The sequence below is a fragment of the Pseudopodoces humilis genome, chromosome 1 (genome assembly GCF_049639895.1).
Source record: "Pseudopodoces humilis isolate 2021_Gansu_Grassland_sample_001 chromosome 1, ASM4963989v1, whole genome shotgun sequence".
Lineage (NCBI taxonomy): Eukaryota > Metazoa > Chordata > Aves > Passeriformes > Paridae > Pseudopodoces > Pseudopodoces humilis.
Window position 1 is genome coordinate 137624194 of NC_142200.1, and position 240796 is coordinate 137864989.

Below are 240796 nucleotides of genomic sequence, written 5' to 3' on the forward strand. Positions count from 1 at the left end.
GGAAAGTGCAGCAAACATGAGATGTGCAGTTTTAATGAAACTCCACTGTGCTATGACCTGTTCTTCAGTTACAAGATGAAAAGTCCATCAGCTGCCCTGTGTGCCGAAGCTGATGTCTGCACCTGCTTCTTCCTCAGGCTCACCACACATGGCTCATCTTGGCACAGCAGGCTGACAGAAAGAAAATGTCCTTGGAATTCAGCATGGGACAGAGCCCTGCTGTGCCTGGAGTGCTGGTTTTGATTCTGCTACTGACCTGTCTCCAGAATAGAACAAATCGCCACCTCAAAATCAGTTCTACTTGCAAAATTGTGACAGTTGTAGGTACTCTTTTATTAAATGAGAATAAGAAAAATATTACAGAATAACTATAGGAAGATTGTTACAGAAGTAAATACTAAGTTTCAGCCCTGGGATGGGAAATACCCTGCAGAGGTCCTGAGCTGATAGGAGAAGAGAGAGGGATTTAAGGCTACAGAGAAAACTTTGAGGAGAGAAAACAAAGAATACATTGAGGATACATTAAGGAGGAGTAATGGCTCCTTCTCTTTCAGTAATATTCTTATGGCATCCCAGTGGTGATTTTGGTGGCATTCTGAAAATCTCCATAGCCTCATTACTGTCTACTTGCTATTTTTCTGGAGCAACCTATCCATATATGTAATCAATATCACAGCAATATTCAGCAATGCTGTATGATGAGCTTGAAAGCTTTTTTAACATACTGTATTGAATTCCAAATAGATTAATGGATGCTAGAAAAAGAACAGAGAAAGTTTTGTAAAGGCTAGTCTTTGGCTAATCTCGAGAGTTGCAATGTGTTTCAGTAAATACCTTAAATTTTAGTTGAATAATGTACTATGGCATATCAACCCAGAATGTAACATATTTACCCTAAAAGGCACTTTTGTTCAGACTGAGTAAAAATTGCTTCAACTGGCAACAAATGGTGTACTCACACTCTTGAGTGAAATTATTGTAATGCAATTGTTGCTGGTAAACCCAAAGTCGGTGTCTGTACAAAGAAGCATTTTACTCATGTTTGTGCTGGCAAAGTGTACCTGGGATGGTGGTGGCCACCAGACTGAGTTGCAATTTGAAAGCACAGCTATTTCCAATATAGAAAATATGACACTACTAAAAGCTCAGTTTTTGCCAGTGCAAAATGCTACACTGGGGCTTTTATCATCAAAGCAATGAAAGATCAGGACATGACACTCCAAACCAACACAGAAGTCTGTAACAGAGAAATGAAAATACTTCTTGGGGTACAGAAGACCATTAGAAGTGAAGGTAATGGTGTGAGGATGAGAAAAGTCCATTTGGCCCTGGAAGCTGTAGTAAAGATAGTTGATGGAGGAGGAGAGAGAAAAGAGCTTAATCTGCACTGTGCTGAGCGCTGCTTCAAAGTGGGTTCTTTCTTATTCTAGTCTGCATGCAATTCTCTTCTTGGATAGAGGTTTTGATGTGTGTTTTGTGGTTCCCAATCTGGTGCTTTAAAAAGTACTTTTTTTGTCTTTCCTTGGCAGACTAGCTTGTGTAATTGTTGCTACAATAATCTCTAAATTTCATAATGTAAATTCAATATTAGAGTATCTTTCAAGTCTGTACTTTGTCATTTATTGTTCATATTTTTCTTGAACAATTGTTATAATGATATTTGCACAGTATGATTATCACAAAAACAAACAAAAAAAAAACCACAAAAGAATGTGATGACCAAATTAACCCTCAAAAGTGACCAAATACTTGCTACTTTTACTTTATTCCTCTGCTCTTTCATGGCCTCTGGTTACTAATCTGTCACACAGTCATCTTAATTGTGTGTATCATGCATGTCATACACATTGTATATAGGTTGTCTCTAGGGGAAACAGTGTATTTTTATATATTCATTGCTTCAAAAAAAGCAATCTGCTTTTTAAAAATCTGTAATTAAAAAATAAACTGATAGTTGGGACTAAACATGAAATGTGCTGATGAAAGGAGCACTTTTGTGGCAGAGTTTGTCCTAGTAGTTTGCTGAATATGAAAGTCTTGTAGTATTAACCTACAATCAGGTAAAGTTCTCCAAGGCCTTACCTCTAAACTGGCAGATCCCTCAAAAGATCTTTAAAATTATGAGAACAGTGGCAAGTAATCTTTAGATTACATATTTGAGAATGCCATTTTGGTCTTTCCTTTGGTATTCTGCTGAGCCTCCAGTCCTCTGATTCTGCTTTTAGATTTTGATATTTCTCTATTGGGGACCGTCCTTGGGTTTTGCTCATCATTGTGTAAACTAAGGTTTGTGTAATGATCACAAGATTCACATTCTATGTTAATTCAGGAATGAAGGGGATAAATTATTAAATGAAAAAAAAAAAAAATCCAACCTGAGACATGCCTATGCTAACTTTGTGTTGTTCCTGACGAGCTTCTGTTCATCCACCTGGAAACCCTGCTCACTTTTAGCTTTGGGCCCAAAGAAGGAGCACCAGTCTGACAGCACTTAGGATGACTGGGTCCTGTTCCTGTCTCTTACCCTTCAACATCCCTCTCTTTAGGCCAAATTCTGCATGGATATCATCATATCTCTTGATCAAACTTCCTTCATTTTCAATAACAGGTAAACTGTTGCAAAGATATAGAGGGAGCATTTTGCTCTTTCAGTGTGCAAAAATAAAACCTGTTGAACCAAATTGTTCAAGAAATAAGTTAATTGGAAGATCATGCGAAATCCTGAAAAGAACAAGAGCTCCCAACAGGTTTGCAAGTTCTTGTACACAAAAAGGGTACTTGGAATGCTACTCCCTTCTCAAATCAAATTAATCTGATAATGGGACAATATCTCTGTGGACAGTAGTTCTCAACTTCTTTTGCCCTGGCTGAGCATAATGCTGTCACTGGTCCTCTCCAAACTGGACTCTGCTTGAGTCCTTGTGGTCAGAAAGGGCACGGCTCCCTTGTTTGGGTGAAGGGAAGGAAGGTTTGACCCTTCTGGAAGTTGGATTGAGTTGTCCTGCCAGCAGCATTTTATGTGAACTGCTGCCCTGCTGGCCAGGCAGTGTTTGCAGTGGCCGCAGTTAAATGGTGACCAGTGCAAATGATCTCAGCTGTGGTTGCAGAGATAAGAGAGGTTTCCATCAAGGCAAGCTGGCTAAGCTGACCTCAAGTCAGCTTTTCTTCCCTGATTTAGACAGCTCCAAAGAATGCCTCAGGCATGAGCCAGCAGTCATGTTTTGGAGGAGCTACTGGCTTACATCGCTCAAGCCCAGAGAAAAGCCACCCCTCAGTCTGTAAATTACAAATTCTTGAGAGTGGTGACTCGTGTTCCCCAAAACATTGTATTGTCTTTAAAATCCTCCTTTTATCTTCTTAATCAGGCTTCTTATTGACATTCTGGTCTCCCAGACAATCTGTTGTGTCCTGAAGCTTAGGGAGAGGCACTCTATAAACCAAGGAACAAGGAATTCTACCACTGGCATTAGTGATGAGTATTATCACCATTTCTGTATCTTTTCCAACTGAGTTTTCCTGTCTTAGGAGAAAAAAAAACATATATAAAAAGAAACAATTGGTGAGTGGTAACATAACTTGAACAGGGTTATTCAGAGTTGGGAACAGAACTGAGGACTTTAACATGGGAAAGCCTTCTGTCTTACTTTGACATGCAGTTTGTTCTGAAGGACAGTGGCAAATGGAGTATTTCTGTGATTTTCAGCAGCCCAGGGGAGCTCAGCCGTTAGCAGCCACTTGACAAACTTAACCTCTTATACTGTTGTCAGAGGCCAATTCTTCAGCCCAACCAACAGTCTCAGACTTCATATACAATTAAGGTGCCATATGTGGGGTCAGTAGATACCAATAAAAAAAGGGCTGGTGGGACTTTTGCCTAGGTGGTTGGTTGCCACCAGCAATTTACTTCCAAAAATGTTCTCAGAAACCAGTGGTACTTGTGTCTTGTTGCTCCCTGCACAGGCTGATGCTGGGATTGCTGCTGTACATGAAGTGGTGAGGATCTGTCAGTCTGGAAGGAGCTCAGGTTCTGCCAGTGGCTCTTACGGAGGGGAAGGAATAAAAGCTCTGCTGATTCTCTATAGTTCCTGCTAGCCCAATGCATCATCTTGTTCTTAGTAGGTTTTTGTGAAGGTCACCTGTTAGGGACATGTGTTTTGGTTCCCCAGTAGTGGCTCTGCCTGCAATCCTCAGGGGAGAGGAGCTGAGAGGAAAAAATACCTCAGTGCAGCAAATTGCATGTATGTTTAAAAATACATATTGTTCCATCCTTCTCTACAAAAATTGCTTATCTCATGATTACTTATGTCAGTAAATTCATTGTAGGATCTGTTTTTTCTCCTTTGCTATTAAAATACTCTGATTTTTCAACATTAAGGAAAAACTTAATCTCTACTGTAGTTTCTTATTTAATCTAGTTCTCATTGCTTCACCATTTGTGTTTAGGGACAGTACTGCATTGCTTATTCTCTGATAATGGAAATACATTTAGTTCACTGAAATCTGAATCTGTTCAGCTCACTGCATATAAAACTAATTGAAAATACCTGGAAAATTTGATGTAAAAAATGATGCAAATACTTCATCACAAGAGCCTTCTATAGGCAAAGACCATTTGTGTTGCTTGTTTTTTAAACTGTATTTTCAAAACTGATGTTCAAGTCCATCTTGTGCTCCTCCTGCTACTCAGTTCTGTCAGTTTTGCCCCGTAGATCAAATCCACCCAAACACTTGTGCATCCCTTGTCACTGTTGTGGGTAAATAAGGTTCTCATGCTGTGGCCATGTTATAGTGACTGCCTCTACTACTGGAAGAGCCAGCACTCGAAAACACTAGAACGGGAGGCAGCCTGGCTTCATTGTTGTAGTATAACTGCCTCAAACAGACCATTGCACCATGATCTAGTAATAGACTTCCTTCTAAGCACAAATTTTAAATTTTTCTGGGATTTCTCATGGTTAATACCCTTGTAGTTCACAAATTAGCCTTTCCTGTAATCCCTCTACATGAGCTCTCTCCTGGAGCTTCTGAAATGCATTTTTCCCATCTTTCTGCTTAGGTATGTAGACACATTGTTTACTGATGTGGAGTCTTGTGAGTGCATGTTGATATCCAATTCTCTTTGTGAAGAACCTTTGCTCCCCCATGGTGCATGTTACCATCAGTGTCATGCAGCTTATGGAGATGCTCTGCTGAATGACCAGCAATGACAAAGAGTGAAAGGATGCACCTGTATAATTTTTGATTTGCTCTAAGTTTATGATAATTATATATTTCCCAGCCAAAAAAGGCAGAAATAAATTAAATAACTTTGTGGAATACCATTCCCTTGCTATTAATGGCATGTAACCACCTATCTTGGTTTTTGGGCTTGATCTCCTAAGAAGTGGTATTTGTGAGCTTGTGCTGCATGTCCCCTTCTCTCATCTAACATTTTGACCTTATGATTATGCCTGGCCAATTTTGGCAGGGAAGGTGATGTGTCAAAGATGTTAAGTCCTTGCATGACTTCTGAAAATTGGCTTCAAAGGGCAAAGGACCAAACTAATGTCCTTGCTAAACAAAGGTAGCTATTACTGCATCCCTTACAGTGCAGTTGGACTGCACCCAGCATGTGCTGCTGCTTTTCCAGCAAAGAGAGGTAGGAAAGATGTAAGTGGGTTTCATTAGTTCAGTCACCCCCTTGTTTATGCTGTAATTTGAGAGGACAAAAGATAAAAGAAAATAAACAAATGCAAAAGTGTCAGTATAAATGTCTAATTAGTGATTTACTATTGCAGTGCCTTTAAACAGGAGACTTGAACTAACTACAGTGTCTGGCAGTTATCCATATGGGACACTGCCAACAGGATTGATACCTTCATCTCTGTCACAGGCTAAGAATCATGTTTGTTTGTTCATTCTCCAGCCAAACAAATAGAGGATGCTGTCATGCAATGTAGAACTAACCCAACAATGGAGTCTTTGTCTTCCAGGAGGGCCAGAATGGAATGTGCTGCCTTGAAATCTCCTCGTTTCAATGGAAAAAGTGAGTGCAAGTTTCATATGTCCTTCATGAGTGCTGTAACATGGAAGTAATCATGAATTATCTTGTCATTCCCGCACCAGTGTGCAGTTCAGTCCAAATGTTTTAGGTGGGTTTAAGCCTTTCTTGCCAGTCTCCCCAAGCAGTACAGGTGAAGGAAGAGATGGTCTGTGGGCTCTAATGGATTAATCAGCATGCTGATGCTGGTGCACTTCTGGGAGTACCAGAAGCAGATGCTTAAACCTCCTGAGAACTATCTTTCCAAACTCTGAGTCTGCAATTCAGCAACCATTGCAGTCAGTATTAGTAAATGTTGCTGCTGCTGGAAGGGAGGATCCAGAGCTCTCTCATCCTCTGCCCTCTCTCAGTACAGCCCCATCAGGACTGATCCTTAACAAGTAACCAGCCGTTTTTCCTGGATTATTTTTCAGCTGAATCAGTTCCCCAAGTAACACCAAAGCAAGAGAAAGGAATGTTGGGGGATGGATTTTTTCCTTTTAGACTGGTGCAGAGCAGGGACAGAACATGTTCTGAAATGTTTTTCACTTTAACTTAAAGCTGGTTTCCCAAAAAGAAACAACCTGTAGAGTTTAATAGTCCAAGACACGTATCCCAGTGTGAGTGCTGAGAAACAATTTAGGTAAGATCCTGTCATTGTAGTCAGCAGCAGTAACAGCTCATAGTTAAATCCAGACTACTGGGTTTGCTCTGCTCTTTTTCCTGCACTGACATTGGTTACTCTGAAATGTAAGTAAGCAGTGTCGTGTAAATGAACTCCTTTGTTCCCTGTGTGTGTTACTTCCAGCTACTGCTAAAAACTTATTTTGTGATGCAAGCAGATCTTTTCTGTTTTGAGCTAAGAACCATTTCCTGTGCTGTTTGACTTAAAATAGTTCTTCCCCACTCTCCCACTCCTATGTCTGTGCTTTGCATGCTGCTGCTCTTGCTAAAACTGCAAAGTAGACTCTGGATTACAGGTATTCTACTTCTCTGTGTTTGCTTTATTCATCACAGGGTTTCTGTATGTTCTGATAGGTACCAGAGTGAAGCCAAGAACAATGTTGCTTAAGATTGGACTGAAGGCCAAAAACTGAAGTAAATTACAAAGGTGAACAGGATCCTAGTAAGAGTGGGCTGCTGGCAGCATGTCTCTGCAAAGGCAAACGTGTGCTGCTGAGTTATGGTCAGACCTAGAAAATGTCCTTTGCCCTATTGTGTCAACCCCTCTTTTTTGCTTTCAAGCTGCTACAAGAGCAGAGGGCACAATTAGCTCCATTAGTCATTTAGCAGATTCAAAATCTGAATGGGTTGGATTTTCTCTTGCTTATAAATGAGGCACTGTCAGCAGGATGTCGTCACACTGAGACTGGAAGCTAGACAAGAAAAGACTTGAGGGCCTGACCTTGGAATGGAGTCCAAGGATCTTCATTGGGGAGCTACAGAGTGCAAAGGGAAAATTAGGTGCCTGGCATTGCTTTGGCTGAGGGATGCACTCAGGTCCTTCTGTCCAGATGTTCTCCAAAACATGGATTTCTCCCTGAGAATCTGTTTTTCTAGATCTGTGCTGGACAGGGCTCACTGCACTCCTTCAAACCCCACTCCTGCCCATGTGTAAGAAATAAAATTATTCACATGAGAAGGAACCCAATATCCTATTTAATCCACCCATTGTCACCTCAGTAGTTGACCACCATAACCTAGCAGACACAAAGAATTTCAGAGCAGCACTGGTGCACACCCTTTCCTTTTGTTGAGAGTGCTTTCCTCTTTAGATAGTGTTTCAGGACCTGTGAGAAAGGAGAAGGTGGAGAGAGGACACAAGTCATACAAACAAGCATAAGCACCAGAGGGAACATGTCTCTGATCCTGTGGGAAGGGCAGTCCCTTGGCAGAGGAGATGCTCATGTGCACTTGCTGTGTCCCAAGGACCAGTCCATGCACGTTCAGCCACCACGATGGTGTGGGAGATGAGAAGCACAGCGTGAGCACAGCACGATGCTCTTGCCGAGTGCTCTTGCTCCAAGCTGCTGCACAAGGAATAGGTACCTCTTCCACCCAAGCTTTGGAAGAATACAGTGAGATGACCTCAGAGCACAGCCTGAAGATCAGGCTCGTTAGGAGATTTTGGGATCTCTCTAAAACAAGGTGTCTCTCACCTTGTAACTGGATAGGAAGGATGCACAGATCCACTGGCACTGATCCAGGTCCTGATCACCTGGGCACAGGGACCTCTGGGTGCCTGCTGGAGGGCCTGAGCCACCTCATTAGATCTGGCTTCTGCTGTCTGCATCACATCAGCAAACACATACACTGGCTGTTTCCATCAACAAAAAAGAAATGCATCCATGTCCATTGCCTTGCTGGTTTTTACCCAGTCTCCATATGAAATCTTTCCAGCTAAGAGTATGGCTCTATGATGTTTTCAGACCTGACCCACAAAAGTTTTTTTTATAGCTATCCAACACATGGTCAGCAAAGCTTCCAGAAAATACCTGAAGATCAACCTTGTTTCCCCTCCCACTAAGTGAGCAGTGCCCTACTAAGAAACCCAACAATTTCTCTGGGCATCTGAGTGGGTCTTGTTCCTTTTCTGTCAAAGCCAACAGGCAGAGCTGCCAGGGGAAATAGCCAGGTGTCTCCTTTTCCCCCTGTACGGGCACACATGAAATGGAAGGCAAAAGTCCTGGATCACAAACATCACATTCAGGGTGGAAACAATTGAACCATTTCTCCAGCAGGAGGAAAAAAAAAAAATCTTTGTCTTTGGTCTGGTTTCCCTATCTTTAGAGGAAAGGTAAGTCTAAGTCATTATCCACAGGCATGCTATAGGATCCAGTTCCAGTCATGCTCAGCTGGTGAAGTGTGGGGGCTCTAGGAGAGAGAAGCTGCTGCCGTGTGGATGGGGCTGGAGCACTGCCCGCAATACAGAGGGCACCTGGTGCTCAGTTCCAGATGCCCTCTGCAACAGGGACTGTCCTGTACTTACTGCTCAGATCCCAAGCCTCACCTGAAGGGGAGGCAGACCATGGCTTTCCTGCACTTTCACTGCAACATGTTAAATCCTACATGTGTGATGTGGCTCCCCCATGGCTGTAGCCCCCACAGGGCACTGGGCTTGAAGGCACTGCACAAAAGAAGGCAGAAGGACATCTCTGGGACTGTGTGGTGTTTAAAGTCTGACAGCCCTGCTTGACTCTGCTCCAGTAAGATCTACTTCAAGCTGTTTATAATTTTTTGCAAAAGTTATATTTTTCGTGTGGAGACTTGCATCTCAGATTTGTCAACTGGTTTTATTTGGTTTTTTTTTTAAAAGTACAAGAGAGTGGATAAGCATCTTGTCCTGTGAGAAGATGGGTGGTGAAGCTGTTGGTGGAGCACTCTCATTATGTGAAAAGAGGCAAATCAATGCTTTTCTTTCAATGGTGGGGTTGACATAATTCTTTCTTCCACTGGATTAGGCAGGCATGAGGTTTGTGGAGGTCAAGTCTTTCCTGTCTTTTGGGATGGCACTAAGTTAGAGACCACCTGGACAGAAAATGAGCATGCTAAAAATGTGGAAGAGGGGGCAGGCCAACCAGGCAGAGAGATGGGAAACATGGGCCTCTGCAGCCCAGGCTGGGGCTCCTGGGGCCTGGTGGACAGGGTGTCCAGTCACTCACATTAACCCTGTGGTCCCTGCCCATGGTGATCCTCCAGCTCATGCTGAAAACTGAGGCTGTCCCCATGCAGGATAGGAAGCCTTTCCTGCCTCTTGCTTTGTGTTTATTAATGCAATTAGCTCAATATTTATTTTAAAGTACAAAGCTTACTTAAATCCCAAATGTTATGAGACAAAACACTATGAAGAATGAGTTCAATATGTATTCCACATGCTTGTTACCTTGGTGAGGTGAGAAAGGTTCATGTGCATGTAGAACGTGGACCTAAAAGCCTTTTGTTCTTCATAACCAACCTTCTCTGAGACACAATTAGCTAAGGAAAACATTACAGCCAGATAAAACTGGATGCGGTCATACTTGAACATTATTTAAGCCTGTTGTGCAGTACCTCTCAGTAAAACCACTAGTCATAAAGCAGCAGAATTACTTGCCTTCATTTCACAGAAGAAAATCTTCCTTGAAATCAATTTGGTGTTTTTTTCTTCTGGTGTTTCCCAGTGAATTAGTGCTGGACTACTTGTTCTTGAGACAGGAAACTCTGTCTGGACATGATGGAGGATGCTTACAACTGTCTCAGCAAAGGGGTGTCAGGCTTTGTACAGCTGTTTCCTCAGCTCACTCAGGAAGAATTATTCTCACTCCTTTTACTCTCACAGCCTTTTAGTTTTTGATGCTGCTAATCATGATTCCAGCCTGTGACAGACTTTCTCTCACTGGTGGTAGCATGCCTTCTGGAACAGCTGCCACTTAAACCTCTGCGTGTTGGGCAGGCAGGTCACAGGATTATCTTGGTGACCTGTGGTAATGCCACCACTCCTTACCTCCAGTGCTGGGTGTTGTTCCATTCATCCAGCAGTATTTCCCTCACCCTGCTTCCAAGAGGGAGCAAAAATACAGCAATAAGGACATTTTAGCCTGGTAACTACAAAGACCCAAATGAGAATAAACTGTCCAGAATATTGCACAAGAAATGGAGACAAAGGGTACCTGAAAATCTGGAAGTTAGTTGCCCACATTGCTTTAGAGATCACTGCCAGTAGCCTACATCTGTGCACCATATGAGCAAGTGTCTTTGAGAAGGGTGTAATGTTGGTCCTGTGTCAATAATGGATCTAGTCCAAGGTACTGAAGCATCTGCTCTATATTTCAGTATTTTATTTCTTACACTTGTAAGGATATTTGAGAAGGTGAGTATCCACACCAAAAAGACTTCATTTGAAAGAAAAGCTAAGACGTGGTCACCACCAGCCAAAACACTCGCTATGCTGGGAGGTACTTTGGACTCTCCTTCAGGCTACATGTCAGCATTGGAAGCAAATGATCACCATATGTAGGTCTGTAAAGCTCCAAAATTAGCTGTATGGAGAGCAGCTCTGGGGTGGTTACTTGTGGGCAGTTAACTGCCAGTGCAAGAAAATTAAATTATTATTGTCTCCCAATGTGACTCCTATATGCTGCTAATTCATTACCTGCAGCTTAATTGCCAGCAGAGTGGAGCAAGTCTCTTCCTTGTCTCAGGGAGTATCACCAAAAGAAGTGGATCCCAATCAGAGAGGCCCACAGACCATCCTAGATGTGAGATATGTGCATGTGGGAAGTGGGGTTTGGAAAGCAACAGTTTAATCCATATCCTGTATGCTCACTCACAGAAAATACGGACTTCTGCTGTATGTGACATGGAAGGGAATGAATCACAGCCAGTTTTTCCATCCTTTTCTCTTCTGCAGCCTCTCACTGACCCAACAATTTTCTTTTCCTACATTTACAACATAATCTCACCCCTTGGGAGGGGTGAGATGCTCCTTTGTGTTGGGGTGTTCTCCCCAGCAGCACTAGCGGAAGGCAATTACGATGCTGGTGATGTGCTCTCCTTCCCTGAAGAGTTAATGAATTCCATCCTCCTATTGTTGCAGAGTTTCCCCGGGACCTGCAGCAAGGCAGGATCCTCCACGCTCTGCAAAGGGTTTGCTTCCTGGTAACAGAGCAATCCATTAGCTCTTGTAGCTGTTGTTCTTGAACTGAAAGCTCTGTGCTCTAAAGCCCAGCAGGAAGAGATAATTAGGACTAAATTGTGTATTCTGGGCAAAATCCATCCACTTCTGCCAAGATTTCACAAGGCCTCAAATACAGTGGAAATACGTGTGGGGTGGATGCTTTTTGCATAAATGTGGAAGGAAGTGTGCATGACTGCACTCTTGGTCAGTGTGGCCCAGAAACAGGATCTGGGGTCGATGCGGGTCCGTGCCAGCTCCACACCCTGGGTGAGCTGCGGGTTTGGTGGTGACAGCTCCAGCAGGGGACAGGGGCCAGTGCCTGCGGGGACAAGGGGCTGCAGTAACATGTGGGGGAAATAGCCCCTGTTCCAGCCATTCCCCTTGTTCTGCTGCCTGCCTTGGCTTTCTTTTGTGTACCCTGCTGCCAACCCTGCCGGGCACTACCTTGCTCTTGGTCCTTCAACAAGGTGGGCTTGTGGATGCCCCAGGCTTTAGTTTGGGAGTCTCTGTTGTAGGACAGACAGAAACCCCAGACCCTGCACAGCACTGTCACTGCAGCATGATGCAGAATTCTTTATCCATGCATTGGGTGCCCCTGCTATATGTGTTTTAATGAACATTCCACTGTTCCAGTTCTTCCTCTGCTTCACAGCATGCACAGTTCAGATGCTTGGCCACAGGCTTTTGGCCATTTTCCCCTAGGAATTGCCACCTGAGTCCAGCTGCTGGTCTAGGAAGATGGTCTTCTGGAGGTCCTGTGTCATACCTGGCAGCCCTGGCAGGTGTATCCTGAAGGTGCCCATGCTGGAAATGTCTCCAACACTGTGTGTCCAGGCTGTGTCTCCAAGGGCCAGCAGTCACTCCTCAGACTGGTGCTGTGACTAACCATCATGTCCCAGAGCTTGTCTCCAGCTTCATTGCAGCATTTCAGGGCTAAACCATACAATATCCCAGACAACTGGCTATGTTCAAAAGCACAAATGCTTTTGTTCAAATGCTGGCCACAAAACTAAATCCTGAGGGGAGTCTTGCAGGACTTTGATCTGAGGAAGCTCTGGCTCAGACAGATAAAAGGTGTGAAAAGGCTCTAACAAGTGGTCTAAATTTGCACAGTCTTGCTGTACCAAACTTTACCAAACAAGAGCAGAGGGTGGAAGACATCACACTTCACATCACCTGTTTATAATGGGTAGAAAGAGGTCAGGTTTCTGCCAAACAGCTAAGCTCTAAGTTTTCCTCATCTTCTCATTTCCACACAGAGAATACCCAGTTCATCAGCCTTTTGTCTTAGATTGCATCTTCTAAACTTTTGGGCTTTCATATGAGAATCTTTGGACCTTGACCATCCATTTTTCTTGACACATGATGCTGAGATCTGGACACCAAACTATGCAGAGAATGCACCGGAGCCGATTAGAGCACAACAATTTCTTCCATGTTTTACATGAAACACACTCTCAGGTGTGTGTGTCCCAGGATGGCATTTGCCTTCTCTTATGTTGTGGGCAGACAATACCAAACATTCAAACAGCTGCTGTATCTCTAAAGACTGTGGGTCCCTTTCTGCATAGTCTGCACTGCCTGGTGGGTCACTCTTCATGAGGGCCACAGGTTGGGCTTGTTTGTTGGGGACTTTCGCATTTCCCTCTTAAGTGCTTTTTACTGACATCTATTTGATTTCTGACCATACCTCAGGGGTTTTCAGAATCAATTTGGATTCAAACCTTGTCTTCCTGTGGGAAATGCTATAGATGACTTACGGACAAGATGATCATTTATCTTAGTTTGGAAACTAAAAGAGTAGTGAATCTTGGCCACATGAACTTGTTCTTGACAGGCTGGAGAATTAGTTTACTCAAAAAGTTTTAACACTTCAGATAAATTACTATTGGTTCCTCTTCTTTATTAGATGTCATAATAATATGGATATTTAGATAAAAAATGTAGAGATTGTTCACTGCATTGTGAGCTGCTCCCCTGTCCCTGGCTACAACCAGTTACTCCAGAGCTGCTTTTATTCTGCCCTTGCTAAGAACTAGCTGTGATGTGGCCTGGAAGCTCAATCCTGTGCTAGGTTTTCCATTCAGGCTGCTGGGGCAGTATGGGAGGTGTGAGCACTGCCAAGGCACAGAGGGATTTGTAGGAGCACCCAGCACTGAGCAGTTCACTTCTCATTGTGCCCAAAATGCTCAAAACAACGAAGGGTAAATTTGGCCTGGTGTGCAATCTCATCCAGCTTAGCAGATCCTGGCACAGGCAGCTGAGCACAGCCTGGTTCACCCCACAGCCTCAAGGCTGAGTCCCCAGGCCATGCCTGGGCAGGGGTCACTCTGTCCTTTGGATACTCCATCGTTGCCATTAAGCAACCAGCAAAGAACTTTCTGGCATTCAGCTGTCAAATGTACCATGATTAGATCAGAGTGTGCTGTGAGGTTTCTTGTTTTCTTAGGTGATGCATGATGCTAAATGCCAGCTATGGCTTTTCATAATAGCTTTGGACCACTGCCTTTGCCTAGTCTGTGCCAGATTTGTGACAAACCTTGTTTGAACATTATTTAATTCTCCCAATATGTCAGTGAAATATTGACTTTTTTTTTTTTCAAAAAAAGCAGCCCACAGTCCATTTTCCAACTAGTTTCACATCTTTCTTGATATTAAATCTACACTTTTTCCCGCTAGTTTCCATGCAAGTATGTTTTCAGGAAGTGTTTTCATTCTCACTGAGAAAAATGAATTAAACTAAGAGGATGTACAAACACAAGTATCAAGCAAATGGTTGCTGCTTCAATCCCAGACAGGCTATTTGTATAACATTTCTGCAAAGTTAGACATTGAGTTTATTATGGAACCAGGGTTTTTTTTTGGTTTTTTGGGGTTTTTTTCCTATTGAAAGCAATAAAAAATGAAGTTATAGAAGACTTTGCTTTGGAAAAGCAGTAAGAGAGAAGCAAAGAAGCTCGGAAGCAGATGTGTCAGGTGCTGTAAGCCTAGGGAGTGGTTAGTTCAAAGAACCTGAGTGTTACAAAATAGATGGTCTTCCAGCAAGGTAAGAGCCAACGGGGATCTTCAGAGCTATTACTGTGGCAATGTTGCCATTGACTTCAAAGGTGCTGACTGGACTTGCAAAGAGTTATCAAGGCTTTCTGTGGAGCATCAGATATGGGACTACTGTTGAATTTGTAAGGACTAGAAACCTCACATCCCTTTGAACATATGTCAAGTGCATCTCTCATTATTACTAAATAGATCTCTTTTCAGGTACTGATTCTTACAGTGCTGGGTGGCTCTGGATGTCTCAGAAATGTGCTAAATTTTTGCAAAGATTTTTTGTTAATTCCTATACCTATATGCAACTTCCCCCTCCATTTCCTAAAATAATTCCTGTGGGATTAACAGCACCCACGTGTTGAATTTGCAGCACCTGCTCTCAGATGGACTATGATTGTGTTCCACAACATAAGCAATTCTGCTGCAAAAAGAAAAGATGAGAAAAGTGTCTTATCTGGGTCCTTCATGGCTTCTAGAAACACCTCAGTCTTTGGACAGTAGTCCACAAATGAAGCAAGTGCTATTGGTATGACAAGTAAAACCTTCCGCCGGTGACAAGATTTATCATCATTCGTATGACAAATCCTCATGAATGAAGGTGTGAATAAGGAAGATGGCAGGTCACTATAACACCTCATCTGTGTCCTGATTTCTGTGAGAAAAAGATGCTGCTCTTATCCTGGATCCCTGGGACATGTTGCTGGATAGGCTGAGCTGTCCCTATGAGGGAGCCTGCCCGGGAAGTGCAGATAATGATGGAGCTGTGGGCAGCAGCAGCTTCAGCATGTCAACAAATCTTCCCTCAAAGCCCAGAAAGATCTGCAGAGATCCACCCTTACATACACCACTGGTTATTTGTGCAGTAGAGGTGTCTCTCATTCCTTCCTGCCGCTCAGGAACAGCCCCCTCTGCCCAGGCTGTGGCTGAGAAACACCCCCTCTGTCCCTTCCATCCTCCCTCCTCCATCAGCTTCTTTCAGCCATGCTGGCGTTTGGAGCTCTTGGAAGGAGCAGTGCTTTGTTTAACCCTCATAACCTTCTCTGCCTGAAAATTAAAAAAAGAAAGAAAAAAATAATGTTTTGAGTAAACGTGTGAAACTGTTTTGAACCCCAGCACTAAGCTGTGTCTCAAAATTAATTATATTTCTCTATAAAGAAATGCAGTAGGTCAAAGGACACGGTGAAGTAATACATTATGGGGAAGCTGACAGGAGAACAGTAAGTTTGGGCTTAAGTGAAAAATTTTTTGCTTTGCTGGCTCTTGGTATGGAGCCAATAACAACAGAGCAGGAGCTGTCTTGAAATGACCATGGAGAGCAGGTGTCCTGCAGACAGTGTTGGAACTACTGAAAATAATACTCTGAGTTACAGCACTTCTGTTCAATGTCTAATAATAATAATGTTTGCCCTTTTTGGGATGCATGAGCACTGAAGTACTGTTTTATTAGCAATCACCGCCTCCCTGGAAAGAGTCATATGGGACCCCCTCCACACCACATGGAAACAAGGAAGTGTCTTTTGTTTTAATGCAGGTTTCAGGGTTTACAATATGCAGTCTGTTGAAGTCAGGAGCTCAAAGCCATCAGAATTAAGAGATTTTCCTCTCTCCAGAGAGTCACACAAGCATCTGCTACCTACCAGCCCTTCTGACAGCAGCTGGTTTTGTTCCCCATTTTATACAGTTTCACTGCCGCAAGTTGAGAAGCAGCACTACATTCCCAGAACCAGGAATTGTCTCCCCAGGTTCCAGAGGAACAGGTACTGCTGTTATGACCCCCAATCCATGCTGCCTACTCCACAAAGCCAGGAAAATAATTTTATTGCACTCAGAACCCTTTCACTTTCCTGCCAATCAGTAAAGATCTTTTCATTAAGTAAAAGCCCTGCGTGCAGATCCTGAAGGGAGACGAGCACCTGGAGGCCTCTTGAAGCCAACAGAAGTTGCTTGGAATGGCTTAAGACCTCTCAGGATTTGACTGTGAGGGCTTAACAATCCACCCTCTGACATGTTTTTTATTTCCCCCCAGTGCCTATTATTTTAGACTGTATTTTCTGCAGCATGTGCTTCTCCTCCGGAGTCATGGCATACAAAACTGCTTTGATTCCTGATACAACTTCAGCTGGCTCCTCACACCACGCTGCTGAAATGTGAATTAGAAATGGTTTCTCCATGCTGCAGGCATGGCAGAGCACCCCCAGCTCACCCCCAGCTCACCCCCAGCTCACTCTGGACAGGCAAAAGGAGTGAGGTGAAGGACAGCACCAGAAACTGCAGGGGCAAGGGAAAGCTTTCCACTCAGATTAGGCTTCAGTGGCTTTTTGCAACAGTCAAACCAAAAACATTAAGTCCTTGTACTGGTAACAGTGAGATTTGTACCTGTATTTATGCCAGGGACTGTAACACTACACGAGAGGCAAGCTTTCTCCCTAAGTATGTAACCACATTGCTGGGTAGAGGCAGGAAAAAAATTATCTTATTTCATATGAGTGAAGCTTAGATATTCCTCTGAAATGTTGAACACCAAATATTGCTGGAGAAGAGCCCCTGGACTGGGTTGCTTTTTATGAATTGTGTGGCAAACGATTATTTCTGAAGAAAAGGGCTCACACAAGCAGATGTGCTGCATTTAATGGAGGTTATATAGTATCAGGTGACTGAAGGGAAAAGATGGATTGGGATCTTGGTGGTTAGTGCTATGGGGGGGTTGATAAATGTTATTGATCTGGAAATCTTTCTCTAAAGACTAGATTATTAAATAAGTATGGTGCTAATTGTATGACAGCATTGTGTTAGTCATAACAAGATCCTCTGCAATATTTTTTAAGTGCTCTTCCAGATGAGATCACAAATATGCAGAGAAAAACAGTTACTGAAAAAACAATGGAAAGTTATTCCATTTCATGTCACCTCTGTTTTTTGGTTTTTTTTACTGGAAAGAAAAGCACTATAATAGAAACTTATGAAGACATCATTTTTTGCTAAGTAATGAACTGAAATTATTTTCTAATGGGGGGGGTTAGGGGGATAGCATGGCAGGAGAGATGTGGTCAGTGTCAGAAATAAAAAGGTAAGAGGGAATCCTACACAGGATAAATAATAAGCCCGGAGAGACATATTGGCAGAATAATTACATCAAGGCCAGCCGAGTCCAAGTGCGTGTCACTGCTGAGGGCAGGGCAGGACGCAGGTGGGGTGCTCCAGTTTCCCAGGCAATAGATTCATCTGTGACAACATCACTGAAATCTGCCAAGACCAGAGCATTGTTGGAACTTAAAAGTCACAATTCTTCTAATCTAATATGCCTTTGAGCATAAGATGCAAGAGGGAGGGGGAAAAAATGGGAGGAGTTCCTTGAGTGGCAGGTGCAGAGGCAGACGGAAAATCCCAAGCTGGAGAGAGCAGAAAAGGTTTCTAAAAAGGTGACAAGGATTCCTGAGAAAATAAAATCAGTCAGGACCAAGAAGAGAGCTGAATTACTGCCTCTCAGTGTGAACTGAAAAATCAAATCAGGGCATGTTAAAACACAAAATCTGTGATCGAGTGAGGGACAGTGTGGGGAAAGGAAAAGAAAAGCTGGCACAAGGAAGATCAAGTGGGGATCGAGGATAAGCTCCTTCTCCTTGTTTCTTGGCAGCATCCTGCCACCTTGGTGGGTGTCTGGTCTGGGTCAAAGAGCAACAGCAGGGTTCAAAGTGTATGTGTCAGGTATGGGGTGATGCTGGGCAGGTGCAGAGGGCAGTCAGAGCACAGCATGACTGCTCCTGAGAGGTGACAGTGCAGGTGATGCTGCTGCTGCCAAACCACACACAGCCCATGGAAGATGTCAGAGGGGAAGGGATGGTTGGTGACTGGTGAAGAATATGAGAAGCCAGAGGCAAAGAGCACAGCTGGAGGGAGGGGGAGAGAGAGGCAGTCAGGAGGGAAAACCTTTTCTGCTAGGGCAATTGTCCATGGGGAAGGCAATAGAGGGGTTCTTCACAGATCAGGCTAAGCAGATTTTCTCCATCTGCTCATAGAGGAGGAATATCCAAATCTCCTCTTTCCTTTGGGTCCTCTTGAATCTAATGCTGCTTCCAGGCAGCAAGAGTTTTCTCTGAAGCAAATGCAGGTACAGGGAAATGCAATTGTGGAACTGGACTCAGTTGTGGGAGGTCATCAAAAGACACAAGAGGGAAGACCCAGCAGAAGCTGGGATAATGGGCAGGAGCAGGGAGCAAAGCAGCTCAGATGCAGAAAGTGCCATTTCCCTGGGGGAACCAAAGTTTGGATAGGAGATGGAGGAAAAGTGGAGAGACTGTGGGGAGGGCAGACCATGGGGTAGACCTCTGGTAGACCACAGACAGCAAGAGATATTTACATGAGATAGAAAATAATATAAAGACTGTGAAGGAAAATTGGGAAAAAAGGAAACCAGTGTGAAAAAAGGAAACCTGTGCAAGGAGCAGGCTGAGACCATCAGGGAGAGGGACTGGGAAGAGGGACAGGGCTGGGGAGGCCTTTGATCAGGAGTTTTAGGCTGAGGGTTTGGGCTGAAGAAGCTGTGAAATCCAGCAGATGTTGTGCTCTGATGTTCTACTTGTACTAATGGGTTCACTGGCTGGGCAGGAAAAGGCTGCCTGCAGCCAGCATTGTGCCACAGGCTCTCACTGTTGTCCTATTAAAGCTTTTACAAAGTACCTGTAGGCATGGAGCTGTACCTGCTTCTCCCAGAGCCACTTACTGCACACCAAAGGAGAGTGTCTTTAATTCCACCCCTTTTTTGTTATCAGCCATAAGATCTGTAATATCAGAACAGTCTTAAATAGGTGTTTTGGTAATATTTAAAATGGCAGATGAGACTTAAATAGGTGTTTTGTGTAAAACAACCTTTTATTTTATCTGTTTTTCAGTGCAGATTGGTGAGCAGTTTCATTTCTGCTTTCTGCCTCTTGTAAATTTGTTAATTTTAGATTTGGGCCTCTGGCAGGATGTGTAGGAAGAGCACTGCTCTCAGATGTCTGTGGGCAGCTCTTATGAGAATGAAGTTATGCCCCTTTTGTGTGACACTGCCCTATAATTTAAAATCCCCTGTAACATGTTTTAACTATTCATAGGTAAAAACCCAACAGGAGACATAGTCCTGAATTTTCAATTAAATCTCTTTTCCAATAAAAAATAACTTGCAGATTCCAGGGGCAGGTTAAAACTTTGCTGAAGTTGTACACTTCTGCATAGTTTGAAGATTGCTGGACAAACTCCCCAGGAGCATCCCTCCACCTTCCATCCATCACAGACATTTGACTGAGCGGTGGGAGGAAGAGCTGGGGATGACAGGCTGTGGGGAGAGGGCTGAGAAACCCAGCAAGAGCAAAAGCAATGGGAGAGGAGCCAGAAGGGACAGAGCAGCTCCCTCATGCAGGGCTGAGCAATCCTTTTTGATGGAGAAGCAGGAAATGCCTCAGCTTCTGCAGTGGGTCTGGTGTTCCTTGGAGTATTTCCAGCCCAGTCCCCTTGCTGGTTCCTCTTTCATGGCTGCTGCTCCTCTTCATGGACGTGCTTCTCCTGTGCAGCCCTGGGCCCTGGCTGCTGGCCCTGGCAGCTGTGGTGGCCCTGCACTGCCACCTCAAAGAGAGGGAGTGGCAGAACCTGGCCTGGAAGCAGAGCCAGAAATAGGGAAGGCGGGTATCTGAATCACAGCGTCCCAGTTTAGCCTCTCCTGGTCACATGCCGTCTGCTCCCTGACAGCCCAGCACTAATGTTACCGACATCAGCAGAGCCTGGCTCCAACACTGTGCCTTCCAGTCACAAGTGGAGTCATGAGCTGGAAAAAAGCAAATACAAGCTAAAACTGCAACATCTTGAGGCAAAGATGAAGAAAAAGGGAAAAAAAAGCCAACACCTGATGGGGATGGCTGTAATGCTCTGCATCATCTTACATAAAAGCTCTTTCCTCAGCTGTCCCAGTTTGAAAGTGTGGGTGAGGGTTTAGTCATGTTAAAACTGGCATCTCCAAGGCTGCTGTTGTTTGTCACATTGCTAAAATGAGGTTCAGTGGTAATGGGAAGGATAATGGTAATTACTTGGGCCAGATAATCAGAGAAGAAAAGAGACAGAAACAGCAGAGGCCCAGGCAACAACTATAATGAATGTATCAAACTGGAAGTTTACATTACAATATATCTTATTGATGCAAATATGTTCTGCAGCAACATTTCTCCCTTCTTTCCCTCTAGGGTGGCTGCATTTTGGTCAGCATGCTCTAAGCCCCGTGCTGGTGCCAGATGTGTCAGGGCACTGACTGTTCTGACAGTGAAGCTGAGGCTGGACACCAGGGGTCTGCTGCCTTCCAGTTCTCGGGCTGGGTCTTACACAGCACCATGGCAGGCTGACCCCACCAGGCTTCCCAGCATCCCAATCCTTTGGGACTCACCCTGCACGTGCCCTGGCCAAGGGCTTTGCCTCCAGGATTCCTGGAGGGAAGCTCTGGTGCACAGACAAGGGCAGCCACCACACGCTTGTGGGACCGTCAGTGACCAGGATGGGACACATAAGTCAGTTCACAGTGAGTCTTGCCAGCCCTGGGCAGACACCAGAGGCACAACTCACTTCCAGCTCATCTTGCCTCCCTCATTCCCTGTACAATGGTGAAGGTGGCACAGGGCTCCCCAGGGTGTTTGGTCATGGGGACGAGGCAGCTCTTTTGCACTGGCTCCTTCTGGGTAAGAAAGGGAGCAGCAAGCAGAACCCAGAGTGGGCTGCCTTCCTGGAGTTAACTCAAATACCTCAAAAGGAAGTGAAACCATCCTTTCTAGAACATGGAAATGCTGAGGAGGTGCTTCATGCTCCAGCAGCCAGAGAGGTTTGAAGGGCAGCAGAAATCCCCCGATGTGTCAGCAGTAGGTGAGGGAGAAGGGGCAGCACTGCAGACATCAGAAGGAAGCAGCTGGCAGACAGCTGAGGCAATGAGGAGGAGCTGCTTAGTCCCTGCTGGCACCAAGGAAGGGGATAAGAGACGGGGAGTGTGTCCCAAGACATGGAGAAGGGCACAGTGAGGAATGACAAGCAACCCACTGCCACTCTCAAACACCCAAAGAGGAGTGGAGTGTGATGTGAAAGAACTGCACCATAACTACCCTGAGACAGGTTAGGATCAGCTTCTCTCAGAAATCCCTTCAACAATTTTTCCCCATTTCTACTGTAATCCTGCAATTCTGCTGTTCTGCTTGTAATCTCCTCACAAAAGGGATTCTAAGTAAAGCTATGGGTGTGTCCACAAGGCGAAGTTTCCAATATAGGTCTCTCAATCAATCTTTCCTGAAAACTGTATGTTATAATACAGTGAAACATTTAGAAGTGAAGAGGCACCTAAAACATAAAGCATAATAAAGTTTTCAGATGTAGTGACCAAATTACAATGATTGCAAGGGCATGGGCTTGAGATCCTAAGGCAAACCAACATGCAATATATCTTTTTTTAAAAAAAAAAAAAAAGTAAGGTAAGAAAGGCAAAGAAAGGGGCCCCTGGAAGGAATACTTTTTGCATTAAGAGATTATAAGTAATAACAACCAGCTGGAGAACGAAAGATCTCAAATTTATGTAGAGATTGTCAAGCTACTCAGACTCAGCATGCCAAGAAGATAAACCTCTCTCTTCCAGGTCAAGTTACTGCCAGGTAAATTATGTCTAAGCTCTATTTGTAAGAAGCAATAGTGACCTCACATGGCTTTCTAAATTATTCCAGCAGATTGTGATCCCAGATCTTGTTATTACCTTGATGAAATAATATAAATTCAAATCAGGCAGCCAGGTCTGAATGCCAGGGCACTCCTGTTCTTGTGGAAATGAAACTTCATTACATGATGGGAAAGTTGGTGACATGGGGTGGGAGATGGGAAATACAGTTCAGCCCTTGAAGGATCCTGAGAGACTATGGACAGGGACTGATCCAAGTATCTGATGCCTATTTTGCATCCAATATTTCCAATACCAGTTATCTCCTTGCAGCTGACTTGGGATGGTGAAGGAGTGATACCCCAGCTTTGATGTTTCCCTACTGACAATTTTTGGGCAGCCCTTTTGGGCAGTGGTGTCTCTTTGAGAGAAAATTTATATTTTCACAGCTCTTTTGATATAAAAGACATTTGATTTCTAAGACATCAGTAACTGTTTGGTGTAGGCACCAAATACAGGAGCTCCTGGGAAAACTCCCTCTCTGTTCTCCATGTCCCTGTTACAAAGCTCTTACAGGGCCTGGGCCAGGATCCTTACAAATGGGAAACAGCACTGTCCTACATGCTGACCTACAGCAAAGTCAGTAGCATTTTCCTATGGCACATGCAAGGCAAAATTTCCTATGAATGTCATATAACAGTACTAGGGCCCGGGGGCAGAGCCTTGCTGAGCATCCAGGACCAAGATGTAGCAATGCAGCTTCCCCTGCCTGTGTTCCCGGAGTGAGAAAGAAGTGCTTTAACGGCTGCAAAGTAGATGGCTCTCCAGTATAATCAGGGCTCACAGAGTGGTTTATTCTGACCAACTGCCCTGATGGTGACACTGTGGACAGTACTTAAACTTCCAGCCAGGAAGCTCCTGAGCATGGAGTGCTTCAGTTCTGTACCAGTGTGATTACAGCCATCATCTCCTGGTTAGCAGTAAACCTTGCTCCAGCTTTGCTTCGGTCCTGGAGCTACAGATTCAGGGTGTGTTTGTATATGGGACACTGCCAAATCAGCCCTCGTCACATGTTTGACACGAACTCCGGGCAGTCTGCAACGAAGTGGGGAATAAAACTTCAGGAAGGATTTGTAGATGCTCAGGTCTCTTCACAGCCCTTTGGCAGAGTCTGAACACACACTAGAGCCACAAATCCACACCGAGCAGGGTGCCTGCCTGAGAAACCCCCTGCCAAATAGCTGCTCACATGGTAGTAAGTGTTCATAGGGTTTAGCTTATAAGAGACCTGTACGAGACTGCCTGTGGAGGAAGAGGAGAGGACCTGAGTTCGCCCTTTATTCAGAAAGGAAGATGCTGAAGAAAGTCAGTGCTGCATGTGCAGCTTTCCACCACCTCCGAAAAGCATTCCTGAAAGCTGACACTGCCAGTAATTTTTTGTTTTGTTCCAAGGTGCTCATACTTCAGATGGCGACATCTTGACATTCACATCCATTATGTGAACGGATTGCGGAAATAACTCAGCTCTTACTCTCTCTGTGATATTAATCCCCAGCTGCTGGCTGCAGCACAGAGCTGCCTCAGAGTGCAGGCACCCCAGCAGCTCACCAGCTCCCCAGCCCCTGCTGCGCTTGGCTGTAAGGAAGGCAGAGGAGCGTTTCCTAAATCAGCCTTTCCCTGCTTCAAAATCTGAATCCAAGTTGGCACATTAGAGCTTTCCTCCTTGCTGTGCAGCCACAGGTGCTTGGGGTGAAATATAAGGCCTTTAACATGAGCATTGTGATAATATAATTTCCCATCATGGGAACCAGACGGGCTTCATTAAACAACGGCTCAAAATTGTACAAATGAGAAAGGAGCCTGCAAATTAGGATACACAGCTCCTGTTCACATGGCAAAACATCATTAGCTTTGAGGTGGGAGACTCTGTTACCTTTTACACCCTGTTGACTTTTAATGCTGGTGTTTTTAATACACATGCTGCAAGCTGGTTTGGAAAATACAAACTGTGGTAATTGCTCCAAAGCTCAGTTCATCATTCCTTGGAACAGATGTCAGTGGGAAAGGAACCTGCTGAAAGAGAAGGGGTGGAGTGATCTAAAGGGCTGAGGAATAGGAAAGCAGAGTAATTTTGCATGAGTGAAATGGGTTACCCATCTGGACACAGAGACAGGGCTGGCAGTGCTCAGGGCTCTGCCATGGTGCCTGGTACTTGCTTTTAGCACTGGGCACTTGCACATTTAACAGCGCTTACGCAAAAACACATCAGATGAGGGATACATCAAAGGCTGAAAAACAAATGGTCCCTTTGCTTAAGTGTTGCCTCAGCTAAACATTGCTTAGCCTCAGAAAGCGAAGGTGATGCATTTTCTTTCTTTCTGTCTTTCTTCAAAGATGGAAGGAAAAAGGAAGGGAGGAAGACTTGAAGTGGAAAAACAAAAACAAACAAAAAAAAGCCTCCATGGAGCTGTATGTGTGAATGCTGCCGAGGAGAGCAAAGACGCCCTGACAAAACAAGCCAGGAATGCTGAGGCCCGAGTTCTGAAACACATACGGTTTTTGTTGTTCTTACCACAAACCAAAAATATGTTCCCATTTGAAATGGTTGAATCCACAGCTGTTTTAAAATCCCTTGGTACTTCTGAGACAAATGATCCAAGTCAGACTGTGCTAACAGGGTCAGTTTTAGAGCCAGGCAAGAGCTGTGACTGATGCAGAATCACTGCAGCTCCATCCTTTTCCACATCAATCATAGCTCAATGAAAATCCTGTGGGGCTGTCGGGCTCTCTTACAATATTGTTTACATTACAAGATGATGTAAAGCTCCTCCAGCAAAACTGCACTGCTGGATTATGATCTTCGCTAACAGCAAAAGAGCTTAAGTTGCAGCTGCAGGACAGCACAGAGAGATGTAGGCACATACTCCCAAATTTACATCTACAAAAGCAGTCATTAATGTTTCATAAATACACCCATTGATTCATCTCTGCAGGCAAATTCTCTCCCTTTAAACCAATGATTATAAAGCACCTTGGGGCGAGTCTACATCCTAGATGCTCTATAAAGTAACCAGCTTGTATTGTCATAAAAGCTGAAATGGCTTTAATCCATTTCCTCACAATAGCAGTTTTAATTCACTCCAAGAGGGCTGGCTGTCAAGAAAATAGTATTTTTCTCAGATTCACACCTGAGGTCAAAACCTTGCCCTCTATGCCAAAGCTAATAAATCACATTTCTTTCTTCCTGTTCCTTTTGAACAGTGAGGACAGTCTTTTGCAGAAAGACAAAAAAAGGGTCTTTGCAGGAGTGTGTGCAGCATCGTGGGGGAGGGATGTGGAAAAAGTCCCAGCAGCATCCCATAATCATGTACCAGGGAGGGCAGGCTTGCAGCTGTGCCTGGCCTTGAAAATAAAGACTCAGCACCTGTTTACTCTTGACTGAAAGGTCTCAAGTTATGGCTGTAGTGCTCTAATATAGCCCATTAAATATTTGCATATTAAACATACAGAAAATAAAACCTTTTTGAAGTGACAGAGTGAATAGCGTTGCAGCCTCTCCCACTCTCCACGGGTCCCTCTAATTGGTCCCTCTCATCCTGACACTTGATTGCTCTGGAGACAGGGTGGGTTTTAAGGCAGAAATTCCCTGGGCATTCCAGTGGTGCACAGCAGTAGCTGCTCACAGACAAAGCCCTGGCAGTTGCCATCACAGGATCTGGGAGCTGGCAGCCTTTCCCTCAGCCAAGGAGAGGAGACTAGACTGGATTTCATGCAGCCTCAACAGGAGCAATCACAGCAGATCATGACCTCTCTTCAGCCCAGCTTTCCCACCATCAACATCCTTTTCCCAAACCAAAGGGAAGTCTGAAATCCAGAAATATTTCTTTCTACGCTCAAGGTCTGTCTGCATTCCCCTAGACACCTGTGAAAGGTCCTCCTAACTACCACAGCTCCTGCTGTAACTGAAGCCAGACAAAAAGCCTTTTCTGGGCTGCTAAACAGAATGCCAAGGTGCCCACAGAGCCTGCTGCCCTCAGCCACCCAATACCTCAACGTACCACCACAGTCTGGGACCACCCTGCCCACCCACAAATGCCCTGTACTGCTGCCAGCAGATGGAATTTGGTCTTGCTGCACTTCCCAGCTCAGTGTCAGAGCACTTGGACAACCTGCCGGGGAGCAGCCGTGGGGTGGGGAGCACTGGGAGCATTCTCACCAAAGTTCCAGAGGCTGGTCTGTCCCCTGGCCAGCGCTGTGGGATGAATGCTCTGCTTCATGACACCACCACCGGGCCTGGGGGCAGCAGGAAATGTGACCACACCAGCTGTTTTGCCATGCACATTGGGCAGACTCAGCTGAAGTCAGACTTGCATGTGTTTTCAGAGGTAGTCAATGTCAGGTTTGATATTCTGTTGACAATGGTTTGTTTTCAGTGGTGGTTTTAAGCAGCGGCCTCACAAGTGCTCCCGCCTGTACAGAGCACTTTTCATTTGAGAAGAGTGGCAGCAGGGGCCCCCTCAGCTCACAAGCTGGGTTTGGACCAGCAGCAGGAGCACATTTAAGAAATGGCATCTCTGTCTGGGGTGTGAACACTTGCTGGAGCTTTCCAGCTCTCCAGCCTGCATGTGAACTACAACCCTGGCTTTGTAAGGTGCAGGAGAAGAGATTGTCCACTGCTGGTGTCCTGGCCATGTCTGGCATCCTTGCCAAAGGTCCCAGGACAGCCTGGTTGCACTAGAGCAGCAGATACCAGGCACCTTGTGCTTTCAGAGACAGCCCTGCAGAAGTGAGTCCTCACCTTTGCACCCCCGAACTCCCTCAAGAGCAGTGAGATGATCACCCTGGCACAGCCAGACCATGGGCTGGGGGGCAGAGGCAGGTGCAGGAGAAAGCTCCTTTCGGTAGCCCATCTCTGCAATCAATGCTGCTGTGTGCTCTGCAGCACCAAAGAAAGATGCCTCATGCTGGGAAAGGATGCCTGATGCTGCCTGGTCTCTAGGGGTGTTCCTTCCACTGCCACACACTGGAAATGTTCTGCTCTTGGCACAAAGAAGCTTTATTCTTATGGCAGAGAGTTTTATTGTGCCAAAGGAACTTGTTCAATACAACAGCCCCCTTTGTACGGCTGCTTCACCCATGAGCCATATGCAGTCCCAAGGCAAGGCCTGAATGCTGCGGAAGGCATTACATGATCTCTCTGCACAGAGATACATTCAGCTCAAACAGTGTTATTTTTGTCTTACTTTTTGGTGACTGCCAGGAGAGACTCAGATGAAGACAATGGCAGGGAAAGTGTGCATGAGCCCTGCAGACACTTTATGTCTTTTCACTTACAAACATGTAGAGAGGGGGAAAAGCTCACTGAGTTCCTGATGTGCCTAATTGCCCAGCAGCAGCAGAAAGTGAATTGGCAGTGTCTGCATCAACCCGCACCGGCTGGTTCCTCGCCTCACCATATGTCTGCTCAGACACTCACGGCTCCCCCGAACAAGCCACATGGCAGCTTGGACACTCCATAAGGGCTGTGCATGCTGTTCTAGAGGAGTAATCAAAAATAATTCCAAATGTTCAGTGTTTCTGTCCTTGCCAGAGATTAGAACTGGGCTGTTATGGTGCCATTCTATTCTGTAGTTTATTATAAACATTACAGATGTTGGAAATGTAACCCTGCCCTCTTACAGTCACATTTTTTAACAAATTATTTAAATAAATGACCAGCTAGGTTGGCATTTCCTATTGCTCTTTACTGACTGGATTATTTTTCAGTCACAAAACATCTTTAATCACAAGTTAGCCTGTAAGAAATGCCCTCTCTGTCAGGTGCTACTGCTAAATGACCTTGAGTTAGAGTGGTCACAGGCTTTCAGATGTCTGGAAGGTTCAGCTAGTCCTGCTGCTCACCTGCAGGGTAGGTTTCTGGAGCAGCACAGCCTTGCCTTCCAGCTGGCTCCTGCATCCATCCCACCAGCAGAAGACAACGCTGCTGGGTGTTACAACAGTCTCCCCCTCCACCAAACCAACATTTTTCAAAATGACATTCAGCATTACTCTGAGCTCCTATTTCATTGCACAGAAGGACCTCTTTACCAGGATATGCACAAGCAACACAGCAGTCTCAGCTTCTTGGTTCTTGCCACTGGGGGAAGGAGAATGCCTGCAAAATCTTTGTCACAAGCATATTGTCTTCAGCTCATCGACATTAGATACTTCTGTGTGATGGAACGTGCTTTGGCCTGACAGTCTTAACAGTGGCAGGAGTTAGTAAAAGTCATGCTGTGGTATTGCATGCAGCTTTCTCTCAGCATTTAGTTTCCAGCAGCAAAAAGTGGACAAGTGCATTTCTCTAAATCTGATGTCCTGTTACAGGCTCAATCAGGCAAAAATCTTGATCCCATTCTTGTGGCAATGGAACAAAAAACCTTACCAGCAAATATGACTACAGATACAGCTCAGAAATTCATTACCCACTGGAGGCTCTACATTTTTCCTTCTCAGCCAGTTTTTTACCCCATGTCAGTCAGACATGTGAACATTTTTGAATTACCTTCAGTGGGTGAACACTCTGTAGAGGCAGGGCAGAGCTCCACCAGCTCTAAAGGCACTGGGGAGAGCTTGGATCTGGCCAGGGCATGCCTGAGTGAGACAGGGTGTGTGGAGCAGTGTCAGACTCCTGAGCCATGCTCCTCTCCTCCAGCAGCTGTGCAGAAACACAGATGGAAATGTTTTCCAAGCAGGCGCTTTGCAAACCCTTACCCAGGGGGCAGGCAGCACAAATCCTCAAACAAACAGCTACCAGCTGAGGAAAAGTGAGCAGCGTGGCTGTTGTCATAGCTTTGGGCCCACCACTACCGCTGTGCCTGGCACCTCGGCCTCCCTTCCACCTCTAATCCCTCGCCGCTATCTGCTTCAGTGCAAGGCTAGCCTTGGCTGGGCTGCATTTTTTTTAATCTTTTCAGGCTGCCAAAGCCCAAGCTGTCAAATACAAGTTAACAGACCGAAAACACAGATGTCCATTCTCGGCTGAGTTTCCCATGCAGACTGGACGTGCTCAGAACAGCTTTTAAGGTCAAAGCACTGGTCCCTTTCACCAGGCCTGGCTCCCCAGCACTCAGTCACTCACTGCCAGTGGTGTCCCCCACGCCCATCTTTGTGAGTGTCTCTTTTCACACACGTTGTTTTGACAAAGCATTGGCTTACCACACACATAAGTGGCTACAGTTTATTAGGGACAAAAGCAAGGACTTCATGACACATGCACTCTGTGTGATACAGTGCACTGGGGGTCAAAGGCTTCTTAGCTACAGTGCTTGAGGGTGGCCTGAGGCAGGGGATTCAAAGAGTGCAGGAAGTTTGTCTAAATGCCCTTCTTACTCACCTGGAGACAGAGATGCTCTGCTTGCTCGCAGGCCTGAAGAGACTTGACCTGCACAAAGATATGGCATATTTGTATTGTTTGTGTGTTGCACATGAAGAACACAGCACTGGGGACCTCTAGGCTTTTCTAAGAGCTTCTTTTTGGCATCCAGGGCTGGGTACTGAGCACCTTCTCCATCAGTAGGCCTTGGACCTTCTCCAGAAGGCAATCATACCTGGGCTGAGATCATCACTCAGCTTCCATGTCACCGAAACCTCAGTTTCTTTCCTGACACAGCCAATAAAACCACATATTCAATGAGTAGATCAGGTCTGTCATTGTACCAGTGTGGGAGAATCCTGTTGATTTTGTCCTGATTAATGTAGAAGTTTGCCTCCACCTTCCCTGCTGGCTTACCTATTCCATGCCTTGCCACAGATTCTGTTCAGGACAGTAAAGTCTTCGAAGGCAGGGGGTGTCAAAACTGAGATAGGGTTATGCATGGGCCACCACAGTGGGCCCTGGGCAGGGTGACCTGATGAAGCCTTAATACAGGATAAGCTGCAATAATAAAAGCAGAACCTAATTGTTGGAATCAAACAATTCTTCCTGAGGCCACCCAAGTTGGTGACTTCAGGGGCTTTTGAGCTGTAAGTAAAAGGGAGTTTTTGTGTGTCAAACTGCCAGAGTGAAATCTGATTTCTGAGACACTCACCCACAAAATTATCCCTGAGAAGCCACAGTTCGTTTTCAGCAGTGTCAGGGATACTCAGAACTGCATGAATGTTAAAGGAAGGCCTCTCCTAAAGAAATGATCAATAAAGCAAAGCAAAAATTAAGTGAATACAGACATTCCCTGCAATACTGTGTTATTTCGTTCTCTGTTACTCTAGCCCCAGCTTGAGATGAGGTAGTAAATCTGAGTTAAGTATTTGGGATGCATTTCCAGACAGGTGCGTTGTTTTTTTAATTGTTTTTTTCTTTTGTCTGAAGCATAAAGAATGGGCCACTGCCAGAGGCAGGGTACTAGCCTTGACAGACCAGTGGTCTGATCAAGTCTGGCATATCCTTTGTTCTTCTGTTCCAATTTAATGCCTGCTGGGAGTGAATTCCAGTCATGTGGGGATGTTTTCGCCAATGAATATTTACCAACATCCTGACTACCCTGGGAGTACATTTTAAAAACTAACTCCCAGGGAAGTGAACACATACTAGAATAAACACTTACAGATAAGCCATGAGCTTTTTTCTTAAACACTGAAGGTTTAACATTTGGTTAAACTCCCATGTACATTTAAGACTAAATTAATACAAAAGCACGTACTCCATGTGTCACTGTTATTAAACCTGTATTTTTAGGCCATTTATAAGCATGGGGATCATGTCTAAAGCATATATTATTTTAACAACCCACTGCATCCTTACAATCCAGGAGACAAATAAGCAGGTGATAATCTGGTTTCCTTAACTGCAGAGAAAGTAACTTGTTAGAGACACAGGGTTTGTGCAAATAACCCCAAAAATTCCAATTCCTGATTAGTACCAGGAACTCCTCCATCATGTTGAATCTGTGGTTATGGCTGTACCTCTCATCTTTATCAACTACTGTGCCAGCTATGGTTTGAGGATCAGTTGGTGTTTATCTGTGAGAACTGGGTGATGATGCAATGTTTGTTCTACCTCTCTTCTAATTGCTAAGCTCCATTAAAACAAGCAAGAAATCAATGATACTCTTCCCTGGTGTCACATGGAAGAGCAGGCAATTGCAGCAGCGATGGGAATGGCATGTCAGTAGTTGAAGAGGACAAAGTGGGTTCTGTGACCTCCAAGTGGTGGAGGATGTTGTCACTGGGTGATCTCTGCTCCAACCAGTTGATGAGTTTCAACCACCACACTGCATTTTTTCATCTCTTGAAACAGCATCAAAGGTAAGCAAATGTGAACTCTTCCTGGCCCCAAACACCTCAAGTGAAGCCTGTGGGAACACAGGGCATCTAAGGTCTTCTTCCCTGCATGAAGTTCACAAGAAACACACCTGCAGAGGAGCCTTGTAGCACAGCTCTGCTAACATAGTGGCTGGAGAGAACTCCAGAAGTACAGAGCTGCCCTGGTTTTTGTGGTGTTCAATGAAGTAGTGCTGGCAGCCTCAACATTCAGCCTGTCCATCTGCTTAAAATTACAAGATTTTACAATAGCCCACAACAAAGATGTGAGACTTTTGAATTTTAAGTCTATTAATGAGCATTTTCTCATCTTTTCTGGCATTTCTCTGTAAGAAGAATGGTTAGAAAGTTGGTGGGAAGTTTTGTAATATTTTAGGTTGTTTTATGCTAAAAACATCCTGTAAACCCTTGTTGCAGAGCCTATGGCTTCAAGAAAAAAGAAATCAAAGCCTCTGTATGAAAGCTCTGGTTCTGGCGGCACAAATGCTCTGTTCTGCTCTGTGATGTTGACCTGGTGTCCTGCACACAAATCCCCAGTCTCTAGAGGGGAGAGGGTTTCACCTTCCTGCTTTCATGTGCAAAATGATGACAGGGTCAGGATTTTCTCAGATGGAAGCCGTTTTGGGCAGAGAGGGATCTAGTGTTGCCAGTTTCACCTTGACTCGTAGCACTTCGGAGCTCTAATAAAACCCAGGCTCTCGGAAGAGCGTGCCTGTTCCCATGCATGCCTTTGCTGCCACTGACCTTCTCCCTGCCCATGCAAGGCCTCACCACAGGTGTGGAAAGAAGAGCAGCTCTGAGGACCTTCTTCTTCTTCTTCCTCCTGCCTTATTTGGGCCTCACATGCTCAACTAGTGAATATCTGCACCTCATCAGTGAGAGCAAATGGGCAGCACAAGGGAGTTGTTAGTGAGCAGCCTTACCTGGGAATGCACATTTGTATCTCCTCTAGCCCTGGATAATTTGGGGTGACGAGGATCTGATTGTGCTGGAAGGAGTGAGACAGAAGTCCAATATTTATACAGGTCATCATATAACCACAAGAAAATTAGGACAGGCAATTTTGCATTAACCTGTAATGTTAAGTACTTAATCAACAACTTAAATATCCTTCAAATTCCCAGCTTGACTGACAGCACCTGAATAGCTTTCTGCAAATTAAGTGGGCTTAAATTTAAGCACATTAGGGCTCTCTAGTTAGTATTGACAGCCATAACCAGGGCTTCAGCTATGCATATTTACGCTACAACACAGATAGGGTGTTCAGTCTAGATTTGGAGGGTTTAGGAATTTTTAGAGTTCCAAAAATAAATGTAATGGAACGAAGTATCAGAAATGTGACATCTGCTCTAGTGCATGATTTGCAAGAGACTGTAGGTCTGTTCCTTTGAGAGCATTATCATTGCCAGAAAATGCTAAGTCCTAAAAAAAGTGTCAACTATAATTTGCAAATACTAAGCCACATTCCTCAGTCATTCCTTTCCAGGGCAGCCTGTCTACTCTATATCCGTTCAGGATGCTTCTCTCGTTTTAGTGCCAGAGTCTCAGAGTATTAAATGTACGTATCTTCATCATCCTTGCAGGGCAGCAAAGTGCTGTCACCAGCCTTTAAAAGATGAGGAACATGAGCCTTTGGCTTGCCCACAGTCTCTGAGGTAAAGCAAGGAATAGAAAGACTGTTTTCAAAATCCTGGTTTCCCTTTCATCTTTCCTACTGGGTGGCTTGGCTGTTTAGGCAGCAGCTTTTAATGTGTAGGTCTGCTGGTGAGAAGTGCAGATGAAAGCAGTGGTTCCCCTTCAGCCACAGCAGTCTGGCTTCATGCTACTGGCTAAAAAACAAAGTCCATAGGCTTGTCAGAGCAGGCAACCTCTCTATTTTTACACAGTGCTCAGCAAATTATAGACAATTTGCAAACGATTAATATTTTGTACCAGTTTTTCCAAACTTTGCCTGTCATTTCCTCAGGTGCCCTGAGTGTAACTGCTATTTTATTATTTCCAAAGTGATGAAATCAAAAGTCCTGTTTACATGGATACAGCTTTTTGGCACATCTTCCACACCTTTAAGAGCAAGACTCATAACTACCAGCAGAAAGGAACTACACAAGGGCTTTATAGAGCTTGTGAAGGCTGGTTTTAGTGCCTCTTAGTCAGTTCCAACTTGCCAGGAGATATAGTTCTGACTTAAACACTTATATGATTAAACGCTGACTCCACAGTGGTTTTCAAAGTTTAGTTTTTATGATGGGTTAAACAAAACCTGAATTATAAACAGTTGCTTAGTCTTTCTGTCTCCCCCCCCACAAAATTGCATAAATATTTGATATTTACTATATCTCAAGGCCTGAACCTTACCATATGGACACACAGACCAAGAGATTCTGAAAAGAGATGCATGAATAATGACTTTTTTTAAACTGGCAGCCAAAACTGTTACAAAAAGTGAACTCCCAAATACTTTCCTCAGACCAGAGATAAAGATGGGAGTTTTTTCATTTATTTTTTCTGAATTACCTTCCCTTACCATTACGATTAGCATAATTCAAGGTTAAATAAAAATAAGAAACGTCGACTTTAAAAAATACTTAAATGAATATTCTAGAAGTTTCAAAGTTTCCTTCCCGTTTTGGGGCAGCCTGTTAGGGTCCAACCCGGTTGGTTCATGGCTCACACTTAGTAACAGATTTGGTTGTCCTGCAAATTTCTGGACCATCCAGCTTGGCAAAGGCAGCTGCTGCAGCCTGGGCTGGACAACGCTGGTCAGATAAAGGTTCTACTTATTGAACCACTTGTATGGCAGTAGCTGTTTTCTCCTGCAGCAGCTCCTTGGAAGTCTAGCAGGGCAAATTGCCTTTTAGACCAAAGTTAGGTGCTAAAAAAAGCAATGCGTTTTATCATATTATTGTGTGATAATATACATATTGTTTATAATATTGTATATAAACAATTGTACAGTAATTCTTAAAACATAAAGGCATGCAATCTTTCTCTCTATTCAGTGTGTCACTGAGAAAATGGAAGACTTCAGGTACAGACCTATTAGACACTTTGAATAAATATGATTTTGTGTTTTCATGAGTGCCCAGTACACACTTTGTCAGCACCTCTGAAAATGCAAATTGTGTCTTTTTTTGTCATTTTTTCCCCCATATATATATATTTAAAATTAAAATAAGATGGTACTTGGGGCATGATGCAAAAATATCAAACTGAAGATATCTCTTTGGGGGAAAAAAAAAAGCCAGCAGGCTTCAGGGATGGCCTGCCTGGATGGCAGACTTTGCTCAAATGAGGGGCAGAGGCAGAGAGCATCCCTTATCCCAGTCATGCTTGCTCAGAGCAGAGTTCTGTGAGATCTGCCTTGGAGGGGACAGCTTTGGTAGAGAAAAAGAACATTTACTAATGTAGCTGTTAGCTGCTGTTAGCAGGAAGCCAGGTGTAGACTATGTGAATATTTTAGGTCTAATTTAATTTGGCACTGGGATTAGGTGTATGCTATTTATAAGCGAGCAATGCCAAGTGGTTCCTCAGGTCTTGCAGCAGGTGGGAGCCTATTTAGTGTGGAGTCAGGGAGCGCTGTGCACACTGCAGGGTGAAACTGGAACTCTCTGTGCCTGGCACTGCCAAAACCCAGCATATAGAGAGGAGATTTACATTTTCTAACCAACCGAGTGGTGATTAACAGGCAGAGCATGTGCATCCCCTCGGCTTTGTAATCACATCCCTGAGAAGCCACGCAACCTTTTGTGCTGAGTAACATTTGCATGAGGTGAGGACAAGTGGTTTGTTCTCGCTTTAGGGCTCTCCCTGGTACAGGAGAGATTTGGTATCTTCCTCTGGACACAAAGAGCCATTCTCAGCCATCCTGGCAGAAGGCTGTGGCCAGGAGCTGTGCAGCACCAGTGGTGCTGGTGAGTGGAGATCAGCTCGGTGTGCTCTGCACAGTTTGCTTCACTATCTAGAAACTGAATTTTGCTGGACACAAGACCTTAAAAAAGTTTCCAGAGCAGTAAAACATTGTCAGAGATAGGAACAGGACATTTAACCCATCAGACCTGGACCAGCTGCAACTTTTTCAGTGGTGGACACAGGCTGCAAAAATCCTCAAAATCTGGATAAAAAGTGCTGTAGGGAGTGGCTGAAATCAGGAAAAACTGTCAGCTCAGTGATTTTTATTTCCTATGCCCCTTTGTTGTGGCATGGAAAAAATTTCATAGTGCTGTCTGATGGTGAAGGAATTGATAAAAATATATAATGTCATTTTGTCTCCTGCTTACTGTACTAATATTACATTATTGCAAGAATACATCCTTCAGATGGAGCAGACACATTCCCTTAGACATTCAGTCATGACAGCCCTACACTTCTGTCTGTCTGAAACAAGACAGGCACCCAGAAAGGCCACCTGCTAGTGGCAAGAAGTTTGTCCTGGCTGTCCCAGCACTGCCCGGTGCTGTGACTGTACCCACTGCTGACTCACAGGAGGTCTCCGCATGCTTGCTGCTATGTTGTTGTGCAGAGAAGACCTTAAACAAAGCTTGTCTGGGGTTTGGATGCACATTGTCCCACTAACTGCTGCCTTCTTCTGTTCCCTGCAGTTTGCAGGTGGTACTGAAATGGGGGGAGATGGATAATTTATATGCTGGAGGGCAGAGCTGCTGCACTTCAGGGCTTACCTGAACAGCCTGGAGAATAAACTGAGAAGAATCTCATGAAACTCAAAATAGACAAACACAGAGTCCTGTACCTAGGATGAAACAATCCCACACAGCGGGATGGGGTGGGGGTGAAGCAAAGAGACAGTGGTTTGGCAGAAAAGGATCTGGGAGTCCTTGTGGGCCAAATGCAGGACATGAGGCAGCAGTGTGTCCTTGCTTCAAAGGCAGCCAGCTCCACGCTGAGCTGTGGGAGCATGAAGCAGAGGCAGCAGGCTGAGAGATATGAGAATGTATCTGGAGCACTCTGTCCAATTTTGGACACTACAGGACATCAACAAACAGGATTGAGTCCAGAGGAGGCCACAGGGATGGTGGGGGGGTTGGAGCAGGTGATGTATGGAAGAGGCTGAGAACTGGGTTTGTTCAGCATGGAGAAAGGAAAGCTTCAGGAAGGGGGTCCACAAAAGGGCAGATGGAGCCAGACTCCTCAGTGGTACACAGTGATGGGCAATAGACACCAGCTGGAACATGCAAAATTCAAATTAGGCAGTGGGAAAACCTAATTCATCAGCAGGGCAGAGGAAGGTCCTGACCCTGCAACCACTTCCCCAGGGAGGTTGTAGAGTCTCCATCCTTGCAGATATTCAAAACCCAGCTCGTCAAAACCTGAGCAATGTGCTGTAGTTGATCCCCTTCCAAGGGTGATAAGATGATCTTCAGAGATCCCTTCCAATCTAAATTAGTGGTTCTAAGGCACTGTCCAGGCTAACCACTGTGTTGGTCTCTTCAAGCACGTGCTCCAGAGCACAGTTCCAGGTTAGGTTCTTTGAACTGACTACAAAGAAGACTTTAACTCTTTATTGAGACCTTGGAGACTGGAGGCATTATATGGGTAAATAAGTGTGCAATATTGGATTGTGGGAATATGGTCCTTAATTATCTGAAAGCCTGATGGCACAAATACAGGTGTGAATGCTTAATTCTACTGCAATTGTTAGATCCACCTTTTTTTGGAAATCACAGCCTGATTTCTGAACCTTTTAATTTCTTTAAAAAATTATTATATACTTTTTCAGATAAATTTTATTACTATTGCAAAGCATTTAAACAGATGCCCAGCTTAATGATTACAAAAATTATTGGTGGGACCAAAGCACTTGTATCACATCCCATCTCTGGACAAAAGTCAGAAGTGTGATACACCATATCTTTCACTGGGATTTCCTGTTCACTGCTTGTTTGCAGTGTCCCAGTCATTTTCTGTATGCAGAACCACATCATGAGATGTGAAAACAGTGCTGGTTTCAAAACTGCAGAAAAAAACAGCAAATTCGGACATGAATGGCAGTTTAGGATTTCCTAGCATCCTTTTATCAAACAATCTCAGTATCTTCTCTTGGGTATTTTTAGTTAGTTGCCATAAAACTGCTAATGCATCAGTGCATAAGCTATCTGCAGGCCAATCCACCCTGCTAATTTAGCTGGAGATTAGGCCAGGAACTTTCTATCCTATCTTAATTTATATTTCAGCCCCTAAACCTGGGTTATAGAGTGACCTCCCACTAGGACCTAGAGCTTCGTCTAGCCCCAGAGTTACTGGCCAGTGAATTTCTTAAGACTGGTTTTTTTTACCTTAAGCACCATTTAACTGAGAGTAGCTTTCCTTCCTGCTGAAGAGACTAGTCAAAGTTTAGAAGTTCCTAGTACCTGAAGCTACTATGAGCTTAAAAAACTCTGGCATGTTCCTATGACTGTTTGTATATGATTTTACGGCATGGAACTGTAAAACAAATACATTTTAAAGCCTTGTCCTTGCACTGAATGGATGGCATGAGAATGTTTAATCAGTCATGACAGTGTCCTGAGAGCTGTGCTTTTCAGTACATACTTGCAAGCTCAGGTCACAAAACCATAAAAATCCCTCTTCTGCACACATTCAGCTTGGTCTGAGATGAATAGAGGCTATCAGGTTGTACCCAAAAATGGGAATCCAGCCTCCTTCTGGATTATTGGTATATGCAGACATTCATAGCTGTAGTGAGATGATGAAACTGAAAGATGTGAAGAATCTCCTAAAGCATCCTATGTACCTAGTTATGTCCTAGCTCTGATTGTCTTGAAAAGCAGAAAATTAACTCCCTTTCCCATTGGCTTTCAAGCAGCAATGACTGCTTTTTGAGTATTGAGGCACCTTACATGCTAGAGGAGGTTCTCAGTGCTTTCAATTAGATCAGAATGAAATTAGAAAATTATGGACCAGAAAGGTCTGCTAGATCTTTCTACCATTTCCCACCAATAAAAGTTACAGAATGGGGTGAAATACAGCATCACGTTTCACCTCTTTATTTTAGATAGGATTGATTGTAGCAAAGAAACTTTCTGCTTAACATTATCCAACAGGGAAATGCTGGATGCACAGGAAGTGGAAGGACTTGTCAACTCTTCGGAGACACTTTCTTTGTAAAGGTGAACTCTTTACTGGACTATTTGACACACGCAGAGAAGAAGGTGTTAATCTGTTCACATCCAAGGCACAGTCTGCAGGCTGCTGGTAATTGCTGCCCCATAAATGTGCCTGTCATGCCTCCTTAGTCTTTAAATATCCAAACTCAAAATAGATGTCTGTGCAACATGTTGAGCCCAGCACTATTGTTTTGTGAGGCAGTATTATTCATTTAGCTTCAGCCAGCTGCTCTCTATATTCAGCCTGGAGGAACAGACTGGAATTTGTAACCAGACAGGCAGGCTGGGAAGCTATAACTTATTCCCTGGGCTGATAAACCAGTGCATCGAAAGTACAGTAAACAAACGCCCACTGGAAACCCATTCCAGTGCTGTGTCCCCTCCTTTCCCCCACCGCAAATAGCAGTGATCACAAGGGAACCTGCCTTCATAAACAAATACCTTAGACCTTAATTCTAGTATCAGCTGCATGACATAGTGTTGCTGGTATGTTAAACACGGCACATAACAGCAGGATACACTATTAGGTCACACATGGCAATATAAAATACTAGGTAAGGTCTATGCCTTCTGCTGGGTGGGGACCTGGAGCAGGTCGGTTGTTTGTAACTACATTGCCCTCTACTGACAGATGCCCAAAGAGGTTGAGACCCTAATTCTTCTGAACTCCACGCGGGGAGAAGCTGTCCTGCCGCTCATGGTGAGGCAAAAGCAAGAGGTGGTGTCATGGCCCAGCCTGGCAGGAGATACCAGCATTCATCTCCTTTGGTGAAGACACCATTTATTCTAGTCCCAAAGATGGGTACTTGGCCATGAATTTATGTTCTCCACTGAGAGAGTCTCTTTTCCTTTTTTGAAAACAAATAAAGAATTGTCTGAGCTGTTTTCTCTGCATTCTTCAACCTTTTGTGGACATTGGAAGCAGCCATGTGCAAAATCCAGCTGCAGGCAGACAAGCATTGTGAGCAGGAGTGCCTCCAGCCCTTCTGCAGCACCCCGCAGCTGTGTGGAGCCTCAGCACAAGCACATCCTCTGGCAACAGCTACTGTTGCTTGAGGAACAGGAATCTTCACAGGGCCCCACAGGGGTAAACTGTGAGGTCTGTTTCCTTATGTTCTACAAGAAATAATAAAGCAATGGGTGCTGCTCGGCCAACAGCTCCCAGTCGATGGCTGTGACTCTGTGCTTGCCTGTGGGAGTTGCCAAGGCTGGCAGAGCACTGGGCTAAGCAGGCACAGCCTTGACTTCATCTGGAGATCACAGGCTCTCAGCTGGATTGTGTCTGGCCTTCAGCAGAAGCTGTGCTGTCTGCTGCCTGTAGCAGGCTCTCACTCCCCATATGCCTTTGAACCACCTCCAGCAACATGTGGGGTGCAGAGGAGATGGCATCGTCTGTGAAGCTGCAGTTCAAAAGCCTGAGAGTTGGCACACCAGACCAAAAAGCCTGTGAACTCCTGTTCCAGGACAATGATGTATTTTACTGAGATGCTTCACTTTCTCTGGCCTTTATGTACTTGAGGTGGCAGCAAAGTTTTAAAGAAGGCAATACAATTCTACAGCTATGATAGCAAAGAGAGTTACATTGTATCTTCTCAATTAGCAATTCGTACAATCAAGACTCATTTATGTATGTTCCTTAACATAGGGAGAAATCTCAGATGTCATTTATTTTCCCAAGGGAAATTTCCACTAGTGCCTTTGCCGTAAGAATTCAAATAGTACAAACTTCTTGTTGCTATGAAGTTTTTTCCTGTCTCTAAATATACTGTTTCATACCAAGAGAAACCAATAGAAGAAACGTATTATCTGCGTGAGGAAACATGTATACATGCACACGTCTGAAAAGAGTGTGCAAAGTATCTGCCTGTGTGTGTGTCCTTCTCTACAACAGGATTCTTACGGTTAAAATCAGCACATTTACCTCAGGCATGAATTATTTTCATTCAGTCACTGGTGGATTTGAAATGTTTTCAAATATCCCATGAAAACAAGTGGGAACATCTGCAGAGCTGACTGTGGTGTGTGTGGGACTGGCTGAGTTGAGAGGAAGGAAACCAGCCATTGATCAGCTCACCATCAGGTGTCATCTCCATGGCTGGAAATGCTGGCAAGGAGGGAAGCTGGACACGGGAAGGAACTGAGCAGCAAACAAGCCATGTGTGAAGCCCTGGAATAAAAAGTGCAAAAACAATGAAGCTTAGGTAATGGGAGAGCTCCTGCCATGGAGGAAGAGGAACAGGCTGCAACTCATTCCAGCCCAATCACTCCAGGACAAGCATGTAAATCATCTGAGTGTGCACACAAGATGCTATTTATAGCTGTTAGTTGAATACTTCTTATTTATTGTTGTGTTTATGCAGAAGGAAACCCACCAGTACAGGAAAGATGCTTCTCCAAGTCTCCAGTGTTTCCTGCAAATTTTATGTATGTGCTTTAGCCCAGCTTTATTTATGTTCATGTTCTTTATTTTAAAAAAGCATAGGTATTAATGGTGCAGTGCTGATACATGTTTATTTATACCAGTGGGGTCCCCTCCCAGGGATCCCTCCAAAGGTGGTGTGGGGGACTCCAGGCTGATGAGTGTGCGCATCTTCTGCCAGGGCTTCCATTATCTCCTCCCTCAAGGGCACAAAAGGTTGAAACATGAAACGCCCCAGGCTCATCTTTACAAGATAAATAAATAAGTAGCAGGCAGAGGGCTCGGTGGGTTCTGGGCTGCTGGAGGCCTGGAGGAGGAGGCGGCAGGTGAGTAAGAGGGCATTGTGAAGGTCAGCTCTGGCTTTCCTCTGGGCAGTTTGTGCAGCTCGGCTGTTCCCTACTAAATGCTCCAGGGTGATGAAAAGATTTAGTCCAGGATCCTGCCTGAGGAGTGCAGCCCAGCAGTCATGCTCCCTCTCCCAGGGCTGCTTCCCCTCTGCCACCACTGCCTTGCTGGGAGCAGTGGTGTGGGGGACAGCAGGAGCCCCAGGCACCACCCCTTTGGCCCAGTGAAATGCCTTTCAGGCCTGCCTGTCTCCTGTCCCCAGGGGCCTGGGGAGACTAACAGTGCATCCCTAAATTGCCAGCTCTACAATGCTGGCAGGTTTGCATAGCTCCCAGAGATTTTTCCTCTGCCCTTTCTGTCAGTGGGAACCCCCCCAGCCAGTAATGACCATACAGAAAGAGGAGTGTTTGTGGGGCAGATCCATTTATGCTATTACTTCTTGTAGAATGAGATGAGAAACTCTGTGGTGGTTCCCACTTCTCCTGTTCCAGCTGGCTCCCCAGGGGAGCATTTCTGTCCTGCCTGACTGCTACAGCTTTCAGGGCCTTTATCTGGTGGGCTGCAGATCTCCTGTCCAGCAAGGAGCTGGGGTATTTTGGGTAACATTGTCCTGATGTGGTAAGAGGGAAGCAGAGGCAGTGAGATGGTGCTCAGCTGTAGGAATTGTCCTCCCCATTTGCATGCCTGTGTAATCCCATTTCCCTGCCAGTCCTACTGTAACCAGCCAGCTCTCCTTTACTGAGGATCTCTGTTTAACCCTTTCCTGAAACATCAGCTTCACTTCTGTTCTTCCAGAAAGCCATACACAGAAGTCAGTTATTGACTGAAGGTGTCAGGAGTCCCCATTAGCATCAGTGAAGAAATACCATTCAGTTCCCTGCTAAACAAACATTTAATACACTTTTTAAAAACCCACAGTATTTTAAAAACCCACTGGTATTTAGAATACCAGTACTTTAATTTAAAACAAAACGCATTCAAGCAGTAAATCCATCAGCTTTTCTCATACAAAATTCCCCTTTGTTGCCACTACACATACTTGTAGTGAAAGATCACACCACAGCACTTGCACTTCTGTACCTCAGTATGCACATAGAAACACAGTCTTCTCCAAATGCCTTTCAGAGGTAATTTTCCTGTCTTCATAGAGTAACTACGATTTGTAGTCTAGACCTGAATTTCTTAGAGCTGGAAAAGAAGAGTAATCATCTTATTTGTTACCTAAACACTTCAAAACCCCTTCAGCAGGCAATCTGGGTATCTTCACAGCCAGCAATATTTTCCTGTTATGACTTGACCAGCATCTCCAGCTATAATGAGACTCCTCTAGAGTTCTGCTTTTACACCTACACTAATATAAACTCATTTGGCCAATTAGTGCACACACCTAACTTTAATTTCTTAATTTATAACCTCTCTCCAGGGTGAGACACCTGTCTGTCTCAGCAGAGCTGTAGTCAATGAAGAGAAGACACATTCACCTGGTAAGTTTTTTGAGCTGGGTGAACTTTATTAGAAGCTAGATATTGGAGACTTTTTACCTGGGTCCTTCTGGCTAAATTCTCCTGTACGTTACATAGTCAAACAAAAAATGCATCTTTATTTTCATATGATTCCTCTCCCTTGCCTTTCCATTTCCCATCATGACTGAGGTGTGAAGAGGGTGGATTGTTCCTCCAGTTTTACCATTGCAGAATGATGCAATTTAGAAGCAACCTTGGAAGATCTCACCCATTCACAGCACACAATGTCCAACTGAGTAGCTAAGTGGAATTTTCCAGGTTCCAGATTGTGTTCATTGCCTTTTGCTGTGCACCTCTTAAAAGAGTCTGGCTCCCTCTTCCTTCTTCCCTGTCCCCCTGTAGGTGTAGACAGCAGCAAGAGCCCTGACAGCCATCCCTCTCCAGGCTGGGAAGGCCCCTCTCAGCCTCTCCTTGTCTATGTGCACCACCCTCCAAGTATCTTGGTGGCCTCTACTGGGCATAATTCAGTATATCAAGGTCTGTCTTGTTCCAGGCCGTCCAAAAGTGGACATGGTACTCCCATGTACATAATTCTGAATTAAGGTTAATCACAGCTTTCCTCAAAACATGAAAAATGCCCTCAAATAGTGGGAGCAAAAGCAGCTGCTGCTGTGTTTCTGGCAATGGGGTCATCATAAAAAAGAATTTTCAAATCAAAACAACCTTTTGCTGTCTTCAGCTGAGGCTTTAAGCTGAGCATCTGGGAGCTTCTCTTCAGTAGGAGAAACCTGTTTGGAAGCCACCTTTTCATGCCCAACGTCTCCTAGCAATTCAGAAGAGGATTCATTACAAAGGGTAGAGGAAATCAGCTGCTCTTAATTTTCATTTCTATACTTCATCTGCACACAAAACCCAATGCAAAACTCTTTTTTAATGTCTTGGCAGCAAGGAAGAGGAAGCATTTAGCCCAGATGCTGTATTCTGTGTACATTATTTTATATCACTTGCATTAGTAATGTCATTATAATACAGTGCAAAGAAGAAATTTGCTCTACTTTGCTCTCCCCTGAAGGGAATGCATTTCTTTCTCTGCTGAGTGAACCTCCCAGCATCTTACAAACATATGGTCTCTTAGGTGTAAGTGATGCTCATCTGCTTTATTGTCTTTAGCAGGAAGGAACTAAATATATGACAGATGCTCAAGTACCTTGAAATGAATGTATTGTGCAAACAGAACTGTCATCGCAGCCCTTGCAGTCACATTTTTCACGTGTTGTATGCTTGTTTATCTGTAGTTTGTTTTGACAATGTGTAAAATGTTTTCTTAAAAGCTTGGGAAACTCCCAGTTTCAAAGTTGGGCTAGTGCTTTATGTGTTCATAGGTGGCACCTTCATATCTAGACTATTTAATGTCTGTTTAAAACTTAAGTAAATGTATTCCACTCTTCCCCCCTTTTTTAAAATATTTTTTTAAATTGTGCTAAATTCATGCTTGGTAATAGGCAGTTTGGCAGAAAAAAGTTGTTTCATCTTCAGACAGAAGACTTTGTCCTTTTTTGTTTTGCTTGGAATGGATCCAAATATGAAGTCTGGATCTGAATTTGAATTCCTTGCATTTCAGATGTTTTCAGATCAGACTTCTGGTTTAGGCCATCACAAAACACAAACCAAAATATACGTTCTGGCTCCTGACTAATTTTTTTCCTTTCTTTTCTCCTCATCACTTTCACCAAGTTGAGTTTGGAAGAGGATTTTTCCCGCCCTTATGTTTCGCTTCTCTGAACTCAACCTGTGTCATGTCAGCAAGTGAGCCAGGTCCTCAGCCCAGGGCCTTCAACAGGTCTTTCATGTAATCAATTTTCCTGGTTTTATCAAATGTCTGATCTTCAAAACAGAAGAAGAGGAAGGTTTGCCCTGACTTTTAGGGCCATGGATTTTATACTTCTGTCTGTTAGGGGATTTGTACTACAACCCTTTTGGCATTGAGAAGCAAGCAGCTGGCACTTGTGTCCTCCTGGGCACCACTTCCCAAGGTCTCCAGCACTGTGGGGATGTCAGTGTGAGAACAGCACCCATCCTGCCCTCCCCTCCATGGCTGTCAGCCGTGCTGCACACAATGTATGTCATGTACTACAGAGCTTGCCTGCCCCAGAGCCTTCCTTGTGGAGCCCAAGAGACAGGAGGTGTGTTTTCTCTCCACATGTATAAAGCTGTGATGGAAATGGTGGGTCCGGGCACTGCTTGGTGTGAGGTTGTGCTTGCTGCACTGTTGAATCTGAGCACAAGGATGCAAAAAACCACATGGTGAAACTGTGGCTGAGGGATGAACTCCTGGGAGATCCCATGCTGGCAAGTATTCTGGGATGTGCCTGGTGGGCTGTTGAGCTGCTCCAAGGCTCACATGTAGGGCAAGATCTCTGACCAGATGCCAGCGTAAACTGAGTGAAGGCAGTAAAGACTTGCTGATATTCAAGCTGGTTTAGCCTTTATTGCCTCCATAGAATGTTTAAAAGCCTCTCTCACCAGTGCAGCCAAGTCAGAAGGACCAGCTTTTCACCATTTGAGGCATTTCATTGTGATGGTTAAATGGATGGAAGAGAGAAGTGCAATGCAATCTGCAGGAGGCAGCGCAATCTGCCTCAGAGCTGCTGTCCCTGACTTGCTGCGTGAGTTTTCTGTCTCTTTGGTCCAATCAAGATCCAACTCTCCAGCATTGTCCTGTATTGTGAGGCAAAAGAAGTGGCTTCTGCTATGGAGACTGGAAGAGCCACCTTGCCCTCAGCCCAGACCCTACTGCAAGAGCACCTGAGGCTGGCAGGGGCATGCCTAAAGCTACCACAGCCAGGGAGAGCTGTACCTCTGCCTCCTACCTCATCAGGCAGTGTGCCATTTATAAATGGCAGGATTCATAAAAGGCTGCAGACAGCTCTGCCTGAGGGATATAGGCTCTGTAGGTCCAAGGGTGTCAATCTCAGATGGAGACAAGCCACTGCTCTTGCTACAGGACTTCTACTTTCCTGGGTACATGGGCCAGTGCACAAGACAGACCCGAGTGTTTCCCAACTGCTGTGTAGGGCTACTCCTTACCCTGCAGCTTGGTTTTCATCACTCCTTGCTCAGAGATGCTTGACTCCCTGCAGTCACTGAGTGTGCAGAGAGCTTAGGGACATAACTCAGGGCCATGACTGATCTGTTGGCAGATAAGGTCTTAAAAACCCTTCTTGTGCATCTTGCCCTGAGAGATGTGTACTGAGAGTGTGGTGTTAGCAGAGGGTCACCTCTCATGCTCACATGCCCCTGACCCATAGGCGGCTGGTGCTCTGCACAAACGCATGCTGGGCTCATTTTTAAGCTCTGCAGCAACTTTTGAGAGTTGTTCAAAGGCTTCAATCTGACCCTGGGATATGACTCCCAGGCATTGTGCAGCTGTGTTAGCTGACTTGCCTCCTCTTGTATACTGTGATTGGGGCACTTACTCCTCAGCAGAAGTGGAGGTGCCTGAGCTCCTTCCTGCCCAGCTCACAGGGGAAATGGCACCTCACCTCCTTCTCCAGGCACCCACTAGCTCAATCAGCTCCAGAAAATGGTACAAATGCAGCTCTGCATCTGCAGGAGCAGTGGAGCAGCGCTCAGATACAGTTGGCTTGGGAGGGGGAAAGGCTTTCTTTAGCATTAACATTTAACATTAGAACACTCACAGTCTAGCTTCCTTCTCTTCAGCTGCCCCAGCATCTGCTTTACCTTCAGTAGGACTACCTGGAAAGCCAAAGTGAGCAGAGCCTGACTTTTGACATAAGACAGTGCAGTTTCTTCCTCCCAGGCTTTCTTCTACTTTACTGTGTTCATCTGTATGCCACCTAATTCCTGGTACCAATTCATTTTAAAAAGCAACAGCTTCCAGGGTCAGTCCCTGCTGCCCCTCTCATGAGTGACGAGGTGTCTGGAGGGCTCAGAGGTGCAGGTCCTGAGACTGCACAAGCACAGTTTGCAGGGGTAAAGTTGGAATTGTGTTCCTGATGGCCCCAACTTCAGGGCTCCCCATGGCCAGGCAAGCCTAGGTCTCTGGTGAGATCCTCTAACCAGTGGGCAAAAAGCCTAAATTTTAATTTGATGTGAGACAAGCAAATCACAACTTAGATACTGGAAGTTTCTCTGTTTAAACAAAAAGGACTCTCTCTTGTTAATTTATTTATTCTTTTTTCATAGAATAACAGAATAATAGAATAGAATAAAATAGAATCCATAATACCTAGAAGCAACACAACAGCTGGCCAAATCCTCATGCCTTGAAATACTTTCAGGATGAGATACTACAGAAAGTCTTGTATTGGTAATAGAATATTTTTAGAAGCCAGAAAAATCTTTGGAAGATAAATGAGGATAATTCTGTGTGTTTTTTTATTTCATGAAGAACATATCTCTTTACAAAACTCCTATGATACCCACTGTTATGGGTAGTTAAGCTTCAGCCAATTTTTTTCAGTTCTGCAGCTTCCAGACATGCATTAGGCGGCAGAAATTCCCACCTGTCTTGGCACCTGTCATTCAACTGTTTCAAGTGGCATCTTGCATGGATTTTTTGTTTATAGCTTCATTAAAGGCACTTACTCACTCTGAGCCCCACTTGATTTTGAAGAACATGTGACATCTTGCTGCAGCAATATCTCCAGCATCAGAGATGTTCACTTTTTTACTATAAGATCAGAACTGTAGAAAATTGAAAATGTTTGCGAAGCACATTATGCTCTGACTGAATACAATTTCAATGTGTAATTATAAATTCAAGCAACAATGACCTAAGTTAATTTGACCCTCATTCTCATCTACAATATGATGCATTTTTCCAAATGTAGGTTTTTGTGGCTATTGTTTAAACTAATGCCAACATTGATCAACACAGGTTTGAATACCAGCCAAAATATCACTAAATACAACTCTCTGCTAATTCTGAGCAGCTGAACTTCACAGGCTCTTTACAAAATTGGCCTGCTGTGTTCTACTGGCCTGAGAACAATTCCATGAGCAAGGAGTTAGTCTGCTCTCAGCAGCAGGAGGGTTTGGTAGCAGAGCTTGGCCACTGCAGTGCGCAGCACCCTCTCGTGGGAGCTGGCCCTGCTCCTCCACTCCCTTCACTCAGAGTGATGCAATTTTCCTTTTCATTGCAAACCTGGAGGCCAGTTCTTCAACGATAACAAGTCTAATCTCCAAAATCCATTATGGTGCACCTGCAGATGTCAGTATAGCCCAAAAAATATGTATTTTTTAGAAGGGCTCCTAATTAGTGAAGGCTAAACCATTCATGCAAAGTTCATGACCTCACACAAGACTTGGGTCTTCTGTAAGGGAAAAGGCTCCCACAGTAAATGCCCATATTCTTCAGTACACAAAATCAAGACAACTGAAAGGAGACAAGGGACAGAGGCTGGAGAAAGTGGCTTGCACAGCACAGGTAGGAATGGGTTTGGGTTTCTAGTTTGTGCAGCAGACTGTGGCTCTGGAAAACCACACCACCTTCACTCAGAAGTGGAGCAGTTGCCCATCAGTGGGCCTAGAATTTCTCTTTAGGCCATACTTCTAAAAGGAACACATGCTGAAATAGTGTTTTCAGGACACATTAATTGCTTTTAGAACCTATGCCCATCTGTTTTAGCCTGGGCTGTTAGCCCAGTATAACATTTGCAGATAAAATATGGGCATTTTGCATCATCTTTGTGTATTTGCAGGAGGTTAAAAGTGTGCCTTTGGGTGAGAAGCTGGAGCCTTTTTATTTCATGTGATTTCTGCCTTGGAGAAAAAGGCAATTACAGAGGTCAGGTTTCCTGCTACATTCTGAATTTTTTAGAATAATAATGAAGATGGGGTGGTTATTCTTAATTTGTCACTCATGAAGTTAATCCTCTGTACTCAAGGACACTGCCTGCCTTGTGAGCTGATGTCTGTACATCACAAGCTCAATCCCAGTAGGGGCTATTTACTTGAGGGTTGGACTTGATGGTACCTTCCAGCTCAGAATATTCTGTGATTCTGTGAACACAGCAGTCTTTGAGCTGCCAGGGAGGACAGGAGAGTTTTGCAGGAGGGTTGTGGAGGCACTTGCTGCCTTTCTCCTGCAGGCTCTGAGGTGGGTGGAGGTGAGTTAGCTCTGTAATGTAAAGCTGTAGGTATTTACATCATGATTTTGCAGCCTATCCGAGGTAACCTTCCTTGGAACTGAGCAGCAGATGAATGCCAAATAGCTTTCCTAGAAGGGACTTCACACTAAGCCTTTTAGGAGCCTGGCTTATGGCAAATACCATGGGGCTATAACACAGCAGCAAACAGCCTGGGCAAAGAGCTGGCACAACTCAAGCCTGCTGTCCCTGGAGATTACTCAGAGGAAAAGCAGTGTATCTGGCTAAGCCCATGCCTGAACAAGAAAGTGCTTATATGTACACAGCTCACTTTTCCTCTTCACCCCAGAACTAAGGGGGATTTTTTTTTGGGTTGTTTTTTTTTTTTTCCCCTGTTGTTTAAAGGTTGGAAGGTTGCAACAAGCATCAGCTATTGCCTCAATACTGCCAGCAGCCTGCACACCAGCACATGGCCTTTGTGCTCATGGAGATCCATGCAGGGGTGTCTGGTGAAGGTTTCCCTCCTACATTAACTCCACCCAGTGCCAATTGTCTGGTTTTAGCTAAATAGGACCATGAAAACCTGTGACTACCCAGTGCCTGCATGTCTTATATATAGGGCTTTGTGTCATGGGCCCTGGACTGAGTCGCCTGAGGCTTTTTCCAGGACAGACATTACAAGTACTTGGTCAGGGTCTAAAATTATGCCAGGAGATCTCTAGGCAGGTGCAGACACCGAACACAGCTTACACAACTTACACAAACCTGGAAGAAGGGTCCAGGAGAAGAGAACGTGGATGTGATGTCTCACCCAGTTGTGTGCCGTGGTGCTGCCCATGGTGTGATACCCCAACAGAAGCGTGCCCAGGGAGGAGCTATACTCCCAGCTGTGGGTGCTGTGTTGGCAGCCTGCACTGCAGCTCCATCTGCCCCAGCCTAGTGGAGCCCCATGTGTGTTTGTTGATTAGTTTATCCCTTTAATCTGTATGTTTTAATCCAATAAACCAGTGCATGCAGCAGCCAAGTACAGCAGAAGAATGAAACAAAAGCTGTTTATTCTACCCAAAACCATCACACCAAGCTGTTTAAAGCTGACAGCGCAACCAGTTTCTTTGGCTCTGGGTGTTTGTCCTAAGCCAAACAGGGATAACAGAAGTCCTCCAAGATTCAGGTTTTTTTCTACTTTGGTCATCACCTGTTCATAAGATAGAGAGAAAAACATTGCAGTTCCTCCTGCTAAACTCTTTCCCCCGATGTGAGAGGATAACAGCCCTTGCTACCCCCAGAATGGGTTGAAAAATAAATGACTGGAGAAATGAGAATCTGACTGAGTATGACTTTTCTTGCTGATCTTGTCTTGATCTAATTCAGATCCCCTGGGTTTGTATATAAACAATATTGAGGTATACACCAGACTCAGGAAATAGCTCAAGCCTTAGGTCTGAATAGAAAAGCAACCCTTTTTGTCTCTCCTAGGACCCATTGTATCACCAGTCAAAACTGCTCTTGTCAAGAATTTCTGAGGCTGTGACAAACTAGAGACCCACAACATCTTTGTGCCTGGGGTTGGGGCAGCAGAGGATGTTGGGGGGAGGCTGAAACACCAGCTCCGTGGTGCTCTAAAAGTGTCATTTTCCCTCCCTGAGCCCCAGTGAAGCAGCCAGGGCTGCACCTGCAACAGAAGCAACAGCTTTTCAGGAGTCATCTCCAATATTTCCCCTAGGATAAGCTGTGTCTGAGTTGCCCAGGGACCTATGGGTGGTGGCCAGTAGTACATGCTGAAAGGAGGAATGTGGTGGATCTGTCCATACTCTATGTGCCCCTGACTCATTTCTGTTGTTCTTGGTATTTAGAATCTTCCTTGATGCCCTCAGTAAATTTCAGTTAAGTGAAAGACCCTGAAAACCCCTTTTTTCCTGCCAAGTGACATAATTTAATGAACATCAATGGTGCTTAAAGGTCAAGTTTTGCTGGAAATGCAAGAAATTAAAGGCAAAATGGCGCTAAGTTGTGTGGCCCTGTGTTCCTAGGAAGGCTGTGCAATGCTGAGCTGCCTCACCCCATCTGCTCTCTGGTGGCTCAGGTCCTGCCTGAACCTCTGGCAGTTTTGGATTCTACAGCTCTTGAAGGCAAAGCCTTCGACCAGCAGTGTTGCAGGCAGGTGAGAGTGACAGTCCCAGCAGAGCACTTCCCGGCATGGCAAAAACGCGCCAAAGAGAAAGTTCTTACAGCAGAGCTTCCCTCCTATTAGGTTTTCAAATAACAGATGTTTCCCTCTGACATTTCACAAAAACTTCTCTGTGAGGTTTTCATTGCTTTCCAGACACTTTCCAGTTAAAAGAAACTTATAAAATTGCCTACTGTTTAACACCTGTTTAATATCAAGGCAAGTGGAAACTCACGAAGCCTGTGCTGCTGTTAAAAGGCCGCTCTCTAAATGTGTCACTTCCAGTTTCAGCTCCTGCTGTAGTGTGAACCAGGACGTGGTGGTATCTTTGATCTCAGAGGGATGTGGGGAGCCGAGGGATGTGTGCAAATATGGAGACTTGCAGGAGCACGAGTTTGCTGTAGTGAGTATTCCAGCTGTGCCCCTATGCAACTGTGGCAAGTGTCAGAAGTTCTGGAGAAATTTCATAGCTGGTAACTATGGAATAACTTTACTAAGCCTTGTCACTCAAAACATGTTTATGTCTTGAATATATTGTCTTAAATTCCGTGAATGAAATGGCCTCTTATTTCTCTAATGATATAAATATACAGCACGTTGACTTGAAGGTTTTTGGCACAGCAAGCCTGTGAATTTGTGGGTTATGCTGCAGGGAACAGAAAACCACCATGTTTTCAACAAAGTACAGTACTGGTACAAGAGTAGAATGATGCTGTAATTGCCGTAGTCTGCTTTGTGCTCCACTCATGCTTATTGACCTTTCCCAGCCCCCTTTGGGCTTCTATCTTTTTCCTTCTTTGTAACCAGCTCTTGCCCACCGTGATCTCCTTCAATTGCTGCATCATAAGTACTGTTTTCTAAGGCAAAACATCTCAAAGCCTTTCTTCAAAAACCTGTGCCTAAAGAGAATTCTTTTGCACCAAGGTAGTTTCAAAAAGCACCAAAATGTATGACAAGACTAAACTGTTCTTCGAACACCCCTTCTCTTTGGAAAATGTTAATTTTCTTTTGAAGTCATTGAATCCACAACCTTATTACACACATTCTTGTTCTTGCCCAATGCAATATTCCTTCCCAAGTGTGGGTTTTGTGTACATATGGTAGGCAGTTTGTGGTGTCAAATCATAGTCAATGCAAATGTTCATGGATTTTGTATTGCCCTTAAGCTGACACTTAACTCTCTTTCTTTTATAAATCAGCTATAAGTGGTAGACCCCCTTCTGTGGGGGTCTTTTTAGTGAGCCATTCTTCAGACTCTTCCAAAACACCTGGAAGGGGCAGCAAGAGGGTAGCAAAAGTCCCTTGGCTCTCTGTATAAAACTTGTAGTGCTGGGGTTTTTGCAAATTCACCCCATGCCTAAATACATCAGGAGAAACCCAGGCTTAAAATCCAGCCAGGCTTTGCTGAGGTTCCCAGTGAGCTCCAGTCTGCAAGCACCAGTGACATCTTGCCCAGATGGGAGCTGAAAACTTGATCTGCTGCATGCCTGTTCCCAAGGCTCTTGGAGAGTTCTCTGACAACCTGCCACATCCAGACACAGTAAGGTGAGCTAAGGATAGCTTAGGGTAAACTTCCATCTTTCTCTTCCCTTATTTGGACTTACAGCACAGTCTTAACTTTATAAATGACTTTCTTTGTCTTGGCAGGTTTCTGTGAGCTGCACCATGCTGGGATGACATTTTAATATTAACCTCAGTGAAAGACCAACTTAGGGCTTCATGTGTTTTCTGAGATGTTCTCAACATCTGTTAACAATTTGGGCATGAATGTTCATTTTTGTTTTGTCAGTGGGTATAGCCACTATTCCAGCAGTCAATAAAACTGTGATAGGAAAGGAGGAGGCTGGAGACTCATTGCCTGCCAGCCGCCAAAGAAACATTGGCAGAGTGGGTTTTATTTCCTCCTGCTCCTGCTTCTTCACAAGAACATAAAGCCTAAGTGCTCAAAATATTTTAGGTAGTGCAAGGCTTCCTCTGGAAGTGAGGGAACACTTTTTAACTGTGAAGGTAACCAAGCACTGGCAGAGGGTGCCCAGGGGTATGGTGGAGGCTCCATCTTTGGAGGTATTTCAAAGCCATCTAGGCATGGTCCTAGGCAGCCTCCTCTAGGCATCCCTGACTGATCTCCAGAAGTCTCCACCACCCTTATCTCTACAGTGATTCTGTGGTTCTGACTGTTTCCAGCTAGGCAGACTTCCAGAGAGCCTATAGCCGTGGATGACAGGAGTGGTGGCACTGACTGCCCATTTGTACCACAAGGTTCCTGTAGTTCTTCTGTGGCTTTTCAGCAACCTGCTGCTGGAGTTACAGCCCTGGAAGGAAAACCCGTGATGGCCACTGACGTGGCTGGCATTTCCAGAGCAGCTCGAGTTACATGTGCCAGAGCAGGGTCAGACACAGGGCGGATGCTCAGGAATGTCCCTCTGGGTCTGTGTGTTTTGGTGCAGCCTGTAATTTTTTGTTCCTTTCTAATTTTTGTAACATGAAGAAGCAAACATGGAAAATCTTGTTTCAATGCCCAGTTTGTTGCAAAAGATCAGGAATGTCAAGGCTGTGTAGCTGTAGTTGTTTGGAGAGCTGTTAACAGCCTGGAGGAATCTATGCGGGGTTAAAGGTTTGCTTGCCTCCTTTTTAAATCCTTTCCTTCTGCTCACAGCTGGAATTAAAGAAAAATAGGAAAGGACCTTTATTAACAAGAAGCACTACAGGGTATTTTTTCCTTTGTACACTGTCTATAAGCAACTTTTTGTCAGTTGTATGACATTTCCTCCTGTGGCTCACAGGCATTTCTTCACCTGGCCCAGATGGCTTCCTCTGGCAACCTTGTACCTGGAGGTTGTGGCTCCACCATCCACCTTCCACTGGCTCCACTCAGTGTGCATGTGCCTGACAGTTCAGATAGTGGCTTTGGCAGAGTTTTGTGCCTTCTGACCCCTCGCTGCATTCCAGTTTCTGCAGCAGCCATGGTCTCAGTGGGCTCTAAGAACAACACTGTGTCCTCCCCGACATGGGTGAGCTGCGGCTGCACTCACAGTCCCTGCAATTCACCCTCCCATCCACCAGTGCATGAGTTGCAGGGTGGAGAGTCTAAGGATTTTTTACCAAGTTCTCTTGTCTGCAGAAAAATTCCCTGAGTTGCTCTCTCATCCTGCCTTAGAGAGGCATTTGATTCTTGGTGTGGGTATTTTTGTCTTAATTTTTTTATTGCCTTGTTATTTTTACTCCTTGCTTCACTTTTACGTAGGCTTTTGCTGAGCCTGGTTTCCAGACAGCTCGAGGGGAAAAACTCCTGCAGATGCTGTCTCTCACCTTTCTCAGCACTCCCCACTCCGAGCTTTAGCCTGATGGGCTTGTCTCCTTCCTACCCTGTGTCCTGGCCATGAAATATTAGAGACAATCCATGACAGAGCCCAGCCAAGATGAGCTTTTGCCAGTTACACAAGCTTTTTCTGTCAAGACATCATCTTGCTCTTTTAAGCAACTTTGTTATTTGAACTAGTGTGTAAATCTTGGCAATGCAGTGCAGAGTAATAAATAATTAAACAATTCTTTTGACAAACAATAAAGACATACCTTTGACTTTTTTGGTTATATGAACATGTTTCTTGTAAAAGCTTTATTTTGCATACTTTAAATACAGCAAATATTAATTTCTCCAATGGCTCCATTACAGTGGGAATCTTAATCTTGTTTGTCTGCACAAATTCAAGTACGGTCATCAAGCCAAGAAATAAAGAGACCTCTAAAATTAAGGTTTCTGAAATAACTTTAATTTGGTCCTTTGCCCCCCAGCATTTGTGCCTCATAAGGGGAGGTGTGGAAAGTTCATCTGGCATCTCACGGCCCCTCAGTGGGAGCATGTTCAGTGCAAAGATATTTTAGCTGGCAAACTCCAACTGGAATTTATTGCCCATGTGCAGTCTGAAAGTTTTCACGGACGCAAAAATTGGCCAAATTTGGTCAAGCTGCATGGAAATGACAAAATCCCATCACTAACATGAGACCTCTCAGAAGGTTTCTAAATTTCTGCCTTGAACAATGGATGTGCTAATGCTCCCCAGTGAAGGTCTGTCACCTCAGGGTCTTCCCCTGAGCTCCTGAGGTTTCTCTGAGCAGGTTTTGTGACAATGCCTCCGAAAGTTACAAACCAAAGTAGAAATCCCACACAGCAAAACTTGTCAAACTTTTCTGCTTTTGGTGGGTTTATAATCCACTGGAAAATGGTCTTGTATTGAAGAACTTTGGACTGCCTATAGTTCATAATTATAAATGCTGAAATGCCTTGAGAAAGGGGTGGAGGGAGGTGAGTGATTATTGCTGAATTATAGGAAACATAAAATGCAAGGTGAGGAAAAAGAAATGGAAGGAGGCAGAGGAAAGAAAGAATTATTAAAGGATCTAGAGGTAAAGGCAAATTGCAGCCTTTACAATGCAGGAGAAAACCCAGAAAGTGTGCCAATGGTTGAGTTGGGATGAGGCACCCATAAGCACCTTGCCTAATCATGTCCTGCTCACAGGCTCTGGAAACTCACAGTTAGTGCCAGTACTGTGACCTTAAAGCAGCATTCACTTCCTCTGGTGCAAAGGTTTTTTTTTTGTCCTGTGTGCAAGCAGAAATTGCTATCAACCTTCTAACCAGAGAGCTGCTCTTTGGTCCAAGCTGGATTCTTCTTCTGTGAGGGTGAGCTGGGGTGCAGAGAAGATGCTCTATGGGTGAGACTTGAAGACTCTTCGTGTCTGTGCTTCTGGCACACTCTTTTTTCTTCCTTGCTCACTTGGCTTATCATATCCAACAGCACACAGCTCTCACTTCCTCTTCTTCCCCTCCCTGCAAGCTGCTATTGTTTTGGTGTGTCATCAAACACCCATGTGAGGACTGGTGGAAGGTGATGATGCAGTGCTGACTGGAGCAGAGGGAGCTACACAAACAAAATACTTTCTGCCTGAAAGAGTCTGACCGGCACCAGTGAAGTGCTTGTCCCTGTCGCACACAGAAAACTCCCCTGCTTGGCTCTGTGCAGGGTCTGGGTGTCACCAGAGATCTCTGCTAGGGATTAAGAAGAGGACCAGGAGCTCGTGGCAGCTGCAGGGAGAGGCAGCATGAGCCTCAAGTGATCCTTTCGGGATGTGATGCAGCATCTACCTGAGATGCTTCCCTGTGTGAGCCACTTCATAGTGCTGATCTGTGCTGACTCACAGAACTGAGTCTGTACCTTATTTCAAGCTGCTCTGCTCTCTTAGGCTGCCTTTCAAATATCTTTCCTGCAAAGATGAAAGATGCTAAGAAGTAGGTGCTATAGCTGCTTCTCAGACTCCACTCTCTCTTATATTTTAATCCAATAATATAAAATTATAGACAGAAGTTCTCAGGCTTCAACAAGGTCTTCATTTTAAAACAAACAAAAACCAGTCCAGTTTTCAAAATAAAATGTAACTCATAGCATCTCTGCCCCCAGTACCAGAAAGCCCAACTTTGGGGGAGATTTAAGACCAAACAATGTTTAAAAACAAAGAGATTAGAGGTACAAAATGTATGGCCAGACTGCATGGCCACCCAGGCCTGGGGTCCAGGCTTGGGGGGGATGGAAATGTCAGAAACAGGCAGCTGCACAGACTTCATAAGCATGAAGATGCTTTTCTTACTTTCTGACTTTTGGGGCCTATAAAGTATACAAGAATTTTTAAATGGTGCTTTGGAATCAACACACCATTTTATTAGCTAACCAGTTGGGATGAGTGGTGCTTGTTTACGACCATAATGAATCTGTACCTCAAGACAGAAGGACTGTATGTGAGGTTTAATTAAGATTTGCAGAGGACTTTCTGCTCCTACCCACCCCCAAGCTGTTGGTACAACACTGGAGGGAGGTTGAGGCCTCTCTGCTGAGCACAGATAGTGGAGGTGCAGAGGGTAGCATCCATCTGGGAGCAGCATCAGCAGCAACAGCACGCTCAAAATCGTCACTGTGAGGCTATAAATGTGTTAACATCAGCACCAAGGCTGTGGACAAGGTACCCAGTCCAACACAAACCTTTTGGCAACAGCCAAGGGCAACTACTAAAAAAGAAGGTATTGTCTGCACACTGCTTTTATGCACTTACACATCATCATGTGCCAAAAGGAGAAAGGGGAGAATTTTTAAAGCATTCTCTACTTTCTGTGTTTGCTCTGGGAATAGATAAACATTTCACATCAACTATGTTCCTCTGCCAATTTTTGTCGTGAGAGCACTATCTCAGAATTGTAGAGCCTGTGAATTATAGTGGTAAACGCTGTATTGCTTTGACCTTTTGAAATGTCTCCAGCATGACTGGCTGCCTGTCCTCCCCTTCTCCCAGAGGTCAGGCAGGTTGTAAATATAGGCGAAATGGAATAGCCAGATAATCAAATTGAACCCATTTCACTGCAGTGCGGTGCAATCACAGCACAGCGAAATTCCATCAGCGTCGGAGGCTGCATTTCGAGTGCCACGGAAATCGCTTTGTAACTGTCCACACAACCCGAGGAGCAGGGCTTGTCGCCTGCCACAGTGTGGGCTCGGCATTTTTAAGCCTCCTTTAGCAAAGAAAAAAAGAAATCCCAAAGCCACATAAAAAGGGGTAAGGAATTAGGCTGACATTTAAAAAAACACATCATCTGAAAAAAATTACCTTGACATATAGGATGATTGATAAGTTATATTTGCCTTGTTGGTTGGTTGCTCTGTTTTCTTTTCTTTTAAAAACTCTAAAATGATTCCTCTGCTCCAGAGCAGATAACAGAATTGCTTGCTGCATCACCTGAGTATGCCTTCTTCAAAGAATAAGTACTTTAGTCGTTATATTCGCAACAGCATTGAAGGACAGCGCATAAGCAGTGATACAAAGAGCACCATAACTCTCATTATTCATCAGGATGGAATTTAGGAGCAATGTCCCTTGACCAAGCAAGACAAAAACCTGGAAGTTGAAATCTGTACAGATGTTTTTTTCATACTATGAGCCAAGTACAGCGCTGTGCTTCTGCTTCTTGCAAGCCCAGAGATGTTAGCAGTGGGGTAGCAGGGCATAATTGATGTTTACTTACAATCAGCATCTTTCTGTGCCAGCAATCATGGCAGACTGAAACTAAGCAGGGGAACCTGAAACCCTGCTGCTTTCAGCTGTCTGGAACAATAATTACACAGTGCCACAGCACCTCTGGGAGTCTGGCACCATTTATCCTCCCCGACTCTCGGCGTTGGTTACCTGCCACAGAGCAATCCCCAAAGCAACCAATCCTCAACATCATTTTCATACAAAAGGTGGAGAGAATGATAATGGCTATGCTATTACTCTGCCTTCAGAAACCTGGGCTGATGGCTTAATTGAGGTTAAAATAAGCTCCAATCAGAGAGGTAAAAACTTAACAGGGCTACTTAATCTTATATAAATACAAGAGAGATACAAGTGCATGAGGAGAGAATAATAACTGACTCTGGTGAGGTTTCTATGGAGAATAATCATTAGCCAAGCAGTGAACAGATTGGACTGGGAGCAGGCTATTTAGCATTCATGCCCCGGTGGTAAAGGCTTTGAGCTGGAGCCTAATTTGAATTTTAGGGTTGGGAAAGAAAAAAAGAAAAGAAAAAAAGAAAAGAAAAGAAAAAAGAAAAAAGAAAAAGAAAAAGAAAAAGAAAAAGAAAAAGAAAAAAGAAAAGGAAAAAAGAAAAAGAAAAAAGAAAAAAGAAAAAAGAAAAAAAAAAAAGAAAAAAGAAAAGAGAAGAAAAAAGAAAAAAAGAAAAAAAAGGGAAAAAAAGAAGAAGAAAAGAAAGAAAGAAAAGAAAAGAAAGGAAAGGAAAAGAAAGGAAAAGGAAAAGGAAAGGAAAAGGAAAAGGAAAAGGAAAAGGAAAAGGAAAAGGAAAAGGAAAAGGAAAAGGAAAAGGAAAAGGAAAAGGAAAAGGAAAAGGAAAAGGAAAAGGAAAAGGAAAAGGAAAAGGAAAAGGAAAAGGAGACTCGAGGAGAGGAGACTCGAGGAGAGGAGAGGAGACTCGAGGAGAGGAGAGGAAATAGAAAAGAAAAGAAAAAAAAATAAAAAAAAGAAAAAAGAAAAGGAGAAAAAAAAAGGAGACCCACCCTATCTGGAGCAAACAGCATCAAACTAATTTTTGCCCTTGACTGCGTCAAAGAAATTCGACTGACTTTTACTCTGTCACCTAAGTGCCGATTGTCTAATACAAGAGAGAAGTAATTGCAGCGCAGGAAGGCTTTCAGTCGTCTCGGGAGCAGGGATTTGCCCTGCCCAGGGCAGTGTCCTCAGCCTTGTTTGTACCTCCCCCTCTCCCCATACTCTTTGTAAGTCTGAGCAGGCAGCCCAGCCTGCCTGCCCTTCAGCAGCAGCACTGGGAATGCTACCAGAAAAATAAACAAAAAGAGAGTTTGTTTTTCTGCTTTACATTCTCATTCTCAGAAATAATTCCCTTTATAGAGCTTGAAATTAAAATAGTTATTCTTCCACAAATCACCGGCAAGGTTTGGCAAAACTCAAATGTTCTTTTTTTTCAGGCTTGCAGATTGTTGCTTATCTCTTTTGATAAGTTAAATCAGATGTTAGATCTCAGAAATATTTGGAAACACTTCTTTCATGCAATGGCCCTTCAGATAGGAGCCACAATTTCAATCCTTTTCTGCCCTGTTGGGTTTTTTTTGTTTGTTTGGGTTTTTTTGGTGTTTTGTTGTTGTTGCTGTTCTTTTTTACCAGCTGCTTGCAAGAGTGGTTTCTGGTATAGTTAATTTCTTTTAAACAGACTATATGAAAAAATGCAATAACTAGCTGGAGATGTGCAGATCCTGCCAAAGTACAGTTTCTGGGCTCTGCTTTCCTTAGTATGCATCCCAGAGACGATGTCTTTCTCAACCAGCAGCTCAGCTGACACAGTCCCATACCAGTTGCAGCTGGATCTGGCCTCTAGATCTGTAGCTGGAGACAGAAGTTAGAAGCACTTATGATACTGCTGATGGTATTTTCAGAGTTTATTTATTTTAATGTTACTTGAGATCCAGTCTCTCCTGTTACTTTTACTTAGTATTTAGTAAAGCGTATCTTGTTATACAATTTAAAAAAACATGCTGCATACACTGTGATAGAATATGTGGTTTGCTAGGGGCTTCTTCTGTGTTCTTACGAGCTTTGCTTATACCTCCCCATTTTCCTGATCTTAGCTGGAAGTCCTTCAGCTTATGCCCATCAAGAGATAAAAATAAACTGTAGGCTGCAGCTCAGTGTAGCTGGATGCTCCATTACTGTTGCAAACTACAAGAGTTCTCAGGAAAGCAATGAAAAATTACCTCTCTCCAGGCAGTGAGAAATGTCAGGAGCCTCAGGGTCTCTGAGGCCTTAGCAGAGAATAATGATGCTGTGAACAGATTGCTCTGTGCTGGAGACCTCGAAGCACTCTTACAGGGAAGGCTGTGAGACTCCTTCAAAAGGGAATCAGAGCCCTCACATGGCACATTTTAGGAGAAAGCGGGCGATGATGAAAACACCACATTCCCAGACTGGCTGCCTTCTTTAAGGTGAGTGGTCCTGTGCCTTCCAGGACTACTTACAACCAGGAAAATAAAGGATAAATATGATCCAACAGATAATTGGGCGGGTTTTTTAACAAACTGGACTGTGACCTTCATTCTGCTGGTAGTCAACCACTGGACAGTAAAACAAATAGAAAAGGAGTATGAGGTCTCAGGCAAGGAGACAACTTGGCCTGGAAATTTTCCTGGAATACCCACTTGCCCCTGTGCTTGTAAGCATTGCCTGTCCTCTCTAGGGCACCCTTCAGTCAGAGGATCCAGCCCACCCTGGCCCAGGCAGTGCCTCCTGCTCGTGTCCATCATGGTAAGGGTCAACCCAGAGCTTTGCCCTGGTTGTTGTTCCTGGAGCTGGAGCCCTCCTGCCCATCCTGCCCTCCTGCTGCATCCAGCATCCGACTCAAGGAGCAGGATGAGAAGAGGGAATTTTTTGTAGCCTGGTAGTGTTCATAAGTGTGCTGTGCAGAGGAGATGTAATGAGGATGATGACCAAGACTAAGGATGACCAACGTGATCAGGTCAAGGCAATTCTGAAGCAATTTGTGCTTAATGGGTAACAGGGGCCAGAATTTGTTAGATATTTCACCTCCCTAGAAAGTGTCTGACAGAGCCAAGTTCATTATCCTGGGGAAAGGTGACAGTGCTGTTCTGCCAGATTGAACAGGAGCAGGGTTAAGGTTGCAAAAAGAGGACTAGGGTCCTCCTAATTGTCTTCTCTCTCTTTTCAGTGCTTTAATTATAAGATGTATTTGTGCAAGACTGTGAGATGCTGCTGGGCAGCTTGGTGGGAAGCAGAGCTTTGGGGGTGGGCAACAACTTTGCCCAGGGTTTGTTTGCAGGGCAGGTGGGAGGGGGCCCAGATGGTGGGATCAAAGGAGCAGTAATTCACTCACTTTGACTTGCACCATCTGCTCTGCCCTGGGTTATAATTTATAGCTCTTTCAACATCATCCAGGATTTTGTGACTTGTTTCGGGACCACCTTGTGTGAATAAAAAGGGAAATGGAGGCTTTGCCTTGCAGACCTTGAATTTCTGTCAGGAAGGGGATTTGCCATATCTTCCACACAGCAATGCACTGCGGGGAAATTACTACTAGACCCCAAACTACCACTGAATGGCTTTACAGGGTCTAAATTAAAGGCTTTTCATGGGTTCCTGTAAATGACAGGAAGTCCAGCTTTGCCATGCCCTTCCTGGTGCTGCAGGTGTAGTAGTGATCAGCTAGCATAAAATAGTAATAAGTAGCACCACTGTTCGTTCCTTTAATTTGTCAGCCAAATCTGCTAGACTAAGACAAATATGTTAGTACCTTATTTTTATTTTAATCTTGGTTCTGAATACTCAGATCCTAAATTTTTTGTACATAATTATAAGATGCTAAGACCTGATACAAAGTTAAATAGTTCATTGCCACAACAAAATTTGTCTTCAAAATAATAATCAAGATAGATGTGTAGAAGGAAGGTAGTTTGGTAGTTTCTGTGTCCAAAACCTCTTCCAGAGGTTCCAGCTGCCACAAGGTAGCTAACAGCATAGTCCTTCAATGTTGACTTTCACACCATGAGCAGAAAGGAAATTCCAACTTTTCCTCATCTGTCCAACACACAGCTGGTGGGGCAGCCCTTGCCCAAATGGGCTCATGGAAGCTACAGAGCAGGGCAGGACAATGTGGCAGCTGTCATGGTTACCACTGTGGGAGACACAGAGGGAAGGGTACTGACAAGAGGAGGGAAGGAGAACCCCAGGGTCTTCCCCATTTTGTGGCCCTGGCCCTGTCTGGCATGTTTGCGAGGTGTTCTAGGGGGACAACAGCAGATTGTGCCGGGGCTGCTGCTTTGGTGACAGCTCCTGAAAAGCCACTCTTCTTCTTCTTCAGAGGGTCAGAGCAGCCCCTTTCAGTGCCCTGGTGACAGCCAGCCAGGCAGTTTGCCATTGCTGCTTCAGGCTCCCTCACCCTTGCACACAGCCCAGCCCACAGAGCAGCACTTTCTACCAGTGCTCTGGTCCCTGGCACTTCAGAAAAGCTTTTGTTCACAAGGATAACAAGAGTTGCAGTTACCTATGAGTGTTGACATCACCTAAACTGGTTGTTCTGGAAAGGAGTCAGAGTAAACAGCTCTTCTGCCCAGACCCAGTGCAGCTGCCCATGATGGTTTTCACTTTCCTCCCTGATAACTGATGCCAGTTCTCCTTGCCAACACTTCTGAGTAGATGTGTAAATTTTGGAGCACTTTGATATATCAGCTGTTAATGTGAGTTTTGCTCCTCCCAAGGACATGTCCCTATAGATGTCAAGCAGAGTGATCTGTGCACCAGCAGGGCCGTGAGTGCTGCCAAGGGAGATGAGACAGGTTTGCTCAGCTGAGCAGCGTTCCTTTAGGACAAAGATGGGAAGGAAGCCTTTGGCCAGAAGAAGTGCTTTCATTTGATATAGACCATGAATGGCCAAGTAGGAACAAGGAAGCTGGTGGCTAAATGGGAGGCTACTGCCAATTCCATTCACAGATTTTCTAAAACTTGAGAGGATGTCTGGCTTGCAACATGCCATGAGCCTTAGATCACAACCTAGCAAATGAAAAAGGCAGCAGGAAGGAAGGAAAGGCCCTAGCCCCCAGCCTGTGCCTTGTACAACACGGGCAGCACTTCTGCCATCTGAGACTGACGCTGGCAGAGCGGAATTTGCTGTGCCACCAACAGCAGCACACAACATTTTGTTGTGCTGCATCCCACACTCACGTGCTCAGGCTTACTTTTCATCTCAGGCATGCAAAGAAAGCCCAGAACACATTAGGACAACCACCTGGGGAGTTAGTTATGATTTTTAAAAGCTAATGATGCCGCCCACTGTTCAATGTTTATTATAAACTGTCTTCTCCCCTCTTAACTAAATTGTGTATATACAGCATAAGAAGCTGTACCCAAGGGCCCTGAGCACTTGGCTTGCTGCACAGAGCTGCTGTACTCCATAAATAGGAAAGGTGGACAGAAAGTTATTAATTTTCATGCATTTGAATGGGACAGGCTGGGAAGCTTGGGCAAAAGAAAGCAGCAAGCACAATCATGGCCTACAGCTGCAGTGTTTTAATGCAAACCTGAAGATTGTGCTCTCCTCTTGGCAGCTGGCTCACAGCTCAGCCTACACAAGCGATGCAGACAGGGATTCAAAGGTTGCATGGAAACACTTTGCTTGCCTTCAGTCCTGTGCCAAGTGTAATACCTAATTGCTCAGCTTAGGTACATTTCTGCAGTACTGGAGTAGAACAGGCACTCAGCACACTGCCTGCTTTAACTATTACCTGGAAAAGAACATTTTTCTAATTCTCTAGTCCACGCTTTTACGCTGATGACTGTTTTGTGATGAAGTGTCTATGGCTGAGTGGCCTGTGCTCAGCCTCTGCCAGGGAAGCAGCACTCTGGGCAGAGCACAGCACATTCCAGCCCCCAAGGCTCCACACTATTGTACAAATAAGGAAGCAAAAGGTTCGAGCTGGATTAGAGCACGACTAGTTACCAGTGAGAACAGCACTTCAGCTCTGAAACAGCCTTTGCATAGCGGGAAATACAGTGGCATCCTTCAACCTGCTAGAGGAGAGGCATTACCTTCTGCACAACCATGTCTCAGCTCGTCTTCACAGAAGAAAGCTGTGAAGTTGAGCAGGTCACACCTGTGTGTTGGCAGAGGCCTTGGCAAGGCCAGCACCCTCAGAAGATGCACTCAGTCACTCAGTGCCAGGGGAGAACATCCCTGCAAGCGAGCTTGGTGACAGCACTGTGCAGGTCAAGCGCCTGCAGCCCAAGCACTGCCCAGCCCAGGCTGAGAGTTTTTCTTGTAAAGAGGTGATTTTTCAGTTTTGTTTCTAGGTTAGTTTCCTCCCTTACTGGAACAACTTACTAGTTAGGACACTTGCATGCAGGAAACCACCAAGCCACCACCAGCTCAGCATCTCCCTCTACGTAAAAGCAGAAAGCACTGGCACATCAGTGGCCATGAAATGCTGCCAGTGGTTTGATTCCAGTTATTTGGCTGCAGCACTTGATGAACTAGACAGGCTGACCAATGTTCAGCATGTATCTTCCAATGCTTGATATAAGAAATGACAGCTTTTAATTACAGTATTTCATTTTTTAGAGGACAGTGGTTTCTTTCACACTATGAATTAACAAGCTATTCTGACCAGATTTGTACTGTGCATGCAGATCTAAACTAGTTGTGAAGATAGTTTAGATAGAAACAAATCTTTGTTTGGCATACTTCCACTCTGGATCTTCATGTATTTGTTTCTTCTGGTATGCTGAGGTTGTGACAGGACCACCTGTTCCTCTCAGGATCTGGTGCCACAAGGGTTGGATCTTAGATGGGGCCCTCAGTGGCACCAGAACACTGCCAAACTGAGAACAAGTTTATTTTTGTATTGCACAGATGCTGGTTGAAGGGACATTGTTCTTGACTCCCATTAGCACTCAGGTGTTTGTGTCCAGGGAAGTTAGACACAAGTGCATCCCAGGGGAGCTGACACATGGAAGCCACTCCAGAAAAGATGGAGAAAGGCAGGTACTGCTGCTCTGCAATATTACTTACCCCCATCTGTTTGCAGAGCAAATTACCCTTAAAAACATAGCTGGCCTTCATCTGTATTGTAAGACATGCAAAGGAAGAAAAAGAGAAAATAAAAAGCAGCTCCAGCCCACGTTCTTGGCAGCCTAGCTCTCTCCCAGGTCTCTGGCCTGGATTCCTGCAGTTTCAAGTTAATGTTTCTTTGCTATCTTGCTTGTCCATCACACCTGCTTTGTCTGTTGAATCAATGTTCTGCATTTACTTATTCCCACACTCAGGACCTCTCTCCCCTTCCCCAGCCTGCTGTATTTTAGTGTAATAAGCTGTAAGAGGAGACTCCATGAGAAATAAAACCAACAGTATACCTGCTTGTTCCACTTTGTGGTTCTGAGTTTGCTGAATGCAACACAGATTTCTTTTACTTTTTTAAAGTAGCAGCTGAGTACCTTAAGAAACTAGAATCTGTTTGGGGAAGTTGTAGGAAACTAATATTAGAGCTGCCATTTAATTCTCAGGGCAATAAAAAGGACTGAGAGGCCAAGTCACCTCTGAATGTCTCTCATGTTGGTTTGTTACACAGTGTGAGCTTGTTTTACAAGTGCTCTGTTTACAAGAATGCTGGGGGAGCTGGAGAGGGGGGGAATGTTCATTTAAATCCCACATTCACATAGGGCTACTTTTGTAAAGGCCTGATCCAGTCCTACCAGCTGCTTGCCCACAAAACTTCACAATTGTGGAGGCTAATTAAGATTCTTCAGAGGAGCTCTCCTCTCCCCAGCGGCTGCAGGCAGCCTCATCAGACATGCTGTCCCTCCCCCTGGGCCCGGCAGAATGCCCTACTGTGCCTGGGTTACGTTATGGCTTATGAATTAACCAATTGATTCTGAAAATATCACTACTTCAGGACTAAATAAAGCTGTTCCCTTCAAGGATAAATTAGTCAGAGCTCGGCCTAGGAATAAACTGATAGATACTGTGTTACCTATAAACTCCCTTCTCCCTCATTCTGCAAGACGAGGATTCGCTTGCCAGGACACAATGAGTACAAAGGGAATTTATAATGGATTTCTGTGAAGATAGGGAGAGGCCTTGTTGAGCCTGGACAGTAAGCATGACCTATCAATAAACCTTCCTGCATGCAACTCTGCCTTAAAAAAATTAGTTTACACGAAATGACTGTGCACATTTACCTTGTCTTTTTTGTGCCCACTTCCCTCTCCAGCTTCAAAGTGAAGAAGCCTGGTACAGGTCAAGCATGGCTGAAAGTTGCTTGGTACTACTGCCGTGTAGCTGGACTACAGAGCTGAACACAGCTCCACCACTGGAACAAAAATTTCAGCTGACACCAATACATAATGCTGGACTTCCAGTATCCTTTGAGTGGTTACAGCCCCAAAAAAATTATATTCAGGCTTTAAACTGACTTTATACCAGAATCAAATCTGATACAGAGCCTGAACTGAGGAATATATGACTAACTATGTTTCATCTGATACACATAGCTTTTCCCTGGTGTGTTTGTGCAAATCCCTAATTTTGATTATTTAAAAGAATGCTAACTGGCAGGAACAGGACAGGATCTTTCAAGCAGTGAAGAAAAACAATGTGGAGACATACTGTTTCATGTTGGTCACAACAAATGTACTATCAGCTTGGACTTCCTCTTCTTCCTGAATGTCTCAGGTGTTTGCCCACAGCTCTTTCAATTAAATAGAATCCTCTCCCATCCCCAAAATAAAAATTGGAATATTAAGACAACTTCACGGCACAAACCCATCTAGATATTGTAATAACAAAATGCTTTATTTTTGGGGAATACAAGGAAAAGTGTGACATCCTCATTATCAAATTGCTTTTAAAAGGTATTCTTCCTTTGTAAAAGGTTACACTCGCAACAAACGGTGACCGGTGAACAAGCCCTCTCATGTAGCAGCAGGAATTCTTTCTTTACAGCCAAAGGCAGGGTTTGAATAATGTACAGCCACAGATTCCAACTCTGTTGATATTTTCTAGGGCACAGGCTCAGCACTGCTCGGTGTGACAGCCCAGAGGGAGGCTGATAACACAGCGCTGAGACGGGGCTTTCGCAGTTCTCACCCAGGTCGCTTTGTAACAAACCACAAGACTTCACCATTACCACAAGAAGACACTGAGAAAGCCACAAGGTTACTAATCTTCTCGCTCATCTCCAAAAACTTTTCATGCAAGCCCTATGCTCGTGAAATTCTCGTACCATCAGTCCGGTTACAGCTCGGTGTGTCACCACACAGTCCCTCTGCTGCCAGCCAGGGCTGTGGGTGAGAGGGACGCTGCAGACCTAAGGCTACTGACACCATCCCTTCCTCAATGTAATTGTTTCCTGTACAGCAGGCTCCAAGCTGGGATGTGTTTTAAATACCACAAGTTTATATCCAGAAATTACTTCTGCCCTCTCTGAACCTCATGTTAGAATTCAAGTTGTTAAAGAAGGGGACTGGGAAGTTCCTAAAATTGTCAGGTTATAAAGCAGGCATTCATGTTTCAGTCCAGTGTGACAGCTCTTTATCACAAGTGGTATCCATCCATGCTAAGGGGTAAGATACACTGGTCTTGTTTAAAGGTGTTGTCTGAAGTGGGTATGGTAAACTCTAAAAGAACTATTGGTTTTCTTTATTCAGGTTAGACATAACAAATATGTCAGATACAGCAGTTAGTCTAGAAAAATACATTTAAAAAAATCTTCAGCAGACCATGCTCCCTGTAACAAAATCTTTCAAAACCAATTTTACAAATTATTCTACATTAATGTAAAACGAAAATCTTAAATTTAGCACTGTGGATTCCATCAAACATCTATCTATCAAAACATGACTTTCACTATCTGTAGATGTTAGAATTCATAAAACATTTTTCTAATGTATCCTGTACATATTAAATAACCTAAAAGGCTCTTCTTGTAGTGCATTAACAATTTAGCAAGCACACTCAGTATTTCTCCAGTACCATTTGCATTACAGTTATTTGCCCGCAAATGTAATTAACATCTAAAAGTGCACACAGTTAGATCTCCCTCCCTCCCCATAACCTGTTTCCCTGCTGAAACCCAGACATCCACTGGAAACATTATGCTACTGTAGCTAATCTACCCATGATTAGAAATGTGTGACTAAAGTGTCCTTAAACTATACAGGAATTGAATTATATACAGGAATCAAAAGGACAGGCTGTATTTACATCAAGAATGAACTTCCACTACCACAGCATGATACCAAGAACTCAATACAGTATTACAGTCGGTATTTACTTAGGACTTTAGCTTTAGATCAGTATAACACAAAACTTAGCTCAGGACATACCCTGAAAAAATGAACATGTTTATTAAATATTACTTCTATTATGCCCCAAGACAAATAACCATTGCAGGCTATTCTTACAAGTTCAGTGTTTGAAATAGTGTAAGAGTGTGCTGCTCTATGAAGCAGCTAAGAACTTCCAGAGAGGTTGCTGGGGAAAAAAAAAGAAAGAAATAAAATTAAAAAAAGAAATAACAATAGAAAAACAGGAGAAAAAGAAGGAAAGAGGGCAGCAGATATCAAGTGAAGAATTAGATTTGAATAACTAAACCAAATTGTTAGCGCAAGTCTATGACAGTCACTGCATGCAGAACCCCTTGGAAAAGTGTTATACAGATCTAAGTAGGTTGTAATAAACAAGCTTAGGATGTACCTTCACTGAATTTTTCCATACCAGGAAAAATGATAGGACTTTTCCCCATCATATGGAAGAATTTTGAGATTAAATTCCAGATTACCCAGTCTGAGATTATTAGTTTTACTCTCCAAGAAATCCAGTGTATGAACCTATATTAAGTTTTTCCAATACCTTAAAAAAGGCAAACTATAAACTTGTCAATTCATTTTTTATATTGAACTTTTCAAAGAAATCTGAAGTGTTGTCTTTAATTCGCATTAAAGTGGTCAAACATTTCTCCTGTTTCTTCCCTCCCCAAAAGTGCAAAAAAACAAGTTGCTTCTTGGTCCACAAACATAAAACATCATATATAGCAAGAGGTTTTCCTTCTGATGGAGTACTGCTGCCAACCCATCACTTCCAGTTTCTTCTCCAAGAAAAACGTCAGCGTCCAAAGATGGAATTCAACTCCAGTAGAATTAACTCTACAATCTGATTCTGGTATACCGTGTGGACTGCTATGTTACCAGTCTCTTTCTCTGGTTTTAATAAAGTTGGACCAAAAACTATTGCTATACTTTGATAGGTCATTCGGTTCTTTTCTCCATTTTCTACAACTCTGAAAGAGAAAAAAATACACAACAAAGAGATTTATCAGTGTTAGGGCAATAGGATGACAGCAAAAGACATATCCCAAAGCAATTGGCTATTCAGAGTATTTATTTAATGAGTAGTCTTGCTAATAGGACATATAGCTGCTGTAATTCCCCTCTCTATGAAAAAAGTTTTGTTTTGAAATGTCATTCTTGGTCCTCTCACAGTCCCTCTAAAGGACTTGGCAACAAACACCATAACTATGAAACATACTGTCTCAAGCCTGGTGCTCTGCAAGCTCATACCCAAACAGACTGATACACTGCTTTTATCAAGTCCAGAATAAAAAAATGCAGGTAGAACTGCCACTTGGTACTTTCAATTGGATTTTTTAAGGGAGGATCAGCAACACAAAGCCTTCTGTCTGTTACTTACCTTTTCAGGTGTCTAAAGAGTACCTGCATCGTGTCCTGATTTGGTTTTGGCAACTGTTTGATTAAATCTTTAACAGCAGGGACACGCTGCCTTGGTTCTTGCTCTGCAAAAGGGTGAGGTTGAGAAACCAAAGTTCAGTATTTTTGTTTGAAACTTTAGCATATAATTTAAGAGCTACGGTTTGCAGTGCTAATTCGAGATAGAACACTGCCACCTCCCGGCCGGCACCGGCATCACGGACACGTAACCCCGGACAAGTCACCCTGATTACTACCAAAACAACTTTCTTGTGTCCAAAATAATTTAAAAAATTGTACAGGAATTATTTAAACCCCATATGCAAGTTCTCCAGACTTACTAATTGCATTGACAAAGTCATTGAAGTGGTTGTAAGTGAACAGCGGCTCTGGCAATTCTCTGAAGAACATTTTTAGAGCTCCTGTAATGACATGTATATCTTCCCATTTACTGTCATTCAAGTCCAGCTTCTCATCTGAGAGAAAAATAAATAATTAATTATAATACTTCAACTATAAAAGCTCTTTTTTTTTTCTTTTAAATAAGTCAACTATTCTTCTGTACTAATTGCTTTCAAAGCAGAGAAGACTTGCTCCACTTCAGCACATTCCATATCCCATTCTGGGATACAGAGCTGCAGCAGCAGATGGAGATGGCTAAACTCTGCCTACTGCACTACACACAGTTCCCCTACTGCTAGGGCATTTCCAGAAGGGAACAGGAGCTGCTGACATAACAGAAAATCTACTGATAGATCCTGTCAATCAGGAAACAAAAGGTTAGATTGTGGATGGGCTACACTAAGATACTGCCAGAAGAAAGGGTTTGATACACAGAGTACAGTGAAGAGGAGCTAAGCCCTTCCCCCACTTAAAGGCAGTAGCAAATTTCACTAAAAAAGCGTTAACGTACAATTTTAATGCTATTGGAAGCTTAACATGCTTGCTGTTTTCCCATAAGGTAGTGAGTTATTTTGTTTGAAATAATCCCCCTTTCTCAAATTCTATTACCATCCTTTTTTAGAATTCTGTTCTAGCAATGCCTCTGTGGTCCACACCAGACTAAACCTCCAGAATATCAGGTTTTTCAAGTGATGTATGTTAGTTACATAGTCAGTCCTGAAATTCTGAAGTAACTTTATTTCAAATATGAGTAATTTCTCATGATATACTAGTTACAGAGAAATCTTTTTCCTTAGCTTTCTATGAACTTCAACAATCTGAAAATATATGCCATTGTACTTTAATTAAAGCTTACCATGATTGACTGCAAATCTCAGCTTCTGTATCACAGCAAGATTGCCACTAACTCTGTATAAGCCATCAATATCTAATCCTGAAACAAAGGGATAAATCAATTTTAATACCTTACATATGTATAGATCTACACAGTAAAATTAAAAGGAAACCCACCTTGTAACAAAGAATTAAAAGTTAAGCTAGCTTGTTTTGATGGGCAGGGCATATAAGACAGAGGAGGTTTAATTTGCTGACACAAGTTTGGGAGCATCAAGCTCAAAGAAATCTCTAAAACTTCCTGTTCAAGTAGTAATGAGGCAACAGCTCCAAGTTACCCCAAGGAGATCAGATGTCTTGTTTAAGGTGCTCCTGGTGGGTGGGCAGGGGAATACATGGGAGTCCAACATGCAACAACCGGGTATTTTGTGGATACAATGTTCAATTTTTAATGAATGGTTAAGAAAATCCCAATCAAGTCATGCATAGAGAGCTGTCAAGTGACCAGGTTTACATGGAGAAGGAATGATATACATGCACACCCAGAGCTACCCAACAGCCTACAGAACTAAAATAGGCAGCCTGTGCCTTACAGGACTGCACACTCGACCAGGAAAGAATAAAACTGTGTCTCTGTGGTTGCTAGTGCAGTCACTCCGCAGTGATTAGGAGGTAAAGAATTTATCTGAAAAGCCACTTGGACGCAGCAGGTGAGTCACTGCCTCTGAGAGGGTGAGTGTTGACAGAATACCTGCAATTCCCTGTAGCTCCTCAAGCAGTTGTCTGATGCAACACAGCACAGTTACCAGCACCATCTGATATATCCCTTTTCCCCATAATCCACTAGTCAATCCTTTACAGAAAGGACTGATTTGAAGTGTATTGGTAGAAGGAGGAAGAGTTGGAGAGGTAGGGAAAAAAAGCTGTTCATTTCTGTCAGCTTCCCCTCAGGTATTTAAAAAAAGAAAACTTCACTATCTTCACTGCAGTCCTGCCCTTAAAATAAAAAAGAAATTTAAAAACAAAACAAAACAAAAATCACCAAAAAAAGGGAAGAAAAAATAAGAAAGCAAAATAGCGCCTTTCTTCAGATCACAAATGAAACAAAGCCTGATGCCACAAGCAAGGTGGCAGTTTGTCAGACTGGAATAACGCAATGGAAGCAGTTTTTCTCCCCTCCCAGGCCATAAGCTAGAAGCACTGACAAAGAAGACTACAGGATAGATGAAGCTCCATGGACGATGCCTCAGGATTCACATGTATTGCCCTGTAACACTTACCCTGATACTCAAGAGAATGTTCTCAGATTAAGAGACTGGTAAATATCTGAATGATGATTATGGAGATGCTATAATCCCCTCTCAGTCATCTTTTCCAAGAGATAAGGCAAAGACAACAGCAAGAAACAGGCAACAAAACCCACAGACTATGGCCAAGTCAGGAGTCACAACCGACAAATTTTCAACAAAAATGCAAAGATGTGCTTTACACCAGACAGCCCAGAATGTCTTATGTAGCTTTCAAACAAAGAGTTCTTAGTTATTAGGTAGGTAACACATATTTTCAATGAAAGCAAACAAAAAACTGAGTCAATATGTGGACACTGAAATCTCCAGAATTGCATGAAATTTAGCAATTCATGTAACTGGCTGAAGGGCATCAAACCAACAGACTGGTCTTCGGGCAGTCAGTGCATACACATAAAAAACATACATTTTTCCTAAAAGTTGGTTCCAAGGAAGTTTTAATGGAAGTGATTGCTAGCATGCTTAAGCCTTCCAAAAATGAACAGTTGCATTTCCATAGTGTCACTTTTAATCTGCAAAAAAAAGAACTTGATGAGCTGAGCTCTTCTACTACTTCTTGTAATCCCTCTTCCCTTGGAGCCTTGCTACCAGGAGGCTGTCCTACTTTTCCTCAGCTTGAAATGCACTGAAGCAGATCCGTTTCTGAGATATAAGATTTCCTCCCCTCTCTCCACTTTGGATCCCACCTATGTCCTAACTCTTGAAAACCCAACGCTAACTCCAGATATGAGTTTCACATTATTTTCCCCAAATAAACCAACTGCATTTTAAGATTAAAATGTTCAACATTAGGAGTGGTGAGCTAGAGAGATTTGTAAACAAAAAAAATTCAACCATACCATGTTCCTCAACATGCTCAATGCACAGCTTCACGAACTTTGGCACCGTGCTGTTTTCTCTTTGACACAAGCTGGTGAGATTTGAACCAAAAACTTGATCTGGAACCAAGTAAAGAGACTGATTTACAGTGGAACAGGACTCGAGTGACAGAACTAGTTCAGGTTAAAACAAACCTCTACAAAGGGCAAAGTCTATTGGATACAATTGTCGCAGTATTGGAGAGGAAATAGGAAAGTTTTGAAAAGAGTTCTCAGCAGCTCCCAGCAAGAAAAAGCTCCCAGCAAGAAGAGCGACAGCAGCTACACAAACGTGAGCCTCCAGGAAAGGAAATTCTGCTACTAAAATAACTTTAATCCATCAGGTGATTCTTTTAAGAGTCATTTAGTCAATAATGTTATAAGAAATTTAATGGATTCAAATGTGTCCTGCTACACTTCATTCCTGTCCCAAGTTCAACATGCATTTATTGCAATCTTTATTGTAAATTCAAAGAGATAATTAACCAGTGTGAAAGCTTTTGGCATTGCTTGGGAAAAAACTCTGCAAAATGTCATCTTTCACTGCACCCACTGTTTAACACAGCATTTTTTATTAATTTACTTTAACATAGACTCTTCTGATATTTTAAAGTTCTGACACAAATTTGTAAACGACAGATTCTACCTCAGAGCTCTGAATGGATGCAAGTCTGACCATGCAGGCAACCTGGCTGCAAGGTCAGAATCTAAATACAGATATTTATGGGCAATGGTAAATCTGAGTCTTATTTTCAAAACTACACAATCCAGGGGGAGTATTTTCCAACATAAAGAGGAGCAAAAATGAAAATCAGCTTGGACAGAGATCAGCTTGCAACATGTTAATTCTTCTTGCTCAGATTGTTATCAATCTTTGGTGTTGAACGTTACCAAAATCTTTGATAGATCCATTTCTATGGCTTTCATCAAAGATGCCCAAATAATAGATGGTCTCTTCTATTCAGATGCATGAGGGTGACATGGGGTCTTGAAACAGAGAAGCAAAGATCCCACTATTAAAGGGAAGGAATGTTTGCTGGTTTGTTTACTCTGTTAAATTAGGTACATAAGTGGCCACCTTCCCAGAATCTGGTGTGTCTTACTTCAGAGCTGCAAAAGAGAGACTGCTCTTGCATTTGCATCATGCACAGCATTTAGCCCATTTTTCATGTTCAACAATTTCAGTAGATTAACAACTCTTGCATGTTGACTAGTGCTTTGGGAAACCCAAACAGCATACTAAACCAATTTTACAGTATGAAAATGGGCATTTAATGGCATTATTAGCTGGATATGATAAGGCCACCTCAGTGCTGTGGCAGCTACTCACGCAGCGAGCTTTATAAGCAGAATCAGTAGCAAAGGATTGAAAAAGCCCACGCAGCAGAAAGCCAGGCTAGCATGCAGCTGTGGCAGGTAAAGCAATGCAGATTAGGTAGCAGAAGAAAATAGTAGCATGTAACAAAGTAATTTGCTACAATTGCCTTCGACTTTAATAATTTCAACATAAACAGGAGCAGTATTTTTTCTTCACATCTTAAAAGTAACTTCTGTAGTTTTGATTTTCAATGTAACAAAACTTTGACACAGTTCCTTCTCCACTTAGCGCATGCTGTTTCAAGTGGATTTTTTCTTCCAGAACTTTTCACTAGTTTTCTGCTCATACTGGATTTGCCAAGCTTTCCATTTACTTAGTCTGTTCTGCAGCAGCCACAAAAGTACACTGGGCTTTTAAATTAAGACTTCTGTATTCTTCATTCATACAATAAATGTAAAGCCGTACAGTGCACATTCAACTTTTAAAACTTACACCATGCTTTTAAATAAAAAACAAACTCTTCATTCCTTAATGCCTTTATTAAAAATCCAATCATCAGCACGCACATGTACAAATTAAACTTGGCTTAGTGTTCACTGTTGCCAATGTCAGAAGTTACGTCACTGAGCCATGACATGAATACTGAGTTGTAAAGCAGAGCAAAATGTCAAAGTCTGGGAATAATGCTTCCTTATTCCAAACAAAATTTCCATCATTTACAAATAAATTATATTTGCAGATACACAAATATATCAAACGCCACATGCAACAGAAGCACACCTGTTAAAGTATGCGGTGAGGCAAATCACAGTAGGATTTGGTCTGGTATTTGCCTACCCATATGCTATTTTGACCCTAGTAGAGCACCACCTACAAGTCCTGCTAAAGCATACAAATAAATAAATAAATGAAATTTTACAATGAGCACCAAGTCAATAATTTACACAAACACATTAACTTAAACCTGTGCAAATACTGTTCTCTCAAATTTCTACAAGTGTGACAAAAAGAAATCTTTCATAACTTTGATTCAAGAGTATATGTAACACTCCTTGTGAAACAATTAAAACAATGTATACATTCAAAAAAAGTTATGGGAAAAAGATGTTTAAGTTAAGACTCCTGTAACCTCATCCTGGTTTTCCTAAATATTTCATTTCTTATGATATGGCCCATGATTGTCTGGTTCCACACGTGCTGAAACACCCTTGTGGAATGGGTGAGCACACACTCTCAGCTCTGTACCCCAAAGGGCTGCTCTTTCCCGTCTGCACAAATGAGGTCAGATATCTGAATTTCCAGCTCAGAAGGGTGGGATGCAGTGCTTCTTAGCTAGAGAGTCCAAGTCCAAATGGGCTCCTGGGCCCCCAGTTTTCACTGCAGTTTGGCCAGCAACAAGCCGAAGGAGAAGGCATCCTCCGAGCAGTTTAATGGCTAGTAACAGCACTCAGAAGTACAGCAATCACCAGTTCCACTATACATCCAAGACTTTTGTTAAACCAACAATACACATGTATTTTACTCTGAAACTAGACCATTTTAACCCCATTTTACACATGAACTACTAAATTCAGCTTATCAAATTACATCCTTTGTTAAAAAGGTTCATTTACCCTTAATGTAGCCTTTTTCACGGACAGCTTGTAATGTAGGGCGCCGTGTAAGAAACTTCTTGAGCTTCGTTTTGGTCTTTTTCTGATCTGTGGAGTCTATATTGCTGGGTGCTTTCACTGCTGTAAAGGAAACACATTTAGCATTACTACCCACAGAACCAACACTGCATTTATCAGCCAAGGAACCAACGTTAAAAGAAAAAACCAATTATGCTCCAAAACACACAAAAAACCTATTCAAATTTGCAACGCATCCCTAATTTTTTTCCTTAACTTTCTGGAACTCCTTGTAAATAGCATCCTTTTTTCAAACTGCCAAGAGACAAACCTGTCACTAAAAACTTGCAAAACCAACTAAATGGGAGCTTACATATGGAATTGATATGGAAATTCAAAAATGCAGCCACGTTTCAAAACCAGTCCTGCCTCTCATTAGGTTAACTAATTTGAAAGAAATAAATACTTTTTTGAAAATTACATATAGGGCCTGGAAGGAAAAGACACAAAACAATCTGCCTAATTAGTCTATTTCTGTGCACCGGTAGTTAATTCCAGCATCAAAAAGATGTTTAGCTCCAAAATTCTGAATGTGTAATTTAAAATGCTTTGTTTTTCTAAACAGCCAAAACATCAGCAGCAACTTAGCGAAATTGCACCCAAGTTAATAGTGCAAATATTTACAGATGCTGTGCCACAGACAAAACACAATTCCAATCAGTAAAACGACAAAAGAATTCTTATTCAAAACTATTTATAAATAAGTCAGATACTATTTCTGTGCATTTGATAACACCTTGAAAATATTTCATTTCACCACTGCTTATTTTCCCCTGTTTTATATATGTCATACAACAGGAGCTAAAGATATTTCACACTTCTTTTCTTCTTCTTCCTTTTTTAAAGTATGATTAATAAAACATGGAAGAAAATTTACCAAGTGGCAGCAAGATGTAGAATGAACTATATTAAGATTGTTTCCAAACGTCAGTAGTTTAATTTTTAGCTGTGCTTTTGAATTCTTCCCTATTTAAACATAATATTGAAGATACAGAAAATGAAGACTGGCATTGCTAAAATCAATTAATGGAAAATTTTCAACTCACAACGAAGTTTCTTGGAGTCTTTATTTTCTTTCTCTTTGTCTTGTTTTTCCACTCCAGGGGAATCTGGTACCTCATCATCTAATGCTTCATCAGACTCTATTACCTGTTGGATTTAAGAAGATATGCAGTGCTCAGTTTGCCAGTTCAGAAAACACAGCATTAACACACGCATTTCCTGCAGACAGTTCTACAATACACAATTTTTCCCCCAATAATGACATTCAGTTTGTTCTTTCCTGAACTCTAGATGTTGAACATCTCCAGAGACAACACCACTCTCATTGGCAGAGTGAGTAACTTTGAGAAACTCTATTTCATAATAAGACCCTATAAAGAAAATGTTGTTGGGCACTGAACAAAGTACAAACAGCCCTTCATGATAACACTTCATTACATCAACCAACAAACAACAGAAGTGATTTTTGGTTGGGCTTAATTTCCAAATCCACTAGACAAACATCAGCTAATTAATGGTCTGCCACAGAAATGCCTGACTGATAGAGTAAAAAAAAAAATTCTGTCAGGAATTTACCCAATTCATTTTCTCTGCAAGTAAAATTTTCTTAATAGAAAATAGAACTATCAGTTGGAAAACTCACTACTGTCAAAATATACACTGAATTCCCTCTGAAAAATAAGTGTACTGGTGCTAAAAATTCTTGTCCTATGTTCCTGCTATCTCAGCAAATTCTCATTGAACATTGTCAAGTGAAAACACAGATCATGTTGAAGCGTGGAGGCAGATACCAGAGTCTGCTGATCTTACCTGCAGCCCATGCTATGTGCGTGACTGCAGAAAACAGGGAAATAAATTTCCTCAGTTTCAGTACAACATATTCCCTTCCCAAACTGTGTATTTCTTACTTCACTTGAACTGAAGCAAACTGGACTGCTACACAGTTGCCAAAATCTGACTGCAGAGTGCCTTCTTTACAAGGAAGAAAACTGTAAAAATGAGGCAGGGCTGTGCACTCCAGAGCACTGAGTAAGCAGCAGCATGACTTTATGGACTAAGCTGCACTTTAACCTGTAGAGCAGTGTTAAACACCTTAATTCCTGCCCCTTTTCAAAACCTTTGGATAGCCTTTCCATACATCAAAGACTGATATATTCAACTGCCCAAATAATGTCCCCATTAAGGATCCTCTGCCACTCTTCAAGAGGCTCCAAAGCTTTTTAGGATTGGCATATTTTAAAATACTATTAAATGCTATGGAAGAAAGTCACCTGGGATCTAGTCTGTACTATGCAACAAGTCTAAAGTAATAACTTGGAAATTTCTTTATTTAAAAAAGAGCAGCCACATCCTTTGCAGGTAGCTGTTCCTCTTGTACAGGATACTGCCACAACAGCAGCCTGAGTGAGCTAAGAAAACAGAATCTGATCTGCCTTTCCTTTTGAGGAAGATCTTGTCATGCTAGCAATAGTGCCTCGGCCATGGGAAAGAGATCACAGCTACTATTACCATAAACTTTCCAAAATTAAAGTTGCCTTTAGATCTGATGGATTTTTGTACCCAAAGCTTCAGTGCTTCAAATTATCAAGTAGCCTAACACACTTTCTTGACTTATGCCTTGTATGTTGTGTTACACAGGGCAGACAGGAGAAGGGCGTCACTGAGTGACTGGGTGACACTGCCTTGCCTGGTTATTATGGGCCATGACAGTTCCATACCAGGAGAGTTCAGAAGATTAGGAACCTAAACCACGAGCACTCAGAAAGAAACTGAACCATTCATATTAGCCTGCTGTGTTTTGGTGGAAAACACCCACATGTGAAAAGCACTATTAGAACTAAGAGAAATGAAAGCCACTGACTGGTATTGAAAGCAATGAAACTGGACAGCAGCCAAATCTGGTACTACTAAAAAGTAAGAATACACATAAAATAAGCCTGATATGAGAGCAGTACTTTCTCCAAGATCTCCAACTTCTGAATTAAAAAATGGTTAATCTTGTTTGGCACTATCAAAAGCAAATGCTTGGGCACTTTTTTGATAATTAAATACTTGGCATTATGCTGTCAGATAAGAAGGGATAACACAGCATTTTGCCAGGACTTTTAATTTGCACTTCAGTGCAGCCATAGTAAGTGAAGAGCAGTATCAAATGCTAACAAACATATGTCATGAAGTTGTCCCTTGGCCATCCTCCCCCTTTTATTCCCTCTCTATCAGAACCTTTCAGGTCACTGAGACAGAACCCTATTTGGGCACAGAAATAAGTTCATTTCTGGGATGGATGCCAGCCCACACCTCCTGGATCTTAAGCCAGTGGACCATCTTTTTCCCTTTGCCACTATCAATTATATTTTACTCATCACCACCTGAAACTGCCATATCCTCAAACTCCTGCCTGCTCTCAAGAAAATCAGCAAATTAAGAAGCATAAGAAGTTGTTGTATCAATTGGTTTACTAAATAATATTACCATGAAAATAGAACCTTCATGATTTAAATACATACCTGATTATTGATGGTGTAGTTAAGAACTTTATACCATTCATTAATAAAGCTGTCATTATCTGATTGAATTAAGAGCTCAGTACCTTGGCGAGTTTTTAGCTTTAAAGAAAAAAAATCAGATATTGTCAGAATTGATAAACACACTACAGTTCAAAAGTAAAATTACTTAAATCAAATTTAACTTCTCACTCACAAAATTGTTAGCTAATACACAGCCACTCAAGAACATTCCCAAATAAGAACAGTAATTAACAGTCTGCTGTGAAACTGAAAAGCATATCCCATACAGACACATTAAAAATTGACATTTCTTGCAGGTACTGAGATAACAGCTACATTAAACAGGTAGAAGTGGATAAAACTCAGTTTTATGAGTTTTTTATTCTAAGTTTAAAGAAGATTTCTTACATTAGTAATTGAAGTGCATCTAATTCTCCATTTAAATAAAATAATCTACCTCAATAACATTCTTTTTGCTGGATTTGTCCTTTGAGGCCCAGTCAATCAATGCCCCTTTGAGATCCACTGTAAATTCTGGCTTAGACTGATTGACACCAAACTTCTGGAAAAAAATAGGAACAATGATGATAAAATTAAACCTGATGAAATTCTTTGCAGTCTGGCAATCTTTTGAAAACATGTATTATTTACAACCTATACAACTTAAACCAGATACAATACTTTGATACCCATCAACAGGCAGGACACCAGAAAAAGAAAAAACCTTCCACAGAACAACTTTTAAGCATGTCTATTACAAGCTGCTCAGCTTAAAGCCCTCAAAATTCTATAAATTTAAATGCCAATCAGACTCAAGCAGAGCTTTTTTTCCTATCACAAACAGCAGAAATGCATACAACATTTGACTGTAGCTTGATTTTAGTCAAGATAGTCCCAAGCTTTAAACAAAACCAGCTAATAACTGAACAAAACATCCCCAAACATTCTGCCACTTAATCAGTGGTTGTATATAAAACCAAAAATCGAACCAGAAACAGTAGGTTTGCTGGACAGGAATCACATCCCTCCACACCAAAAGAGCACTCTCAGTTTGTATATTTATCTATTTACAATTTTTTAAAAACATTTATCCCCCCAACACTTTTATACTTTTCCATAGTACTTCTACTGCAATACTGGAACATGTCCTACCAAGTAAACAGAACTCTCTGTCTGTCTATTAAACAAACAGCAAATAAACAAAATGATGAGTTTAAAAAAAAAAAACCCTAAACATTTAAGCCATAAGTAACCCTTCAAACAATTTAGTGAAAAACATCAGGGAGCTATTTTTACCTCCTACTTTCACATTCATACTAGGTATCAATTTTTTTAAATGAAGTACTTTTACAATTTCAACATACACCACATAACTTTGAAATGCAATTCCTTAAGGAAACCAATTCAGTGGCCCACACAAACAAAAAGCTCTAATTGCAATTACATGAGTAAAATATGGAACAGGGAAAGCTGGAAGTCAGTTATAGCTCAGAAATTTCATGTTGTAGTTCAAGGGAAAGCTTGTAGCATCTGCTCCCCAAGAAAGGCTCTTTTCTTACTTCTTCATGAAGTCTTTGATGTGAGAATGCTGTTCCTGTGACAGCTCTGGGGGACCTAAGCCCCAGGACAAGCTCCTTGCTGCAAACACAGGTTTCCAGTCTGTACAACAACAGCCATATCCAAGGGGAGAAGAGATGGTTCAGAAAACAGGACTAATCTGCTGCTTCTGATTAAACTCCCAGCATGGATGTTAATTAATGCTAATTGTGTTTCAGAAAGGCTGTTTACCACTGGAAAATCTCCATGCCTAGAGTCCTAAGGGCAATGAAGTGCTGAATGGAAAGTAGCATCTTAACTTCTTTATTTTACCCAAGAAATATCAGAATAGGCTGTACTTCTAATTTACCCTATGCCAATTAGCACTTGGGGAAAAATCCCCACCACCTTCTGCTTTCTAACTTAATTCTCAGAAAACCCATCCAAGAACATTTCTTATTAATTATATTAGAGCTTTTGAGAGAAGCCCAGCTCAGCAGCAGTGTCCACAGGAACAATCTCTGGGCCATTTTGCCCATTCGAGAGGAAGTCACATAACCACTGCACACACATCTGAAGTGTCCCAGACACGCATTTCCTGGCAGTCTAGATCAATCTTGCTGCGTGTTGGAAAAAAAATAAAATCAATTTATAGAGTTTAGCACTCGAGAGAACAGGAAACTAGTGCCAAAGTCCTCTACAGGATTGGGGGTAGGGGGGTGCTTAGTTAAAACCACAGCCCACATAATGCTGAGAATCACAGGAGAGGACTTGCTACAGGTGACATCAACACGTAACAAGAAAAAAACATTACCTGTCAGTGCTGTTTTGACGAAAAGAAAAGCCCTCCACTACATTAACATGTTGAATCCACACCTGACAGATTACAGCACTACCTCCTACAAGCTTTACACTCTACCCATCTTTTTGGCCTGACTCCCCACAGCATGTCAGAGAAGCACAGAAGAAAGCAAAAACTAAAGTCAAAAGGGGAAAAAAAGTCTTTTACCATTCTTTTGCTCAAATGGTGGCCAAACTGCTGTGTGAGATCCAAGGATGGGGAAACACAGGCAAATAATCCAGCTACCCTCCAAAGCTCTTTTTAAACACCAACACATTATATATTCATCACACCCTTTCTATTTAAGGACATTTTAAGTTTACCATGCAGGCTCTCCTTTAAGCTTTCCTGTCAAGGTTGTTTTCTGCTCCTGGGTCTATGAAAACGAAATGCCAGCAGCCATTTCCCTCCTTTCAAGCTTCCAAGCTTTCAGGAGCAAGTGCTGCATTGGGCTGTTCACACAACCTGCACACAAAGGTTGCTGAAGGCAACTGAACCCTCCTGAAGCCAGCAGGTTCTACTGACAGAGGGCAAAAACAAGCCCTTCCTTTTGCATCTGCTGCCACACAGACATGAAGTCTGCTTTCTCAAAACAGAGTGCTACCTGGTCAGCACCAGTCAGGAAAAAACCAACTCTTATTGAGCAGACACCTTACTCTTACTGGCTTTCTCTTTTGACCTGTCTGGGGATTTTGGAAAGGGTAGCAGGATAAGACAGAAAGAGGGAGAGGTCTTACACATGGTGCTGCCAGCCGTCCTAGATATGAAGCTGTCCTAGAGTCACTTCTGACAGCTTTTTTTAGACAAAAAACATAGTCATGGGATGTACTTGTGCTGGTTGTATAGGAGAGGTAATTTTTTGGAAAGAATATGGTGTTTTCTTTGCTCTAGATAGAGTAGATGCTGTGCAGCTTAAGGACAGCCTTATTGACTGATGTCAATAAATAGAAGGCCTTTTCAATCTTTTCAGGATTTTCTCCAAGTCCTGGAAGCCTGAACAGGGACAAACCACACAGTCTGTACTGTGACACATTCTAGCATTCTTTGGAAACAGAAATGGAAGTTATTTATGGGAAGACTTTGCATGTACAAATGACACCTGGCATTCTAGTAATTCTGTTTCTAACTAGAGCTGGGTAGGATGTTTTAATTCCAAGTCTCCTCATCCATGGATGGACTGTGGAAAGAAAGCCAAGACAGATGCACCTTTTTGGCTGGCAGGGGAGTTTCAAAACTACAGTTAGAGGAAAAAAAAAAAAAAAAAGAAAGAAAAAAAGGAAAAAAAAAAGAAAAAAAGCAAAGAAAAATATATTCTTTATTGTCACAGAAAAACTGACTGATAGAAGCATTTGCATTCCAAAAAAATTTCACAAAAGCATCTGAGCTCCTGTATAATCAGCAGTGCAATGCTGATGAACTATAGTAATGTACACATAGCATCCTTGGCTAAAATCACAGTTGTGTAACATAAACAAGAGTTTGTTCAGATTAATCTTGAAGAGCATCTATTTCCTTGATATTTGGGAAGTTTACAGGCTTGGTTTGCCACTACTTTACTTGTCACTGAGGACATGCGCGTATTACAGAAAGCTGGCAGATAAATCCTTCTAAGCAGTTACCATTTTCTTTGCTTTATGAAGCCCTGTCACTTTGACAATAGCTAATACATCTCATTCACACCAAAACCTGAGTGAAAAAACTTTAGAAAAATCCAGATCTCCTCATAAAAAGCAGCCTTTTACAAAGTTACCAAACTGTTCATAAATTATCTGTACCAGGCTTCCACATACAGAGCAATTAATTTCACAAACAAGAAAAAGACAGTTGCATAATTGAAACACAAGGTTTAATTTATGTATTTTTGATAGGCAGCTCTTCTGTGCTTGCCGTTTTCAAAACGTAACTACAGATGCTTAAATTACATATAAAAATCCTATGAATTAAAATCAGATTTCTGTATGTGGAATATAACCAGAACATGCTTGTGCTCTTGTCCTTTCACTTCTTCATGTATAACATTAACATTTTTGGGTATTCCAATTACAGCTAGAATTATCAAACAACATGTACACCATTGTATCAAAGGTATCATAGGCACCATACAAAGATTCTAAATTAGTTGTGTTAGAAAGAATCAGTCAAAATATCTGTTAAAAAACTCAGCATATCATGCTGCTTATTAGTCAAGGCACTAGTGGTTCAAAGAGAAGGCAAATTTGGGATTATAATTCTAGCATCAATTAACTAGATACGCTTTCTGCTTTGTTCCAGTGGAACAATTACAGGATTATTGCAATAAACTTGTGTTAATTTGTACCTTGGATGACTTTCAAAAACAGCAAACAAGATACATGAGCTATTATATGAAGTATCAAAACTGAATCTTGGAAAAATTCAGGTTTACTTTCAGGATTAGTGGCAAACAGCCTTACAGTGACAAGAGGCATGCAACAAGAACACATACAGTGATAGCTGAAACTTGGGCAGAGTTTACATAGGTGACAGCAGGTCGATGACTGAGAGCATTTTTCCAAGAAGAAAGCAGCGAGAGCAAGAGCTCAGGAATTGAGCCCCCTTGGCAAAATGACTTGATGAGAAAAAGGAAGAAAAGTGATGAAGTCAAAACACAATGCACAAAAAAAGAAGATATGGTTATATCAATCACTAGACGAATGCTAAATATTCTTCTTGTAAAATGAAGAAATGTAATTCTTATTGTATGTCAAACTATTAGACTTGACTTAGCCTTCTTAAAATATGGACACAAAACAAAGTTGGGAGAGGTGAGGTGGAATTTTGAATACCTAAAAAAAAAGAAAAGTTCCTATGGAGACCAAGAAGAGTGTGTGCTGAACACTCAATTACACAGCTACAAAGTCAGCTATGATTATGCAGGTGTAAAAAACATTAAGTCCTTGAAAGAGATTCTTACTTAGTATTTCCAGTTTCACTTTACTCTGTTGGCACTGTTGATACTTATTTTGCTGACCCAACTCTAGTGCTCAACAGTACACACAATTGATATTGTCTCACAGAAATATTCTAAATATGGGACTTCTATTCCACTTAAATTATCAAAAGAATTTACACATTTTTATTTTAAAATTTATTTGTTAAGATTTTTATTCATTTTTAAATTATATTATCTGGCTTAACATGACTTACTAGTGCCCATATATCATGCAACTCTGCTTACTGCTTATCTTTTATGGATAATTAATCTGGGCACACATCATTTATAGTATTATCATATATTCATGAACAATTTAGCATTTTGAGTTTTAATGATACCAACATACAGCTGAAAAAGACAGCTCTTTTGATTTACAGCCACACCTGAATTAAGAATAATTAGTAGCTGTAATTGAGATGTTGGAACTTCACTACTTACCTAGGCAAAACTTTCATTTTGCAATATGCATATTAATATATGTAAAACTAAAATATTTTCTGGATCCTTGGCTGCAGAAGTCAACCACAAGAAGTTACCAAAATCCACTTCCTGCCATACAGTGGAATTAACCTTCTTTCATGCTTTTATTGTTTTTCCTTCCTTTCTTTTCCCTCTGCTTGACCATCTAGGCCAATTTTACCTTTTTCATTCCCTTCTACTCCAAACTTAACTTACCCATTCTCATCTATTTTTTTGCAAGCCCTCCACTTCTAAAGAAGGTGGGGGGGGAGAATATATTTACAGGCCTGAAAAAAGCTCCATGCTATAGAAAGGAATTGTCGATTTCAATTCACTATCCATAATAAAGCACGGCAGGAGAAAGCAAGTCAAGTAGAAAGATCAGTAAACCACAGCAAGACAGCACAGATCTGTAAGAGGCAATTTTGCTGGAATTCACATGACAACACATGGAAATAACCAATACCTATAGTTAGTACAGGAGATCCATATAGTTTAATGTCAGACCTCCAAAAGAAGCTATGTAAGCCTTAGATAAAGAGCCATTTCTATACCTGTTAATGCAGGAATGCAGCTGGATAAACAGAGCAAATTTAATGATAGTGCTATTAATCTAGAGGTGATAAAAAAATTGAATAATCATCATCTTCAGTGTGATGTTTCTCTTTTGGTCTTCATCAGACAACAAAATAAGTACAAGTACTTGTACTTGTCATGCACTAAATATGGAAACCAGCAAGACTAAATCATAAGACAACAATGCTGCATTGCTCAAATAGGCCAATGCAAGAAGCCATGTGTCAGACTATTCTCTTTATCATATGTAGCACACTCAAAATTACCTGGAGTTCATGAAAAATATCCAAGAATGGTAAAACACACAAACTGTTTAGACAAACACATTAGTAAAGAACACAAAGTATTTGGCCTGGAGAAATAACTTCAAGACTAAGGAGCACCTGAATGTTTCTTGCTTGTCAAACATACATACAAACATACATACATACATACAAACATACATACATACAACTGGTTTTCTTCTTATGCTACATCATAATTGTTACATTAAACGGTTTTCTTGCCAACTTATACACAGGCATTTTTTTCTATATTAGGTGTATATATGTAGATATTAGGCCCTGCAAATAAGAGGGCTTCAGTTTATTGTGCTTTACATGACTAACACTTCAATGAGCATGAGGGTTGTTCCTGGGCTTACCCAGCCAGTTCCACTTCCTTGGGTTTTAGTGAACAGCAATGATGACCCTTGTAACACTGCCCATGATGACATCCAATTCTTTCTGTAAATAATTGTAAACAAACATAAAATAAATTGACTCTGTTTATTTAAACCGTCATTCATTGTTGCCCAGCTGACCTGTATGTTAATATAGTTAAGCACATATATAGTCATTAGTGGCATCAGTAAGTCTTAATTGTTATCATATTTGTAGAAGGGAACATATGTTAACAATCCCAGCCTGACCATCAAAGTCTAAATCAAACAAAGCTAATTAGTAGTAGAAGCAGTTCACCAAGAGAAACACCATGCGATTATAATTTCAAAGGGGCTAATCTGGAATGCTCAGCTCACTGTGTACTTAACAGATCATGCGAAACTACTGCCTAATTCTGAAATTCCTTGATATGAGCTGCAACTGTCCCATGTTTATGTAATAAGCTCATTTATATTGGCAATAAATTATTTGCAACACATCTAAAAAATTAAAAGAAAGAACAAGTTGTTTCAGTTGTCTGACTATTTGATTTTATGCCAGCAGACCTGTCCTCCTGAGGTTATTAAAAAAAAAAATCTTGACTGAATATCTATTCCCTTTGCCCAACTCAATTATTACTTAACAGCTCTCAAAGTGACAGCATGGCCATGTTGTATCTTTCTGTTCAGCAGTGCAACAATCCAGATCAATGATTCCAGCAGATGCAACGTAAATGATGACAGCACATAGTACCAGCAGCAGCTTACACATGCTACTGTCTACCCAGCCCTACCAAACTCTTGGAAGCAGCTCTGAGAAACCAAACTAGAGGTCAGATGTGCTGCCCAGCTGCACTGGTCTAGGTCAGGGTGGGTCTACAATAACAACTGGGCATTGGTTATTTAATCCTCAGGACAAGCTTGCTTTGTGTATCACAAGTCTGGGAAACACTGAACTAGATATAACATGCTATTAGATCTGAAAGATTAAATTAACAAAAAAAAAAAGCAGGGCGGGGGGGAAGGCAAGAAGCAAATCTAAATTAACTCTGAGGATGTGCCACATCTCTGCAGTATTTGCCATTGATTCCTTGCAAAACACCAGAAATGTAGTTAGACAGCATCACCTGTTATGATTATTATGATTAATTTTGATTAATTAATTACACATTATGATTTATAGTGCAAATTACTGCCTGGGACGCAATGAAAAGTTAGAAATTAGGTCACTCATCACCTAAAGGAGACTGACACTGCTCCAAACCCTTCACAAGCACAGCAAAGGAAGAATTAAGGGAGCACATGGATGTGCACTCCTTGGAAGGTAAAGGATAGGATTTGAAAGTCTGAAAGCTCCTCTTACAACGATTTTATCCAAGTAACAAGACACACTATAACCTATACGGATTTGCTCTTAAGTAAATCAATCAATCAATCAATCAATGCCATTTTAAAAAGCTGTGTCTCATCAATACACCTTCAAGAAATCACTGGTCTGGCCCTGATACACGAGCCTCTGGCTCCCTGCAGTCCATTAGCTTTAGCTCACTGGGACAAACACGTGGGGTAAGGTTAAGCTGTGTCATACAGGAAAACCTCTAAGGCAAATTCAGACAAAAAATAAGAAGTTGCATACCCAGTGTGCTCTTCTAATACAAAAGGCCTTGCATAAACCCTAAGCACATGCACTTTTCAAGTCCAAGACTTACCGAACTTTCTTCCCATTTTCTGTAATTTTTGTCACATTTAATAACCCATACTTTTCTTGACCCTGTAAGATAAGAGTAAGTCATAATAAATATAAAATAAAATCTGCTTCTATTAACATCACATCACAGAATAAAATCCCCCAAATAATCCATTTCTGGCAATGAGCCATCTTTGCTCATGTTCTAACTTCAAGAAACTGTCTTTAAGCATATTTAAATATTAAGAGATCAGCAAAATCAAAATTCCTCTGGGAAAGTACTTATTACCATTCAGAGGGTTAAAAGCTTTCCTTCAATACCAAGGTTCTTTGGACAAGCCAAATTAAATAATTTGTGATAGAAGACAGTGAAAATTATGAATGTAAATTTGTCATGATTTGTATAACAGCACAATAGTCCTTTACTAAAAAAGGAGGTGGCTGATAAAAACCAGCCTAAATTCCCATACAAATTCTTCCTATTAATTTTAATATGATTTCATATTTTAAATAAAACATGGTTGAAGTGCATAAAAATTAACATATTCATGTTAAAAACAGAAGAGTGAAGCATTTCTTTGATGTCCTCTTTTTCTCCTATCCCTAAGGAAAATAGCAGAATTTTAAACTACTTAGTTATGTCTTGTTGATGAAAACCATCTATATTAGCATGCCTACAAAAAAATTAAAGACCAGTCAGTGATTGGTGGGAAAAGAATACTGCTGAACAAGAAGGCTGTTTGCAAGTTTCAAATATTTGGAGTGAATATTTCTAGTTTCTGTGTAAAAATAATAAAATGAAGGAATGTTCAAAAAAGCATTCTAGGATAAAAAGATTTACTTAAACCATCATCTTAAGACGAGGTATCAAAATCTACCATTTCCTTCTGACACCCCAGCCTTGTCCTACCAGACAGTGGTGCTAAAAGAACGCTAAATTATTTTTTTATCAATTCCTCTTCAGTATCAGCTTCTAACAGTTCCTAATGTATGAAATAAGCTATTAGTTGAAACCATCAGCTAAGGAATGTATCTAAATTAGTTTTATCATTTAAAAAAATTACTCAATTCTAGATCCAATGAAAATAGAAGATAAATCCTCTTCAGAATTTTCCTCTAAATCCAAAATTTAAATGGACTGTAACTGCACAATACAATTTTGAAGAATAATTATTTTTTTTTTTTGGCTGGGATACCATGGACAACACTCTTATCAGAGACACAGATCTGTTTTTCACGGCCCTTAAAAATTCTACCTACATGTTCCAAGCCCAGCACATAAGATACAGAAAAGACACATTATCAAGGACAAAGATGTTTAGCTGGTGGATCAGATGTTACTTCAGTCCAATGGTAACTGCTGCTCTTACTCAGTTTAATATTGTCACTGGGCTGAAATGCTCTTCCTAGCCAGTGACAGATGCATTATTTTCCAAAACTGGTATTTTCAACAGAAGAAGTGAGTCCCTTTCCCTCATACACTCTCCAAAAAGCCAAACGAATGAATTATCCTATTCTTTAGACTATTCTATTTGTGATTCATGTGGACCATGGACCAACAGTCGACTGAACTACACCCTTTTAACCAACCTTTGGCTTTGAACAAGCAGAACAGCTTGTCACCAACTTTCACAGTTACTGAGCAACCTGTGCTCACCTCCCAAAATAAATAATGGTTTTAATCAATTATTCACTGTGGAACAAGTGGGGCTGTTCCAGAGAATTACTCAGAGAAAGTATCATACTGCCCTACTTAGCAGCAACACTAGGGGGTACTAATGGGAAAATTAATGGAATCAGGAAAAAGAAGAGGAAAGCAGGTTAAGGATCAAAAAAAAATTCCCAAAAATTTACCAACTTTATCTGGAATATTTAAATCCCAGGGAACAGCTAAAGAAAATACAGATTTTTTTTCCTATTATCTGAATCAGGAGTGAGCTCTTCTGCAAAATACAATTCCAAAAATTCAAGATCTGAGCCATATTTAAAGAAATTAGATCACATGCAGCAATAATTGCTTTTGTGCAGGGCTATCAGCTATGCTTGCTTAATAACTGTTTGAAGTATTGTAAGAATAGTTTATCATGACTAAGCCAGAGAACTATTCTCCTGCATGCAGAGTAAGAAAGAAACAGGAGAAGTTGTGGCTTTAATGCCCTGAGGTACCTACCAAGGGGCTGCTAAAACTGACCAAGTTACTTATTTCAATGCTACCGTAGTACAGTCCCAAAATTAAAAAAAAAGAAAAAGAAAAAAAATAGTTTTTTATCCATTTTCCACTGTTTGAAAATTAATGATCAGATTTCAAGCATAAACTGAAATTTTAAAAAGCTATTTAGGAGGCTTAGATTTTTCTCTCAGATCTTAATCTACTAACTCTACAGAGTTTATGGTGCCCTATAGGATAAGTCCCCTATCTGTTTAAGAAGACTGAAACACAAGCCAAAATCAGAGGTACAATGCTACAAAAAACTATTACTGACTACTAACAGTGAGGGATTCCATGAAGGGGGTGGAATTTGTTTCTGTTTTTACCTTTCAAGATGCTACATATGAAGATATGACTGTTGGAGGAAGCAAACTGAGGTCCACATAATTTGGCCACAGTGAATTTTTAACTTAATATACTATCACAAAGTTGCATTTAAACCAAAGACATTCACATTTTTTTCCTGAAAGCAGAGTTGGATGTAACTCATTCCTTCTAAAATGCAAAGTCTTCAAACAGTTTTATCCCATTATTTTTCCCAAGAACGAGAAGGCTTACCCTCAATTCTCTAATCATGAATAGCTCAGTTTCTACAACATCTACTTATCTATTTAAACACTTTGCATACTGACTGTGGCTTGATGCTTTGGTGAAGACGGAGATGACTCATTTTCAGGAAAAACAGCCTTAGAAGCAGTTGATGATTCCTATAAAATTCAAATAATCAATGTCAACAGATACTGTTATTATCTTTCATATAATTATTTTCTTTTTTTTAACCTAAAGATGCTTTCTCTCTCTTTCTTTTTACACACTCATTAGATTATAAAAGTACTTATTTTAAACATTTATAATATTCTCAGACAGTTACATTCTGAATTTGCTTAAACAGTGTTCTTACAAGGTTTACAGACAACACTCAAACTGGGTTAAATTAGTACATAACCATTTGAAAAAAAGGTGTTAATACATGCTGCATCAGCTTCAAGTAAAGCCTTCATCCTAATAAAGGGGTAGATTTTTTGTATGACACTGCTACCAAATTATGATGTATATTTAAAATAATGGCTTATTACAAGATACTATGTATGAATACTATGATTTTAAAGAATACAATATATTTATGTGTGGTTAGTAAATACAATATTAGCATAAAAAAAGTTATGGATGTAAAAAAACACATACCAACTTCATTAATTTTTGTGAGTCATGATCATTAATCTCTTTATAATCAAACACTGAAAATCTCTAGAGATTTGGGGTTTTGTTTTGAACAGTTAACTACAGACCAAAATAAAGTAATAAATCTCTGAAAATGAGAAAAATTGCCCATCTGGAATTAAAAAAAAAAAAGGCATGTGCATTTCCTCTGAAGTAATGACTGCCTTGCACAAACACACTGCTTGAAAATCTGGTAAAGAATTTCAAATGGAAGAAAAACATCATTTGTTCTCTGTTACTGTTAACACATTTCTCCCCCTCTCTTTTTAAATCCCTTGATAGCTCTCCTAAACCCAGTTTGCTTTTGCAACATAGCACTCTGCACACTTGTGCTTTAAAATTCACTTGCAAATCTACCTAGAGAAGTGGCTCACTAATTCTCTTAGTAGCATAATAACAGAGAACTTTAGAACTCCTAAGCAGAACAGCCTAAATGATCCATATTTTCAATATTTTGAAAATATTTTTCCATACTTTTTTCTTCAAAGAAAAAAAAAATGTTCGAATTAAGAAAATCAATTGTCCCTCGCAGGAAGGTATTTTTTCCTATGTTTATCAAATTTTTTAGCTGATGTCTATATCCAGATATGTGCCACAGCCAATAAACTGTTAACCAGTATGTTTGGTATCATCAAATTCTCATCAGCCATGGCAACCCATATTTTCACTCTGACACACTTCAAGTACTCTTTTGACTGCCCTATTTTCATACAATTGAGTTTCGTTATTTTTCCAGGAAAAAAAACAAATAAGGAAAACAAGCAGAAAACAGCTTCCCTAGGAGACAGCTAAAAAGAAAGCTTGGGGTTCATGTGCTAAATGAATAGAACCAAATACCAGCTGCTTTCCTTTCTATTTCATTCTGAATTTGAGATAGTTTTCATACAGCAGAAGCAACTCTGGAACAAGAAATGCAGTATTTGTGGTAAGGAAACATTCCCTTTTCACACACTAATTTAAAGCAGAATATATTAACAGTGTATCTGCTAGTAGTAATAAAACAGCTACACTAAAAATTATTTGTCTTTCCATAAAACATTAGTTTATTGCTCCACTAAATGTTTTAAGTTTTCTCAAAACATTAATGTTGTGCTTCACATAAACTATTTTCTCCTTACCAATAAAAAACACTTGGCTGCCTACACATTTGGAAACTGTTAAAGGAACTTTAGGCTGCTGACTTAAGATATCACAAATGCAGCTCAAATAGAGTTTCTTTTGGTCATTATCCATAACATTTGTGCATTTTCATGTTTGCTTCACTAGGTTTAAGTTCTTGATATGTGAACACTGAGCCTTGAAGAAATGTAAACAGCTCCACTTATTCAATGCTTTACAAAAGCTTCTTCATTCAATATAGCACTACATCAAGTTCTTTCCAAAACAGCAGTACATCTTATGCCAAAAAATAAAGTTACATCTTCCTTTAAAAGCGAAGCCAGAACTTCAAGCTTTCTCCAACAAAACCATTCATACCTGTGAAGCATAAGCTGCACATGAGGCTAGAAGTGTCCACTCAGCTTTGATTTACCAGGGCTCCATCTAGGCTGTGTCTCATGGAGTGCCACAAAACACTGAGTACAGAAGGATGCATGAGGCAGAGAAGAGGAGGAGGGAGGGGAAAGGGGCAGCAGTGGGATCTCAGAATCACTCGAGCTGAATTAATGCCGAGAGCAGCAAAGTCTCCAGCCAAGCATGGCCCACTACCTCCTCAACACCACAAATGATATATCCCAAACTGACAACTCAAAAGCTCAAGATCAAATCCAATACATCCTCTTCTGAAGAGCTAAGTCAACTCATGGAAAGCAGGTCCATTAAAATAGAAACAACAGGTAGAGCAAGTGACGTTCTGGGCAGCAGATAAGTTGTCATTACAATTAGTGTGTTTTGTCCATTCAAGTTTGGTTTTGACATCTGTGATTACACAAGGCCACTCATAGGCTCTTCCTTACATTTTCAAATCTGCATTTATTTAATTTTTTTTCTCAGAATTTTAGGAAAAGGGAGCTTAAAAAATGCCATTTCTTGGTATTTCATGATAAGAAGTTTCTGCTACGATTTCATCCTACCAAGTTATTTTAATTTTCCATGAATCTTGGGAGGGACTGCAGTGAAGTTACAGAAACCAGTATGTCACCACTGTACAGCACCCATTTCAGTTCCTCCCTGCTCACATCAGCTCTCCTCACCCACAGGCAGAATGGCCTGGCACAAGCAGAAATGGAGAGCAAAAGGTCAAAGCAGAGGGAGAGCAAGGGAGAAGTCCTTGTCTCCTTGCTAGCCTAAACAGCATCTGTTACTGTAAAGCCCAAAAAGACTACCAAGAACATGCCCTAAGAATGGGCAGAAAACACTTTTGTTGTTACTGACTCACAGCATTTTTCAGACTAAACACCAGCTCAGCTCTGAAGAGGATCAAAGCCAAGTGTTTCAGCACTTTCAGTACTGTCCTCTGCCCTTCAATAACAATATTACAACCCTGCTGTAACCATGCACAGCTTTTCCCCTGAACTAACACTAGTTAAAATACTTCAAGGATGAGGAAAGAGCTACTATTCACGAAGTAACAATAGTGAAGTTATTGAACTGCCCTTGGTTGTGCTGCATGTTATACACAAAGATACAAGAGACTGAAAGAAAAATTAAATTTCAGAAATTCAGACATAGTCATTTCTGGTAGATTAAATATGTCACATATTAGAAATAAGTGGCACTTCAGCATGCTGATAACTTGCTCCTACCTTGTCGTTGGTGTCTAGCACAATTGTGCTGTGCCTCCATTTTGTTAAAACTATTGGTTCCTGTAGCCTCCTGTCCAGACTCCTACTCTTTATAATATCTCTCTGCTGCTGTGGTGAAGCATTATACTAAAGAAAAGAAAAATAAAATTGTATGTAAAATTTAATTTGTGCAAACAAGACCTGGACATACTACTCATATGCCTAAATAGTACAAACTTTCAGACTCCTGATGTTACCACCCAAGGGTGTGAAAACAGCCTTGATTTTATTCTGCATTTAGTCTTCAGAATTGTCCTTTCTCGTGCAGTCCTCTCTGAAGCAGTAACTACGGCTGTGTTGGGATAATACTCTCAATTGGCAGAGATGATTTCTTCTGCAGCAGATGCTGCTGATTTTGCTACCCAACAGGGTATTGAAAACCACCAAGGAATTACAGGAAATACAAGACTTAAACATTCACTCTTTATATTGCATTGACAGTACTAAGCACCTGACCAGCTCTTGTGTAAGAAAAAGAAAACCTATTACCCTGCAGTAAGATAATTAGATTATTATGATTGCCTGGCATGACTCTCTTTGACCCAAAGATTTGGGATGCCTAGGAGAGGAGACATGGGGGTGAGGACTCGCTTTTTCAGAATAAACACATCAAATTGCTTATAAAATAATTTGCTGGTGTGGAATGGACATACCACATACAAATGTACACATTCCATATGCATGGAAGATAAACATTTAGCAGGAAGCAATTTTAAGTCCTAGCAGAGCTGTAACAACTGAGGAAAGACCATATTTATCATAACATAGGCTTTCTAGTAAAGAGCATGCAAACTTGCTGAGAAAATATGAGGGTTATGAGAAGGACACAGCATTTAAATAGATCTCACAATTGAAGCATATTTTTTATTAACAGTGTTGCCATTTTATATCATCACAATCAATACATCATAAAAAATTCTAAAAATATTTCAGACAAAGTGTTATACTGAAAACACAAATAAGAAAAGACAACATTAACGTATGGGGGTTTTAAGTAATTTATTAAAATGTCATTCTTTCAAAAGACTAAAATCTGCACATATAAAGAAATTTAAGGCAGTATTTGTGGAGTCACATAAAGCACTAGAATCCACTAGGCAGGAAATAACAAAAGTGAAGTGCCCCTTTCACCTGAGAAGGGTAAAGCAATAATCTTTGCAAGGACACTGAGTTCTACAGTGTTGCTACTGATTCCTGCTATAAGCTCAGAGCCTCAAATGTTCAAAGACAGAATAACCTATACCTGCTCATACCAACAAAGCATGGCAAGTTTTAACCTAAACAACATAAACAGTAAATCTAAACAAAACTGCATAGTACAGTTATATTTATTGTCCAAATAAAGAACCAGCATTGCTACTGCTATAGCACTCACGATGCTTGAGTTCGCTTTGTATTTTACTATGAACAGTTAATGCTCCAATAAGCCAGCAGCTGCTTAAAAGCTAAATAACTTCAGCATTTTGTTACATTATTTGAACATGCACAAGACTAGTAAAACATTTCCAAGTGAATGGATGTTGCAGTACTGAGAACAAAATTTAGTAGTTCATGTACAGGGAGAAATGGATCAGCTATCTCTACAGAAAGTCACTTCTGAGCCTGCCTTTGTACTGGCTCCAGCACATTTCCACTCACAAGAAAACTGCTTCCGTGCAGTGGTGAGGTTTAAGCAGCTCAGTTTGTCTCCTTGTTAAATCAAATGCTGAGCCATGATACATGCTGAAAGGACCCTAGTGCTAGCTTGCTTAGCCAGTGCAGCAAAATTGCCTGCCAGCATTAAAACTAAAATCTAAACAATCTCTAGTGAAACTATGTCCAAATCACAAAGGCTGCAACAAATAGCATTCCTTGCAGCAGCTCTAACCCATTTAGGTGGGCAACTCCAACACATTTCTTGCTATGAAACAGAACTGTTATTTCAGAAATAGATTTACACATTACTGACACTGGTATACATTATTTATGGAAATCTTCCATGCACTTTCCATTTGAGTAACTCAAATAATTGAACAAACTAATATGTATTTTGACATAATTTATCTTGAATTCAAGTACATTTTAAAAGTTAGGGTATGGACATAGGTGATCTGCATTTAAATGGTGCCTTTGATACTATCACAAGCCATCAGGAGTTAACTTCTCTAACAGACAGCCGCACCTTGAAGGAGAAAGGAACTGTAACATGAAATTCAAGTTTTACTAAACATATTTAACAAGAAAGCAAAGCAACAGTATATGGAGCTCATCAACAAAGCACTGCTAACAACTCAGGAACAGTGAGCTCTATGCATCTTAGCAGCTTAAATAATTTGCATTGGTGATACAAACAAGTGTTAGTAAACTGACAAGTCTTTAAAGGGAACACTTGACATTTCTGCCCCATTTTTCTCACAATAGAAACTTCAAGTAAATTTTTTTTCTCTTGGATGTCTATGAGGTTTTTTGTTTGTTTTATTCATTAGAAATGGTAAAACATACTGGGGGGAAGAGTGATGTGGAAATAAAAAGTTTTGTGTGTCTGGGCTCAAGACAAGTCTCTACCTTTAAAATACATGGCCTGGTCTGTGATCTCCAAAAAGATGCCTCAGAGGGAGACAGAGACACCACTTCCTACTCTGCACTGTCGTGGTACTCACCATCCTCTAGACCAGACAGAGTCCACTGGCCAGGGAGAGGTGGCCAGAGCTGGAAGGCTTGCCTGGTTGGATGACACCACTCTGCTTCTCTTTGCTGTGCCCCCACCCAACCACAGCTCAAAAAGCCCTGCAGAACAGCTTTGGGTCCAGTTCCCTTTCTGACACTCCACAGGACTCCTGCCTGCAGAGGAGCTGCTCTCTCTCTCGCCTCCTGATTTGCAATATTGATCATTGTTTACCAGACACTAGGTTGGGCCTGCCTTCCCACAAACTAAATCTTGTTTTTATGTGGTTATGGTTCTAAGCAGGCTTTCTATGCCTAAGACTTGGTGTAATCTTGAAGACAGATCAGGCAAGGGCTATCCTCTGCAATAAAATCAACCCATTCACCACAGCGCCTAGTGGGTCAACCCCTGCTACACCATGTGCTTTAACAGCATCTTCTCAGGGTGCAATGCTATTTTCCTAACCGTAAAACTTTTTAAAACATAGGACACAACTCCAAATTTACATACTACTGCTCCTTGGAAATCCTCCACAAACTCAAACTTGTCCCATTACACCAACCTCTGTGGCACATCACCCCAGCTTGTTCCCCATTTCATTGGGAGCATCTCCTATCACACGATAGCGGGCACATGAGCAAATTGGTCATTCTCTGACAGCAAACACCAAGCAAAACAGGGATGTTTTTGTAACAGGTCTTGTTGTAGTTCAAGGACACCAGTGGTGTAAATTTAGGTCACACAATATTCTTTTCATTGCTGAATTTGTTCAATACCTTCTCTAGCTACTGAAAGGCTTTCTTCACCTCAGTATAAAATTTTCTAACCTCTTCAACTGGCTGAGTGATTTCAATTTAATTTTAAGCTGATACATGGCATGGCTCAAGGCTCTGTCCTAGCCTAATTGTGGTTGAAACAAATGTAACACCTCCAAGTTATTTGTAGCAGTTGTCCCCATTCTACAGGGATGGCACAGATCTGTCAGCTTTTAAGAAACAGAAAAAAGATTCTTATTGGTTTGTGTTAGCAGCATCTTCAGCCAGACAAGGAAACTGGATGGGCTAAGGGAGAAAAGACTGGGAAGCAACCAGTACTGAAAGTTGATAAAGACCTGAAGCGAAGCATTTTACCTTACTGCAGTCAAAGATCCAAACAGCAGCATTTAAAAACACTGTGCTATCCTATTACCCTTTAGCACATCATGCATGTTATTTGCAGTTGTCCCAATAGACTGTCTGAAATAGAAGAACATTCTTTGAAAAAACTAAAGCTGCCTCAGAACAAAATGATTGTCTAGTGCTCCTACTGTCCTTGGCTTTGAATAAACTTTTTTGTTGTGATAGATGTAACACCTATTTTACAGCTTTTGCTTTTCCTATCAACTAATCAGTAACACATTTTTCTTAAACCTCCATAAACAAATAAATCAGGATTATTTTTGTCCTTTTAAGGGATGTCATTCCCTTTCTTTCTCTAGGGAATAAAGACTCCTCATTCTCTGCCACAGAATGTCAGGGAGGCAGTAGCTGGAGGCCTCAGCCGCACAGAAGGAACAGAACCCAGGCAGAATGAGACCTTTGGGACAAGAAGCTCTAGCTCAGATGTACCAGCGACTGAAAGACACCTCTGGATAACCTACTTTGTTCATGTTGCTTCCATTTTTAATCCTCAGGGTCACCACCACTGCTCACCTTTGATAAGCAGCCCCAAGTCCTTGCTGATTGCCACAGGTACCAATGTCTTCAACAGATGGACTGCCATGGCAAAGAGAAAAGCAGGTCTCTGCTCATTATGGACTAACAGTAGGCAAAGACAGAGGAGGAGATGCCCAGTAACTAATACGGCTACAAATAAGACTTGGCCAAGAGTTTAGGATGCGAAAGAGGCAGAAAAATCCACTGGTTTAACAAAAACCCTTCCTAGAGATGAATGAGGTTCTTAGGGATTAAGGCAGCAGAACTTAGAACATTAGCATGAAAGAAAGGTAAGATACAAATGAAGAAATTAACTGTGTGCCCAAGCCCAAGCTGGGGGGAGGTGGTAGCCACTAAACCTAGGACAAAGGGACAAATGAGGAAGATCAGGCCAGGTTTTTTTGAGTAGAAATATATATATTAAAGAGAAAGGAAAAAAAAAAACCCTGACTGCCTTCTCATACTTAACTCAGGTTTGTTTTTTTAACAACTTGTGCTGTTAAAAACCACCTGGATCCTCACACCAGCTAAGACTGTCTCAACTTTCACCAGCCAATCCCAAATTTTAGGACAAGGATGTCACTACTGCTAGTGAGACTGCCAGGGCATTGACTTGCAGTAGACTCAAATGCCAGCACATAGGGTAACCTCAAATCCAGCAGCACAGCTCAGAACAAGACAAATTTACCATAAGGCAACCAAGCTTTATTTACGTGTTCTCATATTTATTTTCTTTCACCATCTGATTGCATGGTATGTTCCTGACATTACCTGCACCCTGTTTTACTATCATTTCTTCAGCTATCATGCTGTGACAGTTTTCAGGTCTCCATCAGGAAAATAATTCACCAGGAACCAGAACTGAGGCCCTGAGCTCACTCCCGACGCTGGCAGTGGAGATGGTGAATTTAGACTGCTGATCCATTAACACTGCCAAAAATGAAGCTCCTCCAGCTACTGCTTCCTCTGTGGATACACCAGGAAAGCTTATGTTGCAGGAACTTGTGAGAAGAACACACGCACTTGCAATATCACAGTCTGCAAATATTAATACTAAAACTGAGTTCGCTCCAGAGGGTTATAAGTACACACATTTTCTTCCAAAGGCTACTCTTGGATCAGCGAGTTCGCTCAGAGGAAAGCCAGGCATCGTGCTCTTACGCCAGGTGTTGGCCTAGGAATGTATTTGGAAAATCTGAGATTTTTCATCTCTACTTTTTATTAGGTTGTCCCGGCTAACTCTCATTTGAGCTATTTATTTCAATATTTATTAGACAGATTTCCCACTTTTTTTTTTTTTTTTTTTTTTGGCATTTTGATAGGTTATCTTTTTTTTAAACTTCATAAATTAGGGAGTTCTTGCTCCTGAGATGAGTCCAATTCCCCTCACCTTTACTAGAGAGTTCTCATTTGCTTAAGTCATAAAACTTATATTAGAAAACTAGGTTTCTGGAATAGGGTTGAAGCCCTTCTTAACCTGAATTTAGACAATATTCTTTCACTACACAGGAAATAAACATATTTTATTATAGTGTCTAACTTTTAATTGCTTGTTTGTTGGGTTTTTTTGTTGCTTGGTTGTTTTGGTTGGGTTTTTTTTTTAATAATTGGCAAGAACCAAAACCTGAATACAGCAGAGTGTCACAGAAATCTCAGTTGTCTGCAAAATCTAGTAGAAACTATGATTAAAATATTATTATCCATTTTAAAGATTAATTCAGTATGTTCTCTTCCACTGCAGAAAGCTGGGTCACACTCATCATGAGCCTTAATAGACTTTTCAGCAGTTGTCAAAGCTACTCCATCTGAAATATCATTTTTAGCCAGAGGCATCCAGCTATTCCTAGATGTTATTTAAATTCACATGACTGGAGGGCTTTCTGTGAGACTGTCTAAAGTCATTTGTTTTGTAACTGTCCTCCCTTCCCAACATATACCCTCACAATTTTTAAAACATGTACAAGAACAGTGTGTTATTCCCAAGCATGTGCGCATTTATAGTTAATTCTATTACTCGGAAGATTTTTAATGTCACAGTATTAGCTCAGTAATGTGCTATTTCCAGAAATCACTGAACCATTTTTAGTTCTAATGAAATCCAGATTATTAAAAGCAATCTAACAAAAAGATTCTATTCTTTTTCTGCTTTAATAGCACTACATGACCATGCTATTACATCACTTTATTTCACAAGATTTGGAAGGCAATATTTGTGCTAAATACACTGGTAAAAAAAAAACGAAACAAAACTGAGCAAGAGTAGGACTTTTCCTTGTAACTTACTTTTCATTTAAGAAAGTATTACAATGCTGAGAGCTTTCTATGGTTTTGTCTCACTAATCAAGAGAATTTTCAACACAGATCATTTTTCTTCAAAGCAGTTCTGTGGTCTAAGTGGTCTTTCTAATTCATTTGTTTAAATACTTTAGAACCAGCTTCAGCAAGATTTTTGAGAGACTAATCTTCAATCATGCTTAATTACTCACAAGCAAAACATCTTCAAATATATCGTTACATAAACTAGCTAAATCTTTTGTTGAAATATTTAATCTATTCAACAGAATTTAAAGTTAAAAGCCATGGACTTCAGGAAATACAGAGACTCATGGATCATGAATCTAAGAGTCAATTGCTCATTTTCTTCTGTTAACCTTATATTTGCTGCCAGTCAAGATTTACTAGTTTCAAGAAGGAATCCAAAAGTACATTCTGCCCAAGTGGATCATGAGAAATAATTTTCAAGAAAAATTTCTAACAGCAACATGTGATCACTTTCAGATCACAAATTACAAACCAAAGGCTATGTTTAATTTTGGAAGTAGTTACTAATACAAGAGAACTGAGACTTTGTTTAGAATCACTAGAATAACATGCATTATTCAACCAATACTAGAACCCATTGTTAATGGCTCCTAGTGTACCTCAAGTAATGGTTCTGGATTAACTTTGTGACTTATTCTAATTGGATTAAAGGCAATTTGCTATTTAATCAAAATCCAAACTCAATCTATTTTTGTGAAATACAATTTCTTCCAAGTCAAAACTTTCTGCACAGCAGAAGTCATAGAATGAAGTACTCATGACATTATTCCCCAAAATTATTTCAATTATACATATTGAAGTAAAAATTGCATTTGGTAAACCTTGTTCTATCACATTTTCAGAGTTCTAATAAATCCAATAACTAACCAAAAGCTGAACAGCTTTTCAAACCAACAGGTACAGATCTTATTGTTACATTGAGGCATTAAATATGTACATGAGGTACAAAATTTAAGTTATCTAACACATCAGACTAACAAAAGAGAATTCTCTAAGCTAAGCTAACTCAACTCTTCTGTGATTCAGATGCACACTCTTCTACTGACATAACAAAAGACCTCAGTATATAACTCCATTCATAATTTTCAATGTAAATATTTTCTCACAAGTATTATGAAAGAGCCTATTAAGGTTGCTCCTTTCTAAGTGGAAGTGACTCAAGACAGTGATTTTTGTACTGATAAAACAATAATGGAGAAACATGCTTTTTCATATATTTACACACACTCTTTCCTGTGAAACAATTTTTTTAATGGTCACACATTGTTATGTAGCATTGAACAAACAGCAGGGAAGACATACTTAACAACATCCATATGACAAATGTCCTTGTTTTTTGAAGTGAATATGGGAATTAAATAGTATTAGATACATCCTCAGACTATCAAGTGTCCTTAGATCTGTCACTTCCCTACAAATTTCTATTTTCACTATGAAATTAATAAATACCAGAACACACCTCTGGTGAAACATTGTCATCCTCAAAGATACCACAAAACTCTGTTGAAGCTTATTTTTTTTTTCCCAACACTTGTTTGTATAAGCACTTTGGAGGGTACTAAAAATAGACTACAGTTTCTCGGTAGCTTTCTCTTTTTCCCATACAGGCTTTCTTTATCACAGCAAAATCACAGATCCTATTCTGCAGCTCTGCATAAAACCTTTACTCAGTTCAGCAAAGACACCAGATCTCCTCTGACATCTGAATAGCTACATACATCCATTTTTCATGTCCTTGAGAATATTTTTTTTTTCCTCTTCATAATCAGAAATTCCATGAAAATGTGATAAGTAACAAAGAGCAGTATCTGAGTCCTCACATTAAAGGCCTGATAGAAGACATTCAGGAAGAGGGGAAAGCCCCAAGTTGTTAAGTTTCTTTTTTAGGTCACTCACCTTAGGTAACTCCCACTCTGATCTGGAACCATCAGCACTGTAGTAGTATGGTCTACCTTGTTCATCTGCATGTTTTATCCACTGCAGAAAGAAATGTGATGATAGAAAACGTAATCAGAGTGACAGTCACAACAGCACAACTCTGAGACCTGAGATTTAAGGTTAATTTTTAATTAACTGCCATCCACTTCAGCCATGTCTAATGCACAACCTCCATTAACTAAGGTTAGATTGCAATGAGAGCAACGGTTTCCAGCATCCTGACTTTTTTCTTCTGTATCTCCTCAGAAAAAAAGTCCTGCAATATCACACATGAGATTGTGATAAATAGATATTTTTTTAAGACGACATATCTCATTCTTATTAACATTATGTTGTCAGTTTAAGGAGGCACAATTTTTCCTCCATATCTGCATCAGGATCTTATACATAAAATTACAAAAAAGCAGCTCAACCAGCAACTGCTGATAATTTGGGAGATATATGCACTTGTTGAACAACTTTTTTAAGACATCAATGGAAACGTGAGATGCAGTCCTTAGAGAAATCATGAGGAAGACAATATAATTTCTGTAACCTCTAGAAGCAATTACCACAATCAAAGAAGTAAACCCATGGCAACTGGCACTGGTCATGCAGAAAAAAAAAATTGTAATGAGCAAAAATCAACAAGATGATTGCAGAAAAATACAGAAACACAGCAAGGCTCTTGGCTCAAGCAGGTTTCACAAGATTGCCTTTCTATAATTGTTTGTGGTAGGAAAAGCTGGTTTTTATCAATCCCAGTGCAATTGAAAAAGAAGGCTGAACATTTGCTAAAACACAGGAATGTGCTTTACAGATGTGTGTCAGAAACAGATTAAAGAAGATAAAATTCTAAAACTGACCAAAAACTCCAACTATTTAGAAAATTCTTGCAAATAAAACCTGCCTAATTCAACTCAAGAACAGGTGGTGCTACAATATGATAAACAAAGTACTGTTTCAGTGAACACTTTAGAAGTTAAAAATCTCAAAATACAACTTCAGTGAACAATTAGAAAAATGGACTGCTTTACAAATATAAACAAATACAAATTTATCCTATGTGGGAGAAATTTTTATGGCATGCCCAGAATCACATTAAGTTGTCAGCAGAAATTAAATAAGGCATAAATCTGCTGATATAGCTGCAGTTTAATTAAGAAGTTTGTCTACATCTGAAAGCAGTAGTGAAAATCTCTAATAAAGGAAATTATGAAAGTGATAAAGCAGCATTACATGCAGTTTAAAATCATCTTAACTAGGTCTATGTAGACTAGAGCAGCTCTTAAAAGACAGTAAGAAAAACTTATTGGTATGAAGTTCATTCCTGAAATATAACCAAGAGGAAGGGGGAGGGCAAGAACCAAAAAAATTGTACATGGTATGTCCATTTAATAGAATCAGATACACAAGTGGAAATAAAACTTCTTCTAAATAACAAAAACATACATAAGAAAAAAAATCAGTTCACTTGCTAAAGCTTCATGCATATTTAAAAAAAACAAAAGGAGATACTGCTGAGGTACGCTCTCCACTTTTGGAAATGCAGGTTTCATTTCTAGAAGTGAATTAGTGGAAAAGATTTAGAACACATGATGAGAAGAAGGAAAAAGTACCTTTTCATTAGTATAGTCATTGGTATATAAGGTTTGACCATGTTCATCCAACTCTTCTGACCAACCCTTTGGAGGAGAACCATACTGACTATCTGACTGGCTGTAACAAGAACTGTGGTCGTTTTCTTCTGATGAAAGATGCTACAAGTAGTCAGAAACATATAAGGCAGTTTTGAGAATGAAAGCGCTTTAAAATCTGAAAGATCAAAGATTATTTGACTAGAAAGAGAATAGTAATGAAATCAAAGAGTTCACATTTTTATATCTTATATGAAAGAATGAGATGCATTTTTATGGTGCAGACAATTAAAAAAATACCAAAAAAAAGTATTTTCAGAACAAAAAGTATCTTTTACTGATACTTTTTTTTTATTTCCACTATACCAAATTTCACTACTCAAACTACAGGGGTTTTGCCTATCCAAATTTTATTCCTACAAATTTACATCATTAATGAAGAGAGTTAGCTTTAGTAATCTGCATTGCCTTAAAAAAATGTTTGAGCCCTGCTACGTCAGTTGTCTACCCATCATCCCAAATTTCATACCTAAATCTTTCTCCTTTTCTCAAATGCATCTGGAAACACAGGACTGATTACGGACAACTTGAAACTCCAGTTCCACCTTCTTAGATGCCAACATTTTACAGTATTTGTCCAACGCATCTTAAAATATGAATTTCTACTTTCCTCCTCCCAATTCTGATGCACATGACAAAGCGCATTGCAAAAGCAAGGCTTTCCACCAGGCACAGCTATCTGAGGTGAAAAACTGTTTCCTGAAGGCAAAAGTAAATTATTATGCTAGGAACAAGTTTGATGTGTAACACAGAGAAAAGATTTTACACACACATCAAACAATTTCTGTTCCCCCATAAACCTTGTTCATCCCCTTGCTAACACACTGTAGTCTTATTCTAAGCATCCACTCCATGCATCCAAAAAAATCTCCCTTCTTTCATCTCCCACAACATCTCTATGCTATGGTCACCTGAGGAATTCTATGCAGATTTTCTTTCACAGTGTCTTGGATCCTCAGCTAGCAGGAGGCAAGACACTTAAGACACCTGCTACTCAGAAACTACAGGAGTAAAATACTATGGTTCAGTAACACTGGCATAAGGGTTTTGAAAAAACTGTAAGGCAGGAGAGACACACAATTTAAATTTTAAACAGAAAAAAACCTCTCCAAAAAAAAGTTAAGTTTTACAAAAAAATATTCAATTATCAGAAACTCCCCAGTTTTTAAAAGCCAGTGGGTTTAAAAATTATATGTTTAGCGACATATTCCAATAATTTCTACACAGGTTTTTGGTGTTACTTTTCTGAGTACCTTACCACTTGTGTGACACAAACTCCCTCAACTGACATGATCCAGTTTACCAAGCACAGGAAAACCCATAGGAAATTTTTAGGCCATTAATTAAGGAACATGAAAAAATGCAAATGTCCTCTACATCTTACAGAACACGAGCATGTAAATTATGGATTAACCAATGCTACCTCTCTTGCACACTGGGCAATGTCAAATTCACATGTGCCAATTCCTAACCACTGTGGGGAAGGGAGAAAAGCAGAGGAAGCAGGGTGAGGGGAGTCTTCAGTCCCATTTTTACACTTGCAGAATCAAGACTGAAGAGTTGCCAATGATGCTATTGGCCCCATTTAAACTACTGTTTAATAGGAAAACTATACTGTAATTAACCTTACATGGTTTTAATAGTTAAATATTAATTGCACTGACATATGGCAAATCAATGTAGAAGACTTTGGACATTTTTATTATTACTATCTACAGAGATTATGACCTAATAATATAATACATTGGTATTTGTCTCTTCCAAGCAACTCCTGACATTGAAGAAACAGTGTACACAGGTAAAATTAAATAGAAGACCTAAAAATAAGAATTCTCTTTAAAAAACCTCTGTTGTGCAGTAGGAGTGACTGTTAATGTCAGTCTATCTGCATGGCATCCATATAATAATAGTTTAGATGCTGCAAGACTTAACTCATATCCTGTCCATTTGCTGACCTGAACTTCAACAAAATTCATGAGTTGTTACAAATTTTACCAAGCCAAGGCATTCCTTGTCCCTCAGCTGTCGGGAACAGCTGCTAAAGCTGCATCAACAGGGTTTAGAGAACATTGGCTAATCCATGTTCCACAGCTTTCAATTTCAGTTTCAACACTTTTTCAGCCTGTATGTTTTTTTCATATTACCCATGCTTTATCTCAAGTCTCATCCCAGTTACACTATCCCACACTTAAATAAAGCTATCCTAAGCAGACAGCTGCCTGCCCTTATGCCTTGTAAGAACTTTGCAGTGACATTGAAGAGAATTACAGAAAAAGTACTCCACATCATTGCTTCTATTGTCATCTTGGCTTTTTTCTATCTACATACAATAAATGGGGGCAATGACCAGTTCATCACCATGCACTTAATAGGAACTATCTGTCCTATTACCTATCTGTCTCCCTTGTATCACTTCACCTTTCCAGCTTTTAACGTTGCTATTACTACTTGTGAAAGTGAAAATAATCAGGAAGAATACTAATTAAGGAAGCTACCATTACTTTATTACTGTTTGTTTATATTGAAACAAAAAACATAGAATGAAAATACATTGTGGACACAATTTAAATCTAGTTCTGAAATTCAATTAAAACCAGTTGCTTTTCTACAGCTGTTGGGTATTTTGTGGATGTCTGCTTCACATTATGACCTCCAACCTAGGTATTAAGGGTTTGTCTTCTCTGATATTGTGACATCACATTCATTTCACAGTTCAACTTAATTAAATCACTTCACTTGACAAATTTCTCCTAGTTACTGTTAAACACTCCTTCCTCAGATACATTAACAAGTCACTGCCTCTAATACATTTTATCTGCAATTCCAAAATCTTATACACCTTATAGGCCCTGTCCATAGGACTTCACTGCTACCCCACATCCCATCCATGTAACATATAACATCCATTTAACTGTCAGTACCTACAACTGTTTTCTTTATGCCATGTCTGTGACCAGCTACTTTGGCCAATAAGGTACAATTCTGCCCTTTTTTAATTATCCAATAAAATTCAATTTCCTAATCACAAAGTTCAAAGACCAACACTAAACTATGTCATGTTTCATGTATTACTCAGAATATGTGACCTCCTTAGCACTCATTTTTACATCACTTTCCATTTTGCTACCTACTACAACACAAGCTCTTGTGAGGACAAATCAGTAGAAACTAGCATTTAATCCTGCATGTATTCTTCTATTATTAAAAGAGCATAACTCAGACTAGCATAAAAGCCAATTATTATTAGAGCATATTAAAAAAAATATTATAGTTATAAAGATATGTTAGCTCTAACTTTTCCTAATCAGACAAAATTTGAGATGCCCTACATTTTTCTCAGGCTTGGATCTCAATCCTTATTTTATATTGGAATAAATATCCAAAAAGGAACACGAACAGTGGAGTGTGAAGCATATGCTCAAATGCAGAACAGAAAAGGAAAGAAAGGAAAGGGGGTGGGGGGAAAGGCAGCTTCAAAATCAACACATGACTGCTGGTAAGTGGATTGACGTGACCACACAACATGTATTTCTCCCTAGACTCATATTTTGATAACCCAGTCAAGACACAAATTACCTAAGGAGCTTATGCTACTGGAAATACAGACTTAGTGTCTAGTTAAAAACCAAAACATGTATCATCCACTGTTCTCACAAAGACTGGAAACTTGATAGACATTACTGTCTGATGGCCAGCTTGTGGTACCTGAAGCAAATAAAATAAATAAAAAAATACGAATAAACAGAAGAACTGAGATTAAAGAAGTTATGGGCAATTTAAAAAAAATAAAAAAATAAAAAATCAAGCATTCTGAAGATGCAGCAATGTGGTGAAGTGATGGTAGAGTTGGATGAGTAAGAGTAAGAGGGACTGCTTGCAGATGGGGAGGGAGAAAGAATTCTTGCAAGTCCTTCCATGAAAAGAAGGAAGAACTAAAATAATGAGAAAACCATTACTATGACAGGGAACATCACTACTCAAAAAAGCAATCAGCTTATCCAGACTAAAACCAGTCTTATCCAGCAACAGGACAGTCAGTGATAAAATAAGAGACCATCACCAGAGATACCAAAGGGGCAAGCATAAACATTCCATCTGTTTGCCTGCTGCTGCCATTTGCCTGAGGCAAAAAAATTTGGCTATTTAAATACTTGTGGATGTCATGGTTGCTGTGAAGGCCAGTGCCAAAGGAAATGAAAGGTTTCTATTTCCCTTTTCCTCCTGTTCCTACCTTTCCAGAGGTAGACTTCTGTGACAGGCTTCCAGCAATCAAAAAATTTTGAGCAGTCCACAATTCAATTTTAAAACTAAGCTCTGGTTTTATAGCTTAGATATATATATATATCTAGATAGATAGATAGATAGATATAGATACAGATACTGATATAGATAAGATATATAGAGACATTACATATAGTTGGTGCAGGAGAAAATCCACTAAATTTTTTTATATAAGTAATATCCATCTCCCAATTATTCCTTTGCTTTATCTGAACCAATGCAGTTGAGATAAATACACCCCACAATCAGACTTTCCCTAGCACCTGGTTGCACAGAATAAATTGGCGCCTCAAATATTAGTCCAAATCATCTTTTAACATAAATAACTTCATATCAAACTTCAACTGTCTCAAGCAAGGTCAGCAGCAAAGCTTTACCAAAAGGCTTTGCAAAAGCAAAACTTTTATATAAATGAAAAAAATCCATTGATATACCTAAAGAATATGTTTATGGCCTGAATGTAATCTAGTCAAAAGTAGCAATATCTGCTATAGGGCTGTTTTTACAGGCATTTTTACAAGTTGCTACTCTTCCACACAGTTCATGTACACATTCCTGTACACAAAAGCAACTCAAGAGTGAAACTGTTGACTACTTCATACCAAGACACATAATCAAAAAGACAAAGGACGACACTCCTTGACGCCAAATTCCACAGCAAAAGACCATTCATATGCATTATAATCTCATTGCTTTTGATCTCAGAAGGAACTACCTCATGATCTGCATGGCTCTGGGAATCCCCTTTATTAATGCTTGCATCTCGGGCCCACCGCGGAGGTTTCCAGGTTCGTTCCTGTGATCCTCTGTTGTAGTAATAACAGCGTCCTGTCGTATCTTTATGGGTTTCCCATTCCCCATTTATTTGGACTGGAGCACTTGTAGGTAGTGGTGGAAGTGCAGACTGAGATATTTTCAGTTCTTGTAAATTAGCATAAACTGGTGAATCAGGCCTCCCTTGGCTTGGTGGAGTAGTTGGCTATTGAGAGAAGAAACGCACTGTTAACGAGCAAAAGAATTTTCAGATGCTCCCTTACAAATCAGAATACAGTAGTAAAACAAACCAACAAACTCCTTTTTTTGTTAAGTACAAAAGCACAAAGGACAGCCATAAAATGCTGGGCTGTAAGAACATTAGATTCTTAATTCTAAGGTAGATATCACAAGCTATGTTTATTTAATACTGAACCAATTTTTTAGCATTTCTCCAGATGACAGCTGATAATCATGTCTTGCAGTGGATTTCAAATACACTGGAATCATCATCAAAAAATTATATGCTTGCCATGCCTTGCTGAAAAACTTCAGTTTTACAGTTCAAATATTGCTCAGAAACTGTAAGTAATGTGATTTTGTTCAAGACAGTACATAGCATTTCTGAGATGCCACTTGTTAGGCAAAGATTGTTCCCCAAACTTTCCACCTCACCGTTGACACAGTGATGGTGAATGTAAAGCAGCACTTTTGCATTCTCAGCAAGGTCTAAACGGGAATCTCAGTCGGAAAGATGAGCACAATGTTGTGACTATGGAATTCTGAAAAACACCTGGACAGTTCACCTGCATGCCTTTTCAAACATGCTTATTTGAAACTATTTTAGGCGACACCACCAAGTGTTTCAATTACCCCTCTCTTCTTGTAGAAATTAAGTGGATATTCTTATCCACCTGATTTTGTTCACATACATGCACAGAAGTAGAACAACAAATACCTACAAGAAAACAAAACACTAATGACAATTGCTTATTAATGAAATTTGCTAATGTTACAGCAGAAATTGTGCTTAGAAGACCACAGAACTTACTGCAATCACAAGTACTTCCAAATGAGCCCCTACAGTGTTTAGGAGAGAAATAAAGCTTCAGATGTTCAATTATTAAAGTCTAATACAAACATACTATGTAAAGTGGAAGAGCATGTGTTTTCATGAGAGCTGTGATTATGAGATTGTGAAAGCAGCTAGTTATTAAACCAAATTTAAGTTTCCTGGTAATGCACTGCCATTTCTGTATTTTAGGGAACAATATTTAGGTACTCTAAAGAAAAAACTATACAATTTATACATCCCTTTGGTCTTAATTGAGCAGCTTGGCTGTAGGCAAGCCCTTGTGCCTCCTGTTGCTACTGCATTGCACAAAAGATCTTTTATAAAATACTTTCAAGCATTAAAATCATAAGATGCTAATCTAGGCCACATCTAATCATAAAATATCAGGGTTTGCTCAGGCAAGACAGCATATCATACCACACAATCAGATATAAACTGATTGCACCATAGGTAGAACCAAATATGGGCAATATCCACAACCAAAGGGGGAAACAGCTAGAGAAGAACTTAATGAGATTATAACAGGCATGGACTTGTTTTGCGTGCCTTTAAAGAAGAAAACACAGCTTACCAGATATAGCAAGTACAGTACTAAGGCAAACCACAAGTGCTGAAAACAAAAAAAAATTGCAGCACTGGCAAAATTTGAAAGCCAAAACCAATCAGTATCCTCCTATACCTGATTCAAAGGAAAAATCTATTACAAAACTTGATGAACAGTAAAAGGATATTTTTCTACTATCCAAGTCACACATACTGTTTTGTTTTTGTTTTTTTTTTTTGATGAGCAGGGCAGAACAGCTGCCTTGAGAGCCCTAAGAGCATAAACAACACTACTGTGAATGAAGACCACCCTACTGTCTTCAGGGATGAATCAGTTCCCTGGGATGTTAGAGCAGTAATCTTGATGCTTCCTCATTCAAGAGCACTGTTTCTGCCTTGGTGTCCCCTAAGAGCCTGCAGAGCTGCATCTCCCACATAAATCACCCTGCCATTGAACCACAGGGATTGTCACTGAAATGACACGGCAGAACGCACAAACCTCTCTTTTTAGGAAGTGGCAAAAGTGGCACCACTGAGCACCCTGGTTGCTGCCATGGGGGCCTGGTGGCTTGCACAACCCTCATCTTCTCTTGAAATTCCTCTTCTACACAAAGCAATAAGGCAGCTTCGCTGTCTGGCCCACATTTAATAGCTACTTTTTTGTTTTAATTAAGACAGTTAAGTGCCATCATTAAAAGAACAGTTCTATGTATTAATAAAAGTGTTTTCCAAATAGAAAGCCTGCAACACAGAATGCTTGGTATATTTTTGCTTTGGAATGCAAAGCAAACACATAGGAAATGCTCAAGCAACAGATAGGAACACAGCACAGATGCTTCACACTGATGTTTTCAACCATTTTAGCATTATAACCAGCACAAATCCAGATGAAACTGCAGGACATGGATGTGCTCAGCCGATACTGGGAGGCCAAAGTACTGCCACCTAACTCAGGCAGCATATAAGTTATGTTTAAAACAGTAACATGATATGAAAATGTAAATGAAGGATTTTCTACTGAATCCTTAGTGCTTCCAAACTCAATATACCAATTTCCGGTTTTCAAGGAGAAGACAGAACTTTTCTCCTGAGCAACAAGCAAGACAACTAGCTGTTCTGCCAAGCCAACCGTCCAGCTACTCTCATTCCCTCTTGTTTTCCCTTCTGACAGATTTTTCAGGGAAAACTGCAAGATTATTGAAAGACATCTGGAAATTACTGGTTTCAGTGAAGCATTAAGAAAATGCAAGGCCACCAATCTGACTATAAAACACAGCTTAGCTCATAAGTACATATTTGAGGGATATGACTTTGTTATCAGGAACTATTTTTAATAACCTTGTAGCACACAACAAAACTTCCTCACACCCTGAACCATGTGATGAGGTATGTTGTTATGTCTAGGATATTGCTCAGTTCAACAGCACCCAACCTTACCAAGGCTAATTTTGTCAAGAATATCTTATTTATTGATTAAAAAAAACAGCTTTTATAAAGTTCAAAGTTTCCTGAAATTGACATTAGTATATGTGCTCTGCCAGTGTTAGCAGGAAGGTCAATCCTGCCTCAGGCCCACCCCTCAGGCTGGGAAGGAGAGTCCCACACAGGAAGGTCACAGCAGATGTCCCTGTAGAGCTCCCGGGCACTGCACCACCCCCCCTTCCTTTCAGATGACCATTTTGTGAATTCACAACTGAGTTTTGCAAAAAACTTGAATCATTTCAAGCCAAAAAGCAGATCAATTTAACTTTATCAAAATCATTACTCACTAACAATATATTAATATGAATAGACAAAGCATTACCTAGACCAAATCAGTTCCTGAACACTTCCATGGGTGTATGCCCAAAACCAGACAGACACAGTTAAAGGAGGTTTAAATATATACCAAACACTAAACAGGACTTCCAGAAAGAACTTCCCTCCCCGAGGCCTTTTTTTTATTTTTACTATCAAACTTTAAATGCTCATCAACATGGAATTAAATCTTCCCAAAGAGACTCCTTGTCTTCTCACTATCAGAATTGCAAGAACACATCCTTCAACATGCCCATGCATGCACACACTAAATGCCTTATACACCAAACATTTCAACATTCATTTGCTATTTGATATGGATTTCAGACTTTTTCATGTTGCTTTCTCCTGCTAAGAACAGTGAGGGACTCTTGCTGGAAAAATGATGTAGGAAGATTAGAAAGCAGAAATACTTCTATGACGCTACAACATGAATGAAAATTTTACAGTCTGTTAGGCACTCTGGCAACTTCAAGAACATAAGGATCCCTTCCAGAGCTCAGCAATGCTCTGTATAATACTGTAGAAATCTGCCACATTTAATCTCGGTCTCTCAGAAAAGTCTGCTTGCACTAGATCCTTGCTAATTGATAAGGAAGAGAGTTTCATGCAGGCAGGACCAAGTTTCCAGGATCAACACACAACATTCTTCAGAGACTGCACACACAGCATTTTCAGAACAGTTTTTATACTGGCACAGTAGGAAGCAGATACGGGCCTTTAAAAAAAACAACCTGTTAATCATTCATGAATGAACAGTCAACATTTTTAACAAAGGCCACAGATATGCTATCAGGCCTCTGGAAACCTGAACTCAGTGCAATGGAAAGCAAACTGTACACATTTCAGTAATGAAAAGTACCTTGTGAAGTAGCACAGTATGCCAGCAACAAAAAGCCAGAAAGCCAAGTTTGCTTGTAACTGGTAATTACCTTATTCCTCTTATAGAACTTGAATTCAAGACAAAAACTTCTTGAACATAACAATTTTTTGAAGAATGACTGCAGTGCTAGCCTGCAAAACATGACCCACCACACATCAAACTGTTTTCACGGTGGTGGCTCTGCAGCTTCTCTTATTGTTATGAACCTGAATGTAAAAGCTTTCATTTCAGTAGCAGCATTCAGATTGCTGCAAGTAGCTGTTAAAAATTAATAAACTTAAAAAAAAATAGGAAAGGCAGATCTCAATACTCCTTATGAAGTTACAAACAACAGATTGTCCATACTCATGTAAAAGAGGAGCATTATATTGAAGGAAAGCAAGGGAATACTGTCTCTGCAGCAGCAAGCTGAAGAAAGGAGAACAGGCAAAGCCCACAGCATCCTGAGGCTGGGAATGAAGCATCCCAGTTCCCTCAACAACTGAGCTTCTTGCCAAGGAATTCCCACTGTCCTTTTAGGAAGGCCAGGACTTCAATACCAGCTTTATTCAACAGGAATGATAAAAAATAAATCTCAAAAACTCTACAGTTTCATTTTCATAAAGTGACAGCTTCAACTAGAATAATTAGCTCATCTTTTCCTTCCTCTTTCCAATTTTGGTTTATATTTTTACAAACATGTTCTGGACTCCGTTTTCTTTCTAACAGATACGGGCATATTTACAATTTATATTGAAAAACCCACAGGGGAGATTTTTCAGTGAGTCCTCTGCTACCTCACAAGTGAACAGGGCAAGCTAATTAAGCCATATTAAATGGTAACTGAAACAATTTTTTTCTGCTCTAACCTTCTCCAACATAGACTGGATAATTCACACTGTAACTCTAAGGAACATATGAAACCATGAGAGTAAATATTATAAGCCTGTTAACAGCTGATTTTAAATTTCAGACAAATTATAGTAATGCAAGTATTATTTAAGTGCACTGAAGTACTTGTGTTCAGTTGATCTGCCATTATAAAGTGGTAAGGAAAAAAATATGACATTGCAAAGCAATACAGAAATTAAATCATCCCATACAAATAATTCAGATGTATCTGCCTAATAAAGGCCACGCAAGAGTTAAAAAGTGTCCCATTTAAAAATTAAGCAGATAGAGTTAAAGTAATTTTTAATGGCTAGTCAGCAACTTTCAATTGGACTAGAAACAGTTAAATTAAGTATGATTCACCTTTGCTAATTTTATAATTCTGGAAATTTTGTATTTTGCTTACACTGAACTACAGGCTGATATATTACTTCTTTCTATTACTGGCAATAGTTGCACACAATGAATTATTTATACTTCTACTAATATTTTGCTTAATGAAACCAGATTATGAAACAGAGCCTTAGTACATAGGATACTGGGGTTACCAGAAAGTGCTTGTGTTATTTCAGCCATCTAAGTTCCCTTCTGTTTTAGCTCTCTCATAATACAAAAAAACAAAAAACAAAAACAAAAAAAAAATCCCACAGTTGACGAAAATATAAATCTTTATCTCATGCTACTTAAATCTACCAATATCTAGGTGCATAGCAAAAAGCCCCTCAAACTAAATACATTCCCTTCCCTTCATAGCCCAAAAGAAACTACTTAAATTATTTTCATATTCATCAAGATAATGGTTTATTTAACTGTATTGTAAAATCCTGCAGTACAGAAAGCTAAAGGTGGCTGCTTCTGCCACATTCACAAGAACTCAGGAACAGGAATGGAAACTGGCTGCAGCAGCAGGACACAGCCTGTGACAGGAGAGCACTTGGCTGGGTCTTGGAGTACTGAGACCATTCCCAGATCATCCATCACAAGTGACCAATCAAAGAAAATTGATGGAAAACCATTTTTCCCCTGCATACTCTGCAAATTTCCCATTCAGATTCCTCCAGCCGCTCGCTGCATGAGCAAACTATTACATATAAATGTAGGAAGTTTTATAGCAATAAAAGAAAGTATACTGAAGGACTGCAACAGTGATGTCAAATATTTTAAAAAACGGAAATAAGATCTTACAATGGGATCCTTTGTCAAACATGCACAAAGATGACAGTGTTGATCGTACTTGTACTTTGCCACTTGCACAATCTAGCTTCTCCCTTCCATAAAAAAGCTTTTGTCCAAGAATATAGACAAAGCTGCTTTTCCTATAGCAGAAAATTTCAATACCATATGAAACACTTTACGTCATACATGCTTACACAGCAAGCTTACCCCAGTTAGGAAAGAGAGGCCAAATTTGACAATGTTTGAAAGTCAGACAGTGAATTTCCTCCACTCCTTTTTCTCCCTGTTCACCAGATCAAATGCTGATATTTCAACACACATAATGAAGTTATCTGTAACCTAATTCAGAAATTTAGTTCACATATTGAACAACCTGGATACGCCATACAGGAGGTTTACACATTTATTTTTCCTCCACTTTTAGGGAAGTTAATTTTATTTTTTTCTGCATTGTAGTTCAATTGCTGTCAATTCTTGAGCTCTTTGAAGTCTGCAGTACACGTCTGAATGCAGATTTGTGAATAATAAAGCTGTTGGGAATCATTTGTGACGTCTCTCAAGGATGTAGTCTATAAAAACTGAAACAGTACACTAAGAAAACACAAGAAAAGCCTAGCTTGTTTTCTCCAATGGAAAATTATCCTGTAATAGGTACTGCTTTTCAGATGGCAAGTATCACAAGAGCACACAAGCTGTTCAGTTGGTTTAGAACTTACAGCAGAATAATCTCTAAGTTTCAGAAGTAGTGGAGACTCCTCATTTACCAGAACATTTACAGTTTTAACTGGTTTAATGTGTAGCTGTACATCTCATTTGCCTCATAGAGGTGAAAGTGTTCTTAAAGGCAGATTATTAAGATCTTCATGGAACACTTCTATGTTGTACCCATTACAGAAACACAGCACGTCTAAGAAGTTAGTTCCTACTATTATTATGAGAATAGTGTAGAATGGTATTATTTGAACTCAGCCTAAAAGTCATGGAAAAGTTTCCATTACAGTCACTTCAAACTGAATGGCAATTTTTTCTACACATTACATTTTCAAAAGTACAGATCCCATAGCTTTTAAGTGTACTTTTGAGGGTCCAGTGCTTACACAAAGCACTGTAAAGCCAGGAACCCATGAAAAGTGCAGATGGGAAAGTAAACACCACCTCTGATAAAATTCCCAAGTTACTGAAGTTGTAGTATTGAGCAAGCTCAAAAACCTGAAAGATAGCTTGAGAACCACTTTAATAAACAGAATGAAGTCTAAATACTACCACACAAGTTACCAAAACACCATCATTCAGTAGAGCAAAAACTGTAATATTCTCCTATTAAAGAGAAGGAATGAGAAAGAAAAACCCAGAAAGAAGAGGAAGAAGAGAAAGAGAAGGAAAAACCCAGAGCAATTAATAGTTTTTAAACTCTATATGTGTATTATAGTGGTTCACTTTCACAACAGATAGTTGAGGATTCTTAAAGATAATAGACAAAATAACAATTTGCAAGAAATAGTTCTAAAACAGATCAGTCATCAAATATGTGTTCTGTTAGAAAGGGTATTTCGTTCCAAACACTTGAAAAGAAAATGCAGAACTCCCACTCAGTTTACAGCTGCTGTCCTCTTACTCTGCTGCAAAAGCAGATTTCACTCGTGTGAAACTCTGCTTCACCAAATGTTGCTTGTGGCAGCAAATCCAGCAAGCCTTTGTTATGGTAGTATTTCTTTGTTAGGTGTTAGAACAATTTCAAAATATCTTCTTGAGCTTATGAACTGCAACACTTAGAAGTTTTTAATAATGTATGCAGCTGCAGAACATCACCAGTATTCAAACAGTATGAGCAAAGCTGATGTAGGAACACACTTACTGGGATACTAGAAATATCTTATGGGATTAATTAAGGTGGCAAACCCCAATGAAGAACACAGTTAACTGGCCTAGGAAGCAAAGCATCTAATCAGATACTATAATGGCATCTGTTGGTTTGCCTTACTAATACATTAGCAGTAATACATTCTAATTAATGAGAGATACATTCTAATTAATGAGAGATACATTCTGTTGTGTAACTGGTAGGCTCCAGTCACTTTTTACCCAGTTACCATCCACATCTGCCTCTCCAAGCATTCCCTGAGTTTATTACCTGCAATTACCTTCACAAGCTACTACACCTTTCATGTGCCCCAAAACTCCAGAGGGCAATTTCCTTGATTAAACTGCCCACTTGGTAATAAACTTCAGAAACAGCTGATGTAGTTGTAGCTATTCACATTGACTTCCACAAACAGTGTATTAAAATCTTGGGAAACAAGTTTCAAGAGTGCTCAATTTATAAACAGGAACACCTGAAAAAACATGTTTTAGGAATCATGATTGGCTAAACAATTTCCAAATATATGATTTGAAGAACCCACATTTTACATACTGTCATGCTCTATACCTTTACAAGCCAAAACACAAATTATACATCCAAAGTCTAGAAAAATTATGATAAAATCTGTTAATCACGTAACATATTCATACTCTAATACAAAATGAACTTGGATTAGGGAAATAAAAATCTCAGCATGTTCTTAAATCTGTACACACAAAGTCCATATTTCTAACTTCAGGCAAATTTTTAAGAGCTATCTTTTCTAAAACATCAGAATATCTACTATTAAGAAAAACCAAAACAACTTTTTCCTCACTTTTTCCTTTTGAAAAAACTGGTTTGCTAATCTTAGCAGAAAGGGAAGCCAAGAGGAAAGTAACTTGACAAAGTAACTTTAAATTATTTACCCTAACTACCCATGCACACAAGTGAAGAATTTCCTTTGTGCAGAAAGGCAGAAGCCACACTGACAGTTCTGTTTATACAGAAGTATATATAAAGTATAAAATGCTTTTGCTAATTCAATTCATGTAATCAAATCAATAAAGCACATAGTTCAATGGACTCGGGCAACAACTCAAAATTTGGAAAACAAAAAACACCAATTTATTTGTTTCAGAAAATCAAAGATTAATGATACATTATTAAGATCTAGCTATGCTGGTCTACTGGCCCACTGGCTATCAAAGGGAGCAACCCCATCTCCCTTGTCCCCTGCACCCCTGATACTGATGTGATCCTGCAGCAAAGGGATGGAAAAAACAGAATGGCAATAAATTAACCCCATTGAGACTTCAAAAAATAAATAAACAAAAAACTCACAAACAAATAAAAAGCCCTCCCATATTTAGACTCCTTAGGTGTCAGCAGGTCACTGCAAGGTCAGCCAGAGACATCTCTGAAGTGTCTGACTAAGGTGACAGGAGAGCAGGGCCTTCTCCTTCAGAACCTCTCTGTTAGCTCTTAAGGAGGTTTAGTTGCCTAATTAAATTCCAAAGGTGGCTGAGAGAAGGAATTATCTACAACATAATCAATTACAGAAACAATAGTAAGTAAAGAACTGTCTATTTCTCCCAGGGACAGATTAAAAAAAAAAAAAGGGAGGAAAAAAAGTTACTTACTATGGAGCAAACAAGGAAATAAATTTTGCAACAGCCCGATCAGGAAAATAGGGAACTTTCCTTGAAAGCTTGAGTGTAGTTTAGTCCACAACCTTCAACAGCACTTTTGGTACTCTTGCTTCTTATCCCTATGCAGTGAGAAGGAACCACAAGTGGGTTGTTCTCTATTTTCCTTACACAAGGCTTTGTAAACAAGGCTACATTACAAATCTGTAACCCTCATCCTGAAAAGCAGCACATTCACATCTGAAGTTTGAAACAAATGAAGAAGCTATTAAAAGTATATAGTAAGAAGCTGGTTTATTGTTAAGTCCTTGTTTTTTCTTAAGAAAAAACAACAGCCTATAAGAAAGAGCAATACAGTACCATGGTGATCAGAGCATTAAAAATCTGAAGCAGACAAGACCTCATGCCATCAAAGAAGGAAATAAATACCCCAAGTAGCTCAGGCAGAGAATAATAAATATTTTTAAGATGACTAAGATGACAGCTCTTCCTGTCACCTCAGAGTACAGAGCTCAGCAGTAGGAAGAAAGATAAGATTGTAAAGAGAAAAATATTCTATTTATTAGCTTCAGTCCTGCACGTGGAATGAAAAAATTGAATTCTGAAGAACATGGTTTATGTCAGCATTTTGAGAAAAACTGCTTTAACATTAAATTTAACATGTTCAATACTTTACATATGGAGTATAAAATAAAACATTTTCCTCACACAAAAATTAAAAGATATTACTAATATTAATTCTTAGTAAAATACCTGGGTCAGGAACGTTCAGAATATTTTAAATCAATTTAAGCAAGGAAAAATGCAATATTCTCCTCTCCTCTGCAAACCACCAGGGTATCTCAATACTCCAAATAAGTTAAAACCCCTAAGTGTATTAAGATCACACCAGTAAGGAAAGAGGAAATTTTCTCTCCTCTCCCCCTGCACACTTTTCCCAAAAAGAAAAATTTAAGGACAATTTTCTTCAACCTGTAGCAAAATTGGCAAGGATAAAACAAGAGGCTACCACTGGGTCTAGACATGCTTCCTATTTCAGACATTCCCACAAATCTAAGGGATGAGTTATGGACAATCAAGCTTTTCAGATTTCAGAAAAAAAAAAAAAATAGGGACATACACCCATTTTCAGTTCACTGAGGTGGTTAACCCCAAAACACAGTAAGATGCAAAACAAATCAGTCAAGAAAATATACACAGTGCTGTACTTTGTGGGATTAATATGTTTTTTTTTTTGAACAAGCAAGTTCAACAATGGACAAGCCTACTTCCATGTCCAGATATGATCAAAGTAAAATCATCTCTACACTAAGAAAGTTTCCAGCATAGAATTTAAGTCACCCAAGACAATATCTTGACATGCATCAACAAGTGGCAATACTTGTGCTTCCACTGTACTTCTCCCCTGACTGTGAATTATCAACTTCACCATCCTCAGAACTGCAGCTGTTAAATCAATTCCTGGGTATGATTTGCAAGAACAACCCCAAAATGTTATGAGCTGGCAAACCACAAATGTTTAATTAAGAGTAGTTTTACTGGGACCTGTGGCCCTTTCCCCTGGTTCGCTTTCACAGCTGCAGCACTAACAGGAAACTTAAAGTCATTTTTCTTCCCTGAGAAGTTGCAAATAAGCAAATGATGAAACAAGCTGCATTTTGTAATACGAAATAGAGGTCATGCAAACTAAATGAACTGGGGTTTGGGGCTTTTGCTTAACTTCTTTATGCTTCTGAGTAAATGCAGTGCAATCTAAAATCCAATATTCATCTGTTCAGAAGCAATTGTAATTTTCACACTGCAAATATACCTTCTACATGGCCAAGAGGATAAAAAAATATTCCGTTGATTGTATGCTACAGTAACCAAGAAAGAACCACAAAATAGCATCAATGCATAGTGCCTACAGCATGTCTATTCTAGCTCACATAAGGCAATTGGTGAAGGCACTGAGGCAGTGTGTCACACAGTCTAGAAGCTTACTTTAAAAGGCGGGGAGAGAAAGAGTGGATACCACAGTAATCAAAGAATAATAATGAATGGGCACATCAACAATTCCTGCAGAAGCTCAGCACAACTATCCACCCGCCAAAACTAAATCTGAGTATCTCTCCTCTTTCATCGATAGTCCTTAAACAAGCCAGTTACATGTTTCATACAGATTATTGCATGATGTCCATTGGTATGTGTTGCAAAACAGGATCACAACATGTTCCAATGGTCCCTTAAGTTCTATATGGGCTGCTGAGCAATTAAAACGCTTGGTACCACCTATTCAACAAAAAATGCTGTGTTTGCTGTAGATGCCAACTGTGTAAGTAACAGGACACACACACACACAAAGTCTTACTCTAGTTTCTGCATGGATTTCATTCACTCAGACAAGTATGAACATCTACTGTAATTAAATGTTTAACAAAAATCCCCCTGCCTGTTTGCAGGTCCTTCTCAAACAAAGTTTGAGGATGAAAGACCTCTTATGAAGAGCTGAAACAAAGTGGTATAGCCTGCCAGAAAGGAGGAGGAGGTGTGTGTGGGAAGGGGGTCAAGTATTTTGATATTTGAAGTAGTCTCCATCTCCCAAAGCTTGCAGTCACAGTTACACCAATCCAGACAGGGTCTGCTAAAGATGCGCTGCTCATAAAGCTTGCATCTGGTCTTCCCAGGGATAGCACTGCATTCAAAGTAGAGCCATTCTGACCACGAGCAGCACTGCTGGATTAAGACCATAAAAACCTTTCCTCAATTCTGGGCTCCAGGAACGAGATAAGACTCTCAGAAGTAAGAGAAATGAGTAAGAGCAGCTGTAAGTAAACCAGACCCTGCAATAAAAATAGGAAGCAGAGTTCTTTGTCACATCCCTGCCCATCATGCAGACTGCCTGGGCTGTCTGTTACCTACAACACTGGGGAAAACACAGTGGCCCTTCTCACTTCCCCCCATGATTTTAAGACAAATTCACAACTTACTAGAAGTAAAATAAACTGACATAATTGAATTCCTTCTGCAGTGCAACATCATTTTTCACTGCTGATAAGAAAAATTGAAAATCATCCCCAGGTATCAGAGATTGATTCCAATTTATCACTAAAATGAAGGAATTATTAAACTGCACTAAAAAAAACCAAAAAAAACCCTGCCCCTGAACAAAAGACAGGGACGGGAAAGAAACAATCAGATTCAGTTATCTGGCACTAACCCTCTCTGAAACTTACCCCTGATGATCCAAATGAAAAAGACCACACTAGCACACACATTCCCCTGTGTACTGCGTGCTCCAGATTGCAAAGCATGTTCCAAAATACCAGGGGGTGAGACTTAATCTAAATTAATTTTAAAAACCCCAAATAATTTCTGTGACTTTTTTTTCCACTGAAGTTGGATTTACAAAGTCTTCTAACAACTGTAAAACCATGACTAAATTTAGACAGCATGTTTAAATGGACTAATAATATACAGATGCTTTTGTTGCCTGGAATCTCATTTGTAAAATAATTTTAAATTCTAATGTAAAAGCTTTCATATAGGAAGAGTTGTGTTAGAAAATACACACAAATAAATTACCAGCACTTAGTACACAGGCATGTGTAATGGTATTCTTGTTATACAGTGTGAGGGAGTTCTGAAAACGCTGTCAAACTTCATTAAGAAGAATGTTATGCTTACTTAAAACTACTAAAACATTCCAGGCTTTTTTGACTGTCCTATGCAATAAAGCAAACCTATTAGCAGTACATTATAGCTGAGATGGCAAGAATTTGCTAATAGTTTCATGCTGATTAAGCAACAGGCAGTAAGCGGTGCCCTGTGCCCGCCACAGCGAGCACAGCCCTCCCCCGTGCTGCTGAATTATAATTCCATGCTCAGCACTCAGTGGATCAGCTGGAGCCAGCAGCCTTTAGAGAACATTCTCATTGAAACTACAAGTATAATAAAGTATGGCAGCACTATCTGCCAAGCTGTCAGGGGAAAAAACTGCTTTAAAGGACATGTATGTATGCTTGAGTACATAGTAATGGTCAGTACATGAAGCTGCTCTTGCAAGCTGACAGAAAGCTGGTGTTCATCTCCAGAAAACACGGGTGGAATGGAAGATGAACTTCCTGGGAGTCTCCAAGAGAAAAATTTATTAATAATTAATGCATTTAGAATTACTGGATACACAAATACTTTGCCAAAAACTATGTCGTTTTCCAGCAAGATTTCCATTGAGTTAGTACAAAAAGGTGAATTATGCAACTGCAGGCATTGTAGGAGCTGTGGGTCCCAAGTCCCAGGATATAGTGCTGAAATATAGTAGAAATAGTGCTGATAGCTGATCAGTGCACTGCCCAGAGAGCCTTCTGCAACTGCTGGCAGTGTCAGAGCTTATTCTGTCCGCTGACTGTTAAGATTTTGCTGTTCAGCCACATCTAGTACAACAGCCATATTAAAGATATAAAGCTTATTGGGAAAATTTAAGTGCCTGAATAGGCTTTAGGCTAACATTACTCCAAATGCTTTTGTCTTCACAAGAGCAGTAATGAGTAGGGAGGGTGATTAGCTGTATCTCCTAAATAACACTTACTGGGAGCTAGAGCTGTGCATTTGAGATTGCCACTAAAATGGGGGATTAGAGGACAGGCAAACAATCTGGCACAGCAACAGTACAGCAATAATAACAAAACCTCTAGTGAAGCCTCAAGATGAGCCTGGCAGCCATAAATCCCCTCAGAGGGATGCAGGGAGATGGTGAACTGCTATACTCTGCTAAGAACACATACTTTCCATTTTAGCATATAGATTCACCTATTTTGAGCAGAAACAGAAGTTTTATGCCCCCTTTTGCCAAGGCAGTACAAAGCTTTGAGCCAGACTGGCTGGCCCACCGTGACAAAATGCATCTAGCAGCTGCAAGAACATACAAGTATCAATTTTTCTAAAAATCACTTGATGTAAATCATGCCTTTATTGATATTCTTAGCATAATACATCAACATGAGAAGATCCTTCAACGTGAAGAAGATTCAGACCAAGAGGCTGTTTGATATGGTTTTGATGGCTTTTCATAGGCTTCTTTCGCCATATAAACCTTCCCTCAATAAAGGCTGAAACTTAGAGATTATACAAAAACCATCTTCCCCACACAATTCAAACTTTTTAACATATTTCAACAATTTCAGCTAACAAGTAATCTTTTAAATGGTTAAATTAAAATTAAGACATCATGCTCCCAACTTCCTCATTTATCTTATTTTTAAAATAGATAATCTAAAATTTCATTATTTTAAAAATCAAAATTCATTTTCACCTGGCAGATTTCAAACAGTGGTCAACACATTAGACTCTCCTGTCTTTAAAACCCACTAGTCCCTGTATTAGATTACCCTTTATTAAATCTGTATTCAGATCCAGTATCCTCTCACATGTTTACTGTGTAACACTGAATATAATTAGTGGGTTCTATGACAGACAGCAAGACTTTTTTACAAGGTGCAAGACAAAGTCACTGTGTAAGGACTTAGAGATTCAAATTCCATTTTCAAATGAGTCTTTGATATTTTAGGACACCGCATTTCTTTGGAATCCTGTCTCCCAGTATACTGGAATGGGACATTCACCAGCCTGCCTGAAGCAAACAAACCTTAAGGCAAAAAGCAATAGATGGGAAAAATACTTAACATTATAATGAATCTATTTCTGGATTTTCCTATGCTCTGCAAGTGTTTTGTGTTTAAAACTCATCTGACCAGGAAAAATAGCTCTGATTTTGGCACTTATGGAAATGAAGTTCACAGTTCCACTAGAGAAGTATTTTAAAATTAAATTCCCATGCTAAGTTGGGCTCTTAACAGGCTCTTTACATATTGTCACCTCCAGTATACATAAGTACTCAGCTATTTAGTTTGCATGTTGAAGCTTCTAAATAAACCATTAAAATCCCACATATATTGGCATCTGTCACTTATACTGGAGCAGAGAGAGATATAAAGAATTAAGACAAAATGTCACAAGGCCTTCTAAATTCCCAAGACACTATTCTCAAGACAAAGTACGTGCTAAAGCACACAAGCAAAACTCCGAAGTTTTGTTAGGGCTGCTTGAACCCCCTCAATCTCATGTATTTTAATGACTTAGAACAAAGAACACCTCCTATTACATCACATATAAGATTTCTTTCTGGTAATGAAGGATAAAGTAGAAAGCTAAGTCTGCATGCCAGAGAAAACATACAGAGAACATTAGGCCAAGACTTCAGTTTAAAATTTTGCCTTAAAGACATAATAGGATGAGCAAAATAAGTGCTATCACTTAGCATATTTATATATTTATATGAGCTGTTTCAAACTTGGAGCAGAGCAGGAATATTTCCCTCAGTAGCTGTTTAAAACCACACAAAAAGAAGTCTGTAAATAATTATGCTATGATGCTTTTAAGATATTTTTAATTTTAAACTTTTAACTGAACTAGAACAGGCTATGATCACTCCAGTTTTAACACTGGGATTCTGCTTTGCAAAAGTATACTGAATAGCAGGAGGAACATTTTTAGATATGTATCCAATTCATTGTGCCTAACTTAAAGAAGTCAGAGATTTTTTAAGATCACTTCCGTGGGATTTTTTAAAATGCTCAAGCCAAGTACACGATTGTACAGACTTTTCTCAAAGCAACAGACTACATATACTGCTTACAGCGGAATTAAGGATAACAATAAAATTCTCATGGGAATCTCAACCAGGTTGAATCTTTTTTTTCTTTCTACAACTACTGAAAATAGAAGTATTTGTTCTTTGACTGTATTTCTTAGTCTGTTTCTCTCTACTTGTAGACAGTTTGTTGGCACCCAGTATAAGGACAGAACGCCTGAAACATTCAGCCATGCATTTCTGTAGTTTTTCTTCCCCTTTATTTTCCTTACACTACCAAGAATGTCTTTCATTTTCAATAACAGCTATTTCTGTAAATCAGCATCTAGAAAAAGAAGTATACCTTTGTCATTGAATTTTGTGTTTCTATGTGAAAATGTTAAAGTAAATCTGCAACTACCTCTTTACTTCAATGAATATTAAACCAGCAATTTTTGTTCCAGGCAGTTAAGAAGATATAAAAAGACTCAGTATTTGTGGAATTTTATTTACTTTATAATTCTGAGGCTGCACTCAAGCAGATCCAACTATACCAAGGACAACAAAGAAGGCTGGCTCAGGGTTCAACTCACCATGATACTCCGAGAAGCAAAGCAGCAGTTTATGGACAGACAATAATGATGTGAGAGAAGGATAAGCACACAGAATTCCTGAGCCCATCTATGGGTACAGAATTTAAATAACAGCCCCTCAAGCTACTTTCCTCAGAAAATTTATTGCAAAGAAAGAATTTGTCAGTGTGGTACCATCTTAGCACAATGTTCACTTCAATTGTTTTAATAAACAGCACACCAAAGACCTGCAGCAGCTGCAAAGAGCTGTTTTACAGTCATCACAAATGCTGTACAGGGAATCATCAAACCTTTGGACACAATCTGCTGATTTGAAGATTTACAAAACAAGAATACGAGAGTTGAGAGCTAGATTTTTAGGACAGCACTTAGGATTTGGATTTTTCTGGTTTTCCATAAAAGGAAAAAAAAACCCCACAAGCCCAAGTACATACCTAAGTTTTGCTCAACTGATACAGTAGCAATTTATGAACGAGCAAAAAGCAAGAATGGATGCAATACAGTTTTTACATATATAATTAACTGAAAAGTAAACAAAATTTAAAAGTAAAATTTACACCTTGGTGGATCACAACCTTGTGAAACACTGAGACAGGTCTCTGAGACTGAAGCACGGAAGAATAAAAAGAAAAACTATCTCAAGTTTCACTTCCTTCACCCTGTGCGTCTCCTCAGGCAGTCACATAAGCATGACCCTTCAGGCTGGCAAAGGCAAGGAGAATGAAAGGCAGTGAAGCTGAAGGCTGTAGCTTTTCCTGAGCAGGCTGCAGTGGGTGACTGATGAGGAGCTGCCACGGGCACAAGCGAGCAGATGAGCTCGGCAAGAGGATGAGAGATGAGCAGAGGGTCAGAGGGTCAGTGCCCTGCGACCACCGGGCCCCTGGCAGGACCACGCTGCCTCCGCTCGAGCTCCTGCTCCCTGCCTAAGGCAAGGCAGCCACAGAGCCTGGCTGTGAAAAGCTCTCCGGAGAGCAAGCACTGCAGTCCTCTGGCATAGCTCGTGGGCATCAGCACCATAGAGTAACACATGCTACAGCAGGAAAAGCAAAGAGCCTCGGGGAAGCATGAAAATGCCATTACAAGTTAGAGTGCAGCACCCGGGAGGGATGAACGAAACAAAGCCACAGCCAGGACAAATGGACCTACCTGGATGTCAGAAAAAAGACAGTACTGATGAGTACATCTCATGAAGTTGGGAGGAAGCTTAAAGTTAGTAGTCCCACTATATGAGGTGCTAATCAAGATCAAAGTGCTATCAATAGAACACCTGCCCGTTTTATATTGTATCTCATATATACAGAGAACATCAGTATATACACATATACCCACACATACATAGTCCCCTGTGCCTACAGCACAATGCAGTTATGCATGACAAACATCTATTAGCTTTTCCAGTTGGATGCAGATAACGAAGAATTAATATGGATAATGCCAAGCATGTTGATAAAGCTTCAGGGCTGGGGGCAGGAATGAAGCACCTTTATTCAATTTCAACAGGAAAAGCAGTCAAATCAAAGTTACTCAACAACCTCTGCTACGACACTTTATTGCAGGATAAAGCTTCTTCTAAATACTTAAAAGACAATAATTGTGTGCAACATGGGAACATTTCTGTTGTACCATGAATTATTTCCAAAAACCATATCCCAGTGATCTTTCAAGCTCTCTAGAAAATGAATGTGCATGCAATGTTACTAGACATGTTGAACAACCAGTTGAGAGTCCAGAAAGTTTGTTAACTGTATTTTTGTTTTTATCAGACATACCATTTTATTACAGTATTGCATAAGTACACTTGTTGCTTGAGTCCCATCACATCAGTGACAGTAAAAAGGCAAGTGTGTCCTCAGCTCCTTCAGATCTGCTGACTTTGCACTAGACTGTGACTGCCATAAAGGAGTTACTTACAGGCTATTGACACACTCGTCACAATGCTGCCTAGGCCAGCACCACCACCTCCCTGCAGCACTGGAAATAAATATTTGTAGAGCCAGGTGGTGACTAGAGCAGCAAAGTGATTCAGCTGAACAACAATCCACAAAAGCTAAAGATGGCAACCGTGTAAACTATATGCCAGCAGAAAACAGACATAATACTCTGCTCTTCAGCATTGCATTTAAACAAAATACAGGGAAGTTACTTAATTTAACTAGGTGATCTGAAGATCGTCCAGAAGCCTTAGGTAAATCATTTTAAAAGGGAATAGTTAAAACTATGCAATTTAAATTCAAAATGTAATATGTAATTTCAGATTTAAAATAGGAGTCCAAGTTTCTAATCATGATTTTGATTATAAGCAGAAGGTGAAGCCAGATAATTTAACATCAAAACTCAACATAAGCAATAACCTAAATTCATTCAGACAGCTCCTCAACTTCTAGCTTTCATTTACAAAACTTATCAGATGGAAAACTAGAATGAATTAAAATACAGACTCTAAACACCTATGCTAATCTTCACAGCATCACTGTACACAAGCTCCAAATCTCTGTCAAAAGCATTTACAAAGACAGGACAAAATATCAGAAGATGGGGGGAAAATATACCAAAATTAAGGTTGCACTCTACTTCTCAACAATCCCTCGGACATTTCAGCAATAAACAGCCTAGAAGTCAGGAGTCCTCTGCAACACTAAACATGCACCCACACTCATGTAAGATTTTTGCAAAGCCTTCACAGAACTGTTCCATGTTTCTGCTTGTGTTTTTCACCTCTTCTACACTGTTTTCAGCACTATTACCTCCTTTTCAAGATGAGAGAGGCTGGCAACTGCACGTTATTTAGAATACAGGAACACCATGAAATCTGCATTCTGCATTTTCCTTTTGCACCATTTTCTACTACTGACATTCTCTATGATTGCTTGAATGCTTCTCTGCACTAACCCAGCACTTTCATATCTACTAGAACAGAACTATAATCTACTGTCTTTCCCAAGAACTAGGTCAGAAGTCCTTTCAAGATAGACTAAATTCAAAATTGATACAAGTGTTCTAACAGCATGTTGTCCAGTTACTCACGATCACAGAAGTCATTTGAAAATCCTCAGTTCTTACTATCCTGAAAGACTGTTTTGTCCAAAATATTGCCCTTAGCTTTAGAACAAACTCCACATAAAGGGAAAACCCATCTGTCTCTATGGCTTTTAAATCAAAATTACCTGGCAAGGCACGTCAGAGACATATCAGCTGTTTGATACTAGATATGCACAGATTTTGCTTTCTCTTTTTTTAAGCACAAATGTCTACTATTCCAGAGAGCTGTCTAAAAAAAAAAAGGAAAAAGTGTTCTGCATTTTATTCTAGAGTCATATGTTCCCTGATGTTTTGTCACACTGCTGTGAAACAAATGATACTTTCTTTAGGATTCCACAGAATAACAGCACCTTTGTTCTATAGGCAAGCACTGCAGTATTAAACAACTGCCTAGATCGTAACCAGGTAAAGACATAGCAAAAGCAATTGTTTGTACCCATTGTTGTACCCATGTGAGAGAACAAGATAGGATCAAATATTCTCTAAACAGTCTCAAGCAGAGTTTTACCTATTACAATCTTTTCTGTGTCTGATGGTTCCCTGCTTCAAATGACAGAAGCACTGTCAACGAGAAAAAGCAAGTTCCCAGTATCTCCAGCTGCTTCCAACTTAGGCAACAGTGAGACAAAACACCTATTCCTTTTCCTAGGGCTGCTTTCCTGTTTAAGCATTTACTCCACCATTCCTAAAGATTCTGTCATCACCCTGCTGAGGCTGGCACTTGGCACAAACTCAAAAGAAATGGCAGGTGGGACAACATGCACCAAAACTCACACATTGCATACTAGAAATAACACTTTTTTAGACAAAAACAGAAAAATCCATTCCATATTATGACTTCTACTCTTTAAGCAGTGCAGCTTGAGCTTCATTTGAGATAGGAATTCTACCAGGATAAAGGTTTATTCATCTAAATCAGTGCCTTCAAAGCTTCATTTCATCATTTTCTGCATTAATTTAGGGCAAATAGGGGTGCAAGAGTCAACAGACTGTGCTGGCACTTGCAGAATTTTAACACTGCACTAGGGGTTTGTTTCAATTCTGAAACCACAACACCAAACTGCATGTACCAAGCAGATCTGTAGCTTATTCAGCTGAGCACTCCAACACCAGTATTGGAACAAGCCAGTCAACTAAAACCAACTTGTCTCACAGGTCATGATTCTCTGACAACTGCCTCACACAGATAATTTGTGTTTGCTGGTTATTTTTTTTAAGGAAGGCTGATCTGATTTGCAACATGGATGTTCAGAGGAGCACATGGGATATGGGCCGTAGGCAGCAGTAGTGGCACACAAGGGCTGCTCAATTTAAGGCACCTAAATCCAGAATTACTCACCTGGACTGAAAGGGAGAACTACCTGCAATCTGACTAACATATTAAAACTACAGAGACAGAACTAATCACAAACAGCACACTGTAAAATGAAACTATCCAGACCTACTGACACTGTGTAAGAAAAAAAACCAAAAAAAACCATATATACAAAACCAGCCAGGAAAAATATTCCCTAATATTATCTGTCCAGAACCTGAGTTATTAATGTAAGTCAGCAAATATTTCAAGCTGTTTACAAAGTTCTAGCAGCAACTACTGAAATTACAGAAAAAATAAATTAAATTTATGCTTTATAAAACTCCTTAAATTATAAAGCTTTTAGTTCCTTGTCATTTATTCTTCACCTTGTTATAATGAGCATATTTCAGCATTTAACATCATTAGAATAACAAATGCTGTTTTTAAGAAGTTAAGAGATTAAAGGATGGTACTTAAAACATAATTCAAACTATTACATTATATATATTACCATGGATCTGCAAACATGGTCAGTTTTATTAAGAAAAAAATCTTCCATGCTTCCTTCATACTGCCAAATTATTCATCTCTTGGACAAATGAATGAAATTAAAAAACCAGCATGAAATTTCTTACCGTAGAAGCAAACTGCTTCTGTGCCACATAAAACAGTGACAGGTATTTATTTCAGAGGTTTAATGTTTGACCAGCAAGGCAGTCTAACACTAATGATTTGCCACCAGTCTTTCAACTAAATGACAAAGCCAAGAATGCCAAGATCTCCAGAAGATACACTCTGACATCCACAGAAACACAAAATATTTGGTTTTTCTGACCAAAAGCCTACTGCAATCCTACAGAAATTGCAAAGGCAAGAAAGAAAGAGCTCTTTAAGATCTTTACTACTCAGAATTAATCAAAGCAAAACAGCCATCCTAGTGGTAATCCCCTTTAGTGCTTCACAGTTTATGCAATAGTCAATTACTAAAGAGGATGAAAGACGGAACAATCTTTGCAAATAGGTCACTGCCTATATTTATAATGATTAAAACCAACCTGCTGCTAAAAGTAACTTTTAATAAGCATAAAAAGTAACATTAAGACAGTGCCATGTATTTACTCTTAAATACATTCTGTCTCCTATTACAAAAGAGGCAGTAACACGCATCAGAAACAAAGTTATTTCCCATAGATCATGCATTAGCATTGCCAAAAGCAGATTTTAATTTCTGTCTGTAATGATTTTATTCCAAGGTATCATCCTCAAAGATAACACCTAAACATTCTTGACATGATCTCTGAACTTACCCAACTCTTTCCCTGTCTGCACACCTTCTCTCTCAAAACTTGTTAGGAAAGCAAGCATTGCTCAGGGTGCTTTTTAAAGACCACTTTTAATGTTGTCTTCTTTTGCTTCAGCTTTTTTTTTTCCTGCCTGTTTGCCTGAACATGTAAGTCTTTTCTCTGCTCCTACTGCATACTGCTCAGATATCTCATCTGCTTCTTTCAAGTACTGCCCATATCTGCTAAAGAATCACTCTTTCAGAACCTTCCTTCTTCCCCACATCCTTAGCCTCCTTGAGGAGCATTTTTGCCCTTTCCTTGGGATCAAGACATCACACCTGACACCATTTTCCTAAAATTTTATTGAACTTCATTGATTCTCACAGCTTTGAGTGCCACCACTGTCTCAGCTGTGTATTCACTCAAACCATTTCATTGAGTTCCACTTTGACCTGCAGTTACTGTCAACACCAGAGATTTAAATCTGGTTAAATTGAAGCTTGTTTCCTCTCAAGCCCTACCTCCTCTAATTACCTCCAGCCTACCTACAAGTCCATAAACATGATTCTTACAATGCCTTATCCACCAGAGCGGCAACCAACAGTTGAATTTTCTTTGCATAAATGTGAAGAATGTTCATTATCCAGCCCTGATGTTTTCTCTTGGCCGACCCTTTGCTACCTCTTCATTAGCAAATACTTCTGCTCACACTGCCACCTCTCTGTCCTTCACATATTTCATCTGCTAAAAATCCTTCCTTTACGCACTGCTTTGGAGGCTCTGGATCTTCCAGTATGCTCACAGACAGCAAGGCATGACTTCAAGACTGTACAGCTGCAGAACCTGAACTTCATTACTGGAAAGGAGGAGGAAGATAATCTTCAGGGAATAATGTAACCATTTCTTAGAAAGATCTCACAAGAGAAGCATTCCTCTATCTCATATATTTGTACTCAAGGACAGTGAAAACATACTGAAGGTCAGGTTAAAGCTGAACACTGTCAGCTCAACCCCACCAAAAAATTACTTACATTAAGGTATTATTAAGGTAATTCTACCTTCTAATCCTACAAATTTAAGAGAAAACACCTGTAGCTTAGAGTTTATTATAATGCAGACTGCATAAAACTGAACTCCACAGCAGGCAGGAGAGGGAGAAGCAGTCAGTCTTGTGAAGTGAAATCCTGTTTGTGCGTGAAAGCCAGGAACTTGATGTTCTCACTACAGACTAAGAGCAATAAAAACAGCTTTCTGAGCCATTAATTTCTGCACAGCTGATTTCTACTAAACAATGCTCATTATTGAAAGAATTCTAAAAAAACTGCCAAGCTGTTCCAGTGAGAAGGCTGGCACTCTGAACATCTAGACTGAGCTAACAGTGACATCAGTTCTACCACTGCTTTAATCCCCACGGCTACTAAATGTCAAACATTTTCATTGTATTTAAAGAGCTTGTGATTACGCTCGATGAGATTAAGTTACAAAATAAGGCAAACTGCAAGGCACAGCAAGCACCTGCACTCTTGCTGCCCAAGATTCTGATAATGGCAAGTTCTTCAGTAACATCCGTCATACTGCCAAGCACTTTCCACAGCCAAAATGCAGCATATTTAGTATTTGTTATTCTTAAACACTGTGAAAACTCACCCCACTTCATATTTCCCATAACACAGTGTCTACAATACATGCACAGCTGCCCTGCTCAAATACAAATCTGATTTATAATCAGTTGTAGCGTTGAATAAAGTACAGTGGGGAGGGGGGAGAATGGTGAAAAGATTAAGTGTCACTGTATCAAGCAGCACAAAGTCCAGTGGAAACTGAGCTGCAGGCTATATATTTATTATTGACAAAAGACACCCATGTAATTTTAATTCCATCTGCTTTAGAGAAGGAAATGCATCAAATTATAGTCAACACAGAAGAAAGAACTGTCCTACCATGTAATATAAATTTTAATGTGGTAAACTATTTGAAGTAGGATACACTTTCTAAGCATTCCTTGGTATTTTCATAACTTGTTTGGCAATTGATTAATATGGCAGTAACATGCCAACACACGTTACTAAAATAAATATCTAGTAATCACTTTATCATGCCAAGTTCTAAGTGGTTCATATCAACTCCACTGAGCTAGGGCTGTAAAGAAAGTGCAAGAAAGCTCACGGATTCTCACACTGCATAAGAAAGACATCACTGAAGAAATAAATTAAAATTCAGCAATCCTATTCATTATATATTATTTGGGGGAGGGTTCACGAAGTTAAAACTAACATAAAATATACAAATATTACAGACATAATGTCTCATAACTATAGAAACTCTGAGTATAAAGAATGAGGCCAAGAATATAGTAGGATATTGAAAAGCTACTGATTCTGAGTATTTCAATAAATATATATACTTATAGTTGAAGATTCTGTAATTCACCTAATCAATCTTGTATCTTTAAGATCTTCCCATACTGACTCGTTCCTAAGCAGCTTTGTCTTCATTGTTTCTTATTAGCAAAGTACTGATTCATAGCTCTCTGATGATAAAACTTTCAGGTTTGATTTGAGATCCTCTGGTACAATGAACACATGCTAGCAAGTGGGATTTACTGTAACAATCAGTTTTTATCCAAGCAAAAACAGTTTCACACTACAGATTAAGTTCAAGAGTAGGGAGCTTTTAACAAAATTTAAAATAATTTAACATGTCCCTACAGAAAGATGGGGGAGGCAAGTGTGAGGTGGGTGAATTATTTACATACACACATATATAAATATATAATTATGTGCATGCACACATACATCACTGGTTTAAGAGCAAACCTGGATTACAACAGACTAATTAACTTGGTTAGCCGTACCAGAAGTGACCTGATTAAGTCAGAGTTCTAATCTTTTGACGGGGGTGGGGGATGCCTGTTACAAAAAAAAAATTAAGAAGTGAGAGAAACTGCTTTACCAAGGACAAAGGCTGTCAATGCTCAGTTTTAGCCTGAAGTAGGAGTACATCATTCCTGAGATTCTTCCATACTAATTAACAAACTCACATGTTTTGAGTTTTAATCCAGAGTAAAGAAAGTTGTGAGAAACAGAACTGGCAGGGCTGACTAATTAAAACAGCCTACAAATAAAATTATCAAGCCAGAAATTAAACTCCATATAAATCTTAAGTGCAATTAAACCCACTAAGATGTTAATATACAGTTCTTCCGTTATCTATACACATTTAGGGAAAACTGACAGTTAACTACCACTGCTATTTCAACAAGAAAAATCGTGAGGAGTTACAGCAGTAGGCTTCCTTCCTCTGAAAGAAAATATAACCCAAATCCAGTGTCATATTAAACCAATCTTAATACAGAAACGCTACTGTTCTTTAACTTTAAATCACAGAATAATGTAAATGGAATCAGTTCCCATAGCACAGTAATTCTGCAGGGACCAAACACATCAAGTGTTTCAATTTTAGTAACAATTTTATGCTGAGAAAATAAATTTTTATTTAAGCAACTGGAATTTTCTGGCAATAAGTCTCAAAACAGCAGCAGACAATCATGGGAATAAGAAAAGAAAACAAACCAGACATGGGGGCCATTTTTTAGCTTACCTGCACTTGTTCTGTGGAACTACTACTGAGTTCATCTCCAGACTCCGAATCTTGGTGAATTTTTTCTGAGCCTTCTCCTGCTGAATCACAACATTGTTCATGCAAAAAGCTGGTCTTCTCTATTTCCAAGAAATCAGGGCATGGGAAATGACCCATGGAAATGGTTCTAAACTGATTGGAAACCTTGGGAGATTGCAACTCATTGTTAAGCTTTCCATTGTTCTGGGTAAGGTCCAGACTCAAACCAAAAGTTTGACAGGGGCTACTGCTTGGTCCCAGATTTTGATTGGCATCTCGAACTAAGCAAGACACTTGAACTGGAGAAGATTTTCCAAAACTAGAAAGCTCTGGTGACTTATTCACATTTTCTGTTGATCTCTGTAATCCATGTGTCAACTTCAAGGCGTTATTTGGCAGCATGCTTGCCTGCTTCACAGGTGGCATCAGTGCTTTACGGGGTATTTCCTTCACATATTGTGCTGGCACATAAAAGGGTTTGGAATTTTCGTCTCTTTTGACTTGCCACCAATCATCATTAGTCTTTTTCACCAAGATGTATTTCTCCCCTTGCTTGATCACAATTTTCTTGTCCTTGGCTTCATACTCATAGTCGTACTCCACTTGAATGTAAAATTGTCCTGGAAGCATCTTCCCACCCTTATCAGCCATTTCTATCTGAAAGCTTTCACCTTTTCAGACACAAGGCAAGCAACATTCTGTTTCAGTGTTATTCTCCTGCTAATGTTCAGAGCTGTAAGGAAAAAAAAGTATGTGTAATTAAGTGGCTGGCTGAGAGCACTTTGGAGAAAAAATAATTTTTACAAAATCCTGCCTATTCGATTCATGTCAACCTTAGATTAACTGATGGAAAAATGCAGTATTTTCAGATATCTTTCTCAGTGTTGAAATAGAAAATCAGTAGCACAACCTAGGTCAATGAGCTAACTGTCCTATTCACACAAGCCTCCTGCTATGAAGTGCCTCATTAGCTTTATTAATTAATTATTTATTGTTTCTATTATTGAATAACATTGATTGATCATTGGGGATTTGGGGGAGGGGGCACTGATCGGAGTCAATCTCTTGCTTACATACAGGCTTAATTTCTTTGTGAAACTGTCACTACACTAGTTCAAATCAAAATATTCCAAGGAAGACTTACTTACCTCACAGAAAACCTGATCTAACCAAATGTTTAAGGGCTAGATCTTAAAATGCAAACAAAAACCTCAACAATGACAAAACAGGACTATGAACCAAAATGGGTAATGAAATAATCAATAATACATGAAAATTCTGAAAAGTACTTTTCAGCATCTTTATACTCCAAACAACTGCTACTGCATCCACACCCATGAACAAATTCTCTCTATTTAATCATGTAGCATCAATGTCCAAATTCATGGGTGGGTAAGCATTAGTCTTGCCAACTTGCACTGAAGACAATATAGTAAATTAACATGAAAGGTAGGATTTTTAATCTTGAAAATCAAAGCATGTAAGATCTCCATCACTCACATGAAACGTAGGAGAATTCAATTAAAATGCTGCCATATTTAATCTTGTAAAGATTAACAAACACATTTTTATTCTTAAATACATGTTTCACAAATGAGAAAAGTTGTGTAGAAACTTAGAGCTCTGCAAGTTAAGACTTTGTGATGAGATTTGTAGCCTTTACCCTGCCACAAAGTGGAACTAATGCAATTCCATGCAGGCACACACACGCAGAGAGAACTCGGCTGCTAAATGGGACTAAGGACAGAAATAACAACAGACAAGAACTTCTGGGGAGATCTAAAACAGAAACCACTCAGGACTGTTCAATTATTTTGCCATTTCTGTTATTTGATCTGAGCCTTGAAAAAAAATACATTTGCCACTGAGAGACAAAGTAGAAGGTAAAAAGCTAAAGTATTATACCAAAACAGAAGTGCTCATCTTTAATCTGCATCTCTCTCCCACAGCCCATCTTCTTTTGGTTCCAAGAAGCATTTTCAAGAACCACCATTTTCAAGGCTCCAAAGAGAATCACAAAGCCAGATTTGCAATTTCATCAAAGACTTGACAGAAGGAACGATGGTACCACATTCAACAAAGCTGACAATAGGAACACAAAGCAGTAGAAAAGAATGCCAGGATTCTGGTGCTTACTCTCTACCATAAAATGGTACGTTGACATTCAAAGTCTATTTACAGCCTCGGTACAAAACAACCTGCTTACCTGCTATTCTACATAAATAGGTGTTTTTAAGTGCAGCTCTGCAGTTGTTTAGCAACAGCAGCAGAAGATAAACATGAGCAAATTGCAGCCATTCCCACTCTCTTCCTAGTTTTGGAAGCTCTGCCATTCAAATGCTGTTTTTTCCTTCTTAGCAAACCTGACTCCTTCCAACACTTCTTCAAAGCTGCTACCAACCCCCTTCATGGCTTCCAGGTCAGACACCAAAAAAATGCAAGTCTTACCAAGCTGCAGTCAGTCTACCTCAAAGCTCTGTTACCTCAAAAAGCTGAACCACAGTACAAGGATCCATTCAGTCTCTTTCTCCCACATAGAAACCAAAAAGAGAACATAAGCCTCTGGTTTCCCACAGGGCCATCAAGTGTTTAAAAGCTTGGATCTTTCATTCCTCTTTTGCTGGTTCCCTATGACTATTTATTGAGAATGCACACTTAACATTTTTCAAGATAGAAAGGTTCAACAGGTTGCATGTTATGTTTAAAAAAAACCACAAAATTTTGAATAATACAAGTTAAGTAAAACAGAACTGCTACAAAAATAGCTCAACCCACTTCAGAAGTCAGTTTTGCAGCCTAATCCTTTTCCAAAAAATAACAACAAAAAAGAAATAACAAAAATAAGTAGCACAATTTCTGGTCTTTCATCCAAGCTGCAAAATTATCAAGTCAATAGCAAACATTTGGTAATGTTGAACATATGACTAAAGAGAGACAGGCTGTGTTCAGCCAGAACACTGAAACAGTTTTACAAACAGATCACATCATCAGGATCGAGCAAGGCTCTAATTCTCCTCCTCAATCCAAAAAAGCAATAAATATGTATGGAATAGTTGGGAAATTAACCCTGTAGATCAGCAAAGGACTACCACAGCCATGATTTCACAGATTCAAATGCATTAATTTTTGTTTTGCTTTAATTTTTTTAATGAAGCCCTCGTGTCATAAAGGGTAGACTGCCTGTACTCTCTGTGCAGCCCAGGGGAGAGACAATTGTAATGCACTTTCATGAAGCTATCTCACAGAACATAGAACACAGTTTAAAGAGCCATGGAAGCCTTGGTCAAACCTCTGCTGTAAGGGGCTCACAACAGTGCAGGCGTGAATGCACAACACTGACACTTGGACTACTGACTTCATTGTGCTACTAGTCAACAACTACAGTGGTACGGCATGTCAGTCCCTGTAACCTCACAGTACTTTTCATTCCTTACCATTTACCTGTCATGCTGGATGGCACCCACGTCAGTAAAGAAGGCTGAATTACTCTAATTAGAGAATAAGAATGAAAAAATCATTTACTTCCACAGAGAACATCTGTAAGCTTTCATACCTTAAATAAAGTCTCAATATCTGATTGAGAGATTAATAACAAGTGGCTTGACTAAGAAAACCTATTCATGAACACCAAAAAACAGACTCAGACCTCGCTTTTCTCCTGGTGAAGAAAACCCCAATCACTACTGGCAAGTGATCCCAGGTGGGTCACATTCCCACGTGGACACACAATCCACCATTTCAGAGCATTCCCGCTGTCCCACAGGAGCGGAGCCTGGCGATGACAGGCACGGCACCGGGTGCGGCAGGCGGTGCGAGAGGCGAGCAGGGCTTTCACTCGACACGGGGGCAGAGATCCCTTCGGACTCCGGCTGCCGATGGAACCATTCCCATCTCTTACTCAGCTAAGGCTGAGTAAGGCTGGCAAACCCTGGGTGTTCGCAGAGGTCAGCTCCTCCCTTCCCCCACTCCTCCGCGCGCGGGCGCGCCCCTGCCCGGCCCGGCGGGCTCCGCTGCTCCCGGCACCGGCCCGGCCCGGCGGGCTCCGCTGCTCCCGGCACCGGCCCGGCCCGATGGGCTCCGCTGCTCCCGGCACCGGCCCGGCCCGATGGGCTCCGCTGCTCCCGGCACCGGCCCTGCCCGGCCCGATGGGCTCCGCTGCTCCCGGCACCGGCCCGGCCCGATGGGCTCCGCTGCTCCCGGCACCGGCCCGGCCCGATGGGCTCCGCTGCTCCCGGCACCGGCCCTGCCCGATGGGCTCCGCTGCTCCCGGCACCGGCCCGGCCCGATGGGCTCCGCTGCTCCCGGCACCGGCCCGGCCCGATGGGCTCCGCTGCTCCCGGCACCGGCCCGGCCCGGCCCGATGGGCTCCGCTGCTCCCGGCACCGGCCCGGCCCGATGGGCTCCGCTGCTCCCGGCACCGGCCCGGCCCGATGGGCTCCGCTGCTCCCGGCACCGGCCCGGCCCGGCGGGCTCCGCTGCTCCCGGCACCGGCCCGGCCCGGCCCGATGGGCTCCGCTGCTCCCGGCACCGGCCCGGCCCGGCCCGATGGGCTCTGCTGCTCTCGGAACCGGCCCGGCCCGGCGGGCTCCGCTGCTCTCGGAACCGGCCCGGCCCGCTCAGGGCTCCGGGGAGGTCTCCCCACAGCGGGTGCACACGCAGCACCAGGGGTTCCGCATGCCATTACTTGCCTCTAGCCAGATTTTTATGTGCGTCCCCACAGAACGAGATCGTTTTTATCCAGACCCGATGTGACAGCTCCAATCACCCTCAGACAAGCAGGGTTCGGAGAGCTGCAGGTCCGCTCCGCGCTGAGCCTTTCCTGGAGCAACCTAAACCCTGCAACTGCTGCACCCTCACCTCCTTACAGCACCCAGTCTCAACTACAGAGTGATGCTCTCCCGATGCAAACGTTTGAAAGAAGCACGGTCCTAAGACACAGAATCATTAATATGATCATATATGGTACATATATGGTATATAGTATGCTCACGTATCGTATGAGAGATGATCACCTCTACCTTCAGCGTTATCCTAGAATTCAAGACTTTCCCCCTTCCCACCCTCTCTTTTGAAATTATCAGGCATGCAGCATTTACTTCTCATCTTCCGGAACCAGGTAACTGAATCTTGGGAAATAACCTAAAACACTTTCTGGTATTTGTTTTACTTTCCTCTGGGAAAAAAAAAAATAAACCCTTACTGAGGACAGGGAATTGTTACTTACTTTCTAATACAAGCAGATGATAAGGTGTTAAAAATGCTTCTGAGTCTTAACGGATCGCCTTAAATTTCTTTGTGTGACCTTGTTCGCTGTGTCCTACAAAGCAGCAGCAATTGACTTGTGTAATCTTTTTCCATTTTCAGCATCAAACTTCACCCACTACTGAAATGAACCCTTCCGCAGTGCTGATATAGAAATAAACTCAATTATGAAGGCTAAATTAAGATAAATTCTTAACAGTTCAGGCCAGATGAGATACCCTAGTGACACCTCAGAAGATTCCACGATTCGGTTTCTCCCTGGGCAGTTTTCTTAGGGGCTCAGGATGTATCTGCATGGCCACTGCCTGGGAGACTGATCTCTTGTCAGACTGCAACCCTATTCATACCTTTCTTCCCAAGGGGCACCACTGCTTGTCCAGCACACCTGACTCCTCAGCCAGTATTTTCACGCAGACCAGTCCTCACCGACGCCTCTAAGAGCCACCCGCTGCAAGGCGTGCATTTAAAGCATGCAAAAGTTGCATACAAATAGAGGCAAAGGGAAACAACATATATAACCAAAACACAGACAACTTACAACCTGTATGAAAACAAGCTTAGCCCTTCACTCTTTCCTCAAACACAGTTAGAAACCGAGCACTACTTGCAAATAAACTACCTACCCAGAGCTCACACGTCTTTAAACGCTAGAGGCATAGTAAGCAACCATTTAATAATTGCCCGTGACTCAGAGCACTGAATAAGCGATGCATTTTAAACAAGTGTCAGGACAACTTTTCAGCGCCGCTGCAGCTCCCCCCCCGCCCCCAGGCGAGCTCCCTCGCAGCCCCGCTCGCTCCTCGGCGCGGGCTTTTGTTAAGTTGTTGTCTGCGAGGGCTGGATATAAATAGCGCGACAGAGCCGCCCCGGCCCAGCCACCCCGAGTTGCCGCGCTCAAGTTCGCACAAGGGCGGCAGATCCCCCCGGCCCGGCGGGGGCGCCCGGGAAGGGCGGCGGGGCCGCCGCTGCCTCCCTTTGTCTCCCGCAGGTGAGCGGGCGCCGCTCGCACACGGCAGCGCGGGCGGGCCGGCCCCCCCGCCCGGCAGCGCGGCCCGCGGCAGCGCCCAGGTGCGGGTCTGCCTCCCGTCGCCGCCTATTCTGCGCACCCGGCGCCTCCCGCGGAACGGAGGAGCCGCCGCCGCAGGGGGCAGCGCGGGGCGGCGCCGCCCGGACCCCCGGCGGGCGCGGGGACCGCTCCGCGGGGCGCCCCAGGAGAGGGAGGGCGGGAGGGCGGCGCCGGGGGGCTGCGGCCCCGTGCGCCGGCCCGGGCGCGAACGTGCCCCCGCGGGGCCACCCAGCCCTGCACGACCGTCCCGGCGGCGGCAGCGCCGCGCTCGTCCCCGTCCCCGTCCCTGTTCCCGTCCCCGCGCTCCCCTCCCCGGCGGGCCGAGGGGCGCGGCGCAGACACCCACCTGCCGCCCGGGCCCCGCTCCGGCTGCGGCGGCTCCCGCTCCTCTCCCGCCGCGGCCCCGGCCAGTGTCGGCTCCGGGGCACGGCGGCGTCACCGCGGGTCACGTGCCGGGGCGGGCCCGGGCGGGGGCGGGGCGGGGGCGGGGCCCAGGCCCGCCCGGCCCCCGGTGAGAAATTGGTGATCGCACCGGGCCGTCCGTCCGTGCTGCTGCCCATCTCAGCCGGGGCTGCTGGAGCCATGCCAACAGCTCCTAGCTGACGTGGCCGTGTGAAATACCCAGGCCTTTTTGTCCCTGGTGAAGCCAACAGTGAAAACAACAGCCACGCACCTTCCTCTCTGCATCCAGGGGTCGGTCTCACTCTTTAATAGATGATACCTGAAGAAGCTTCGTTTTTTAAATAGTTGCCCAAAGTAATCCTTGACATTTATTTTGAGTTAACTGGCTTGATGTCTCTTACTATATTAAAAAAGTTTTCAAGCATTGTTTGAAAATATTTAAGTGGCCTTCACCGCATTTTCAAATTGTAAATAATCTTATCTTTCTCTTTGAAAAAGTGGTATCTAGTTCTCTTGGTTGCAAAGATAACCTTGAAAGCATTAACTGACTGTAACAGATACAGTAGTATCTGAATGAAATCTGCAAACAGCCTGAAACAGTGGCATGGAGATGTGTAAACCGTCTGCACTCTATTAATCTAATGAAGAGGAATGCTGGTCTAACTTCTTCTTTGACTATTTTAACACACGGAAGGAGGAAGGAGACAGTAAAACCATCAAAAGGTGGAAAGAACTGGTTTGCTGAGGGAAGGACGAGCAATGGGAAAAGACCTGAGAAGTGCCAGCAAGAGAGAGAGAGAAACAGACTGTAATTGAGGAAAAGATTAAAACAGCATCAATAGGTCTAATTGAATATGTGGGCACATTTTCATATGAAATTGCAATCCATCTGGAACTTCCAATATTGATATTTCCTTGAAATCTCATATATGTTATACAACAAACATGCAAGACGAGTAGAAAACACTGCATATACCTTAAAGCTTTTTCTTCTCAAGCCTGAATACTGCTGAGAATGTCCCCTTGACACCAAGAATCATTTGACTTTGGGCTGTCTGTTCACAAAACACAATTATTAAAATTCTGTTGGTGTTGTAAGGCTGATAATACTGTCACACCCACTCATTCAGGAGTTATTCACAGAGTCTGGAAAAAACAGAGTAGACACCATCATTTCTATTGTAAGGGAAACAACATCTTGTATATAGATGTCCATTATTTATCATTAAAAGCCAAAAGAATTTTTTGTGTGAAAGGACAGCAGTTTTTTATTCATACTCACTCTTTTGTAAATTACACATACGTGAGAAAGATAAATAGTAATTCTTGGATGTTTTTGTCTAGTAGGATTCTATCTGAATGCCCAGTTTTGTAATAAAAATTACTTGGGACACTTGGGTACCTCTGAACAAGCTGACTGCATTTTACCTGCTGACATGCCTGAGGTGTATATAAAAGCATCTCAAAAATCAGTCATAGTAACCACAATGTAATTATCCTTCTTTAATGCCAAGGCTTCACTAGAGTGCTGCAGGATACAGCATTAGTGATTCAGTCTGAGGCACTCTTCCCTCTGAGTCAGGGTTGAACCAATGGTCCCACATAAGATCAACAAGCATAATAGAGCTGAAGGTGCCAGAAGATATGTAATTTTGAGTCCCTGCCCAAGTGCAGTCATGAAAGATTCCACATTACAAATAAACTGTCCAGCCCAAGTTCCAATTTTAGTATCTGTTGCGTATTCTGCCTATGAAGGATTTCTCTGCCATTTCAGTGGAGTAGAAAGAGCTAAAGTTCACAACCTTTACTCACAGCAACTTGTTTTTTCCCGGAGATGTAGGAATGCTGCCATACTCATTCCTCAGATGGGACTACATGTATATATTAGCTGGAAACATCCAGTACATGTACTGACCTCATGAATCCCAGATTGAAAGGACTGCCAACTGTAATTGCTTTATGTAGTACATGCGAGATACGGTAGAGTACAGGACTCAATTCATGACTGTTCTGTATCATACCTGGCACACAACAACATCAATCTCTCTCTCTGTAAACTGATTCCTTATGAAATGTCAGTGTTTGAAGTGTCTGTCCGTTCTATTACGCCAAACCCTCAAAACCTTTGTCCAAAGTTAACTGTGTTTGCCAAAAGGGAGTTCCCTTAAAGGTAGTTAAGCTCCCACAAAGTGTGTGGAAGCAGCCATATAGAGGTGGAGAAGAATCCACATAAGAAAGTGACATTATAAATGCTGCAATTGTGGGGAAAAAGGTGATAGTTACAATCTATGATAAAACACGGATCCATAGAAAACAAGCTTCACAGTTCTGAAAATTCAGTCTTGGAAAAAAAAAATCCATTTGTGGTGCTTGAATTAGGCATAAAATGTTGCATTTTCTCCTCAAATTCAAAGTTCTCAACTACTAGCATTACATGTATAAAAAGCTGAGCCTATTAATTTTGAAGGGCAAATTGCCATTTTATTTAGTTTCTATTTATTTTCATCTGAGTCTATATCAAATCTCTGCAAGTTCAGCTGTCCATTATTTTATGCCTCAGTCGCAGTAATCCTAGATGTGTGTCATGTTTTAATTAATTAGAAATGCGTATCTGAGAGTGGCTGCTGCCATCCTGTTACTCATAGTGCCAGAACTGGTGTTAGGTAACCAGCAGAAATGTGCTGCTGAAAACGTGATTGGTATTAAATCTGGGTTGTTTATTCATTGTTTACCACCCCTCCTTACCAACATAATCTCATTATGAACAGTGTTGATTCTTTCTCTTGGAAATAATCAAGAAGGCAAATACAAAAACTTTGTCACATCTAACAGGCAGATATTGCAAATATCTACCTTGCTCATTTTGCTGTTTCCTCCAGTTTTGACTCCTTTTTAGAGACCTTTTCTCTTTTTGGTCTTATAACCTCAGCAGTGATATGCTCTAGAGAAACCATTCTGAATTTAGACATATGTACTTATTTTAGCAAATACTTTTAATATAAATAGAATATATTTTTGTCTTACTTTTAATACTACTTATTTTATACAATGGTTCAACTTACCTGATATAAAACACATTACCTGGGGCATCTCCTGTGTACTCTGCTCCTACTCTCAGTTTTTTGACAGCTTCCAGCCTCTCACCTCTATCTAAAAATACTCTTACCACCTACACATAGACATACAATCAATTCCTTCTTTCTGTTCTTTCTCTGTACTACAAAAGCACTTTCTCACAAAGTGCAGATGCTGTGGGCTTTTTGCATGAACTTGTCAATTTACTCCCCATCTCCTGACTCAACTAATAGATGAGCTATTTTTATTTATATAACTGTGCATTATGAGAAAAATCAATTGACGAGGGAACAACTAAAGTAAAGAATATAGAAAAAGGAGCCCAGATTTCTCACGAGTTCAGTAAAGAACTTCTTTCACCATAACACTACAAAGGAATTTTCTGCCTTAAGGAGGAACTTTTATTCAGAGTTCAGAGAAGATTATTTGTTTTACTGTGAAAAATCAGCAAGGAATTTGTAAAATTTTTTTCATTTTGCCAGCAGATTATTTTTGCAAATTGTATTAGGCAGAGTGGACAGTGGCCAACACATGCTTTTTTTACTCTGCTCTGTTTGTTAGCCACATCACCATCGTGATCTTCAATATTCGCATCTCTCTCAGAGCATCCAGTGAAAGTTCTAACAAAAATTCAAGCATACCTATTGTTTATATTTGCAGTCTCAGTTTGCAAGTAAAGGACATTTTTTTTTGCAAGTATCTGATTGTCAGCCTTACTTAAGAACAAAGTGAGATTTGTTCTGGTCAAACTGATCTTTTGATTTTGCTCTTGCCACGACCTGGCTCCCTACTTACCTGTGTAGCTAAACTGTTTATCGCTTTTCTCGAGCACCGTATTCCAAAATGTATCACTTCTGTGTGGAGCACTAAAATATACCTCTGAGTCACAGCACAGAATTAAAAGTGGAGAAAAGTAATGAATAATTTTCTGACTGAATAGTTAAAGCCTACAGTCGATGAAGGCGGACACTTCTTTGTGCTACCTTGACCTAAGACCTTTGCCTAAGCTAAATCTTAGTCATTTCTACACAGCTAGTCATGTCTTGATCTCACCATGGTTTGAGCTAACAGGCAATTAATCCTTTAAATAGTAATATCTATTTTTACAAACCTATAATGAAAAATGCTCACAATCAAAGGAACAATGTAAACGTCCATTTATACCTTGGAAAATTAAGGATAGCCCCGCATAAGTGACTTTAATTTCCAAGTACCTTGTATGTTTTCTGATGAAATGGAAGGGTTGTTTATCAACCACTGATAAGCAGAATCGAAATAATGCATATTTATGCAAAAATAAATAAAACCTAGTGTGTTAAATGTTTTGCTCATGTTGAAGTTAATTTTATTATACTGTACCAAATTCAGGCTTAGAGAAGATTCACAGGGGAGTTTCTGGTTCCCCAAATCACAGAAGTTCAGAATTTACTTCAGTGCATGGGTCTGGCCTGACTTGGTAAACAACCCAGTCTCTGGTGGGTGCTCTGAAACTGGAAGATCCAACTCATACTGCACATTGCTAGTCTCATGCAACCACAGTCTCAAGGTCCAGCAGAACTTCCAGTGGATGGCCAAAGTGAAGTTCTGTCAGGTTGTCTGGTTAATGCTGGGTGTTTTTTCTGAGGAATATCAGAAACTGATAGGTTTCCCCTCAGCTTAACAAGCATAGCTAAAAGCAGGGGAAGTTTTTTTTGTGGGTATCTATTAGTGTGTATCTACATCAAAACTCCCTTCAGACTCACTGGAGCTCTATTTATCCAAATCAAAGAAGTCTGGGGAGTAGTTAATCTCATCTTAAAGTAGGCACCCGTATGTGATCAGATCAATTGCACCCTAGAGTCTGCTCATGTACTTAGTGGAAATTACTGCCACTGGAAATGGTGAATGCCAAAAGTTTTCATGTTCATAAAGAATCAGACAAATTCATGAGAAAAAAATTAGTGACTTAGATTTTAATTTTCAGCTGCCTGAAATCAGTAATATGAAAAATAGACACATACGTTTTATTTCAGATGTTCTCCAAATTCTTTTGTTATATAGCATGATATTTTCTCTTGAAGGTATTGCCTGGTCACCATGGATTGTTCTGGAAGAAAGCTGAACTAGACAGCAATCCTGGTGGAAGAAGTTTCACTCTATTGATCCCAGTGACTCAGAAAAATACTTAATCTGATAACTGTGATATTCAACTGAGTAAACATTCTTGCAAATCACAGTCTAAAGCTTGGATGGGAATGGTCCCTTCACAGAACATGTGTGGTAGAGGGCAAGCTAGTCTCTCACCAAAGCCATTGGGAGGACTGCTTTCACAATTTCACAGTATGGATGATCAAGTTCCAGCCCCTGTGACTGTGTTTAATTAACTAGTACAGATGCCACCTTTTATTTTTCCTTCTCCAGTTCCTCTGTTCCATCATAGCCCCTGCACCAACTCTTCTGAATTTCATTCTGCTTTATAAAAGAAAAAAACAACCCTTCTGTGCCAGTAGCTACTGCAGAAAGAGTCAGGTAGAAGGTCATGACATTTCCATGTCAAGCTGTGTTTCTATCTTTCATTTCTGTGTTTTGCTTCTGACAAAAAAAAAAGTTATTTCAAGTCCCTGAGTGGGCTGGTATGAAGGAAACTATGTGCTGGCTCAGAGTTCTTAGTGATTTCAGTATATCATAGCCATTCCCAAGGAGTCACTGGAGTTCAAGGCCCAAACCCCTTTCCAATTCCATCACTCCTTCAAACAGAGCTGTCTTAAGGAATCCAAGCCCACATTTTGTCTTGTTTGCTTTCTTGCAAGTTTCTCTGCTGGTTTTCCTTCCTCTTTCCATCTAAAAGTGAACAGAAACCTTTATAAAGAATATAATTGCCCAAAGGCTGACCTAGCAATAACACCATAGGTGACACAGCCAATGCTGTCTCACCTGCTTCTCACATTTCTAACCAGAAATTAGTCATTCCAGCTTTTCACTAGAGAGAAAACCATGGGAGAAAGTGATAAAAGGGGACTGGCTGGGTCTTTGTTATTTTCATGTGGTTTTTAAATAGTAAAATAAAAGTTTCATTAGAAAGACTAGAAAATTTTCGTGTTTTGGCTCAGCCAGCTTAGTTTTACATCCCAAGCTGATGCAAAGGATCCCCTGGAAAGTTTAATGTAGATCATGGTTTGACCATTACAATTAGTCTGCAAAAAAGAAAGCGAGAAATCAAAGGCTGAGTTGGCTGTGACACTGCATAGCACCTCTTTGCCGTACCTGTGGTCTAATGCCTTTTTCTCTAGCCTCAGCCATTCACTGGGCTGGCACTCCCTAAAATGTTCATGAAAATATCTTAACCTTATCAAAGTCATTAAAGCAATCTCCAAACTCTCATAAAAATTGTTGATTCATGTAATCACAGAATTCATTTGAAAAGTCAGGCTTCAATTTAATAAATGCTAAACATTTTAGAGGCTTATATCTCTTTTGAAGCTCATGAAATAAAAACATGCCTACTACATGGGCATTTTAGCCATTTCTAATTAGCTCAGTCCCTAATTAGAAAGTCTAGAGGCCTTGTGCATATGACTTTACCAGTACATAATATGTTCTCCCATCCGCTGTTTTACATAACCGAGGTCATGATCTCTTCCTGCAGCCTGGGAAGAAATATGGAAATATGGAAATATGGTGAGTACCTGTCTGCCCCAATGACAGAGTGACGCTGTGTAGGATGCTGGTTTCGGTCAGGATGAAACTATGTTCTCGGAGGGAGGAGCCCCAGAGCAGCTGCAAACAGCTGAGCAAGAGAAAAGCTGTTAACACCAAGGCAGATTCACAAGGAAGCAGCGGCAAAGCTGCAGGTATCCATTAAACCACTGATAAAAGAGGCCCTCGAAGGTGCTTCCAATTATGAAATAATAGCTCTACCTTAGGGATGAATAAACTCCAAAGCCAAGTGAGAGGTGCTCACTGGCTCAGAGTTTTGTTAGCGTTATGTTTGCAATTCATGAAAAGGGAGGGAGAGTTTTCAGGCTTCCTGCCCGAGACAAAAAAAGCAAGGAGGGTGGGGGGAGGGGAACAAAATTAAAACCAGGTCCTGACCAGGGTCAAAACAAATTTAAATGTGAGAATTTTTATAGCAAAACAAAGACCCTGTAGTTTAGTTCAAATGAGGTAGAAACTGGATTTAAATAATGTTTATAATCTCTTCCAGATTAGCCTCCTAACCACAAGAGTCACTCTAAATGGGCCACCTTTGGTCCCTCTGACTGCCACAGTTTTGGTGTATGGAAAATATATGAACAGTCATTTAAACAAAGGGTGTGAACGCTTCTCAGCCTGGAGCACTCCTTGAGGATGGAAGATATCTGAAGCTCAGTCCCTCTGCAGTGAAGATTTAATTATTAATGCTAAGTGGAACAGCAGCAACAGGATTGCAGGCACCCCAGAATACTAAATGGTGTGGCTGTTAGTGATGAAGGACTGAGAAAGAGGTGGTAGAAGGGACTTAAATCCCCTCAAGCAGATACTGAACCTGCATTTTTCATGCCAAGCGTGAATGTTCAAAAGAGGTGTCCCCCGCCCCCAGTTCTGTGATAGGAATAAAATGACATCGCTTTTCCTTTGCTCTCCCTAGGCAGCATCTTCAAATGAATTCAGATCTAATCTGAATTTTTTGAATGACTGAAGCCAAATTTGTTGCTAATTTACTATTCACTGGGAAATATATCACCCATTTCCACTCCCGTTTAATGGAAACTGTTTTGTCCATTAATAACCACAAATGAATGTCAAAAGAACCACACTATCTACAGTCATCTTATCTCTAGGTCAGAAAATAAAGGGCAGGACAGTTACTTCTGAGCAAGTCTCTCAAAGTGCAGTTTTCTGTGCCAGTCCATCTGGCACTAAATGATCTCTGGCATTCACTGCATCAGCTCCATCTTAACAGAATAGCAACAGGAACACAAAGCTGGTAGTCTGTACCAGGTACTCCACACATGCCACAAATTGAGTGTTTCATTAGGTGCTGGACACACCATAATTCAGCAATAGGCACGAGAGAGGTTATTATTGTGGAGGCTGAGAAGATGCCATGACAGAAGAAGTTAAAACACATCTGCTGATACAGCAATGAAGAAATTATAAACAGCTACTAATTTCTAACAGTTATAGTTCTTCAGCTATTGCTCCTGCAATCAGATACCCACCCAAAACAATTACCTTCCCCAGCCCTTCACATTTGTTTCTCAAAAGACGACAGGGGAGGCATAAAAACCAAAGTGTTGCCTTCTCTTATGTGAGTAGCTCTAGTTTTCTGCATGTTTTCTGAGGTTTTCATCCATTCCTCCCATTTATTTTGCATTTTTTTTTTTTAAGACATTGAAAACATCAGTATTAGTACCAGGAAACTCTGAAATAAAATACGTCATGGTAAGGACAACTCAGATCAAAAGTTTCTAAATGCATTTCTTCATAAAAAGAAAAGAAAAAAGAAGGGAACATCCAGTGACACTGAAATGCTACAAAGCAGAAACTGAGAAAGGTTTTCACACAAACTAGAACATGGTGCTTATTGCCAAGGTCTTTCACGGAGGCCAAGAGTGTAGCAAGATGAGAAAACAAAAGGCACTTTAGGCAGGTAGCCCTGGAACAGCGGCAGTCACAAATGCTCAGGTTTTACAGCAGAGTCCAGCCTTTTATGCCTCCCCACAGTGATTAGGAAACCAGGCCATGTTGTCTCACTTGCTATTCCTCCACAAGAGCTTAATTTTTTTGACTTTCAGAGACAAGATACTGGCACAAACAGAGCTCTGAATTAAGACCATGGGCCTATCTTTATGCAACTTTCTGTAATGCAAATAAGAATTTTGTGGTGTTTAATCTTGACAAATGCAGGGTGTAAATTGTCACATAGAATCATCACTTTCAGACACAAACATACTCAATTCCCAAGGAAACATCGTTTACAGACTCCAAGTTAGCCAACCTGTGCTCCCTTGTTCATTCTGCAGGAGCACAAGAAAGTTAAACAGGTTTTCATTTGCTGTGACAAAAGTCAACCTCACTAAATTTTATGGTTTGTAAAGTGAGCAGGATGATTAACCATGAATCACAAGATAGAAATTCCTTCAGGGTATTTTTGTCCCAGTCTTTTTAAAGGTGTATCCACTTGCCACTTTGGGCCTGCAGTATTACAGGCTACTGTCATTTTTAGGTCATGCTTCACGCCTCAGCATCTCATGTGTGACCAGCCCCATCACCTGACAGATGGCAGGATGGTAGCTGGGTCACCTTTGAGCCCCTAAGGCCAAGACAGGTGAATAAAAACACATTTACACTGCTGGAAAACTCAGAAGAGAAACAAAGGGAAAGAAAACGCAGCTCTCTTCTTTATTTAAAATCCCCCCCAAGCAATTACAGATGAATTATGCACTCTGTCCCTCTCCTGTGTATGCACTTTCTCGCTGGCTAGATTTTAGTAATCTATTATTCATTGCCTTGCTCTCTCTTCCCTGCTTCTCCCTCTCTCCACACCGCAGGGATTTGCAGGGCTGCTGGGGGGACTCCTGTCCTGGCGCTGCACAGACCCCACTCCTCCCACTCACCCATTATGGGTTATTGCCACCTGCTGGAAAACCGGCGGGGACTGCCAGTGAAACTCATCCCAGCTCCAGGAAGCAAGGTCAGGCCCCTAAATTGGGTGGATGACCTGGGGCTCACTGCTGGACAAGTGGTGTCTTTGGGGGTGTTGAGGGAACAGGTTGCCCCAGGGCTCTGGATGAACCACAAGCAACAAGATCATTCCACAGAGCTGGGCTGTCAGGCAGGTGAGTAGGCTTGCTTTAAATATAGATCTTTTCAGGGTACTTAGTTAAATATACAAGAAGACTTCTTTCTCCCAAGGGTTCAATAAATAAACACAAGTGAGAAGACTGACATATAAAATTCCCCTAAGCATACAGGTATTTTAGGAACAGTAAGATCTTCAAGATCTTACAAAAGACAAAATAACTTACTCTGGAAAAAAGGAATGAAATTCCCATTTCAGGAGTTCCTGACCATTTCTGCGGCTTCTAACAGATGAGTTAATGGTCCTGCTGGGCCAAATGTGGGAGGAAAAGTCTACTGTACTTTGTACAGATGACTGTCAACACACAATTTTAAAACAAGTTCTTATTTTCATATTATATGTCCTTATAAGGGACCTTAAAGATCATCCAATCCCTGCCATGGGCAGAGATACTTTCCACTAAACCAGGTTGCTCAGAGCTCCCTCCAGCCTTGCCTGGAACACTTCCAGGGATGGGGCTTCCTCAGTTTCTCTCTGCAACCTGTGCCAGTGCCTGGCCACTCTCACAGCAGAGAATTTCTTCCTAATATGTAATCTAAACCTCTTGTCTTTCAGTTTGAATCGGTTCCTCCTTTTTCTGTCACTACATGCTCTTGCACGAAGTCCCTCTCCATCTTTCTTGTGGGTTCCCTGCAGATACTGAAAAGCTGAAATTAGGTCACCCTGAAGCCATCACCTTTCCAGACTGGGCAAATCAAGTTCTCCCAGCCTTTCCTCACAGGAGAGGTGCTCCATCCCTCTAATCATCCTGGTGGCCTCCCCTGGACTTGCCCCAAGAATGTCGTTCCTGAGCTGGAAACTCAGAGCTGACGCAGCACTGCAGGTGGGGTCTCACCAGAGCAGAGCAGAAGGGCAGAATCCCTCCCTCCCCTGCTGCCCATGCTGCTCTGGATGCAGCCCAGGACGCTCTTTTGGCTCTCTGGGCTGTGATCTCACATGCCTGGGGCATGCCCAGCCTCTCATTCACCCCTAGCTCTTCTCCGCAGGGCTGCTCTCTCTCCAGCCCCCAGCCCGTGCTGATTTCTGGGGTTGCCCCAACCCAGGGCAGCACCTGGTACTTGGTCTTACTAAACCTCCTGAAGTTCCCATGTCCTCACTTCTGGAGCCTGTCCAGGTCCCTCTGGATGACATCCCGTCCTTCAGGTTGAAGCTCGACTTCAACTATGTTGAAGCTCAACTGCAATCACTGTCAAAGGAAAATTATTTAATCTCTTAATGGGAGATGAAATTGCAGCTCTGATTTGCTGTGGTACCATTTATTCCTGACTGTATGTTGCAGTCATTTTAAATCCCCCAGAGAGATGCTTTTATAGAAGCATACAGATTACTTTTTATAGTTCTAAATCTTTTACTTCTTTATTTGCAACTTCAAGTAACTTTTTAATTAGCTTGTCAGATATCAAAAAGGCGAAATAAGGTACTCCAGTGTGTAATAATCCTGACCAAGTAAAATACAACATAGAGGGGAAACAACTATATTTACTAGACAAACCTACAGTGTATCGAAAGATTTAGTTCATATCAGAGATAAAATTGCAAAACAATTCAAAGCAGTAATTTAAAATATTTGAAAATCTAAGCACTTGTTCTGGAATAATTTTTACTTAGAATCACATGTTTAATCTTCATTTTAGTATCCTGAATATTTGGCTTGATATGAGTGCTGGAATGTTTAGCACAATTACTAGATGACAGATAGTGTTCAGATTAACTTCCTAGGCTGAGGAAATCTGACAGTCACTTGTCTCCAGACAAATCATGCTCTGACAAGATGATGTGCTGATGATGATGTGCTCTCCATTTTCTGTAAATTCTGCAATTTTTCATTCTGTGATTGCACAGCAAGAGAAAGGCAACTGACCTTGCTAAAATCAATGCTCCCCAAAGTAAAAGAAGCCTTTGATTTGGTCAAGACCTTCTTGCAAAGGCTGTCAAAACTTTACAATACACTGATTTTTGATAAACTAAAAAATGGATCTGCAGAGGCTGCAGTGCTTTCTCACACTGGGGTTTTGTCACATGTACTTCATCCTCAGATTTATTCCTCTTAATTGACCATAGGATGAAGTTGTTATTTTATTATCCAACCCCTGTGCTGGGGAATATAATGAGGAAAGTGGAGTACTCATAGCTGTTCACATTTACAATCTGTTCACATTTACTCTGTCAGGAACAGCTAGTAATAGATGTAACACAGTAAAAAGGTGGCTCCTGTGCTGAAGTGCACTTTTTTTTTACTGCATAAAAGTGAGAAGAAGATGCTGTGGGAATTGGACAGCCTTGGTGCTGCAACTGTAGTGTGTGACAAAGAAGCCCTTGGCAAAGTTCTTGGAGTTTCAGGGGAGCACTAATTTCCCTCTTCTCCTCAAGCAATCTGTGTCTCTAGGCAACCTAAAAAATACTGCAACAGAATGGCAGAATTGGTCTTACTGCTTGTTTTGGGGGATGCTTCACTGGAGTATTTCATTGACTTTAAACAAGAATTAATTTACTGAGAGCACACCAAACTTGTCTGGCTGGTGGTTCATTTAGAGGTATTATTTAGGGATTTTTTTGAGTTACTGATTTTAGAGCTGCATTAGGGTGGGAGCTAAGGGAATGTGATCCATGTAGCTGGTTCTCACTATTTTCCTTGTGCTCATTGGATTTAAGGGCTGGCTTGGCTGATGCAGAGCACTGTGACAGCAGGGCTGTGCTCAGGTGAGTTTCTCCCTCTCTCCCTGCCCACCAGGCCACAGGGTGCCTTCACTGGCCCCACTTACTGAGTAAGGGAGTGGTTCTGTCCTCCCATGCAATGCCCAGGGCCGGGGAGGTGACAGGTGCTCTTCAAGCCTCTTCCCAAACCCTAGGGGAGATCCCAGCAGGAACCTGCCCAGAAGCCAGAGGAGAAGCAGGGGGTCCTTGAGTTGCTGCCCCATGGCGCTGATCAAAGAGCCCCTGGGCTGAGGGGTGCTGGGGACACCAGAGGAGGCTCAGTTGGGACCAGTTTCTGTGCAGGGAAGGGGAAGCAGCAGGCAGAGCTGTGGTCAACTCCTGTCAAGTGTTTCTTTACTTCTGCCCAGGAGACCACAGAAATTTTCCCTCACGCCTCAACCTGCAGCCAGGCTGCTGCAGAACATGGCTTTAAGACAGTGAAGATTTTTTGTTAATAGGTTTCCATTTCAAAACCTGGAAGAATTTATATAGCAGGGCACAGATTTTTCCGTCAAATCTAATCCCAGCCAATGCCATGACATAATCCCCTAATTACACTATGCAGTAGGATCAGTCTCTTTAATCCCTAATTATATCTTTGCTTGGAAAATGTTTAGTGTCTCTTCTACATGGTCTCCAGCTGCCCAAAGGATCCTCAGAGCTGCTAATAGGAATAATCTGCTGAGGTAGATCTCAGCACTTTCTTGGAAGGAAGCTACAAATTCTCCCTAGAAAGTAATTCAGTTATCCCAAAACTGTTCATCAATTTGACACAAATTTGTGGGGTGAAAAAAACAAGCAAGCAAAAATGTGATTAATTGTTGGTGACAATTCTCTCCACTGCAGAGAGAGGATACTGCAGGATGCTCCTGGCCCCACACTCTTGGAGACTCAGTTTGCACTGAAAAACTCTCACCCATAAGGCATCGAGACTCACATCTGCTCCAAATGAGCCCCCACCCATCAGGGAGCATTTAGCCAAGGAACAGGATTGCCTGGCTATCCAGGAGATCACCCCTGAACATTATTTATTGGTCAATTGGACACAGCAGCAGCGTTTTGGGTCAGTGTGAGATCCTTGTCATTCACCCAGTGCAGTGGAGGCACAGCTGCTTTCTGAGGGAGGATTTCTCAGCGTGATGCTGGCTGGCATCTTGAATGTGTAGGAACAGATCTGTGTATGGAGCCTCTCCTTTTTCCCCTTTTTCTTTTTTCATTTTTTTTAACAAATGCAAGGAAATAAAGGGTTTTAATGTGGGTCAGATGGAATGATTTTTGTGGACAAGGGTTTTTTTTGCTAAAAGAAACACCTGTAAATTTTACATACTGCTAACTCTGGTAATTGCTTCTTTGTTTCTTTTATTAACATTTTGGTTCAGCTGCTGAACTGAAAAGAAATCAGTAATTTTCTCAAACCAGTTCATAATGCTGGGATGGGGCTGCCTCCCTGTTCAGAATAATAATGGTGGTCTGCTTACTGTAGGTGCCAGTTTAGTGACCTGTGGAAAGTCTGCAGGGAAAATAATATGTGGTTCTTCTTCAGTCCGGTACAGCTTCCACAAAACAAAGGAATTCAGTGGTCTGTGTGTCCAGTCTTACCACTGTAGCAGCTGGTAGAAGCCACTTGTTAATATTTCATCAGGATTCAGAGATTTAATAACAATTGCTGTGTAAAAAATGCAGATTAGATTAGATTAATCTCATTATTAGAAGTGTGAACCATTAATATTGTAAGAGGGCCATTAAGGGGTGGAAGGCTAAAAAGATGATCCAGCAGTATCAGGAGGGCATGGGGACATGTTTGAAAATAACATTTAGTTTAAAATGCTTTAGGAAAAACAGTAACAGGCCATGAAGAGTGTGGGGTATAGAGAGGGGAGGTGTTTGATGCAAAATGAAGTTTGCTTCCTAAAAATCAGTAAGAAAGAGTGGGAGTGGTGCTAACGGGGAAGCTGGGGAGATCACCATTCCTCTCCTCCCTCTGGCAGGCACGGGACACTGTGCTGTCTGCACCAGCATCAACCTCCCTCTTCTAATCAGAGCCTTATCATGCCACAAGCAGTGAGATTTTAAATTTCAGCCTCAGTGAGGACACTACTGCTTTGTCCCCTCTGCTGGCAGGTAGTCCTTCCTTTCTCTGTATTCAGATGTGACCATGAAAATGCCCCAGCATTCATCTCGACTGAGAAAACCCAAAGACTGGGAAATACTAGGTTGTGTCCCCAAACCAAACACGTCTGACAGTGCCTCTGAGATGCCGGAAGCATTTGACAGGAGCAGAGGACAAACAGGGTGGCATCAACCCAGGATGTCTTTTGAAACAGCAAATGTTATTGACAGGCAACACGTGAGCTGAGTCATTCATTGCAAAGGTGTCTCAGCTCCTGGACAGCTATTTTGGGTGTGCAACACTGCAGGTAGGAAACCCATGGACAAGCTGCATCACCCACTGGTTTCAGAGCCCAGCACTGCTGTGCCATGGGCACTGAGGCAGACACAGATCAGCTTTGTTCACACATCAGATTGAAGCCCTGGGCCATGACATGACCATTCCTCATGCTCCATGGAATTGGAAAAGCTCATATGAGAGGGAGGGAGCTCTTGGTATTTGTGTAGGAGGAGACTCCAAGGAGAGAAAAGTGAGTAGGAGCACCTCCAGTATTCCCCTTTTGCAGGGGGAAAGCTGGCTCTCCTGGGCTCAGGATTACTCTGTCACTCAGAGATGTGCTCCAGGACAAAGAAACTGCCATTTCTTTGGAGATGGAGCTGCAACAGGGCTCCTGTCAGGTGCAAGCAGTCCCTCAGCCTGATGCTGCACAAAGACTTGATACTGCCCAGACAAGTGGAGCAGGATTTTTGACACAGCAATGGCCCTAAAACTTAGGAATTTCTAATTGCCATTTCAACCCTCTCATTGCATGACTGATACTCAGTATGTGACACAGCATTAATTGTGCATTTTGATTCACAAATTGCAGCTAATTACTATTGTCCTGGCCTGTGCTTCTATACTTCTTGTTCACATACACATGTTAGTAGGAATACACCAGAGATTTGCTCTACCCAAGCCAGTCATTCAAGAATTATCAAATTGCAATTAATTTTAGGCAAGTAGTGGCAGCAAAAGGCTGAGGGCCGGCTTGAGGTACATCCCCAGGTCAGTGTGGGGGTGAAATTCATACACTCCTCCATCAAGTGGGAAGAGCAGATTTTGACACCCTGATCTGTTAACCTCACATCTTTCCTGGCATCACAGCCAGCTTGGTGATTTATCTAGTGAAAAGGGAGTATAAATAATACTTCTTCACACAAGCTAATTTCCTAATTTTTAAGGAGCAGCAGCAGCAGAGGCTCCTTCCAGGAAGGACCGTGGCAGCTGGGGCACCCACGTCTGCCTGGGGCAGCTCCAGGGCACTGGGAACCAGCAGGACCCACAGGAGTCCCTGTGCCTTAGGGCACCAGGGTCCCCCCTGCTGAACCCCTCCTGCACCTCCGGGCCCCCCGAGCCCCCCAGCCATGGAGGTCACGGCTCCAGCACAGGTGATGCTCTGGACGCTGTTGCCAGCAGCCAGAGGTGCTCAAAACGTGCCTGCAAAGAGCAGGCAGTGCCCCTGCCTGTGCTGGGCTGGGGTGTGCCTGTTCGTGACAGGAAGGGCCATGTGTGCCACCGCTGTGCCACCCGAACTTCCCGTTCCCTCTGAACGTGTCCCTGGCTGCCCGTGGCATCCGTCGACATCCCGGCTCCGGGTCGTGCCCCGGCTGCTGCTCACAGCCACCGAGGATGAGTCACCGGGCAGGGGTGAGCAGGCTGCTTTCCTTCAAAGCACAGTGCCCTGTCCTGAGGTTTGGGGGTGGTTTTCGTTTGGTTTTGTTTTCATTTAATATGCCTTTCCCTGTGGGCAAAAGCCTGCCCTTCTTTGCAAGTCAAGGTCAGGGCAGAGCTCAGTGAGGGCAGCTGAAGTGCACAGGCAGAGGCAAGATGTTGTGTGCACCTGATTTGGAGTTTAAGAGGCAGACCAGGAGCTTTAGTCTGAACACAGCCCTACCACCTCATCCCTTCCATCAGCATCTTAGTTATTAACATTAATTATTTACTGCTTAATAATGACATTCTGCCTCTGCTACTGACATACTGTGAGACTCAAGAAGTCCTTCTGTACCCCCATGTGCAATCTTTACACAGAAAAGAAGTCTGACCTCTGTGAAGTGTTTCATAAACCAAGAACAATAAAAATTGTTTTCCCCCAGGAGCTGTTTTCCCTATTTCATGCAAGACTTTCCCAATACTTATTTGTCTGCTCATAAAAAAAAAAATAAAATGTTGAGCAGTAGGAAGTGCCATTATAGAAGCAAATTGCACAGCGTCTTCAACACGTGACAGTTTGGGGTAATTTCACTGACAGTATTGCACACGCATTAGAACACACATCAAATGAAAATAATATTTCAGAGGGGAACATATTCCATGTCACTCCCCCACAAGAATATTTCAGAGGGTAGGAGAGACCTGCAGCTGTTTGGAAAGTATTAGTCTCATTGCAGAATGAGTCAATATTTAGTGACATATCTTTTTCCAAGTAAATCAGAGTGCAGGACAAGATCTTCCACTTTACTGGTACTCTGGGGGTGCTTGTGCAGAAGAGAGGTGGCACAGAACAGCTGCCTACCCCCAAGCCCTGGTGCAGAAGTGCAGCAGCCACTGCTGGTCCCTGACAGCGAGGTGCCCCCTTGGTCTGCTCTGGCAGGAGCAGCTGGTGGGCTGCTGCTGCCAGCTCTGGTGGTGTGACCACAGTTTTAGGAGAGACTGCATTTTCAGGGCAGTATTGCTCCTTGGTGAATGCTCACTGTGCCCTGAGGAGTGGGCAGCAGAGAGCTCTCAATGCAGGACTGCAGCCAGCTCAGGCTCTGCCTTAGAAACAGACACACTAAATAAAATGTGAGTTCTTCTGACACTTGGTACCAGGTCCAGTCTGCACCAAGCTGGTTTATGCAGCTAATGCCCTGCTGGGGCAGAGTAGCTGCTCCTTTCCCACCTTCCAGAGGGATGCTCATCCACAGCTGCTCTGCTCCCTGGAGAGGGAGGAACTCCAACCACGGTCACCCGGGCACTGGTGGGGCTGCTGCTGACTTCAGGCTGCGTGGGCTGGGCTGCACCGACAGTGACAACAGCCGTGCCTCACCCCACACTCGTGGTGTAAACTGAGTGAGGTCATTTCAACTGGAGAGCATCCACAGGGATGACTCTGTATTGAAGGATGAGCAGAACATAACAGTCTCCAAACACACATGCACATGCATACATCTACACACATCTTTGTGTATATACATGTGCTGTATACACACACACATATATATATACCTGAATAAATAGTGCAATCATTCTGCAGTACTATGACAAGCCTGAGATGTTTGGTGTACTAAGCAGCAGTCAGCTTCTGCCTGACTTTAATGAGTGTTTGTTAATGCCTGTGTACTAAATGACTGCTGACTGAGTCAAATACAAATGATCATATCAGTAACATCTACAGAAGATAAACCTAACTCCTCAACTAAATTAATTTCCCTGCTCTCCTTCTCTAGCTGGCATTTAAAAGCTCCAAGCATAGAAAACAATCCTGCTACAATAATCACACACAGCTAGCTACAAACACAGAGCAGAGTCATAGGGATGATTTAGGCTGCAATAGCACCCTGTGATATTTAATTTTTGACTAGCATTCATAATATCACCACTACACAGGGGATGCACGTACCCACAAGATGAAAAGCCAGTTCAGGGAGTGCTGTATGCCCCAGCCAGGAGCTGAAATATCCGCTGAGGAGGGTTGAGCCTAGCCCTGCTCTTCATGAGAGCTTAAACAATAGTTTTTTTGCAAATATTTTTTATAAAATTAGCTTAAAAAAAAAAAAAAAAGTGGAGAGTTTTTACAGCTCTTTGAAGGTATATTGGAAGTGGGAGTAGAAAATTCTGTGCAGACCCATGCACCATCCATGAGTCATGACTTTCTGTTTCAGTTCATTTACCTTCTGGATTTGGTTTTCATTGCTGCTACATTCACCCTCCAGTTTAGGAGTTTTTTGTGGTTAAAACAGCCAAGACATGGGAACTCCTGGTCTTGCCTTTCCTCTGCCTAAGGGTAGTGGCAAGCTCTGGTTGCACTCTCCTCTCCACTGGTGGAAGTTCTCCACTTTTTTATGGAGTCTATAAATATTTCTTGGGTCAAGTCAGTGCGAGTCTCTGGCCTAGAGGTCACCACTCTTCAGTAGATGTTGAAAAGTCCTTTCCCATCCTCACTCCTGAAAAAGCTGAATACCAAATAATGTAACCTGTAATGTTCCTGCAGCACATTCCTGGACACTGAGCCCTGATCTGGGTGTGAGAGGTCAGCATCTCCCCTCTCCCTGGCTGTGGTGTCCTGGGAGGTGACAGACATGGAGGGACTTTGATGTCTGCAAGTGTGGAAAAGGAGGAGATAACAGAACTAGATCCCTACTGGGTCAAAGCAGGTTGCTGTGATGCACCTAAATTTTGGGTTATGATTTTGTCTGAGGCTCCTCTTAAGAGTGGATGGTGTGCAATCTGAATAGCTATAAAGACATAACAAGAATTAAAACAAAAGGTGGCTTCATCAATCTTTTCTAAATTATCTGAGATCCTGTCGGTGATGCTGCCACTGAGCACCAGGCAAACTCCTCCAGCACTGATCTGTCAGAGGCCCTCAGCTAAATTAAACTGAGCAAAGAAACACTCTACACCTTTATTCCTCTCAAGTACAACACCACACTCATTTTCTGAAGAAGTCCCCTCAACTTTCCCAAACCGCATGAGCCATTTTGTCTTTGAAATTCTCTCCAGGTACATTGGTTTTGTCTATTCTTATGGATCTACTTTACTCTTCCCTGTTTGCTCTCACCATATAAAGGCGTAGACTCTTCACAGTGATGCACTTGACTGACCGAAGAGGAAGCAAAGCCCCACGGGGCCCACCCGTAACCATGTGGCAGATTGGTGCTTCCCTCTGGCCTCACCTCCCCAAATTTCTAAGTGTTAAAGCAGTGAGGGACCCGTCCCGGCAGGGAGGTGCTCTCCAACCAGCAGAAACCCATAACAGCACAAGTATTCTGCTGTGTCAAATCCCTGGCAGCGCTGCAGCTGCATATTTTCCCGATGGTTATCTCCTCTCCCAGGCTGCTCCGTGGGTGCAGCTCAGGGGAAACGTGTTTCACCAAGCCAGGGCCAGCCCTCGCCAAGTCACCCTTTTATTCAGCAGCAACGAGGTCTCAGCATCGATTCCAGCTTCCCTTGCAGCAAGCAGCCCTCGGCGTTCCCCACGGCAAAGCGGAACCGCAGCTCACCCTCTCCGTGTCCGCGATGGGGCGGAGCGGCTTTTCTCTGCCCTCTCCGTGCCTTGAGCTCCTGCTTTTCCCCAGCTCCCGGGAACAATCCTCGCCTTGTTCCCGCTCAGTGACCTGGCGCTGGGATTAACACGCATGAGCGGCTGCATCCTCTGCACAGGGCAGAATGCCGGGCCTCTGCCCCGGCCATCTGCACCCTCCCGGGCACAGAGGGTTAACAGAGCCCGGGAGAGACGATGGAAGAAAATCCCAAAACAAATAAAACTAACAAAAAACCCAAACTCAGCCCACCCTGGGTTTTGAGAGGGTGATCTGTGTGGTTCCTTGGGCGGAAAGGGCATCTGTAGGGACAGCCTTGTGCTGCATGGGGCTGAGGACAGGACTGCACAGAAGGAGGGTTAAATAGGTGATATTTAGAGCAGCAGAGCCCCTGAATGACTTGGTTACCAGCTGTGCGTTTGACTTCTGTCACTACCACCATCTTCATCATCATCTAGGCCCTTTGTAGCATGCTGCCAAGAGCCCCAGCCCTGCCTGAGACTGTCTGGCCTAGGGAAATTTCCCCCACCGGGAGCAGGACTTTGGGAATGCAATCACCAATTGGGGGAACAAGTTAAGGACACCAAAGTGTTTTGCCCTGCTCACCAGCCATGGAGCTGGTGGGAACGTTTCCCAGCCCCTACCTGGCAGCATTTGCAGCCCCCAGGGAAGGAGTCTGCCCTTCACCCCCTGCAATTTTATCAGGGCTGTGCTCCCCAGCACTTCCAAAAGCCTATTTTCTTCAATTGCTGAGAAGAGGATGTGAAGGTTTGAATGTCTAGAAGTCTTTTGGGAATACTGGTTATACCCACATGAAGCTTCTTGCAGACCTGAAGAAGTCAGACAGCCACAGATGGATCTGACTTTCTGCTCTGCCTGGAGGCTGAGGGTGGTTCTCCACTTGCTGGAAAGCCCTAAGGGAAAGCAAGGGAGGCAACAGCATCCACCCACTCCTTTATTTGGCTGTCCCAGCATCACCATTTTCAAATGCTTGCAGGGTGCTGCTGTAAGGCAGAATGAAGAAACACTGCTAGGAATGCTCTCAGAGCCAAACCCTGGCGCTGGAAGAAGAGGAAAGAGCCATCCCACGGTGCAGGCCAGGTTACCTGCAGGTCCCACTTGTGCCTGGGTAGACACACCCGAGGAAATCTCTGATAATTAAAATTTGGTGGTGCCAACCTCGCAGGGATCTTTAGGCATCAGAGCACACTTACAGAAGGTTATAATTTCAGTCTGTATCATTTCATCTTAACTCCCAGGCACATTTTGGGAGTGCCTCTTGCCCCCGGGAGCAGGAGCGAACCCTGCTGCTGTGAGCAGTTTTTGGGACCCCTGCCTGTCTGGGTAGAAGAGGGAGGGCTGCAAATACATGCTCTGTACTGTTGTTCCTCCATGGTCTGTGCCCACAGCCTGCTCATGATCCCTGAAGCCCAACAGAGGATGGGAGCAATGGACAACCAGCAAAAAAACACTCTTGAGACACCACATCCATCCATGTTATTCCACTTTCACAAGCTTCCACAGCAGAGGTAGTCATTGAAAGATTTTGTTCTTATCCATTATTTACTGTATTGAATCAGAAATCTCAGAACTGGTTACAGAAGAAGGTGTTATTACAGAAGAAGGAGTTATTAGCTGTCTAGTAATTTAAATTATCTGCTCCCCCTTACTCTACTTTTTGTGGAGCTATGTTGACATTTGAAAAAAAAAACCCTTCTGTTGCTATAGCTACCAAGATGCGCTTCCAACCATGAGATTATGATCAATAAAATATGCCAGATGTGTCTCCAAGAGCTTTCATTAATAAAAAACCAAGTGTGATGAGAATCTTCAGACTAATTCTAGGGGACACAAATGAGATGCTTTTAAATATCTCATCTGATAAAAAGTAAAAAGCAACTAGCACCCGTAAGATTTTATGCCAAGCGCTAACTGAGGCATTGCTCTCATTGAGAACACATGCACCAAAATAGCCTTTCAGAAACATACAGCCCAGAAAGCTGAGCACAAGTGAAAGGGGAACCCTGTGTTTTCTGAAGCTGCCACTGGTCCTTTCCTCCTGCAGAACTGCTGATGTGCTGAACAAAACCCCAGGGTGTGTTGTAAAAGTGAAGGCTGAATTTCCTGTCCTTGCAAAATCTCTTCTCCTTTGCAAGTTGTCTCAAAAAGCGCAGTATCCACTTCCCTCTGGAGTGTTTTCCCATATGTGCTGCAACTCCAAAAGAGAGATGCATTCACACATTCACGGTCGGGCCACCCAGCCAAGCATCAGCAGGAAACAACAAAGGCAGCAGAGGAGAAGCAGAGAGGAGCCTCGGAGTCAGGTCTTGAGCTCCCTTCCCAGCACCATGGCAGGGTGCTGGGAGCTCTGCTCACCCTTCACCGGCCCTTGGAGTCTCCCTGCAGTGGGTATCTGCTCTTCTCTACTGCAGCTCTTTGGCGCAACAGTTTCCAGTCTGAGTCTCCTTCTCTATAGCCTTGCTTTGTCCTAGATTTCCAAACTCTGACCAAGAGCACAACAAAGCCAAACTCCATCCTTTCTGAGGCTGGCAGCACAATTTCTACCAGCTTTATCAGCCAAGCATACGAAACAAGGATCCTTTTCTTCATGTCCACATCTGCTTGCACTCCTGCAGTCAGCTGTGGATACAGTTCTCCTCCCCTGACAGCTCCTGCACAGGTTCCAGTTAGAGTTAGATGCAGAGTAGAAAGATTTTTATTAGATTTGACTCATGCTTTTATGCTTATTTTTATGCATTTTGGCGCTTTTTTTATTATTCATATTCTCTCATTTCTCAGTTCCCAGCTCATATTCACCAGCTAATAAAGGTTAATACCCTCACTCCAAGTTTTGCGGATCCTTTGAGTCCGATTTGAACGCTGCATCTCTGATTAGCCCATAACAGGCGAGGTACGTGTCTGCTGCCATATTGTCATTGAATTATCACGTGCTGCAACTGGATGCCACTGTTTGTCACTGTGGGAATGAAACGTTAATTTAATGCTATCTGCATTTATTAGAGAGCAAGCCCATTGTACAGGCTGCCAAGGGAAACTGACAGTCCTCTACAATAATGAGCGTGGGGGAAAAAAAATCCATTTCTCATCAGGAATTACTCTTCCCACCTCTTTCGTGCTGCTCAAGCGTCTGTGGATCAATGGAGACAAGTCAGCTGCAAATGAGAGAAAAATACAAAAATGTCTCAAGCTTCACCTATGCGTGGATTTGATAATGATTCACTCACTGCACAGGTCTGACTTTCTGACATTAATTCATACCCTTCATTTTGCAGTTCAAATAAAGCAACTAAATCTTGCGACATTTCCAAGTATCTATATTGTAAAAAAAATGTGGTTTAAACAAAGAAAACGCCTAGCAGAATATTCTGGTACTTATTGAGACCCATAACCCATGTCTTTTCCCAGTGTTTTAACGCCAAGATTCAATCCTGTGCAGCTCAAGGGGAAGGAGGACAAGAGGGACCCAGCAGTGGAGGCGGGTGGGCGGCGGTGCCGGAGCCCTGGGCGGGGAGAACGGCCAGCCCGAGCGGCGCCGAGCGCCGGGAACCGAGGGTGATCCCATGGGAATGGGCCCTGGTGCTGAACAGGCACTGTGACCGGGCCATGTCCCGAGGGGATCCGGGGCCCGGCTGACACCCGCGATTCCGGACTGGAGGCAGAACAGGGGCCAAGGGAGCGAGCAGGGATCCTCGGATCACTGACCCGGCGGTGCCTGGTGCGCGAGGCCCCATTGCCCCCGTGCTCTCTCATGGAATCTGGCAGATTCCTGCACAAGACAGGTTAGCCCCTCACTAGCTCAGCACTGCTGGGACTTCAGCCCTGGGTGGACAATTCTGGTTTTAGTGCCCAGAGCAGTGAGGTAACAAGAGTGGATTACACTTCTTCAACACCTTGCAGGCTCATCAACAAAACAGTTCTTCGCTGGGCAGGACCAGACCTCAGCCCTGGCTGTGAAGGAGCTCCTCATTGGGCCTGAGGTCAAGCTGAACCTCAGACCTAGAAAGCGTCACAAACCAAACTCAAAACCTTTATTTACTCCACCACAGCCTGGCCTGTATTCCTTCCGCTCCATGACCTGTGGCTCAGCTCCTCTCCTGTGTAAGCCTGAGCACACGGGCTCGAGTTCGAGAGGAAAGCAGACCTGAGGAGCAGCAATACCTGTGTCTGTCGGGAACGCAGGCGGCTCGTCCCGTCCCCCAGCACAGGGACAAGTCACACCCGAGGTGGGCAAAGGGGAGCTCTGCAGTCTGAAGGGGCTGAGCCTGGTGGTGGCAGAACCAGGACTCGCTGTGAACGCGTGTGAGCAGCAGGAGCTGCGCTGCCTCTGCAAAACAACCCTCCAAGCAAGCGTGAGAGGATTCCCACTCCTACAGGAGTTTCCGTCTTCCCCCAGCAGCAGGAAAGAGGAAGACCCTCTGCAAACCAGCCCCGGCACCACGGGCTGCTGCAGGCACAGAAAGGCCTTGCAGCGAGCTGCGGCTCAAACAAGCCTTCCTGGGCAGCAGTCTGAGCTCCGTCCTGGGTTCTGCTGAAGGGTATTTCCTGTAGTAAAAGCATTTAAACAATCATTCACACCCTCTCAGGGAAGACCATCACAATACCCTCCAAATACTCGCTTGTTTGTAGGATGATGAGTGATCACAAAACATCTGTCCCAGCAGCACAACACGCCCTGGCCGATCGGAACTGGGCCTGTCGATGAAGGTGATAAGCAGACAGGATAACGCCGACATTTACACTTTCCTGAGTTAATTTACCTTTACTTTTTAATGCCGCTCCTGACGAAAGCAAAATCAAAAATTCACTGAAACAACAAGTGGCTTCACAGGTATCTTCAATACGCTGTTATAAGCTGTGAAATGTATTTATCTCCAACTGCAGGAGACAATTTAGCTGACTTACGGGGACGGAGGTTTCCAACAGGAGCTTTGGAAATAGCTTTTAAACACACACCCGGGGGCACCTCTGAGTCATTTCCACGCCCAGTTTTGTAGATTCAGGAACGCGGAGAATGTGGGTTATGCTGCTCTCCTTGCTGCAGGTACAGATGAACACTTCCCTCGGTACTGGAGGTGGAGACAGTGATGGATTTAGCTCCGTCCCACAACACCGCTGTGCCCACACCGTGCAGAGCACAGCCTGCAGGACATCCCAGGGTGTAGATCTGCCACACCGTGCACACCTCAGCTTTCCCTTCATAATCATTAGCCTCTTACTTTCCTTTTCAAATGCAAATAGGCTCCTTTTTTTTTTTTTTTTTTTTTTTTTTGTACTGTATTTTCCTTCTTCACGTAATTTTTTCTACCCATGACACTGGACAGCGCAGCTGACTTGACTGACTGGTTCCCTCTGCCCCTTCAGTTTTCGCAGTGAAACACTCAGAGGAGTCAGCGGCTCAAATTGCTCTCCCAGCATTGCCCCAGCAAGGGCTGGTTGAAGATAAAACAATGAACAGCACCGTGCGGACTTCAGGAAGACTCAAGAGCTCAAAACTCCCCAGGCAAAAATTCTGACATAGCCATCAGTCCTCAGTAATCATCCTCCAGAGGTGTTTTCTTTGTCGTTAACAAGGTTTTTATTACGTCCTTACTACGCAGTAAGTGGCAATTTAGTTGCACATAGCATATGTTAAATAGTGATTCATGATGACACTTCCTAAATGGGTGTTAAGACTCCTGGGTGTATTCAAGGGGGAAAACATCTAGGCCAGCCAATGACTTCCTTCCGTTCCACAGTGCAGGTAACCACAGCTTTCCCCTGGCAGAGATGCAGTAATATCTTCTGCTCACTTTCGCAAGTAATTTTGGACCATTCCATTGCTCATAAAAAACTTTAGAGTGAAAGATTTCCTTTCCTTTCTGACCATCCCTTAGTGGTTTTCTGCAATAGGTCTGAGTTGATTATATCCTAGCAGCTAGAGAGATCTGTTCAAAAAGAGAGCTCTGTGACTGAGCCATCTTCTATTAACAGGATACACTATGGAATATTTTACAGTGTAGATCAGCTCACTGCTGCACAGTTGTACAGATGCAATTTCCCCCTCTTGAGATCTTTGCTTTTACATAATTGTACTGGCTGACTTAAATCATGACCTCTTTTATGTGATATATATAGATATATATGTATGTATATATCAAAGTTCTATACTTCTAGTTAAATCTTTTTCTGTGGAAATTATCCAGAAGTTGACTGCAGCCTTGCATAACTACACTGCTCCACAAAAAAACCCCATCAGTTCAATAGCACTAAGAAAAAGTAGAATCAGCTATTACAGATACTGGTAAAGGAAAATGAGTCCCTGGAAAGGAAAAGAAGCCTACAAGAGTCTAGAAGGCACAGAAATACTTGAAATGGATTATTAATCTCTCTCAATAAGAATGAGGGGCCACCAAATCAGCAGACACCAAGTTTGAAAAAAGAGAGATTCACAAAGCAAATGATAACTCATGCTAATTTCTTTCCAACCAAGCTGACATGGATTCTAGAAACAACTGTCCACGCATGTGGATAAAATGAGAACTTTGAGCATCACCATACAGGCAACTGGCACCACGCTCAGGAGACCCCAAGCACAACACAGCACACCTTGAGAAGATTGTTGCATCATCACATTTGACCACATGTAGAGATAATAAATGGAATAAATGCACAAAGAAGTTCAAAGGTTTTTCTCCTCTTTATTTAAACACAAATACATTTACAGCATGCAGGTAAGTTAAAACTATATGGCGTCTTCCCCAAACCAATTGTTTTAATGCATCTTAAGTGTACTGAAGTTAAATCAGATTCCACAGGTAGACTTGTCCTCATGTCAAATTTAGAGTTACACACAGTAGTGAGTCAGCATTTAAGTTATGTAAATAATTTAGTTGTTCACCAGAAATAAATATTATTTCACCAAGTTCCTATCCTAAACCATGTTTTAAAAATATGATCTAGAGGAACATAAAAATAAGAACCATTCAAAGACTGCAAGTTGAAATAGCAGTGTTGAACATTCCCCGTATAGACTGAGTATTTTCATTTACAAAATACAGTAATTGTCCTGTCTGGCTGACCTATGACAGCCAAACCAGAAAGCAAAGAAAGTTGTGTGGTTTTTTTTATTTTTTTTACATTTTAAGAGGCAGTTCTTGGTAAACTTCATAAAAGGTTTAAAATAAAAAAAAGTTTAAATATAAAAAGGTGATGTACACTGAGCTACATACTAGTTACTATTTAATCTAACTTTTTAAACACAGCAATTTTCAGCACCAAAACCCATGACAATTGCCTACAGGAATGAAACCCCCATTCACAGGCATGAGAAAAAAATCCTGCTTCATTTGAGTGTGTTGTTTTGTTTTTATGATTGCACATTAACAAATGAAGGCCTGAAAACCTGTAGTTAACTTTGAGAAAGATAATGGACAGTGCTGATTCCATGATGAGAAATTTAATTCAAAATATTTGTTGTTTATTTTTTTTCCCCTCAGTATGCTGCCTTCAACTGTGCTCTAAAACAACTGCAAGTTTGGAGTGTTTGGCGACCTCAGTGAAGAAAACTCTTAAAAGCTGAAAACTCCAAATAGTGGGATTTCCAACTGATACACTCAACCTTTAAAAATCAAGCTATTAAAAATTCAGACTACTGTAGATATAGAAAAAAAGTGGTTCAAGGTCTAAAATTTTGCTATACTTCATCATAATATAAATATTTTGCCTATTTTAAAATATAAAAATTGAAAGTGATTTGCTGTCTGAACAGCCACGGTTTCTACTGTTTCCACAATAACTGAATACCCAGCAAAAAACTCAAGTCAGAACAAAAAGTTGTTATCAACCAGGTCTGAGAAACTCATTGAATTTTTCCAGCAATACTAAGTTTCTTCTTTCTTAAAGACCTGGTAACTAGTTTCTATACAGAAGAAGGCTGTTCTAAAAATTATAGTGGCTAAATCCTATGAATAAGTTAAGTAAATTATACTATAAAACTTTAAACCCCGGATTCAGCTCAGTGACAGTACCGGAGCTCAAAACAACAACAATAAGAAAGAAAAAAATAAAAAATAAAAATCAATCAAAACCCCGTGTTTCATTTTGTTAGCCACTTTACAGGACTTTATTGCAAAGAGAAGAAAAATATTCAACAACTACTACTTTGGACATTTCATATACCTACTTACAAATGGATTACAAATACAATTCAGGGTAGCACTTTATTTTATTGTTATTTTAAACATGCCTCTGGCATTTCTGGATACATCAGTTTTAAAAAGTTGTGTCTTTTATTTATGCATCTGAATTCATTGGCCTGTTGCTGAAAAAGTTTAAACTGAAAATTAAAATTTTAGCCAAAAATTCCAGTACTGTATGTAGTGGAATATAAATTTACAGCTCAGACTGCCCTCATTTCACTATTACAAAATAGCAAAAGTGAACCATCACAGGTGCAGACAAATGGAGAGACAGGCTCATCAGAATGAAGCAGAATGTTTTCACTCCACCAGACTGTACTTTGTGCAAAACCAGGAACAGGACAGATAGGATAATTCATTGCCAAGTCTTTTTTGTAAACTCAGGTTTACTCTTATTACTGTACAGTATTTAATTCTATGTCACCTGGTGGCTGGGCATTCGGTAACAGTTACAGAGCTTCGGTCATACTGAACTCTTTAGGTTGGTGGTGTCACGGCGCCTCGTGGCAGCTGTCATCTGCACTTCAGGCTCCTCACACTGTACAAACACAGTTAGTTCCAATGCTCTATGGGGCATTCCAAAAGAAACTGTAATGTAGAGAGTGCTGCCCTAATTCTGTGGGACATGTAGTGTTATGTGAAGTGATAAAAATCAAAGTATACTTAAACACTGTTGCACATTCCCTAAGACAACAAGATGTACACAAATTAAGCTAGAAAATTTGAACTAAGATTTTCTCAACGTACATTCAGCTTGGCACAGTGCAGACTAAATTTAAGACATGAAAGACAAACTGTGTAATAAGCAGAGCTACACTTTAAGTAACATGTCATTTTTCAAGACGCCAAAATTGCACTCTAGTTGGTTTTTTTTGGGAATCAGTTAGCAGAATTCGTAGAAGGGGGAACAGCTGTACAGGCCAGGTATAATTTATACAATTTTCAAAAAATAATCCTACAGTCCCCACAAAAGGAGAGATTATTGTCATGGAATGACTCCCTCTACACAATATCCAATCCTCCTCAACGCTGCATTTACTTTTCAGCAACTGCAAATGAAAAAAATCAGAGTTAAGCCAAAAAAAGCAAAGTTACTTACAATTACAGTAGACCATGTCACTATTTACATGTCCTTTAAGAGCCCAGTTCTTAAACCACTGAGGTAAGTGCTAATAAAAAACCCACTTTAAAATAAGAAATCACACAACACAAAGTATTTAAGTAATGCTGTCTGCTACCAACAAATTTACAGCACGACAAACTGACTGGGTATGCAATCTTGACTGCAATAATGGAGTAAACATTACAGACAGAAACCACTTATAGCCTAGCTCCATTTCCCATGACTGTTGCTGCTTTTCCTGGCTAGTGGCAACTCCTTGGTCATTCAAGGCAAATTTTATTCAAGGTTGAGGTACCCATGAGTTCAATCTCTTATTTACTAAGAGACATTACTGAACCAGGTACCTTGACAAGTACTACAGTTCAGTTTTCTCTGAATTGGAGAGAAAGCTTGGAAAAGTCAGTCAGCTAACAAAAAGAAACAAATAGAAACAAGATTCACATAAGCTGTTCTGAAGCTCTTCAGAAGAGGAACACCCAGTACAGTTCAAGTACCCCATCCCATTTTAGATGTATTTCAAACTGAAGATACAGACAACTAAGGGAATCTCTGGAAGACATTTACAGACACATTTAAAAGTGAAGATGACAACAGAGAATATAAACTAAAGCAAAACTGTTAGGTGAACAACAGCTCAACCAACTATAAAGCAGATGCTAATTAAAAAGAGAGATGATTCCATGAAGCAACTTAAATATATTAAATCCCATGCAATATGTAATTACTTTGGAGATCAGAGATATTTTAAAGTGCGTGCACATTTAATTTCAATTCCTGTAACTACATTTTAGCAAGGCTAACATTTTAAGTTTACTGGATGAGGACATGAATTCTTCTGTTAAATAATGCCAAATCATTGACACATGAAACAGTGTGCAAGCACAGTCAGAAAAGTAAATAAATAACATGTAAAAATTCCATAAATTTTATTTCATCACTGAATGTTTTCCTGAAGAAAACCATATTTTAAAAGATATTAGCAAGCCAAAAGAATTTAAAATGTTCACTCCTTTCCCAGACAGTGGGTACTGTTTTTGACTGGTAACAATCTCCAACTGATTGTTCCCACATTTTGTTCTACTCCTGCAGAACATCATGAGAATTACCATTTTACAGTTTTAGAAGAAAAGCAGCAGCATCTTTAGTCAAGTGTACATTACACCATTCCACTGGCTATAACATTCTGTAAAGAGGAGTTAATATGACTATTCAAGTGACTTTATGCCACAGAATGAACTGTAACAAACCTAATACAAAGTAGTTTGATCACACATTTTAAAAAATGCTACAAGACAAGCTTACACTTTGTCTTGCCGTCCACCTCCACGCAGCGCAACTGGCTGGCTGTTCTGAGTGAACGCACCTCCACCACGAATTGCACTTGGATGAGTTGGAGAAGCCGCTGGATGCTGGCCAGGGCGGATAGGCTTAGCTGCATGACAAGAAATGTGACTTACAAATATATACACAACAATACCTTGAATTATTAAAATTTACTGATATCACTAACCAAATGTAATAATCACAACTGCATGCACTTTGAATAAGAAAACAAGTTTATAGGGGATGGCATTCTGAGAACATAACAGATTAGTGTCATCAACAACAAACCCTAGAAAATAGACAAGGTTTTGCTTTTATTGTTCCCTGTTAAAGCTCACAACGTTTCTGATAAAGACTATCTTCAAAACAATTACCTGGCCCACCTAATGTATTGCCTTCTATGAATCCTATTTTTTGGCAATAAGAACTCAAATAAGACAACACTAGACAGTTCCCTGAGAGTTATGTATCAGTAAGGAATTATTATACTTGCTGTCCTTCCCACATCTACTTGATGGATGAAGTCACTAGTTACTCTCTGCAGGTGGTTCTGTGTACCAGCACTCCACAGATAACATTACTTCATCAACCAACCACCACATAAATATAAACCTTGCTCTATAGCCAAAGTAAAAATCTGGCAGTTTCGACAGGTCGTTCATAAACTGCATACACTTAATAAACTGTAGTTTCAATCAGTTTTGCATTTAGCTCTTAACAGAACACGCATAATGTATGTGTAGGACTTCACAAACTTCTGTAATATTAAAGAGAAGCATTTAAAGTTTCAGTAGGCAAAAAAGAACCTACAGGCAGCAGCTGCAGCAGAGAAACACTTCTCAATTACTGTCTTATAGGAAGCTGGTCACCAGGAAGACATGACTAGTTCATTTAGACATTTAATCACAAGTGGCTGTATACCTCAGGTAAGCTCACCAGAGAATTGTTTGTTTTCTTGAAGACTGCTTGAGAGAAAATTAAGACAGAAAAGTGCCTGTCTGCAAGCTGCCACTTCATGGGACCAAAAAATTGTAACTATTTTGCAACAGCTCTTTGCAGACCTGCAGAGTATGAGCAAAATTTAACTGCAATGCTCATTTCAGCCACATTAACATTTAAGAGAAGTGTATTGATGACTGAACTCCTTTGGTTCTACAGCTGTAGTGTAATGTGCACAGTCTTCCACAGGTCACACACCTTCTCGATCCTCAGCACCCGGCAAAGTAATGGCAGGTGGAGGAGCAAAGGAATACGACTATTTTGTCCCCACCTTCCCACTCCTGTTTTTCTGTTATTTTCCCCTAGAGAGGGCTGTGGATACTGTATCTTTTGGAACCAATAACCAAAAAGGTAACTAAAGATCTTTGGATATTGTGCGTTTCTATCTGGCCCTCTGCCCCGGCAGATCAGGTCAATGCTGTTGTTGAAGGTGACAGCTTAGTCTTTCTTGTTGCCTTGAAATACCTATTCAGTCTTAGAAATTTGAATGATCTAAGATTAAGACTCACATGCAGTATGCTGTTTCTTCTAGGAAATCTAACATATTCAGGCCAGAATTCAAGCTTGGTAAGCCTTTTCCAAAGCCATTTATAACAAATATAAAGCCAAACAACCATTAAGTACCATCCATACATAGTCTGTTAACCAGAATATACCTCACAGTAGAAAATAGATCACATTGATATGTGCAGCTTCAGTGAGGCCTGAAAGATGCACATACGCAAAAACAAAACAAAAACAAATTAGGAGACAGATGAAGCTTTAGGGGGCAAGGGAGTCTTTACTTACCAATTTGAGCCGAATGTCCTCTTCTGGCCATATTCTTGGATCTTACAGCTTCCTTTATACGATCCACTTCTTGCTGATACCGCTTGCGATCACGAGAAGCATTCTCTTTGGCTTCCTTCAGTGCAGATTCCAAGGCTTTCACTCTTTCAGCTGTAGCTCTAAGTCGTTTCTCCAGTTTAGGAAGTTCACAGCGAAGATCAGCATTATCACGTACCAGCTACAAAACCAGAAGTGATTATTTTCTTGGTATCTCTCTTCATAGGGAGAGCTAACTAAATATCCTCCCCACCCCTAAAGAGGTAAAGCAGTAGGGTTACTATAGTTTTGTTTAAGCTTTTAGTAAATCTCTGGAGGTCAGTGACATTGAGACTGTAATTTGAAAATCAGTTACTGGGGAAGAACTTGCTACCCAACAGAGGCACCTCTTCCATCAGACAGGCAAGCAGCCCCTTGACTCATATATGAAGTCTAAACACAAACTTGGATGCCTTTCAGTTTAAGTGCAGCTATTTTGTTATACACCCACATAAAACAACTAATTAATTTATGTTACAAAATAATAGACTAAAGTTTTCCTGTATCAAGAGACACACTTAAGATGTAGAAGTATTTACTTATAAAAGTTACTTTATGACCAATAGGCAATTGCTTCTGTAATAATGGATTTGAAGTAGTTTTATTAAAATTTGAAATGAAGTCTCATTGTACCTGCTTGTGAACCTTTGTAAGCTGCTCAAGATTATTCTCAAGGAAGGAAATCTTCTGTTTCTGTGCAGCACTGCCTCCTGTATCATCTGAGTCAATCTCAGCACTCTGCAGTAACAAAGGCATGGGGAGGGAGACAGGAGGATGAGTACAAACCTTAACTTGAATATTAAGATCAAGCCAGAAAAATTAAACCAAATAAACAATCCTGTAGTTCCTAATTTAGTTCTGAACTGAAATTCATACAGTATTCTCAGAAACAACAAGTTGAACTACAGCACATTACCTTTTTCACTCTAGTAGCCAGATCTTGAACAAACAGCTTCCGAAGATTGTGAAGAGTCTGAAGTTCTTTTGCCTACAGTTAACGACAAGAAATTAACAAAACAACCCAAAAAAACTCTGAAAGAAAAAAAAAAAGAGACAAATATTGACATTTGCCTTGGAATATATTCTATCTTACCACAGTCTCTTCCAAACCCTTTAAATCTTGCCTCGCTTGTTCCCGTCTGTCCTGCATAACCCTAAAAAAGAATGAATTATTCCTGAAATATCCTAGAAAAATTAGAAATTCTGTTTTAGAGGACTAGAGTAATAAATACTGTATGGTACAAATAAAAAAAATCTTTTTGTTGAAGTCTTAAATTAAAGATATAACCAGTAATTGACACTCAGAAATCTGTACAGCATGAGGGTGGTGGGATTGGGAGACTTACAAAAGGAAAAGAGGGACATACTTTTAATATTGAACATAAAACAATATATTCAGATGAATAAATTATAAAAGTTTCTAGATTAGTAAAAGACAAGACTCAGAGTCAGCTTTGGAGTGAATATTTGGGGACATCTTATCCTACAAATGTTCTTAGCTCTGACCAGCCAAGATGACAAGTATCATCCGTGAGATTAAAAATTTTCTCTTTGTTTTTTTTAACACCTTAGCCTCAACACGTTGGCAAAACCAGCATTGTGAACAACAATGTCAGTGTACAGGAGTATAACCTGATCATTATCAGTGTACAGAGCTGCTGTCTTGCCAGTTAATGTGAAAGCATTTTGTGCACAGGAAATGTTTGCAGAACTGTAAGTCAGTGCAGTTATCAAGATGACAGAATATAGGAAAGGAATGTGGACTTTTCTTTTTATGATCTGAGATTAGAATAGAGAGGCCAAGGAATGCATGAAAATTAAGTGTTCCTGTTAAGTAGTTAAGAGAAGCATCTTTTCCTCTTGAAATTTCTCCTACTAGTTTCCCTAGTAGTTCACAGTTAAATAAGCAAAGATTTGATCTAATAAAATATTCTAAATAATATCACTATCCTATCCATTTTCCAGATGTCTCTGGGTAAGTAGTTCCAGGCATCTTATAGAACTTCAAACTGAAAAAAAATTATAGTGAATAATCTGCATTGCTCCTGGTCTGTCATTTGCCACGCACATTTATGATATTCAGTGGAAAATGACTGGATTCAAAAAGGCTAGGGGAGGATGCAGAACAAAAAACTAATGTTTAAAACTTCTCTGCAAATCCTTTGAAGAGAAACATTCCTATACAGGAAGTGCTTTAAAGTGGTCAATGCTAGATGTACCTGAGCCTGCAAACTGAAATAGAAAGCAATAATGTGTTATATATAGTAAATTTTACAAGACAAGAAAATCTATTGTAGTTAATGTAAGTTTCATAATCATTGTGGTATATAAATAAATCAAAATAAGTTGGATTCACAAGACCAGAGCACTGTTAAAACTTTAGTTAGTTAAACAGGATAAATAAAAGGTTTAAAAAAAAAATAAAAAAAGGCAAACATTGCTTCTTAGTTACCAGTCAGGTCCCTCTGATTACTTCAAACTCCATGATAAAAGCCCCTGAAAACCACTGTGTGTGTTTTAAACATAGCCAAAAATCACTTTTTAAAAAGTATTTTTAAGTATAATGTATTCTTAGCTTCTATAAAGATAAATTTGTATGTGCCAGGAAGGGGTTACAATTTACACACTTAGATTTCCAAGAGATTAAGGTCAGATTTCTAGAGGCTGAGAACTGTTTTCAAGCTTGACTTGAATACTTACCTGCAATCAGAATGCAATTCCATTTTTACACTAACTTTTGAGTCTCTAATTCACTAACACATTGGATTTAGTTAATCAATGAAGCATGCAACTGTTTAATTTTAAGAATAAACCAATTAGAGCCACCTAACAAGTTAAATCACATAAGAACTATAAAAAGAATAAGGGAACAGAAGAAGCAGAAAAAGAGTTCAAGGGAATTGTTAGAAGGCTCTTGTAGTCTTATAGAATGCAATACTTAGCTGCAAATTTAAAAGTTAATTACTCTAATCCATAGCATAATAACAAAAAGACAGTTGTGGCCTTCATACCTTTCATAATTTTACTTCCTATTTTAAGCATTCACACAGTGCAAAGGTTTAAAAAATGTTCAAGAAGGCCTCTTCAACAAACATACAATAAAGTGAGATGCGCTGCAACATATTAGGCCACTAGTTTATAAAGTATGTCTTCCCCACACACATTTGTAATGCATCCTTATCACATACGTAAGCTCATGAAGTTTTCTGCTTTTTTCCTGATCAGTTGCCTTCAGCTTCTCATGCTCGACTCTCAGACGCTCCTGTTCAAGCATCATCTTCTGGTTTTGGCTAAACACAGAAAGTAAATATTTTCTCAGCTGAAACGCTCAGACAGCATACTCAGTAACAAAATGGAAGACAGGAGAATGGCTCTGGAGGAAACTCTCACCACATCCTTCCACAGTACTTTGCTTCTGTACTTGCACAGTACAGAGACATTTGGCACCACTAAAATAATGACAAGTACTTACTCTTGAAGCTCAGTGATGAGCTTCTCCTTTGCATCAACTTCATCCCTCAGGCTACTGATTTGTTTCTGATGCGTCTCACGATGGCTCTGAATTTGCTGCTCCACAGCTTGCTATAAGAAGAAACCAGAACATATTAAATGCTCTGAGTTACCACCAGACTATGCTCTGTAGGGATTTGGATTAAGGTTTTCTTATTTTTTAATAAAACTGACTTACCTTAACTTCATTTGCAGTTTGAACCTTATTTAAGTGCTCTTTCTCCATCTCATGGACTTTTTCTAGAAAGGACAGAGAACAAAAAACATTTCAGCCAGCTATCTACACAATCACATGCATGATGGCAGTAATTCCCCCTTCCCTTGCCAACACCTTACAATTTGGAAAAAGTCCCCTCCCACCACAAAGATTAATTAAATTAATCCTATTAATAACAGTTCTTTCAAACAGCCAACATGTTTTACCACAGATTAATTCCACATGTTCTGTAGCAAAAAGCCTTCCTATAGCTCTACCTTTCAACCTAAACAGAACAGAGCAAGTCCCTATTTATCACTGTATTGTTAAAATGGTGGTGGTATAGGGAGGCAAGTCCTACCCTGGGCTCGGAGTTGAACTAATTCTTCATTAAGGGAGTCCACAGATTCTTCCAGCTGCCTCTTTTTCTGTTCCACATTCTGAAGATATTCAGTCAGTGACTTGATCTTGGCTTCATGCTTGTGGAATGAAAAGATTCATTTGCTTTGGAACTAGGTACCATGGAATTACATCTGCATAAACAGTTCATACTTTTTTTCACACAACAAGTAACCTCATCTCAAAACAAAAAGGGTGCCAACTAGACTCTGAGAAGAATATGACTACTCAAGTAGATAGCCTTTAAGACAATGTCTGTATTCTGGATTGGAATGAAATACATTTTTGGCTGGGAGATGTTTTGACTAACAGAGGCAAAAGAGGCCCCTGTATTTAGAAGATTGCCCTGAAATGTGCATCTCCTGATTTTAAAAAAAATTATTATGTGTATGAAAAACAAAATACAGAAATGTTAAACTACATATCTAGATTACAGTTTTCAGAAGTGCTAGAAATCACATTACTTTTCTAACAATCACATTAAAATGGCCTTTCTCACATAAGAAATAAATTTAATCTGCTATGCAAACTTCCTGAAATTTTACTCTATTACCTCTCCCACTTCCAGCTTGGGGCATTAGCAGACAGAGTGCCCACTAGCAACTGCTTCTGTAAGACTTGTATTTGTAATGAACCCTGTGATGGAGAACACATGGGCTCCAGTATTTAATACAAGTGCTACAAAAGCATTAGCAGGCTACAGATATATTGCAGAAATTCTGACATCCTGTCACACTGAATTACTTAGAAGCATCCAATCTGATGAGAGTACTAAAGAAACAGCAGAGTCTTATGGCTGTTCACTCACATTGTGCTTTGTTAGGTGCCAAAAAAACCCTGCAACTTTTTTTCCCCCGATAGGTTAATGAATTTAATTTATAAAGAACACTGTAGAGAAATATTTACCTGTGAGATTCGGAGCTGGCAGGCAGCCAACTCCTTTTCATTTTCTTCCATTTTCTTATTGCTTTCAGCTTGTGTGCCTTCTAACTGTTTGCAACGTTTCACCATTGTTTTTACTTCTGATTTCATTTTGCTAATGTACAGTCTTGCAACTGTGAATTCTTCATCTATCATGCCAGTTCCCTCAGGCTGCTGAAAAGGATGGAATAGCACATTAGAAACCTCAGATAACAAAAGTGAACTAACAGTGCACTGGAGCATCTTAATGGCTAGAACACATCCCCAGCCTCAACTGATAATCACAGAACTTAAAAATACCTTTTGGTGTTAGATACATTTTGGTATCTAGGTTTTCTGACTGATTATTTAGAAGTTTGCACAAAGACAATGAGTTGCTTGAAGAAGGAAATACAATTCACTATTGATTTCTAATACTGCTTACATTCTTGCCCTATGGCCATCTTCTAGACTTATCTTTTATTTCATGTCCTCATCCTGTTTTTAATACAAGTATCATCCCAATCATCACTGTAGGTCAATATTAGACTTCCAACTGTTGATTAAGACCACTTCGTATAGCAGTTTGATAACATGAATGAGAACATTGCTTCAGACAAAAAAATCATGCCTGCTCTTCCTTGTCTATGCAGAATCAAATTCTATCTGGGATCTGATTAATTCACAATACAAGAAATGGAGAAGCTTGTGTCCAAATTATTAACATACATAAAGCTTCCTATGGTGATAATTTTTACCATACTAAGAAAATGCCCCCACCTATCCACAATGTATGCATTTAATACATGGCAGTGAAGACAGCAGTGATTAACTCTTACCTTGACATCATTATTTCCTACTGCAATTCCAATCTCTGCAAGATCTTTTAGTAAGGAGGCCATCATTTCTGTTGCTCGTTTCTTCTGATGGTTGGTCATTTCCTTAAGTTTCTGAAGCTCTGCATCTATACTGGCTAAAGTGACCTATAGTAAAAGTTACCCTTGGTTAAACAAAACACACTCTTGTTCTTGGAACTAGTTTCATACTATTTATAGAGCACTAACATTTCTTCTGAAAGAACTAAAAAGTACTGGGGACAGAGACCTTCAACTCACAAAATACCATCTTAAAACTCTGCAGCAAAATTAGTGTTAACATTGTTAAACAGCATTTAGAGTTATATGCAATAAAATATTGCAGAGAATCACATTTATAGAAAAAGGGAACATGGACAGCAAGTTCAACAGTTCTCACCACATTTTGATAAATGAAAACAATTTCACCTTTATCTGCAGAGCTCTTAACTCTTCCCTACTTGCAAATCAAAAAATGAGAGTACTCTCCCAGTACTGAGATTTCACAAGCACAACGTTCTTGAGCACTTTTTCAGCTGGTTTGAGCTGCTGTGGTTGTAGTGGCTGCAGCTCAGCAGCTCACATGCTCAAGAGTCTGCTTATTTGTTGTCCAGTTTTAAAAAAACACCAGCAGTTTTACAGCAGGAAAGATTCAGCCAAGATGCCAAAGGATGGTTATTGCATGAGTTAGCAGTGCCAGATTGAGATGTCTTAATTTTATGACACCTCTGAACAGTTGCTTTCTTTCAAATTGAGTTATTCATGACACTCAATGGATGTTAGTTATACTATCTAGAATCACTACCTATAATTAAAAAGTACATCAATAAAGCAAACAAATAAGCCCAGCAAAAAACAAACCATACACTTCCACATACACTCCAACAGATTTGAAATGCCACTTATAAGACCATAGATTCTCTGACTTTTGGCCAACCTTCAAGTGATACAAGTTACCAGTAAAGATTAGTCAGCTCAGAATACTCAGAAGTTTAGTAGGAAGTTTCATAAGCTTGTGAACTTCTATTACTAGTGTTCTACCAAGTCATATCTTAGTAACTGAAAACTGAAAGCCACAGTCACTAGAAGACCCAGACTCTCATATTATCTTCAAGAACAGAGAACAGTGAGACTTGTGCTGTTAGTATTGTCTGCAATGCCAGCAAACATTCCAATCTTTTCCAGTACTTAGAATTTTAGGATACTGGGTAGAGCAGTAACTGCTTACAACTGATTGAGGTCTGCCAAATAACTGGCTACCAAACCTGTCAGTCAGTTCAGAAACTTTGCAAGTATGTAAGGAGGTGCACAGTATTCTGTGAGACTGTTGCTGCATCTGTATTTTAACCAGCGTTATCTTTTGGAATGCATCCTCAACTACTCCTTTCAGAAAGTAAACCAATCTGCTTATTTTTGGAGGCATCAAGGTAAGTTATCTCACATTCCATACACACAGCAGGCAAATACACACGCCTTTCAAGAAAAGCTGTAGCATGCTCATTGCAACTTCAAGATTGGGAGAAGCAGATTCTTAAGTCAGGATTTCCCCAACTGCACCAGAAAGACAAATGAAACCAGAATGTAATGAAAGTACTATGTTTTGCCACCCAGGATATTTCTGAACACTCTTCAGGCAGTAAAAATGCCACTAGAAAGATGGCACTAAAAAGACAAGTGCTATCCAGGTCAACAATCACTGTATGTGTTTTCTTAAATTTACAGGTTTTAGAAAATCATTCCCCAAAAAATGAAAAAGTTTTTGACTTAGGCTCTCATTTTCCCTTGTGAAGTACTTTCAAACGACTAAGAAATATGAGCAAGGCAAGCAAAGCCACACTGAAGATTGTCAGTAATTTCTTATCCCAATTTCATACCGATTTTTGATTGAGTTCGTCACTAAGCAGCTCATATTCCTTTGCCTTATCTTCTACTTCCTGAGACTTCTGATCATAGTTGACAGCTAATTCTTCAAGGGCTTGTAACACCTCTTTCACTTCCTCTTTAGAAGCATCATTTTCAGCCTGAAGGCGATTCAACTCTGCTTGCAGGTTGTCTTGGTCCCGTCTGGTTGATGCCAGAAGCTGCAATATTGGTAGCGATTTAATAAAAATGCAACAATAAATAAACATGAAGAAAATTCCACGCATATCTTGAATTTTATTAATGCTTCTAGCTACTACAATAGCTTATATCTGCATTCCTAGTGACTAGCTTCATGCAATAAGAATACTAAGAATAGAATACAATGAACAGCTAAATTTACCATTCATATTCACAGGTCTTTAAGTTTTTAAATATCTTCAAAATGGAAGAGATTACAATCAAAGACATATAGGGATAGAAACTAGAAATGCACATTGAATATTGCAAGTTCACAAGAAAGCCACTGAACACTACTCATGAGTCTGAAATTGTCAACAGTCTAGGAACTAAACTTCCAGCATTTTAACTCTGTTAGCTGCTGAAGAATAACTAGACAAAGGGTACAATTACTAAAAAAGCAGATTTATTTATTTAAATTAGATTCAACGGTAGCTCCAACTTCCTAGTCCTTGACCCATTTCTTTCTGAACACATACACAAAAGATAACCATTTCTTTAAATCTTTGTGTTATAGAGAAATAATTTTTCTTATGTTTTAGCTAAATGAAATTTTCATTATTAATAGGAATTTTCCCCCATTATTTTATATCCCTGGCAACATGTACATGGAAATAAATATTCTAGCAAGTATGGTCTGAATTTACACATACATCTTTTTTTTCATTATGGGCCAATACATTCCCCTCCTCTCTCATGTCTCTCTGTATAGCAACTGACCCGAAGCAGACTTTAAAAAAGATTTTTTACATTAAATCAAGTTACCTTCAGTTTTGACAATCAGCTAACTTTGCATAGGGAAGACAATTGCTGCTGTCTTTGCAAAAAATATTTTCAATCTTCATGGATACTTAAGAACCAAGTAAACTGGTTTCAGTTTGGCCATCAGCACAGTGTAAGTGGGAGGAATGAACAGGCAGAACATTTAGATAAGACATAGAAAAGAACTACTGTGCAGTAGTAAGCTGTCATTCTACTCCCTTGTCATAAACTGTGACCTATTCCAAATACCTTCAATTTCTTTAAAGGAAAGACAAATGAAAATAAAATAAAGGTGCAAGAGCAAAACTCACCTCTTCCTGATCCAACATCTGTGTCTTCAGTTTTTCTACTAGTTGACTCTGCTGATTAATTTCTTCATCCTGCAGTTGAAATAAGACTGTTTATTAAACACAAATACCACTCTCAAAAAATAATCTAACTTTTCCCTATTCCGAGATAATTATACAACAAGGCAATAAAAGTAAAAAACAAACATTTTCATTTCACTGGTTGATTCATTAGGCTCTTAACCTGCCATGTACTTGTAATACACCACGTTTCAGAGACAAAAGTCATATACCTGTGCTTTTGCAAGTCTTCTCCAAGTTGTTCTAACTTCCAAGAAATAATTAATAATGAAAAGATTTTTCTGTTCAAATACAGTAATACTGCTTAAAATTGAGATTATTTATTTCAAATAAAATATCCAAAACATGGAAAGAAAAAAAATTTTTCTTCAAATTACTCATTTTCCCACATCCATTTTTTTCCAACTAATGAACTATACTCCCTTTGTACTAGATAAGGCAACTGATTTCTCTTAATCAGAATTAAGAGGAAGCACTCTCAGTAAATACTTAAACTGAGCTAACAAATGAACACTGGCAAATTAAATCCAGAGTCACAGAATAAGCTGAGTTGGAAGGGACCCATCAGGATCAACAAATCCAATTCTCAGCCCTGTGCAGGACACCCTGAGAGTCACACCCTGTGCCTGAGAACATTGTCCAAAGGCTTTTATAACTCTGTCAGGCTCAGTGCTGTGACCACTTCCCTGGGGAGCTTGTTCCAATGCTCAATCTCCCTCTGGATGAAGAACTTTTTCTAATATACAAATTAAACCTCCCCTGACACAACTTCAGGCCATTCTCTTGGGTCACAAGAGTGAAGAGTTTTGTATCTGCCCCATGGCTTCTCCTCCTGAGGATGCTGAGGACATATTACACAGTAACATAGCTCAAAATATATTTTCAAAAGATCTTACATTAAGTAAGAATGGCATACCTTGTCATCCAGTTGTTTGTAAAGTTTGGCAATTTCTTCCTCACATTTCCTTCTCTCAGCATCAGTGAAATTGCCAGTTACTCCAATTGTGGTAGCTGGTTTATCATTAATAACAGTAATATCCTTGTCCACTGCAAAAGCTTCTAAGTTGGCCTTCTCCTTGTCAAACTGTTCATCAACTGGTACAGTCTCCCCTTAAAAGTACACTTAAATTTAGTATAGTTCACCATGACATATTTCCCACAAAATCACCCTTGAGAAGTATTACATATTTTCTACTAAAAATATTACAGTTAATAAGCAATTGAGTTCAGCTGATTACTTGGTAAAAAAAAAAAGACCACTAGATCATCCAAACTATTTCCTGCTTACCACAAAACACTATTTCGTCCAGTTACTCTCCTATGAGCTCAAAATTACACATCAAATCTTATCTTCTAAAAAGTCACCTAACTTTCCCATAAGACAAAAAAATATCTCTTTCCCTTGGCACTGTTTTACTAGGCAGCCATATTTACTTCTACATTGCTTTGCTTCTGATTTAAAATATTTTCAGTTACACTTTTATTCTTTTATGTTCATAAAGCTTTTTCTGATGAGAACACTAACTTCACAGAGAAGAAGACACTTGCCAAGGTACTTCTCTGGTAAATTAAACTAAATTCCTTAGTGTTCTATTCAAAACATTTTATGCAGTCCTTGGAAGGTACAGGGTCTTTCCAACTGTCCAGTATCTCATGTTAAGTCTAGTTCTTTCAGAATATTGACATTTCAGGTGCAGCCTCATACCAGCCCTAAGAAACAATAAAAAAACCCAACAAAACAAAACAACCACCCACATCCTACCAAACCTACTTCAGCAAATCAATTTTTTTCAGATTTGTATCAGGATGTGGTGCAGTTGTCTACAAGACTGCAAAATCATCCTCTACAGCTGCCAAACTCAAAAATATATCTGTATGACCTATGTTCTCTTTTCCTGAATTTATGGCTTCGTTATTAACTTGCATTTTGCCAGCAGCTTGAACTGATAAGAAGTTAATCATTCAGGAAGAATTGACAGGCATACATTTTGTACTGTCAGCAACTTTGGGGTTTGGGTGGGTTTTTTGCCTGTTCACATGTTTGAGTTTTAAATGAGGGCAAGATCTTGTGATATCATTTTGATATCACATGCCAAACCAAAAGCAGAGGAAACATTTTTCATAGTTTCTGCACTTAATAATATCGGTTTTTTGTCCCCCAAAATAAATTTTTTTACAATGTATGTAACTCTAGTCCTGCTAGAAAACCAAGTTTTGAACAATCTAACAGGAATACACTTTCAGACACTTTTGTCGTAACATGATTATTAGAAGTTATTTCAGTTGCAATAAAATGGAAAATATCATATTCCAAAGTTGACTTAATACTATAGCTTTAATATCCTTATTATGGCCTTGAGTAGTGCTCTTAACTATTTCTGGTAGCCTGAAGACTAACTCAGTGTGTGTTGTCTTGCTAAAGTTTGCAGAATAATAATATTACTGCTTCTCACCATTCCTCCATCTGTTGAGCTCATTTTCCAGCCACTGTATGGTGTTACGCAGAGTCTTGTTTTTCTCTTTTTCCTTCTCATACTTTTTCTTCCACTGTTCTGCAGTGAGCTCCACGTTGACACACACTGTGTTCTTAATGGTCTTTGCTCTGCACAGAGAAATCAAAAAGCTCTGAAACTTCATTTTCAAAGAAAGGAATTAAAGGTTACTAAAGAATATGTTCACATATCACTAGTGAAAGCATAAACTTTCCCATCTCTTCCAAAACCTTATTTCTATTCCCTGTCAAGTTACTATTCTTTCAATTGTATTGATACAACTTTAAAAAGGACAGAGCAACACAACTTTTGGAAAGCTGAGAAATCTCAAGCTGAGTTGGAAAAATTAAGCTGCACACCTTCACCTGAAAGAACTGAGGTCAGGAGAGTTGTGCACAGTTTTGAACAAAGGATAGTCCACATCTAGCAAACACTGTCCAGTGGAGATGACAACGCTTCTAGTATGCAAACCATCCAGCTTATCTAAGAAACAGCTCATTTCAACCAAAAAGTCCAGTTACTGTATCTCCACTAACCAAAAAGGTGTTACAAGCTACTTAGATAATGGCAGATACGAGTTTCTACATTCAGGTAAATGCCATTAAGTTAAGCTTGGACACAAAACTACAGGCACTGGTAACATATTCATGAAGCAATGTATGGTGCTCCTTCCATACCTCACTTATCTCAGTAGTTTTCTCGTCTGCTCTTCTACTACTGAATATCCCACTCCAAAATTCAGAACAGGAAAAAACTCAATGGCAGTTAAACATCTCCCTTGCCCTGTACTGACTTCAAAATCTTAGGGAGACTTTACTACTAAAAGAGATACGATTTTCTACTATATTATATGACTATTATATACCCTTCAGTTACTACAGCTGAGGGTTTCAGCATAAATTTGACATCCCTAGAAAGCTGAATTAGTATACTGGATTAACTGTGGTGGCTGAGATATGAATGCACTCTGTTAACTCCTGAAGACATCAAGAACGCAAGGCAGTGAAACTACACAGCTGCAGCTAGAAGACATTTTCTAGTAGCTCATTCACTAAATAATAAAAGACCTACCTTCTAAAAGGAAACCAAAAACCTCCACTGTTGCAGACTGGAGTCTTTACTCCACTCTCATTAACTATTCATATTCTGCCAGATTTCTAATCTGGTCTATTTTCCATAATACGAAACTTCTCAGAGAAGACCAGGATAGTAGGAAACTATCTTGTTGAATTGAAGTGGATGAAGTACACTAACATCAAAGACCAGATGGACTAGCAAAACATTGACTGTTTTTGTAATATGCTCCACTAAATTATGTGATTCAACCTAGTGGTCAAGAACTGGAGTATTACAAAACAACAACAATAACAGAAGTGGTAAGGAAGAGCTACTTAACTAAATACTTCACTGGAAATGAGAATGTATAAATTCAGTTACAAATGTCACAGGAATTTACAAGTATCATTTCTAAGTTTACTGGACTGTTTTATACATTAAACCACATTTTGAACCAAATTATATGCTTCTCCTGAAAATACAGTCTTCAGGATCCTGGCTGGTTTAAGGATTTTTAATTTTTAATAAGGATCTATACTATGATATAAAGTAGATCACAACACTTAGCCATATATACACTGAAGAATTACAGAAACGGTGATCATTCTAATTAATTTGGTTCAGGAATCTTAATAGAGTACCTTACAATTTCTCATTCTGCACTTATTCCTATTAAGTCATTTACTCACCTTTGGCCAAACAGAAGAGTGGATTTAGTTTCAGATTCATTGTAAGAAGATGGAGAACAGCAAATAACAATAGTGGTTCTGCAATTACCCCCTAGTGAATCTTGAAGGATTCTGGTCATTTTGCTATCACGGTATGGAACATATGTCTACCAAGAAAAAAGTTAAATGATCAGTCATGGGTTTCCAGAAATTTAATTTGTTGAAATATGAACTACACTTTTGCTAGGTATGACCTTATTAGAAAGACATTAAATTCTACTTTAATTCATAAATCATACGACTGAAGATGCATAGGATGACAAAATTGTATTTCTAGGTTTGGTAACTTTTAGAGCACAAGAAAACTTTCAGTATGATGTTTGGGTCCCTCAGCATTAAATGTAACTTATTAATCTTTACTGTTGATACAGTACAAGAGTAATGGCCACCTGCAACGCACTGGCTCATATCACTGAGATTGGTAAGAATTTCTGCATAATATGGTCAGAGATGCAAACTTTTAACCTGCAAGTATAAAAAGACAAAAGAGGACACTTACACTGCTTTCAGCCAGTGCTGAGATGACATTTCCAAGAGCAGACAAAGACTTGTTGATGTTCTTGGCCTCATCCAGCACAGCACCTTCTGCTCCAGTTTTACTAACCTATACAATATTTCAGGACATTACTAAATGCATCTTCAAAAAATACCTTCAACATTTAAGAGAAAACTTAGGTAATTTCTCCACTTACAAGTCATTCTCCACAGCTTTATGAGGTACACACAAGCCAACTCTTTCTCAGACTCTTTTCCCAACTCATTATTAATTTCTTATTCAAAACTCAGTATCTCAAGACATTTCCCATTTTTTTAACAGAACTAAATATTCTCCCTGCGAAGTACACCTTTTTGTAGCAGATAAATGTATAGTTAATAACTTCTGTCAAATTAACAACTACAAAAGTTTTTTGAAGTCTGTAAAAAAAGACTGAATTCCTTAAAAGTAAATAAGCATTATGAATAGTTTGTCCACAGATCATCCTTAAAACCAAACTACCTCTCCCAGTTAAAAACCCTAACAAAACAAACCATACAACCAAACCACATACCACTACTATCCCTGGAAAATACAGCAGAAAATCTTCACAAGCAGAAATCTGTGAGAACAGATTTTAGAGGCTGAATCTGACCTACATGAATGCTCTAGGAACTTAAATAGTGAAAAATGTGACCTGATGCTGTTCAATTTACCTTACCTCTTTTGCCTCAAGGACTGAATTAGAATTACACTTCTATAATCCTTCCTTTACTGTTTCCACCAAGCTATGACCATAACTACAATTAAACAATTCTACTTTCCTGTGTTTAAACTAACACAAGGCATTAGAAACTCCATGTATTTCAAAGCGACTGGGGAAATGCACCAAAGTAAAGTTTGAAACAAACACGTAAAGGAACTACAGAGAAAGGAGACCTGCAACCCAGCCCTTTTCTTTGAAAGAAAAGAAGACTGACTAAAGAAACACATTTCAGAATTAACATAGGATCAGAGACAACAACAAGGTCATAGAACAATGATGTAAGGAAAAACAACACCAAGCAGAAACGACTGAAAAAACTGGAGACAAAGACAGGGATAAACACAGAAGCAAAGATGAAAAGAATGTCAGAAATCCAGCTCTTAGAAGACTAATTACAGTATCTATTTCCTTCCCTGCTTTAAGCTACCAATATAGGAATGCAAGTTGTCAAGCAATGTTAATCAGAATTTCAAATTAACAAGCTTGGTATCACTACATAAGAAAACCCAGATATTCCACAACCATGAAACTTTATTCCTGTACCTGGCTAACCCACACATCTGTAATGCTTTTTTTTTTACACTCCCAGATACTGAAACTGAACTCTGCCCTCTTTCCCCATCCTAGTCCAGATTTACAAACCCTCACTTGCAGAAATGCAGATCAGCTTCAAGTGGTAGTATCTAACAGCCAAGCCAGCCTAGGATTCAGAAACCATGTTTCCAAGTGAAAATTAACACACCTCAATGTCACCTTCATGACAACTGAACTATCAGTATTACACAAATGTAAAATACTTGACTGTAAAGAAAAAACAGTTTCAGAACAGAAAAAGAAACTTGTAATTACCTTCTCACTACCTGCCAAGTCCACAAGGTAAAGTTTTCCACTTAGTTTCTGTTCTGTTTGAGTATTCTCTTGTTTTACATTTATAAGAAAAATACTATGACTTCGGGAGCTGTGTTCATTCATATCTATAATTCAAAACAAACATGTCAAAAAGATTTTTACAACCACTCTCACTTAAAACAACACCTTCCCACAGTGCAGTGAGAGATTCAAAGCTAATGAAGCTGTATAGTGTAATCTCTCAATGACAGCAGACCTAGAGGCAGCAAAACCAATGGTATCACCCAACTGGGTAAGAAAGATCCAGTTTTCCCTTGGGCTCCTATTAATATCACATAAGTTCACTCATCAGGTTTGCTAGCTTGTCAACCATGGATTTCACACATTAGTTTACTTTATTAGAACAAAAAGTATATTTAAGTCTTGATAGGAGAGTCTTTTGTAGACTTCCAGTGTACCTCATTTTATCCTTCTGTGAAAATTTTAACTATCCACAGCCTTTCATCCCTGTCTTGTACTGCCCCCTCTCCTTTGAAACATTAAGAGAAAACAAGACTTGTTGAATTTAAAGTATTTTAATCAAGTAACAAAATCTAAGCAAACTGCAATCGGAATGAGAACATCTGCCCATTTCTTCTTCCTTTTAACTATAAATCTCTCAGTTCTAAAAGTACCAGCTTACTGATGTTAAAGAAGCACACAAAATAATATTCTATCCAAATTTTTTTAGTGCAGTTCCCACTTGATCCTTCTTACTTAGGAGCAATGAAACAAAATTACAAGACTGAAACATTCCTTAAAAGGAACACCATATTTTTGCTTTTGATCCTTAACCAAAGAAATTAGAAGAGAACACTTATATTTTCTTAAGGACTGTATAGTCACTCTTCCTGAATAAAGAACTAGACACAAGAAGATTGTGAAACATGCTCAAGTTGGCTCTGAGACTTCTGACAATCACCTCAGTTGCTAAGAGTTCAAGTCTTACTTTGCACGCACCTACATCTTCCCTTGTCTTCTTTAAGACCTCTGTCATTTCCAAGTCCAGCTTTTTGTGGGAATTTGGAAACCTATGACATGGTTCCTTGCAACCCAGTTGCATGCTACAGCCAAAAATCTTGGGATGCTGCTTAAATCTGCAGCAGGTTGGAATTCTGATCAGCTGCTCTTAGAATATGTAACAGAATGATCAAACTGTGGATGAGCCACATGACAGATTTCTAGGTTAACTGAAACAAATTCCACATACTGGGATCTTGCACTATTCCTAAAGCAGAACTACACCTCTTTCTCCAGTGATGCATAGTTCCTCACTGATGACTTTCTCCTTTCAATCCTAGTCCAAGAAACATGATCTAACCAGAAATTAACTGAAATACTTGTGTCTGAGACATCCTGAAACTGCTTATGCCAGACCCTTTCAAAAATCTGAATGATTCAGCTCACTATTTGTGCCTTCACTACTTTCTTAAGGTATACCAGAAACAAATAGATAAATCACTAAAAGGAAACAAGATGATACTTACTTGTAACTGCTACATGACGATTTGATTTTCCTTCATCTATAGTATCCATAACTTCTTCCGGACTACATACAAAACGCTCTGTGCAACCCTTTGGAATAAAAAAAGGGGGGGTTGTTAAAAATAACACCACATCAACAAGGCACAAGTAAATGGTGCACACTAGAGGAGTGCAAGATGAAAATCCATCAAACTGATGCTCACCTTTACATAGGGAACTCTATTTTTGTCCTCATGAACAGAAAGATTGGTCTTAGAAACTGGAAGAGAAAACATTCCAAAGCTAAGGCAAAACTGAATGAAAAGTACTGCATACAATGCACGCCCAAGTCATATATGTTACCTCTCAGAAACACTTGACAAAAACTTAACATGTAAGAAAGCACCACCACTGCAGCTTTAGTAATATCACGTAGATGAGCTCCATGCTTTCCCATTATTATGTACCTTTATCATACAAAGGCTGCTAGCATAATGAATACCTAAGTAACATAGAAGTGTTTTTAATATGTCCCTCCAGAATAATTTATTTTATATGTTTAATATAAATAAAAGTCTTACCATCCAAAAGGTCCCTTATTTTATCCAAGTATATTTCAAAATATGACACCTATAAGTAAGAGGAAAAGAGATACATCAGAAGGCAAAAATTCTTCTTGATCACAAAGATTCAGAACAATCCTCCCACATAACACTACATCCAGCTCAAGTTCTTAAAGCTGAACTAAAATACACATTAAAAAAGTTAGTGTTGATCAGAAGTTTCAAACACTATCATCACTGCCACAGGTTATCAGCATAGGTTCCATCAATGTTCAATGGAACAAAATTAAAGTGTTAACACAATTCTTCTTTAGGAAAAGATCAGTTACTTCAGTAATAACTCAGGTTATCAGGTTTCCAAGTTAATCCAAGGCATTTGAAACAGATACAAAAAATCCATTTACCCATGGACTACCTCTGAGTTTTAATACAGATTAAAGAAAAAATGAAGAAAAGTTTACCTTAATATGAAACTCAAGATTCTCATCCATGGAGTAAATATAATTAAAAATATCTTGCACTATTCTTGGAATAATGCCCATTCCATCTGGGTCATGAAGCTTCCCCTTGACAGAACAAGATATAACAAAAAATTCATACTCAATCCAGCATTACAAACAGTATTCAAACACAAAACATCTGGTTCAGGTTGACAGACAAAATGCTGACAGGTATGATGCACTTACTTCTATGAAGTAAAGTGAACTATTCATTTAGCCCTAAAATTCCCCAAAAGTGGAAAAAACAGCCTCAGAACTCTCCCAAATTACTACAATCCCAAAATACTGATACTATTCTTGTGCTTCTCATCCTGCTACTGAGGGTGAAAAAAACCCACCCTAATTGCCATTCTCAGTGCCTAAAAAAACATAATGGGGTATCAAAATGTTGCAAGAAGAAAACAAGCAGACATCTTATTTCTAGAAAGCAAAGACAATTGTATTGAAAAAGACACGACAGGGACAGCAAGAGAAAATTATTTTAACATTTCTTACTTCCATAGTGTGTGTCTTTCCAGATGATGTTTGCCCATAAGCAAATATGGTACCATTGTATCCCTCAAGTACATCTAAAGGGAAAGAGTATTTTCATTAGTGTTCACTTCCTTCATGCAAGCAGGCAGGTCCTAAAATGCCCAGCAAGTTAAATCGCTCAATGTCTGGGAACCTTGTGCTAGAGTTAGGGAGAAGAAGGGTGTTCCTCTCTACATCTTTCAACACATTTTGACATCACTGACTGTATCTCAGAAGTTGGCTGATTAGAAGCAACTGTTCCTTCACCAGAAGAATCAGGACTTCACAGTTAGGAACAAAAAGGAAATCAATACAATTGCCAGGCTGATAGTCTTTGATATCTCAGAAGAAACCAAACATGACAACACCATCACACCTTCTGCCTTCAGAAAACTTTCATCGTCCAATTGTAATGAGAATGGGCAATGCCCTAAGTGTTGAGAATCTTACTCTTAGGCCATAAGGTTCTATTTCAAATTATGAATGAACCAAACAAAGTTTTAAATTGAGGGGTGAGGGGCTGGTGGGTTGGCTTGTTTACATATAAGTTACTGTAGAATCACATCCTGCAAGCAAACTTATTTTCCAAAAACAAGCACGAGGAGATACTCCAAATGGGGAAGTCTCTGCCATTCATAAATCCATTTGTCTCACCACTAGAGCTCATTTGTCACTTGATGCTGCACAGTTGAGAAATGCCACACAGAGCTCAGAGTTTTACATGGAGAAAAGGGGCCGCATCACAACTCTTAGCTAAATTGTTTTCAAGGAGCAAATTTCTGATCTGAGCCTGATTAACATTTAACTCATTAAAGGGTTAAATACTTGCAGCAGCATGAATTTGCCGCAGCAATTTACTTTTCTAATGATAAAAAACACAGTATATTTACCTAATACTCTGTTGTCACTAACAGTTGGCATTTCAGGGATTTCTGACAAGGCTTTGTAAAGCTGTTTTGAAAGCTGGGTCAATTAGAACTTATTGATGCCCTCAAGAAATAAATAAATTTTATTTTCAGGGAACTAGCTAATTGCTTACTAGAAAAACCTACTGCGGCATATCCTTCTTTGTGACAAGGCTTGATTTTCTGAAGTTACTACGCCAAATCTGAGAATTCAACTATGGAGAAAACGTACACCCTGGCATGCACAGCAGTAACTCATATTTCACAATTTTCATTTCCTCTTGCATTCCTCTAAACAAACTTCTGTATCATCTTTTTCACCAGTAAATTTGGGGGGACATGGGAGGGTAGATGACACACCTCAAACTTATTAATAACACTTACTATGATTAAATTCTGACAAATTGTTTTAAATTGTCACTACAGAGAGCTGAAAAAAAAACCCTAAAATGCAACAGGTAGATGTTACCAAATGTTGCAATCAACTGAAACAGAAGGTTAAGTACTGACATAACTTACTAGCTCAATTACACGATGACTGTACAGTGCTACAATCCATGTTGGCACTTACTAAACATTCCAAAGATAAAAAGCAGCAATAGAAGTATTACTTTTCAACACTGAAATCCACAGGAATATGAGATTTTCTTATGTTAAATTTGCTCTTCCACCTTACCTTTGACAATCTTTTTAGCGCAGTCATTGTATACTTGTTCTTGTGATGTGTTTGACTGGAATACACGGTCAAATATATATGGCTTGGACTGTAAAAAACAAAAAAAAGAAAACAGAAGAGTTATCAAAAAATGCTGGAAGTGGAACTGGAAGGTGTTTGTTAATAGTTTAGAAGTATTCAACACTGTCTCAGCCCAATCTTCTATTTTAAGCACTTGAAGACTGTAGCGAGGAAATCAGCTTAAATAGTGTTGCTTAAATCTTCACACGCTTACTTAAAAGGAAGGCCTTGAATTAAATATGTTTGGTTTCCAAGTGTTATCTACATATTTCTGCAAAACTACTCTGCCACATGACCTCAAGTTACTTGATTTAAAAAGTAAGCCAATCTGCCTGTACATCTGAGAAACCTCAATTCTCATCTACCCTGGCAGTAGGTTTACTCTGGTAAACTTGAATCATTAAAAACACCCCATGACACAGTATCTATCTTGATAGTATTTCTTGAAAAAAATCAAGCAAAAAAGAAACATTCAACACAAACTATTGTGTCATAAAAGATATCTTTAAAATAAAGCTCCCCAAGCAGAAGAAAAGGTGATACTGGGGAAGGGAACCTTTGACAAGAGTAATTTTGGAAAAGACTACATAAGGAAGATCTGATTGAATTTTGAGAGGAATGTTGGTTATTGCTTTGTTTTAGAGAAGAGATTTTAATAATAGTTCTAAGCAGCTGACAATCCATTAGGATATAAATGATTATGCTCATCTTACAAAGCTCAAATTTTTGTAGCACTTTTAGAGCTTGAATTTTTAGGTAAGCAGATGGGTGACATTTACAAAGAACCTAGGTCAGTTACTATTGTTAAACTCCCTGCAACTGTTAAGTGTTCCATTCTGCCTAAATTTAATTCATTATCATCCTCCCACAAGGACATTCTGGCAAAGAAACAAGTATGGCTTCCATCTTTCACCCACCCACATTTCCTTTCCCTGGCCTGATCTTCCATTTGTCTTTTAATAATATCTAGTATATCAAACAAAGCTTTTTTAGACTAAACATATTTATCTGAGGCCCTGAAATCAGGCGGATGAGCACCCTCTCAGAAAAATAATTAGTGTTCACTGTATAAATATATTCAAGAAACCACAAGACTCAGTAGGCAGAAACTGTCCCTAAGGGGCTGAAGTTTGTCAGAACACTTGTTTCACAGCAGGGAAAACACCACCCTTCTCCATTACTCATTTCAGCTTCAAAGACACCTCAAATCCCTATGTTCTACAGGTAGAATTGTGGCCATTAGATGCACCAGGAGGGAGACAACTAACAAGTTAAGTAACCCTGAGGTAAGAAAATGAAGACTGAGAACACATTACATAAAAAGGAAGATCCTGTAGAAAAGAACTCACTAACAGCTGTAGCTTCAAAAAGTCTCCAATTTCAGAGATATCAATCAGCTACACTACACACTACAAGTCAGCTACATCACAAAACAGCTCTGTTTTGTGCTCAAGTGCGCATTTATATGCACTGAAATGATTCCATTGCGGAACAGAAAATCAAGCTGCAAGGCCTTCACTTTGGCAGTATTGCCTTTAATTGAACTTGTTTATTTATACAGTAAAAGCTGCTAAGCACGTGACCAATTTCAATTTCCCTCAAGGTAACAATTGCCACCAATATACAAAACTTAATTTTGGCCAAGAAAATTCTCACATGGGGTCTTGTCAGTTGCCACTTCTCCATCCTTTGCAGGTGGAAAATGGAATATTTGCACACATGCCCTCATTTTTTTATCACACCTATGAAAATCCATATTAGTGGCATGTCCCTCTGCTCCATCATCACTGAATCAGTATCTAATCAAGTAGGTTTAGACAAGCAGGTTCCAGGATAATTGTTTTAAGAATGCAAATTACTCCCACTCAGTATGGTTTCACATCCTTGACATCTACAATGCTATGTCTTATCACTGCTCTTTACAGTCTACTTTCTGCAGTAAACAAAACTAAAACAGTATTACACAGATTACCATGCCCTAGAAAGTCTCCTCATTACCTTTAAGAGATTAATCAAGAAAGATTAAAGTGTCAGATATTTTTTTTTGTACCAGATGCCTTTTCTTTCCCAAGTAGTAAACAATCAGATCTAATGATGAAGCAAAGACACAAAAGGCCCAAGCAGCACTACCGCATGGTGTCCCTAACAGGGGCAGTAGCAGCATCACTAACACAATATGAGGTTTCTTTACACACTCCAGAAACTTTCAGAAACTGGTGCTCAAATTCTATTAAAATTTTTATACACATGGCCTCATAAGCAAGACATAAAATACCAAGCAAACAAGCAGAACTTCTGACTTCCTCTCAGAATCTTAGTTCCTTGCCTAGCATTTCTTTTGTCTGTAGTCAACCACAAGACAACCTCAGCTCCTGCAGTTGCTTTGTACTTGGAGGGATGTGGTCTCACAGCAGAATTTTCCAAGTGCACTCACAGACTTCAGAAAGGTGCAGCTGCCCACATGATTTAGCAGTAGTTAAACTGAATCTTAATAAAGGGATGACACTGAAGTACAGTTCCATAGCTAACTTAAAGACTAGTTACGCATTATATAAAAGGATGCTGAGCCAATCTAACTTATAAAAAATTTGGACTACATGCGAGTTTCTGTGGAAAAGTTTTTTTGTCTGTATGTCCAGTGAGGACTACAAAAAAAATGTGCAATCATAACTACACTAAAACTTACATCAAAAGGCTACATCATTATCTTTATAGATATAATTAAAAAAAAAAACACAAACAAAACAACCCTTATTATTGCAACTTTCCATCAAGTACAGAATTGGTTATTCTTAAGATCACCTGAGTTCACCTTTTTATGCACTGATATCTGAAGCAAAGTCAGCACTGAAAATTCACTTGAAAAATCAGTAGCATACTTTTCTACCACAACACATCCAGACGCTCTTTAGTGTTTTTTGCTAGAGTAGGCAGTTAAAACAGTGGTACAATACGTACCCATGCTTAGACTATTCTTGGTGAAAGGTTAAAGTAGCACACAACGGGCTTACTTTGCCTTTAAGATCTGCATCTATATTAAAGACTGTTCTTCCCATCAGCACAAAATACGTTAAAAGAATAATCCAAAATGGAATAATTTCTGGAAAATATGATGTCAGACACCTGAATCACTTCTTCCTATTACTATGCTAAGGTATTGCTGCTTTGACACACCTAATTAAATCCAGCACTGCCAGTGGATGAAAAGGCACAGCTAAAAATTATTATTTTAATTTTAGGATAAAGAGTGAGGATTTTCTTCTTGTCTTAGCCCCATGCACACAAAAGTGCAGCTGATACAGAACAGTCAGTAAATCTCAGCTTTTTTTGTCTTCTTTTTCTTATTTCTGTGCAAATACTGCAACCCAAGTACTAACTTTTACTAAGTTCTTACTAAACAGTTATTTCTTCCTATAGAACACTGTGACTAGAAACTCAATTTCCAAAATGGAAACAGAATTTTTTTTGAACAATGTTTCAGCCAAACTTTACTTTAGTAGAAAGGTTCTTCTAAAGAGAAAAGCAAGTGCTGCTGTTTATAAAAACAGTCACTGAATTTCAGAACAAAAAACCCCAGCAAATATGAGCGAGGTGTTCCTAAGCAAGTTGGCACTGCAGCCAGGGAGAAAAGCTCTCCTTTTACAGATTCCTGTAAAACAGAATATCCACTTTCTGTTAAATCATCACACCAGTGTCACCTGAAAAGCATCCTTGTTACTCAGCATTTAATGGAATAAAGCAAGAAAAAGAAACAGTAACACTGGAAGAATAGTATTACTTCTGCTATAGATTGCAATTCCTGATTCATATTTAAAGTTTCACTGTAGACCTGATGCCTTTTTTGTGTCTCTAATTAAACATTGCCTTTTTTCACATTAGCAAATAATAATAGTTACTTTAAGAATGCATGTCTTCTTGAATTTATACAAGTCCAGTACAGGCTTCAGCACTTTTCCTTTGAAAAACCTACTACTAAAAGCCACGGTAGAAGCAAGTGACCTTCATTACATGATTCCAACAACTTTATAACCTAGCCTTGTCTCATTTGCGATCCAACACTAGTTTAAAAGGTAATGAAAAAGAAAGTCAAATGTCTCAAGCTTTTCCAGGATCACAGGGGTACATCTTGCACTAAATACAGACAAGTAGCCATGATTCTTTCCTAAAAGCCATACAAATAAGGAATAGACAATGATCGTTACTAAAAACCATTTGGATAACAGAGGCATGCTGCCCATTTCTGTGCAGACCCATAAGGCCTCAGCACTTCAGCCACTGGGTAGTGCTGGTTTTGGTTCAGGCTTCAGTTCCAAACCCCTGAGTATCACTATATTCAAAAATGCATCTTTTTGGCAGTTTTAAGATGAACAACACTAGGCATAGAAAGTTTTTTAAAGAAGATGTATAGATACATTATGCAGAACTATAAAGCTACTCAGTTGCAAGTAGTTTTGTATTTGATAAAACAAAGGACATAATCCCATATCAAACTGCTCTTCCTCCTGTTCTATCTTATTCAAAAGCCTGAAATCCAAAAGCAAATTGCTATCAATTTTCAAATACAGATATCTTTCTAATGTTTAACATATAAGTCATATAATGAGTCATCCTATCATCTGTTTTAACAAAATCCTTATATTTAATTAACAGAGGAAGCCATTAGGAGAAAAGAATTACAAGAGTATTAGGATGGAAAGAAGCCACCTGTAATTAAAAAATTAAAAGCTTTTTACCAGTTAAAAAGTTTTATCCTGTGGAAAGAAAATACTTTGTTTCAGAGTCTGCTCTTTAAAGCAGACCAACATCACATATCAGCTCAAACTACTGCTACACACCAGCTACAGTTAAATCTATCATTTTTTATCTAACACAAATCAAAATGACTCACTTGTCCAGAAAGACAACGATGACATTAATTACATAGGAGCTAGGAAAAGAAAGGAAGATAGGTAGCTCAGAGATGATAGGGGAATCAAGGAAGGAGGAGGGTTTGGCTATAGTCACTGATTTTCCTCCCCACTCTCCTCCAGAGGAGTCAAATCTGCAGTCTGGGATCAGCTCTGCTTCCGCTGCCGCCCAGTCTTTACCTCCGATCGACCATTATAGGCAACTCCCAAGCATTATTAAAGCAGCCTCCACGGTTCCAACACGAGCCAGGTGCCCACAAGAGGTGCAAGTCCCTCAGGCAGCTGAGGAAAGCAGCTATAAAAAACCAACGGTGGCTCCATTACTGCTCTACAGGCAGCCAACGTGACAGGCAGCAACAAGGACAGGAACAGAAGAGCTGAAGTAACCAAACACACAGCCTGTGGAGGAAGCCTTTTATACACTGTTTCACGAGCACTGCTTCTGTTATCCTCCCTTGGGCAATTCTGTAACACACAGAAACAAGTGGTGCCTGGCTACAGGCTCAGGTTAGAGGGTCCCTAAATTTGTAAAAACTCAGTCAAGCTATTAAAAACAAAACCACCAAACACAAGTTATTGTCAACAGTTTTAGAGATTCGAGGATATCAATTTTGTCCTATAGTCACCATTACAAAGACAAAATCAGAGAGTATCAAACCTTTATTCAAATTCTGTGAAACAAGACACAAATACTGTCACTGCTACCCAGTTTAATAATTTTGGGGGCATTTTCCCCCAGATCAGACAAGACAAGTCCTGGATCCAGGACAACTGGGAAATTCATTGTGATTTTTACCAAGCAGAAATCACCCAGGTACAGTTGGCAACACTAAACATCAGTCCTGAGCAGAAAGCTGCACATGATCCCTCAGGAGCACACCATCAAACTGTTCTACTCAGACAGAGAACCACCTCACCACCATCTACATTTTAAGTAATTTTAAAGTGCACTTAAAGAGTATTTTAAAAAGATAAGCTTTCATTAATACTAGGGCTTCTGAAAGAAAATTTAGAAAATTCATTTTTTAAGGTAGAACACCTCAAGGTTTCTACAATAAACCGTGGATTATAAACAGACTATGCAGTGTCACAATGAATGGGTATTCACTGATGAAAGCAAGATTATTCACTCTAGTTAAATTTTCCATTTTCCAGGATTGGTTCCTTACTCTGAGTTTACCTGTACAACCTTAGAAGTGATGTACTCCAAGATAGTAACTTGCCAACTGAAGTAGGCCCAAATTACCTCATTTCACAAGCATGCTATTGTTCATGTCACTCCACACTCATGGAATTCCATATTTTATTGACAAATTCAGCTGACTATTAACAGACTAAAGAACTAGTATTTAGTAGCTCCTCTTAAAAAAAATATTTTATTAAATTGCCTCCTGCAACTTCAGATACTGTGCAAAAAGGCTATTATTAGTAGCCTCAAGAAACAAAACATAAACCCCCAACATTTTTAGACAGATAACTGGCATCTAAGTTACGGCAAGAATCAGCAGTCTCTCAAGAAATATATTTACATGAAAACATAAAAGTTAACAAAAATAAAACAAACACTGGGGCTAAAGTGTGTTTGTACAACACCAACCAAACCCGGCAATAAACTACCGTACTTTATTTTTATATTCCAGTTCCACTTTGTAGCGAAATATGATCCACTAAAGAGAAAGGAAAGGATTATCTTTTCCCCAGCAACATCCATCCTGGTTTTAACAGGCCTCATACCTTGCAAGGAGTGTCCAGTTAAAATACATTTACGAACATGTAATAAGGTAAATGGTCTGTTTATTCGGATTTAACAACAACGAAAAGAAGTTGTCAGCTGAAGTCTGATGCAGAGCTCTTGAGCACTAATTCTCTGAAGCCTGCACTGTCGTTTCGCATTTCTTCCCCAAAACTCTCCGCAATTATCGGGCGGCAGCTCCCACGCGTGCATTTCGAGCGAATATTTAGCAGTCACACAGCACGGCCGCACGGCCCGGGGAGCGCCCGGCCGGCACAGTGTGGGACTCACCCCCACTCCGCACCTCAGCACTTGGGCCTTTGTCAAAGGTCTCCTGACCTGCCCACACCGCCCCGTCCCCACAGCCCCACGCCCCTCTGCCCCCGCCGCCTCCCGCCCCTTGCCCCTCCATGCCCACACCCAGACCAGCCCACCCTGTCCGCAGCTGTGCCTGCCCCCTTTCCCTCTGTCTCCAAAGAAGCCTCCCCCCTTCCCGAGGCGTCCCCACCGGCGGGCGCTCCCAAGCCCTCCCGCCTCACAGCGCGCCCATCCCGCGGCGTCTGACCCCGCCGACCCCAGATACCCCCTCCCTCCCTCTCCCGCCCGGGGCAGCCCCTCACCGCGATGACGACGGTGTCTTCGCCCTGGAACTTCGCGATGTACTTGTCGCCTCGGGCCACTTCCGACTCGTTGAGGGGCCTGAAGCGACACATCACTTTGATGTTACACTCCGCCGGGTCCGCCATCTTAGGCCACCGCCGCCTCCGGGGCGCTCAGCTCCGCCGCCGCCAGCTGCCGCCGCCGCACCGCCTGCGCCGGGGGTCTCACAAGCCGCCGTGGCCGGGAAACCCGTGCCCGCCCCAGCAGGAGGGAAAAGGGAAGGGCTCCTTCCTGGCCGCCGCCGCCTCCCGCTCTCACTTCCTCCCCAACATGGCACCGGCCATGGCGGCTGCGGCCGCGGGTCCCGCCCCGCCCCGCCGGTGGGGAGGGCGGGTGACGTCACCCTCCGCAGCGTCCGCCCCGCCCCCAGCCCCGCCCTGTGCGCAGGCGCGGCACCGCCCTCAGGCGGGAGGGGGCGCTCCCGCTGGGTCGCCGGGGGCGCTGGCAGGGGCGGGGCTGCCTCAGGCGGGCGGGGTGCCATGTCACCGCCTGCGGCCGCTCCTCGCGTCGCCCCGCGCCTGGAGTTGGAACCATAGAATCATAGAATTAAGGAATAATAGAATCATGGAATCATCAAGGTTAGAAGAGACCCTTAAGATCACCATGTCTAGCCGTCAACCCAGCACTACCCCTGTGACCCCTAAAGCACTAAACCATACCACTCGGGGCCAGATCTAGATGCCTCTTAAACACCTCCAGGGATGGTGACTACACCACGTTCATGGGCAACTTGGCATCATCCACACAGAATCACAGAATCAATTAGCTAGGAGAAGCCTGGAGATCATTGAGTACAACATACAACCAAATATCATCATTTCAACTAAATGCCACATCCGGTCTGTCCTTAAACACATCCAGAGACAGCCACCACATACCTGAGCAGCTCATTCCAATGCCTAAAAACCATTTCCGTGAAGAAATTCTACTGTCCAACCTGAACCTCCCTTGGGCCATTTTAAGGCTAAGTCCTCTTGCCGTTTCTCTAGTAGCTGGGAGACGAGGGTAACACAGCTGGCTGCAACCTCGTTTCAGGCAGCTATAGAGAGCAATAAAATCACCCCCGTGCCTCCTTTTCTCCAGGCTGAAGACCCCCAGTTCCCTCAGCAGGTTATCGGCCAAGGGCTGCAGGGATGAGGCCTCGGTGGCCACCCTGGTGAGGAGCATCGGGCACTGATCCGCGCTGCCACCTCAGCTCTGGGGGCAGCTGGTGTTGGACAGGGGTCATGACACGGCCCTGTCACCAGCAGGATGCTGGGCATGGCACTGCTGGGGACAGCACTGTATGTGTGACGAAACTGAGGGGCCGAGGATGAAGAAAAGGCTTAAAGCAGGTCGCTGAAATAGGAACCTATGATATTTGAGATTTTTTGTTTGTTTGTTTGTTTACATTTATTTTCCTCTGATAGCTAAAAGGGGGAAAATCCACATCTGTGAGGTGTTCACAGATGCCAGGGAGATGCCAGTATGCCCATGAGTCTCATTGCCTGTGTGCATCCTGGAGCTGGAACCAATGGGTTACAGCGAGTGGGATCAGAGCACACGCAGCCCACAGCTCATGGTGTCACCCCCAGGGTGGAGACCCTCATCACCTCATCATCCCAAATGAAAAAAAAAACAAACAAAAAACCTGGACAGCAATTTTTTAGACCTGAATTTATTGCAAGTTTTGTTTATGTATTTATTACAGGGGTTCTAAATCTAGTTGACCAAAATTTAGGGACTGTATCTAGAAAAAAACATGAGGTAAACCATTCGGACAGAGAGCCACAAGAGCCTCACACTTTTACAACTGTGCCTCTTACATCCAGGCATGAACTTTCAGATTGGAACAAAGTACAAACTCACAGCTTGGCTGGGTTCAGTCAGTTTCCTGACAGAAATCATGATTTGTACTGGAAATTTTGCAAATAGTCTTGAAGTTAATAAAAAAAAAAAAGCAACAGAAAAAGTAATAAGGAGCCTTTCTCTTAAGTTAGTATATTTTAGTAGGCCAGAATGACCCAGAAGAGCAATGTGCTTCCCTAGAAGTACTCATTTTATAAAAAAGGGGGGAACTACTGTGAATTTTAACAGGGACTATCTGTAGTCAGGCACCCACCATTTTTAAGACTTCTCTGTTTAGGGGTTTCAGTGATGTGTTTTTACTTAGGATAGGTGTGCAAGGTAAACACTTTTAAATTGCTCCACATGACAGAAGGATAACCTAATAATCTAGTTGCATTTATAGGTTCTTTTCACAAAGTAATACAAAAAATATTTCTGTGCCTAGTTTATCTTATGAGGCAATCTAAGTCTTCTAAACTATGTTCATGTTGTAACAAGCTTATTTTTCCACTGTGATTAAAAATGCAGCAGGACTGTGCTGTCTTATGCAGGGCAGCAACAATATGTCCACACCTATGAGGATATGTGGAAATAGTTGTTTGGAAAAGCCAAGGTACAAGCTCAGTCTGTAGAACGTACAATACTAGTCCACAGCCTCTAGCATATGAGATATACACAGATATCTATCTACAGTTTTCAATAATATGTTTTAAACATAATTGTTATAGGTTTTACATGTCAGAAAACCTGTTTTAGTTGGTTGCTATTCTATTATAGAAATATATTTATATATAATACATGTATAAATTATATTGTATCTCAAGCAGCAAGATGTATTAATGCTTCTATCTCATCTATTTCTGGAATTATTCACATGCCAATGGCAAGGAATATTCTTATGCAGCTGCAGGATTTGAAACCTCAAAGATTTCCTGTGACAGAAGATTATTACTTTTATGAAGTAATTATTACTTTTATGAAGTAATTATTATTTACTTTTATGAAAGGAGTGTGAATTATTTACTCCTTTTTCAATCCATTTACTTTTATACATAAGGAAAAAGAAATGTCAGCTGCATGATAAACAACTTTGTGATTATTACTCACAGAAATACGTTTCACCTGCTGAACATCCTTTACTCTAATGTATTGAAAAACTTACAGCTCTTGTTATCCATGAGCAAAGGGGCTGTGTCTTTAGCCACATTTATTGACAAGTAGTGCCCAATGTAAGAACATCTCAGTCAAAAAGAAACCTCATAATGACATGATTCGCAGGAAAATACGTGCTTGGCCTTGCTTACCTGTTGAATGTTTGACCGAGCAGACACTCCACAAAGACAACACAGACACGAATAGATAATTGCTCATTTTAATTGTGTTGAAACAAAAAACTTCAGCATGTGTGAACTCTGTAGTAGGAACTGGCCACTCTGAAGCTGTTGGTTCTGTGAGAGCTCATAGGAGAACTTGTGCGTGGTGTCCCATCCCAGCTGTGGGAGCCCTTGGTAAAAGCTCTGCTGAACCATGCTTGTGCACTCAGATCCCTGTCAGGGACTCTGTCATGAAGTTTCTCTTCTCTGATCTGTTGTGTGAAATAGCAACCGCTCTTTGGCATGACCTACTTAAAGACTGCCACAACAAAGCCGTGTGCTCAAAGAGGGCACTGTGTTATCGCTACTGTGGCGCCAAGATGTATCAAAAGAGCAGCCCTGAGAACTTGTGTTTAAAGATGTGGTCTCACAAGAACATGGCAGAGACCAAACGTCCTGGAAAGTTTCCCATTTTGTGGCAATAACAGAATGTGCATCCTTTGCCAATTGAGAATATATTTGCTGTCTACTGTGTTGTTATGTAATGTCTGTAGCATTTTTACAAACATATGTAATGTTTGTAACATTTTTTTGACACATAGCATAAGAGACTCTGTTTAAAAGTAATATATTGTAATGAGAAAAAAATTATATATCAGTTGTCATAAAAAGTAAACCGTTCTATTTGGTGTTTAAGCCTACTATGCCACATGTAGCTCACAATAAGTTTGGTAAAGTTTCTCAGAAAAGACCAACATGTTTTATTGAAGTAATTTATGTAAGGAGTTTGTGTTGTTAGTTCACTAACCATGTTTCTTTCCCTTTATGGTCTGTGCAATAAACCTCTACAAATTCTTTTATGATTTTGGCTCTTTTAGATCTTCAGTCTTTCCCAGCAATAAAAACATGTTCCAAAGGGAATTGGCAAACCTAAGCCTTACAGGGAAGCTATATTGGGATAACAATGTAATTAACCATCAAAATTGTTCCAGCAGAGCAAAAGTGATCTTGATTTGGTTTAAAAAGAACATTACACATTTGAATACATCTTTAAACCAGGTGTTTGTGGAGAAGCAAATTAAAACAGCTTCCTCCTGCCCTTTCAAAAATTAAATTCTGAGATTCATCAGTTGACAGCACTTGTTGACATTCAGTGTGCCTAATGCAAACACAAGTACTCTTCTCATTTTAATTTGCAGTGTGCTGGGAAAATATACGACATGACTTCTGAGAATTTGAGGTGTATTCCAGGTCAAATTTATTCCAAATTTGCAAGTCAATTTTCAGGACAAAAGAGCGATTAATCTGCCAGATATAGTGTACCTCAAACAAAATTCTTTGTTGCTTGTAGCGCACTTTGTAAATAAATGCTGTTAAGATGACTTATGAAGTCTAGCAACATCATCTGACTCGAACAGTGTAATTAAAAGTAACAAAGTGTTACGGTTCAAAGAGATTGCAGAAATATATTTTAAATAATATAAATAGATTTTAAGACACTTTACCAAGAGACTGTGTCTGGTCAACTCAGCCTGAGGAACTCAATATCTGATTTCTTGAAATTGGAAGGTTGGTGGATGAAGTTCAGTGGTGTAAGACACTGTTGGAGTCCAACCAGATCACCTGAAGCTCTTATCTGGTTGCAACACACAAGTTTCTTTTCATTCCAGTAAAAAATATGATATGGAATGTATCTACTTGTCAAAATCAAGTTTTGGATTTTATGTGAGCTAGAAGAATGAAATGTGTTGAGAGTGCTTCTAGTGACACATAGTAACTTCTTCTTGAAAAAAATGTAATTAATTTAAAAATCTGTTTTATTTCACTTTTTTAGCTGGAAATGCATAAACCCCAAAAACCCTCTAATTTGTTCCTAATCGGCAAGATCATATTTAATATTCTGATAGTGATGGACTAATTAAAAGCAAAAGCAAGCTCTGGGAATAATGTCACATTTTAGATGTTTATTTCAGCTAATTTGTGCAAATTCATGCAAAAAAATCTGTCTGCTCACTATCTAAAGTATTGACTCCAAGTCTCTTTGAAGAAGAAACCCACTTTTGGATCTTATATTCTTAACCATTAAAAGCATCCAGCATATGTTGTCTGAAACATCCTGTCACAAATCTCTATTCTCAGTTGCTTTTCATTGTTTATAACCCTTACTAAACTGACCACTGCATTGTATCTTAGCTTGCTGGGGCCTGCTTGAACCAAGCTTTTTACAGTTGTGCAAAACTGATTATTTATTTATTTTAAAAAATAAATTAGAAATGCCCTGTTTTCCATTGTTGTTAAAAGAAAACTCTCAGAATTCTTTCATGTGGGAATTATAAACTTAAAGACTGAAATTCAGTGGGGAGATTTCTGTAGGTCTCTGCTTTTGATTGTCAGAAAACACTGAAGGCTGACATTGGGAGAAAAACCTCATATGAGCATTTTCTTTAGAGTCCTGCAGAATCTTTTATTGGAATTAAAACCCCCAGCCCATGCCCACTGCTGTCTGTGAATCACTGAACAAATGATCTCACTCCATGTCTCAGCAATGAGGGTTTAGCAGCCTTTGGTTTTTTTTGTCTGTCTGTTTGATCCAGGAGCCAGAGCTGAAGGCAAGGAGCAGGACTGTCTTGAATTCAGGAAGAAGATGCTTTATTTACAGAAGGAAACAAGAAAAGTGGTTGGGATAGAAGAGGCAAAGCAGAAAACAGTTTGGGAACACAGAAGAACCATGCAAAAATTCCTCTAATTTCTGCAGGAGCTCTTCCAGCATCAGGAATGGGATTTATGATTCCTCATTTTCTACTGTCAGCAAAGAAACATGGAACAAGCAAGTGAAGCTTTGTACACTCAGGAGGACACCAGCCTATAGCTGCCACAGGCTTTGTTAGTGGAAGGGGCAGGGGCAAAGTGTGATAATGAGAGTGTCTATGTGGTTTATTGAGGCACTCCAGAAAAGAAATGGCTCAAGCACTGCAGAACAAAATGTATACCACTACTATAATATAGCAATATATAGAAATAGAGAGGAATTTCCATGATTTTTAAAGGACAAAAAAATTATACACTGAACAAACTTTGCAAAAATTATCATCCAAAGCATTCAAAAGAGCATAAAATTGTTCTCAGCTGATCCACATGTAAAGATCTGGTTTTGACAGGAGTAGTGGTATCACAATGATCTGATTTCAAACCACTGGTGACTATGAACATCATTGCTTTGCACCTCAGGTTGCATACAGAAATGGCAAGAAATCCCACTGAGATGATCATTCTGTTACATACTTAGCTGGTGGAGAAACTACCATTTCACAGGAAGCAGATACTACAGCCTTACATGAAATGTGAAAGGAAAGTCAGCCTTAGCTATGTAACACCAGTGTGTTCTGAATGCAACTTTTTCTTTTACTCCATTTTGGATTTGCTCTTCTTTTTTCTCCGTATTTGTTCTCAATTTTGTTTTCTCCTTCTCTTCACTGCAGCATTTTTCTTCTGAATGAGCATATTCTGATAACCTTGCCTGGAAGCAGCAAAATTATGGATAAAAGGTCTACATTTGAAACTGAAGCCTTGCTTATTTCTTCAAAATGCAGCCTTGCTTTTTTTCTCAACTTTTAAATGGCAAACAAAAATTTAGGGAGCACAAGTTACATAGTGTACATTAAAGGATGAACAATCTTTGGATCTATTCTTGATTTTAAAGTGCCAGTCACAGCTCCTCATTGGTATGGTCTATGGAAAACCTTGCTTTATTAATGTAAGTGCTTTCATGTGCCAAAAACCCCCTGCCACTCTAATATAATTTGGGTTAGGTCATAGCTAATTTGCAGTCCTTCAGACCCCAAACTTGGAGAAAGAAGAGTACAAAAAGTAGGTTGAATGATAAGGAAATATGTATTTTATGACCATAAATCTGTATGACATGTATTATCTATCAAAATACATTAGTCATATATCCTGTGTACTTCCAAGCACATCAGAGTCTGTCCAGTGATCTTACATAGCTGGCTATAAGGATGTCAGAAATGATATGCAATGTCCCATTTTGAGTGCGAAAAAAAATCCCCCAAGGCCCCTAGGTCTATTTATTTTTGTTTGTTTGTTTTTGGTTTTTTTTTAAAGTTTCTATCTTGAGATTGTACAGGTAATTCAGCAAGATCTTATTTTCAGTGATTGAAAAAAGGCTTTTGATGGAGTTTGAGGAGTCTGACACTTTTCTCCATTGTCATTGAGGGTATTTTACTGGGCACTTGCGAAAAAAAATCTAAATTCATACATTTTCTGAATTTGAATTTAGAAGTATCAAAGGAATAAAAAGCTCCTAAATGTAGCAGTTAAAGCCCATCTCTTTATATGTTTCTTTAAAATCTAAAGCTCAAAAGACAGTAATATTTGGGAAGGCCTTATTGTTTTCTTTTAGGGGAGGACCTAAAAAGTATGCTTGAACAGAGATCCCATAGTGCCTTTCTTCTTGTTTCTTTATTCTTGCAGCTAACCAGCCAAGCTTGACATGCTTCTATTAGCCAGTAAAAATTAAAGTCAGAATCAGTTTAAGATCAATTTGTCTCTCACTGATATTGTTCTGAAAAATTGTACCTGACTAGATCTTTTTGTCCAATTCATGCATCAAAAAACCTCAAGCATCAGAGGCTGTGACTGTTGAAGTAAAGTGTGTTTTTCACAGCCATTACACACACACACATGCACGCACACACAAAGTGACTAAAATTCATATTTATTTTGTAGGTGTAATTCTGTTTAAAAAGATGACCATACATAGCTTTTTACTCAGCAAGTTTGAAATATGTTTATACTCAAACTCATGTCTAAAATCTCTTGGCAAAATGATATTTTATCAATTTCTTTAAAGGTTTGCAGAAATAATACTGGAAAAGAAGAATCTAACATTTTTTCTAGTTCTTTTATCAACAGAAATTTCTCTATTCTGACATTTATCATTGGTGACAGTACATGCAATAGTCAGAACAGAGCCAACTTTCAGAATTCAATTTAAAACTGCCAGGCTGAGAGTGCTTTTTCAAGTTGCATGCAGAAGAAACTTCTCTGGTAATGGTAAACGCACCATTCATGAGGAGTGGGAGGGTGGAACAACTGCACCTCAAAAAACAACCTTTCCTGTGAAGTTCCTGCTGACCTCACACAGACTCACCATCCTGACTTCCAATCCTCCCATAAATGGATGTGTGTTGCCCTAGGTGGAGGGAGTGAGGGGGCGTGGGGGAGTGTGTGCTTGCATGCACATATATGTGTCAGTTCATACTGTTTTCTCCATCTCAGTCACCTTTTTATCAAGCTCATTTACCATGCTGTCCACAGGAAACAGTAGAGGGGTTACACCAGATTTTCAAACTGTTTAGTAAAAATCTTTATTTTTTTTTCTTCCTACTCTGGATGTTTGCCAACTCTTACAACATGGATTTAGTATGTGGGAAAGCAGCAGTTCTTAGTGGTTATTCAGGAGCTTTGGTGCTAAAGTGCTGATTTAGCACACTAAGGAGTGGCTGAGTAAAGAAAAGAAAGTCAGGTAAGGGATGAGACAGCTACTAATCACCTTTTTTGGCAACATCTAAAGAGCTTTTGTTATCCTAAGTAAACTTCTGTCTCATCCCTATTTCATTCATGAAGGTGGTCGATTTTCAGCTTTAATACAGCTCTACTCTGTCTATCCAGCCCTGTAATGGTTTTCCATGATACATTGTTGCTTCCCCAATATCCATCAGGCACCTCAAACAATTAAAAAAAAAGTATAGCTACTAATAAAATCTTTCTTGCCCCCACATATTTAATTCACTCTTTCTCAAGTACCTTCATGACATTAAAGATCATTTGTTTCATTGGTTCATGATTTGTATGATTTTGCTGCTCTTTTTTTTCTGTCCTTGCCTCTGGTCATAATTTCCTGTTCTCTTTTCTTCGATGTTGAGCATAGGGTACAGTTTGTCTCCCAGAGTTGCAGCAATGCTACTGCATCATCCTAGCAATTAAGTAATCTGGAAGAATGACTTCTCTCATGATGCCTACAAAATGGTGAATAATATTGGCAAAGAAAAAAGAACAGTGAGAACAATGAGAATTTACGAAACCCTTATATTTCTGATATTAAGATAACATGGATTCATCTTAAAAGCTATTAATCCTTTTGACTGTCATACTCTGAGTTGTTCTTTTTCCATAGACATCAACAACCTTGTTGTTTTTCTAATTGTTTGTAGAAAATTTTAAGACATTTCCAAAAATACAGAGGAAAAATGGAATAGCAAAACTGAAATTGTGTTTGTGATCCCCACACGTCTTGAATAATTATATTCTGATTTGTCCATATGCATCTCTTTCAGAAACAATAGTATCATTATTCCTGGCAAAGAATTCTTCCTTCCTTGGTTATAGCTCTAAAGACAGCACTTGTACTTGGATAGAAAAACAAGGAAATTGATTCCTCGGTTGGTGTAGTCTTCAACTTTGGAGCCCCCCAGAAGCATTAGACTTGTCACCAGGTAAAAGGGAAGAACTCATAATAAACTTTTCAGTAAGGTTTATTATGTTTAATGGTTTTATATTCTGTTTAAATGGAAAACAGTGCCCATTGCAATGGCTGGAACTTAGTAACATAGTGTGAGTAAAACTAAAATTTTCTTTGTGCCCTTTGCTCTGGCCCAGCATTTAACAGGTAGCACACAAGGAACTCCTCTGAATCCAGTTCAATGCCATGGGATTAAAAATTCACCTTGCAGGGTGTGTGAGGGTTAAAATGTAAGAGGAGCTTAGAGGGAGGTGGCTGAAGCTTTAGCATGTGGTTCATTGGTCATTACAATTTGGCAGATCAGCTTGTAGAAGGCTGTAAAGGATACTATAGATTTGAAGTCTTGTGTGTCCTTTAGTTCCCCTTACCTCATCCACCAGCCCTCTATCCAGTCAAAACTCTACAGGATGGTTACTGGACATGGACCTCATAATCAGTGAAGTACTTTTAGAATAACTTGTAAAATACTTTTATACATAGACTTGAAAATTTTCCAGAGTATTTTCTAAAGTGAAAATATATTTGAAGTTAATTTAGTTAATGTCAAACTTATAGTGTGAAGCATTGATGGTCCTTGTATGCTGCTGCCCAGTTTACACTGTACCTGATGCTCGTCAGAGTTAACAGCCTTGAAACAACTGTCTTTGTGGATATCAGAGTCCTTTTTCAAGTGTTTTCCCTGGAATAGGCCCTTCTATGTTTCTGTTACAGAGTTCCATCTTTGTTTACCTGTTAATTCTCAGCCTCATCAACATAACTACTTACAAGTCAGTAATATTGGTGTTTTCCATTTTCAACAGTTTAACTCCTCCTGTTTTCAGAGATACCACTGACTGCATTAACAATATGCTGAAGCAATTTTTGTGTAGAAAATTTCCACTTCTATTGTTATGTGTATTTGCCATTATTGAAAAGAAAATAGTTTGTATTTATTTACTTTGTAAATATACTATTCTATAAATATATAAAAATATATATAATATGTATATAAATATATAAAAATATATAAAAATATACTATAATATACTATTATGTGTGATATTAAAATAATATATAAACTTCCCACTGTTAATAAAATTGATGATCAAGTATCCAGAGTAGATATAATTCCTCAAATTAATTTAAAAATGGAAGAGGAAGGAATGCCTCTTCAGTCCTGTCACTGTTTCTGAAAATCCTCCCTCTTTATCATCATCTCATGGGTCACAGTGGCTTAGGTGGGTACCTAGTATGTCTTGAAAAAAATTATGCTTGTATGTGTTCTGCATTTAATCTAGGACTTATGAATTCAATTGTAGCAGTGTTTTATGCATGAGTTGATTATCTGGAGCATCTGTCCTTTCTGTGTAAAGATTACAGGTCACACTGATTACAGGTACATCAGCCCTACTTCCACTGCTCAAAGGTACAGCCTGGTCTACAGAAAACAGCAATGCTCACTATTATTTTAAATGTATAATATTTAGCAGAATCATGAAAGGATTAACACAGAAGTTCATGCTGTTTAAATAAAAAAAAAAAAAAAAAAAGCAACACATTTCTGTTGTATTCCCCAAGGCTAGCTTTCCCTGGGAAAAGGTAGACAACAATGGTACATTGTTATATGAAATTCAAAGTGTTTTAAGATGGAGGTTGATAAGTTTATGGATGGGGATCCCAAAACAAGAGAAGAATGACTGTGGAGTTAGAATTAAAGCTTGAGATCACTGCTCTTTTGTATCAATTTATTGGTAGGGCTGGTACCCAAATGCTTGTTAGAGAGGAGATTGTGTGTGTTTACAATGCTTTAGCCTCCCGTTACAGGACTTCCTGTTCTTAGCTCTGGCAGTCAAGTGGGTCCTGGGCTGAGTGATCAGTGAGAGGCACTGCTGTTGTTTCTGGCATTAGGAGTTCTTGGAGCATCTTAGGATCTTTTAGGATCTCCAATTCTTACTGCTGTTAGGGTGTTGGAAATGACCACTCCTGCTTTCTTCTCATGGTACCCCAGATGTACAGCTTTACTCCTTTTCCTTTGTGTCTCAGTACCACAGGGAATCAGGAATAGCTTTCAAGCTGAAGTATGGGGAGGAGTTGTATGGACCTTTTAAGACTAAATATCTGTTGCAGTTGTTCTTGGACTGCCTGGGATATCTTTCAGTGACCTAAGTAGTCTTTTTCAATCCTCTGTTACTATGTTCTAGACTGTGCTGAGACCTGAACCCAGAGAAGAACAAGCAGTGCCTGTAAGCTTGGAAGGCTGTTATTTGTGCCTCTGACCTGCTTAGGGCTCTTCTTCCTGGCCAAATTAAAGATTTCTCCAGAAATCCCTACTAAGCATTTTGTGGATGTTGAATATACCACAAGAGCTGGTTTTGACTTCGAGTGCAAAGTACATTTTTCCTTTCTCTTCTTTGTATCTAGATGTAGGTAGTGGCACAGCTCTTTCCCCAAGAGACAGGCATTCCCTTTCTTGTACTTCCCAGCTCAGCAGCATGACTTGTCTTTAAAAAAGACAAGTACAGGCACGTTGGTCACATCACATTAAAATTAACTAAGAAGTCCAATGTGATATAAGTCTTCATTAAGATCACTGAAGATTTTATGAGATATACAAGATTGTAGAGGAAACCCTTCCAGAAAATCTCATGTGCATGAACGAAAGTACAGCAGAGTGCTCACACCACTGTGTTCTGATGTGTTGAAGATTTTTGCTTAAAAGAGTATTTCTGCTCCAAGAAAAAAACTATATGAACCTGACAGATTTTTACTTAGCAAACCTGTTTCTTTGTTCTGTAAGAACTTTATCTGTACACACAAGCAAAAAAAGTAATTTTGCTTTTTTTTTATTCCTGCTAGACAGGGTAACTACATCTTAGGTAATAAGCTGAATTCTGTTCCTTTTTATATATGGCCAACAGAATTTACTGCATTGCTAGCAAGGATATTTTTGTAACTTAATGAATACACAGAAAAAGGAGCAAAGGTTTGGTTTGCTTCAGACAGGCTTCCCGTGAGATTACCAATATTTATTGCTTTGATCTTTTCTCAATGTTCAACATTAAAAGAGGCAAAATCCTATAAACAAGACTTTCAAGTTGCTGTCAACTGGTTAATTGATTATTAATTTTTTGAGATTACTTTGCTCCTGCAAAGAAAAAATAGCCAAAATAGTAATCTTTTATCTGTGGAAACACTGTTCTTCTGCTAATAACTTTTTTTTAAGAAATAGCAAAGGAAAACAGATTGTCTAAGGAAACATCATGTACTACAGTATACAGGAACCTCAGTATTCATGTTCTGCAGTCTGGTTGGTGTCCAGGAAAGTCTCTTCAGCATTCTGACCAAGGAAAGCTGAAGTTTTGTCTGCCAGACAGGTGTTATGTTCTTTTTTTGACCTTGCCTTGGCCAGGAGGATTTCTAGAGTGTTAAACAACCAAAACAATTAAAACCTAGAGCAGATTTAATCTAACCTGTTCAATCATCTTTAAGCTAGCAGATAGTCTAGTGTTCTTAGTCTCCTCTTGTAGTTTATGAACAAATTTAAATGCCCAGAAGGTGATTTATGTCACTGCAAGGTAGGTCAGATGAATTGCCCTCTGGAGCGGCCCATTTACCTTCTATTGACTGTCAAAGAGCCCAAGTAATCTAACTTAGCTTTGGATATGCAAGTCCTAGATGCCTAAAGCTCAGAGCAGATGAGGACTGAGTTGGACTCCTAAGTGGGGTAATTTTAGTCAGGTGCTTAAGTTTACCCACAGAAGCCTTAAATGTAAATTTGGACCCACCTTAAGTAGACTTCCAGAAAACAGCGGTAAGATATGCAGCAATATGCAATATATTGCTAACAGCAATGCATCAGTCTCAGAACATTTCTAACCACACAGGAGTCTCAGATGTTCTGCACACATTTAGTACACTCAAAGCAGCTTTTTCCAAAGCAGAGGCTGTATTTGGCATTCACTCGAAGGAAAGCATTCAAATGACGCAGAATTGGATTGGTTCTCTGTATCTTGCAAAGATCAAATAGAATCCATTAAAACATTATTGATTCAAACTTTGTGCTGAAGTACTGTCTGTGAGAGCTCTGTCATTAGCCCTCTGAAAGGGCTGATTAGACTCTGACATGAGTTATGAGCAGAGAGAAGCTACCAAATGGTATTAGTGTGCATAGTGAAAGGAACTGGGCATTAGCAGGGGGCAGGACTAGATCCTCTCCAGGGCTCGCTTCCAGCCTCAGCTATTCCATGATTCTGGGATAACTGCACTTCTGGCATTCAAGTACATCTGTCCCCTTTTCCCTGTGCCTGGGTTATCAATTGCTTTTCCCACCCTATCATTGCATTTTCTCTATGAAAGAAAAAGCTCAACTGAAACTAGATTTTTAAATATTTTAAAGAAGCCTTCTATTTTTATGTCAAAGAGATAAATTTGGCAGGTGCCTGTGGTATATTTGAAAGAAAAGTAAGGAGCAATCAGATTCAAAATGGAATCCTTTCAAGATTGACTAACCAGCCTGCCACTAGTGGCCTACTCTGTGCTTTCCCCACCAGGTGGGAACAGAAACATCAGTATCAATGAATGCATGTCAGATTGAGTGGAAACAAACCCTAAGGACAGAATAGTGTGGTGAAGTTATCTACCTACACAGCATTAAAAAAAATTGATCTGCCAGTGCATTATAAGTATTTAATTGACATTTTGCAATGATCAAAATCAGACGTTCCACTGGCAGGGCACAGCATGCACTTTTCCTTTTAATTTATATACTGTTTTATGTGATTATCAAAGTGATCAGATTTTTTGGAAGGGATAATAAAGATAATTGCATGAAAAATAAGTTACTACATCTTATGTTAGAGGGTATTTTTGCTCTTTTCTTTCTCTTTAAATACACAGTTAATTTTAATAAAATGGAGCTTATAAAATGGTCCTTACTGTAATTTAAAGTATTGCAAGAGTTTAAAACCAAATCATAAAATTCTTAGCATATGCAATCAAAATTAAATTAAAATAGAAGGGCAATATCAATATTTTTAAAATTTCTGCAGTCTTTTCAAGGTAATTTTTCCCAGTAAGAGGATGTTTTCACTGCTGGGTTGTAAGTGAAAATAATGAATTCCACATCATTCAAAATACATGATTTGAAGATAGCAAATTGTTTAGTATTTTTATTCCAGGCTCCCTAAGCAAGTGCTCACAGTCTGATACATCTAAATGCAATAGTCCTCATTCAAACCTTCTCTATGAATTTTTTTTGTCCAATTTTAACCCTGCAACAATGCTTTTGATTTCCTAAAAAATCAAAGGAAGTTGATGAATAAGACTATGGAAGTTTTATTTACTGAAATCAAAAGATAAAATAATTATTTTGTTTGTTTCCTTTCAATTTTTTTCTGCTTTGGAATATGATGTTTTTAAATGAGTCAGATTGATGATTGATTAATAAGTATCATCTCTTAACATTACGTGCATATGATGACACTGCCAAAATTCAAACTCCTTGACTGCATTACACTAACTTATATTTTTAAATAATGTTAATGGAGCTCTGTGTCACGGAGATAATCAATCAGAGGACAGATAATTTGCCTTCCAACTGCGCAAATGAATGTGATGGATCTGTGTCATAGATGTTCTGTTATTTCTGAGGTTTCCACAATAAAATACTCTATTTAACAGAATGCTTAATTATTTTGTCAGAAGGACAAATATATCACTGACAAAACTTGAAACATTTGCTCTAGCAAGCTATATAATTTCAAGTCACAAACTTCAGGTCTGTACAACTGACTGTATTATATTGTTTTGGCAATATGCTGATTGCCAGATGTCTGACAATCTATCATGGCAATTCTGCACAAACTGCCATGAGTCAGTGAACGTTCACTCAATCTGGAATGTGCAAACTGTTTTGTTCTCTTTTCTTTTCTTAGGGCATGTATTTCAACTTCTCAAAGTGAAATTATGATTGTCATCTCTGATATTGCAATTCAGGCTGGGAATGCAACAGAAAGAATGTGTAGACTCAGTCTAACTCATAATCATTCTGTGTGCCTTGCATCCACTCTGTTTTGTACCAGCAAACCAAGAGCTGGGTTTTTACTTTAGCTAGTGGCTACCACAGGATGCAGGTAAAAAAACCTGTCAATATAAAAAATGTTAATTAATAGCTTAAGTCTACCTGCAGGTCAGCTGAGATACTTTGCAGATGCATTTTCCTCTTCCCTTTTATGTCTGTATAAAGTCTGTAAAGCAATTCAAGGCCCATCGGTGTTGAGACTGCTTGGGTATTCACCCAATCTTCATGAAAAAAAAATAATTCCCAGTGCTTTTACAAGGCAAGAACTGCTATTTACAGAAGCATTAATGAGCCTTTCCAGCACTTTTCTCCCTTGCATGCCATTTCTCTGCCTGGGTTACAAGTGCAAAAACAAATTCCCAGTGGCACAAATGGCAAAGGATCAAACGCAGAGCCACACTGCTGATCTCTAGTTCAAGATGCAGATCAACTTATTTTAATCAATTTGTTGAGGTGTCACAATTTTGCTGATGAAGTCTTTCTTAAATTTAACATTTCAGTGATTTTCTGCTAGGTGAGGTAATATCCAAACCCATAAGCTTTTCAGAAAGGGGTGTAAAGGGTTCTTCTTTATTTGACCTGCAAACACAAGCCATTAGGCATAGAGCTGGTTGGGTTTTTTACATTTTGTTTTACTTTGTCTTTTCTGCCTATTACTTTGGAGAGCAAGATATCTGTATTACTTAAACAAGTGATGAATCAAAAGCAGATCACATATTGCTTGTAAGTATTTAGCAGGCATAGCAGGTTCACTTCATGTGAAATATACATAGTCAGTTTTTATTCTGATTTATTTAGTTTTATTTACATTATTTCAAGTTCTTTTATCAAAGGAGAGGTGTTGAACAGGAGCCGGCTTTTTTTTTTTATAAGGCCAGGATTTGTTTCACCATACAGTAACTGAAACTGAAAATTTCACTTGTTTGAGGAGCTTCCTTTCATGTTTAAACAGTACAAAAAAACCACTTCCAAAGTTCTAAATGACCAGGTGCTTTGCAATGGGAGGCACAATTTATGCTTCTAACAGTTTGGGTCAATTCTCCCATTGGCAGCAGCACGTTGCTGCCAGGTATTTGTTTGGTGCTCTACAAGGAGCCATGGGCCAGTTCCCAGCACAGAGGTGTCCTCAGAACCCAAACTGCCACTTTTGTCACACATGGCAGCAACCTGGACAGCAGCAAGTGAGGCCTGAACACAAGAGTGACATAAATTTCTCATCCTACATGTGGTCTTTTCAAGTTAGGTTTGAGATGCATTAGAAGTGGGGGAAAATGCTTCTGCTGCTTCTCCATTCAGGCAGCTGCAGAATGCAGTGAGGGCAGAGGGCCCACAGAGACTGTTACTAAATTTCCCCAGGTCTCAGTTGGGGCACAGTGGGACTGAAATGAATGTCATTGATCCAAATGATCCAGAGCACAGCACAGCTCCAGTCTAAGGAATGGAGCTTTGCAATTGTCATCTGAAAGCAATGTTCTCCTCCTGACCACAGCCCATGTACCAGTGCATTACCATCTTGATTAGGATCTTTTGCCTGAGAAGCAGAACAGAACACTTGAAATTCTCTTTTCTTGTTAATTTTCTTTTTCCTTGTCCTGTCTTCCTCCAAATTACATCCAGAGAATTCACTAGCATAGAAAAAGAAGTGTTGCTATCCTGCTGTCTGAAAAGAACTCAGCATTGCTATTCTGGACTAGATCAAAGTAATTTGAGAAATTAGTCAAGGCTAGAACTAATTTCTATTTGAAAGAAGAAAACAGTTCCTGCCTTCTTGGTGACAGGAATATTCCTGCCTGTAATGCTGAAGTGGATTTCAAGAAAGATGCATCTTTGGGTACGTTATGGAAGCCATAAAGACGTTTGACTTTGTTGACAGCAAAAGCAGAGTCAGAAGGAAAAAAAAAAATATCCTAAGCAGCCTGTGTGGTAATTATAAACACATGCAAAGTAGGGTTCTCATTGCTATCAGTCCTCCTCCTGCCAACTGACCCATCTGGGCATCAGGAAGGTCCTCTCATGTGATTTCTGTTTGAAGTACAGAGGTGTTTTCTGACTATTGACAATGCTATCTTTGTATATTCAACACACTAGGGTATACTCACAGTCAGTCAGCTGATAGAGAAATTATTTTTAAGTTTTTTCCTGGGTTGAAGGTTGCAGAAAAGTTATTGTTAAAATTTTAGAAATTAATTACTTTTTTCCCATTCAATATAAAAAAGGAAAGAAAATAAATATTAATCATAAAATCAGTAAGAGACATTTGAAGTGAAATAGATATATTCTAACCCTTGAAAAATATCCTGAAGTATGGCTTAATTCAAGAAAATAAAGATAATTCTTCCAGCAGTATCATGTGTTCTTCCTGTTTCTAGGAAAATACACTTCACTTGCTTTCTCTAGTGAACGTAGTCTGATTTTTCTCTAGAAGGACACATGGACTATGAGTTCCAATGGAACAAAGAGGACAAAAATTGTTTTAGTATTGCTCACCTTTCATAGGGTTAAAGAAAGGAGTGATACTGCCAAAAAGAAAATGGTATAAGGACCCCCAGTGAGCTGTGAAGTATCTTTTCACAGAGTGCAAAAGATCTTTAGTAATGAAGTCTGGGTAGTGCAGTAATCCTGCATCCCTCATGGGCAAGGAGACAGAGCAGTGGGCAGGATGAGGGTAGGGATACCCGCCCAGCCCTCCTGCTGCACCCACGTTTATCCTGAGGCTGTTTAGCACAGGGCCAAAGTTAGATGGGAACAAATGCCCTCAGCATGTCATTCCTCCCCACCCACTGAAAGGAATCCTGCCCTTGGCACCACATTGCCAAAAGCATGGGACAGCTCTCCTCCATTTGTTCTTCATCCTGCTCTGGTGACAGCCAAGACAGAAGTCAGTCTATGGAATGAAGATTTTGGAAACTAAGAAGAAGTAATTCAGCATTTTTACTTCCACTCTCCAGCAAATAGGTCTTTCTAAAGCATATTTTTTAATTTTAAGTTGTAAAGTTTGCCTTAGACATCAGGAAGTCTTTTTGATTTCAATTAATGCTTTGAGGAGCTAAGCTAGTAAGCATTTGAGCCATTACTTTACCATCATAGGGACATAAATATATGTTAGAAATACGTGCTTTGCTAAAATGGTCTTGGAGCAGTTTCTGCATGCCTCTGTCCCCCCTTGGATAACTCTTGCCAGTCTTTCTGCGCTGGCATTCCAAAGTTGCTGATTCACAGCCTACATCTGGTCCTGCAGCATTCTTGCCGACTCAAAGCCTGGTGGATTATTTGGACAGTTAACTTGCTCAAGTCATTCTCCCTCTGTCACTGATTTGTTTGACATCCTGTGTGTTATAAATACATTTCTGCAGGGCCTTTCCTCACAATATTTGATTAGCCTATTTGATTTATCAGAAATTAGATGTTTTCTTTCCATCTTTCTTCTTTCTTGCTTTGGCTCAGTTCTGCTGTTGAGGAAAAGAGTTGTTGATGCTTGTACAGGGGCCTGCTGGCTTCAGAAGGGCACAGGGTAGGTGAGGACATCTGCTTAGGTAGACTGACTAGACTAAGGACTGGGATCCAGCTCTGTGAGCTGTAACTGGAGAGAGAAAAAACTGAGTTTTCCAGATGTGTTACTGTGGAGAGTCACCTGGGATTTTTGGAATTTAAGATATTTTTAGGCTGACATAATACCCCATTTGCTTAGTGTTGAATTGTCTCTGTGGTAATTAATTTATAACTGCTCATGAGTTCTTTGGTCATGTAATACAACTTTGGCAACAAAGACAATATGTGAGATCAGATAGCAGCTGATTCTTGCCTAGCTTGTGACTGTAAAGAGGCTGGGAACACCAGAACAGTGACTGTGTTTCATTACATGCGTGTTAGGAGGGATGCCTTGCTTTGAATTCCTGCACTAAAACATGTGAAAAGTTACATGACTTTCTATCCTATGGAGTTAACCTCTGCTACATCAAAAGTGGCCAAAGTCCCATCCTGTTGAAATAAACCAAATTTGCAAGTAATTTAAATGTATCTAGAATTACTTCCAATGAAATATATACCTTGCCTTAACCAAGGCTGTTTTTTCCTCTTCAGCAATTTCAGTGAGAGTTCCTCATTGAAAAAGCTGCGTAGGACACGAGTAGCTTTTACAGAGTGAGGTTTCCTCCACTGAAATGTTTAATATGGGTAGCGTCTATGAAGCCCTCTTTATCAATGCACGTCACAACTATTATTTCCAGCTTCACTACACTAGACAGAAATAATTTCCAAGACTGGGATGTGAATTTAATGTCTATGCCCCTTCAGTCTTTTTCTGTTGAAACTTACTTATACTGTCCATGTGACTCTGCCATCAGTGGCAGGGACAACATGCACTGGGAACAGGACAGGCAACTCTTAAACCCCTAAAAAACTTTGTACAGCTTTCAGTGAGTGCTGGCTGTTGTTCAAAAGACAAAACCAGCTGTGTTTCAAGAAACCTGCCTGTAAGCTGACACAGAAAGACACCATTGCAGACTTGTAACAGTAGTCATGTTATACTGTGTGTGGATGGAGATGGGATAGACATTGGCTGTAGTGATCCTTGTCCATAGCACAAATAAGCAAATTAATCCAGACTTGATGGAGTCCTGTGTTCCTGCAGCTTGGTGTTCTCAGCTGCCTTTAGTCCACAATTTGGAGCATCAGGTATTTTTTGCCTAATCCACCCAGTCTTGTGTGAATTTTCACTTTCAGGGATTTTCTTGATAAGAAGCATGTCTCAAGTCTTTGAAAAAACGACTGAATGTACACCCCACTGGCTCAGAGCCAAAAGGCACAATGTGTGTGGGTTTTATTTGTTTTCAGCCAGTCATAATTTTTTTGCTAACTTGAGTTCAGCCTAAGGAAGTAGAAGTATGTGATCAGATCTATCCTTCAAAAATGTAAGGGGTTGATTCTAAGTTAACTAAAGCAGGAGGCAAATTTAGACAGCCAGACAAATCCTTGGTCTGATTCCTGTAAGCTTTGCACCTCTGTGCTGCCCTGCCTCACCTCTCTGTTTTCTCTCCCCTCTGAGCACATGCCCTCAGGATCTTGACACTGCTCTGTGTCTCACAGCACAGCACAGAGCAGCTGCTGTGCCAGGACAAATCCACCTCCTGAGAAACAGTGGGGTCCTGGCCAGCTAACCCAGGGCCAGCTCAGGAACTTGCTCTGCATTGCAGACAGCAGCTGAGTTTCCATGCACAGCCTTTCCCTATGTGCAGGCTGAGCTCAGGTTTTCAACTTCCACCTCCACATTGTCCCAGAGCAGGATGCTACAAGAAGCATTATGTTTTCCATTGCAGTTATCATCCTGGAGGTTTTCAGTCTCAATTATTTAAGGCAATTGTGACATTACGGCCAAAAATAAAGTCTTTATCAGCAGATGGAGCTGCGCTGAGGTCACAATGATCCCATTTGCCATATCCTGAATAAAAGCCTTCAAGATGAAACAAAAAAAAAAAAAAGGTACTTGTGATGTTTCACCAGTACTGAAAACAACCCAGTTTAGTGCTGGCTGTGACTGGTGAGACAGCTCCTCCCTTTGAACTGTCCTGATATCCCTTGTGATAGTCCCTACACAGGGAATGGTGACCCAGGAGGGCCTGCTGCACATCCTTGAAGATGCCCAATCCTTTTCTTCCCACAGAGTGACAGCTGCTATCAGACAGTACAGCTCCATTGCCAGACAGTGCAAAGTCAGTCTCCTGGCAGAAAGTCAGACTTCTGTTCTGGGTTTCTGGATTCTTCCCCCTAATCTCTGTGCTTTTCTGACTAGAATTCCCTTTGCTGTACTTTCACTGAAGCTTTCTCAAGCCTGAGACCTGGAAAAACCCATATTCACAGAGAATTGATAGAAATTTGTACCAGGAAATGTAGTGGGAAGGACAGAGAACAGCAAAATTTATCCAAAATTACCATCAAAGGGAGGCATAAAAGTCAAACTAGGTTAGAGAGATGAGACTTCTGGGTGCCAAGCACGTAATCACTAGAAATCTTCTGATAGTTATGGAATTGTGTTTTTAAGATTCTTGAGGAAGTAACTCCCTAAATGGAGGTAGATGCTAAGTCACTGTAGGAGCATATAGTAATGACCATATGAGAAAGGCCACTAATTCTGGTGGCATGGATGTAATTCACTCCCAGGCACTGCGCCAACCCAAGGCCTGATCTCTGCCAAATTTTTTTGGGCCAGGTTTCTGTGGTTGCTGCTCAATCTGTCTTTTTCCATCCTACAGTAACAGGCTGTTTAGCCCCAGCAGACAAATGAAACTGAACTAGCAATTTATTTCAAGGAATAGGCTTAATGTTCCTGACAAGATGGAAAGTCACCAGCTGGGTTATCTTCTGCATCTCATTCAAACAAATATTTTCATTATAATGTCTAATGTATCTAAAAAAGGCACAAAATCTTGACAGGTCTCCATACTTCAGTGAGTGCAATTTTAATGGTATTTTTATACAAATAATCTCATCACTAAAAGTTGTTCAGCTGATCTGGCAGAGATGGATGTATTATGGAAAAATAGATTATGAGATGCCTCCCTGAAACTTCCAGGTGCAATGTAGAATCCTGTTAGAATAGGCAGCATATGAAGACATTCAACACCTTCAATCAAATTGTTCTTGCTGCTGAGAGTTCTTTCAGGTCTACCCTGGGATCATCACAAGCAACAGTATCAGGTGCCCAAGTGTCAGCAAGATTTCTCCTGTTCTTGCTATAATTTCAGCATTATGTTTTGTGCAAAGTTGGTCCTAATTCCAATTTGATTATTTGGTTTTCTAGTATGTCAATATTCAGTAGAGTTTTTGTGCATGGTATCTTCCTTGCTGCTTTGCCTTGTTGCTTGCCTCTTTCTGTGGATCTTTGCTGAATGTACTTCTTCTCTATAGAGTGTTCCATATAATTATCTTGTCACCCTGATTTACAGGGAATGAAAGAAAGTAGTAAATCCCTGAGAAATAATGTTTGTCATCACTTGACTCACTCTGAGGAATTTTTTTGAGATCGAGATCATCAGCAAGGAGATAATAACAGAGCATTTAGTGTATCATCCCTAACCCATCTTTTTGGTGCTTTACTTACATAAAACAGTTCTTGTTTCCTACACCTGCCTGATGGAAAGGTGCAGCATTACTTTAGTACTGCTAAATCTGACGTGGGAAATGAAAATGTAGATTCCTAGTGAAAGGGAGCTGGTGTGTCAGTGTTGGCTCTGTTAAATGCTGAATCTTCAACGCAGAGCACTGAAGTACATTTACATTATTTTTTCAGGACTGAGATTGTATCACCAAAACTCACATGTCTGCTTACAGAGGTCCAAATTAATTGCAGTTGTGGTAATTGGTTTAATGATTATGATGATCCATGTCTGTCAGGACCTGACTTGAGACAAGCTGTGCACTTTTTTGCTACCAAAGAGCTAAAAGATGCCCTTTGATGAGCTCTGGGCTGTGCTGCAAGCAGAAAAACACCCTCAGGGCAAACCCCTGTTACCCTCCTGCAATGCTTTTGAATCTTAAGTCTCCAAACGAGAATACTTATCAATGTCGTCTGTTACAAGAGAAACAATAAGGTAAAGCAGAAGGCCAAGAGACAACCAGGGGCAGTAGCCAAATCTAAAGGAACAGTGGGAGAAAAGTCAGTGGTTGGTGAGCAGCTTGGGAGGGCAGATCTCTGAGCCATACACCAGGAGAGAAACAAGGACAAACAGTTGGAAATACGAGATATAAAAAAGCCTGAAAGTGGGTTTGGCTGATGGTATCTGATTGCTCTCTGCAGCCAGTCAGGCATTCCTCCAAAGCACCAAGACAAGGCATCTGACAAACTGCTTATCCCGGCGCCTGCCAAAGGCTGCGCTCCAGCAGGAAGTGCCAGCGCCAAGGAAACTGCAAAGGAGGCTGCTAATTTTCATTCTCCAGGTTTGTTCAGTGTTTACCCACATCCGTCTCCTCTTCCTGGGCAACCTTCTCCCCCCACCCCTCTTCCCAACCCACAGAGACTGACACAAGCCTTCTGCAGAAAGGACCCTGCCCTCTGGCCAGCCGCGATCCCAAGGGACAGTGATTGCCCTGGCCAGCAAGGCTGTGCTGGGGCACACCCACACAAACGTGCAGAAGCATTTGATGCTGACAGCTCCTACAAATAAAGAGGATGGTTATGGGAAAGAAGAATGGAATAGATGATTTCTTGGTGGACACACTTTGTTACCCTTCCTGAGCCATACTTTCTAAGATACAAATGATACTGATTATCTCTGGACCACAAGCAAAATGTTAAATCAACCAAAACTCAGAAGGTTTTTCTTCCGAAATTCTTCATTTTGATCATATTGCTGACAAAATACTAAAACACACCACAGATTCCAGCTAAGTGTGGCAGTCTCCTGGTCTAAAGCAAGAGCTATTGCCATATGCTTTGAGCTTTAAATCAGGCATTTTTTGAGACTGAAAGTTATGCCTGCTCTCCTGATGACATCAATGAATCACAAACTACTTAATCTAAAGAATTAAACAAGCCCTAAACTCCCAGCAGATACCAAACTTCAGTTTTATCTATGCTATGCTATGCTATCTCTGTCCAGATTTTTTATGTGGCTGGTTTCCTTTGTCTGTGCGCAAGCATACTTTGAAAGGTCTATCACACTGAGCTGTGCAATTATAAACAGAATGAAAACTTTCAAGCCTTATGAAATACATATCTCAAATATGTGCATATACCAAAACTAATATTACTCTTAAGATGATGCCATCTTTGTTCTTAGAGAACACTATTGAACATAGAAGTGCATTTGTTCAGGTGGTTTGGTCCCATTTTATCCATAGTCTCAATTATGTAATCAAACACATTAAACCAATTCTGTCTTTTTTTCAACTTGAATTATTTGATGATAAAAGCTGTTTTATCCCAGAAACTTATTAAACCAGAAAGCCAATTTGGAAAGCATGATTTCTAACACACTATCAAGAAACTGGACCATGATAATTTATGTTGCAAATCTGGGATTTGGCTGGTTGTTGGTGTCTGAAGAAAGTGGTAATCTGGCAAACCAGTTTCTATTGTCAAAAAGCCATGATCCCAGTCCATTTGTGTGTATGTCATCATCTCAGGCTTTTATGGAGACAAAACACTTTCTTGAGCAGCAAATTTTATTCTGGCTCCTTGACCTTGTGTTTGTGTCCTGCACAGCATTAATTTTACCTAGGAATAGTTGTTCACTTCCATTACATCAGTCAGGGCCAGACCGTTAAGATTTTAGATTACACATTCAGTGAAATTCACTTTAAAATCTTGCCAAAATTATTTACAACCACAGTTTCAAAGGCCTGCTTCTCAGATAGACTGGTGCTAGCACTCACATTTGAGGTTCCAGTAAAAGCCACATTGTACTGGAGGAATACAGGAAATTTGCTTTGGAGACAGTGGCCAGAGTGGTTTTGATTCAGTGGTGGAGAAATTCTCTTTTGCCTCCAAGAAGTTTGGATTTCTCTGCAGCCACTGCAGCCTGAACCTGAACTGCCTGTGCCCCTGAGTTAATCCTTCCTTCTCTTTCTGGTGGTACTAGGGCTGCTCCCTGCTCAGCTGGAACTTATCCACTGGGACCTAGGGAATGTGGCATTTCCTAACACAGTGAGTTTATGTTGTAAGGGGTTTAAGGGAGAATAAAAGGTACCCTGAGTTTTTCAGTGGGGTCTATGGTCACTCAGTGAAGAGACCTTCTCAACTTCCCCTTAAATGAAAACAAACCCTGCAGCCAGGTCAGCATGTCACTGTCAGATCCATAATAGATATAACCTTCATCCAAGCAAAGCATACTTCTTGTTAAAATAGCTCAGAAATTGTTATATCTTTGGTGTTGTACACTTTCCTTTTTTAAATTTAATAAATTAAAAAGATATTTAATATTACATTTAAACTTTTTATTTTTATTTCTATAACTTGTATGGAAATGTCTAGTTTCTCAGTAGACTCAACTTTACCAAATTAATGTAATAATTATGAATTTCTATAAGAGTAATATATATCTTACTAAGCTTGAAATAGTAAATACTTCCAATTTGACAGGTAAAATATAAAAGCATTTTCTGAATGCTTTTTCAGTTATCTTTCACTTTAGTAATCAAAAGAATTAGTTTTGGAAGTGACATTTGTTTGAAGATACAGACTCAGTTGAATAAAAAGCTGAATTTTGCCTTCTTCTCAATGAACATTTATGTTGCTGATTAAGGGCAGCTACAAGGACATGAGCTTATAGTCCAAAATTTCATTAGCGAACTGTACCTGCAGTAGTGGATGCATTAATTTACTTTCCCTAAGATTCTGTTTTTCATGCTCTGTACTGAGACCAATTATTCAACTGTGATTCAAGCCCAACACAGTAAGAGATGAGGCAAATTAAAAGCAGTGATGGAGCAATTTTCAGGACTCAGAACATTTACAATTCCAAGGGGCATGAAGACTATGACAGCTGAAGGGGAAAGGTAGGTCAGAAAGATTTTTTTTCCCCCAAAGTGCACTGCAGATATTACTAAGAATTACAAGAAGCTCTTAACTTGTGAATATAGGAACGAAGTATAGCCCAATTTTAAACATTTTTGTCTTATTATTAGTTTATATTATTTATCTGTGTGTAGCTCTAAAGTGTTAAGTAATTTTTTAAACTACTTCAGTTTATTGTACAATGCAGTTCCTTTGCTAGAGTCATAGTGAGCCCTCTCACATCAGCTGTTTGTCAGGTGTAGAAACCCAATCCTGCTTGCACGGTAAGAGGCAAAGGGCTTTGCATCTTTAGCCATGGAGGTGCAGCAGAAGTCAGGAGAGCTGTAACAGGAAGCACCAACCCTTTGTTGTGTTAGTTGTGGGCTGCTCCAGAGCAGAACATCCTCAGCACCACCCTGCACATCTATGAGCTGATATTCCCATGCTGCTGCCAGCAATCCATGCTCATCCCCTGTCTTCAGCAAGAGGGGAATGTGGGTGCTAACCCCTATTTTTGCCCCTTTCTCTGCTGCTGAGGCTGGGCTGATGCTGATGGATGCCGTGTGACTCTCCTCAGCCTCTTGGGCTTGAAGATCATTTTACTTTCAGACTCCTGCTCCCACCTTGCTTTTTGTTGTGTTCCTTCTCATTGTCCTTTTTTTTTATATAAACTGTTTTAATTTACAGCTATGTTTATGCTTAGAATGGGTTGATCTGCAGCACTGTGAACCATTCCTAGCTCAGGGCAGTAAAATACTGACAGAAATCAGTACCATGCAGAATGCCTGGGCTCTAAACTCCAGTGTTCCCAGAGCTCCAGAACTTCTATTCTTTATCCACTATAGCATTTGGCACTCAAATGCTAAAGACAGTCAGCTGCACTACAGAGGTGTGTTGAAAGGCTTTTGCTAAATATGGATTAAAAGGTGAATTACCTCTGCTTGATGTACCTGAAGATTACAGTAATCCCTCATGGCATGCAAACGAAATCCTCTAAACCCACAGAGTCCTGGGCACTGCTGTGGAGAACACAACTTCCTTGCTCATCACAGGAACCCTGGATGAACCAGAGCATGGAAAGCTTGCCTTGCTTCCCTTTCTGCTGGAGGAGAGTGGCTGTCTCACAGAGAGGGAAGGAAGCAGCATTAGATGAGGAGAATGAAAGGCAATTCAACAGTAAAATCTGGCAGAGATGAAAACATCAGCAGTTGGAAATTTGTCACTTTTGATCTCTTCAGATTACTCTGCATATGGTGGCTATATTCCTTCACAGTTTGGGCAGAATAAGAAAAATAACACCAGATAATGGTTGGAGGTTAGATAAAAAATAATGGGAATCCATGGAACTAGGCAATACAGGGTAGCAATGACAGGTACCTCTAAGGCTGAGAAAATGAATCATAATGGAAATATCACCTTCTATGTAATTTTGCTATTAGATGTACCAAAGAAGTGTTGTTAAGGTCAATGCCTGGTATTTATGGCTGGGGATTGATTTGACCTCAAGTTCTTTCATTTTGTTATTCTGCCAGTAGTTAAAAGTACACATTGTGCTGCCAGAAGAGTGGCTACCCAGACCTCACTTTTCTTGTTGGCCTGTCTCGCCTTCAACAGTGTAAAATAGCTTGTGGCCAGAAGCTCTTATCCCATTTAGTTTAAGACATTTGCTATACAGCTGGGAAAGGAAGGGATTGATGACAGGGACTCAGAGTTTATATGAGTAAAGCACAGGAAGTTTTACCAGAAAAAATTATGCACCAATAAGGGTCGCTTTTTTTATGGCTAGTGGTCATGGGTTTGTAATGTACAGATTAATTCCTGATTTCACATGAGGAATTAAATATGGTTTGTCATCTGACATTGCCAAAAACTTCACAGATTAAAATAAATCAGCTTGGCATGGTGACCAAACTCTCTAAAAGAGGTAACAGTCCCACCAGTTGCAGTAATTAATGACATAATTATGCAAAGTGTGCTTCCTATTTTGCTAAAATATCTCCTAAATCTTGCAGATTTCTTGTTCTTGGTTGCTATTTTTGATTCTTACATTTACATGTTAGGAGCAGGGAATTTATTTCCTGGCACTAATAGACTTGTGTCTTTGTTTACTGGCTAGATGGAAGCTATTTGTTAATATTTCTATATCACTAACACCTCCTACTTCCAGAGACATCACTAAATACTGGAATATCAAATTAGCAATTACAGACCTGCTAATCACTACAGTGGTGTTCACTAAGGCTTTCTTTAGCCCAGACAGGTTAATCTCCCTGTACTGCCTCTACAGCCAGGAGGAAATTTCTATAGCAAAACTTGGAGCAGAAACCCAACATTCATGTGCTCTGAAAAATTCTGGGGAGCCAACTTGGCTACAGGGGGTCTCCAGAGACAGCTTCTCTGGGCTGCAGGTATCCCTGCATTATATCCCATGATTTTTTTTTCTATGTAAGAAAATAAATTCTAACAAATCAAAACAAACAGTCATGCAAAGGACAAAAATTAACAAAAGGAGAAAGCTGCTGATCTCATGCTTCCCTGCAGAGAAAATGAGGAAAGGGTGGAGAATCGCCCAGGCACTTTCTGATTATCCTGTGAGATAGGATGGGAACAATGATGTGGTTGGTGTGAGCCTGAATACAGCACTTTCTTTTTGGCACTTCAACAAATGTTGGCAGCATTTTCTTTTTTAATGTCAACATTATGTGCACAGCTTCAAGGTAAGAGTTCCAAGTCACTCAAGTTAATTGATACATCAGGGATGCGGAACTGGAACACAATGTCCTTGATGTTACTTAAAAGAATTGCAGAACTATATGTTGCCTTTACAGGAGGGACTAGAAAAATCCAAACACACTACAAAAGTGCAGGCCAGAAATGGGGGAGTTCACTGCAGATCTTTCCTTCAATGCCAGATTGATTGAAAAACTCTGAAATTTTATCTTCTGCACTAGTTTTGATACATAAATACTGTCCTGCCTCCCAAGATGGATCTACTTCTGTCTTATGCAGAGCTGTCCTTTTGCTGGCTGTAGGAACGTTTTCATACAGAAGAAGTGAGGACTTTGCACTCTGAATTCCCAGCTGTCTGCTGCAATGTAGCCTCAAGGCTTCAAAATTCGGTGTGAGATGTTGTCAGTGCAAAGACAGACCCCTGTGCTCAGTGGAGAGAAGGAACACTGCTGACCAGTAGCTGCTGCTCAGGGGATGGATCACCTGCCCATAAGCTCGGGCAGCAGCTGAACATCCACCTGTGATGAAGGCATTACAGACACTCAGGCCACATCCTCTTCACCCTTACCTTGTGCTTGCAGGCTCCTGTCCTCAGCCCCTGTCCTTCCCTGGCCATGCAGGTGGAGCAATGCCTGAGCCACCCACTGCCACTGGCCAGTGCATGGGGCAGAGGGAACAGGATGGGGAGTGCATGTTCAGACAGGCACCGTGTAAATACAGGGTCAAGAAGTGCCAGGAGAGCCAGCCTGCCTCCAGCACTGCACTCCCATAGATTGTGTGTCACATCTGTCAGCCTGGTGTGGCTTCTCTTGGGAGTACCCAGGAGCATGACAGGCAATAAGATATGCTCACTTGAGTAACTGACTCAGAGGAGTCAGCTTCCTGAGACAAAAATTCTGAGATTCCATGCTTTACAAGAATCTAAAGAGGCTCTTCAGAGCCCCCAAAACCCTGACTCTGCCCCAAGTAACAGCTCTGTACAAACTTTATGAAGCCATTGTCTGCTCTGCATCACTGCAGGGGCATTTCTGCAGTTTACCTAATCCAACAAAAACAACATTTGTCTTGCTACAGTCAGGTAGGGAAGACTTGTAGGACTTGTCCTAACTGTATTTTTATAATCACACACTTCCTCTGCACAATGGTCACTGGGTGTAACTGTAAATAAGGATTACTTTCATCTTCAAGTTCAAAATGATGAGATTTCTCCATTGCTTATATAGTGATCATGCACTGAGACACAGGGGGATCACAGCTGCCAAAGCCAGCCAAGGGTTTTGTGTTCCTGAGAGGGTGGCTTCAATTATTTTCTATCTCATTGCTAATCTATTTTTATAGTATAATTCACTCTGTCAAAGCAAAACTGACTTCATTACAGTGTACCCACATAGTGAAATTCATAAGATCTTTAGTGCCTGAAACCCAGAGCACTTCCTAAGTTTTGACACTAGTTTCCAGGGTTTAACATTGCTCTCATGTGAGCAATACCCCTGCATTCATTTCACTGGAAGATGTGGCAAAGGTGAGGAACTAATCCAGCACTACGAAGGGAAATCTTTTGACACCTCCAGCTGAAGCTCAGAAGATCCTGCCTGCCATCTATACCTCCCATTTACTTTAGCCCATTTCTTTATTTATGCAAGCTATGTGTTCTGCATAGACCAATCACAATATTAAAAAGCAGAAGGGTGACAGTTGCCTGTTTTATTTGTTTATGAACAACATAACTGGATGTGGCAACCTCCATGGCTCAGAGGAGAGGACATGAGCTGCACGGGAAATGCCTTCAGCACCTCTGGAAGCCAGGCTGTGAGCACACTTTCCAGAGGTGACCACAGCTCCTTGGCCTCTGTATGCTGAGATACTCCAACATGAAGTGATTTGATTTGAAAGGTGAGTTGCAGAGTTAAGAGGGAGCTGCAATCTAGCAGTTTGTCACTCCTTAGAAGTTACAGCTTGTCTCCATGACCAACAAGAGCTCCCAGGCCAAGGTCAGGAGGCTCTCATTCTTCCACAAATCAGTCCTTGCTTCTGAAAGCTCCTTCTGACTCTGGTTTTAGTGAATTCAAATGCAGAAAAATCCCTTCCCCAGGGACATGGGCTTGTTCCTTTGACAAACAGCTGCTCCTGACCCTTTGCCTCAGCATGACTCTGCTCCTGCTGACCTTGGATCAGGATCAGCTTCCTCCCCCAGCGTTTAGCAAAATGGGTATTTAAACAGGGAATCCTCAAGCTGTGAAGACCTTTCTGAAAGAGACAAAATTAGAATTGATATCAGCAACTGTACATTTATCAGCTGTGCTGGCTTCAAACCATATTTAACTTTTAACCAGGTTTGTTATGAGAGGGTTTGTAGCCAAAATTAACATAAAAAAAAAATCCGTAAAAACATCATAACAGCTCTGATTTCTGAATAAATACATGCTAAATAAACTAGCTTTGAGTGATGCTTTCACAGTAATTAATTTTTAACCTTAATCTTTACTCACTGTAAGACAAAATTTATTTTTTGGATGTATATGCTAATTTTCAATGGCAAGCAAAATTCATGCACGATGGTCAACAGGAAACACCTTGGTATAATTTCCTTCTATTTTTCTAGTATAGCTCACACATTTTTTCTGGTGGCACAAAATAATTCTATGCTACATTATCTACGTAAGAATTGCTTACAGAAAATGAAACCATTTTGTTTTGTAGTTTTGAATGCTACAGATCAGCACCAGGTGTGCATGACAATCCTAATTAGAAAATATTAATTTGTCCACAAAGTGCCCTGGATTCACCAACAGTTAGTTAGATATTCAAGCGTTAATAAATAGCATATGACTGAATTAGTGATTTTTGAAAGGTAATCAGCAGCTGGACTGGAACTTATCCAGAATGAAATCCTGCTATGTTATGCTGCTGGCATGCTATGTTATGCTGCTGATTTTACAAAAATGAGAAATTAAACAGAGCCTGTGCCAGTGCTTAGTCACCCTCAGTGCAGAAGTGTTCCCTGCTGTTCAGAGGGAGCCTCCCATGTTTCAGTTTGTGCCTCTGGTCCTGCCACTGGGCACCAGGACCTGCTGCACTGTGCAGACCACTGGAATTTGTTCTGGCAGCAGCTGAGCCAGTGTCAAATACTGCCCCAGAGCCTACCAGCTACCTGGGAAAGAAGCACATTAAAGCTTTTACTCATGAATAAGCTCACAGAAAATGAATGCAGAGTCTCATCACTGCAGGCTGTTGTCAGATCTGCTGTGGCCGCTCCTGACCTGGGCCTGCCACCTGCTGTGGTGGTGATGTGCTTGGACTGCACAGAATGAAATCTTTCTAAAAACTGGTTTGTTGTGGACTGTGAGCTCACATCTCTCTTTCCTGACACTCTCAGAGCAGTGATTGTAGCTGTCTTATTAGTCCTTCTGCCTTGCCTTATTTAGTGCAGCCAGCCATGCTATAGAGATGTATACAAGCTACTTCAAATCACAAATTAAGCTGAAATCAATACCAAGATTGCATTAAGAAATAACAAAAAACAAAGAAAAGCAACAGGCAGGATGAAAAATATAAAGTCACCTGCTTTATCTAGTGATGTCTTGGTGCAAGGGCAGGGAGGTGAGAAGGGAGAAGACCTGGCCTGTCCATGATGGCTGCTCTGAGGGACATCAGCAGTCAGGCTTAGGAAGCAGAGCCAGGAAAGGTGCAAATTCAGGAAGATTTCAGGTCAAATCTGTACAAGGATGATTTCTGTGGTACTGGCTCATGATGCCAACTCAGCCAAGACAGACACAGTTCCAGAGGAGCCGCAAATAGAGGCATGCTGCTGCATTCTCTGGTCAGCATTTACTCCACTTTTTAAGCCTAAAATTCTAAGCAACTACTGCTTTATCTTAAAGCTTGATTAAAGCTAACCATGTATACATAGCTGTCATAATCTCACACACACTATTCATATTATTCCTGAGGGGAACAAATGGTTCACTCAAAAGCACACTAGGAAACTTTAGAATCTCAATGCGCTCATTTTGGCTGGGGTAGAGATAATTTCCTCACAGTAACCAGTCCAGGGCTGTGTTTCAGCTGTGTGCTGAGAACAGCGTTGATAACAAGGAATGTTTCTGTTATTGCTGAGTGGGGCTTGCAGCGTCAAGGCGTTTTCTGCTTCTCACAGCCTCTCACTGGGGAGCAGGCTGGGGGTGCCCCAGGAGCTGGGACAGCTGACCCCTCCTGGCCCAAGGGATATTCCAGGCTGTAAGAGGTCATGCGCAGTGTATAAAGCTGGGGGAAGGAAGAAGGGGGGAATATTCTGATTGATGGTGGTTGTCTTCCTGAGTCACCGTTAGGTGTGATGGAGCCCTGCTGTCCTGGACATGGCTGGCTGGCCCATGAGGAAATGGTGAATGAATTCTTGGGTTTAGTTTCCTTTGCCTGTGTGTGCAGCTTTTATCTGTTCAATTGTCTTTACCTTGTTCCTAGAGTTTTCTCACTTCTACTTTTCCAGTTCTCCCCCTCATCCCTCCAAGGGAGGTGAGTGAATGAGCGGCTGTGGGCTGAGGTGCCTGAGGGGGTTAAACCACAACATTCAGTACAGAGTGTGCTGTGGGCTTTTCAGGAACCTGAAGGCAGTCTCTACCTGCTGGCCTGGCAGGCAAACTGGGCACAGCAGGATTAGTCTGTACCTCCCTGGGAAGCAATAAGAAAATGGGAACAGTATCTAAGACTAGATTAAGTCGAAGTTTCTTTTGTATTATTTGTACCTATTGTTACTACTGCCTCTCCATGTGCCTGAGGCCGAAGGTAGCCATTGTCTTGAGGGAATGCCCTAAGGATGGTGAGGGTTTGCTGAGCAGGTACCCATAAGCAGAAAGGGCTCATAGGAACAGAAGATGAGCATCAAGTTAGTTACAGGTTACTGTGGGAAGGGATACCAAAATCTTGATACATTAATGATTTTCTCTGCACTGGCACCAGACCTGTAAAGTGTGGTTTTGTTCTGTTTTAGCCATGGGCTTTTAGTCTATTGCTTTCCTTACTGGGAGCTGTTGTAAGTAAAATATGCTTTTTCAGTTTTGGGTCCAGCACTTCCAAAAGGATTTATGGGCTTTTGATACTTTACTGCACTTTGATACAATATTGCATTATTATGGGTTTGCTTTTTTTTTTTTTTTTACAAAAACACATTATATAGAAAATTAGAGCTTCTTAAAACCCAAGTGTTGTAAGAATTATTGGGACATCGCTCAAGTATCATCTCGCAGAAGCAAGAGACATGAACAGCAACTTTGTGCCAGAGCAAGATGATGCTCACCCCTACTAACTGGTTTGTCTGCCTTCAGTTCCTGCTTCAAACTATCATGAAAACATCAACTAGACAAGCATTTCTGACAGCTGCAGACTGATTTACACTGGCAATGCACAGAAAAACCACAGAGGAAAGGATAGGAAGTCTACAGACTGCAGTGAAAAGATTTTTATCTGTATCAATGCCAGCGGCTGATAATCCATGAAGACCTGAGATCACAGCATTGATGAAAAAGGATTGCTGCAAACACCTCATATGTCTCATCAAACCTGTCTTCTACTGAACCCAAAAAATGCTGGTCACAGCACTGACAACTCTGCCATAAAAAATCCTGAGCTGCTTTTACAGTAGGGTCTAACAAAGTGAGAAAGGGATTTAAAATAAACACCTGACACACTGAGCACCATCTCTAGCTGAATGGTACTGAAATGTTTATTTGTGTTTACTGTCCAGCACTGTCATCAATGGAGGCCTGTTAGCACTGAGTAGGACTGAATACACTGAATTACTTGAACAGACACTAGGAAAATGGGAATCACAGTGGAACCTAGAGAAAAAGAAAGTGTGTCTACCTGTGTTAAATCATTGCAGTTCTTTAGTGGAAAATCAGTAACAGCTCCAAATTCTGTAACATTGACAGTGCTCTTCAGCTGCTGACAGCACAGGCTCCACAAAGTGAGCAGCTACAGCCCACAAAATCCTCTGCAAACACAGCTCCAAAAGGTAAGGAAAACACCATTCTCATCTGCACTTAGTCTAGATTTGAGCACGTCTTTTAAGAAAATGGCTACAATCAGGCTCCAGCAAGACTGGAGACTGCTTGCCTGTTACTGGCAGAAAGTCACAAATCAGTGGTATATGATTAGGAAGGATGACTTTTCTATCCAAGTATTTGAAAATGTTTATACTAAGAAGTAGGAAAAAAAACAAAAAAACCAAACTAGTTATAAAATCAGCAACATAGGGCTTTGGTAGTTTCATCAAAGTATCGCTTCTATGATTTTTATCTTCTTCATGACTTGCCCATTCCTACCACTTCCTAAACACCAGTTCTAAGCAATTCCTGGATTTAAATTAACACATTATTTATAAACTGGAGTGGAAATTTCTCCTAGTGTCCCTGACCAGTATAATAAGATCTGTCAGATCTCTACACTGGGAAAGCATTACATCCTCTTTCATTGTCCTCAGGATGCAATTCTTCCAGCAGATGTGTCAATACAGGACAAAAAGAGACTATAAAGTTGTAACAGAACTTAAGATGTGGGTGGTTTTGATGTTGCATGTGTCAGGAAATGATATGAAGATGTAGCACATCTTACCAATAGTAATTCGAGATGAGGAAGAAAAAAAAGAGTTAATGCTAAAATATTTGCTTTCCCTAATACCTACAGAAAAAAGAGCCCCCATTACACTGAAGAGTTGCAGCCAAGTTCCTAGTGCTGCTCTGAATATCTCAATCAGCATTCTCTTCTCGTTGTTCTAGACCACCACCTAATGGCAAGGCTCAGGCTGAGCCCATCTGGCTGCTGCGTGCTGGGGAATGCCACAGGCAGAGCTCACAGCCCCAGCTCAGCAAGAGACAGGCAGGATTCTGCTAGGAGCAGATTTTCCCTTCCCCTTCCCACTGACCCTTGGGATAGCTCGCACAGGCTAGGGCAGAGCTGCTCTTCTGCATTGCTGCTGAACTTCCAGCAGCAGGGCGATTTGGTAGTTTTTGCAGAACTGAACTATGTGACCTGGATCAGCACTAACAGGCCTCACTCACTAATTACTTAGGACATTCTTATCCTAGAGCCTCGTTCCTGTAGATTACTGAAGCTTAGTACTTACTCTAAAATAACTTGCTTTATCTGTGACAGTGCAGAGCAATCTCCCAGAACAACTGCAGGCTGGCTTCCGCTCCTTGCCTCATCCTTCTCACATGGATCAAGCACTGCAGTTGCTGCTCACTCGTCAGTCCAGGTTCTCCCATTACTGGTGAAGAAATCAGTTACTCTATATTAGTTCCCTAATAAATCGATTCCAACTCTTTCTTCCCATCTGTGGATTTTTTACTTAATTATTGGAAACCTTTGAAAAAAGAAACAGTTCTCCTGCTCTGACTACCTTCTCCTTTTGAAAACAAGCTGTATGAGTCCTAGTTAATGCCAGTAAGCCTGGCACACTCATTCCCCAGGACCCACTCATGGAAAACACTGGTGAAGTTCTAACTACCCCTAAAGTGAGGCACACATGCAAACAAGTAGAAAATGTGAACATAAATACTCAGTGAAAATGCAACCAGCAGAATCTCAAAGTACACAATTTTAATCTGCACCATTTTCATCAGATTGGACCCACTTGTCTCTCAAGTAAGGGACAGGAATAGTTGCAGTTTTGGCTGAGCTTATCTACTCACTCCCACTCATCCTGCTCCTGCAGCAGCAATCCTTCATCCCCTATTGCTAGTATTTTGTGGGATTTCTGAATGGACTAACACACCTGTATTAAACCATACCCTATGGAGAATCTGTATGTCTGAAATTCACTTCTCCAGTTGTTCACTCTGCTATTTGTTTATCTCCACCTGGTGACACCTCACAGGCTAAGCCTTCAGAACACTCTCAAATTTAGGATGGTCCAGTTTATCCAGACTCATTACATTTTCAGGCACATTAGACATTTCTGCCACCATTATTTCATTAGTTCGGTTTTTTATGTCTGCAGCATTTTCGCTATGTGGCAATCCACTTTTCCCAGGTTTAGAAACTTGACTTCTACTTTATTATTTTTCTCTTCTCAGCAATGCAATAAAGAGCCACCCAGATGGTAGCCACATACTTAATCTCAATTTTCCAAAGATAACATCAACTAATCACTAGGTAAGAATAGTAATCTGGAACTCCGTGGCACTGTCCTTCACCTCACAGTTCCTTCAAGGGAAAGTTCTCTCCAGTGTAATTTTGCTTCCTTCAGCTGCATAGTCACACTATGAACAAGAGCAACAACTCCTGTTTTAAATGGAAGAGACAAGAGGGAACGATGCATCTCATTTTCCAATACAACAACAGAAGGGCTGCAATGAAATAAAAGGAACTGCAAGCAAACCATTTCTAAACAGATACAGAAGACTTCTGTATTAGGTCTTAATCTGGGTCTTTAATCACTGAGAAAGGCAAGTATTAGTGGTGGTCTAGGGCTAACAGTCTCTAACCACACCCTTTTTGGATCAAGTATTAACATGATTTTAAAAGGCTTTTTGCTTGAAAACAAGATGACACAATTAATTCATCGCTCACTTCTCCCACATGTTTGTCTTCTGTAGAAGACAAGGTACTTCCTTGAAAAATTCCATACCCATGACAGAGGCAATGGACCAGA

At 40.8% G+C, this 240796-nt stretch overlaps 2 protein-coding genes across 17 annotated transcripts; both read right to left on the bottom strand.

The window, feature by feature from the left end:
* Positions 1 to 67180: 67180 nt before the first annotated feature.
* Positions 67181 to 149982, bottom strand: ARHGAP12 (Rho GTPase activating protein 12). Of its 15 annotated transcripts, none has more exons than XM_088052085.1 (19): positions 149964 to 149982; positions 136476 to 137226; positions 110186 to 110449; positions 105112 to 105252; positions 103472 to 103552; positions 94877 to 95002; positions 91544 to 91618; positions 88725 to 88786; positions 87019 to 87100; positions 84852 to 84974; positions 80468 to 80572; positions 80011 to 80109; positions 77548 to 77650; positions 76445 to 76564; positions 73496 to 73594; positions 71372 to 71449; positions 70455 to 70589; positions 70097 to 70199; positions 67181 to 69686 (listed from the first exon to the last, which is right to left on the bottom strand). In XM_088052085.1, the coding sequence occupies exons 2-19, from the start codon at positions 137142 to 137144 to the stop codon at positions 69512 to 69514; spliced, it is 2640 nt and encodes an 879-aa protein (XP_087908211.1). In that variant the 5' UTR covers positions 137145 to 137226; positions 149964 to 149982; the 3' UTR covers positions 67181 to 69511. The 15 variants fall into 15 exon arrangements, 14 of the variants coding, with proteins under 14 accessions (XP_087908211.1, XP_014104093.1, XP_014104090.1 ...); XM_014248618.2 differs by lacking the exon at positions 149964 to 149982 and adding an exon at positions 143168 to 143280 and having other exon boundaries at positions 80468 to 80569; XM_014248615.2 differs by lacking the exon at positions 149964 to 149982 and adding an exon at positions 143168 to 143280.
* A 19906-nt stretch (positions 149983 to 169888) lies between these two features.
* On the bottom strand, positions 169889 to 203496 carry KIF5B (kinesin family member 5B). 2 transcript variants are annotated; one of them, XM_088053627.1, is made up of 26 exons: positions 203152 to 203496; positions 195833 to 195920; positions 194234 to 194307; positions 193700 to 193804; positions 193257 to 193305; positions 192900 to 192955; positions 192699 to 192786; positions 191173 to 191297; positions 189582 to 189686; positions 189044 to 189189; positions 187260 to 187408; positions 185723 to 185916; positions 184750 to 184818; positions 183451 to 183657; positions 181562 to 181705; positions 180729 to 180914; positions 179785 to 179902; positions 179406 to 179467; positions 179190 to 179299; positions 178906 to 179007; positions 176811 to 176871; positions 176634 to 176705; positions 176351 to 176455; positions 175643 to 175859; positions 173834 to 173963; positions 169889 to 172457 (listed from the first exon to the last, which is right to left on the bottom strand). In XM_088053627.1, the coding sequence occupies exons 1-26, from the start codon at positions 203275 to 203277 to the stop codon at positions 172451 to 172453; spliced, it is 2895 nt and encodes a 964-aa protein (XP_087909753.1). In that variant the 5' UTR covers positions 203278 to 203496; the 3' UTR covers positions 169889 to 172450. The 2 variants fall into 2 exon arrangements, with proteins under 2 accessions (XP_087909753.1, XP_005518754.1); XM_005518697.3 differs by having other exon boundaries at positions 180729 to 180917.
* Between the last annotated feature and the right edge of the window lie 37300 nt (positions 203497 to 240796).

Bases quoted from the DNA above. Each gene is read 5' to 3' on its own strand.
- ARHGAP12 (XM_088052085.1), bottom strand. From the start codon at position 137,144: ATGGCTGATAAGGGTGGGAAGATGCTTCCAGGACAATTTTACATTCAA. The intron at 88,787-91,543 runs GTCAGTATGCAA...CTTATCTTACAG, and splicing joins CACCAAAGCATCAAGCCACA to GGTCAAGAAAAGTATGGGTT. The intron at 77,651-80,010 runs GTATGTATTTAA...TAAATCCAACAG, and splicing joins ACTACACCATCAATAATCAG to GTAATAGAGTCTGATGAAGC.
- KIF5B (XM_005518697.3), bottom strand. From the start codon at position 203,277: ATGGCGGACCCGGCGGAGTGTAACATCAAAGTGATGTGTCGCTTCAGG. The intron at 194,308-195,832 runs GTAAGGTGGAAG...CTTTCCCTTTAG, and splicing joins CGCTAAAAAGATTGTCAAAG to ATGTACTTGAGGGATACAAT. The intron at 176,706-176,810 runs GTAAGATAGAAT...CGTTAACTGTAG, and splicing joins AGGGTTTGGAAGAGACTGTG to GCAAAAGAACTTCAGACTCT.